Source organism: Gorilla gorilla, chromosome 11, assembly GCF_029281585.2.
Source record: "Gorilla gorilla gorilla isolate KB3781 chromosome 11, NHGRI_mGorGor1-v2.1_pri, whole genome shotgun sequence".
NCBI lineage: Eukaryota > Metazoa > Chordata > Mammalia > Primates > Hominidae > Gorilla > Gorilla gorilla.
The window spans coordinates 144459174-144738084 of NC_073235.2; the positions used below are offsets into that span (position 1 = coordinate 144459174).

Below are 278911 nucleotides of genomic sequence, written 5' to 3' on the forward strand. Positions count from 1 at the left end.
GGTGTTCTGTCTTCATTGTGGAGTTTCAAGAGTCATGGGCAGGTTCTTCTTAGGTCTAAAGCTCTGTTTTCCTGTATTGCATGACCTGACCTCTTTGGCTTTGGGGGGTACCATAGGTAACCTTGCACTGTGAGAGGATTTGACCTCGGCGTGTATAATGGCAGATGAGAGCTACAAAGTTATGGGTGGCTGAATACAGTTTACAGGAAGTGGTCTTGGCTGTATTTTTTTTTCTTTTCTCTCCTAGGAGGTTGTTGTTTAAGGATCCTAATTCTAGTTCGGAGATGCATTCTAAAGGGTCTTCTTTATTGCTTTTCTCCCAACATAAATCTCAGTTTGGTTTGTCTGTGTGCATTCGCGTGAGGAACTGAACTGTTGTTTTCATAGGTAAATGAGAGACTGAGTTTTTCAGCTCCAAAGAGAAAGGGTATCTGCTTCTCCCAGCCAAAGGTGCCCCTGGGTGACCGGGGGGCCTCGTGGGAGTGTCTAGGGGGTTGACCCCCGCTGAGACATGCAGCAGCCCTTCAGGGAAATCCCCCCAAAAGTTAATTTAAAAATAGTTCATCCAGGAAATGCATGTAAAGGCTGATCACCCAGCGTTTTGAGCCCTCTCTGAGGTCATAGACCTCTGGAGAGAAACTGAGACTCATAAGAGGGCAGAAATGACTCAGTGGTGAGAAACTGTGGAGTCGTGCCCAAAAGTAGCACACATCAATCCACCACACAAAAACCTAGGCCACAGCTCAGTTCCTCCTTTTAAGAAAAAAAAAAGTGGGAAACAAATAATCCAAGAATGAGGAGAAAACACAGAGAATGATCCCCTTTTGAGCACTCTGTAGGGTTTAAGGCACATCTACTTGCCAGAGTAAAATGGAAGTAAGACAGTCTTTGTGCACATTTACATTAAGGAAAAAAGAGCCCTAATGTTGACCCCAAACCAATAGAGTTCTTATGTCCCCTTTTCCCCATTTTCTTTTCTGCCTGCTTTAAATCTGCTGTTACCTTTCTAGTGAGATAAAAACCACTGTTTCGATCTAGTAGGTCTTTTTTTGCAAGCCAGTGAACTTATATTTATCTCATGGCTAAAGTACTGAAGTAAAAGCTATAGAATCTTTGTGTGTGTGTATGTGTGATGTGTATGTCTCTGTGTGTGTATAGTTGAAGGCCTTTATAATAGACTTATATAATTTTATGTTCAATTGGCAATTAAATCTGCTTTAGTTTCCCTCTAGCTCACCAGACTTTCTCTTCGTACCTTACTATGTAAATTTTGCTATTTGACTTTCACCTGAGTTATTTCCTTTAATATGCAAATTTAAGACTATTTAGCTGACAACTGCCTTAGGGTTGTGAAACAGATTATCAAGAATTTGAAAGTCTAAGATAGGGAAAAAAATATGGTCTTTATGGCTCTATAACATGTACTTCTGGCTGGGTGTGGTGGCTCACGCCTATAATCCCAGCACTTTGGGAAGCCAAGGAGGGTGGATCACATGAGGTTAGGAGTTCAAGACCAGCCTGGCCAATGTGGTGAAACCCCGTCCTACTAAAAATACAAAAATTATTGGGGCATGGTGGTGGGCGCCTGTAATCTCAGCTACTCGGGAGGCTGAGGCAGGAGAATTGTTGGAACCCGGGAGGCAGAGGTTGCAGTGTGCCGAGATTGTGCCACTGTACTCCAGCCCGGGCCGATAACAGCGAGACTCCATCTCAAAAAAAAAAGAAAGAAAAAATGTACTTCTATCAGCATGCCTAATATGTCTATGTATTTATGTGTTATGTGCACAATGTTTCACTAATCTAAGTAAATGAGTAAAATGAGATAATTAGGGAAATGTAATAGGATAAATACTTGTAGACAAACGTCATAATTTAGAATCTAAAGTTATATTAAAAAATAGATATTTCATTTATTTTCCAACAAAAATATATTGTAGGAAAACATTCTTGCTGAAAAAAAGGTATCCTTTTAAAATGGTGAATAATTTTGGTCTAATTCAAAGCTTATTTAAAAGTTATATATGAAGCAAGATAGAAAGTTATACAAATAATGAGTTTTTTTTGGTAAGAAAGCTTAAAGAGAAATAATTTCATATTAGAATCTTGTATGATAAATTTAGTCCTAAAGTAAAATGACTGGTTAAGAAGGAGGGAAGTTCAGGACAAACCAGAAAATCCAAGCATGTCATGAATGGTCTGTGTAAGTCACAATAAGAGGATTTATATAAAAAGAAACAAAAACTTTTATATGATTAAGTTGTCACATTATTATTAAATTTTGGTTTGGTTAGAAAAAAAACTGGGATTAAACTTTTTTTTTTAAACTAAGGTTATTACTTCTGTGTATCTCTCTTTATGAGCTTTTAAAGTACTTCTGACATGAGTTACAGGACTTTGACTCCTGAGTGTGAAAAGGACACCAAGTCCTGCTACATTTTCAACACTGACAGTAATTAAAGCCCCATCTTCTGGCCCGGTAGAAGATGCCAATCAAAATAAACTGCATTCTTGAAACACAGAGTCAGAAATTAAAGCTATTCAACTCCTTGGGGCCAAGCATGGTAGCTCACACTTGTAATCTGGGCACTTTAGGAGGCTGAGGCAGGTGGATCACCTGAGGTCAGGAGTTCGACCAGCCTGGCCAGTATGGCAAAACCCCATCTCTACTAAAAAATACAAAAAATAGCCGGATGTGGTGGCAGGCGCCTGTAATCCCAGCTACTTGGGAGGCTGAGGCAGGAGAATTGCTTGAACCTGGGAGCTGCAGGTTGTAGTGAGCCGAGATCATGCCACTGCACTGCAGCCTGGGCAACAAGAGTGAAACTCTGTCTCAAAAATAAATAAATAAATAAATAAATAACAAATTTAATTGACTTCTTGCTGTTTTTATTAGGGCTTATTGTTTGGAACATTAAATCTCCTCTCTCAAAGAAAGAAGGCTTTTGCCTTTTTTGAAATCCTTGAGTTACCACTTTGGTTAAATGAATGATCCAATTTGTGATATCAAGTATTTTAAACCTTTGATATTTGACAAACTTCCAAAATCCAATTATAAATTATGTCTTTTTCTGACTTAATTAATTCTTTAAGACATTTAGGTTTGCTAAAGTCCAACAGTGACATAGTTTGGCTTATTTGGTATAAAAATTATACAGGAAGCATTGTCAAATATGAAATGGTATTTGGTTTTCTTTAGGCTGTGTTTGTGTAAATATGTTATTGGTATGTGTTCCAAAATTATGGAAAACTCCTATAATTCTGATATAACTTAGTATGCTTTATCAATAACAATTATAATTGTTATGTTAAGTTATTGTATGCCACAGAGGAAACAAATTTCCTTGTCAATTGTGTCTTTGACTATGGTTGCCCTAAAACTTTTTGTCATCCACGGACATTTGTTGTCTTGTTTTGGTCCTCCTTAGAAAGTGGTTTTGTAATCAGCTATAGAACTCTAACAGGTGTTCTTAAATATAGGATTCTGATAACTTTGGGGATTGTGGCGTTAGAATAGAGAAAGAAACTTTCCCGACTCTCATGGAGAGCAGAAATGTTCATGAATATCAAGCAGAACAGGAGTTAACTGTGTAAACTGAACTGATAGAAGACTAAAGAATCTTTTTGACCTTTGCTTTAAATGTTGCTGATTCTTTCTTTTGTATTTTTCAGAGCTGAGAAAACTTTTCTTTTGAGCTATTGACAGCTTTTTACAATTCAGTATACTCCTATGAACAAAATTTGGGGTATATTTGTTTCTCTTAAGGACTAAGCTCTGATTTTGTATCTTGCCCAAATTCCTATCTAAGAGGTCTGGGGAGTCATGTCCTACAAATCATAAATTCTCATCAGATGGCTTTTATTTGACCCTGTATATCATGATTTACTTTCCAATCTGACTCTGGCATAACAAGGAAGAAAATAAAAATGTTTTACCCCAAAATATATTTCCTTGTCATACCTTGAAATTGCCCTACAACGTCTCTTGTGGGAAAAATCCACATTCTATAGAGAATCACCTTTCTCCTTTGTTTTCCTTTCTTCCCAGATCCAGGAGATAATCAACTAAGAGCCAGGCACCCTTTTAGGTCTGATAAGAAACATTTTACAACCTGCTCTCTCTTTGAAGTCTGCTATCTGAGAGCTCCCTCTCTGCACAATAAAACTTGGTCTCCACAATCCTTTACCTTAACCCGAACATTCCTTACTATTGATCCCAGGTCTTCAGATAAACTCAACCAATTGTCATCCAGAAAATGTTTAAATTTCCCTGTAGTCTGGAAGCCCCTGCTTTGATTTGTCCCACCTTTCTCAATCAAAACAATGTATCTCTTAAATGTATTTGATTGATGTCTCATGTCTCCCTAAAAATGTTTTAAACCAAGCTGTACCCCTACCAACTTGGGCATATGTTCTGAGGACCTCCTGAGGGCTGTGTCATGGGCCATGGTCACTCATTTTGGCTCAGAATAGATCTCTGCAATTCTTTTACAATTTGACTCTTTTTGTCGACACTCTCTACCTGGTTTCCCCAGAATTTGGAAACTATTTGTGAGTATTTTTAATTTATGGGAGTATAGTTATTTGTATAAGTGCAATAAGAATTTGTTTTCATTTTGCAACAGGACACAATTGGAGAAACTGGTTACTCCAATGTACTAAGGCTTTGACTGGAATGGTGAGCTTTCATTTAAGGAATCAAACTTGACTTATGGAGCCAATGAAAGCCCCTTGGAAAAACTGGCCTCATACCTTTGTCTACAGAGTCCCCGAACAGGGTTCCTGACCTGTGGCAAGAAAAGAATATCACTTTCTGACAGGTCCAGGAGCCCCAGGTTTATCCTGGAACCTCAAGCGATGAGGATGACTCAACTCATAGGTATTTGATGGCACAAATTCGTGGCTGGGCTCGGCTTTAAAAAAGTCTTATCTGAGATTCCTCCTATGGAGCAATGTTCCATCAAAGCCAATTTAAAAGCCTATGTAAAAAGTAATTATTCTTGCTGCACTGTATACAAATAATTAGGCCAAGTATAATAAAGCAAACCAGTCTTACCATGATTTGTCTTTAGTGAAAATGGGAAACTGGAGAGAGAAAAATTATGTTTCAATACTATGGTACACCTATTTTTAGATTCCAGTCTTGCCTAATGTTTTCAATTTTTATTATTTTCTACAGTTTGGACCAAATTCTGATTTTCCTTGGCTACAAGTCTTCAAAATAATGTTTGCAATTTTTTTCCTGTTTGTCCCATCCCCCATTTTTCTGTTTTCTTTTCTTTTCTTTCTTTCTTTTTTTTTTTTTTTTCTGAGATGGAGTTTTGCTCTTGTCGCCCAGGCTGGAGTGCAGTGGCATGATCTCGGCTCACTGCAACCTCCGCCTCCTGGGTTCAAGCAATTCTCCTCCCTCAGCCTCCCTAGTAGCTGGGATTACAGGCACCTGCTACCATGCCCAGCTAATTTTTGTATTGTTATTATTATTATTATTTAGTAAAGATGGGGTTTCACTATGTTGGCCAGGCTGGTCTCAAACTCCTGAACTCAGGTGATCCACCTGCCTCAGCCTCCCAAAGTGCTGGGATTACAGACATGAACCACTGCACCCACCCGCCCCCCTCATTTTTCCTAATTTGGAGTCACTAAAACGTAAGCTGTGCTTTCTTAAAGCCCTGCAAACTGAAGCCAGACAACTTAAACTTCAGAAGAAAATAACAGCAACCTATTTTCATACATAAGCCACTTTCATGGCCTACCAGTGTATGGACTTTAAAGTTATGTGGCCTATATCGATTTTTGCAGGATTATTCTTTGGTTTGTTGTTGTTTTCTTTCTTCCTCCCCCTATTTTCTCTTCCTAGGACATGAGACTTCACAACCTGCTAAAAATGAGCTTTCCTAATAACTTAGGACCTGCCCATCTAGGAATAAACAAACCATCCTAGCCATGAGAGATCAGATGAAACCTGGGACCAGAGACTCATTTTCTTCTAAAATCTTGGAGAGCTTTCTCCAAGATTTTAAAGAGAAAATGGGGGGAAATGTGAAAGGAAAAGATCTTGAGCCCCCAGATCACTATAAGCTAAAGGGAGGAGTCTAGCTGGGAACTGCTCAGGGCAAACCTGCCCCCCATTGTATTCAAAGTCTCCCCTCTGCTCACTGAGATAAATGCATATCTGACTGCCTCCTTTGGAGAGGCTCATCAGAAACTCCAAACAATGCAACCATTTGTCTCTTACCTGCCTGTGACCTGGAAGTCCCCTCCCCACTTGGAGTCTTCCTGCCTTTGCTTCGAGCCGTCCTGCCTCTCCAGACCGAACCAATGTTCATCCTGCATATGCTGACTGATGTCTCATGTCTCCCTACAATGTATAAAGCCAGACTGTGCCCTGACCACCTTGGGCACACGTCATCAGGACCTCCTGAGGCTGGGTCACGGGTGCGCGTCCTCACCCTTGGCAAAGTAAGCTTTCTAAATTAACTGAAACCTATGAACCTCCCAAATCTGAGACAGGTCTCAGTTAATTTAGAAAGTTTATTTTGCCATAAAGTTCATCCATGTCCAGCGAGCTGGTCAGAAGGAACCGCAGGGGGATGTGTGTGTCCGTGTGTGTGTATATGTGTATGTATCTGTATGTATGTGTGTGTATTGTGTGTGTATGTATGTATTGTGTATGCATGTGTGTGTATATGTATGTATACATGTACATGTGTATATTGTGTATGTGTATGCATGTATTGTGTATGCGTGTGTATGTGTATGCGTGTGTATTGTATGTACGTATTGTGTATGTGTGTGTATATGTATGTGTGTGTATTGTGTGTGTATATGTATGTGTGTGTATATGTGTGTGTATGTGTGTATGTATGTATATGTGTATATGTGTGTGTATTGTGTTGTGTACGTATTGTGTTTGTGTACGTATTGTGTATGCATATATGTGTGTGTATGCACGTATTGTGTATGTGTGTGTGTATATGTGTATGTACGTATTGTGTATGCATGTGTGTATGTGTGTATATGTATGTATGTGTGTATTGTGTATGTGTAGTGTGTATTGTTATTTGTGTGTGTGTGTATTGTGTGTGTGTGTTTGTGTGTGTTTAATCCTGGAGTGTAAAAAACCATTGCCATAAGAATTTGCATGAGTCTTCCTCATAGTCAACAAGGTTTCTGCAACCAGAAGTTCCCTGAGCTGGAGATGGGATGTCTTAAGTCGTTTTTGTTGTTGTTGTTTGTTTATTTTTTGAGACAGAGACTGGCTCTGTGACCCGGGCTGGAGTGCGGTGGGGAGATCAAGGCTCACTGCAGCCTCGACCTCCCTGGCTCAGGTGATCCTCCTGCATCAGCCTCTCAAGTAGCTGGGACCACAGTCTGGAGCCATCACACCTGGCTAATTTTTGTATTTTTCGTAGAGATAGGGGTCTCACTATACCACCTAGGCTGGTCTTGAGCTCCTTGACTCAATTGATCCTCTCACCTCAGCCTCCCGAAGTGCTGGGATCACAGGTGTGAGCCACCACACCTGGCCAAGACTTTTATTACCCCTCATTTTAGATATTTTGTGGGTTCTTACTGAGAAGTTGCAGAATTCTCCCCGAATGCCCTGGGAACTGCTGTCCTGCAGGTGCTCACAGCTCACCGCGTTGTGCTCGCAGGGCCGAGGCCTGGGCCTGGTGCCTCAAGCTGTCCCCTCTGTCCCCACTGGAACTGGGCCAGTGCCTCCCAGGCCTCTCTTCTCTTTCTTTTGGGGAGCCTCAGGGACTTGCTGGGGCCATTTGTCTGGGGCTGGTGCACTGTGGCCCCTGATGGCCCTGCCTGATCAGGAACCATCAGCCCCAGCAACCTGCCCAGAGCTGGAAAGCCAGACCTTCTGGGCGCTCCCAGTGAGGCAGCAGGTCAGTGGCCTCCAAGCCCCGAGGCTCCAACAGCAGGAAGTTTGAGGCTCTTTGGGAACGACTGAGCTACTCTGGCAACCCCCAGAGCAAAGGCAGCAGGGCCTGGCCGCAGTCCCCACGGTTGTGAGTCCCATAAGGCAGCTTTAGCTTGAGGGGAGGGTCTTTGGGGACTTTAGGGAGCTCCTAAAAGCTAAAGGCACTTGAAAGCAATGTCAAATGGTTTATAATTTTTGGCAATATTTCATTTTCCCTCCACAATCGTTAGCTTTCAAGTTTTTTAGCAGCTGAACTCTTTAACATTTTTAATTGATTTTTATTTTTTTAACAGCCTTATTGAGATGCAATTCACATACTAAAGAATTTACCCAATTAAAGTGCACAATTCGCTGGTTTCTAGTAAATTCCCAGTAGTGCAGCCACAGGCTCTCCTTAAAGAATGTGTAACAACGTGTAACTCCTGCGTGTAAGGACAGAAACACCATCTCTCTGCTTGGTGGAACACATCACCCATTTACTGCCCCACGGTGCTCTGGGTCGGTCAAGGGCACCTGTGGCTGGGCTCACCTCCTGGGTCCCCAGGTCACCCCCTTCCCGGTTGCTCCAACACTGACCACCCTACCTGACCCCTGCAGGTGTGGGACCAGCAGGTCTTTTGGCAAAAGGGAAGAGCCTGCCTTGAGAAGGCTGTAGCATTTCTCTGGAAACGTCATTGTTTTAATTGGACAGTTGCAAAGAACAGAGACAGATTCATGTTGCCGCAAGGCCAAGGGGGGTATTGTAAGTGTGAAAGCAGCGTCTCAAACAGATGGCCAGTGCGTCCCATAAAAGTGCAGAGGGGCTATAAAAGTGCAGAGTGAGGGGCCATAAAGGTGCAGGGTGTTTGAGGAAGGAGATGACTATGGCGGAACGAAGTGATGGCCAAGGGTGGCGGCTGAGAGACCCTGCTGGTGAAGTCCTGCGTGGGCCTTATCAGTGAGTTAATCTCTAACTGTGCGGAGCCGTAAAACTGCCCTTCCCACCTCGTGCAGCCACTCTCCCGGGGAGGGTCTTGGGAAGTCCGCAGAAGTGGCCCAACGGCAGAGCTCTCAGTGTGGGGCCTCGTTTGGGTTTGGGAAAACACGTCCTCTCTCACGAAGACGTGGGTGTCTCCAGCGGGACCCTGATCCCGCGTGGGGCGCAGGGCCCTCTCTGCTCTGCGGGCCCTCTTGCTCTCCTCTCTGTGCCTGGGAATTCTAGTGTTTACTGGGCCTTGGCCGCTGGGAGCCTCTTCAGGGTGGTTCCATTTTGACGTAAGGACTGGAGGGGTGCATTGAAGAATTGTAGAGTGGAGGTGAAGGGAGGGCCTGGAAGCTCCTGTCCCGTCTCCTAGAAGCGTGGCTGTGCTGGCGCTGGCATTGGAGTCTGAGGTGCCGTGTGTGCCGTGAGGATGAAGTGTGAGAAATTATGGGAGGTCCTAGTTCTGCCATCCCCAGTGTCTTCGAGACCCCCACCCTTGGTGTGGAGAAAAGGAGACGATGTCATACGAAGAGGTTCTGTTGAAAGACGCAGTCTTGGAGCTGGAGGTTCCGGTGTGGACTCATGAGGGGTTCCGTCTTTGTATGTGTAGCTCTGAGCTCTGACTATGGAGAAGGCCCAGACATATGACCTTCTCAGGGCAGTGAGCACCCCAGCACCCCGAATGTGGTCCCTAAAGACCACTTCCTACCAGCAGGACCCAGAGCTCCTTGGAGACGTGGTTGACTCCAGACCTGGGCCAGGAGACGTACAAAGCAGGCCCGGAGCATCCTGGTCAGCAGGGAAGCCGTCGAGGACCAGGGCGGGAGCCCTCCCTGGGCCGGCCACGGAGCTGATGGTCATCACATATCAGGGCTCTGCTCAGTCATGGGAACTGAGTCGTCACCCCATTTCTGTGGTGAGCGGCTTCTGCAGAAGACAGATTTGTTTCATCCAAAGTTATTTATTCTGCTGTCATAGGTGAAGCCTGCTACACCCGCGTCACCACATCCCACTGTTCTCTCCCTGATGGCCGGTGGGAGCAGGGCTGGCTCTGGTCTTGTCTGATACGGAGGCACAGAGCAGGGCCATCGGCTGGGGTCGGGGGAAACAGAGTGGTCCTGACCAGCAGCTGAACGCCTGGGATAGATGGTTACTGGGTGGTTCCCGTGGGGGGCTGGGCTGTTGGTGGCCCTGAGCTGGCCCCATGTGGGGTCAGCTAGTGGCTGGGTGAGGCAGGCACTTTGACCAGAGCCAGCTCACTGCTGTGGCCACAGCCCCAGGGGTGCCTTGAGGTCCCATGCAGGGTGAGGGGACTGCGGGGGGCTTGAGGCCCTGAGGGCTGCCCCGTTTGCTGTCAGCATGCACCTGGCCGCCCTGGCGCAGCCATCCTTGAAACATTCTGACAGCAGTGTTTTAAGAATGTAGAGATGGGGTCTCACTATATTGCCCAGGCTGGCCTCAAACTCCTAGGCTCAAGCAATTCTCCCACTTCTGCCTCCCAAAATGTTAGGATGACAGGCGTGAGCCGCCGCGCCTGGCCTGAAACATTACGTGTTTGCCAGATTTGTCTTTCTTCATACCCTCTTGGTTTTGTGTCTTGCTTAGACGGCAGCCTCATTCTCCTTTATCTTCCGACTTCGGTGATTTTATTTTTTTACATTAAATCTTTGACCCCTGTGGAACTGATTCTGATCCATGAAGCAGATCTGGGAGAGCCGATGTTCGTTATCGTGACGGTTTAGAATTTTTCTGGCCATCACTATATGTTTTTTGTCCATTTGAACTTTAGAAGTGACTTCTTAGTTAAAAATTCTCTTCTTCGGGATTATGCTAAAATTCAAGATTGTTTTATGCAAAAATCATCTCCTTTCCCCAAAAGGAGAGGAGTGCCGGGCCAGTGTGTGGGAGTGAAGACCTGCTGCTCAGGAACTCTTCCTGGGCAGGGGCCAGTGGGGCGGGGCAGAGCCAGCCCAGCCCTCCCCGCTGCTCCCATGGCAGAGCCAGCCCAGCCCTCCCCGCTGCTCCCATGGCAGAGCCAGCCCAGCCCTCCCCGCTGCTCCCATGGCAGAGCCAGCCCAGCCCTCCCCGCTGCTCCCATGGCAGAGCCAGCCCAGCCCTCCCCGCTGCTCCCATGGCAGAGCCAGCCCAGCCCTCCCCGCTGCTCCCATGGCAGAGCCAGCCCAGCCCTCCCCGCTGCTCCCATGGCAGAGCCAGCCCAGCCCTCCCCGCTGCTCCCATGGCAGAGCCAGCCCAGCCCTCCCCGCTGCTCCTATGGCAGCGCATGAATGGTCGTGTGACCACTGAGCAGCAGGGCTGATCCTAACCCAGTTCCACGTCCCGGGAGGGTGAAGAGTGACGTTGCACTGGGCCTGGGTCCTGCCTCCCTGCTGTTCTAGCACCCCCAGCCCCCTGGCCCGCTTTGCCTTGGTTACAATTCCTCCTTCCCCACTGGCTTGTTGTGCTCCTATGTACCCAGTAAAGCCCCATGCAAAGGCCCCAGTCCAAGCAGGAAGCTCACCCCTTGTGTCCTCTCCAGATGCTGAGCTCGCCGAGTGCAGGTGTGGTGTCTGGTTCCCTCGTAGCCTGTGCCTGACCTGCACTGAGACGCTACGGCCTACGTGGCAACCCCCATCACTGAGGGGACACGGCCCACGTGGTAGCCCCACCCCATCACTGAGGGGACACGGCCCACGTGGTAGCCCCACCCCATCACTGAGGGGCCCCTTTGCTGCTCTGTACTGATGGGGGGCTTTGCCCAGAGGATGGGGGACCCTGGCTCCCCGCCCGACTCCACGGTCAGGCCTTATCCAGATCTGCTCTTCCCTGATTTGGCTGTACCTGCTAGGCTCCTGGGACCCAGGCCAGGCCTCCTCATGTGGGCCCCGCCTCTCTGTTTGGAGACATCATGCTTCCTCCAGGCTCAGTCACCCCGGGCTGCCACAACAGACACCACAGACAGGGTGGCCCTAGCAGCAGACATGTGCTTCTCACGGTTCTGGAGGCCGGAAGGCATGCAATCTTGAGCCAGCGTGGCAGGTTCCTGGGGAGGACCCTCCTCCTGGCCTGCAGACGCCACTTTCTCTCTGTGCCCCCATATGGGGAGCAAGGGTGGGGAGTGGAAGCTGCACTCTGGTCTCTTCCTTGTCTTAGAAGGACACGAATCCCATTACAGGGACTCCACCCGCCCTCAAACCTCATCCAACCCTAACACCTCCCAGAGGCCCCACCTCCAGGCACCGTCACGCTGCGTGTTAGGGGTTTGGCCTGTGGATTTTGGGGGCGCACAGTCCATTGCACCAAACTCTCAGCCTCTCTAGATCCCCTGGGGGCCTGGGGGTCTCCGTCCCATACAGTCTCCCAGGGGGCCCTGCGTGGGTAGAGGTCCCCTGACCTGTTCCCACCTCTGGTCCCAGGAGCGCGGCCCTGTCAGCTCCCGAACCCCAGGGAAAGGGATAGCTCATCCACTAGGCTCTTTCCGGCCCTAAGCCATTCAGGGGTGGTCGGGGTGGGGTCAGATTCAGGCCTGTCCTGGGTTGAGACTCCCTAGCCCATGGGCCAGCACCCAGTGGGTTTGAGGACAAGACGTTACAGAGATGAGGGGAGGCCCAGACCTGTGTGGCCCAAGGACCTGGACTTGGCTGCAGGATGGGAGGTGGGGGTGGGGCTGGCACGACCCGGCCTGGGCACTCACAGCCTGCCCTTTCCACAGATACTTCCGGGTCATCCTCCTCCTCCTCCTGGCCCTGACTCTGCTCCTGCTGGCCAGATTCCTGCACTCGGACTTAGAGCTGGACACACCGTAAGTCCTGCCCCCACCAGAAGTCCTGCCCCGGGTACCTCCTAACAGCCCCGAGGACAGAGCCCGGGACCCCAGCATGATCACGCCCCCCACTGGGCCTGTCTCCCTCTGGAAGAGGAGGGGTGGATGGGCCCTTCCTTTGGGGGGACCCTGAGAGTCTCCTGTTAGCCACAAACCCACCTGGGCCTCTGGGGAGGGCTCTGGGGAGCAGGGGCCGGGTCTGGGTTTGGGGGCAGACCCAGTGTGTGCAGAGGGTCCCTATGTGTGGGGGGCAGGGCTGGAGGCCTCCTTCTTGCTCCCCACAACAGAGGTGGCCTGTGGGCCTGGGCTGGATCTGGGCTGGGCCAGGACTGGGATCTGGGAAGGAAAAGGTCGGAACCATGCTCAGGACAGACCTTGCAGCCATGGGCCCACCTGGGACCCTCTCCCCTGCCTGCCTGTGGCACATCCTCTGTGGAGCCCCTGCTGCATGGAGGTGCCCACCTGTGCCCACCTCGCAGCCCAGCTGTGTCTCCAGACAGGGCTTTAGCCAGGCTGCTGGGAGGGTCTTCCAGGCCCCGCCACTCCCCAGCCCCTCTGGTTGGAGGAGAGAGAGGAAGCACCAATCCCTCTGGGCCGAGCTGCCAGAGACAGGTGCCAAGGACCCTGTCTTTGCTCACCCCCGTCACCCAGGCTGGCCAGGCCTGGGGACCCTGACCCCACCATCCTGGTCACTTCTGCTGGCCCTGCTCTGGGGCAGGGAGGGCGCCTGCTACTCCAGCCCCACTGGGTGAGTGTCATGATGGGGTTCTAGGAGTGGGCCCAGCCCTACGTCTGGCCGCTGGTCTCGGCTTTGGGGTCCTTCCTTTTCCTGGTGTGAAGGGACAAGAAGCACTGCATGTGTGGCTGAGGTCACAAAGCCAGCTGCATGTGCGTGCCTGGGCACCAGGGAGAAGGCTGGGGTGACGTGTGGGCCAGAGGGTGTAGCCCCCGAGGGAAACAGGGATGGGTCTGAGGACACTGTCTCCGTGGGGCCCTGAGGCCGGGGCTGAGGGTCTCTAGGTTGGGGTGCAGTGATGGGTCTGGTGGGGGTTCCAGGGTTGGGGGTGTCGACTGAAGAATCATGACATCTATGAATGTGGAGAGGACGCTTTGTTTCTTATAAAGTGTGGACATCCCACAGGCTGGGAGCATAGCCGCCGACCCAGGCTGTGAGCGGGCACTTCGAGGGAGGGGTGGGACAGGGGCTTACGCTGAACGGCTTGGCCAAGTACACGTTCAGCAGGTGACGGGAGGAGCTGTGGATGTTCATGAAGGGGGTCCTGACGCACGTGTCCCGAACAAACAGGTGTGTTACTTGTGACCCATGTTCACCTTGGGGTGGAGACTGCACATCTAACTGCGTTACAATCAGGCCCTGCACGTCAGAGGGTGGAGCCGGGACGGGAAGCACTCGCTGCGCGGCCTCTGTAAACCGCCAGAACCAGTCCGGGGCTGGGGGTCCCTGCTCAGGAGACAGTTACTGAAATGCGGCTCTTGTCCGATGGCAGCTGTGGTTCTGGCTGGGGGAGCAGGGGTCAGCGAGGCAGCGTCTGGCAGGGGGTGAGCTGCACCTGCTTTAACGTTGTTCGTCTCAAGGCCAGCGTTTGGGTGTCAGAGAAAAAGAAAACTCCCGTGGCAGGTAGAACATAAATAAGTGCAGCGTGTGTGACTTCGCCCCTGCCTGGCGTGGCCTCAGGTCCCGTTGATAATGTGGCGTCTTATGGTCACAGTTGGTTCTGCTGGGCCATGGTCTCCTTTTATTTTTTAATGTTTAAAAGATTTACTTTAAGTTCTGGGACACATGTGCAGAACGTGCAGGTTTGTTACACAGGTATACACGTGCCATGGTAGTTTACTGCACCTATTAACTCGTCATCTAGGTTTCAAGCCCCGCACGCATTAGGTATTTGTCCTAATGCTTTCCTTCCCCTTACCCCCCACCCCCAACAGGCCCTGGGATGCGCTGTTCCCCTCTCTGTGTCCACGTGTTCTCATTGTTCAAGTCCCACTTATGAGTGAGAACCTGCGGTGTTTGGTTTTCTGTTCCTTTGTTAGTTTGCTGAGGATGATGGTTTCCAGCTTCATCCATGTCCCTGCAAAGGACATGAACTCATTCTTTTTTATGGCTGCACAGTATTCCGTGGTGTAGATGTGCCACGTTTTCTTTATGGTCTCTATTTAACACTCACACCCGGGCAGCTGCTGGGTCTAGACCGCAAAGGGGAGGGGGTGTGATGAGGCGTCTGACCACCTATCCCATCACTGCTGGGAACTCAGTTTTAAGGTGGGTCTGGGGTCCCCTTGGCCAAGATGGGGTTCATTTAGGGTTTTATTTTTAGTTCTCGGGGGGCACAGGGTTGGGGGAGCATGGTTACGGGAGACAGTTGGGGGAGTTTGTGTTCGGGCCACCAGCTGGGAGGTTGTGGAGTGGGGCAAGGACTGGGGCCATGGGTCGGTGCCTACCCAGTTGGGCCCCTGGCCTAGAGTTGAGGGCTCAGGTTGGGAGGTCTCTCCTTGCGGTTGCCGGGCTGGGGGTCGCTGCTGGGCGGGGGTTGGGGCATCTGCACCCTTGCTGAAGGCTGCGTGTGCCTCCCCTCCCAGCCTGTTTGGGGGCCAGGCTGAGGGGCCGCCGGTCACCAACATCATGTTCCTGAAGACGCACAAGACGGCCGGCAGCACGGTGCTCAACATCCTCTACCGCTTCGCCGAGACCCACAACCTGTCCGTGGCGCTGCCCGCAGGCTCACGCGTCCACCTGGGCTACCCCTGGCTCTTCCTGGCGCGCTACGTGGAAGGCGTGGGGTCGCAGCAGCGCTTCAACATCATGTGCAACCACCTGCGGTTCAACCTGCCTCAGGTACCGCGGGCCCGCTGGGGAGGAGGGCGGGCTGCGGCCGTGCCTGTGGCTGTGGGTCGGGGTGGTGTAGCCTGGAGGCTGGAGAGAAGGGGCGTAAGGCTTGGGGGCGGGGCGTGCAGAGAGTGGGTTGGGAGGGCCTGGGCCGCACGCCCTGCTGAGCCAACCCCTGCCCCTCCAGGCGGCCAGTCGCCTGCCGTTGCTCTTGGAATGAGACCTGGGAGCCCCACAGCCCCTGCCCAAGGGCGTCCCCAGCGCTCCCCCGCTTCTCTGGCCTCCTCTGGTTGTGCACAGGCCCGGCTCTCCCCACCCCGTGACCTTCGCTTCTGTGGCTGCAGGCCCTTCTTTGGGTCCCTTGGGTCTCAGCATAGAGCCGGCTTCCCCCCAGGGCTTCCCTGACCTTCCTTACAAAGGAAGCAGGGCAGGGAGTGTGGGTGGGAGGGCTGTGGGCAGGCACAGGTGTTTTAGGGTCACCCCGAGCGCTCTGTGGAGAATGGCCAGCAGAGGCTAGGTGACCAGGTGGGGCCAGAGGGAGGCCGGGTGGGGAGAGGTGGTGGGCAGAGAGCGAGGCAGCGGGGGTGTGCTGTGGGGTGGGGGCTGCGGGGCAGAGGGAGGAGGAGGGGCCGGGAGGAGGGGAAAGGAAGAGGGTGGGGGCAGGGAGGAGGCCTCCCACTGTTCTCTCCCTGGGTTTCTGAGGATGGAGAAGCAGGCGGTGTAGTTGGGCGTGACTTTCTGCAAGACTTTACTTTCTGTGGGTATATCCTCCAGGACCTCTGAGGGGGCACAAGCGAGGGTGAGTCCAGACCCACCCAGTGGGGAACCTGGGTCACGGACCTTCTCTGGGCCTCAGTTTCTTTGTCTGTTAGGTGGGTGTCACCCTGGCCTGTGGGCAGATGGTGGAGTGCTGAAGCCCCCTGTGCCAGGGGCCCGTGGAGGGCCCTTCGTGCTGTGTCTGTGCGCCACAGCATCCCACTCCTAGAGGCCTCTGGGTCTCCTCGGGATGCCAGTGGGAGCTCCTCCTCCCTCCTCCTGCTCTGCCCACGGCCACCTCCTCCTGAGGCCCCTTCCTGGCGTCCTTGGCCTCTGTTCTGGGCGCCCGGGAACCAGTGACTGGGCTGCAGGGCCTGCGTGTGGCCCTGGCTCTGCTCCCGGAGCTGCCGCACGAGGAGGCGCCAGGCCCAGGTTCCTCGGCAGATGTGAGGATGGGGGTGCTCCTTGAGCGGGTGTGGCCAGGGCGCGCCTCCTCCCCGCGGGTGGGCCACCCTGGCCTGGGCCCGCGGTCCGCAGCCCGCCTCTTTGCCGCCACACAGGTGCAGAAAGTCATGCCCAACGACACCTTCTACTTCTCCATCCTGAGGAACCCCGTGTTCCAGCTGGAGTCCTCCTTCATCTACTACAAAACCTACGCCCCCGCCTTCGGGGGCGCCCCGAGCCTGGACGCGTTCCTGGCCTCGCCGCGGACGTTCTACAACGACAGCCGCCACCTCAGGAACGTCTACGCCAAGAACAACATGTGGTTCGACTTCGGCTTCGACCCCAACGCGCAGTGCGAGGAGGGCTACGTGCGCGCGCGCATCGCCGAGGTGGAGCGGCGCTTCCAGCTGGTGCTCATCGCCGAGCACCTGGACGAGTCCCTGGTGCTGCTGCGGCGCCGGCTGCGCTGGGCGCTGGACGACGTGGTGGCCTTCAGGCTCAACTCCCGCAGCGCGCGCTCCGTGGCCCGCCTGTCGCCCGAGACCCGGGAGCGCGCGCGGAGCTGGTGCGCGCTGGACTGGCGCCTGTACGAGCATTTCAACCGCACCCTCTGGGCGCAGCTGCGCGCCGAGCTGGGGCCGCGGCGGCTGCGCGGGGAGGTGGAGCGGCTGCGCGCCCGGAGGCGCGAACTCGCGACCCTGTGCCTGCAGGACGGCGGCGCGCTCAAGAACCGCACGCAGATCAGAGACCCGCGCCTGCGCCCCTACCAGTCCGGCAAGGCCGACATCCTGGGTTACAACCTCCGGCCGGGCCTGGACAACCAGACGCTGGGCGTGTGCCAGAGGCTTGTGATGCCTGAGCTCCAGTACATGGCCCGCCTGTACGCCCTGCAGTTCCCAGAGAAGCCCCGCAAGAACATCCCGTTCCTGGGGGCGTAGAGGGGCCGGGCTGGGGACGAGGCCTCCTGCGGACACCAGCTCCTCTCTCCGCCGTCACCGGGGAGGCCGAGGATCCTTGCAGGGCTTCTGGGACGTTGGGAAACCCAGGCCCGCCGGCCACGGCTCTAAAATGAAGAGGGCGGAGACCCCGGTGAAGAGCACCCCCCACAATCCGCGCAGATCCCTCCCAGAGAGGGCCCTGAGCCCAGGCGGCAGCCACCCGCCCCCCCTTCCGAGGCTGTGCCTCTGTTCGCTGAATAGAACTGAACACGAGGGTGGGGAGTGGGGGATGCTGGATCACAGGTCAGCACCTGCCCGGCAGGATGCGCATGCCTGTGAGCCCCGGGACTCCCCAGGGTCCTGGGCACTGGGGCTGTGGGTCCTCGGAGGAACTCAGAGTGGTTCCCCTGAATTTCCCGGCCCTGGCGACAAGGTGCTGGTCCCAGAGACAAGTGCAGGCACAGGCAGTGCCACAAAGACCGGCCCGGGAGCGGGGCAGGGGCCAGGGCTCAGCCGCTCCCGAACAGCTCCACATCTGTCGCTGTAGGAGGTTTGGTTCTGATGGAAGGATGTTTTCTACAGAGAGATGGCACAACTGCTCACAAGACCAGGGTTCTAGCCGGAGCCCAGGTCGAGCTCAGCTCCACGACTCCTGCTGGTCAGCCCCTAATGCCTCGTGAAGGAGAGGAGTCTCACTTGCCAAAGGAGGCTGGAGTGGTTGGGGGTCCACACACCCTTGGTTGCCTTGGAGACCACGTTGGGTGTGGTGCCAGAGGGCAGCTGTGGGTACCCCTCTTTGTCATTCACAGGGAGGGACAGAGCCTCCCTGCCTGGCAGGACGTGATCCCTGGCTGCCAGGGGCTCAGCGGTTAAAGGGGGTGCACTCGCCGGGACCAGCCGATGCCTGGGGCACCCAGGAAACGCAGCTACTCTGCAGCATGCTCAGCCTGGAGGCTGAGACCCCAGCAGTGGATCTAGGCCTGCAGGTCTAGGTGTGTCCACGCTTTTTTGGGGACGGGAAACCAGCATTTCAAAGAAGGGAGAGAACCCGAAACAGCAGCATAGGCAGCTTCCTCGGACCCCAGTGTAATGGGGGAGCTTCAGGAAGAGTGAATTTTCAGTGAGAGTCGGCCGTGAAGAATGGCAGGAGCTCTGCTGAGTCAGAGTCAGCCAGGGACCTCGGCAGGCCACCCTCCCTCCCCCCTCAGCCCAGGGAAGGCACAGGAGAGGATCCTGCCAGGTAAAGGGAAAGCGGCCCGGGAGGAGCCCACGTGCCAACAACAGGAGTCCCAGAAGACAGAAAAGACCACAGATGAGAAAGCAGGTCACGCAGAGAACAAAACGTTCCCGGACCAAACCCAGGGTCGGGTTGCTCATTCCCGAGGCCCGACAGCGAGACGCAGATGAACTGGGGAAGAAGAGGGATTTTATTTCTGTAACTGGTTACAGGGAGAAGGCCTGGAAATGATCGCCAGACCAACTCCAGATTACAGAGTTTTTCCAGAGCTTACACACCTTCTAAGCTCTGTGTCTCCGTGTCAGTGTGCATTCGTCTAAAGACGTACGTGATTCAATTCTTCTCATCTCTAACTGAGGTCTGGTCCTGAAGATCTTCCTCTGGAGACTCAGTAAATTTACTTGATCTAAATGGGCCCAGGTGTTTACCCTTATCTTGTCTTCTGCTAAGTCATGGAAGTTTGGGGAGTTCCTTCTCCACTTGTTTGTGGAGGCCTGGGGAGTTTCTTCAGACCCCCAATAAAACTTGTTTAATCCTAAACGGGTCCTGGTCTTATCACGCTTCAAGGCCCAAGAAAGCCCCGGGCAAAACTCTTGGTGGGCTTTTGTTACATCCCAGCCTTTGTGTGAGGGCGCTGGCTCTCAGCTTTCAGGATTTCACCTCACCCTCAGTCAGTGCTGAACAGTTGTCGCGGAGGCCTGCGTGAGTGAGGCCTGGCCTGCGCTGGAAACGTTCCCCTGAGTTGAAGAAAGACTCACAGTTTTCAGCATCTAGTTACCCTCTGAGCATCGGGCAGAACCCGCCGGCCCCAAATTCAGCATCCAGTTACTCTCTGACCATCAGGCAGAACCCGCCGGCCCCAAATTCAGCATCCAGTTACTCTCTGACCATCAGGCAGAACCCGCCGGCCCCAAAACCAGGCCCCCTGGGCACATGTGGGCCCAAGTGAGTCCAGCATGAGGAGGTGCCGCTTCTGAGCAGAGCTCAGGTCGTCTCTGGGAGGAGGAGCGAGCGTTGGGCGCGGTGGCCGCTGCGTTGGCAGCCCTGTCCCCAGGCGTGGACTCTGCCCTCAGCTTCACAGTCACTGAAGAAATGAAGTTACAGGAGGGGCGCACCATCCTTTTGTCTCTGCCTTTGAGGTTGGCGGGAACTGAAACTGGTACTGTCTTTTTGAATAGAAATTTGGGGTCTTTCTGGCAACGTAAAACTGTGTGTAGTTTGCAGTAGAGAGTGTTGAGAACAGCCTGTCCGGGCTGTGCATTGAGAAGGGGCGGTTAAAATGCTGCCACATCGTGCAGCCCATAAAAGGGGGACACAGAGTAGCCCAAACTGCTCTTGGGGGAGGGGGCACGTCCCAGCCTTCCGTGTGATGCTGGGGTCAGCGTGGCCCCTCGGCTGCCAGAGCTCACGAAGACGGTTAAGGAAGGCTTCCCCCTGGTGGCTTTCACCCCACGGGGACAGAGCCCCAGATGTGCCCAGGGACCTCTGAGCAGCCGTGGGCCACGGGGTGACAGTTGGGGGTTGGTGGGACCCATGGCTGGCATATACCCTGGGTAGACGGTGGCTTGTCCAGGCAGAGATGCCCAGGGGAAGTGGGTGGCACCTGAGGGCAGATCTGACTTTTCAAGAGAAGCTGAAAACACGGGTTTTTCTGTGAAATCTCTAGATTAAAAACAGTGGGCTTGAAAAGCCTGGAGCAGAGGGAGTGAGGCCTGCCCCCCCACCCCAGCTCTGTGGGCACACCCTGGTCAGACAGCCCTGCTCCAGACCTGGCCTGTGTCTCAGGGTGGCCCAGGAGGGGACTTTGCAAGGTGACGTGGGGCTTGGAGGTCCCGTTTCCCTGTAAGCCTGGGTACTTAGGGGATGGCCCTGGTCAGACTCCACCAGTCCCAGACTTGGGGGACACGAGAAGGGAGATGGGCCGCCCAGTTCTGGTTGGGCTGGGGTGGGGCTTCTGAGGGGTGGGGAGGTTGTCTCTTCCCACCCATCTGCCCCTGCCCCAGGATTCTCGGCTGTGAGCAGGAGGATGTGTACGATGGCTAAGTTGCCTGGACTGGGTCCGCCCCTCCTGGGGCTGTGAGTGCGCAGGGCACTGGGCCCACAGGCACCTCTGAGGCTCTGTCCCCGTGGGGTGAAAGCCACTGGGGGGAGGCTTTCCTTAACCGTCTTCGCGAGCTCTGGCAGCCGAGGGGCCACGGGAGGCATTCAGATGAGTCGGAAGGAGCTGGGGCCCACCCCTCCCGCTTCCTCCCCGCCCCCCTCCCAGCTCCCCCCAGTAAATCCCCTCAGGCCCCTGGGACCTGGAGGGATGCGGTAGGTTTATCATCTCAGCCTGGAAACCACGTGACCTACCTGTTTCCCACCACAGCCCCCCAGGTTTCAGAAGCAGCTGAGGATGCCCTTCGCAGGGGAGGGAGGGACAGTGAGAAAGGAGGGTGTTCAGGGCCCAGGGATCCCCCACGGAGGCTGCCCCATCAGAGCGTACCAGGGACCTGTGGCCTCCTCTGAGATTCTGGCCTGGGCAGTGGTCATTTGAGCATCGGTTACCAAGGCTGCCTCCGAAATGGCAGGCTGGGGGCAGGCCAGCGTGAAAGGGACTGGCAGGAGTCCTGCGGGGACAGGCTGGGGGCAGGCCAGCGTGAAAGGGACTGGCAGGAGTCCTGCGGGGACAGGCTGGGGGCAGGCCAGCGTGAAAGGGACTGGCAGGAGTCCTGCGGGGCAGCTGTGCTGGGGAGGGGTCACCCTGGGCCCTGAGAGGCACAGGACATTGCAATGGGGTGCTGGCCTGCCAGGAGCACAGATACAGAGCTAGAGCCCAGCGAGGCCTGTGCTGTGAGGGGCTGTGCTGTGCCAGGGGAGGCCCCGCACCCGGGAAGCCCAGGGGAGAGTGTGCACTCACGGAGCCCTCCTGGCAGGGCCGCGTCTCTGGAGCAGCAGACCCGTGTCCCCCTGGGAGGTCAACTGTGGCCTCACAGCTGGGCCTGTCCCAGCACAGCCCTTGTTGGAGGGCGCACCCCCGTGTCCTCAGCACCCCAGTGTTGAGTGCATTGATCTGCAGAGGGGAGCCTGTGCTGGTCCCGGGCGTCTGTGTGGCTCCTGGGTGCCCATCTGCACCCCTGGCCCTGCTCTGGGCTTCAGTGGAGCCGTGCCACCGTGGGAGGGTCCAGGGTCCTGACGTAGCCCTGAGACGTGGCCAGCTCCCTGGCCTGCTGCCCGCACAGTGGGCCCTTGTCTCTGCTCTGGGTCAGGCGAGGAAGCCACCCATGATGAGCTCTGCAGCCTTCCCGAGGTGGCCGGTGAGTCCCTGCCCTTTGCACCCCCAGCACCCTCACCCCTCTACCCTGGCGCCCGGGGTCAGGACCCACTCCTGAGGCATCTGTCCAGCTGGCTGCCCCCTCTGTCTGGGGGTGCTGGACGAGTCCCACTCCTTGCCAACCGCAGGGTGGCTCCTCAGCTCTCAAACAAGGGGCGGGCTGCATGGATTCCGAGGGCCCCTCCAGCAAGAGGTCCCACATGCATCTCCCAATGGGACACTTTCCTGGCCCACAGGGTGGGTGTGACACTGAGGGTTCCTGGGGGCAGATTCAGGGCATGGGATGGAGACACACTGGTTGTGAGGGGCCCAATGCAGGGGGCCGGCCCCAGCCCACAGGGTCGTTCTGCTGATGGGCTGGTCGGGGACGCTCTACCAGGTGAAGGGTCTGTGGTTGGAGTCTTCTCCCTGGCCAGGGCACAGAACGCTCACGGTGCAGGCTGAGGGTCAGAGCCGCCGAGGGCTCCCTGCCAGGATTCTGTGCAAAGGGCCTCTGCACTTTATGTGGGTGCATGTGAATGCCCCTCGCCAAGATATTCCTACCCTGCACCTGACACTTCCCACGACAAGAAGTACTGACCCCAGAGGGTGTGTGTGGACCCCAGAGGGCTTTTGCAGACCCCAGAGGGTGTGTGCTGACCCCAGAGGGCTTTTGCAGACCCCAGAGGGTGTGTGCGGACCCCAGAGGGTGTGTGCGGAGGGCCTGGGCTGACCTCAGGGCTCTGGGGGGGCCCACACAGGATGGGCTGTGAGGGGTTGGGGGGGGGTCTGTGATGGCCCCCTGCTGAGCCAAAGTGACCCCTATAACCGGTCCAGGGGTCCAGGGACCAGAAGGCCAGGTTCTCCTGGAGGTCCCATCTCCCCCGGGCCTCGGTTTCCCCTTCTGTGACTCCACACCCCCAAGGAGGGCCCTGTCAGGGAGGGCAGGGGGCACTGGTTAATGTCCAGGACATGGCTGTCCCAGTCAAGCCAAACCCCTGGAATGTGCTGAACTGGCTACACTGAGTGGGGCTGGCCTCTGAGACAGAGGAGCCTCCCGAGGACACCGAAGCTCTGTGGAACCCAGGGCCTGGCCACACTGAGCGGGGCTGGCCTCTGAGACAGGGGAGGTCCTGAGGACACAGAGTCTCTGTGGAACCCAGGGCCTGGCCACACGGAGGACACGGAGGCTCTGTGGAACCCAGGGCCTGGCCGTGGCAAGGAAGCCCCAAGCCAAGTGTGTGGCAGCCTTGTCCTCTCTGTGGGCCTCAGTTTCCCCTCTGTGCAACGAGGGGAGTGACCAGCTAGTTTCTGGAGCCTCCTTCTCTCCCTCTCTGTCCCCAGGGGTGGGCCTGGGCCTCACGTCTGCAGGGGGTGCTGACACCTGCTCCTGTGGTCCGGGCCTTGGGGAGGGAGCCAAGTGCAGAGAGAATGTCTTGCTTGTGCCTGCTCAGCCCAGAGGGACACGTGGCGTCTGCACCTGCTTCCCGCTTGGGCACAATTGCCCTTTGAGAGCAGAGCCAGGGGCTTCTTGGGGACGGAAGCTGCTCTCAGAAGCCGTGCACTGGTGGTGGGGGAGCGGCAGGAAGGGGCCGGCCAGCTGTCCTAGCCAAGAGCCTTTCAGGAACCGGTGGCCCAGGGCAGAGGTGGCTGGAGGTGGAGCTGTCTGTTTGGGCCTCAGGTGGCGGGGCAAGGCCTGCTCGGGTTTTACACGAGTGTTGCGCCTTTACCCGGGTCTCTGTCGGTGGGTCCCGCCTGACCCGTGGGTGTGCATGGGTCCCTGTCGTAGGCAGGCGTTCTGCCCTGGCCAGGCGTGGTGTCCGGCATCCGGCCATCTCCCTCCTCCCTCCTTCCCTTAGCCCTGCATCCAGGTGCCCCGTGTGCCCGGCCTGGGCGGCTGGCCGTGGATCTGACTGCTCCTGCATGGTGGGTACCAGCGTTCCCACCGTCTGTCTGCAGCTGCGCCACCTCCCTGTGCCGGGCTGTGCGTGCTCACGCTCGGCTCCGTCTGCCTTTGTGCGATCAGACTGAGAGACCCCCCAGGCAGGTCCCGCCTGCAACAAGCAGACCCCATGCGTGCCCCAAATGCCCCCTCACCCGGGCCCTGCCCTGGTGGGTGTTGCCTGGGAGCAAACTCCCAGAATGGCCGCCGGGCCCCACTCAGCTTTGGAGCTTCTGATTCCTGTGGGCGCTTCTCAGGTCAGGGCCCTGCAGGTGGGAAGCACCAGGCACTGGAGTGAGGGCACTGTGGGGCCAGCTGCCTGTAGGCAGGGGTCTGACCACCAAGCACCTGTCCCCTGCAGGATCCCTGACTGGCGACCCGATGACGTTCAGGAAGTGGGAGCAGATCCCCTGTCCCCAGAGAGCCCCGTGACTCCCCCAATGACGTTCAGGAAGTGGGAGCGGATCCCCTGTCCCCAGAGAGCCCCATGACTCCCCCAATGACGTTCAGGAAGTGGGAGCGGATCCCCTGTCCCCAGAGAGCCCCATGGCTCCCCCGATGACGTTCAGGAAGTGGGAGCAGATCCCCTGTCCCCAGAAAGCCCCATGACTCCCCCAGTGATGTTCAGGAAGTGGGAGCGGATCCCCTGTCCCCAGAGAGCCCCGTGGCTCCCCCGATGACGTTCAGGAAGTGGGAGCGGATCCCCTGTCCCCAGAGAGCCCCGTGGCTCCCCCGATGACGTTCAGGAAGTGGGAGTGGATCCCCTGTCCCCAGAGAGCCCCGTGGCTCCCACAGGTCCCTGTGGGCTCACCTCTTTGTGTCTCTGCTGTGGCTTCCACGGTGCTGTGGCCTCTATTCTGGGGACACTGAGCTCCTCCTTGCTCGAGGTTTTGGGTCCTCATTGTCCACATGACCTCCTGCTGGGCGAATTCTGGGATGACCATGTGTCCTGGGCACATGGCTGGCAGGGTCCCGGGGGCTCTCTGGCCAGCCTCCCCTGCACCCTGGCACCAACCAGCCTGGCCGAGGGTCAGCTCCCAGAGCCGTGTTGAGAGGGGAAGGGGCTGATTCCACAGACATTTGGGGTGCAGTGGGTGCGAGGGAGGGTGGGGGAGGGGCTGCTCCAGATCTGGGGCGAGGGAGTCAGAAACAGGGCTGACCCCAAGGTGGGTACAGGAAGAGGCCCAGGTGTGGGCAGGAGCTGTCTGCACCTCCTGAGCGCCTTCCCCAGTCCAGACCGGGAGCGAGTGTGGGGCTCCCTGGGCCTGTCTTGCTGACCTGTGACCCTGTACTGACCAGCAGAGCATGGGGGTCCCTCGTACCCCTTCACGGACAGTGCTCTTCGAGCGGGAGAGGACGGGCCTGACCTACCGCGTGCCCTCGCTGCTCCCCGTGCCCCCTGGGCCCACCCTGCTGGCCTTTGTGGAGCAGCGGCTCAGCCCTGACGACTCCCATGCCCACCGCCTGGTGCTGAGGAGGGGCACGCTGGCCGGGGGCTCCGTGCGGGTGAGTGGCCAGGGGCTCCGTACGGGTGAGTGGCCGGGGGCTCCGTGCGGGTGAGTGGCCGGGGGCTCCGTGCGGGTGAGTGAGCGGTTGGGGGCTCCGTGTGGGTGAGTGGCCGGATCTGCTGGGGCTGCACACCCCGGGATAGGGGCGGGGGTGGCGGCGGCAGGCAGATGCCCGAGGTAGAGATGAGCAAACCAGGCTCAGCGATCCTGGGTGCCCTGCGGGTGGCTGTGCCCAGGTCCCTGGACGTCCTGGTCAGCGGAACTTCCTCCTCTGGGCAGTGGGGTGCCCTGCACGTGCTGGGGACAGCGGCCCTGGCGGAGCACCGGTCCATGAACCCCTGTCCTGTGCACGATGCTGGCACGGGCACCATCTTCCTCTTCTTCATCGCGGTGCTGGGTCACACGCCTGAGGCCGTGCAGATCGCCACGGGAAGGAACGCTGCGCGCCTCTGCTGTGTGGCCAGCCGTGACGCCGGCCTCTCGTGGGGCAGCGCCCGGGACCTCACCGAGGAGGCCATCGGTGGTGCCGTGCAGGGTAGGCGGGCAGGGTGCCGGTCTGGGTCCCTTTGATTGGCCACGGTCCACATGGAAGGGAGATTCCAGCGGGAAATTTCCATCCTGCCCCACTCCTGCCTCCAGCCACAGGGGAACCAACCATCCCTTTCCCCAGGACTGTTCTGTGCCTCCCGTCCCAGGCAAATCCCTCTCCCCAGGACCGTCATGAACCTCCGGTCCCAGGCAAATCCCTCTCCCCAGGACCGTCCTGCGCCTCCCCTCCCAGGCAAATCCCTCTCCCCAGGACCGTCCTGCGCCTCCCGTCCCAGGCAAATGGGTATTGATCACCCCCAGTCACCCAGTGGGCAGGAGCGGGCCCTCTGTGGCTGACCCGACTCTCTGTCATCCGCCCCGCTAATCTCTTTATCTGCAGAGGAGAAGGCTGGACGCTGAGGTGTCTCTCAGATCCCAAACCAACAGCCACCCCGCCCCACCCCTTCCTCTTATTCTTTACTCCCTTCTCACCCTGCCCAGGGACTGGCCAGGCCTCACCCACAACTTTCCCTCCACCCCATCCTCTGTGGCCACCTGACCCCGGCCCGTGGGAGCTACAGCAGGGAGTGGAGCAGACACATGGCCGACCCAGGGACCCCACTGCAGGGCCTCATGCCCCCCGCCTGCCCTCCGCTCTCTCTGTGTGGGCAGCGCTCACCAGCCTTCCTGGGTGCCGTCCACCTGGGCTCGGCTGCTAAGGGCTATGAGAGGCTTGTTCAGCCTGGGAGGACTCAGGGCGGCTGGGATGAGTCATGTGAAAGGGCGGTCAGAGTGCGACGGTCCTAACCCGAGGCACCAGCCCCTCCTTCCCCGTCCCCCTGTGCCTTCCTCCATCCCCCCAACCTCGGGGACCCAGCAGCCCCTCCCACCTCTGCCCTCCTCCCTGCAGACTGGGCCACATTTGCCGTGGGTCCTGGCCACGGCGTGCAGCTGCCCTCAGGCCGCCTGCTGGTACCCGCCTACACCTACCGCGTGGACCGCCGAGAGTGTTTTGGCAAGATCTGCCGGACCAGCCCTCACTCCTTCGCCTTCTACAGCGATGACCATGGCCGCACCTGGCACCGTGGAGGCCTCGTGCCCAACCTGCGCTCAGGCGAGTGCCAGCTGGCGGTGGTGGACAGTGGGCAGGCCGGCAGCTTCCTCTACTGCAATGCCCGGAGCCCACTGGGCAGCCGTGTGCAGGCGCTCAGCACTGACGAGGGCACCTCCTTCCTGCCCGCAGAGCGCGTGGCTTCCCTGCCTGAGACTGCCTGGGGCTGCCAGGGCAGCATCGTGGGCTTCCCAGCCCCCGCCCCCAGCAGGCCACGGGATGACAGTTGGTCAGTGGGCCCCGGGAGTCCCCTCCAGCCTCCACTCCTCGGTCCTGGAGTCCACGAACCCCCAGAGGAGGCTGCTGGAGACCCCCGTGGAGGCCAGGTGCCTGGTGGGCCCTTCAGCCGTCTGCAGCCTCGGGCGGATGGCCCCAGGCAGCCTGGCCCCAGGCCTGGGGTCAGTGGGGATGTGGGGTCCTGGACCCTGGCACTCCCCATGCCCTTTGCTGCCCCACCCCAGAGCCCCACGTGGCTGCTGTACTCCCACCCAGTGGGGCGCAGGGCTCGGCTGCACATGGGTATCCGCCTGAGCCAGTCCCCGCTGGACCCGCGCAGCTGGACAGAGCCCTGGGTGATCTACGAGGGCCCCAGCGGCTACTCCGACCTGGCGTCCATCGGGCCGGCCCCTGAGGGGGGCCTGGTTTTTGCCTGCCTGTACGAGAGCGGGGCCAGGACCTCCTATGATGAGATTTCCTTTTGTACATTCTCCCTGCGTGAGGTCCTGGAGAACGTGCCCGCCAGCCCCGAGCCGCCCAACCTTGGGGACAAGCCTCGAGGGTGCTGCTGGCCCTCCTGACAGGCCTTCTGGCTGTGCCCATGCCCCTTGGGTGCCCGGGGCAGAGGGGTGGAATACGTTGGGGTGCCCCACGATAGCTGTGGGGGGCTCTTAGTGCAGGATCCTGTGGATTAGCAACAAGTTGCTCCTCAGAGCTCTCAAGCAGGGACTGCTCTTTAGGAAGGGGAGCAGCGGCTGGGAGTGAGCAGGGCAGGGTGGGGGCAGGGTGGGGGCACGAATGGGCCCTGGGTGACCCCCACAGCTCCCTTCCGAGGCTGCAGGGCCAGGCGTGCCACCGCAGGTAGCCCAGGGTGTTGTGGGTGGCAGCACTTGCTTACTGGCTGCTTTCTGGCTCGAAATAAAGGAATCGTGCTTGTGTCGGGGTAGACGTTTCTTTCCTTTTCAGGTTCCAGCCCTGGGGAGGGGAGCTCTGCTGTAGCCCACTTCTCTGACCCCCATCCCAAAATCCCGCTGCCTTAGCAAAGCTCTACTCCTAAATGTCCTGGGGCCAGTACAGGGAGGGCGGGAGGCAGGAAGCGGCCTCCGCCCTTGGCCTCCGGTGACAGTGATTTGCAAGTGGTCTGCCGTGCTCTCTGAACTTCCTCCCGGAGGAGTAGGAGGTAGGGCCTCTCCCCGCAGAGTTGGACGCCAGGAGGGGGTCACCTTCCCAGTCCAGTGTCCTGCTCCCCTGACCCCACCCTGGAGGGGGCTTGGGCTCCACTGGGGCTGTTTCCCCAGGGAAATTCCTTTTTATTTCTTCTCCTTTCATAGTCTTCATTTCTGATGATAAAAGCAACATATGCTTACTGTAGAAAATCTGGAAAATGAGCCGGGCGCAGCGGCTCACGCCTGTAATCCCAGCACTTTGGGAGGCCAAAGCAGGTGGATCACCTGAGGGCAGGAATTCGAGACCAGCCTTGCCAACATGGTGAAATCCTGTCTCTACTAAAAATACAAAAATTAGCTGGATGTGGTGGTGTGCACCTGTAATTCCAGCTACTCGGGAGGCTGAGGCAGGAGAATCACTTTAACCTAGGAGGTGGAGGTTGCAGTGAGCCGAGATTGTGCCACTGCACTCCAGCCTGGGTGACAGAGTGAGACTCTGAAAAAAAAAAAAAAAGAAAATCTGGAAAATGTAGAAAACTATAAAGAAGAAAGAGAAGTGAGCCCCCGGGCCTCTCTCCCCACAGGCCCTTCCTTCTGGCTTCCTTTCAACGGTCCTTCCCAGCCTGCTGTCACGCCCATGGACGACGGCGCCAGCTGGGGGGTGCACATGTGTGTCCCACCCGTGGACGATGGCATCAGCCGGGGGGTGCACACATGTGCCACCTTCTTCCCAGCCCTGAATTGTGTGTAATGGGCTCCTTTGCATGTCTCTGGGTCTGGTCACCCCTTGGGCTGGCTTCGGTGACCATTCCCAAGGGTGGGGACCCACGGCCAGCCCCCAGCAGTGCGGAGCGTCCAGGTGGTCTCTGAGTCGCCGAGGGTCCCCAGGGGAGCAGAGATGACCTCCCCTTGCGGCCCCCTTTTCCCCAGCAACTGCCCTGCCAGGACGGCTGCTGCCTGAGAGGGGCCACCACTGGGTTCCAGACGGGGGCAGGATGGGGGCCTGGATCCGGGGCCCCTGACAGCCCTGAGTTCCCACAATCACCCCAGGCCTCTCACCACCTCAGGCAGCCTCAGCCCCTCATAGGAGGGGCCCGTTGCCCGGGCCCTGGCAGTGCTGGTTTTAGGGGGTCTGTGTCTTAGTCCCGTGGGGCTGCCAAAATGAAATACACAGACCAGGGGGCTTGGAAACAACAGAAATGTATTTATCACGGTTCTGGAGGCTATAAGTCCAAGGTCAAAGTCTGTGATCATGAGGGCAGGCTCCGTGTCTGGTAAGGGCCCAGTTTGCGGCTAGTGGATGGCGGCCTCTGGCTGTGTCACACACGGCGGAGGGAGAGGTCTCTCCTGGGTCTCCTGTATGGGACACTATCCTGTTCATGAGGGCTCCACCCTCCCAGGAGGCCCCACCTCCTGACCTTATCACCTTGGAGTTAATATTTCAACATGGGAATCTGGGGCGCACGTGTAGATCACGTGCTGGGTGCATTGTGTCATGTGTGTGTCCTGGCTCGTGGCCCGTGTGTAGGTCGTGTGCTGGGTGCATCCTGTCATGCGTGTGTCCTGGCTCGTGGCCCGTGTGTAGGTCGCGTGCTGGGTGCATCCTGTCATGCATGTGTCCTGGCTCGTGGCCCGTGTGTAGGTCGTGTGCTGGGTGCATCCTGTCATGCGTGTGTCCTGGCTCGTGGTGTGTGTGTAGGTTGTGTGCTGGGTGCATCCTGTCATGCGTGTGTCCTGGCTCATGGCCTGTGTGTAGGTCGCGTGCTGGGTGCATCCTGTCATGCGTGTGTCCTGGCTCGTGGTGTGTGTGTAGGTCATGTGCTGGGTGCATCCTGTCATGCGTGTGTCCTGGCTCGTGGCCCGTGTGTAGGTCGTGTGCTGGGTGCATCCTGTCATGCGTGTGTCCTGCCTCGTGGCGTGTGTGTAGGTTGTGTGCTGGGTGCATCCTGTCATGCGTGTGTCCTGGCTCATGGCCCGTGTGTAGGTCGCGTGCTGGGTGCATCCTGTCATGCGTGTGTCCTGGCTCGTGGTGTGTGTGTAGGTCACGTGCTGGGTGCATCCTGTCATGCGTGTGTCCTGGCTCGTGGTGTGTGTGTAGGTCGTGTGCTGGGTGCATCCTGTCATGCGTGTCCTGGCTCGTGGCCCGTGTGTAGGTCGCATGCTGGGTGCATCCTGTCATGCGTGTGTCCTGCCTCGTGGCCCGTGTGTAGGTCGCGTGCTGGGTGCATCCTGTCATGCGTGTGTCCTGCCTCGTGGCCCGTGTGTAGGTCGCGTGCTGGGTGCATCCTGTCATGCGTGTGTCCTGGCTCGTGGCCCGTGTGTAGGTCGCGTGCTGGGTGCATCCTGTCATGCGTGTGTCCTGCCTCGTGGTGTGTGTGTAGGTCATGTGCTGGGTGCATCCTGTCATGCGTGTGTCCTGGCTCGTGGCCCGTGTGTAGGTCGTGTGCTGGGTGCATCCTGTCATGCATGTGTCCTGGCTCGTGGCCCGTGTGTAGGTCGTGTGCTGGGTGCATCCTGTCATGCGTGTGTCCTGGCTTGTGGCTAGCAGGGTCGTCACAGTCCACTCTTCTGCCTTCAGATCTGAAGCAAAGGAGCCACAGGCCTCTCTGGGGTTCTGGAAGCCGTGGAGCCCACTGCGGCTCTGCATGCCCATTCTTCATCATTCTCTTCTACACTGGGGTGAGCGGCGTTCCCAGCTTCATGTCCCCCTGGAAGCTCAGACTTTGCTACCTTATTTGCAAGTAGGGCCTTTGCAGACGTGATGGAGGTAAGAGGAGGTCATACTGGATTGCAGTGGGTTTAGCCCAGTGACGACCGTCCTTGTGAGTCACAGACGCAGGGAGAAGCCATGTGAAGGCGGAGGCAGAGGCTGCAGTGATGCCGCCACCAGCACGGGGGCTGCTCAGAGCTGGAAGAGGCTGAAGGACCCTGCGCTGGAGCCTTCAGAGAGGGTGCGGGCCTGTCACCCTTGGCTTCAGACGGCCTCCAGAGCCGCGAGAGGACGCATTTGCATCGCTTCAGCCGCCAGTCGGTGAGATTTGTTGCCGCAGCCTGGGAAGCAGCACACCTTCCTGCCTTTGCCATCTGTCCGTCCGTCTGTCTGTCCACGTGGGCCTCAGACCCCGGGGGGTCCTGGCCGTCACTGCCCGGCCGTGTGCAGCCTCGGCCTGTGTCAGACAGACTTGGGCTCGAGGTCCCCAGGAGCTCCGGTCGCCGTGGTGGAGCCTCTGGATGTCCCAGGCTGTCTGCGGCTGGAGCACCCTCCGAGCTGGGGTTGGGTCAGGTCTGAAGAAGGGGCCGGAGCTGGCCCTGCCAAGGGCCCCTCCCAGCAGCCGTGGCCTCCTCAGGTGGGGCCCAGGGCTCCGAGGCCCTGACTCCTCCAGGTCTGGGCAGCTGCTCAGGACCGGGGAAGGCTCTGCCAGGTGTGATGCCCCAGGCTGGGAGAGGGTGTGTGGGGGGGGGGGGGCTGCCTGGCTCAGGGCAGGTTGAGCCCTTCCTCCTGCCCTCCTGCCACTGCCCCAGCTGCGGCAGGCTCAGGACATCTGGTGTCTGCTGGTGGGGGGTCGCTGTGCCTGGGGACAGTCCTTCCCCCCTGCTGCACTGGGAGTTCCTCTGGCATCCTGGGAGGCCTGTGCCTCGAGAGAGACCAGCCCCCTAGATTCCTCCCACCACGGGCGGCTCCCCGGCACCCAACCGGCTCCTGAGCCCCTGCCTCACCTCCACATTCCCGGCGGCTGCTCTCCCAGCCTCTTTTCCTTCCTTCCACCCCTGTATGGTTTCCATCTGTGTCCCCTCCCAAATCTTATGTCGAATTGTAATTCCCAGTGTTGGAGGTGGGGCCTGGTGGGCGGTGACTGGATCATGGGGTGGACTCTCACGAAGGGTTTCCTGCTATCGCCTCGGCGCTGTCCTCGTGACAGCGAGTTCCCCCGAGACCTGGCTGGTTAAAGGTGCGCGGCACCTCCCCACCTTGCTGCTGCTTTCGCCATGTGACGCGCCTGCTCCCCCTTCTCTTCCACCAGGATTGTGGGTTTCCTGGGGCCTCCCCGGAAGCCGAGCAGATGCCAGCACCACGCTTCCTGTAGAGCCTGCAGAACCGGAAGCCGATTAAACTTCTTTTCTTTAAGAATCACCCAGCCTCCGGTGTTCCTTCACAGCAGGGTGAGGGGGGCGAACGCACGCCCTGAGCCTTAGGGGCAACCCCTGCTGCTGTGCCCAGGCCGGGCCGGGCAGTGGCTCAGGAACGTGGCGGGGAACACGGTGCCAGTGCTGGGGTCAGGGCTCTGTCGTGGAGGCAGGATGTCTCTGTGGTTCCTTCCTAACCCTCATCCTTTTACCTCTTGTCCTGGCTTACTGGGCTGGCAAGGACCTCCAGGAAGATGTTAAACAGCCTTGATGTCTGATAGGCCAAACAAGGGCCTGGAAGCCGTCTGCGTCCTCACTCCGGGGCCTGCACCATGACGTCATGGCGAAGGGCTGCGCCGAGGGGGCTGGCTGAGGGTCTTGAGGTGAGAAATCATCCTGGTCATCTGGGTGGGTCCAGGGTCTCACCAGGGTCCTTATGGGAGGGGACAAAGGGTGGGAGAGGAGGGAAGAGGCCTTGGAGCTGGGTTTGAAGATGGAGGAGTGGCCACAGCTGAGGAGCCTGTGGCCTCTGGAAGCTGGAAAAGACGGGAAGCGAAGCCCCGACAGCCTGCAGAGGAACCAGCCTTGCGGACCCCTTGATGTTAGCCCGGGGAGGCCATGTCAGACCCCCGGCCCCCAGAACTTCTGGGGATGCATTTGTGTCGTTTCAAGCTCCAGGTCTGTGTGATTTGCTATGCAGCCTCGGGAAACAGCTGTGTGACCACCAGGGTCCCACCCTGCTCCCGCCTTCTGGGCTCCAGGACGCAGGCGTGGGACCTCTCACCATCCGCATGGCCCTCTGCTGTGCACTCTCCTTCTCGTTCGTGTCTGTGCTGCATTCTGGTTGGTTTTCCTTGGCTTTTTTTTTTCTAGTTCACTAATTCTCTCTTTGCTGTGTTTGATCAGCTGGGAGTTACTCTCTTGCTCCCTCTCTCCCTCCCCCATCCTTTCTCTGTCCTTGTCTCTCTGTCTCTGTGTCTGTCTCTGTTTCTCTTTGTGTTTGTGTCTCTCTCTGTCTCTGTGTCTCGGACTGTCTCTCTTTGTGTTTGTGTCTGTCTCTTTCCGTGACTCGGTCTCCCTCTGTGTCTGTCTCTGTGTCTCTGTCTCTCTCTGTGTCTCTGACTCTGTGTCTCTGTCTCTCTGTGTCTCTGACTCTGTGTCTCTGTCTCTCTGTGTCTCTGACTCCGTGTCTCTTCTCTCTCTGTGTCTCTGAGTCTGTCTCTGTGTCTCTGTCTCTCTTTCTCTGTGTCTCTGAGTCTGTCTCTGTCTCTCTCTGTGTCTCTGTCTCTGTGTCTCTGTCTCTGACTCTGTATCTCTCTCTATGTCTCTGACTCCGTATCTCTCTCTATGTCTCTGACTCCGTGTCTCTGTCTCTCTCTGTGTCTGAGTCTGTCTCTGTGTCTCTGTCTCTCTCTGTGTCTCTGTCTCTGTCTCTCTGTGTCTCTCTCTTTCTCTGTGTCTCTCTGTGTCTCTGTCTCTTTCTCTGTGTCTCTCTGTGTCTCTGTCTCTCTTTCTCTGTGTCTCTGTCTCCCTGTGTCTCTGTCTCTCTCTTTCTCTGTGTCTCTGTCTCCCTTTCTGTTCTTCTCCACGACGTTCTCTTTGACTTTCTGCTCCTGCCGCGTGCGCAGAGGGGCGAGGAGGAAGCATTTGCGCAGGCGCAGAAGGCTCGCTCCACGCCACCTGCTTCAAGTGCGTCGTTCCGTTTAGTATGAAATAAAGCCCCGCGGGGTGGAGAACGTGTCTGTTTTCCAGATGTGGAGATCAAGGCCCAGCAAGTCCTCTGTTGTTGACGGTTCTCAGGTGGTAGAAATGATCTCGCAGCGCACCTGCGTGGCTTCCGAAACCATTCTCTCAAGCGTGTTCCACTTCATGTGATTAAAAAAGTTCTCGTGACCCCAGGCACCTGCTTTACCTGCTCAGACCAGAGTGTCGTTCCATCGCATTCATTCCACAGCTTTCCCCAAACGCACACAAGTGAAATGTAAATGTCAGTGTGTGTGTATCTATCTCCCGTTTCTCCCAAAGCGAGACCGTCAGCTGCTATTACTGCACAGCGATGCGGGGACCAGGCCCCGTCCCTTCAGCCCGAGGCTTCGGCCCCCGGCGTTGTCTGACCCTGGTGCTCAGCTGTTCCTGCTTCTTCAGGTTCCCAAGGCATCCCCAGCCAGCTTCCCTCCTGCAAACCCCCACCCTGGGAGCTTGACCAATGACATCGACATCTTTCAATACTTGAATCCTGACTACTTCTTCTTTTTTTTTTTTTTTTGAGATAGAGTCTCTGTCTTCCAGGCTGGAGTGCCGTGGTGTGATATCTGCTCACTGCAACCTCCGCCTCCCGGGCTCAAGCGATTCTCCTGCTGTAGCCTCCTGAGTAGCTGGGATTACAGGCATCTGCCACTACGCCCGGCTAATTTTTGTATTTTTAGTAGAGATGGGGTTTCACCATGTTGGCCAGGCTGGTCTCAAACTCCTGACCTTGTGATCCGCCCGCCTAGGCCTCCTGGGTGCTGGGATTACAGGCGTGAGCCACTGCACCTGGACCAATTAGTGTACTTTTAATATCAAAGTTCAATCTTTAGAAAGACTGCTATAAGCAATTTCCTTTTAGTAATAGCCAACTTAAACATATACAAAATTCCTTTCATACTTAAAAAAAAAATTTTTTTTGAGACAGGGTCTTTCTCTGTGTCCCAGGCTGGAGTGCAGTGGTGCCATCTCAGCTCACTGCAGCCTCTGCCTCCCGGGTTCACGCCATTCTCCTGCCTCAGACACCCGAGTAGCTGGGATTACAAGTGTGCACAACCATACCAGGCTAATTTTTGTAATTTAGTAGAGATGGAGTTTCACCATGTTGCCCAGGCTGGTCTTGAACTCCTGGGCTCAAGTAATCTGCCCACCTTGGCCTCTCAAAGTGCTAGGATTACAGGTGTACTTTTTTTTATGAACCTTATCACAACTTATACAGACTGTTTACAACATGCTGGGACTTAATGGTTTGTCTTGTGCTCTCTCTTTCTTAAATAACCAGTCATTTTACTTTAGGACAAAAATTTAGCACACAAGATTCCTTTTCATAGAAAAGTTACAGAAATCAGTCTCTTGTCCAATCAAAGTGGTCATTAGGGCTGGTGGCCGAGGGGAGCGAGTCATGAGCCAGCGTCTGGCGGCAGGTGAGATGCAGCTGTGTGAATGTGGCTTCCCTAGAGGCTGGTGCTTGTTTAGCTGCTAGAGAAAAAGAAAACCTCAGCAGGGCACGGTGGTTCACGCCTGTAATCCCAGCACTTTGGGAGGCCGAGGCTGGCAGAATACGAGGTCAGATCAAGACCAGCCTGACCAACATGGTGAAACCCTGTCTACTAAAAATACAAAAATTAGCCGGATGTGGTGGTGCATGCCTGTAATCCCAGCTACTCAGGAGGCTGAGGCAGGAGAATGGCATGAATCTGGGAGGCGGAGGTTGCAGTGAGCCGGGATGGCCCCACTGCACTCCAGCCTGGGCAACGGAGTGAGACTCCACCTCAGGAAAAAAAAAAAAAAAAAAAAGAAAACCTCATGGCAGGCAGGACATAAGTCAGCACAGCGTGTGTGACTTCACCCTGCCTGGTGCGGCCTCAGGTCCTGTTGATAATTTGGCATCTTACTGCTGTATTCAGCCCTGCCAATTTTTTTTTTTTTTTTAGACAGAGTCTCACTCTGTCTTCCAGGCTGGAGTGCAGTGGTGCGATCTCGGCTTGCTGAAACCTCCGCCTCCCAGGTTCAAGCAATTCTCCTGCCTCAGCCTCCCGAGTAGCTGGGGTTATAGGCGCCCACCACCATGGCCAGCTAATTTTTTTATTTTTAGTAAAGATGGGGTTTCACCACGTTGGCCAGGCTGGTCTTGAACTCCTGACCTCAAGTGATCCACCCACCTCAGCCTCCCAAAGTGCTGGGATTACAGGCGTGAGCCACTGCGCCCAGCCCAGTCCTGCCAATCTTATGGTCTCTATTTCAACGTTCACTCTGGGCATTTGTGTCTAAACCACAAAAGGGAGGGGCTCTAACGAGGTGTATATGTCCTCCTGTCCCATCCTAGCTGGGAACTCAGGTGTTAAGGTTTCTCTGGGGTCTCCTTGGCTAACAGGTGTCCTTTTAGTTGACTGAGAGCTTAGAATTTTATTTTTAGTTCTCAAAGCTAATCTGAAAAGGCTGCATACTGTATGATTCCAACTACACAACATTCCGGGAGAGGCAATCTACGCAGACAGTAAGAATCCTCAGTGGTTGCCAGGGAAGGGAGGGGTGAATAGTGGAGCTCGGGGGAATTTCAGGGCAGGGAAGCCTCTCCTGACACCATCATGGTGGATACCTGACCTCATGCACTTGCCAGGGCTCCCAGAGCGCAAGACGCCAAGACTGGCCCCCAATTCGAGCTGTGGACCCTGTGTGATGGGGCCAGGTCAGTGCAGATTCGTCGCACAGCAGGGACCCAGCACCAAGGCAAGGCGCTAACAATAGGGGTGCAGAGTCTGCGTGAGGGGCGAGGCGAGGGGCACATGGGGGCTCCGTCTACTTTCCACTCAGCTTTTCCATAAACCCCAAACTGCTTTAGATAGTAGAGCCTATTAATTTTTTAAAAAGTGTAGCTATAAAAATTCCAAGAAAAGAGAAGGAAGAAAGTGGATGACAATCGGTATAATCTTGAGGGCATCCACCTGGCCAATGGACTTGTGAAAACGTGATCGGCTGCAGGCCCGCCTTGGCTGAGGGACCCCCTGCCGCACCGGCCATTCCCCCCACGAGCCCAGACGTCCTGGAAGAGCTGGGGTCCTGCGTGTCACCTGCTCCGCCTCCTTCGGCCTGCAGTGGTTCATTCTGTGTCAGCTTGGCCAGGCCGCAGGACTCTGATGTTGGTCAAACAGCAGTCCAGAAGTTTCGGTGAAGGTATTTTTCGAAGATAAAATTACCGCTGAGATCAGTAGACTTTGAATCAGCAGGTCAGCCTCCGTGACACAGGAGTCTCATCCAGTCTATGAAGGCCGGAGAGAAAGGAGAGAAAGGAGGATGGAATCCTGCCTGCAGGCATCTTTGGATTTGAGTGGCTACTTCGGCTCCTCCTGCATCCCCAGCCGCCTGCCTGCCACAGTCATGTGAGCCAATTTCTCCAAGTAAGTTTCTCTCTCTCTGTCTCCACATTCTATTGGTTCTTTTTTTTTTTCTTCTTTTTTTGAGACGGAGTTTTGTTCTTGTTGCCCAGGCTGGAGTGCAATGGCGCGATCTCGGCTCACTGCAACTTCCATCTCCTGGGTTCAAGCAATTCTCCTGCCTCAACCTCCCAAGTACCTGAGATTACAGGCATGCGCCACCACCCACGGCTAATTTTGTATTTTTAGTATAGATGGGGTTTCTCCATGTTGGTCAGGCTGGTCTCGAACTCCTGACCTCAAGTGATCTGCCCGTCTTGACCTCCCAAAGTGCTGGGATTACAGGCATGAGCCACCACTCCCAGCCTATTGGTTCTATTTCTCTAGAGAACTCTCACTACTACAGCTACACCTCCCTGGGCCTCAGTTTCCCCTTCTGTCCATCAGCGAGGCCGAAGGCTGCCATGGGCTGAGGGCTCACACCTGGCCCTCCTGCCCCTGCCCCTGATTCCGGGGCAGCCTGCATAGGCCAGGCAGTGGCCGAGGCCCACTTTCCCCGCCCAGCCACTGTGGTTCAGCGGTTCGGCGGCTGACCTCCCAGCCCAGAAACAGAAACTCTTTTTCTCTTGCAAAACAGAAAGTGTCCCCATTAAACACTCACTTCCCGCTGGCTCCCCCTGCCCCGGGCCCCACCGTCTGCTTTTTCTGCCTATGAACCGGCCCACTCTGGGGACCTCGTGTGTGTGGAGTCACACAGTGTTTGTCCTTTTGTGGCTTGTGCCCCTCGGTGTGACGTCCTCGAGGTTCCTCCACGCTGCAGCGGGTGTGGGAGCCCTTCCTTCCTGAGGTGACTCCCTCTGTGCGGAATCACCGTGCTGTCCGTTCCTTCCTCCAGCGGTGGACACGGAGCTGCTGCTTCCGCATGGCCGCTGATTGTGAGTTGCGCTGCTGTGAATGGGGTGCACTGACTTCCATCTTTTTAAGGCTGAATACTACTCCATGTATGTAATAACTTGGTTTTGCAGGTTGAATTGAGATAAAAACTTAAGACCCCAAACCAATCTTGGATTCTGTGGCTAAGTAGTTGGGGACGATGGTGCCCCCGTGCCCGGGGCAGGCGTCCTGCGCTCTCACAGCCCTGGCCAGTGTCCCCGGCAGTGCCCCTCCGGCCACACCCCGGCCAGGTTTTCTAAGGCTGGACAAACACAGGGGCCCCCACTGGTGGGTGCGGCAGACTGACTGGGGTCAGAGGTATGGGGAGAACACGTGGAGATCCACCCAACAAGGGGAGCGATCGTGCCACAGTCGAGGGGGCCACGGCGATGGTGTGGTCACACGGCCTCGGTCACCCTCCAGAGGACCCTCCACATCCTGAACTCTCCAGAATCTCAGGAGCCTCACCCAGACTCAGAGCGAGGTTAGTCCACACTGGAGCCCTGACACACGAGGGCAGAGACCACCAGGACTCACACCGCAGCCCCTCATGCGGCCCCACCAGCCCCCAGGGCCTTGGCGCTGCACCCAGATCACCAGCCCTGTCTCCTGTAGCCCGAGGGTGGGTTCCCTTTCAGAGGCCGCCCTGCTCACCTTCGCTCCTGCTGGGAGCCCTGGGCAGACTCCCCCCACCCCGCCCAATTCCAAGGACCCTGGGCTCCATCCACGAGGCCCACAGGACCCGCGGTCCCCCGTGCAGAGTAAGGCGTCCAACGCCCACGCACTCCGTAGACCCGGCCGGTGTGGGCGGGGGTGGGGTGGGGCGCAGGAGTGGGGGCGGCGCTGCAGGGTCGGGGGCGCGGGGGTGGGTGGAGCTGGCCGGGCTCAGGGGCCTGGGACACGGGGCGGGGCCGCGCCTCTCTCGCTGTGGAACCCACGCGCCCAGGCCTCCTCCCAGCACTGTCCCCCGGGGAGCCCCGAGGCCCGGCCACACCCAGGGCGCTCCTGAAGCCGCCGCAGCTGCTGTGCGAGGCCGGGACGACCCGCCCGGGGCGCGTGGGTGGGGCGGGAGCGCAGCCGCAGCCAGGCGGCGACACAGGCCCGGGGCCAGCCAGGGACGGAAAAAGTGAGTGCGCGGCGGCGCGGGGCGGCCTGACGGGAAGGCGGGAGGCGAAGTGCTGACTGCGCCGCGTTCTCGCAGCCGCCAACACACCGCGGACGCCCGCCTGGCCCGCCCGGGCACAGCGACCGCTTCCTCCCTCCCCGCCCGCCTTGTCTCTTTTTGTGAGTATCGATCTGAGCTCGTGTTCTTTTTAACATACTCAAAGTGTGTCAATCAATTAGGCTTTTTTTTTTTTTTTTTTGACAGGGTCTTGCTCTGTCGCCCAGGCTGGAGTCACTGGCACCATCGTGGCTCACTGCGGCCTCCACCTCCGGGACTCCAGGGATCCTCCCGCCTCAGCCTCCCGAGGAGCTGGGACCACCGCACCTGGCTAATTTTAAAATTTTTGTGTAGAGACAGGATCTCACTTTGTTGCCCAGGCTGGTCTCAAACTCCTGGGCTCAAGCGACCCTCCCGCCTCGGCCTCCCAAAGTGTCACCGTGCCAAGCCTCAATTAGGTTTTTAATTTTAATTTGGCATTGTTTGATGCTCAGACTGCTGCCGTGTCATTTTCACACCACAGCAAGTTGGGGACAGCGAGTTGTTCTGTCCTGCGCGTGTGTCCCCTCATGGTCTTGAGTGACCTGACCCTCTGTGGGGAGCCCTGAGCCTCCTCCCGGCTCCCGCTGCCCCAGCTCTCAGCTGATGGGGACTCCAGGGCGGGATCAAGCCCCTGGCCGGCTTTGGACGGCTTTGCGGTTGCCGAGCCAGCGCCGTGAGCTCGTGGGCTCTGCGTCTGCACATGTTTGCCAGTGACCTCTGGGAAGTGTTTCTACGAGGACGGGGGTTGAGGGGGCAAAGGGCAAGTGCCCACCGCTTACCAGACAGCACCGGTGCGCCTCCAGCTCGGCTTCCCCGCCAGCCCCTCAGGCCTGCTCCCTGCTGCGTCGCCAACAGCCGCACCGTTGTCAGAGCTCTGTCAGCCTGGTGGATGTAGTTTCAACTTGTATTTTTGTTGAGAGAAACTGAACAACCTTTCATTGTTTAAGGGATATGTGTATGCACACATGGACTGCCGTATATACATATATTGTAGATACACACGTCCGCACACCTGTACACACACACCCACACACATACCCCTGTGTATGTACATACACACATTTGTATGCACACATATGTCTACACACGTGTAGACAAGTGCACACACAGGCTCACGCACACACATTTTCTCTGAGCTGTTGGGTTATGCCTCCTGCACTTCCTTTTTTTATTTTTTATTTATTTTTATTTTTTATTTTTTATTGATCATTCTTGGGTGTCTCTCGCAGAGGGGGACTTGGCAGGGTCACAGGACAACAGTGGAGGGAAGGTCAGCAGATAAACAAGTGAACAAAGTTCTCTGGTTTTCCTAGGCAGAGGACCCTGCGGCCTTCTGCAGTGTTTGTGTCCCTGGGTACTTGAGATTAGGGAGTGGTGATGACTCTTAACGAGCATGCTGCCTTCAAGCGTCTGTTTAACAAAGCACATCTTGCACCGCCCTTAATCCATTCAACCCTGAGTGGATACAGCACATGTTTCAGAGAGCACAGGGTTGGGGGTAAGGTCACAGATCAACAGGATCCCAAGGCAGAAGAATTTTTCTTAGTACAGAACAAAATGGAGTCTCCTATGTCTACTTCTTTCTACACAGACACGGCAACCATCTGATTTCTCAATCTTTTCCCCACCTTTCCCCCCTTTCTATTCCACAAAATCGCCATTGTCATCATGGCCCATTCTCAATGAGCTGTTGGGTACACCTCCCAGACGGGGTGGTGGCCGGGCAGAGGGGCTCCTCACCTCCCAGTAGGGGCGGCGGGGCAGAGGCACCCCTCACCTACCGGACAGGGCGGCTGGCCGGGCGGGGGGCTGACCCCCCCACCTCCCTCCCGGGCAGGGCGGCTGGCCGGGCGGGGGGCTGACCCCCCCCACCTCCCTCCCGGACGGGGCGGCTGGCCGGGCGGGGGGCTGACCCCCCCACCTCCCTCCCGGACGGGGCGGCTGGCCGGGCGGGGGGCTGACCCACCCACCTCCCTCCCGGACGGGGCGGCTGGGCGGGCAGAGGGGCTCCTCACTTCCCAGTAGGGGCGGCCGGGCAGAGGCACCCCTCACCTCCCGGACAGGGCGGCTGGCCGGGCGGGGGGCTGACCCCCCACCTCCCTCCCGGACGGGGCGGCTGGGCGGGCAGAGGGGCTCCTCACTTCCCAGTAGGGGCGGCCGGGCAGAGGCGCCCCTCACCTCCCGGACAGGGCGGCTGGCCGGGCGGGGGGCTGATCCCCCCACCTCCCTCCCGGACGGGGCGGCTGGCCTGGCGGGGGCTGACCCCCCCCCACCTCCCTCGCAGACGAGGTGGCTGCCGGGCGGAGACGCTCCTCACTTCCCAGACGGGGGTGGCTGCTGCGCGGAGGGGCTCCTCACTTCTCAGACGGGGCGGCTGCCAGGCAGAGGGTCTCCTCACTTCTCAGACGGGGCGGCGGGGCAGAGACGCTCCTCACATCCCGGACGGGGCGGCAGGGCAGAGGTGCTCCCCTCATCTCAGACGATGGGCGGCCGGGCAGAGACGCTCCTCGCTTCCCAGATGTGATGGCGGCCGGGAAGATGCGCTCCTTGTTTCCTAGATGGGATGGCGGCCGGGCAGAGACGCTCCTCACTCTCCAGACTGGGCAGCCAGGCAGAGGGGCTCCTCACATCCCGGACGATGGGCGGCCAGGCGGAGACGCTCCTCACTTCCCAGACGGGGCGGCGGCCGGGCAGAGGCTGCAATCTCGGCACTTTGGGAGGCCAAGGCAGGCGGCTGGGAGGTGGTTGTAGCGGGCCGAGATCACGCCATTGCACTCCAGCCTGGGCACCATTGAGCACCGAGTGAACGAGACTCCGTCTGCAATCCCGGCACCTCGGGAGGCCGAGGCTGGCTGATCACTCGCGGTTAGGAGCTGGGGACCAGCCCGGCCAACACAGCGAAACCCCGTCTCCACCAAAAAAATATGAAAACCAGTCAGGCGGGGCGGCGCGCGCCTGCAATCGCAGGCACTCGGCAGGCTGAGGCAGGAGAATCAGGCAGGGAGGTTGCAGTGAGCTGAGATGGCAGCAGTACCGTCCAGCTTCGGCTCGGCATCAGAGGGAGACCGTGGAAAGAGAGGGAGAGGGAGACCGTGGGGAGAGGGAGAGGGAGACCGTGGGGAGAGGGAGGGGGAGAGGGAGAGGGAGAGGGACGTCTCCTGCACTTTCTCGTGTACTTTTGACCTTGCTTTTTCCAGACTCTTAGATCTTCCTACGACTGGCATATTCGCTCTTTTGTGGTGGTGCAAATATTTTCCCTCAGTTTGTTTATGATTTTTTTTGCCAAGCTAAAGTTTTTTGTTTTCCAATATATGGAGTTCAGTGTATCAGTCTTTTCTTTAATTGCTACCTGATGTCCTTTATTCATTGGGAATGCCTTCCCCTCCCACACTGTAAGAATGCACCCACGGTTTCTTGTTTCTTGTAGGGTTCCTTTTTATTTTTCTTTTTTGAGACGGAGTCTTGCTCTGTCGCCCAGGCTGGAGTGCAGTGGCATGATCTCGGCTCACTGCAAGCTCCGCCTCCCAGGTTCACGCCATTCTCCTGCCTCAGCCTCACGAGTAGCTGGGACCACAGGTGCCCGCCACCATGCCCGGCTAATTTTTTGTATTTTTAGTAGAGACGGGGTTTCACCGTGTTAGCCAGGATGGTCTCAATCTCCTGACCTTGTGATCCACCTGCCTCGACCTCCCAAAGTGCTGGGATCACAGGCGTGAGCCACCATGCCTGGCCAGGGTTCTTTTTTTATGCTTCTCTCTCTGGTGCATTTGGGATTTTGTGCATATGAGTCTAACTTAATACTTTTCCAGATGGCTATCCCTATCCCTGGGCAGTTGGTTAAAAAGTCGTTTTTCCCCTCACTGATTTGGGTCGCAGGGACTGGGCCTGTTCCTGTGTCTTCTGGTGCTTATCCCACCCTGTTTTCATTACAGTAAGTTTCCCCTGAGCTCATAAAGCTGGTCCTCTTTCACTTTCTTTTCATGGTTTTTTTGGCTGTTACTTGCTTGTTAATTTTTCCATATGAGCATGGTAGTTCCAGAACTGTGGTTTTTACTGGGATCGTATTAAATTTACGAATTGCATCGGAAGAACGTGCATGTTTGCAGCTGTGGCGCCTCTTCGGGGCCTGGGGGTCAGGGTGCCTTTGAGTTCAGCCTCCGCGGCAGCTTTCCCACGTTTCTGGCTAGGTTTATGCCGGGAGCATCTTCTCTCTTGCTGTCCTAGATGAAACATCGCCTGCCACTCCATCTCCTAGCGCACTGTGCTGTGAATGGGGTGAATGGGTGTTTGAGAGCCGTGAGTTCTGGATGCTGGCGCGCTGCGCTGTGAATGGGTGTTTGAGAGCCGTGAGTTCTGGACGCTGGCGCGCTGCGCTGTCAATGGATGAATGAGAGCCGTGAGTTCTGGACGCTGATCTCACAGGCAGCACTCTACCGCTTTCTCATTGCCTGTGGTCATTTTCCATGGGACCTATTGGGTTTTGCGGATGGAAACCCACATCATGTGCAGAGTCCCGGGGCAGCGTTCCCTGCCAGGCCTGATCTGCCGGATCTCACCGGGAGTTCCCAGAGCTGCGAGGTCTCTGTGCCTGTCCCTGACACAGGCATGGGGTCCAGGACTGGGCTCCAGGATGGCAAGCAGAGAATGAGCCCCGGGGGTGTCAGTGGGTGTGTGGCTGCGGCGCCTGAGGGCCTGGCAGGGCTCCTTTCCCTGCACCGTCCCTGCTGCTAGCTGCCAAGGACCGCAGCAGGGTGATAGGGCTCCAGCAGACGTGACCCCGCCTCCCCCGCTGCCCCCACCCTGTGTACTTGGGGAGGGACCCGCAGATGCTGTGTCCCTCATAGCCCAGGGCAGCCCTCCCACCCCGCTGTGGACGCCCTGGCACCAGGCACCACCCCTGCCCGGAGGGACTGGTAGGCATGGGGACACGGGGGCTATGGAGCAGGCACAGCCACTCAGGGACACCCATGCCTGGCCAGGAAGCCTGGGGCCAGGGGGCCAGGGGGCCGTGGGACCCCCCTAAAAGGCCTGGGCTTGGGGAAGATGGTGTCCCCAGCCCCGTGATGTTGGAGGAATTTTTCACCGGAGGGCTCTATGTGTGAGTGGGGCAAACAGGGCGAGGAGGGCCTGTGTGTTTCTGGGACAGCAAGGGAAAGGCCTGACTCAGGCCAGGATCCAGGGGAGTCGCCAGCACCCTCCACACGCAGTCTCAGCCTGGCTGCAGCCTTGCCCCTCCCTGGAGGCCTCCCTCCCTCCTGCCCACTGCCCCCACAGCCACCAGACAGGACAGAACTCCTTAGCATGCTCTCATATTTAATTATAATTATAATATAATAGAACCACAGGGAAGGGGGATCCCTTGTCCCAGCCACTCAGGTGCCTGCTGGCCGCCTGGATGCTGGTGGCCCTACCCCAGGAGTGGGGGTGCAGTGTGTGGATGTGAGGAGTGGATAGGCCGTGGCGGGGGTACTAGGCCCCGGGGGAACGCCTGTACCTTCCCACCCAGGCCCTGGTGGGAGCCCGGCCAACCCCTTTAAATAATTTCAGGAATGGGTTCCAAGGAGAGCTCCCAGGGTGGGCAAATGGGGGGCCCTAGGTGCCTGCACTTCTGCCCTCCCAACACCCAGGTGGCCACAGCTGGGAGGGGCCTGAGTCAGCCCCAGCCCTGCCCTCCTGACCTTGGGACCGTAGGATGTCCCTCTCCTGAGTGGTGTGAGGGGCTGGGGTGGAATGCGGCGGCAGGAGGCCAGAGTGCTGGCTGGGCCTGAAGGGCCTTCAGCTCTGCCTGCCCTCTTACTGCCTCAGTTTCCCTGCCCCACAAAGGGCCTGAGGTGCTGCCTGGGCACGTGTAAAGGTGGAGGGGTTTCCTGCCCTGCCCACCACAGCCAGGAGCTCTTCTGACCTTCCCTGAAACTTCTCTAGGCCTGCGGGGAGCAGATAACTCCTGGGGAGTCCCCAGCCCCATGCACCTCCCACCCCTGTGCCCAGTCTTGGGCCCTGCATCCAGGGCGTCTTGGGATGCCAGTGCCAGGGGCACCTTGGCTGCTCCAAGGCAGTCTCCAACCAGCCCCCAAGTTCAGGCAGGAGGCTCCGGGGCGCCAGGCAGGGCCACGGTGCCTTCAGCCTTGGGCCGCAGGCAGCAGCAGCAGCAGCAGCAGCAGAGATTCAAGGAGCTGGACGCAGGCAGCTCTGTGCCGGCAGGACCTGAAGCAGTGACTGCATCTGGCCCTCCCTGTAGGGGACGGTGACACCTGCTGCCTGGGCTCACTGTGGGCATTGAGACATGAGTCCTGTGGTAGGGCTGTGCCTGGTGCAGGTGCAGGCTGGAGCCCCCGTCGCCCCCAGGCAGCTCAGCCCCTGGACGGCCTGCAATGGCCTGCACCCTGCCTGCTTCTCCTGAGGAAAGGCGCTGACCCGGGCTCATGGTGGAGGGTCTGCAGAACACTGGTGGCCAAGGAAGCCGGTCAGAGGGGCCAAGAGCAGTGTCCATCCTCAGGCCTCAGTGGCCGGGGACTCCGAGGGCCGTCGGCTGAGCCCCTGCGGGCGGGGGATGAGGTGCCCATTCCGCTAGGAAAGACGATGGTGGCATACTCCGTCTGCTCAGGGACACAGGGCACGGGGGGCTCTGGGGTCTTCTCTCGCCACTGGAAATCCAGCTCCCCATAGTCCACAGAGAACACAGGCACGGCTGAGGGGTCCTCCTTCTTTCAGGAAAAAGGGAGAGGGAGTCAGCCCCACGGCCCACCGCAGGAAGGAGGCCCGAGGCTCCACAGCCTGGCTGCAGTACCGGCACCGAACCTGGGCCCCCCACTAAGAGCCGCTTACCCTGAGCTATCCCACCACTGCCCTCTGTGTGATCTGGGGACACCACCCCTCCTCTCTGGCTCAATGTCCCCCTCTGAAATGTCCCTGGCATTCTTGCAGATTTAGGATTCCAAAATGTGACTTTTCAAGCTCTCCTGTCTCCAATGTAAGATAAGAAATGACCAAGCCCACCCCATGCCCTCGCAGGCGGGCACACACATGGGCCGGGCACCCCTGGAGACCGCAGTCTGGCACATATGTGGGCCGGGCACCCCCAGAGACCTCAGGCGGGCACACGCGTGGGCCAGGCACCCCCGGAGACCGCAGGTGGGCTGGGGCCCCAGATCGTGGCTTTAGGGATTGAGGTTGCTGCCTGGGGGGCTGGGGAGGTGGGGTCCTGGCTATAATAGAATGTGAGTCCTGCAGGCCGTGTGGTCCCAGCCTGTCCTTCCACCTCTGCCCACCCAGGAAGGAAGGCACAGTGGATCATGCAGGAAAAGAGTGAGACTCACCAGGGGCTGGCCGGTGCGCCTGGCTCCTATTGTCCCTGCAGAGAAACACACTTGGGGTCACCAGGCCGACCCTGAGCCGTGCTCCCAGGTGGGGGGTCTTAGTCCAGGAGCCTTCATCAGGGACTTAGCCTGGGGGGGAGATGGGGGGAGGTGGGGTGGGGTGTGGGAAGGGTGGAGGGAGGGGAGGCGGGAGTGAGGGCCGCCAGCAGGGTTAGGGCAGGGCAGGCCGAGGGGCTGGGATGACGTTACCTCGTGCGGCCCGGGAGCAGATGACGGCCAGGACCCAGACTAGCAGCACCAGGCTGCCCAGCAGGCCGCCCACGACACCAACCACCAGGGTTTGGAACTGGCCGGCTGGCCTGGGTGAGGGGCTGGGGTGGGCTGTGGGCACTTCTGCCCTTCTCTCTGGAAGGGCACAAAGGTCAGGGGTTAGGACGGGGTCAGGGTGGAGGGTCAGGGGCACGGGTGAGGGCAGACTAGAGGGGCTGGGGTGCTTCCAGAGCGAGAGGACAGAGATGCCGGTCACCATTCCCCAGGTGCAGGACAGAGCCCTGGACTGGAGCTGGGAGGGTCCCTGCCCTACGACCCTGGAGCTCCTGATCCTGTGCAGGAGGGGACACCCACCCCAGGACCGGCTCAGCTCACCCCTGCCCCGGGGCCTCCGAGGCCGCACCTGTCACCCTGAGCTCTGCCCGCAGGCTCTCTTTGATCTGTGCCTTGGGGGCCAGGGAGATGGCCCCACAGAGGTAGGTGCCGCTGTCATTGCGCCGGGCCCTGACCACGCTCATGTGGAAGTCACGCCCGTTGGGCAGTTGTGTGACGCGGAAGCGGCAGTCCTGGCCGGGCTGGCTGCGGTCCTCGGGGAAGGCGGCCAGCTTGTCCGTCTGGTTGCTGGGGCTCATGCGGTACCAGTTTAGCACGAAGCTCTCCGATGTGTTGGAGAAGCTGCAGGTGAAGGTAGCGTTGTCCCCTTCGGTCACCACGAGCAGGGCTGGGGAGAAGGTGGGGGGGTTCCAGGGCCTGTCCGGGGAGTCTGAGAGATGGAGAGAGGTGAGGAAGGGGCTGGGTGGCCCCGCAAAGCCTCCCCGGCCACCTGCTCACATCCCTCGGGCAGCAAGGGCTCTGGAAGGGCCACCCCAGCTGGAATGTCGTTGAGAAGTCTCTGCTGGGGCCTCTGCCACCTGGGGATGGGCACTGGCCTTCACTGCAGAGCCTCTTCCTTCTACGTGAGGCTGCAGCTTCTGCCCAGCGCCTGGCTCTGACTTGGGTCTCCCTGATTTCCTACTAAGAGCCTTCACCCCCTTCCCTGTTGAGGCCAGTCCCCCAGAAAGGGCTGTTTGGGGGCTACCCATCCCCAGCCCCTGACCCTTGGGCATCCTGGCCTGGTCCTGTCTGCACTGCTCTGGCACAGGGGAGTGTAACTGGTCTGGGTGGGTGGGGGGCTGCCCATGGAGACCCCAGCCCTGGGAGGAGTGTGGCCCCTTGGCAGGCTCAGGGTCCGGTCTTTGCCCCCTTTTCAGGACAAGCTCGGAGCTGGGACCACGTGGTATGGGCATTGCTGCCCTGGGCAGTGGGCAGTGGGGCCTCCACATTTTCCAGCAAGACAGTGGGGACTAGAGCTCACAGCAAAGATGCTTCAGAGACAAGATGGGCCATTGACTCGGACGTGGACAGACACGGGGCCCCCGACCCTGGGCTCCCAAGACAAGGACCTCCTGAAACATATGCCTGCCAGGGCCAGGGCCTGGGACACCCGCATGGCAATGTGGGGGTTGTGGCTCTTCCGCCAGGCGGAGGCACCAACACAGGGGCTTAAGATCCAGGCCCGAGATGCCATGCAACGGGGTGATTTTCCCGGCTCACCCACATGTCCCATGCCACAGGGTTCCCCAAACCTGGCGCCAGCCCCGCACTGTCAGACCCAGTGCACTGTCACTTAGTTCCGTCTCAGGCCTGGGCACGGCCCCCCAATGAGGTGATACAGAGACCAGGCCCTGGTTGCCACAGCTGCGGTCCCTCTGCTTCCTGGGACAGGCGGCCTCCGTGGCAGGCGGTGGTGATGACTCGAGGAGCAGCCAGCTCAGAGGAGGAGGGGGCTGCTGCCCTCGTGTCCCTGCAGCCAGGCTGGCCCACGGCATGCTGGCTGGACACCAGAGGTGGGTGGGTCTGTCATGTGACCAGGACCAACTCCTAGTGCCAACCTCACTGGGCACCCTCCCAGGGGACGAGTGAGGGGTTTGAAGTGACCTTGAGGCCACCCAGGGTGTCCCTGTTCCCTCTGTGCCCATGGCCTCCCAGCTGACAAGCGCTTGCCTCCTTCACCTGCGTGCCTGTCCCCCAGCTTCCTGGTGGTGTTCCCAGAGGTGGCAGGGGCGAGGGCCAGCTACACAAGGGGCTGCTGAGGTGAGCCCCCTCTCTGAGACCGCCCTTGTCTGCCGGCCGGCCAGGGGAAGCTCCCTGCATAGGCGTGTGCAGGGTGGGCCCGGGGAATCTCCCAGCCACTCCAGAGTGGATTTTGACCAAGGAGGGCTGTGGGGTAGTGTGACTCTCAGGGCCAGCGGGCAGCCAGGCCAGGGCACTCAGAGACCTGCCTGAATGGAGGAAGATGGGCTTCTGGCATCAGGGCCAAGAGGGCTCCTGGGAGGTAGCCTGGGACAGGGTGGGCTGCAGCCCTTACTGGGCCTAGGCTGGGGCTGGGTGGACTCGGCACAGAGCAGGGGAAATGCCCTGCCCTCTGGGTTTCTGGGAATGCAGTGGGGACCCAGGGGCCCCACCACCGCAGGCAGCCCCTCGGGGTCTCCATCTCCCAGGCCAGGGCTGCCATGCAGCTGTCGGGGCACACAGGCAGGTGAGGAACAGAGGTCATCATGGGTACTGTGAGCAGGGACCCTGCATGGCTAGGAAGTGCTAAGGGACCCCCCGGCTGTAGGGCGAGGTGCTGGCGACAGGACAATGGCCGCTGCATGTCCACACCGCAATGTCCATGGGACCATCTGTGCATTGTTCGTGTAACTAGAAACTTAGCTGCTATTTATTTGCACACATTGGTGGAGGGACCTGCTCCTGACTTGATCTGTGCTGGCGCTGACAGGCTCAACCCTTTTCCTGTCTGGCTTGCACCAGCCCTCAGCCACTGGGCCTCAAGCCAGGACCCTGGGCTCCTGTGCCGCCCCCCCAACCCCCCTATTTTGGAATCCACCCCGGGGAGCAGGTCCAGCTGGGCCCCTCGGCCTCCCCTGCCTCCACCAACTGGCTGGGTGGGGTGGGGGCTAGACCTCGGTGTCTGCGGTTCAAGCAGCCCCCTCTCCCACCTCCCCCAGCCAGTCTCAGAGACTGGCTCCCACCCAGTGTGGGGGTGCTGAGTGGCGACCCCCACGCAGGGCCTGCCTCACCCCAGTCCTCAGGCCACCTCCTCCAGGAGGGCTTCCTGGCCTCCCTTGGCTGGTAGTGTCTACTAGGAAGGTGAATATTCAGAAGTGACCACTGGCTGGTCCTGGGTCAAGTTAGATTTGGGGTGTTTCTATGGGATTCCATTGTTTCCCCAGGTGCTCCCTCTCGGATCCACGTAGGATCATGGGTTGATGAGAGAGGGCTGTTCCCTATGCAGGGTCAGGAGGGAGACAGAGCCCATCCCGGGGCTGTGGAACAGGCCCGTGAGGTGGCGGTGGGGGTGCTTCCTCGAGAGACCGCATTACAGGACATTGCTTTCCAGAAGCGCACAGAAGAAGGCTGCCTGCCCCCGGCGGAGGAACCTGCTGGCCCAGGCCAGACCCGGCATCTCTGACCGTGGTCCCATTAGGGACAAGGAAACCGGCCCACGGGCTGTGCTGGGACGAGGACAGCGAGCTTGTCCCTAGAGGACCTGGCGGGGCGAGGAGTGGGGTCTTCCAACTCCTCACAGTCGTGTGTGTGTGTGGAGGTGGGAAGGGCTGTAGGCCCAACCGTGTCCCCACAAATTCCTATGCGGAAGTCCTAACCCCGTGACCTCAGAAGGCGGCCTTATTAGGAATAGGGTGACGGCAGCTGGGACTAGGTAAGATGAGGGCACAGGGCTGGGTGGGCATTGACCAGCAGGCCTGGCTTCCTGTACAGAGTCACCCGTGCAGAGATGAAGGCAGAGCCTGGGGGATGCTTCTGAACCCAGGAACGCAGAGGGTGGCCACAAAACCCCCCAGCCAGGAGAAGCTGAGCAGAGCCCTCTCGAAGCACAGGGAGCCGACCCTGTGGCCCCTTGCTCCTGCGTGTCCAGCCCCCCACGGCGGGAGGACAGGCTCTGTTTTTAAGCCACAGCCGGGAGAGGCTGAGCAGAGCCCCTCAGAGCACAGGGGAGCCGACCCTGCGCAGCTCCATCCTGCACGTCCAGCCCTCGGTCGGCGAGAGGGCAGGCTCTGTTTAAAAGCCACTCGGTCGGCGGAGCTTTGTTATGGCAGCTCCAGCCGCCCAGTCCCCAAAGCAAATGTGTCAATATTCTTAGTTATTGATTCTAGGTGAGGGATATTCATTGTTTTTAAACTTTTTTGTATATTTTTCAAAATAGTCGGTTTAAAATCTGACTTCAAAAGTTTGACTTTAAAAATCGGACTTTGAAAATATGTGTCATGGAGGCCAGATGCAGTGGCTTATGCCTGTAATCCCAGTACTTGGGGAGGCTGAGGTGAGAGGACCATTTGAGCCCAGCCTGGGGAACATAGCGAGACCCTGTCTCTAAAAAAAATGGAAGAAATTAGCCTGGCATGGTGGCACGTGCCTATAGTCCCAGCTACTCTGGAGGCAGAGGTGGGAGAATTGCTTGAGCCCCGGAGGTCGAGTGAGCCGAGATCACACCACCGCACTCCAGCCCGGGTGACAGAGCAAGACCCTGTCACTAAAAGAAACAAACAAAAAGTGTCAGGGGCTGGGCTGGGCAGTTTTCACAGATGACCCGATTTAATCCTCAGACGCAGCCTTGCCAGGAGGCGTCCTCACCCATGACCCCAAAGCACACGGAGAAGTCAGTTAGGGGCCGAGTCCTGTCAAAGGCCCAGAGCTCAGCAGTGGCAGCGCTGACTGGAGCTCACAGTGGTCCCACGCCAAAGCAGAGGCTCTTATTTATGCTCCTGCCCTCGGACGGGGCCAATAAGCAGCCGGGTTGGGGATATCTCATAAAACACGAGGGAAACACACACCTGAGGTAGGAGTGGTGACCGCGGGAATGACCGAATGGCAAATGCAGTGAATAGATCAGGAGGGAAAAGAGGCATCCTGGAATGAAGACCACTGCAGCTGGGGTGGCCACATCTGGGTCAGGACACACAGGACCCCAGTCATGCCTACTGCGCCTTGCTGAGTGCCCTGTGCTGAGTGTTACCAGTGGGGAAACCGAGGCATGCCACCTGTGAGAGTCTTGTCCGGCACAAGCGCGGGCACCTGAGGCATGAGTGTCAGGCTGCAGACACCTTGCTCTTATCTTTCCCGCCTGGGTCAGGGAGGGTGGCGTCTCGAGGACGTGCCTGAAGAGCCGGGACACGGGGGAGAGGCTCAGCTCCCCTCCTGCCTCACTCAGCTCCTCCTCCCCTGTGACGAGCGCCCCTCTGCCCTCTGGTTCCCCCGAAATCGTCTCCCTGGGATGCCTTTTGGCCCTTTGCTCTTTGCCTTTTGCCCAGCATCTCCAGTTCTGAGTCCTGAGTGACCCACGGGCCTCCCTTAAGAGGTGGCGCTGAGGCAGAAAGGCAGGGCCCCGACAAGGATGCTGCCTCAGGTGCTGGGGAGCAGGCCCCAGGAGAGGGGCCAAGGTGGGGAACCCCCAGTCGCCTGCCACAGTGAAGGGGCACCAGGACCCCCGGGACAGGAGCCTCGAGGGGGTGTCAGGGCGGCCCCAGGGGTGCCCCTCATCTTGTCCTCCCAATGGTGTCACACCCCGGTACCCAGCAGGGCCCAGAGGGACCGTCTTAGGCTTGGCCTGGGGGAAACCACCCTCCCCAGGCCTTGGCATCCCCAGGTGCAGGCTGGCTGGGCACAGAGGGCCAGCCAGGCACAGAGGGTCCAGGAGTGGGCTATGGTCACAGTGGACACAGAGGACCCAGGGTCACGGGCAGCCCAGGAAGAGGCTCCCTCTCTCCTCGATCTGGGAGAATGAGGCCAAGGCCTCCCCCATGGATGGCCTGAACAGGGCTCGGAGAGAGCCCTGGAATCTGGGCAGAGACCCAGGCGGGCACAATCCCCACCCAGGAGGGATCCTGGAGACAGAACTGTCCTCACTCGAACAGGTACACTTTGGATATAATGAGAAAAATATCACCAGCTCATCTAAACTTTGATGTCGTAAAGCCAAGGTTAGTCCCACATGGGGCTCGTCCCATCCTTAGGAAAACTCGAGTGAGGACCAAGGATGCCTGGGCAAGGCAGAGCCGCCACGCAGACTCCCCACGGCCAAGGTTTGGGGTTCTGGCCAGCCTGACCCGTCATTCTACAGAAACACCGCAGCCCCAAGGACCGGCTGAGAGGGGACAGAGGTCCTGCCTGCCCAGGAGCAAAGAGGGGACTTGGGCCAGGAGAGGAGTTGGGGCCCAGAGAGGAACCCAGGAGTTCGAGCTGCCCAAAGCCACACAGCTCAGGGTAAGGGGCAGAGCTGGGGGCCAAGGCTGGGCCCGCCACAGCACCCCCCGACCTGCCAGGGACTGAGAGTGGAAGGTCCCTCCAGACCCCTGGCTCCGGGACCCCTGGGCTGCCAGGGCCAGGCCCGCCTCAGCACCCCCCGACCTGCCAGGGACTGAGGGTGGAAGGTCCCTCCAGACCCCTGGCTCCGGGACCCCTGACCGCCGACCCCACCTACCTAAGAACCATCCTGGCCGCCAGCCCAGTTGTAGCACTGCCCAGACGACCGGCCAGGGCGCCTGTGGGATCTGCATGCCTGGAGCAGCCCCACCAGAGCCGCCGCCTTCTCCACTGCTCAGGCGGAGGTGAGCGGAAGGGAAACTGTCCCAGGTCAGGTTGAAGGGAGGGTGCCCGCCCCTTGCTCCCGCCCCCTCTTCCTCCACATCCACGTGGGCGGGAGTGACAGAGGCAGTGCTGGGGGAGGAGGGGTGAGGAGGGGGTAGGACTGGGGAGAGGGTGGGGGAGGGAGAGAGAGACAGAGACAGGGAGACAGAGGAGATGGGGAGGAGGTGGGCCCGTGGCCCCCACGACCTACCCCGTGGGGGTCTCCCCAGCTCAGGGCCCCTTCCTCCTCTGTGTCTGCTCACTGCTGTGGCCTCTTTCCATATCCCGCCCGAGCTGCCCCTCCTGAGGCTGCCGGGTGGGGGCAGGCCCTCCTCCTCCCCCGTCCCCCCCATCTCCCTGGGGGCTGGGCCTCCCTGCCTGGGGAAGGTGGGTGGCCCCCTCTGGGCTCAGGTTCCTGGGCTGCAGTGAGGGGTGGGCTCGACCCCACTCCCATTCTGTTGGAGCCTCTGGGAGCCTCCTGGCTGCCCACAGCCTCTGCCCCTGCTGGGGGCAGGTGCCTGGCCTCTGCCTTCCCGGCCCATCCCCCTTCGCTGGGGCACAGGTGACCCTACTGAGTGACAACTGTCCATGGCTAATTGGCTCCCCCTCAAAGCTTCCACCTTGTGGATGGCCCCACACCATGGCCACAGTTCCAGATCTTTCCACCGTGTGATGCCTGCAACAGCCTGACGGGGGGCCGGGGCGGTGGCAGGGGCTGGCTGTGAGGCTGACCTCCCCTTCCAGCCTTGACCTTCTTCCCCCGGGCCCTGCCCTCCAGCCCACTCGTGCCAGGGTGGGGTGGTTCAGGGGGTCCAGTGCCTGGCCTGGCTGGCGGCCCGGCGTTTGTGAAACGGCTTGCTTATCTCCTTGTATTCTGTGCTGAGCATTTTATTACAGCGAATGGAAAACAGGAGAAATGAAACTGCTGATATTAGTGATGAGATGCGTCAGGCTCATCAGCTTAAAATAACCGAAGCGAGGCTAGAAACCGCCTGACAGCTGGCGCGGCTGCCTGGCTCCGAGAGACACTCGGCCCGGCTCTGAAGGGGAAACATTAAAGCACCGAAACAGTGGAAAAAGAGCATCAAAGATGATGTCTGCGAGGCGCGGCCACGGCGAGGAAGCTCTCGTTTATGAACAAAGGGCCACTCCCGGGTCTCAGAGATGTGAGGCTGTGTGGGTGGCTTGGTGGGGAGGTGAGGGGGGCCCAGCTGGCCAGGTGGGCTTGGAGGGGGGCCCCCAGGGAGCCTGGCAGCACCCACTGTGCTGCCAGACAGCTAAGGTGGCCCGCAGCAACTGTCTCCTGGCACACCCACCCTCGTGCCCCAGGGGCTGGGGCTCTGGGGCTGGAGAACTGTTGGTTGGTAGGTGCCTCCATAGCCCTGCGCCTCGCCCAGGCAGTGGATAAGTGGCTAAGCTGCCCCTGCTGGCTGTACTTGTCCTGAAGGCAGATTCTGGACAGAACCTCCCTCTGCCCCCAGCCCTGTAGAGCCTTGCTCCAACCTCTGTTGAATGCTGTCTCTGTTCTGGGGCAGCAGTGGGCCTTCCTCAAGGCTCTGAGCTTTGTGGGACAAAGCTGTCCTCTGAGGACTGGGAATGCCACTGTGTGGGCTGGAGGGGAGGCTGGGCCCAGGAGGTGGGCTCTGAGACGGGAGATGCTATCAGACCCCTGGAAGGTCTCCTCACCACCAAGGCCCTGCCCCCAAAATTCCACCTGCCAGGGCTTGGACACGTGTCCTGAAGTAGGGGGCGGGCACAGGGAGAAACCCAGCTTCCATCCTGCCCCTTCCTTCCTTCTCCTTCTCCCACCCCTCTCCTCTCTCCCTGCAGTTCTTCCCTGTCACCTGCTCTCCTTCCCCCCTCCCCTCAGTCCCACTGAAGGCCCCTGGGCCATGGGAGAGGAGACCTGGTGGGGTGGGCCCAGCGTGGAGCCCGGGGACTGTGGCCACTGAGGCCAGGGCTGCCTGATGGTCTCTCCACATCGCCACTCGCCTGAGCACCTGCAAAGAGACACGTGGACCCAGGGAGGGTCTGCAGGGCTGCGAGGGGTCTGAGCCTGGAGAGCACAGGGCCTGCAGGGATGCAGGCATTGGGCACTGGGCCTGGACTAGTAGGCTGAACCTACAGTGTCCTGGGACCCCACCCCGAAGCAGATAGGCAGTCCCAGGGCTCAGGTGTGGGGTGGGGACTCATGGAGCCTGCACCCCAATATCACACTCCAGACCACTTATTGACACCCTCCCCCAAACACATACAGTGTCCCCAACACACATGATTTCCAACACACCACACCCCAACACACACAGTCCCCAACACACACACAGTCCCCAACACACACACAATCTCCAACACACACAATCCCCCCGCACACAATCCTCAACACACACAATCCTCAACACACACACAATCCTCAACACAATTCCCAATACACACACAATCTCAAACACACACAATCCCCCTGCACACAATCCTCAACACACACACAATCCCAACACACACACAACTTTCAACATACGTAGAATCCCCAACACACACAATCCTCAACACACACAAAATTCCCAACACACACAATCCACAACACACACACAATCCTCAACACAATTCCCAATACACACACAATCTCAAACACACACAATTCCCTCACACACAATTATCAACACACACACAAAATTCCCAACATACACGCAAAATTTCCAACACACAATCCTCTGTACACATTGTCCCCAACTCACACACAACTCCCAACATGCACAGAATCCCCAACACACACACAAAATCCCCAACACACACAATCCTCAACACACACACAATTCCCAATACACACACAATCCCCAACACACCCAATCCCCAGCACACACACAGAATCTCCCCCACACACAATCCCCAACACACACACAATCCCCAACACATACACAATCCCCAACACGCAATCTACAACACCCACACACCAAAATCCCCAACACACATACAAAATCTGCAATATACACACAATCCCCAACACACGATTTCCAACACACACAACGCCCAAACATACATGCTCCCCAGCACACACACTTTCCTCCCACACACATCCTAAGCCCGTGCCTTCCACCCAGTAGGCTTCCACTGTCTTCTGTCACGAGGAGGAAAGGCAGGCGGAGTCCGGGGAGCAGGGTAGATGGGGCTAAGGGGCCCTCGGCTGGCCGGCCCTGCCCACCCCTCCCCCATCTCCTTTTCTCAGCCTTCCTTCCCAGGGAACCTGGACACCCAGGCCCTTCCCCCACCGCCTGCTCCTTCCTCACAGAGGGTCATACCCCCTCCAAATCACTGACCCTGGGATGCGAGCAGCCAGATTCAATCCAGGGCATTCAGTTAAAAGATAATTTACAACAAGCAAAGTTGTATGTGGTTTTTGTCTGTTTATTTTCTTTTAGAGACAGGGTCTTGCTCTGCACCCAGGCTGGAGTGCAGTGGTGTGATCTTGGCTCACTGCAGCCTCGACCTCCTGGGCTCAAGTGATCCTCCGACCTCAGCCTCCTGAGTAGCTGGGACCACAGGCGTGCACCCCGTGGCCAGCTCATATCTAACATTTTTTTTTTTTGTAGAATTTGGGGTGGGGGCAGAGGAGGTCTTTTTATGTTATCCAGGCTGGTCTCAAACTCCAGGCCTCCAGCAATTCTCCCACCTTGGACTCCCAAAGAGTTGGGATTGCAGGCGTGAGCCACCACACCTGGCTGATGGTTGTATGGTTTGGTTGAGTATTGTATCATTTACAATTGAGATAATTGTAGATTTACTTGCAGTTGTAAGAAATTACACAGATGTTTCCTCATACACTCTGCTCAGTCTCTCTGAATGATAACAGTTTGGAAAACCACAGGACAACGTCACAACCAGGTTAATGACTTTGATGTGACACCTCGATCCCATCCTGAGTCCCCGTTTCTGGCCAATGTGTGCCTATCAAAGGCTGCACAATGTGGGCACGAGCGAAGGCTCCTGCGTCCCCTGACAGCGAAGCTGCAGAACGTCCCCATCACCATGGGGTCCTCCGGGTGCCCTTGGCAATACACCCACCTCCCTGCTGGTGGCCACGAGCCTGTCCTCCACCCCCATCACTGTTTCATTCCAGCGACAGCCGTGGGAAGGTGCGGTACGCATCCTTCCGGGATTCCCTGGAGATGCCTCCAGCGCGTGTGTTTCAGCAGCCCGTTCCTCTCTGTGCCGAGCCATCCAGGCTGTGATGTGGACGTACGTACCACACCACAATTTAGTCAGCCATTCTTCAGTTTAAGTGAGTCTGGGTGGACGCCAGTTCTTGGTGACTATGACTAAAGGCCCCGGAAGCCCTCTGTGGGCCAGGGCGCCCAGGAGGCCAGGGGATCTAGGACTGCTTTCCGAGACTGGGGCCTTGCTCTCAGGGGCCTGGAGACGGTTCCCCTCGCTGGGGGCCCTCCCATGCTCCTGGACTGAGAAGAGAAACCCTACAGTTTCCAAAGAGCCTGCACGTCGTGACGCGTGGCGCCCGGCGCACGGCAGTGATGAGATGGGCCCCGCGTGCTGGAACATGAGCCAGCAGCGATGGAAAGTGGCGAGGGGAGGGGAATCCCCGTGCTCGCTCGGGCCAGTGGGAAGTTTCCATCCGCGCAGGGACGGTCCGGGGAAGCACTGGAAACAGCAGGACCATCCCGAAACTGCTTCTGCAGTGGGAGGCGCCGGGCGCCCGGCTGGCCGGGTGGAAACCATGCTGCAGCCGCCGGGCCAAGGGCACCGCGGTGGGGAGGCAGCGCCTGATTCACAGCAATTTCTGAGGTTGGAACAGGAAATGGTTAATAGTGTTTGCAAATAAAAACTCTCTGTTCTATCCTGTTTTCGAAACATTTCCCAGAAGTTAAAAAATAACACCCAATTTATCTGCCCAATTTAAGAATAAACTTTTTAAAAATTGAATGAGATATTTCCACAATTTATTATACACACAAAAAAAATCGTTGGGCTGTTTAAGGGGGGGTGGCGGGTGATTTCTAGCCGCCCCCCGCTGTTTTCTAAACTTTCTAGAATGTGGTTAGTAGTTTAAATGTCAATTTATGTTTTAAATCTCCCAGTGTGTACATGTATATGTGTGTGTGTAGGTGTGTGTGTTTATGTGTACTGTATGTGGTATGTGTATTGTGTGTATTGGTGTGTATCTCTGTTCATGTATATTGTGTGTTGTATATAGTATGTGTTATGTGTGTTGTGTGTAGTGTATGTGGTGTGTGGTGTGTGTAGTGTGTGTGGTGTGTGTGTAGTGTGGTGTGTGGTTGTAGTGTGTGTTGTGTGTGTAGCATGTGTGCTGTGTGTACTGTGTGTGTTTGTGTGTGATATGTGTGTGCTGTGTGTGGTGTGTGGTGTGTGTGTAGTGTATGTGGTATGTGTTGTGTGTGAGCTGTATGTGATGTGTGTAGAGTGTGGTGTGTGTGTAGTGTGTTGTGTGTGTGGTTTGTGTGATGTGTTTGTGTGTAGTGTGTGTGGTATGTGTGCTGTGTTGTTGTGTGAGCTGTGTGTGATGTGCATAACGTGTGGTGTGTGTGGTGTGTGGTGTAGTGTGTGGTGTGTGGTGTGTGTAGTGTGCATTTGTGTGTGGTGTGTGTGGTGTGTGTAGTGTGTGTGTAGTGTGTGTGGTGTGTGGTGTGTGTGGTGTCTGGTGTAGTGTGTGGTTTGTGTGGCATGTGTGGCATGTGCGGTGTTTGGTTGTGTGGTGTGTGTAGTGTGTGGTGTGTATGGTTTGTGTGATGTGTGTGTTGGGTGGTGTGTGTGGTGTGGTGTGTGTAGTGTGTCTGGTATGTGTAGTGTGTGTGGTATGTGTAGTGTGTGTAGTGTGTGGTGTGTGTGGCTTGTAGTGTGTGGTGTGTGGCATGTGTGGTGTTTGTGTGGTGTGTGTGTTGTGTGTAGTGTATGGTGTGTGTAGTGTGTGGTGTGTGTGGCGTATGTGTCGTGTGGTGTTTGGTTGTGTGGTGTGTGTGGTGTGTGTGGGTGCGTGTGGTGTGTGTAGTGTGTGTGCTGTGTGTGGTGTGTGTAGAGTGTGTGTGTGTAGTGCGTGTTGTGTATGGTTTGTGTGATGTGTGTGTTGGGTGGTGTGTGTGGTGTAGTGTGTGTAGTGTGTGTGGTATGTGTAGTGTGTGTGGTGTGTGTGGTGTGTGGTGTGGTGTGTGGTTTGTGTGGCATGTGTGGCATGTGTGGTGTTTGGTTGTGTGGTGTGTGTAGTGTGTAGTGTGTGGTGTGTGTAGTGTGTGTGGTGTGTGGTGTCCTGTGTGTGTGTGGCGTGTGTAGTGTGTGTGGTGTGTGGTGTCTTGTGTGTGTGTGGCGCCCCTGCCTTCTCACTCCAGGGCAGTGGGTGTCACTCAGGCCCCTTGTTGGTCCCGCTGCTGGTCCCCGGGCTGGGCTCCGAAGCCGAAGCCGAAGCCGAACCCGGGCTGAGCTGCGGGGGATGCTGAGCTGCGGGGGATGCTGAGCAGCGTGAGTGAGCGGTCCCCCAGGGAGGGATGCCCCGAGGGCGAGTGCAGGAGGTCCCTTGCATTCCTCCTTCGGAATGGCCTCCCCAGCCCCAGCAGGACCGCGGGTTGGAGGGGAGAGCAAGGGGCCTCTTGGACAGTGGAAGTGCTTTCAGCAACAGAATGGCTGGACAGAGGCTGCGTCCCCCCAGCTGCCTGTCCTGGGATCCCTGCCCGCCTGGGCAGCGCTGGGGCAGAGCCACACGGAGCCTTGGGCCAGGAACAACCCCTTGCCGGTGGGGCCCGTGGGACTGCAGGGCCTGGGGTCTGGGAGGCGGCCTTGTCCCTGCCGCTGCAGCCACGAGCTGAGGTCTGTGTTGGGAGGGTGAGCCCCAGCTGAGGTCTGTGGGGGGAGGGTGAGCCCCAGCACCTGCGAACGGCCACCGTTCTCTGCCCGGCTCCTTTTCCTGCCCGTCTCTTTCTCCCTCTGAGCAAGGACCACCATCCCGTCAGCCGACCGGTCCTCTGGCCCCACCGGGCCTTGGCGTTTGCTCCTCCCTCGCCGGGAGCTGCTGCCTCTGCTCCTCCAGGCCCAGGCAGTGCATCCGTTCCGGCAGGAGACTGTGGTGAGACTCACCTGAGCTGCAAGTTCTGCTTCCCAATGGAGGGCTGTCCCCGGCCTGCCAGCTGCCCTCCCCAGAAGCTGAGCTCAGGAAGACGGGTACCAGCGTGAGAGGAAGGGGCCCCAGAGGGAGCGCGTGTCTGCGGGGAGAGGGAGCGCTAAGGCACCACACCAGGTGGGCAGCAGTGCTGAAGAGGCACCCGGCTTCCCCTGATCGTTTCTTTTCCCTGTGGTCCGATCTCCCACCCCCATCTCACCCTGTCCTGGAGCCAGCCTTCGGGGAGGCTGGGCAGGGAGCGGGGTCAGAAGGCGTCTGCCCCAGGCCTGGGTCCTAGGGCCTGTCCTTGGAGGGACCACACATGCCTGGAGAGGGGCTCCCGTGGCCGGCTCCAGGTGGGCGCTGATGCAGAAGGCCCAAGGAGGACCCTGCCACATGTTGCAGGGACCCGTGGGTGCTGTGCACACCCTGCCTCATCCGTCCCTGGCGAAGAAGAGGGGGTGCTCATGGCTGGCTGGTTTGTGAGGGGGCCACGTAAGCAGCTCTTGCAGGGCGTGGCTTGTGGGTTTGGGAGACAGACAAATGGGCAGTCGGACAGAGGCGTGGACAGGATGCCCTCTCTGCTGTCTGCCGCCCAGGCCTCTGGAGGTGTTCTAGGATTGGGTCTAAGGAAAACCCAACAATTCTTGAGCGAATAATGCCCGGGCAACCAGCTCCCTGCATTTCATAAGGGCCGGAATTGCCATCCAAGAGGGTATTTTGGGTGACTGTGGTCAGTCATCATTCCAAAGCTTTTCCCTAAACTCAGAGCCAGGTGTGGCCTCCAGGGCTGAGGAGCCTGAGAGGTGGGACTGGCAGGCAGGGCTGTGGCCCCAGCGTGGCACGGAAGCAGCCAGGAAACACTAGCTCTGGGGGGCTGTGGTGGGAGGAGGTCCCCTGTGGACCGAGGCTTTTGGAGGCAAGTGGACAGCAGGTGTCTCTTAGACCCCTGCAGGGGCACACGACCAGGACCACAAGGGGCCCACACACGCACAGTGGCCCGGAGCCAACCAGCAAACCCCAGGACCTTAGATGCAGCCCGGCGAGTGAGTTAGGATTGCTCCGGCTAGCTGTGTGATCATCCACAGTGCCAGAGAACAGTGCCTCGAGACCACAGTGGCAGCTGGCTTACTTCTCGTGTGAACAGGAAACCCAGAGGTGGGCGACCCTCCAGTGGTGTGACGACTCCATCTGTCACCACAGCCCCGGGCTCCCGCCTTCCTGCTCCTTGGGCTCACAGCTCTGTGCTTGAGGCAGGTCTAAGACAGGCTGGAGTGCAGCCATCATCCCAGCACTGATGGATAGAAGAAAATGAAGCTGGGATGAGAAACGCGGGGCTTTCCCTGGCAGTCTGGCCCTGTGTGGAGGCCCCTTCCCAGAGTACGTCCCACTGGCTTCCTCTTCTATCTTGCAGCCACACCTGGCTGCAAGGTGGGAAGATGTCACAGGTTTGAAAGGGCCGAAAGGAAGGTTCAGAAATGAAAACTATGACAAGGCGCTTGCCAGCGTTAGCTGCAGAGTGGACAGAGACGACGAGATAATGTGTGAAGCGGTAGAAAAATGAGAAGAGATTGTTCAGTGTGCAGGGCAGAGAGATGGCGAGATGGGAGTTGTGAGGAGAGCCGGGTGGCCGGGAGCCTCCCGGGGGCAGATCTGTGCTGAGGTTTTGCAGGGATCGGCTGGCTGTCTCCGCCCCTGCGTGTCCCAGCTCCTCAGCTCACCCTTCCTTGTTGTGCCATGACAGGTGGCTGCCACGCACAGCAATGCTGTTGAATCTCACAAATTAAACAACCTGAAAAGGCGTGAGAAGCTGGGCACATGCATGAATTGTTTATGTAAAGCTCAGAAGCTGCACAGCTAAAGGGCTCGGTGAGGGAGGCATCATAGGTGCTGAAGCCTCAACGTTGTCTGTGCAGGCACGGCCAGGCTGGTGGCACCTCTGCCAGGAGGGCAGGGGGTGGGGGTGGGGCCGCGGGCTGAGATCGGGAGGGAACAGGCAGCAGGCTCTGGAGGCTGGCAGAGCGAGGTTTTGTTTCTTCCTATAGGACGTGGTGACTTAAGACTTTAGAATAATTTGTGAAGCTCTGCATTTATGTTTTAGGCATTTTATGTAAATATTTTATATTTCTCACTAGTAAAAAGTTTAAGAGAATACACCCACGGGACAATCTGCAATGATACACGTTCTATAAAGCTCTTCTCAGCTTTGTTTGTGTGAAAAGCATTAGTGCTGTTTGCAGAGAGAAGCTGAGTGAATAAGTTACATGATAGCCACAAGCTGGAAAAATACCAAGCGTTCAGCAAGGGATGAGTGTGGGCCACCGCTCCTGATGTGCACTAGAAAGAGAGGGCTGTGGATGATTCCTTGGTGCGATGTGTGAAAACACCCGGGCCTCTACACGCACGGGTCTGGGGAGGCCCCTGCGTGTCCACGGGCCCACCACCACCACCACGGTGCTGCCACAGGGATGCTCTCTGGGGGGCGGGGTCATGGGAGATTGCATTGTATTGTATTTTTCCTTTCTGCTTCCCATTTCTCGGAGACAAATCAGGTTGCCATGGAGACCATGCTGTTGTCAAGGTGGCTGATTGGCCGGCGCGGGATGCGGGGACGTTTCCTTGGGCCCCCAGCGGGCGCAGCCCTCAGCCCGCACTGCGGAGCCAGGCGGCAGCATGGACCGGGCTGGGGCAGACATGTGGGCCAGCACCTTCACCCTGGCCATGGCTGAGAGGAAGCCCCAGGACGTCTGGGTTCTGCTACCTGAGCACAGCCTGGTCCCGGGATGCCTGGACGGCGGTGGTGTCCAGTACCTACTGGTGGGGCTCTCGAGGTGCGGCCAGAGGCTGGGGACCCTGGGAGAGGCAGGGGGCTGAAGGTGCTTTTCCACGGGCCCTTGGGTGGCCCCAGAGGCTGGGTGGGGCTGTCGGGCCTCGTCTTGTCCCCGAGACGGGAGGGTGGGGCTGGGTGCTCCTTCTCCCACCGGAGCCCCTGCCTCGCCATGCTGGGCACACGGCTGCTGACGCAGGGGTCCCGGGGAAGACATGGCGGGTGCCTCATGGAGAGTTTGGTTTCCCTCACTCGGCTCCTTGGGCCAGCGCTGCCCTTGGACACAGGCTCATCTCCTGCTTCCATGGCACTGCCGTGGTCTCGCAGCCATCAGTGCTGACAGGTGGGCCCTGGGGCATGCCGGAGCCTGTGGTCACCATCCGGCCCTGTGTTGCACACAGCGGGGTGCTCGGCCCTGATCGGGGGCCCGGGGTGGCTGTGGGTCACAAGTGAGCCTCACAGGCCATCGTCACGGTTGTGGTGCCGTCAGTGCAGCAGGGCGGGCGCCATGCGCCTCTCCACCTGGCAAGGCATCCACAGCTCTGCCGGGTGCCAGCCGGGAGGGGCGCGGGGCAGCTCCACATCCTCGCAGATGCCCGGCCTGACAGGCCCCCAGGCTGCTGGCTGGTCCGTCCCTCTGTGGAGACACGCTGGGCAAAGGGGGAGTCGTCCTGCCCTTTGACACAGCTCCTCAGTGCCTGAGACCCCTGGGGCCAGGTGTGTGCAGAATCCCAGCTTTTTCAGAAGCTGGGAAAGTAATAACCCGTGTTGAGGTCTGAGAAGTGCTGGGAAGCACATCACCGTTCCCACAGCCAGGTGGAGATGGCTCTGAGCGGCTCCCAGCTGGCGGGAGAGAACTGAAGACGGCTGCCCCAACATGCAGCCCCAGCGCCCGTGGCTTTGGCTCCTCAGTCCCATTTAAATAAAGTCAGCAGTTCAGTTCCTCCAGCACGAACGTGTCCATGGGCTCTGTGGCCAGTGTGGTTGGAGGCTGCAGGCAGGGCAGTGTGGCTATAGAATATTCTGTCATCCAGAAACTTCCACTGCCTGGAACTGAATTACAGCCTCTCACTCATGCAGGGTTCCCTGAAGCTCACAGCTGCTTGTGTGGCTAGCAAATGGTCACCGGTCTGATGACCGCCGTGGACAAGCCAATCCCTCCCAGTGCTGTCCCCAAATCTCCCCTCGCCTGGTGACGCCCAGCAGGGCTGCCTGGGCCATGACCGCAGGCCTCCGCGATATCCTTCCCCTCAGCTGGCAGGCGACCTCCTGGATCGCCTCCTCTCAGTCAGGACAGGGACCCCCACTTGCTGAGCCCCCAGGGACAGCCCCCACATGCATGCTTTTCCCCTCCTAAGTGTGTCGGCAGGCCTGCCTCTTCCTGTGTTAACCCCAACTCACAAAACACCAGCAGAGCCATGCAGGTGGCAGGCTGCCCACGCCTCACGGAGGCCAGGCCGGAGCGGGTTTTGTTGAAAAACTGCTGAGAGGAGGTTTGCTTTGCTTCTCAGCGCTCCACATGAGGGGGCTGCGGGCTAGTGTGCATGGGCCTGCTTTTGCCTGTGTGTGGCTGAGGGGCTGGTGGTTTCAGAGCCTCGGCACAGGCAGGAGCAGGTGCTAGGCTGCCTTGGCCGCGGCCCCGGGTGGCTGGTGGGTGAGGTTTGAGGTTTGAGGTTTGAGTGTGGGATGTGAGGCAGGGGGCAGCGAGGCGCTGGGGTCGGATGGGCAAGAAGGCCGCAGAGCAGAGTGCGAGGGCTGGGTGTGGGGCCTCTTTCTCCTGCACTCACACACACTTCTTTCCCCCCGCAGGCTCCAGTGCGGTCACTGTCCGGGGACCTGGGACTCGGCCCATGTGCACGTCCTCTTCCACCTGTGGTGGGACAGGGCCGGCCACCGGGGGCTGGTGAAGATGCGCATCTGGGGCCAGCGGTGCAGGCTGTGCCCCGCACCCGGGGACTGCCAGGTGAGGCCCCCGGGCGAGCAGCCCTTCCTCAGCAGGCTGGTCTTGCACATCCTGCAGGACTGCTACGGGGATGGCCCCGGCCCAGCCCGGCACCCCAGGGAGGCCTATGAGGGCTGCTGTGAGGCCTGTGAGCTGGGGGTCTGCTTCCTCCAGAAGGCCCCAGACCCTGCCTGGAGCGCCAACGCCACAAAAGGCAACTTCCCCGCCACGGCCTGGGGTGGCACTGGCACCGTCTCCAGGGGCAAACCGCTGTCCACCCCTGGCGACGACCTTGGCAAGGGTGGCGGTGTCATCGCCATCCCCTTCTCCCTTGTGGGCACCAGCAATGACCAGGTGCCCATCGCTGAGGGCCCTGCCACCCCTGCAGGGGCCTCTCTCCCTGTGACCGGCAGCCGTGGGGCCCTGGTCATCGGCCAGGGCTCCATCTACCTGTCTGGGGATTCTGTGGCCATGCCTGGGGGCAAAGGCTTCCCGGTGGCCATTGGAGACCCCCTCTTCCATGGCCCCGGCCTCCTCGGCAGCAGCATCCAGACCTTCGAGCTCAAAGGCTTCCTCTTCAAAGGCCGGGGCTCCCTCTGCAGCCCGGTTGGCGTGGCCCAGGGCTGGGGCCCCATCTCCCTCAACAATGGCCTCGTCCCTGTGGGGAAACACACGCCAACCGTGTTCTACTGTGTGGGCCTCTCGGCCAGCGGGGAGGGCTCCCTCACCTTCCCCTCCTCCCTCACCAGCATCTTCACCAACACCCTCTCGGAGGCCACCGATGGCCCTGTGGCCACTAAAGAGGCCTCCATCACCTTCCCCTTCATCTTTACTGATGTCAAGGATGCCGTTGCTGAGGTGGCTGAAGGCAACGGGAAGGAAGGAGGCGGCCAGGGCCTCGTCCCAGTGGGTCACGACGCCCTGCCAGAGACCAATGCTGGTGGCCTCCCCTCCCAGGTCAAGGGCTCCCTTGCCCCCTCCTTCCCTGCTGATGTCCAAGGCAAAGATGCCTTTACTGACATCACTGAAGGCAAAGAGAAGGAAGGTGGCCTGGTCACCGCGGGTCACGACGCCCCTCTGGAGGCCAATGCCGAAGGCCCCATCACGGTTAGTGAGGGCTCCATCACCATCCCCTTCTCAGTCTTCGATGTCATAAAGCGCAAGGGCGGTGGCCACGTTGCCTACGGCCCCCAGGGCAATGGCTGCGTCTCCCAAGGCTATTACCAGAAGAGGCAGCTGAGGTCCAGGTTCCACAAGGCCCGCTGTGGGTGCCGCCGGGAGGAAGACGAGCGCCCTGGCCGTGCCTGCCGTAGGCCGCACGCCGAGCCCTACGAGGACTTCTGGATCTGGGTGTCCATGACCGTGTGCGTCTTCTGGCTGATGTGCATGTGTCGGCTGAACCCCGGGATCTACCCGCAGCAAGTGTGACGCCCCGAAGTTCAGGCAACCCTCGCCTCTGGGACTCCGCCTCGCCTCTGAGACACCCCCCAACCCCGCCTTTGAGATGCCCGCCCCGCCTCCGAGGCCCCGCCTCCACCTCCGAGACCCCTGCCTCTGAGACCCCCGCCTCCGAGGCCCCGCCCCCCGCCTCCGAGACCCCGCCTCACCTCTGAGACCCCGCCCCCGCCAGCAGCCCAGCCCCTCCTGTCTCTTGCCCCTGGTTTTGTGGGTCTGCCCTGAGCTGTGCCTGTGTGCTCCAGCCTCTTCCTATGTGTGTAACTCCAATAAAACCAAGCAAAGCCAGCCACGCAGCCCTCCACCCAGGGGGGGTTTCCAGGCGAGAGAAACCTGGGCCGGTCCTTCTGTCCCTCCACCCTGCAGGGGCCCCTCACGCCCACCGCTTCGTCCCCTGGGGAGAGCTCCCTCTTGGGGATTCCGAATTCCTGGCCATGTGTGGCTCCTGGGATAGGACAGGAAGCTTTGGCTCCGGCTCCGTGTCAGGTGCAAATTAGCCTCCCTCCTGTGTGGACCCAGGGGTCCTGTGGAAGAGGCCACTTACCTCTCTCCAGGAAAGACTCAAGCCCCCGCTGAGACTGGCTTGTCACGCCCTCCCTCTTCCCTCCAGCCTCAGTGTAGCCTCCGGAGGGATCTTGGCACCTCTCATCCGGAGGGTGGGAGGCCACGGTGGGGCTCTGAGCCTGTCTGGGTTTGAGAAATTCTATCCATTGCAGATGACAGAAAACTCTCCTGTTACTCAAAGCCACACACTGGATTTTCATTTTAAAAGAGCCCAGTTTCCATTTCCTAGGGGCGGGGGTGTTGGGATTCCCGGCTGTCCCAGCCAGGTGGGGGCCTGACAGTGGCAGTGTCTGGGTCTGACTGTCCGGCCTCTCAGGCAGGGTCAGCCCTGAGGGTCCTGGGAGGTTGGGAACTGCCTGGGGAGACCCTGGGGTCTGTGACTGGGGAAGCCCTGCCCTGTAGAAAGGGGAAACCGCGTCCAGGGCCCCTGGTGGGGAGGGGGGCCAGCCCAGAGATTCTGCCTGCCAGGCTGGCCTGGAGCCCTGGGGTGTGCGGGGGAGAAGTGGCGGGGGGGCGTTCTCCCACACAGCTGTGGTGGGCTCGGTTGCAGGTGGCGCGGGGGCTTCAAGGGGAAGCAGCAGAACCTCTCGTCCCAATCCGGCACCCTCTGCTTACCGGGCACCGATGGAGACCCCAGCGGCCCCAGGAGGCTCCACCCTGCACAGAGGCTGGAGACAGCAGCCAGCCTGCAGGTGACACGGATGAGGGTCCAGGAGAAACCCCAATCCAGGTCTCAGGGCCCAACTGCAGGGACAGGGGGCCCAGGAGAAACCCCAATCCAGGGCCTCGGGGGCCAACTGCAGGGACAGGGGTCCCAGGAGAAACCCCAATCCAGGTCTGAGGGGCCGAAATGCAGGGACGGGGGTCCCAGGAGAAACCCCAATCCAGGTCTCAGGGCCCAACTGCAGGGACGAGGGTCCCAGGGGAAACCCCAATCCAGGGCCTCGGGGGCCAAGCGCAGGGACGAAGGTCCAGGAGAAACCAGAATCCAGGCCTTGGGGGCCCAACTGCAGGGATGAGGGTCCAGGAGAAACCAGAATCCAGGCCTCGGGGGCCCAACTGCAGGGACGAGGGTCCCAGGGGTGCAGGTACCAGCCCCACAGGGTCGGTGGGCTTCTCCCTGTGTGTGGCGACGAGAAAGTGTAGAAATGAAGACACAAGACAAAGAGATAAAAGAAAAGAGAGCTGGGCCCTGCGGACCACTACCACCAATGCGCGGAGACCGCTAGTGACCCCGAATGTCTGGCTGCGCTGTTATTTATTGGATACAAGGCAAAAGGGGCAGGGTAAAGAGTGTGAGCCATCTCCAATGATAGGTAAGGTCATGTGGGTCACGTGTCCACTGGAAAGGGGGCCCTTCCCTGCCTGGCAGCCGAGGCAGAGAGAGGAGACAAAGAGAAAGACAGCTTATGCCATTATTTCTGCATATCAGAGACTTTTAGTACTTTCACCAATTTGACTACTGCTATCTAGAAGGCAGAGCCGGGTGTACAGGATGGAACATGAAGGCGGACTAGGAGCGTGACCACTGAAGCACAGCGTCACAGGGAGACGGTTAGGCCTCCGGATAACGGCGGGCGAGCCTGACCGATGTCAGGTCCTCCACAAGAGGTGGAGGAGCAGAGTCTTCTCTAAACTCCCCCGGGGAAAGGGAGACTACCTTTTCCGGTCTGCTAAGTAGCGGGTGTTGTTCCTTGACACTTTTCGCTACCGCTAGACCACGGTCCGCTCGGCAACGGGCGTCTTCCAAGACGCTGGCGTCACCGCTAGACCAAGGAGCCCTCTGGTGGCCCTGTCCGGGCATGACAGAAGGCTCGCACTCTTGTCTTCTGGTCACTCCTCACTATGTCCCCTCAGCTCCCATCTCTGTATGGCCTGGTTTTTCCTAGGTTATGATTGTAGAGTGAGGATTATTATAATATTGGAATAAAGAGTAATTACTACCAACTAATGATTAATGATATTCATATATAATCATATCTAAGATCTACATCTGCTATAGCTATTCTTGTTTTATATTTTATTATACTGGAACAGCTCGTGTCCTTGGTGTCTTGCCTCGGTGCCTGGGTGGCTTGCTGCCCACACAGGGGAAACCTGAATCCAGGTCTCAGGGGCCAACTGCAGGGACGAGGGTCCCAGGAGAAACCTCAATCCACGTCTCAGGGGCCCAACTGCAGGGACGAGGATCCCAGGAGAAACCCCAATCCACGTCTCAGGGGCCCAACTGCAGGGACGAGGATCCCAGGAGAAACCTCAATCCAGGGTCCCAGGGGCCGAAATGCAGGGACGGGGGTCCCAGGAGAAACCCCAATCCAGGGCCTCAGGGGCCAACTGCAGGGACGAGGGTCCCAGGAGAAACTGGAATCCGGGGCCCTGGGGGCGCAACTGCAGGGTGGCAGGAGCCCCACACGCCGACTCAGAGGGCCCAAGCCTGCCTCGTCCTGGGATGGGTTTGGGGAATCTGCTTTCCTCTAGTGGGGCAGGGGCTCTGGGGGCCTCCTGGGTGGGCAGCTTGGCCACCTCAGGCCGACAGCAGGTGCCCCTCCCCACCCCTTCTGCCCAGCACTATGGGGTGGTGGGCTCAGGGGCTGTGGGTGGGGAATCACAGGAGCACCTGAGGCCCCAGGCAGGGGGCACAAGGCCCTGACCTTGCCCTTCTCCCATCGCCTGCCAGGCCACCTCTGGCTGGGAGCTTGCTGGGGCCCAGAGGGTGGGTGAGTTCTGGGGCCCAGGGCAGGGAGGTCGCAGGGAGGCTCTGTGTTCTGGATCCACACCCCTGCCCTCAGTGCCACCCACCCCAGGAGCCTGTGCACAGGTGTCCCCATATGAGCACAAGAGGGGCCACCCTGCAGTGACCTCGCTTGGTCGCATGGCTACTAAAATGTGGCCACCGAAGAGGAAGAAGGGAAGGCTGGCACCTTCGCTACAACCCACCCAGCTCAGACTTCAGGATGGCTCCCAGCCCACCCCTGCCATCGGGCAGCTCCCAGCATCTGACCCTGTCAGGACACAGGACACGACTGTCACCTGGGACCCCCTTCCCTGCAGGCCGTGGGGGCAGGGGGGGCAGCCTCAGCAACGGTGGGAGACCCCCACCTCTCCCAAGGGGCTTCCTTTGGTCTGCCTCAGGGCTGCCCAGACACTTCTGCCCTCGGGGTCCTTCCGCACCCTGCCAGGGGGCCCTGAAGTTTGCAGGTTCCCACCCATCCTGGAAGAACCCCCTCAGGGCTTCCAAAGGCACCCGGGATCCCCCAGCTCCCCGGCCACCGCTCAGCTCCCTGGCCTGCTTGACCTCAACTGCCCCCTACCCTCCTCCCCGACCTCCCCAGGGCCCCTACCCCGCCCTTCGCCCCCCACCCCCCATGCTCCTCACTCCCCACCCCCTTCCCACCCCCTTCCTGGTCCTTCTTTCCTACCCCTCCCCCGACCCTCCTTTCTCGGTCCTCCCAGCCCTCTCCCCGTCCCTCTCCCCTCCTCCTGTACCTGTCCAGCGCCCCTCTTTCTCTCTTCCCCTCCCCTCCCCTTCCTCTTTCCCCCTTCCCCCTTCCGGCCCCCCCAACCTGTCCCTCTCTCTGCTCCCCTCCCTCTCCCAACCCCCCCGACCCCATCCTCTCCTCGCTCCCCTCCCTCTCCCGGCCCCCCCGACCCCATCCTCTCCTCGCTCCCCTCCCTCTCCCGGCCCACTCCGCGCTGTCCTGCGGCGCCCCCGTGTGGCCGCTGTGGGGGAAGAGCAGACCTTGTCGAGGGAGGCCTGGGAGGGCGTGGATCTCTGGGGCCGCTCCCTTGCCCTCATTGCTGTTGAACTGCTTCTCGGCTTAATCAGATGAGTTGTTAAAACTAACAGACTACCCATCATCAGCATTGTTACCATTGGTTTCATTAGTAATTGTATTTATTTAATTAATTGTTACATTCACTAGTAAAAATGGGAGCTAAGGCAATGCGTGCACTCACCGGTGTGCGGCTCACCGCTGTGAAGGCAAATGCGGTACTGTGAGTGCTGAATGCACCGCCATGGTCGCAAGAAAACCCAGGCACAGACACTAGCTCAAAAGCCAAGGGTAGGCCTGGGGTTCACATGCCAGGCAGCAAGCTGAACTCTCACCCTGAGCCCACACCTGAGCCCTCATCTGAGGCTGCACCTGAGCCCACACCTGAGCTCTCATCTGAGGCTGCACCTGAGCCCACACCTGAGCTCTCATCTGAGGTTGCACCTGAGCCCACATCTGAGCTCTCATCTGAGGCTGCACCTGAGCCCTCCCCTGAGCTCTCGTCTGAGGCTGCACCTGAGCCCACACCTGAGCTCTCGTCTGAGGCTGCACCTGAGCCCACACCTGAGCTCTCGTCTGAGGCTGCACCTGAGCCCACACCTGAGCTCTCGTCTGAGGCTGCACCTGAGCCCACACCTGAGCTCTCGTCTGAGGCTGCACCTGAGCCCACACCTCAGCTCTCATCTGAGGTTGCACCTGGGCCCACACTCAACTTTAACCTCAGCTTACACCTGAGGCTGCACCTGAGCCCTCACCTGAGACTACACCTGAGGCTGCACCTGGGCCCACACCTGAATCCACACTGGAACTTTAACCTGAGCCTACATCTGAGCTCTTGCCTGAGTCTCCTATATGGTTGGAGTGGCCAGGTTGGGCCTAATTAAATATGAGGTAGCAGTAACGACTTTAGGCAACTGAGTTATTAGTAGTGATATTTAATATCAAAGTCAAAGAAGATGAAGGGCAGACACATTTTTAATGTAATTGCTATTAGTTCAGCCAAAGTTGAGGGGACTCAAAGTGTGAATAATTTTCTGACTTAAGGTACATTTCCTAGTGATGGGGGTCAGCTCACCCAGGGTCAGATGTGGTTCCCGCTGAAACCAAGTCCACCCAGAGCATGTGAGGCTGAGCACAGGCTTGGGGTTCCCTGGGAGGGTCTGGCGAGAACTCTGACAGCAGCTCCCATCACCCTGCGGTGGATAAAGCGAACGCCTCTCTAAGTGTCTGGGGGGGTGCGGCGTGGGGTCTGTGCTGATTTATGTAGCTACCTGTTGCAGGGTTGGGTTAGGATCAGGTTGGTTACCCTGGACCCTGGGTGTTCAGGTGGACAGGCAGGCCTTGGCCTTGGACAATGGCTAGCTAGGGTGGGCTGGAGCTGCTTCACCCGCAGCTTTGGCGAGGGGAGCGGGAGGCCAGGGAAGTCCCCAGGAGGAGTGGCCACGCTGTGATCCGGGCCCCGGGCTGGCTGGTAGGTGGAGGGTCACACCACCTGGGCCTCAGTGAGGTCCTAGCTGGAGCAGAGGTTCGGGGATCTCCTTCCCTTTCCTTCTGGGGCCTGGGACTTTGTACCTCTGTACAGGAGAGGCAGCAGAGGGCTGGGGTCCTGGCGATGCCTCCACTCTGCCTCCCAGACTTTGGGGAATGTCTCCACCTGTTATGGCAAGTGTCCCTGTTTGCCTGGGACTTTGGGGGCTAAATTGGAGGCCTTTCTCTTTTTCCCCAAGTTCTCCAGCACACTTAGAAGCATCCACCCACCCAGCTACACCCCTAAATTTTTCCCTTGATGCCCAGGGCCAGGCATCCTATGGCCATTTGATTACAGATGTCTGCAGGTGGCAATCTGAGTGCCTGTATGCTACTCCTGTGGGCAACTAGCACCCTGGTACCCCTGGGAACAGAGCGTGAATGCCTTTAAAGCTAGTTGGAGCAGAGAACCAATTCCAGACACCCAGAGACATTTAGATAACTCATTACTAGGGTCCTGGCCCTGGGATCACTCGCAGGACTAGTTCTGTGTCTGTCCAGGTGTGATCCAGGAGTGCAGTGACGGATGTGGATGTGGGATTGGCACAGGACTTCCACCAGCAGAAGAAAGGAAGGGAGGGGAGGGGAAGAGAGGGCAGGGGAGCAGAGGGGAGGGGAGAGGGGAGCAGTCTTTCCAGCTGGGGCTGGCCTAGGCTGCTGGGTCATTTGGGAAGAAAAGGTGATTTGGACTCAGGGAGACTGAGGGTGCCCTCGGGCCAACATCCGAGGAGAGTGACAGGGGTTTCCTCGCTCCACAGCCCCAGGTGGCCTTGGTGGGTGCAGGCAGAAAATGACCTTTTCAAGTCCAGTTCCAACCCAGAGGGGGTTCCTAGACCCAGTGCCAATCAAGGGGCACCAGGGAGGCAGCAGAGGTTCCCGCAAATCCAGTGCAGAGTGACTGCCAGACACCCCACAACCTCTTCGCAGCAGACTGAAGGCCACCCCACACTCGGAGGAGCCCGGGTGAAGCATCTGGGGAAGACCCTCAACCCTGGGAGAGTCCCTCCAGGGGTGAGCAGGTGGGCTGCCCCTCAGGGTGCGGCTCATTTCGATGTAAGTTTTATAAAATAAGAAAAGGCGCCCTATAGCACCCCTTTGGGAGCCTCGTGTCACCCCCAAACATATACCTCGCTTCCAGGTCAGAAGTAGTGAAATGACCATTGCCAATGCAAATGGAACTGCCTTAGGACACATGGGGGAGGTTAGGGCCTGCTGTGGGGCCTTATGGTGGGCCCCGAGGGACCCCGCACACCTGCCAGGTCATCGCTGGGCCGCCTCTGTCCCCTGGGAGGCTCTGCCTCGGGGAGCCCTCTTCCCAAGCTCTCAGCAATGACTTCCAGGCCTCCCTCAGCATCAAGAGGAGCCACGTCTTCTTCTTGTGACCCAGCAGTATAATTCACCCTAAATAATGGCAGAATGGGTTGTGTGTAGTCTTTAAAAGTCAAAACAATTTTGCACACAACAGGAGTCATTCAGCAGTGGCTAACACTCTCCTGACCTGTGTGGGCGCTGGGCTCCAAGGTGTACCTCCGCACGCATGCGGTTAACTACGCCCCCATGACCATTCCTGGCAGGAAGGGCGGGACAGAGGACTGCGTTATGTTTCTCCTAAAAGAAAATCATGAAAGTCACACACTCCAGGTGCCACACTTATTATGGAGGGAGGGAAAGCAGATGAGCGGGCGGGAAGACTAGCGGGCTTGCCAGGCCCAGGCAGCGCTGGTCGGGTTTCGGCTTCCTCCTCCCCTTCCTTTTTCTCTGTGCATCCTCAGTGACGCGGGGCACAGCTCTGCCCGGGGGCCTACCAGAGCCCACCTGGACCCCACACTGGGTCAGCCCTGGTGCGGAAGAGGCCGCTGTAGGTGGGCACGGGGGGGCAGCACGCGTTAAGGGGCTGGACGGGGGGTGGCCATGCGTGTGAGGGCGCTGAGCAGGGGCGTGGCCATACGTGTGAGGGGGCTGGGTAGGGGCGTGGCCCAGCGTGTGTGTGGGGGGGGGTGGGGGGTGGGTGGCTGGACAGGGGCGTGGCCACGCGCGAGGGGGCCGTGCAGGGGGCGTGGCCACGAGCGAGGAGACTAAGGGGCGTGGTCACGCGTGTGAGGGGCTGGGCTAGAGGAGGGGCCCTGTGTGCGGGGGCTGGACGGGGGCGTGACCACGTGTGGAAGGGGGCTGATCGGAGGTGTGGCCACATGTGAGGGGGCTGGGCAGGGGGTGTGGCCACGTGTGAGGGGGGCTGGGCAGGGGCGTGGCCACACGTGTGCTGGCTCTGCTGTGGGCTTCCTTCCCTTCCTGTGCAGGTGGTGGTGCCCTCTGCGCCTTCACTGGGGCCCAGCCAAGTAACTGAATCCAGCCAGGAGCAAGGGCAGACACTGGCACAGGTCCTGCCACTGTCCCCGACCTGGGTTTCAACACAGCTGAGGCCTGGCATAGTCTTTCTGGACGCCTCTGGCTGGCTCGGTCTGAAAGGTGGGACAGATGCAACTGGGGCCTCCCCGGGTGCAGCGTGGGTGGCTCTTGGCTGGGGAAGTGAGAAGCCCTCCGTGCGGTGTCTCTGAAGCAGCCCCAGGCCAAGGCTGTGGCGTGCTTGGTGGTGCTGTAGGCCCAAGATGTTTATGGGTCGAGGGTCCCCGGGGCCGGGATTCTGATGCCTGGTGAGAGGTGGGTGGGAGGAAGTCCAGACGTGTCCTGAGTGGCCATTCCTCACATTGAGGTGACACCGCCTCTCCAAACACGTGACGTGGCTGGAAGCAGATGCTGCTGTCCGGTTCTCCCTCCTCTCCGTCCCTGGCTGGGACATGTGGATCTCACCCGCAGCCACTTTCTTCTGGCCTCTGTCCCCCTGCCTGGGACACGTGGACCTCACCCCCAGTCTCCTTCTCTCCTCTGCCCCCCGCAGGCGCGGCCAGGTCACAGTCGACACCAGAAGTTTGGCAGATCTCAGTGAGGCGTTAGTTTGCATTTCCTTGTGACGGGTGAGTTGAACACCCTTTCATGAATGTATTGATCACTGTGTACCTTCTTTGTTGAAATGTCGTCAGTACTTAAAGTCGCAAATCTTCCTCTAAGACTATGCTACAATTTTTGTGTAATATTTTGATGGATATTTGAAATAAGTGCTAATTTTCTTTGGATTTCTTCTTTGACCCATGCTTTATTTAGGAGAATCTCTTTATTTATGTATTTATTTTTTAAACCCCCTATTCTGAGAAGCATATTTAGAAGAGTATTGCCCACTTTCCAAATATGTGGAGAGACTAAAAGGGATCTTGCTATTACTGATTTAATTCCATTTTGATCAAGGAACAAACTGCAGGATCTCACTTTTTAAAATTACAGAGACTTATTCTTACTGTTTAACATAAGCCCTATCTTCGTAAATGCTCCGTGTACACTCAAAAATTACTTGTGTTCTGCAGCTGTGGGGTGGGATGCTCGCCAAGAGTTAATGAGGTGCAGCTGGTTGACAGTGCTCTTTAAACTGGCGAATCCTTCCTGTCCCACCTGCTGTGCTTGCAGTCCCGAGAAAGTTGTTACATCTCCAACTAGGACAGTGAATTTCTCTATTCTTTCAGTTCTGTCCGTTTTTACTTCGTGTTTTTTGAAACTGTTATTATCTTTTTAGGCATTTAGGATTTTTCTGTGATCCTGACAGTGGCTGACCATGGTGTCATCATGGAATGTCCCTCTTTATCTTCAGGGGTGCTACCTGGTCTAATGTGAGTGTTCCAGGGCTATTTTCTTATGCACAGAATTGGCGCTGTGTATCTTTTCCTTTTTCTATTCTTTTTTCTTTTTTTTTTCTTTCTGAGACAGAGTCTTGCTCCATTGCCCAAGCTGGAGTGCAGTGGCGCGATCTTGGCTCGCTGCAAGCTCCGCCTCCTGGGTTCACACCATTCTCCTGCCTTAGCCTCCCGAGTAGCTGGGACCACAGGCACCCGCCACCACGCCTGGCTAATTTTTTTGTATTTTTTTTAGTAGAGACGGGGTTTCACCGTGTTAGCCAGGATGGTCTTTATATCCTGACGTTGTGATCCTGCCCGCCTTGGCCTCCCAAAGTGCTGGGATTACAGGCATGATCCACCGTGCCCGGCCACTTTTTTCCTTTTTTTTTTTTTTTTGAGACAGGGTCTCACTCTGTTGCCCGGGCTGGAGTGCAGTGGTGCCATCTTGGCTCACCACAGCCTCGACCTCCTGGGCTCAAGTGATCCTTCCACCTCAGCCTCCAGAGTAGCTGAGACCACAGGCGTGCACCACCACACCAGGCTGATTTTTTTTTGTATTTTTCAAACTCCTTTTTTTTTTTTTTTTGAGACGGAGTTTCACTCTTGTTGCCCAGGCTGGAGTGCAGTGGCGCGATCTTGGCTTGCTGCAACCTCTGCCTCCTGGGTTCAGGCAATTCTCCTGCCTCAGCCTCTCCAGTAAATGGGATTACAGACACATACCACCATGCCTGGCTAATTTTTTTCGTATTTTTAGTAGAGACAGGGTTTCACCGTGTTGGCCAGGCTGGTCTGGAACTCTTGACCTCAGGTGATCTGCCTGCCTCAGCCTCCCAAAGTGCTTGGATTACAGGTCAAACTCTTAGACTCAAGTGATCCTCACTCTTGTGCCTACCACAATGCTGGGACCACTCCTGGACCACTGTGGATCTTTTTCTATCCTTTAGACACCCAACGTGTCTTTGTATCTTAAGTGGGTGTCCGTAGATGGAGTTGGGTCTTGGTGACAATCCCTGCTTTGCACATGGAGTTTCTCCATTTGCAATTCCAGTAATGATTGATGAGGTTGCTGTAGATCCCCCATCTTGCTACTGGTTTTCTAAGTGTCTTATCTTGTCATTTGTTTTTTATTTGTCATTTTTTTGTTCCTTTGTTCCTCCATTCCTGCCTTTTTTGGGTTAATTGAAATTTTTTAGTAGTTCGTTTTACACCTCTGTTGGCCTTTTAGCTGTGCCTCTTGGTATTACCATTTTTAGTAGTTATCCTAAAGACAACAAAATGAATCCTTAATTTATCAGCCTATTCACGTCACACAAAATGTGGGAAACTTGTAACGGTGTAATTCCTCTAACCCTGTTCTTCCTGTTACAGTTGCCATATGTTTAACCTCTACCTACATTACAAACTCCGTAACACAATGCTACTTTTGCTTTAGACAATCTTTTGAATAAATTAAAGTTAACTTTTTAAGAAATTAACTGTCAGTTGGGTGTGGTGGCTCATGTTTGTGATGCCCAAATTTTAGGAGGCAGAGGCAGGAGGATTGCTTGAACTTAGGAGTTTGAGACTGCTTTCGGAAACACAGTGATACCTCGTCTATTAAAAAGAAAGGAAACTAGCCGGGCATGGTAGTGTGCACCTGTAGTTTCAGCTGCTCAGGAGGCTGAGGCAGGGGGATCCCTGGAGCCCAGGAGGTCGAGGCCGCTGTGAGCCATGGTCATTTTCCTCCCCATCTCCCCTGTCCAGCCCCCACACAGCTCCTTCTCTGTTGTCCCAGGCCAACCCCAGCCCTGGTGCTATGCCCTCCTCTCACTGCGCCCTTGTTTCCCCGAGCTCCGCCTCCTATGGTGGCAGAGTGGGAGGGGGAGGGTGGGAAGCATGGCTCACAGTTGGCTCCATCACAGTGGCCCTGTATTTGTCCAGTTTCACAGCCATTTGCTGGAGGAACGCAGGTCCAGCACTGGCTATCCTGTCACGGCAGGGGTGACCTCTTACCAGCCTAGCAGCCCAGAGGCGCCCCAGGCGGGGAGGTGGCAGGTGGACACCGGGTCCCGCATGTTGTGGCAGTGAAGCCTGCAGCCCACTAGAGCTCCGACAGCAGAGAAACAGGCTGTGAGTGTAAACGTGGAATTGCTGTGAGCCATGGCGCCAGCAGCATGTGCTGCAGAGACAGCTAATCAGTTAGCCCCTCCGTGCTGGGTGCTGTGCGTGCACCATTAAAGAGCTCACGGGGAGAGAAATGCAGACTCCTCTGGGGGCCCCAGGGTGGACTGCACCACTCAGCACGTTCTATCGAGTGCCTTTCCCTGCAATGCGTGCTTTCTGAGGCTGTAATTTTGAGTGTGTCTTTCAAGGCTGCAGCCCTTAAGCAGTACAGCCTGGGTGTTCAGCTGGATAATCCTGTAAATGAAGTTTGAGTGGTTTAACTGCTCACAGCAGCAGGTGGGAGCTCGGGTGGTGGGGAGCATCCGGGGCTTCGAGGAGTCTGAGCCTCTGTGCAGGGCTGCAGGCTGTGGACGGGTTACGCGGGTGCTGGTCTTTAACGAGAGGACCTTCAGAGAGATGCAACAAAACCGCATGTGAGGCAGAAATGAAGCCTCCGAGTTGTATTGGAAGGGCTGCTGTCCATGCAGCTACCACCCCCCTAAATACTCTGTGAGGGTCCTGGCTCCAGTCCATCTGTCTATCGTCTTGGGAGCAGCCCATGCCAGCCACGTTGTCCTCCAGGCTTCTCTGCACAGACCTGGCTGCTGCGGGGTGCAGGGCATGCTGGTTGCACGTGTGCACTCCACCTCTCTTTCACATGCGCATTCTCTGTAACACTCAGGACAACCCCGTGAACTAGAAGTCAGGTCCCTTGTTGAACTGGAATTGGCCTGAGAAAGATCTTGGAGGATTAAGGCAGAGCTTTGCTCTGGGTCTGCCTCCAGGAAGGTGCCTGAGTCTCCACAGGGGCTGTGCCACAGAAGCCCCCCACAGCTTTTGGAACCCCAGAGCCCTTCACTGCACATTCGCCCTGTAGCCTCAGTCTCCAGGGACCTGGCAAAGCCCCAGCGTCAGCTTTTATGTTCTTCTGCATCACCGTGTCCTCTGCCTCGCTATGAATGAGTTTATCAGGCCTCCTCCTTGGGGAGTGAGGTGGGGGCAGGTGGCAGACCTCGGGGCCAACAGAGAGTCATTAAGTAATCTCATAGTGAACGTGGCCTGGAGTCTTGTTTTTCAGATGGAAAAGGGAAAATTGGGCAAAGTTTGTAGGAGAAAAATACCAAGTTTTGTGGTGGTTGTGTTGATGGAGGGGGTTGAGTTGAATCTGAGAAGCAAGTACATTTGAGGCTTGGCTGCCACACTCACGGACACTGCAGAGAATGAGGAAAAATGGCTGGTTGTTGTTTTCTTTCCACTGCACAAAAGAATAATTGCTTTTGTTTACAGATTTTCTGAAATGTCCTTCCAATTCCTTTGCCCCTGAATTATGAGCTGTGCCAGCTTGCGTGCAACAAATGGGTCTTATTGAGCACAAATACATGGGTGCAGAGCGTCTTTCAAAGAGGAGGCATCAGGGAGCCTCCTCCGGTCTCCACAGCCCCTGACAGGGGGCTGCTTCTCGGGATCCAGACCTGCCTGGGCTGCTTCAGTGGCCTCCCTGCCCTTCCCGGTGCCGCAGATCTGTGCCCACAGCAACGCATCCCCCGCACCTGCACCACCGCTTTTCCTGAGGCCCAGTGTTGATCTCTTTGTGGCCCCAGTGAGGACATTTTTGAGGCTTCGTGATCTCTGTAGGATGCTGTCCAGGCCCATGCACACAGCAGGTGCATCCGTGAGGCACACCTCCTATCTTAGCACTGCTGTGCTGTGATGCAAGTCCTCAGGGAGCTCGGCTCCACACTGTCACTCAGGGATCCAGCAGCCCCTTCCACCTGTGGCGCTGCTGTCCTCTGGTTTGGCGTCCTCTCCGTTCAGTACACGGCCGGGGAGGAAAGCGAGGAGGCTGTTGCGAGGGTCTTATGAGCCAGGGCCAGGAGTGGACCACGTCACCCCTGCCCACGTTTCTTGGCTAGAACTAGCTGTTTGGCCAAGGCAAACCCCTGAAGTGAAGGATGCAGGCAGGGCCCACCTCTCTCTCTCTCTGCCATTTGCCCCTCACCCCCACCCACCCGACCACCCGCGCCCCCCAAGGAGGCTGCCTCAATGCCCTTCAGTAACCCACTTCTGTTGTGCAAATTCCACTCCAACATTTCCTCTTCAGAGCGACTGCCCGAGAAAACTGGATAATCGCGCCTTTCCCTGTGTTTCTGTGGTTCTTTTATAATCCTGGTTTTAAAATCTAAAATAGTGCATGCTGGTATTTGCTTTTTAGGGTTGTAGAAGAAGGTTAACAAGGTACCACAAACTGGATAGCTCAAAACCGCGGATACTGTCTCATGGTTCTGGAGACCTGAAGTCTGAAACAAAGTGGTGATGGGGTCGGTTCCCTCCGGAGGCTCTGTGGGGGATGCGGTGGCTCTGAAGGGGATGTGGGGGCTCTGAGGGGGTGGCGGGGCCTCTGAGGGGCATGTCGGGGGGGCTCCGAGGGGGATGTGGGGAAGCTCTGAGGGGGAGGCGGGGGCTCTGGTGGGGAGGGCGGGGCTCTGAGGGGGAGGCGGGGAGGCTCTGAGGGGGGAGGCGGGGGGGCTCTGAGGGGGGAGGCGGGGGGGCTGTGAGGGGGAGGCGGGGGCTCTGGTGGGGAGGGCGGGGCTCTGAGGGGGGAGGCGGGGGCTCTGAGGGGGAGGCGGGGGGCTCTGAGGGGGGAGGCGGGGGGCTCTGAGGGGGGAGGCGGGGGGGCTCTGAGGGGGGAGGCGGGGGGGCTCTGAGGGGGGAGGCGGGGGGGCTCTGAGGGGGGAGGCGGGGGGGCTCTGAGTGGGGAGGCGGGGGGCCTCTGAGGGGGGAGGCGGGGGCCTCTGAGGGGGGAGGCGGGGGGCTCTGAGTGGGGAGGCGGGGGGCCTCTGAGGGGGGAGGCGGGGGGCCTCTGAGGGGGGAGGCGGGGGGGCTCTGAGGGGGGAGGCGGGGGGGCTCTGAGGGGGAGGTGGGGGGGTTCTGAGGGGGAGGTGGGGGGGTTCTGAGGGGGAGGCGGGGGGGCTCTGAGGGGGGAGGCGGGGGGGCTCTGAGTGGGGAGGCGGGGGGGCTCTGAGTGGGGAGGCGGGGGGGCTCTGAGTGGGGAGGCGGGGAGGCTCTGAGGGGGAGGCGGGGAGGCTCTGAGGGGGGAGGCGGGGAGGCTCTGAGGGGGAGGCGGGGGGCTCTGAGGGGGAGGCGGGGGGCTCTGAGGGAGGAGGCGGGGGGGCTCTGAGGGAGGAGGCGGGGGGCTCTGAGGGGGAGGTGGGGGGGCTCTGAGGGAGGAGGCGGGGGGCTCTGAGGGGGAGGCGGGGGGGCTCTGAGGGGGGAGGCGGGGGGGCTCTGAGGGGGGAGGCGGGGGGGCTCTGAGTGGGGAGGCGGGGGGGCTCTGAGTGGGGAGGCGGGGGGGCTCTGAGTGGGGAGGCGGGGGGCCTCTGAGGGGGGAGGCGGGGGGCTCTGAGGGGGGAGGCGGGGGGGATCTCTGAGGGGGATGCGTTTCCTGCCTCTCTCCGCCGTGCTGCGGCTCGCTGCATCTTCGTGCTCCTCTGCTTGTGGATGCGTCACTCTGGCTCCGTTCTTCTTCACGCGGCATCCGTCTCCCTGCGTTCTCTCCTTTATAACGGCACCTGTCATTGGATGCAGGGACCGCTCTAATCCACCATGATTCTATCTGGAGAACCTAAACTTAATTACATCAGTAAAGACCCTTTCTCCATGAGGTCCCCACTCGCAGGTTCTCGGGGGACATGTCTTTTGGGGCCACCATTCCCCCAGCTCCGATGCTCCTTTAAGCTCATTAAGCTTCATAGAGGGGATTCAGGTGGGGGTGCCCTCGGTCTCACTCAGTGGGCGTCAGGGGTCGTATCGCCTGCAGGCCAGCCCTTCTGCCCTCTCAGAGGCAGCCACAGCTCAGGTCAGGCTGGACGGTGGGGTGGACTTCCTCCCTCCCTCCCCCTCACTGCCCCCGCCCCCCGCGGCCTGCTTCCTCCCATCCTCCCTCTCACTGGCACCCCCCACCTGCTTCCTCCCATTCTCCCTCTTGCTGCCCCCCCACCCTGCCTGCTTCCTCCCATCCTCCCTCTCACTGTCCCCCTACCTGCTTCCTCCCATCCTCCCTCTCACTGCCCCCCCACCTGCTTCCTCCCATCCTCCCTCTCACTGTCCCCCCACCTGCTTCCTCCCATCCTCCCTCTCACTGCCCCCCTGCCCCACCTGCTTCCTCCCATCCTCCCTCTCACTGCCCCCCACCCCACCTGCTTCCTCCCGTCCTCCCTCTCACTGCCTCCCCACCCCACCTGCTTCCTCCCATCCTCCCTCTCACTGCCCCCCTACCCCACCTGCTTCCTCCCATCCTCCCTCTCACTGCCCCCCTACCCCACCTGCTTCCTCCCATCCTCCCTCTCACTGTCCCCCCACCTGCTTCCTCCCATCCTCCCTCTCACTGCCCCCCCACCCCACCTGCTTCCTCCCATCCTCCCTCTCACTGTCCCCCCACCTGCTTCCTCCCATCCTCCCTCTCACTGCCCCCCCACCCCACCTGCTTCCTCCCATCCTCCCTCTCACTGCCCCCCTACCCCACCTGCTTCCTCCCATCCTCCCTCTCACTGCCCCCCCACCCCACCTGCTTCCTCCCATCCTCCCTCTTACTGTCCCCCCACCCCACCTGCTTCCTCCCATCCTGCCTCTCACTGTCCCCCCACCTGCTTCCTTCCATCCTCCCTCTCACTGGCTCCCCCTCCCCTGCCAGCCTGCTTCCTCCCTCCCTTCCCTTCACTACCCCTCACTCCCTGCCTCTTTCCTCCCATCCTCCCTCTCACTGGCCCCACCACGTGTTAAGTGTCTGTCAGGCTGGGAGGCAAGAAGCAGCAGGTGCCTTCCGTTTGGCCTTGTACATTCGTTGTCATGAGCTGGGTCTGCTCCCCTGGGCTCAGACCCTTGATTTTCAGGGCTCTTGGTGGGTGGGGGTGGGCACCCGGGACAGCTGCCTGGGGATGGCTGCATGCGACCTCTCGGGGGACATCAGCTGCTGTCTAGCTGGGGCTCCGTTACTTCTATTCTTCAGGTCTGGTGCCTTTTTATGCCATTGCATATGGAATTGTTTAACAATTTCATTTTTAAATTGTTCATAGAAATATAGGAAGATAATTGAATTTTGTACTTGATCAGATATCCTGCAACCTGACTAGATTCACTGAATCATTTTCAGTAGTTTGTTTTGTAGATTACATAGGGTTTTCTCAACACATAATCATGCTTGCAAATAATGGCTTTCTTCCTCTCTTTTTCCCCTCCCTCCCCCCATCTTTCTTTCTGATTTTTATGCCCTCTGTTTCCTTTTCTTGCCTTATTGCATTGGCTGGGACCCCCAGTACAGTATGGAACAGAAGTGTCAAAAGTGGCCCTAAGTATGGGTCACTTTTAGTTTAGTTTTAGTTGTTAGTTTTCTATAAATGTATTTAATCAGGTTGTGGAAGGTCCCCATTATTTCTGGTTTGCTAAGAATTTTGTCATAAGTACCTACTGAATATTTCTTTCCTGCTACTGTAGTCTTGGGGTTTTCTTTGTGGGAAGGTTTTTATGTACAACTTTAATTTCTTTAATAGGGATAGGGTTATTTGCAGCTTCCCCCTTATTTCCAGTATTTCAAGAACAGGCAATTTTAATGTTACATTGTGACAATCAAGACAAACCCTGGTTTCTAATAGAGAAATGGCAGATTTCTGGTTGGGGACAGCCAACGTGCACAAGGGTCCCAGAACGTTTCATTGTGCCTGAAAGTGAGGGGGCTCTCCAGGACGAATGGGGCCTGTCGAGAAGACAAGGAGCCAGTTTGAAAGAGGTGGCATTGGTGAAATCTGGGACAACCTGAGCTTCCAAAAGAATGAGGCCCATAGTTAACTGGGATACATCTAATCCATTTACATCCATGAATCCACAATGACACTCTAAGAAAAGAGAAAGCCTGAAAAACTCATCTCAGGCAGATCTTAAACCAACTCTTTATTTTGAATATTGGCAGCCAGAGGGAAAAATCGAACATTATCTTGTTTTGTGCTAGAAAGAGGATGCCAGTATAACCAAATGGCACTAGGTATGAGGAAAGACATCCTTTAGAAAGGAATGTTGGGCCGGGCATGGTGTCTCATGCCTATAATCCTAGCACTTTGGATTACAGTGTCAGGGAGGCTGAGGTGGGTGGATCAGCTGAGGTCAGGGGTTCGAGACCAGACTGGCCAACATGGCGAAACCCCATCTCTACTAAAAATACAAACTTTAGATAGGTGTGGTGGCACATGCCTGTAATCCCAGCTACTTGGGAGGCTGAGGCAGGAGAATTGCTCGAACTCAGAAGGCAGAGGTTGCAGTGAGCCGAGATCGCACCATTGCACTCCAGCCTGGGCGACAGAATGAGACTCTGCCTCCAAAAAAACAACAACAAAAAGGAATGTCGGCCCATAAATGTGAATGAGTGACTGAGTTAGAAAAATCATCTTTTCCAAACACCACTGAAATCATGGACTAGGACAAGGTTAGCCCATGAGTGTTTAGATCAGTGAGGTAAGCAGCTGCTGGGGACAGGACCCTTGTCTGGTATCGGTGGCAGGGAAGGCTGTGAGCCTCCCTTCGTGTGGGCATCAGCCTCAGCCTCCCAGTGAGGGTCACCCAGGGAGCATATCTCCTGGTGAGAAGTGCAGGAGCTTCACATTCCCTGGATACGTCCCAGCCGAAATTTTCACCGTGAATCCAGCAACCTGTGGAGCTGATTTCCATTTCTAAGGAATGAGGGGGGATGGGGAAGAAACCCCCAGGACAGCACCGACAGTCCCCGCGGGGACCTTTCCCGGACACCTGGCCTCCTCGGCGGCGAGGCAGGTGGCGGAACCGACAGGCCCGGGGGGGACCTTTCCCAGACACCCAGCCTCCTCGGCGGCGAGGCAGGTGGCGGAACCGACAGGCCCAGGGGGACCTTTCCCGGACACCCAGCCTGCTCGGTGGCGAGGCAGGTGGCGGAACCGACAGGCCCGGGGGGGGACCTTTCCCGGACACCTGGCCTCCTCGGCGAGGCAGGTGGCAGAACTGGTTCCACGTCTGATCTTCCTTAGACAAACCTGCCTTCAGAGGAAATTGTGGACAACTGGAGAAATTGGAAAATGTACTAGATATTGGCTGATATGAAGGATATATGTTTTGTTAAGTATGATAATGCGATTTTGGCTCTGTAGGAAAAGGCTCTTATTTTAAAAAGACGTGCACTAGAGAAAAAGGAAACAGCATGTAGCAAATACATCCACGGATGTCCTCCTGGTTTAATTGGTTCTGTGGCCTCGGTTTCTGCCTTCCTGATGGCACCTCTGTGACTGGAGCTCAGACCCCGGCATCAGACCGGCCTCCGCAGGGAGGAGCTGCGGTGCCCAGGCCAGGCCAGGAAGCACCATGGCCCACTGCCTGGGCCTCACCTCACGAACGCCAAGCACTGTGGCAGGCACAGGCGGAGCCTGGCGGCTGCACGCCCACACCGGCAGCTCCTCCCTCAGCCCCTCGCCCGCCGCTCCCAAGTCCGGCAGTTCTGGAGCACAGGAAGCTCTCTGGGGGTTGCTGGGCAGCAGGACCTGGTCTGAGATGACTGAGTCTGCCCAGGTCTTCCCGCGCCTAACTGAGCGTGAGCGTGTCTGAGTCTTACCGCAGAAACATTAAAATGCTTGGTGACAGGTGTTAGGAGACTTCTGGGATCTGCACTGTAGCACTTCTCTAAAACTGGGAATATTCTGAGTCTCAGAGCTTGTCTGGATGAGGAATCCTGGGGCCTGATTCTAGACCTGAGGCACCAGCAGCAAAGGATGTGGCCCAGCCCCGGAGCCCCAAGCAGCTCGGCCGGGAGTGCGCCCTCCTACCTTCCCAACCCAGTCGCAGTCAGTTATGAAAAAGGAACAGTGCATGATTCCAAAGTTATATTTAAATGCCAGCTGCGTTGAATTTGGCAACATTTGACAGGAGTTATGGAAAGCCTTTCAAAGATTTAGCAGGACAAAAACAAACTAGCAAGCGAGCATTATTGTGTGCTTTAAAAGTAAACAGGCTTGAGCAATGGTGTCTGTTTTAGAAAACTGACGAGCCTCACAGGTGGATCATGGGAGTGCCTGCAATTACTGGGTATTCAACCAAGGTCCCCTCCGGTCTGTGCCTCATACAAACAATGGGTATTCCACTGAAATTCAGCTCCTGGAGCAAAGATTTCAGAAATTCCCTCCGTACACCAGGTGAATTGCAAAGGGGCCAGGTGTGAGAAGGGACTCCGGGCTCAGAGCCCTGGGGTCTGGCGTCCCTCTCCTCTCCTGGAAAGCCGGCCCAGCCATCCCTCTTCCCCTTGCCCCTCTCCTACCCTCCCTGGTCTCCTTCTCTCCCTGTCTCTCTTCTGCACTGGGCGCCTTCCAGCCTTGGGAGCTGGGCCCAGCTTTGCCTGAGGATTAACGACAAAACAGAGTGAAGATGTGGCTGGCAGACTGCCCGCTGCCCCTGTGGCCGGGACCTCTGCTGTCAATGGGAAGGTGACTGCATCGTTGGAGAGTAATTGGGTCATGAGGAAAGCAGGAGGGGGTGGCTGTTCTGGAAGGTTCTGCAGGGCCAAACTGTGATGAAGATATCAGCATGAATATGCTCTTCCATCCCCCAAAAGTCCAGTCTGACACCTCAGTTTATTACGGTGTTGACAGTAATAGTGTTCTAAGGATATCATCAGATAAAATCACTCCTCCGCAGCCTGGGGCTTTGCAAAGATTAGCGAGTGGTTTCTGTTCATGAACTATCTTCAGGGCTGTTAATCGCCTCCCTCCCTCCCTGCGAATCCCTGAGTCACTAGTGGTGAGGGTGGGGCCCAGTGCTGACCTGTGACCCCAGCCCTGGACATCTCCATGGCCAGCGTTGCGAGGGCCCTGGCTGCGCTTCTGCCCACTGACTGGCAGACCAGGCATCCAGGCACCCGGGCTTTGTGTCAGGTTCCGATCCTTCTTTCTGCACGTGCTGTCTGTGCAGTAGTTCATGGTCAGCCCCAGAAATGCGCACTCGAGATGGCGTGGGCCTGCGTGGAGTCTGCATGTGGCACAGCAGGGACCTGGCTACCCGATCCTCTTGTTAGTGCTTTGTTGGGTTACCCATGACCTGCAAAGCTGGGGCTAATTTCCTTGTCTTTGACAACTTGACCAGAGGGTCCAAACAAAACAGAACCGAACCGCGTCAACATCTACGACTGGGGAGATGATGTGAGATTCCACAGCAGCCCCAGCCAGCCGAGGCCCCAGCGCTTCTGTGTTCCTGAGGGCTGATCCCTGCGGCTATAAAAGAGCGCACGTGAGGTGTGGGGTGTGAGTACAGGTGTCAGAACCGGCCTCGGCTGCAGCCGAGAGCACCCTCCTCTGTCCAGGAGACTGCCCCAGGTTCTTGACCGTCTGGCCTCTGGGCAGTGTGGCGGCCCCTCTCCCTCCCTCTGACCTGTCCAGCGTGGTTGCAGCTTGCAGTGGGGCTCCCAGGGCTCATGCTGAGCATCAGGAGGTGAATCTCGGCTCCAACAGCCTTCGTGGCCTTGGGAGATGCTGCCCTTTCTAAACCTGAACTTTTTCAAGTGTAAAAATGAGGATATTTAATTTTCTGAGATGTTTCAGGTACTAAGTATGAAATAATTAAAGGAATTTTGGAAAAGGACAAAGCTTTATGCAGTATAAGGAATGTCCTGAAGTTGAAACTTATGTACATATTTTGATCAAAGGTGAAATAAAATTGCATTTAAATCTGCAAATCGGAGGTGGTCAGGCAGCTGAAGAGTCCCTGAGATGCAGCAGTTTCTTTACGTGGCTTGTTGCAAGTTGGTAACATCGTGGCAAGTGTTTACTACGTAGAAACCTTAAAGACAGGAAGAAAATTTAGCACGAAACATTCAATCCAATTGACTTAGGTTTTATTGGGCACCAGAGATGCGCTAGAGAACCCTGGGACTCTGCTGCAGCATGGACCCCGAGGTGGGATTATTACGGGGTCAGCGAGGTGCGGGCCATTTCCATGATGAAGATCCTGTGAACTCTGGCGTGGATGCTTGGACCCCACGCGTGGTGTTCCTTCTCCATGACCCTCCGGAAGCTCATGCAGAGTCTGGAGCTCGTTGGCCCTCAGGCCGCCTTCTTGTCCTTGGTGTGGAGGGACTCAGTGGCCTCCGGGACCCTGTCTGGGCATCTCCCTGGGCCCTGCAGCATCTTGTTCCTCCCCTCCAGCTGCTCAGCCCATCCCACGCGGAGCCTGGGGCAGGGCGATAATTTCGGCATTGTGAGTCAAGCTCTCAGGACTGAGTGACGGCCAAGCCCGTGTCTCTCAGCACCTGGGCACCTGTGAGAGCAGGAGTATGACACTCCCTGCCGGGGGGTGGGGGTGTCACCGCGTCCCTGCCCAGCCGGCAGCTGTGACCTTGCTGGGTCTCCCAGGGCCCTGGGATCTCGTGGCCGGCCTTGGCTCAGGCTGCTGCCCAGTGGTTGAGTGGGGGCGGGCGTCTCACTCAGGACCCTCCTCACAGGAGAGGAAAAATGCCTTCCCTGGGAAGCAGCCTGGGCCCCCAGTTCTGGAAGCTTCTGAGCCTCAGAGAGACTGTGCCTGAGCTTGAGCTCTTGCAGCCTCTGTCTCTGCTCTGCTCACAGAGATGCAGGTGCCCTCGCAGGACGGGGTGGCCTCTGTGGCTGCCTAGGGCCCGCCTGCCTCCCTGCACCCTGCCCGGCTGCCTGTGGGTGCCCACTTCCTTCTCGCCTGCCTGCCCGCCTCACCTGCCCGGCCTGGTCACAGTGGACGGTGCTATGTTGTGATCTCAGCCCCACGCACGGGCGGACCTGGCGGCAGGAATGGCCTGGTCAGAGTGGTCCAGGCTCCCCGAGACCTGGGCAGATCCCCACCTGCCCGCGGCTGCCGCTTCCTTCAGCCTCAAGTGCTTTTGGCTTTAGAAGTTGGAGAGTGGGGTGGGTGCCCGGCTCCAGCCAAGGGTGAGCTGTGTCCATGAGGACACTTGTCCCAGATGCCCAGGACCCAGATGACGATGGTGCTGCTGAGTGGCAGGCAGTGTACCCCGGACGGCTGGGCCCCACGGTGATGGTCCCCGAGCAACAGCTATGTTCACCCTTGCCAGGCCATGGCTGCTGACTGGTGGGGCCCAGGGCAGCTCCATGCATGAGGGGGTCAGCTGGGCAGGATGTCGGCAGCTGCCGCGGTCCCACAGTAGCTGCCGTGGTCCCACAGACTGGAGTCCTCGGCCCTCACAGCCGACCGCCCATCCCAGAGAGGCTGCCAGGACAGCCAGCCCCATGGTGGTGGAAGCAGCGGCCCCTGTCCCTCTACAGGGGACTGTGGGGTCCCGAGCCAGGGGCTGCGAATGGCTGGTCTCCCACATGGGCCAGCTCTTCTCTCATGGCGGCTTCCTGGGGTGGGCCTGGCCCTTGGGCTCACACCAGCACACGGGACCCTCTCAGCTCTCTGGGCTTCATGCGGGGAGGAAAGCTAGGCTACTCTCTAACGGGAACCCTAAGAGTGACCTCCTTAAAAGCAGTGGTTGGCCTCGTGGCCTGGGGAGAACCGGGCTGTGTGGGTGGATGGAGGGGGGTTGTGCAAATGGAGGCTCCACCAGCCCCTGAGAGAACCCTGGTGCCTGCCTTGGACACCAACCTCCACCTCAGGGGCCAGAGGAGGCAGCGTGGACACACAGTCCCGGGGCCTGAGCCCACTCCTGGGACCTGCACCCAGGCAATGGCCAGAGGACACCAGGGCACATGGCACATGCAGGCACACGCAGAGGCACGCAGAGGCACATGTAGGCACACACAGGCACACGTCCGGGAAGCACAGGGCGGGGATGAGGCAGGGCCCGTGGGGCAAGCACTCGGTGGTGGGGGGGGCCTCTCCTTCACCATCGTCTGCCGAGTGCCTGCGTGGTGCTGGGCTCTGTGCTGGGTCCATGTCTGTAGTTGGGTAGCTGGTGAGTGGGGAGGGGCACCCCCAGGCTCTGTGGGACCGCCTCGGGCTGCTGAAGGGGTACCACGGCTCTCTTGCTCGGGGCCTGAGCACCGAGGGCTGCCTGGAGCCTCTGGAAGCTCCTGCTGTGTGCCGGCCAGTGTCTTGCGGCAAATGAGGAGCTCTGCTCCCCACCCAGCTGTCCCTGAGCAGTGGCTACACCCTGGGTCGGCTCAGGGTCACCCACTCAGCACCCATAGACCCCTGGCCTTGGCCCTAGGAGAGAAAGGCGTGCTGGCTTGGTATCTGCCTTCCTGAGCAAGTCGGCTAGGAGGAGGAAGGGCACAAGTACAGATACGTCACTCAAGGGCAGTGACCTCAGAAAAACAAGCCAGAGAAAGACATTTCCTCCTGGAAAAGTTCCTGTGATCCTGGACAGAGTGTCAGGGAGATGGCAGGGGAAGGGGGTGTGGGTGAAGGGGGTGTGGGTGTTGGGGTGTGGGTGTTGGGGTGTGGGTGAAGGGGGTGTGGGTGTTGGGGTGTGGGTGTTGGGGTGTGGGTGTTGGGATGTGGGTGAAGGGGGTGTGGGTGTTGGGGTGTGGGTGTTGGGGTGTGGGTGAAGGGGGTGTGGGTGTTGGGGTGTGGGTGAAGGGGGTGTGGGTGTTGGGGTGTGGGTGAAGGGGGTGTGGGTGTTGGGGTGTGGGTGTTGGGGTGTGGGTGTTGGGATGTGGGTGAAGGGGGTGTGGGTGTTGGGGTGTGGGTGAAGGGGGTGTGGGTGTTGGGGTGTGGGTGTTGGGGTGTGGGTGTTGGGATGTGGGTGTTGGGATGTGGGTGAAGGGGGTGTGGGTGTTGGGGTGTGGGTGTTGGGGTGTGGGTGAATTGTCCGTGGGCATTGGGGTGTGGTGTTGCCTGGATAGTGATGTTTGATCTGGGCTCCTGGTCTCACGGTTAGCAACGTGGTGTCTTGTCATTTCCCACCTACTGTTCTGAGCGTGATCACTAAGGTGAGTGAATGGCTGTCAGTTTCCTCCTGAGTTGACTCACAGGCCTGGAGCTGAGGGGTTTCATGGTGGGCTGAGGGCCAGGGCTGTGTCAGGGCACACTGCTGGCGGGGCTGTGCCCCTGGGTGGCCAGCGTGGCTCAGGCATAGGGGTCCCCGATGCACTGCACACCCCGACTCACTTGTTCAGAGCGCTTCTGCGAACCCTCATGTCCTCGTTCTGCAGGTGTCTTGCGTGATGCTCGATTTTTTTCTCCCAAAACATCTTTATCCCGCCTGAATCGTATGCTACTCTTCCAGGATTCTTAAGAGTGAGGCTTTTATTCATGTTCTGGAAAATAAAAAGTGGAGAAGAGCTCAGCCACCTTATGCCATTCCCGTTGACGAGTTTGTGCTCCAGCATCTGGATGGCAGAGGAGCTGGCTCAGCCTGGAGCATCGTGGTCCCCGCCTTCCTGGTGCGTGGGGGATGGCGGAGGCTGCCCTCTGAGACTCAGGCCTCAGGTGGCTCCCGGCTGGCTCCTAAACGCTCTACCGGCTCCACCTTCTGGAGCAGTCTCCTGGGTTGGCAGAAGTAGAAATGGAGGGCAAATTCCATTTTGGGCTTTTAGTCATTTTAAAATCTAAGCAATGATGCACTTCTAACTCTCTGTGTGTTAGTGTGGGTGATCCGCAGTCCCACCAGCGAGGTGAGCGTTTCTTGGATGGGGCTGTGGCTTCTGTGCCAGGTGAGTCCATCCCTTGTTTTTGAGACAGGGTCTCATTCCCATCGCCCAGGCTGCAGTGCAGTGGTGCGATCTCCCCTCACTGCAGCCTTGACTGCCTGGACTCAAGTGATTGTCCCACCTCAGCTTCCTGAGTAGCTGGGACTATAGGTGTGCACCACCATGCCCGGCTAATTTTTGTATATCTTGTAGAGATTCGGTCTCACTATGTTGCCCAGGCTGGTCTTGAGCTCCTGGGCTCAAGCAATCTTCCTGGCTCAGCCTCCCAAAGTGCTGGGACTACAGGTGTGAGCCAGCGTGCCCAGCTCAGTTGGCCTCTCTTGACACCTGGTTATTGGATACCTTTTGGTTTGAAATATGTAAACCCAGCAGTGGGGTTAAATGTGGCAGGTTACACTGAAAAACTTCAGCTCTGCTATTTGATGTAATATGCTAAAGTGAGGCTGACTGAAATGTTTACTTTCCAATTATTTTGGACTCGTGCATCTACGGGACACCAGCAATCTTAGAATATCAATCTACAGCCATCAAGAATGTCCAAGGCCGGGCGTGGTGGCTCACACCTGTAATCCCAGCACTTTGGGAGGTCAAGGCTGGCAGATCACTTGAGCTCAGGAGTTAAGAGACCAGCCTGGCCAACATGGTGAAACCCTGTCTCTACTAAAAATACAAAAATTAGCCGGGATTGGTGGTGGGTGCCTGTAATCCTGGCTACTCTGGAGGCTGAGGCAGGAGAATCGCTTGAACCCGGGAGGTGGAGGTTGCAGTGAGATGAGATTGCAGCACTGCAGTCCAGCCTGGGTGACAGACTCCGTCTCAAACAAACAAACAAACAAAAAAAGAACGTCCGTGACAAAGGGAAAGTGTCGACAGCAGCAGCCTTTTCTGGAGCCCTCCTCCCGATTTCACCCAGCAGTGGGAGCCCGGCTCTGGGTCAGCTCTCCCTGGGATGCGTGCAGCCTGGGTCCCTGGGCTGTGCCTGCCCTGGCCTGGCTCCAGGTCTCCGTAGATGGCCCTGCTCTGTGCTTGAGGATGGGGTTTACGCAAGGGAGCCAGGGCCACGTTTCGGCGTGCAAGGCGGTGGGTCTCGGAATGAATGAGGCATCCACTGTTCTGGGGCTGCCTGAGTCCCTAAGCCGCTGCCCGGAGAGCTCCTCGGGGCCTATGGGGTGGGCAGAGCCATTTTTGCAGCCCTGGCTGGCTCCCTCGGGGCACTTTGTCCTTTAGCTTGGCCTTGCTTGGCCTTGGAGGCATTTCTCTTTCCCTGCCCCCCACTCTTCTCTCTTGCTGGGGAAGAACACAGGGTGGCAGGAGTGCGGCCCGCGAGGAAAACCAGGCAGCTGAGACCCGCGGGCTCGTTTCCTGCAAACACGTCACCTGCTTCAGGTGGAGAGGGTGAGGGTGCCTTCGGGAGCTCGGCTCAGGTTGCAATGAACAGGTGCTGGGGACTCCTTCGAGGAGCTTGATGTGACCCCTGGCTGGGGGCTTCCAGCTGCAGAGGCGCGGGCGCTGTGGCCTGCGCAGCCTGTTGTGATGTGGGTGCTGGGCGCTTTGCTGGGGAGCTGCCCCTGGAGGGCCACAGAAATCGCCCCTCGATGCCACGCCCTTTGTTCCAGAAACTTAGACATGCAAAGTTGATCATGAAGGGACTGAACTCAGCCACGCCTGTCTGTGCTGAGTTCAGTAAGTGAAAACTCATCCAATGAGGAGGGTGGGATGCACGGAACCCGCCAGTCGGGGCCGGGCCCAGCTGCTTCCCCGGAACTTCGCACCTCCTCTGGTGTCTGGGCAGACGCCTCCCGGAGTGAAGCTGGGGCTGGTGTCAGATTCAAACCGAGTAACAGCTGGAAAACATCTGACAGCTGAGACCTGGCTGTTCTTGGCAGGGGCTTCAGAGAGCAGCGTGGGCGTTAGAGCTTTTGCTCTTAGGACACTTAGCCCCCAAAGGCAGCCCTTTAAACCCTCATGGGACAAAAACAAACCAGCAGCAAAAGGGAGAACCAGCAAACCAGCAGACAGAAGAAACAGACATGCGGCCGGGCGTGGTGACTCAGGCCTGGAATCCCAGCACTGTGGGAGGCCGAGGTGGGTGGATCACGAGGTCAGGAGATCCAGACCAGCCTGACTAACACGGTGAAACCCCGTCTTTACTAAAAATACAAAAAATTAGCCGGGCGTCATGGTGGGCGCCTGTAGTCCCAGCTACTCGGAAGGCTAAGGCAGGAGAATGGCGTGAACCCGGGAGGTGGAGATTGCAGGGAGCCGCGATCATGCCACTGCACTCCAGCCTGGGGGACAGAGCAAGACTCCATCTCATAAACAACAACAACAGCAACAAAACAATAACAACGACAACAACAGACACACAAAGGGGTTCGTGTTGTGAGGCAGGTGATGGAGACACTCTCACCCCTCAAAGGTGTTGACGGCAGGAATCCCAGTGGGAAAACAAAATTACAAACTTCAATTCCCCCAGCGAAATGCAGGTGGGCTCACGTCTTGTGCCAGATATGTCACATACTCTGTTCACCTTTTGGGGGCCCCCAAATGCAGCGCCAATCTCTGAAGCAAGGACAGCGTCTGTCACATCACAAAGAGCTTACTTTTCCAACCATTTCTCAGTGACGGGCAGGTTTTCCTGTCTCTGTTGAGGGTCCTCAGCCTGTCCTCTCCGGGGTGCACGCCTGTATCTCGCCCGCCGCTCTCTGTTACATGGGCTCAGTGACACGCACGCTTGGCGTCGGTTCAGTCCCAGAAAGACGCGCTGCCCTCTGTCTGGGCACCGTCCCTGGCAGAGCTGTCCGTCCGGAGGGCAGCTGTTGGCAGCATGGGAATCTGGAGGACGGCCAGCTGTGCCTCCTCTGCCCTCAGCCCCCATCGGGACTGTTTTTTTCTTCTTTCGACGGCTGCTCCCAGGAAACCTCGTGGGTGGGAGGGAGCATTGTCTGGGGAGGGGCGTCGGGGCACCTAGGAGTCCCGGGTTTTGCCCAGGCCTGCGTCTCAGGAATGGCGGCCTTTGCACTTACTGCAGGCGAAATGTATATCACAAAACGACGATGCAGCCACACTCAAGGCAGGTGCGGAAATGCTTAGGGTCTCTCTGCCCCACCCATACGTGGGTTTACGTATTTATTGTGAGGAGCTGGCTCTCGCGGTGACAGGCGCCGAGAGGTCTCGGGATCTGCCATCTGGGACCCAGGAAAGCCTGCGGTGTCAGTCAACCCGACTCTGAGGGAGGTTGGTGTAAATTCCAGACCTTGGTCCAGAGACGGTGAGATGAGGCGTCCTGGAGCAAGCAGGAAGGAAGGCAGGCGAGCAGGAGCCATTCCTCCTTCCTCCACCGCGGCCCCTTCAGGCTGTCAGAGGATTGGATGACGCCCAGCACACGGGGGTCACCGCGTCCGGAAACACCCTCCCAGCCGCACCCAGAAACACTGTCCCAGCCGCCGCCCTGGTGCCATCAGGTAGATGCACAAAGTGAAGCCCCCAGGCTTTGTCCTGGACGGGGTTCCTCTCCCAGGCTCCATCCCTCCAGGCCTCAGGGAGCCGGCAGCAGGGCCGGCCCAGGGCCAGCCTCCGTGATCTCGTTTCAGTCTCCCGGGTCACTTGCTTGTTTATGAGGTTTCCAAGTTATTGACAGTTTCAGGTGAAAGCTTTTGGGAAATTTCGTTTACTATCATAAAGCAGACGGTACACTTATTTTTTATATTATCCTTCACAGTTTTTTTTTTTTTAAACTGGAGTTCTGTGGCTGTCATCAGTGGATTGGGAGCTGTTCGTGATTTCCCGAGTCCTGGCGTGTGCTCAGGACACCTTGATCTGTGGCTCCCTGCGAACTGGGGTTAGACCTCAGGACGCGCCGGGACGTGCCGCAGCGCACAGAATGCACAAGGTGGAAAGAGGGCGCTCAGGCAGCGGGGGTGGAAGACGCCGGTGAGAACCAGCAGCTGCTTCAGAAAAACCGCTGCGTGCAGCACAGATGGGAGGAAGCCACCGAAAAACGGAAAGGAATAGCCCCAGGAGAGGCGTCTCCAGCAGGACTGCGTTTTTGTAAAGCCCGTGGTGGTCTCCCCAGGTCCTATGCGTGAGCGCCCCGGGGATTCCCCACCTGCTCTGGAGCCGAGAGGCCAAACCAACCAGCAATCACAACACCGGCCTACACTTCAGAACTTGTCCTTCCAGGCCCCTTCCTTCTGACGTGTGTGCGGAGGGACGGCAGGGCGCCACCGTGCTGGCCGTGCCTGATGGAGCAGCAAGGTGGCAGGGAGCGCATTCTGATTTCCCCGTGTTTCGGAGTTTGTAGGTCAAGTTTGCACTATCTGCATAGTCAGCCAGAGCGGAGGAGGAATTTGGGAGGATGCATTTGCCGCAGGCTGAGGCGTTTGCGTTTCTTCCTCTTTCCTGAGCTACCCCAGTGCAGTGGGCTCCAGACAACCCTGCAGCACCACGGAGGTTCTGAGTGGACTTTCCTGCACCCGCCACCCCCACCCCATCAGAGGCGGTCGTCCAGGCTGCCGGGCTCCAGCTACCGGGCTCAGCCGCCTTCCAGCCCAGGAGTCCCGCCCGCCGCCTCCCCGCCGCCCGCCGCCTCCCCGCCGCCCGCCGCCTCCCCGCCGCCCGCCGCCTCCCCGCCGCCCGCCGCCTCCCCGCCGCCCGCCGCCTCCCCGCCGCCCGCCGCCTCCCCGCCGCCCGCCGCCTCCCCGCCGCCCGCCGCCGGCCCGGAACGCCGCCTCCAAGCCTCCTGTGCCAGCCCCGCCCTGCGCCCCTGTACCTGGGCTCTGTGACGGTGAAGCCGGCGTCCTCACAGTCGGAGCAGCAGCACAGGCTGAGCCTTCCCCGTGTGCGGCATCACCCAGCTCTGTCCTTCGTGCCTCCCGGGAGCCCAGGGTGTGGGGGCCACCGGACGGTGGACCTGAGAACCTGGACCCAGGCCCGGTCTGCCCGGGAGTTGGCAAGTGCTGAGCACTGTGTCCCCTTGCACGGCCACTCGGGGCCTCCACGCACCTAAAGGACAGCTCCTGAAGCATCCTGGCCCTGCACTCACGGTGGCACGCGGGCGCCGTCCCCGAGCCCAGGGGCCAGGCCCAGGGCCCTTCCCCGAAATCTGCCATGAAGGTGAACTCGGTTACACTCAGGCCCAGGGCTCCCGAGGCTGGTGGCGGCTGCCCCGCATGAGGCCTGCTGGCTCCCAGGGGCCGCCCTCCCTTGAGAAGGGGGTGCCCACTACGGCTGGGCCATCTGCAAGGGGCCCGGTGATCACATTATGGAGTCATTTTTGAACTGGGTGCTATTAACTACTAATTAGTGAGCCACAGTCATGACATCCTTTGTAAGGAAAAATGTTCCTAACTGAAGCGCTCGCCCATGTCCGCGGTGAGACGCCTGCATGGGGCGGTCTCTGCTTCTCCCCAAGGACCCTCCTCGCCGCCCACTCGGCTGCACCGGCAGATGGTGGCAGGGGACAAGGACGGCGCGGTGGGCTCTGCGCCCAGCTCACCACGAGTGCAGCTCCCTTCACAAAACGCTAGAGAGACCAGCACCCTCCTTGCCCCGCCCCTGCTTGGGGCCTCTCTGTGCTTGGAGAGGAGGCCCAGGCTTCCTCCTCTTCCTGGAGGGGGCGTGAGGAGGGGTCTGCAGGCTCTGTCTCCCGGACAGAGCGGCCTGGAAAGTCCCGTGCTCCAGGGACGCGTGTCTTTGACTCTGTTCTCCTGGGCCGCAAGGCTGAGGCCCGAGTGCGGAGGCTGCACCTGCTCAGCTCCACTGTGACCTCTTGGTGCCAGGGACATGCCTGCCCCCGTGCACATTGCCGCCCGGCCCACCTCCTGTCTGAGCCCTCTCAGCAGACAAGGTCCTTGGTGCCTGGAGCCATCAGGACAGATGGTGGAGCCCAAGTCCCAGTGTGGGGAGGGGGTGTCTTTCCCGTCCATGATGCCCCGTCGAAGCTCCACACACTGGACAGGCCACAAGTTCTCATGGGACTCGGGCCCATGCCTGGCCCAGTGTGGCCGCCCTACTGAAGCGGCATACCAGGCCCCAGCAGCTCAAACTCCCCCCAGCTGCCCTCCCCATGCCCAGCTTGATGGGTACACAGTGTTGCCCGCTAGTGCCCATGCCCTCCCGAGGGGCCCCTGGGCTACAGCAATGTTTGGTCTGAGTGAATGAGCCATGGGGGAACAGACGCCCCTGTAGCTGCAGACCCCCTGCCACAAAGCACAAGGTGGCGGGGGGTGTCCCAGAAGGCCCCACAGAGAAGGCAGCTTCGCACCAACCTCGTGAGGCCTTGGGGGTCAGCAGTTGGGCCAGGAGCTGACCTGGGAGGCAGGGAGGCAGGGATTACCTCTGGAGCCATATCTGAGGCTGGGACTTTGCCTAAGCCAGGCGTTCTAGGAATGCACTTTAGCTGCAGAGTCCTTATTCATCCGGCTCAGCGTTGGGGAGGACAACAGGGAGTGGTGGGGTCTGTGGCAAAGTGAGATGCCGCCATGTCCACGGGCGGCTGGTGCTGAGCTCACAGCTGCTCTGGGCAAACTTTTTCCATAGATGCCTCAAATCTGAATTTTTAGGAAGCATATCCAGATTTTAAGGTGTTGACTAACTACTATTTCACCTAAAAAAAAAGCCACTGAGCCGGCTGCCCCATGTGGGCCGGACACAGCATTGTACTAGAATCCCAGCAGCGAGGGGGATCCCGCACTTCCTGGGGGCCTGCGGGGGCTGCAGTGGGTGTCTGGGATTCCAGGGTGGGGGCGAAACTCTGCTTTTGAGGAGCCCTCAGATGGGGGCAGGGAGGGAGCCGTTCGGGGACGTCCTCCATCGCAGCAGGCAGGAGCTGAGTGGCTGCTGTGAAGGGTGAAGACATTCTCCTCTACACTCAGGAGGCACACGGGGCTCTCAGATTAGACGGCACCGAGTGGGAAGGTGGCGGTTTCATGATCAATTTCCTGACCAGAGTCACCTGCAGAGGAATCTTTTTCCCGAATACCATATTTTCTAAGCTATTAGGAGCACAGCTTGGCAATGACTGAGGGTGTCCGGACGGTGAGGTGTGCGCTGGGAAGCCTTGAGGTGCCGTCCGGTCTGGCGTGCCCCAAGGACACATGTGGGGAGGGTGCCCGGCCCCGAGCCTGTGGGTGTTGTTAGGAGGTGGCCCCTCTTTTCCTGGTTCTTTGCCTGCTGGTGCTGGTCTGTGAATGCCCTCGGGGCCTCCTCCTGGAAGAGCCTCTTCCCTGGGCCCGCTGAGCTGCAGAGGCTGCAGGTGCGTCTCTGCACGTGGCTGCGCTCTGTGGGCTGTGTCCTTTCTCCTGCTGGCTGGGATTGGCTGCTGAGGCGCCAATCCTTCCTCTGCCCAGATGTGGCTTGGTTCTGTTGGAGTCCAGTGTCAGAGGGCTGAGTTGGATGTTTCTAGATCAGCTGTGTCCACAGGGGCACTGGCCTCCTTGTCACAGTCCCTTCCCCGGGCCCGTCACTGGTGCTGGGCACCACGCTTAGGCCTGGCCGTCCTCTGCCCAGGAGAAAAGGGGGAGTGGGTGCTGGGAGTGTGCACAGGTGTGTGTGCAGGGCTGTGGGTGTGCGCACGCCTGCGTGTTTAATCATAATACAAAGTGGGCCGGGAACCTCACCCTGAAGTGTGAAGGGCAGTGCGTCATTTTAGAATCCTTCTCTTTTTTTCCTTCTTGAGCAGCTGAACGTCGAGAGGGGCCTCGTCTGGTGTGGCTGTGTCCGGTCCCCCATGCAGGCCCTGCACCGTGGACTCCCAACCTGCGGGGATCCGTCCCCAAAGACGCCACTAGTTCTGCCAGCCCAGCGTTTCCTGAGTGTTTCCCGAGAGGCCCTGGTTGCACGGAGTAAGTTCTAGTTTAGGCCTGGTTCGTTCTCCCCAAACGCCTCTCAGGAGCTGTGTTTCTTCTTCGTGACCTTCCCCTTAGACCTGTGTCAGATCAGGGTTAGAGGTTGGTCTCCTGGCCTGTGTGGCCACCCTGGCGCCCTCGATGCTCTGCCATGGGCTCCCTTTCTTTCATCGGAGGCAGCATCTGGCCACAGTGAAACTGAGTGTGGGGAGGGCGACGCAGAGCTCCCAGGTCCCAGCCCCCAGGTGCCTCGGTGGTGAAATCCCCCGACACACTGAGTAGGGCTTCCAGGACGAGGGACAGAAGGAAAAGGATCAAGGGGTTAGGTAAGTGCAAATATGGCTTTGAAGGTTTAAAATCCTTCACATGTTGTGAGGGAAGAACAGGTACCAGACTGAAAGCCGTGTCTGGTTGCCCTCGAGGGACCCCTCAGCCAACATGAAGACGTGTCCAGGCTGCCCAGGGGGCACACCCCTGTGCTGGGGCCAGTGCAGGAAACGGACCTGCCAGGGGTGGCTCCTGTCAGCTCAGGGTGGGCCAGGCTGGGACTGCAGTCATGTGCACAGCATGGCTGAGATAATGAGCAAGACTCCAAGGTCCACCCAGGGGCCCGACGGCCTTTAGGGAGACCTAGCACTGTTGCGGGGTCAGGAGGACCGGAGAGTGACCTTGGAGTGTATACAGGAGGGTATCTTTATCATTGAGTGCACTCAGACCCAGCAGACTCAATGTCCAAAGACTGGGCCCAGAACAAAGACAGCGCCTGACTTTTATACACACTTCACAAAAGGGGGTGGGCTAGCTTGAAGCAAGCTTACAGTGGCGTGAATGCAGGGATACAGAGGCAGGACAAACTCAGGATTGCACATGACCGTTGCCAAGCAACCCACATGTCCGTTATCTAGGTTAGCCTGGGCACAGGCTTATCTCATAACCTTCACTATGTCGCCCAGGGGGCCGTAACTCAGGCCTGCTCAGAGGCTCATGACCTTCGCTCTACTGCTTAGATAAAACAGAATGCTTGAAGTCACTAGTTACAGAGAACAGGAATTTATAAACTTATTCCATAAAACAAAGGAAGATTTGTTTTTCTTCTCCCTGTAGTGAGGGAGTGCTGGGAGAGTCTCCAGAGCACATTAGATAATATTATTATTAAGACTTCTCCTGGGTTTGGGCTGTGCTTGTTGCTGCCTCTAGGACAAGTCAGCCTAATACAGGAAAGCTTATTTCTCTTTCTTTTTAATTTTATTTTTCTTTAATTTCCCACCTCAACACGACCTGAACGTGGCTTAGTCTGCGGCCGGTGTTTGTGGAGGGCTGAATAGTGTCCTTAGGAAATATGTTCAAGCCCTAACCTGTGAACACGGACATTTTTGGAAATGGGTTATTGCAGATGTTATGCATTAGGATGACCTCATGATGGATTAGGGTGGGCCCTAAATCCAATGACCAGCATGCTTTTAAGAAGGGGAAATGTGTGCACAGACACACAGGGAAGGTCCCGTGAAGCCGGAGGGAGAGAAGAAGGGACGTGTCTACACTCCAAGTGCAGAGAGAAAAGGTTCAGGGTTGAGGCTCCTGAAACAAGACGGATTCACCAGAGAAAAGCGAACAAATGTATTTCAGTTTTATGTGACTTGGAGCCTTTGTAAGAAAATGAAGACCCAGAGCCAGGTGGACCTGTGTATTTGTGCTTTGGCTTGATGAAGAGGGGATGGCCGTGGGGAAACGTGGATGAGGACGGGAGGCTGTGATGTGATGGGTGAACTGGGCACCTCAGCACGGCCTGTGTGCCCGGGGGAGAGGGGGTAGGTGAGCAGGGAAATGACTGTGTTGACTGCACAGCCACCACCTAAACCTCAGTGTTCGCTTTGTAATTGAGCTCACGCAAGCAAAGCTGTCTCCAGCGGGGACTCTCTTCTAGAGAGCACGCACACTTTAATTTTTACCTGTCCTCGAACTGACCCTTTGTTCGTTATAACAGTGAAAAAGATACCCCCTGGGTGGAGATGTAAGATGCTAATGAGACACACCATCTACGAACAAGCATGTGTGCCGACGACCACCAGACCGTGCTTCCTGATAACACCTCTCCCACTTTCTTGTTTTTTTGAGGTGGAGTCTAGATCTGTCCCCAGTCTGGAGTGCAGTGGTGAGACCTCAGCTCACCACAGCCTCTGCCTCCCAGGTTCAAGCGATTCTCCTGCCTCAGCCTCCTGAGTAGCTGGGATTATAGGCATGCGCCACCATGCCCAGCTAATTTTGTATTTTTTTTTAGTAGAGACGAGGTTTCTCCATGTTGGTCAGGCTGGTCTTGAACTCCCGACCTCAGGTGATCCACTCGCCTTGGCCTCCCAAAGTGCTGAGATTACAGGCATGAGCCCCCATGCCCGGCTACCTCTCCCATCTTCTTATGGATCATCAGGTAAGACTCCCATAAAGGCAGCCTCCCTACGGCCGGTCTCTGCTGTCTCATCCTCATGACCCACCCTGAGTCCTTTCTCCCTTAGGGTGGCCTGTCTATTCTGCACCTCACTTTCAAAATACTCTTTTTTTTTTTTTTTAAAGACAGTGTTTTGCTCTTGTTGCCCAGGCTGGAGTGCAGTGGTACGATCTTGGCTCCCTGCAACCTCTGCCTCCCGGATTTGAGTGATTCTCCCGCCTCAGCCTCCCGAGTAGCTGGGATTACAGGCGCTCGCTACCATGCTTGGCTAATTTTTCTATTTTTATTAGAGATGGGGTTTCACCATATTGGCCAGGCTGGTCTCGAACTCCTGACCTCAAGTAATCCGCCCACCTCGGCTTCCTAAAATGCTAGGATTACAGGCGTGAGCCCCTGCAAAATACTTTTCTTCTTTTGCAATAAGTTACTCTATGCTGCACTTCTTTTGCAGTGTGTCTCTTGTTTAAATTCTTTTGAACTGAGAAGACGAGAACTGTCATCATGTCAGCTGTCAACACCGGTTCTCTGTGTCCTGTATCTTCAGAGAGAAGGGCGTGTCTTTTCCCCGGGTGTCGGGACGGTGTCTCACATCAGGGTCTTGGGGACCTGCTGTAGGGGAGAAGGCTGAGGGGAGGTGAGAGAGACCTTCCTGCTTCTGCTGTTTTCACAGTGCCAAGGTGCCATACTTTGGGGTAGCGTGTCCCGAACCCCATCAAAAGCAACACAGAGGATTGCTGGGGCATGGCCGGGAGCAGATTCCCTTTCATATCTCCGCAGGAACTGACCCTGCCGATGCCTGACCTCAGACTTCCGGTCCCCAGGCTGTCAGACACAGATTTCTGTTTTGCTTAGTCAGGCAGACGCTAGGCTCTGTCCCCTATGGTGGCACCATTGGTGCCTCTCATCGGTTCTTTTCAGGTGGCACGAAGTCCTGCACACGTGTGGGCCAGGTCTCCAGGAGATCTAGGCAGAGTGAAATGCAGATTTTGGGGTCCCCTCTGGCTCTGTCCTTTCCAGGAACTCCTCTTTCCTCCCTGGCTGCTGCGGTCACCCCGTTGCTCTCTGGGTTCCTCATGCCGGAGGGACGGTGGTTTCCTACCTGCGGCTTTGCTCCCCTGCGTGGGCCAGCTGCTCTCGGATGTAATGCCTTACAAAGGGAAATCTGCCTGGCGCCATGGCTTTCCTCCGAGTACGGACGCCTGTTCAGTCTCTTTCTGCTTCCGGCTGTGCCCGGTACCTTCTGGTGGTTGGTGCCTGTATCTGTCCAGGGGATGTAGGTGGCGTGTTGGACTGACATGAGCTGCTTTGCCATGACTGGAAATGGAGCCTCAGTGTTACTGGAAAAAGGGTCTCAATCAAGACCCCAAGAGAGGGCTTTGGATCTCTCGTGGGAAGAAATTCCAGGCGAGTCGCAGAGTGCAGTGAGAGAAGGAAGTTTATTGAAAACTACTTCATTGCAGATAGGGTGCCCTCAGAAAGCAAGAGAAGCAACGCCCCAGCTTTAGGTTTTTCTTATATAGGGGTCTCGTCTGTGGAAAGACCAAGCCAAGCTGTGCCTACATGTAGGTGAGCAGAGAGCATGATATTTTCTTATTCTGTGTAAGGAAAACTGTCCTTGACATTTTCGTGTGTGAGTCCATCAAAGCAGAACTGGAATGATCTCAACAGCACACATTGCTGGGGTTCTGGACGTCCGGACTCTGTTGTTGGAGGAGTGTGTTTTTGCAGGCGTCACCGAGCTGCCTCCTTAGCTGTGAACATCTTAGGACCGGGGGTCATGACTGTGTCCGGCGAGTGGATTTTAAAATGGTGTGATTCTGGCTGTCCTGGGCTCCTGCCTTCCTAACACCAGGACCTTTCTTTTGATAAGAGGACGTTGCCCTTGCCCTCTCCGGGTCACTGTGAGGACGGGGGTGGACGGAGCTGAGTGCCCAGCAGAGACTTGTCAGAACACGTGGCCTGAAACTCAGCATATGGCAGCCAATTTTGAGCCAATTTTGAGCCAAAGCGCTTTTGCAAGGAATTGTGTCCCGGAACCTGGTGGCCTGGGTAAGGTCGGCCTGGCCCCTGGTTCTCCGTCTGTGAAGCGGGGATCCAGGGAGCTAAGGGGTTGTGTGTTCAGCACAGAAGCAGGGCCTTGCCTGCAGGAATGCCAGGCTTTATTGCTTTAATTATGATTGTTGATCTAGAAAATAGCACATACAGTGTCGTATCAGTTCTCTCAGGGGTCCCAGAAAAAACGGATTCTGGGACCAGGTGAGAACCTATTTCTCTCTAACTCTATATTTGTCAAATATATTTGATAACAGAATGCATCTCTATTTTTGTGGAAATCCAATTAATATCCTGAGACAGATGCCCTGAAAAATGTCTTTGTAAATAGTCTGAGTGTTGACAGCATTCTAAATAATCTGGGTTTCATCCATGCAAAAATCAGACACCACCCACTCCAGACGGCCAGCACCTCCCGCCTCAAGGTGTCTCCTTTGACCCTGGTTTCTCCGTTGATTCCCTTTTTATCCAACTCATCATGTTTCTAGATGCTGCTTCACATGCAATTAGTTGTTATAAGGAAATAAATCAGCTACCTTCTAGGGGAAGAAATACATACATTTCTGCAGACTCGGGGGATGTTAGGAACAATGGAAACGTCACAGAGCTGAGTGGTGTTGCCCGGATCGCTCTAGAGACTGATCTGGGGACTGCTTCCGAAGCACAGAAGCGTCTGTTTGCTCTGCCTCCTCGGTCTCCCAGTCACCCCATCTTCACGTGGAAACACACTTCCCAGGAGCGTGTTCGCTGTGACTGCTGCCTTCCCATGGCTATGCGTGACCCTGAGGTAGGGAAATGTTTCTTAAACAGGACAAAGACCCCCAAACCCAAAAACAAGATGGCAAAGGGAATGATGAACAGAACTGTATTAGAACTAAGATTAGAAAATCATCAAAAGTTCAAAGGGCGTGAGAAGGGAGCATAGAGTGGGAGAAACGTCTGCAGAGACTCGGCTGCGAGGAACTCAGTCCGGGACCTGCAGGGAACGCGTGGAAACCAACCAGAGGCAGGTGGCAGCGCAGGCCGAGAGGGGCATGAGGGCGTCGAAGATACTTCACAGAAGAGGACAAACGTGGCAGGAGCTATGGGACGAAGTGCACACACACAAACCCAACACACACACACACACACACACACGACACACACCCAACACCCACACACCCACACACACGACACACACACACACACACACACACAAACCCAACAAGACAGAAACAAGCAACAACACAACGATGCAAAACTAACAATGATCACGCAAATTATACGATTTCTGAGCGCTCTCAGTGTAAGCAGAAATGAATACCAGCTGTTAATGTGTTAATGCTAACTTTAGTCATTTAAAAAGAATTTGCAAGACAGAACCCCAAACCAGCTTCTTTCCTAGTGATGGGGCCACAGCTGAAGACCACTGGTGCAGACGCAGACGAGCTCGCCTTCCTTGACGGAAGCCAGTGGAAACTCCCCCCACAAAAAGGAATTTTTTTAAACAGCAAATAAATTCCAGACCCCCAAATGAAAAACCCTGGAAGATCAGGGATCCCTGGAGGAAAGGGCTCCCAGACTTCGGCAAATCATCCTATCAGTTTGGGCTGTGAGGTGCCCAAGCCGGTGCCAAGCACGGATAGGTGAGCTGCTGCAGGCCGGGTCACCTTCACTCAGGATCCCTCCGTGCTCTCCAGATGTCAGTCGAGAAAAATGACAAGTCTCAATCATCTGTGGAGGTTTATTTGCCAAAGTTCAGGACCCATCCCTGGGATTCAGGTCTATGCTGTTCTCCGGAGATGATTTTGAGGTTTCGAGGGCTCCACATTTAAAAGGCAAAGGGCGAGATACTGGGAAGTACACAATTTTCATGTAAGAGGCGGGTAGGGAGAAACAGTCCTTCATGCCTTTGTCTGGCTCAGTGAATCTGCATTTTTTACATAAGACGACATAGACAAGTGGCATAGAGGAAAAACAAGGGAATCTGTATTTTACGTAACACAGACAAACAGGGCAGGGGAGCAATCAGATATGCATTTGTGTCTGACGGGCAGGAAGGTGACGGCACCTGTAAAGATAAGCCTTCCGTTTACATGCATGGAGAAATTTTAACAGAAACACCTTCAGAGATCTTGCAGCTCTAGGAATTTCCATGAGGGCAACACTGGGGAGGCGGGTGGCTTTTCATCTTGCAGCTGTCTTATTTAGGAACCAAAAGTGCGAGGCAGGTTTTCACTACCCAGTTCCCAGCTTGACTTTTCCCTTTGGCTTAATGAGTCTGGGGTCCCAGAATTTAATTTCCTTTCACATGACAGATGGGAGCATCGGGCCAGGGTGCTGCCCGTGGTCCCACGCTTCCCCGAGGGACTGCTCCCATTGTAAGTCCTGGCAAGATGGTGGTCAGGTGGGGGCCTTTCACAGCGCCTCCCCCATCTTATAAAAGCCAAAGGATTCCAGGGTCTCAGGTGGGATTCTAATCCTTTATATGCTCATATGGTGAAACCCCTGGACCCTTTTTCAGAATAATGTTTTCATAGTTTACGTAAAAATGCAATAACTATGAAATACTGTTATCAAAGTTTTAAAGATCGGATGTAATGATATAATTTATTAATGCATAAAACAGAATCTGATGATGGGTCGAAAACCCACCATAATCTTGAAGTTATGACTGTAAATGGTATTTGAAGATATCTTCAATAATTGCAAAAAGATTGGAAATGTCTGTGATTTCTTCTGGTAGAAAAGCCACAGGTTCAGTTAACTGAATTCATTTCGTTGCTTCTGGTCAGGATCGAATGACAGTTAAATTTGATTATGATTACTGAAAAATGGGTGAACCCTGGGGTGTGTGGGCCCTGAGTCTGGAAGGTCTGGTCTGACAAAAGAGATTGGCTGAGCTAAACTGGTGTTATAAGCACCAGTCCTTGATGGTAACTCAGAAGTTTTGAAAAAGAGAAACAGAGCAGTGTGGAGTATGTGTGCGCAGGTTCGCACGTGTGTGAAAGTGTGTGGGATGTTTATCTGTGTGTCTGTGTGCACACAGGGTGTGTGAGTGTGTATGTGTGTGTGTGCTTGTTAAAGTAGGCAGATGGCCGGGAATCTGTCTCCTGCCCTCACAAGGTGGGCTCCCACCTGCAGGCTCAGGGGAGGAGCCCCTTCCGGGCCCCCGGTTCCTGACTTCTGACCCCTGGCGCTGGCCCACGGTAAATGCCAGTGCTTTTAGGCCACTGGGTTTGTGGTTATTTGTTATGTCAGCAAAAAAAGAACTAATACAAAGAGCACGTAAATTGGAACAGCCTCTTTACAGGGTAATTTGGCTCCATCTATAAGAATGTAAAATGCAGACACTGACCTGGAAATTCCACTTTCAGCATTTAACCTTTAAAAATATCCACACTTGTTATCACATATGTACACGCAAAGATGTTCACTGTGACATTATCTTTAACAGTGAGAAATTGTGAGCATAAAACATTTGTAAAATACCAATGAACAGAATGGCAGAACACAAGAACACATCATTATATTTTTATGCATGGATCGGATACTGCAGGATGCTTAGGAAGATAGTGAAAATATTTCCCAGACGTTTTGTTAGGGTATGGGAGTCCCAGGACAGCAGCGCCTGCATGACCCCATTTAGGAGGAGGAGGAGGAGCAGCCAGACCACCCGTGAGGGCCTGCCCAGGCCCAGGTGGGGATGCCGCTGCTGGGAACAGGGTCACCTCCTTGAGGGGTGTGGAGAAAGGGGGTGTGAAGGGGGTGTCACTCCTTGGTTTGCAGGTTTTTGTAACAAGAAGGTCCTTTTGTATTTTTGGTTCCATTTTGGAAATTAAATGGAAGAATGCACGTGCATCAAACGTGTGGTTTGGTTTTTGGGGGGATTCCCAGACCCACTCTCCACCATGGAACGCAGGCGGACTCCTGTCCAGATTAGTCTTGAAGGAGGTCTGTGCCTGATGGGAAGGCAGAGCCTCTCACCTGGCCTGGCCTCGGCTGGCTTTTGGGGTGCTCTGCAGCAGGGCAGGCACGTGGCCAGCCACGAGGAAAGCCAAGGGGACTCAGCCCGGGAAGCGGCCTCGCTGGCTCAGACGTGGCTGTGGTGCCGGGCCTCCTGGGGAGCAGCCTGGGGACAGGAAGTTGCCTTCTCTCTGCCTGGTTGCCCTCTGCGTGGGGTGAAACCTTCCCGCACGTCTGTGTTGCTGTCTGACTTTTAAACATTGCATTAAACAGAGGCCTTGCCACGTCATGGCTGCGTGGATCTGTGGATCCAGTGGAGACTCACAGCAGTGAGCAGTCCTGGGGCCCAGGGTGTGACCCCCGTCGTCCAAACCCCAGCCCAACGTGTGCAGAGCCCTCCCACCATCCACTCGCTGCAACTTTTCTTTAAATATGCCCATCTTTTTACTCAAATTTACTTATTTAAAAGTTAATTTTGGGCTGAGTGCAGTGGCTTATGCCTATAATTCCAGCACTTGGGGAGGCCGAGGTGGGCAGATTGCTTGAGCCCCGGAGTTCGAGGCCAGCCTGGTTAACACGCTGAAATCCCATCTCTGCAAAGAATACGAACATTAGCTGGGTCTGATGGTGTGCAGCTGTGGTCCCAGCAACTCAGGAGGCTGAGGTGGGAGGATTGCTTGAGCCTGGGAGGTTGAGGCTGCAGTGAGCCATGATCTTGCCACTGCTCTACAGCCTGGAAGACAGAGTAAGATCCAATTTCAAAAAAAAAAAAAGTTAATTTAACAAACCCCTTTCACTATTTAATTGAACATACTTCAAAATTAGTTAAATTAGGATCAATAATTTATATAAAAATTATATAAATTATTATATAAAAATTTGTTCCGGTAGAAATACCGGAACAAAGTGTGGATGTCCCAAGGGGCCTGGGCCATGCTCTATAGTCAGCACTCAAGTGGGAGAGGAGCTCACACTCTCAGAGCATTGAGCATTGAGAGGCAGCATGGCTGCAACTGTGAGGAAATATAGGGGAGCCACATGACCGAGCAAGGGCTTACCTACTGACCACTCTGCCTAAGAGCCACCTACTGGATCACATCCCAAAGCTTCAACACCAAAAATGCCTCACTAACATATCCCTGCTGTAAAACCAAAGACCAGAAGTCAGATATAAATAAAGACCCTGCACAAAGCTTCAGCCCTGTGAAAACATCCAAAAGTCTATTGACTGTATTCAATTTACACCACAGTTAAAGGAACACCCACATGCAGAGATGAGAAAGAGCCAATGCAAGAACTCTGGCAACTCAAATGGCCAGAGTGACTTCCATCCTCGAAACGATCACTCCTTGTTCTCCAACAAGGGCTCTTAACGAGGCTGAGTTGGCAGGAATGACAGAAATAGAGTTCAGAATATGGATAGAAACAAAGATTATTGAGGTTCAGGAGAATGGCAAAACTCAATTCTAGGAAACTAAGAATCACAATAAAAGGATACAGGAGCAGACAGATGAAATAGACAGTGTAAAAAAGAACCTAACTGACCTGGTAGAGCTAAAAATTACACTACAAGAATTTCACAATGCGATCACAAGTACTAACAGCAGAATAGACCAAGCCGAGGAAAGGATATCAGAACTTAAAGACTGACTGTCTGAAATAAGACAGTCAGACAAGAATAGAGAAAAAAGAATAAAAAGGAATGAACAAAACCTCCAAGAAATATGTGGTTATGTAAAGAGGTCAAATCTATGAATCATTGGTATCCCTGAAAGAGATGAGGAGAAAGCAAACAACTTGGAAAACATATTTCAGGATGTCATCCGAGAAAACTTCCCTAACCTCACTAGAGAGGCCAACAGTCAAATGCAGGAAATACAAAGAACCCCTGCAAGATTTTACACAAGAAGATTATCCTCAAGACACACAATCATCAGATTTTCCAAAGTCAAAATGAAAAAAGAATGTTAAAGGCAGAGAGAGAGAAAGGGCAGGTTACCTAAAAAGGGAACCCATCAGGCTAATAGTGGACCTGTCAGCAGAAACCCTACAAGCCAGAGAGATTGGGCATATTCAACATTCTTTTTTTTTTTTTTTTTGAGATGGAGTCTCTCTCTGTCACCCAGGCTGGAGTGCAGTGGCACGATCTTGGCTCACTGCAACCTCCACCTCCCAGGTTCATGCCATTCTCCTGCCTCAGCCTCCCAAGTAGCTGGGACTATAGGCGCCCGCCACCACGCCTGGCTAATTTTTTGTATTTTTAGTAGAGGTGGGGTTTCACCATGTTAGCCAGGATGGTCTCAATCTCCTGACCTCGTGATCCGCCTGCCTCGGCCTCCCAAAGTGCTGGGATTACAGGCGTGAGCCACTGTGCCTGGCTCAACATTCTTAAAGAAAAAAAAAACATTCAACCAAAAATTTCATATTCAGCCAAAATAAATTCCTCAGCAAAGGAAAAATAAGATCCTTTTCCAATAAGCAAATGCTGAGGCAGTTCACTTACACTAGACCCACCTTACAAGAGATCTTGAAAGGAGCACTAAATATGAAGAGGAAAGGTTGTTACCAGCCAATACAAAAACACACTTAAACACATAGACCAGTGACACTATAAAGTAACTACCTGACCAAGTCAGGATAATAACCAGCTAACAATGATCAAATTCACACATATCCATACTAACCTTGAATGTAAATGGGCTAAATGCTCCATTTAAAAGGCATGGAGTGGCAAGCAGATAAAACAGCAAAACCCAACAGTATGCTGTCTTTAAGAGACCCATCTCACATGCAATGACATGCATAGGCTCAAAATAAAGGGATGGAGGAAAATCTATCAAGAAAATGGAAATCAGGAAAAAGCAGAGGTTGTAATCTTAATTTCAGATAAAACAGACTTTAAACCAACAAAGATCAAAAACACAAAGAAGAGCATTACATGATGGTAAAGGGTTCAACAAGAAGACCTAACTATCCTAAATATATATGCACCCAACTCAAGAGCACCCAGATTCATAAAGCAAGTTCTTAGAGACCTACAAAGAGACTTAGACTCCCACGCAATGATAGTGGGACACTTCAACACTACACTCACAGTGTCAGACAGATCATCGAGGCAGAAAATTAACAGACATCCAGGACCTGGACTTAGCATTGGACCAAATGGATCTGATAGACCTCTACAGAACTCTCCAACTCCGAACAACAGAATATACCTTCTTCTCATTGCCACATGACACATACTCTAAAATTGACCACATAATTGAACATAAAACAATTCTCAGCAAATGTAAAAAGAACCAAAATCAGACCCAACACACTCTTGGACAACAGCACAATAAAAATAGAAGTCAAAACTAAAAAATCACTCAAGACCATGCAATTACATAGAAATTAAACAACCTGCTCCTGAATGACTTTTAGGTGAATAATGAAATTAAGGCAAAAATCAAGAAGTTCTTTGAAACTTATGAGAACAAAGACACAACGTACCAGAATATCTGGGATGCAGGAAAGGCAGTGTTAAGTGGGAAATTTATAGCACTATATGCCCACATCAGAAAGTTAGAAAGATCTCAAATTAACAACCTAACATCATGACGGAAATAATTAGAGAAGCAAGAGCAAACCAACCCCAAAGCTAGCAGAAGACAAGAAATAACAAAAATCAGTTATTAGTTACTGATAGTTACTGATCAGTAACTGATCAGTAACTGATTAGTTACTGATTAGTAACTGATCAGTAACTGATTAGTTACTTCAGTTCAGAGCTGAACTGAAGTAAATTGAGACATGAAAAACCATTAACAAAATCAATGAATCTAGAAATTGTTTTTTTGAAAAAAATTAATAAGATAGGTCCCTAGCTAGACTAATAAAGAAGAAAGAAGATAAAAATAAACACAATTAGAAAGGACAAAGGGGATGTTACTACCGACCCTACAGAATTACAAATAAGCATCAGAAACTACTGCAAACACCTCTATGCACACAAGCTAGAAAACCTAGAAGAGATGGACATATGCACTCCCCCAAGGCTGAACCTGGAAGAAATAGATTCCCTGAATAGATCAATAATGAGCTCTGAAATTGAATCAGTAATAAATAGCTTACCAATCAAAAAAAGCAGTGGAATTCCACCAGAGGTACAAAGAAGAGGTGGTATCATTCCTACTGAAACTATTCCAAAAAATTGAGAAGGAGGGACTCAACCCCAGCTCATTCTATGAGGCCAGTATCATCCTGATACCAAAACCTGGCAGAGACACAACAAAAAAGAAAACTTCAGCTTAATATCCTTGATGAGCACTGATGCAAAAATCCTCAACAAAATAATTGCAAACTGAATCCAGCAGCACGTCAAAAAAATAATCCACCACAATCAAGTAGGCCTCATCCCTGGGTGCAAAGTTGGTTCAACATACGCAAATCAATAAATATGATTCATCACATGAACAGAACTAAAGATAAAAACCACAGGATTATCTCAATAGATGCAGAAAAGTCTTTTGATAAAATTCAATATCCCTTCATGTTAAAAACTCAATAAACTAGGTATTAAAGGAACATGCCCAAAATAATAAGAGCCATCTATGACAAATCCACAACCAACATCATACTGAATAAGGAAAAGCTGGAAGCACTCCCCTTGAAAACTGGCTCAAGATGAGGATGTCTTCTCTCACCACTCCTATTCAACATAGCGTTGGAAGTTCTGGCCAGAGCAACCAGGCAAGAGAATAAGATAAAGGGCATCCAAACAGGAAGAGAGGAAGTCAAACTATCCCTGTTTGCAGATGACATGCTTTTCTATCTAGAAAACCCTATAGTCTTGGCCCAAAAGCTCTTTAAGCTGATAAACAACTTCAGCAAAGTTTTAGGATACAAAGTCAATGTACAAAAATTAGTAGCATTCCTATACACCAAAAACAGCCATGCTGAGAGCCAAGTCAGGAATGCAATCCCATTCACAATTGCCACAAAAATAATAAAATACCTAGGAATGCAGTGAACCAGGGAGGTGAAAGTTCTCTACAATGAGAATTATAAAAACACTGCTCCAAGAAATCAGAGATGGCAGAAACAAATGGAAAAAACATTCCATACTCACGGATAGGAAGAATCAATATCATCAAAATGGCCATACTGCCTAAAGCAATGTACAGATTCAATGCTATTCCTATCCAACTACCAATGACATTCTTCACAGAACTGGAAAAAACTATTTTAAAATTCATATGGAACAACAACAACAAAAAAGAGTCCAAATAGCCAAAGCAAACCTAAGCAAAAAGGACAAAACTGGAGGTATAATGTTACCTGACTTCAAACTATACTACAGGGCTGCAGTAACCAAAACAGCATGGTACTGGTACAAAAATAGACACACAGACCAATGGGACAGAATAGAGGGCCCAGAAATAGGGCCACACACCTACAACCATCTGATCTTCGACAAACCTGACCAAAAGAGACAATGGGGAAAGGACTCCCTATTCAATAAATGGTGCTGGGATAGCTGGCCAACCATAAGCAGAAGATTGAAACTGAACCCATTTCTTACACCATGTATGAAAATCAATGCAAGATGAATTAAAGACTTAAGTGTAAAACCCCAAACTATAAAAACTATGGAAGGTGACCTAGGCAATAGCATTCTGGATATAGGGACGGGCAGAGATTTCATGATGAAGATGCCAAAAGTGATTGCAACAGAAGAAAAATGGACAAATGAGATCTAATTAAACTAGAGAGCTTCTTCACAGCTAAAGAAACTATCAACAGAATAGACATTCTGTAGGTTACAGAATGGGAGAAATTTTTGCAAGCTATCCATTTGACAAAAGTCTAACAGAGCCAGAATCTATAAAAAAGTTAAACAAATTTACATGTCAAAACCAAACCAACCCATTAAGAAGTGGGCAAAGGATATGAACAAACACTTTGCAAAAGCAGACATATGTGTGTCCAACAAGCATATGAAAAAAAGTTCAATATCACTGATCATTAGAGAAATGCAAATGAAAACCATAATGATAGACCATCCTACACCAGTCAGAATGGCCATTATTAAATAGTCAAAAAATAACAGATGCTGGTGAGGTTGCAGAGAAAAAGGAACACACTTACACACTGTTGGTGGGGTGTAAATTAGTTCGACCCTTGTGGAAACTAATGTAGTGATTCCTCAAAGAGCTGAAAATGAACTACCATTTGATCCAGCAGTCCCATGACTGGATGTATACCCAAAGGAATATAAATCATTCTGCCATAAAGATACATGTAGGTGAATGTTCACTGCAGCGCTATGCACAATAGCAAAGACATGGGACCAACCTAAATGCCCATAAATGAGAGACTGGATAAAAAAATGGTTCATATACATCACAGAATACTATGCAGCCATAAAAAGAATGAGATTATGTCTTTTGTGGGAACATGGATGGAGCTGAAGGCCATTATCCTTAGCAAACTAATGCAGGAACGGAAAACCAAATGCCACATTTTCTCACTTATAAGTGGCAGCTGAATGATGAGAACTCATGAACACAAAGAAGGGAACAACAGACACTGGGGCCTACTTGAGGGTGGAGGGTAGGAGGAGGGAGAGGAGCAGAAAAAATAACTATTGGTTACTAGGCTTAGTACCTGGAGATGAAATAATCTGTATAAGAAACAGAAAACCAAACACCGCATGTTCTCACTCATAAGTGGGAGACGAACAATGAGAACACATGGACACAGGGAGGGGAACATCACACACTGGGGCCTGTCAGGGGGCAGGGGGCTAGGGGGCTAGGGGAGGAAGAGTATTAGGACAAATACCTAATGCACTCGGGGCTTGAAACCTAGATGACGGGTTGATAGGTACAGCAAACCACCATGGCACATGTATACCTATGTAACCTATGTAACCTGCACGTTCTGCGCATGTATCCCAGAACTTAAAATAATGAAAAAAAGTGAGTCCAGATTCTGATCTTGGCTCATGTGTCCCCAGGTGCACTGCAAACAAAATCAGAAAATAAACTGCACATTTTAATCACAGGGAGACCCAAGACTGGGAGGTAGCAGTGCATCTCCATTCCTGGGACAGGAGGCCGGGAGGTAGCAGTGCATCTCCATCCCTGGGACAGGAGGCTGGGAGGTACCAGTGCATCTCCATCCCTGGGACAGGAGGCCGGGAGGTAGCAGTGCATCTCCATCCCTGGGACAGGAGGCCGGGAGGTACCAGTGCGTCTCCATCCCTGGGACAGGAGGCCAGGAGGTGCCCGGACGTCTCCATCCCTGGGACAGGAGGCCGGGAGGTACCAGTGCATCTCCATCCCTGGGACAGGAGGCCGGGAGGTGCCGGGACGTCTCCATCCCAGGAGAGGAGACCGGGAGGTACCAGTGCATCTCCATCCCTAGGACGGGAGGCTGGGAGGTGCCTGGACGTCTCCATCCCTAGGACAGGAGGCCGGGAGGTATCAGTGCATCTCCATCCCTGGGACAGGAGGCCAGGAGGTTCCTGGATGTCTCCATCCCTGGAGCCCGGACATCTCCATCCCTGGGACAGGAGGCTGGGAAGCACCAGCACATCTCCCTCCTTGGACTGCACCATGGAAAACCAAGGCCGTCATGAGGGAGGTCTGGACTTACAGGGTGGTGGAATGGTGTGTGCTGGGGAGCCCTTTGTCTTTTCCCTGGGTGCCATATGGAGAATTATACATGCAGGCAGGAGGGGAAGGTGTTAGATACTCGTGGTGGGAGGTAAGTGTGAGACAGGCAGGGCAGGGCCTACTGCTGTGTATGGGCAGTGGGAAGAGTGTGGTTTAAATGATTTTCCATTGAAGATGCTAATGGCAGCCTGTGACTGGGATGAGGTCCCAGTGGCAGATTAAGGTGGTAAATGCCCCCATATCCTTTATCAAAGTTAACTGCAAAAGGAAGCCAGAGTCATCTATACTATTGATCTGCATTTTATCTATTGCCTTTTAAAGTGAGCAAATCAGTGACTCATATTTACTTTACAAGGCAATGAAAGTGGAGCAGCTTCCTACACAGGCAGGTGAGGAGGCACCGTCTCTCCTGCTTATTGCAGGGCTGTCACGGGGAGAGCTGTGTCAGCTAATCCTCTGGGTGTTATGCTTTATTCTCAGTGTGGCTTTAGTGGGTCTAGAAATGGGGGTGTGGGAAACACTCACAGATTTAGCACTAAAGGGCACCCTCACCATGGAATCTGGAGCTAACCACCTGCAGACATGAAGCTGGGCTCAGCCCTGCAGGTTCTGTGCAGCCAATCACGTGCAGACATGAAGCTGGGCTCAGCCCTGCAGGTTCTGTGCAGCTAACCACCTGCAGACATAAAGCTGGGCTCAGCCCCACAGGTTCTGTGCAGCTAACCACGTGCAGACATGAAGCTGGGCTCAGCCCTGCAGGTTCTGTGCAGCTAACCACATGCAGATATGAAGCTGGGCTCAGCCCCACAGGTTCTGTGCAGCCAATCACGTGCAGACATGAAGCTGGGCTCAGCCCTGCAGGTTCTGTGCAGCTAACCACCTGCAGACATAAAGCTGGGCTCAGCCCCACGGGTTCTGTGCAGCTAACCATGTGCAGACATGAAGCTGGGCTCGGCCCTGCAGCGGCTGTTCAGTCAACCACATGCAGACATGAAGCTGGGCTCAGCACTGCAGGTTCCGTGCAGCTAACTACGTGCAGAGGTAAAGCTGGGCAGCAACATCTTATTCTCATAACCTCTTTACCACTATGAAAACCAAAACAAAGTTACTGTTGAAACATAACTTTAGATTTCCAGAAAGTCAATCCAGATCCAAGTAACAACCCTTATGTAATGGGGTAGACAATGGTCATGCTAAAACCAAGTTCCAGTGTTGAGTTCCGTCAGAAATTTGTTCCCTATCTGAATGTTATCATTTTGAGATAGAAGAATCATTTGAATCTTCATCATGACTATCATTATCTTTGGTTTTAACAACTTTTTCATTTTACTGAATGAGACATCAGATTGGTGGGACAATCAATTCAGCAGTACACCCCAAATAGTACACGGGGAAAGTAAGACGGCCTTTGTAAGGAAATCCACCCTCCCTGTTTGCAGACCTGCCTGGCATAGACAGCTTGTCAGTTGGTGGTCGGTTGGTGTGGGATCCGTGGCTCTGTGGCTGGACTCCTTTGTGCTGGTGGTGACTCTGTCCTGCCACTTTCTTTCCACATCACATAACACACACTTTTCTCTCAGGGTGCTGCACGAGGGCCCTAGCGTCTGCCCTGGAGGGTGTGATTTTAAACCCACATGCAGGCGTCTGCCCTGAGAACATGTGGCAGTGTTCCTCTTTGAGCTGTCATCGCTATGAGCCAGAACATTGTTGTTTGTGGTTTTCAGATGATAATCAAAATGAAATACACACACACACACACGCACACACCTCATGGAGGTCCTTGACTCCTGAGAATATGTCCTTAGCGTTCCTGACCTCACTGTGGGAAGGGCTGGGGCCAGGCCCAAGATTGCTGCCTTCCTAACACCTGTGACTCCAGGAGATCCCCCCTCACCACATGGCCTAACTCGGTGGGGGGCCACTGGATCCTCAAATCAACAGTACTCGATTCTAAGAGACACAGAGCTGGTTTAGAATAGAATAGAAGTCAGGATTTTGCTTGTGACAGAAAACCAAATCCAAAAAGCTCGAGTGAGAAAGAGTTTTCTGGGGCACACACTGAAAAAAGCCTAGGGATAGATGGTTTCAGGTATGGCTGGATCCAGGACTCAAACAAGGTTGTTGGAAGCAGCTTTCTTTTTCTGGCTCCTGGTTCTGCTCCTTTCTGTGGTCATTCTAAGGTCTCCTGTCCCCTCAGCCAACCTCCCCTTAGTCCAGACCCAGCAGAGAAAAGAGCTGCCATGTCCCCATGGGCCAGAGCCAGGCATCCTGACCCTGCTGTGTGCCCTGGGGGTGCTGCTGGGTACCCATCGTTCTCTCCTGGTGCACGCGGCTGACAGTGGAGGAGAGGTGGACTCCCACTGACAACGGGGAGCTGATTCTCGAAGAAGCGGTGCCCACACTGGGTGGCAGACACCCGTCTGGCATGGAGGGTGGATTTCGAAGCCGGCAGGCACTGTGTCCCTGTCACACCAACTCTCCGCTTGTTGGCTGTCAGCCTGGGGCCCCTAAGAACGACACTGTCTGTCCCCAGGAGGCCCCTGATAAATATACATTGATTGATTGATCAACTGAATGAATCCTGGCTCTGAATGCCGCATCAGCCTGTTCGATGGAAAGGCCATTTAACACCTAAGAGAAGCGAGCCACGTGCCAGGTCCCCAGCTCGGAAGACCGATGTTGAGCCACGTGCCAGGTCCCCAGCTCGGAAGACCGATGTTGAGCCACGTGCCAGGTCCCCAGCTCGGAAGACCGATGTTGAGCCACGTGCCAGGTCCCCAGCTCGGAAGACCGATGTTGAGCCACGTGCCAGGTCCCCAGCTCGGAAGACCAATGTTGGAGGGTCACTGCAGAGCGCCTGCTGTGGAGAAACTGACGCTGGGTCCTTCCTGACTGTGCTGCGCGCTCCTTACCGCGTCTTTACGGGGAGTGCCGCCCTTCCTCCCGTGGCTGCACCAGGCTGAGTGGCCGCAAAGGCTGAGCGCTCGGACAGTGTGAACCCACAGCCCACAGCCCCTGCTGCTGGACCACAGATGTTTATCCCCAGAGGGAGGACGGGCTGTGATCCGGTTCAAACCACCCCATCACGAAAGAGAACAGCGGAGATGCTGGGGAGCAGAGGACTAGGAATTCCTTTTAGGATTTTGAGAAAGTGCTGAGAGCAACAAAACAAATCTTCTGCGCTTTGGGGTTTGCAAGCGGCACTGAAAGCTACACCGTTATTTTAAGTAAATGAAAGAGAAGTGTGCGGTCCAGTGCTGTTGATAAAGGCGGGTGGGGTTGTTCTAACATCCTCGGTGACATGTGCCCCAGCTTTTGAGAACTCCTGGCTCTGCCGGCTCTCAGATTTCATAAAACCCATGTGGTTGTGGCAGGCAGTCTGTCATAGCTGGTCTGTGCAGTGCGGTCCGTGCCCGCCAGGCAGGCTTGAACTCCTCTTCCTCTGTGATCCGCTCTGGCAAAATAAACCAGCCAGGTCTGGGGTGGCACCTGCCCCGCACTGACCCTCAGGCCTGCCGTGGGCTGAGCACAGGGTAAGCAGGTGGATCCGCGCTCTCTCTGCCCCTCTCGATCCCACACTCTTCACAGACACCACACGGAACGCCTGCACCATATGTCAGCGTCTGTGCTTTCGCATTCATTTACCGTGGTTTCTATTTAGGCTGATTTTGTGTGTGCAGAGTGTTCGGGGGTGGAATTCATCTGAGAGTGAGTAGATATTTCTGGAGCTCCAGATGCACAGTCCTACATTGTTCCAGGAAAGTCTGTTGGTGAAGGCCCCGCCTGGTGCTGGGTGCAGGGGCTGGGGCTAGGCAGAGCTGACAGCTGGGAGGATTTGGGGGCTGAGGTTTAGGTGTAGGAGAAGGTGAGGGTGGGAAGCCCGCATTGCCAAGAGGGAGGAAAAGGGACTTAGGGATGAAATATTGAGATGTTGGCTATTGTTCTCAGTCCACCCCTAAATTAAAAAAAAAAAAGTCAAATACAGATGCGGTTTGCCTGATTTAAGGGACAGAGGAAGACGGGAGGCAGCTGGGTCAGCCCTGGATTTTGGTTCTGAGTCCATGCACATGTCTCTGGCTGCCAGACATGCCCCTGCTCCATACAGGGCTGCTTATTAATTTAACAAGTTCCCTTCTGATTCAATCACCCCTCCGGTCTGGAGAACACCCGGATCCAAGGTCCCCCTGTTAAGAATGACTTTACCGGGACCCTGGGGCCTCAGCAAAGCTCTGTACCCGGAACCTGCCTGCAGAATCGCACATCTGGTTCCTGCCTCAGTGCCCAGAGCGCCCAGACACCTGCTGCGGCTCCACAGGCTTCTTAGCACAGTGAGGGTTGGTCACTCCCGAAAGCGACGCTCCCGCCCCTTGGTTGCTGTCCTCAGCTGAGAACAGAGCACGGGAATCCCCAGTCACCTCGGTCTGTTTATTTTCTATTTATCGCAGCGGCTGTGATATGCGTGTTGAAGGTGAGTCCTCCACAGCCTGGCCTCGGATGAGTCGAGCCGTCACCACCTGTTGATTTGTCTCTTTTGTCGCTGGGCCGCGTGCCCCGTCCTTGGGTGTTCATTAAGCCGATGCGTGCCTGTGGTTAAGGTCAAAAGTTTTTAGCATGAAGGCGGCCAGGTGGAGGCTGCTTAGTTACAGCCACTCAGGGGCAACGCGGCCAGGCGCAGCTTCAGGACTGCTTTCCTTTAGACTGAAAGTGGGGTCTTAGATTTCCGATGGCGACTTCCCACAGCAGAGAGAGACGCTGGGGGGCGATGGGCTTCCCACAGCAGAGACGCCGGGGGGCGATGGGCTTCCCACAGCAGAGACGCCGGGGGGTGATGGGCTTCCCACAGCAGAGACGCCGGGGGGAGATGGGCTTCCCACAGCAGAGACGCCGGGGGGAGATGGGCTTCCCACAGCAGAGACGCCGGGGGGCGATGGGCTTCCCACAGTAGAGACGCCGGGGGGCGATGGGCTTCCCACAGCAGAGACAGACGCCGGGGGGGGGGGGGGAGATGGGCTTCCCACAGCAGAGACAGACGCCGGGGGGAGATGGGCTTCCCACAGCAGAGACGCCGGGGGGCGATGGGCTTCCCACAGCAGAGACGCCGGGGGGCGATGGGCTTCCCACAGCAGAGACGCCGGGGGGAGATGGGCTTCCCACAGCAGAGACGCCGGGGGGCGATGGGCTTCCCACAGCAGAGACGCCGGGGGGCGATGGGCTTCCCACAGCAGAGACGCCGGGGGGAGATGGGCTTCCCACAGCAGAGAGAGACGCCGGGGGGAGATGGGCTTCCCACAGCAGAGACGCCGGGGGGCGATGGGCTTCCCACAGCAGAGAGAGACGCCGGGGGGAGATGGGCTTCCCACAGCAGAGACAGACGCCGGGGGGAGATGGGCTTCCCACAGCAGAGACGCCGGGGGGCGATGGGCTTCCCACAGCAGAGACGCCGGGGGGCGATGGGCTTCCCACAGCAGAGACGCCGGGGGGTGATGGGCTTCCCACAGTAGAGACGCCGGGGGGAGATGGGCTTCCCACAGCAGAGACGCCGGGGGGAGATGGGCTTCCCACAGCAGAGACGCCGGGGGGAGATGGGCTTCCCACAGCAGAGACGCCGGGGGGCGATGGGCTTCCCACAGCAGAGAGAGACGCCGGGGGGAGATGGGCTTCCCACAGCAGAGACGCCGGGGGGTGATGGGCTTCCCACAGTAGAGACGCCGGGGGGAGATGGGCTTCCCACAGCAGAGACAGACGCCGGGGGGCGATGGGCTTCCCACAGCAGAGAGAGACGCCGGGGGGAGATGGGCTTCCCACAGCAGAGACGCCGGGGGGTGATGGGCTTCCCACAGTAGAGACGCCGGGGGGAGATGGGCTTCCCACAGCAGAGACGCCGGGGGGCGATGGGCTTCCCACAGCAGAGACGCCGGGGGGAGATGGGCTTCCCACAGCAGAGACGCCGGGGGGAGATGGGCTTCCCACAGCAGAGACGCCGGGGGGTGATGGGCTTCCCACAGCAGAGACAGACGCCGGGGGGAGATGGGCTTCCCACAGCAGAGACGCCGGGGGGCGATGGGCTTCCCACAGCAGAGACGCCGGGGGGAGATGGGCTTCCCACAGCAGAGACGCCGGGGGGTGATGGGCTTCCCACAGCAGAGACGCCGGGGGGAGATGGGCTTCCCACAGCAGAGACGCCGGGGGGCGATGGGCTTCCCACAGCAGAGACGCCGGGGGGAGATGGGCTTCCCACAGCAGAGACGCCGGGGGGCGATGGGCTTCCCACAGCAGAGAGAGACGCCGGGGGGAGATGGGCTTCCCACAGCAGAGACGCGTCAGAGTCCAAGGGGGAAAGGTGGAAAAAGACGAACCGTGTAAACAATAATCAAAAGGGACGTCGGGTGGCTGAATGCAGACAAAATAGACTTTAAGCCAAAAGTCGTTGTTTGAGACACCAGAAGGACATTTTATAAAAACAAAAAGGTCAATCTCTCCCAAGACGTAACAAATATGGACACATATCACCCAACACCAGAGCCCAAAATATGCAAAGTAAAAACGGACAGAATTACAGGGAGAAATATATGGACGCTCATCACCTAACACCGGAGCCCCAAAATACACAAAGTAAAAACGGACAGAATTAAAGGGAGAAATATATGGACACACATCACCTAACACCAGAGCCCCAAAATACACAACGTAGAAAACGACAGAATTAAAGGGAGAAATAGACAATCTGACAGCGAACGTTGGTGACTTCACTGGTCCCACCTTGAATGAGTGATGGAGCCACTAGGTAGAAGATCAACAGACAGGAATGAACCCCGTGAACCAACCAGTGGATCCAGCATATGCGCCTCTGCCAAACGGTCCACGCACAGCCGCAGCCACGTTCCTCTCGAGAGGAGAGCGAGACATTTTCCAGGGTGGACCACACACCAGAGCCTGAAGAAGCCTCAGGAAATGGAGAAGGGCTGAGATGCGAAAGTTATCCTCCCTGAACAAAACGGAATGATAGGAGGAATCAACACCAGGAAGGAACTTGGGAAATTCAAAAACAGGTGAAACAATGCAAATAACCAAAGAATTCAAGAACACAATTTAATAAAATTATAAAATAACTGAATACTAATTAAAAGACAAACACAAGATACTAAAATTTATGGGAAATAGTACTTAGGAGAAAATTTAAAGGTAAAAATGCCTGTATTTAAAAAGAAATATTTCAAGTCAATAACGTAATCTTCAATCTTAAGAAATGAGAAGAATAAACACAACTCATGTGCAGCAGACACAAGGAAGGAAATAAAGATACGATGGGGTAAATTAAATAGAGAATTAAACAACAGTAGCAACAATTCTTGAAACCAAAAGTTAGTTTTTGAAAACCTCAGCAAATTTAACAAACCTTTAGATAGGCTGACCGAGGAATAATAAAGATTAAAATTACTAAAATCAGCAATGAAATAAAGGGCATTACTACTGACCTTAGGAAATGAGAAGGATTATAAGCAAATATAATAAATAATTGTATGCTAAAAATTAGATAAACTAAAAGAAGTTGACAAATTTCTGGAAAATCTCCAAAAGAAATAGAAAATCTAAATAGAGCAATAACAGTAAAGAGATTGGATTAGTAATCAATAAACTTTCCACAAAGAAAAGGCCAGCCCCAGATAGCTTCATGCATGAATTCTACTAAATATTTAAAGAAGAATTAATACCAGTCACTCAAAACATGTCAAAAGGCCAAAACCAAAACAGAAGAAGAGAGAATATTCTCAACTCATTCATTCCATAGTCCCAGGATTACCCTGGTACCAAAACTGCACAGAGAACTCACAAGATAATAATCGATATCCCTTATGAATAGAGATACAAATATTGGCAAAAATATTAGCAAATTGAATCCAGCAATATATAAGAAGGAATTATACACCATGAATGACTGGGATTAACTTCAGGAATGCACAGTTGATTTAACATAAGGAAACAAATGAAAGCAATACACTGTATTAAAAGAATTTTAAAAACCATAATAATCTCAAAAGATGCAAAAAATCCATTTGACAAAATCCAACATCTTTTTAAGAATAAAAGATGAATGAGCTAAACATAGAAGGAAACTTCCTCAATCTGATAAAATCCTTCTAAGAAAAGCCCACAGCACACTTAAATTTGAAAGACCAAATGCTTTCCTCTTAAGATCAGGAACAGTACAAGGACGTTCACACTCTCAACTTCTATTGAACATTGTCATCGATGTTCCTGTGAGGCAATTAGGCAAGGCAATGAAATGCAAGTCATCCGGATTGGAAGAAAGAAGTCAAACTCCTGCGATAGTTTGCTGAGAATGATGGTTTCCAGCTTCATCCATGTCCCTGCAAAGGACATGAACTCATCATTTTTTATGGCTGCATAGTATTCCATGGTGTATATATGCCACATTTTCTTAATCCAGTCTATCATTGTTGGATGTTTGGGTTGGTTCCAAGTCTTTGCTATTGTGAATAGTGTCACAATAAACATACGTGTGCATGTGTCTTTATAGCATTAGGAGATATACCTAATGCTAAACGATGAGTTAATGGGTGCAGCACACCAACATGGCACATGTATACATATGTAACAAACATGCACATTGTGCACATGTACCCTAAAACTTAAAGTATAATTAAAAAAAAAAAGAAGTCAAACTCTATTATGGATGACACGAACTTGTATATGGAAATCTCTAGAAACACACACACACACAATTTTAATGAATAAATGACTTCAGAAATATTGCTGGGTACATGAACAATATACAAAAATCAATTGTAGACCTATATGATGGCAATAAAAAATTCAAAAATCAAATTAAAACAATTTCATTTACAACAGCATCGATGAATCAAATAGGAAGAAATATAACAAAAAAGTTATGACTTGTTACTGTAAACTACAAAACACTGTTTAAAAAATTAGATACATAGAATGATATTTTATGCTTATGGATTGGAAAACTTAACACTGTTAAGGTCAAATTGATCTGCAGATTCAACAAAATCCCTTTCAAAAATTTCAACTCAGCTGCTTTACTTCTAGAAATTGACTAGTTAATCCTAAAATTCATATGGAAATATAAGGAGCTACAAACACCAAAAACAATCTTAAAGAAAATTTTAAACAAAGTTGTTGGATTCATGCTTCATGATTTCAAAGTGGCACGGCCAAGCTACAGTAGTAAAAACAGTATGACAGAGGCATAAAGATAGATACATACATCAATGAAATTGAACTGAAAGTCTAGAAATAAGCCCTTATATTTATGGCCAATTGATTTTTGACAAGTGTGCCAATGGAATTCAAGGAGGAAAGAATGGTCGTTACAACAAATGGTACTAGGACAACTGGATATCCACCTGCAAAAGAATGTAATTTGATTTCTACTTCACACCATATACAATTTTAATTCAAAATGAATCATAGGTCTAAAAGTAAGGTTAAAACTATAAAACTTTTAGCAGAAAACATAGGAGTACATTCTGTGTGACCTTGGATTTGGCGATGATTTATTAGAACTGACACCAAAAGCACAAGCAACAAAAGACACATCAGATAATTTGGACTTTATCACAATTTTGTAAATATTCAAAATAAATTTAAAGATTATTTTGCAGTTTCAAAAGACACCCTCAAGTATGTGTAAAGACAACACACGGAATGGGAGAAAATATTTGCAAATCACAAATCTGATAAAGTACTGGTATAAAAATATATAAAGAATGCTAATAACCAGTGATAAAAAGAAATACAAGCAAATTAAATGAACAAAAACTAGATAGTTCTCCTAAAAAGATATACAGATGACCCATAAGCCTTTGAAAATGCTCAAAATTATTAATTAGGAAAATGCAAATTAAACCACAATAAAACATCACTTCACAACAACTACATTGACACGAGAGAGAGAGAGACAGAAAGAGGTGAAAATATCAGAAGCTTCAATCATTGCTAATGGAATTGGAAAATGCAGCCACTTTGGAAAACAGTTTGGCAGATCCTCAAAACTGCAACAGAGTTACCATATAATTCAGCTATTTCATTCCTGAATGTATACTCAGGAGAACTGTGGTAATATTCATACACAAAAGCTGGTACACAAATGTTCATAGCAACATTTGGTATTGATCATAATACCAAAAAAAGGAAACACATCAAATGTTCAACAACTGATAAATGGAGAACCAAAATGTGGTATATTCATACGACAGATTATTATCAGCAATAAAAATAAATGAAAAAATGTTGTAAAATAGTTGCACCATCAAAACATCACTTTAAATGAAATAAACCAAAGATTCGATTTACATGAAATGTTAAGATTCCATTTGCATGAAATGTCTATAATCAGCAAATCCACAGAGGCAGAAAGTAGATTTGTGGTCGCCAGGGCTTGGGGGAGAGGGAGGAAGGGGAATGACTGCTATTGAGTCCAAGGTTCATTTTAGGATGATTTAAATGTTGTAAAATTATATAGCAGTGATGGTTGGACATCTCTATGAATACACTAAAAATGTTGAAGTGTATACTTGAAAGTGATGACGATCGTGGTCTGTGAATTACATCTTAACAAGCCTATAATTTAACAGAAATTTGCAGGTAGTCACTATTATTGGAATCATAACATAGAGAAGAACAATGAATAAGCTTCAAGAAACTGTGTTATGAATATGAATCTGGAACAAAGAATGAACGACGAGAACACATGGACACAGGAAGGGGAACATCACACACCGGGGCCTGTTGTGGGGTGGGGGGAGCGGGGAGGGATAGCATTAGGAGATATACCTAATGCTAAATGACGAGTTGATGGGTGCAGCACACCAGCATGGCACATGTATACATATGTAATAAACCTGCACGTCGTGCACATGTACCCTAAAACTTAAAGTGTAATCATAATAAAATTAAAAAAAAAAGAATGAAATACAGAGCCTGCAGCCTGAGTTCTAAGCTCCATTATATTTTGGCAGCCAATGACATACTGAACATCCAGTGGTGATTCTCCACCGTGTCTCTTCTGGACTCAAGGGTAGCCAATGACATACTGAACATCCAGTGGTGATTCTCCACCGTGTCTCTTCTGGACTCAAGGGTAGCCAATGACAGATACTGAACATTGGGTGGCGATTCTCCACTGTGTCTCTTCTGGACTCAAGGGCAGCCAATGATAGATACTGAACATCGGGTGGCAATTCTCTGCCGTGTCTCTTTTGGACGCAAGGGTGTGATGGGGATTGGCCGGGAACTTGTGCTTCCTCCATGGGTTAATGAGGGGCTAGTCATTTACAGACTGGTCGGGGGCAGTGCCTGACACTCAGGGGCCTGGGGCAGTAGGGAGGGTCAGATTTTGACATTTTAGGGAGTTTGGTATTGACTTGAGGTGAGAGAGGTTGCCGAGGACTGCGATGGTCGCTCTTGTATTTGAACAAAATGACTGCTGCCAAGGTGTAGGACTGATGGAGGGAGACCCTCAGTGTGGACAGCACTGCCCCAGACGCCTTGCAGCATCACAGATGGGCACTGCTGCAGTCGCAAGGGGGTACCCACCACTGGCAGGAGCAGGAGAGGGCAAAGCAGGCAGCATCCAGGGCTCTTGTGACCAGGAGACAAGGAGAATGGAAAGGTGGTCACTGGGATTCTCGCCTGGGTGACTCCAAAACTGGGGGCGTGGTTAACTAAGATCTGGAATTGGAGGGAAGAACCACATTTAAACATAAATGATCTTTTTAAATATAAGGATGATGATGATGATAGTGTGTGTCTGTTTTGATGCATGTCACATTAAAATCTGGGGGTCTGTGAGCCATGAAGTTGACAATTTCCAATAAGCATAAAGTGTGTTTCCTTAGCTGAGAAAATTATTTACAATAAAGGGAATGCTAATGTATGTTTCATTGCTATGTGCAAGGAAGCTGAAGTTACTGATACATCATTTCTCCCAAGGAGAATTGTGGCTTCAGTGGAGCCGAGAGATGTATCCTTGGGAAACCAGCATATTTAGATACAGCTTAAGAAACAGGTGCCCCTGAAAATACAACCTGAGCCCACTTGGAGACATGAGCAGCCTTTGACTATTTGGAGGCCCAAATAGACCTCCAGCAGCAGGGATGGGATGGGGCCCTCTGTGGAGCTTCGAGGGACAGATACGGGCCACAGAGTGTAGATGGCTCTGTGAAGACAGGAGGTGTTTGGAGAAAATAAAGGACAAAGTGGACAGAGGGACGGAGACGCAGAGAGACAGATATACAGACACACAGACAAGATAGAAGGACAGGGGACAGAAGGAGAGGGGGCAGGGGACAGAGGGGCTGGTTCTTCCCCCAACTCTTTGTTCCCTCTTCTTCTTTTGCAATGAGCTAAGCCATCCTCTTAAACTATAAAATAGTTGTCACGCATCCTGCAAAACTTTTCTTCCTTAAGTTATGTTAGGGTGTAATTTTCTCACATCTCAGTCTTTCCAAAGAATATTTACTCTCCTTAGAAATTAATTACAAGTCCTTTTTATAGAGACTACTCCCTAGTTGAAAAAGTATTGCTGAAAAATTGTATGCTGTCATTGACTTATGACTGATCAATTGATGTCATTTGACAATTATAATTCATACCGTATTGCCACTTACAGCTAAGTGTAGTTATTTACTTAGCACTAAATTGTTTTGAAGGTTACTTAGAGCAGTACCAATTTATTGTATGGGATGGTATAATGGCATTCGATGGCATAAAATACTACATGCCTTTATCATCCTTGTTATATTTTATTACAACACTTAATTTTCCATTGAAATATGTATGACAGCAATTTTGCTGCATAAAAGAGAATTTTGTATTTTAAAAGTATGACTTTCCCTTGAGAGATAACGTAATGCCTTTGAACGCGGCAGGAGCCCTGCACGATGGCTGTACATGTGGAGGCAGCGGGTGAAGCCTCAATCCTGTCACCTGCTCCGTAAACAAGCACTCGATGGGCTGGAGCACACATGAAGCTTCTCTGCAAACTTTGGCTTCCCGCTCGGATTTTCAGCAGCACACGGCCATTGTTAATGAGATGCTAAATGTTCTACCCTCAGAGCTGCACCCCTCAATGACAGAGAAGGAATAGAAAGTAAGGTTTGATTGAATGGCATTTAGTTATCCGTGCTCGCCATGTTTAAACACCTCAGGCAGGGGTGGAGGGGGCTCCCTCTTCCTTTTTACACTTTGACTTTTTGGCTTGGACACTTGATGTGGCTCTGTGACAGTCCTGAGTGGCTTCATTCCTGGTGACTGCCTGTGGACGTGCTCCTGCCAGGCTCACCTCAGAGGAAGCAGAGGTCGCTGAGGTGTGCAGTCACTAGAGCTGTGGATGACTTCAGCCCCAGGGCCCAGAGTACATGTTTGCCAAAATGTGGAGGCAACATGCATGGCCCTGAACACCAACTGAGAGTAAGACGGAGACCAAGAGCAACCAGCAGGAGTTTGACCTCTGGATCGAGCCATGCCTGAAGCCTCCCCTTTTTGAACTGTCCAGTTAATGAGAGTTCATTTTGTCCCTTTTTTGCATAAGTGCGTTTTGGCTGATTTCCCTCACTCGTAACCAAAGCTTTTTGATGCAGAGATGGTACTGGATGTGGGTCTGTTCACATCACAAGCTTCAAAGGGGCAATGAGCAGAGTTAAGTGTCTCCTGGCTGGAGAGGGTTGAAGCTTTGTCATGAGGTAGGAAGACTCCTGCCAGACCTCAACCTGGCAGGTGATAGCCCGTGGGGATCCCGACAGCTATGCATTCCCAGAGAAAGGGCAGCTCAGGGGAGTTTGTGGTTTGGAGAGAAATGGTGCGTCCAGCTGATGTCAGAGGAGACAAGGACGAGCTCCAGCCCCAGTTAGGTTCCGGGAGTGCACAGCCCACACTCCTGGGTGTGAGCAGGATGGGAGCGTGGAGCCAGGGGTCCTTCCAGTCCATGACAAGGAGGCTGGGCTTGCTCTGAACAGAGCCAGAGGCCAGACTGGCTTGAATGGGGGAAGACGAGCAGCGGCCGGAGAAGTGTGGGGGTTGGGCGGGGTCAGAGGGCTTCCGAAGGGCTGACCGCATCTCTTAGAAAACAAGCGGGAACAACGCGGGACCCACTAGGAGCAGGTGTTTGTCCCGGCCTTGGAAGCGGTGCTGGGACCCTTACTCAGGTCAGCAGGCCCGGGAGGCCATGGCCTCCACGGCTCCTGACTCAGAGCTGGACGAGGTTCTACGGTTCCAGGGTAGGATCGGTCCCTCCCACCATTTGTGCAGAGCCAGGGGCCTGCGAGACCCAGAAGAAAGCTGTGCCCTTGCTCCTGGCGGCTTGTCCCAAGTGGGCGGCTCTGGGCCTGGTCGCCCAAGGGCTTTGCGGCTGACATCCTTCTCTCCATGGCGCCCTGGGACCTGCCCTGCTCAGCACCATTCCCTAGGTAACGGGGGGACCTGGGGTGTGCTGCCAGGAGCAGGCGGAGGAGCAAGCCCCCCTCTTCCCAGGCTCCACCCTTTAGGCCCTGACTGGGAATGGTGCTCCCCGGTGTGGCCGTTGTCTCCTCAGCCTGGGGAGCAGGCCCTCTCTCCGGATGGCCGAAGCGTGTCCCTCAGAACTAAGCTCTGGCCAGGCAGACCTCTGTCCCCATGTCTGTTTATGAACCTGCGCTGGGACCAGAAGTTAAGAATCCAAGCATTCAAAATAAAAGCGGTAAAAACATTTCCTAAACTTAAGAACCTGCACATTTTCGGGAACGCACAGTTAGGACGGGTTTATGAGGGGCAGTGTAAAGCGTGTTGCAAAGCCCCCAAAACCTAAAAAGGACCCAGAAAATATTGACTGCATCCTCCTGGATATAATCTATGTGCGTTGCAAGCGCTAACACCGCCTGGCCAGCGAGAATGGCTGCTCGCACATCCTGTGGGCTTTATGATTTGCTCTCATAGGAAAGACACACGTATCTAAAAACACGTATCGCCAGCAGAGTTAATCACCTGTTGGACACACAGTGCTGCCGCACGCCCCAGATCTGGAGCCGCCTCCAGGTCTGCAGAGCCTGGCGGGGTCAGAGGCATCCATCTCTTCAAATGACGCTTTTTCATAATTCAACAGCCTTCAGCCTATGAACAATAATTTAGTTTTTGTAAAGAATAAAAAACACACCTTTTTATAAATTTGTTGAAAGGTAAAGTTCATTTTTTTCTCATTCCCCTCTTTTCTTTCCATCTCTTCTTGATGATTATTTTTTGAGGTTACTTTAATCCAGGATTAAATACAGCAATTAGAAAATAACATGCATTAAATCTTACAGTATATTAGAGAAAATAGTCAAAATTAATAAAAGCAGAAAGAGTCCTCTTTTGTAAAGAAAAAAATGAAGAAACTAATAGTCTAGAAATATGCGTATGCATTTAGTGCATAAAAATGGAAAATGGAGGGTAATTCCGTGCAAGCTGGACACCTGTATTTGAATAAGTTTAGTAATGAAAAAGGGCCAACCTATTTTATTTTAAGATGAGGATTCAGGGGGACTGGAGGGCCGTGGGCACCTGTGTCTTCCAGAGGCAACCCCGGAATGAGTTTGTTTCCATTTCTTGCAGCAGCAGGCTTAGCTAACCACACAACCTGAAAGATAACTGAAGGCAGTTAAACAGTCCTCACCTATTCAGCCGTAATGCACCCAATTAGGTGACAGGTCCGACCCGAAGGACCTGGAGAGGCTCTCACAGTCATCACATCTTCTTTTTGGCCAGTTGAGAGCTGGCTCCGACTCGGAGGCGTGGGGGGCCCTGCACAGACCCAGGGGAGCTGCTGGGATGGAGCCCACCTCAGGGGTCTGGGACGTTGCTTCAGACTCGCCTTTCAACGGAACATGCTGGGCTGACAGCCTTGTGGTTTGCCTGACTTTGAATCGGGTCTGTTTGGCATATTTGCTTAGAGACCTAGTCTTGAAGAGTTCGATGGTTTGGCTTCAGAAATTGTTTTAGAATATTTTCGAATAGGACAGAGTGATCAAGGGAAAAATGCTGAATAGGAAACACTACCATGTAAACGTGGAATCTTTTAAAGAGCTAAAATATTAAAGTACTGAAACAATATGAAGATGTTTGATTTACTTATTTTCACACTACAAGATGTGTGTGTATTTGTGAGTATATGTGTATCTGTGTGCATTCCTGTGTGTGTGCACCTGGGTGTGCACACCTGCGTACCTCTAAGCACCGTTCTAGCTGTGGGGAAATAGAAGTGAACAATAGTCTTGCCCTCCTAAAGGGAGAGAGAAATAGGAGAAACGGGTAAGGAGCCTGGTACGGGTCGAGTGATAAACGCTGTGGAGAACGAAGCAGAGGGGCTGGGGTCCTGGAACCCCAGGCAGGGTCCACACTGAAGTTTTAAATTTAGGGGATCGGGAGGGTTATTTTGGTCAAATAGGAGGGGAACCTGCAGGAGCTACTGTGCTCTGGACGAGGAATGAGGCTGGCAGGCCTGGCCGGGGCATCCAGCTCTGTGGACCTGAAGCTTCCGTGACGGTGGCACTCATTTAGGGATGACAAGCCTTAGAGCCAAAGGTGGAGGTGAGTGCGAGACCAGGTTGAGCAAAGCCCCATCGGCCACGAGGCTTCCTAGAGGGCAGGGGGACTGGAGGACACAGGAGCACGAGGGCAGGAGCCCTGAGAACAAGGGGCCATGCTGGCGGGCGAAGATGCGGCTGATTGTCTGGGAAGGGGGAGGCCAGTGCTGGGTGAAGGCGTGAACCTGCGTGCCCTTACATTTTGTGGTAGCCATATTTACAAAAACGAAACAGTAACCGGTAAAATTCCTGCTGCCGATGTATTTTACTGAACTCAGTATATCAGAACAACTATCCACTCACCCTGAAATCAATGTGACACATCTTTGGACATTTGAGACTCTATGCCACGTACCAAGTCTCTAAAATCCAACTTGTATTATACATCTATAGCCCCCGCCCCATTCAATCCAGGGCAGCATTGCAGTGCCGTGGCCCCGAGTCCACACTGCAGTGCTGCGGCCAGTGGCCCCCAGCAGCCCACATCAGAGCCTGGGTGCTGACGTCCTGGCAGGAGGAACCGGAGGTGCAAAAAGGAAATGCCTTCTTCAGTAGGGGAGTGTCCCCTGCCCCACTGCTCTGGGAACAGCTGCAGGCAGGTTCCCTCTCTCCAAGCACTCTCAGACAGTGCTGTGATGAGACCCTTGTCACAGGTATTTGTGGGGACTCTGTGTCTTCTAGGAAAGGCTCCCGGGTCGTGGTCTCCCTGACAAGAGTCCTGCACTATGCAGGTTGCTCTCCTGATCCTCAAATGTGTCCAGGAGCTTCCCCTGGACCCTGGACACCCCAGCACGTGGGTGAGCCGATGTCCAGTGCAGGCCACGCACGAAATGCATCCACAGTGGGAGCCAGTGGTCATCCTGGTCAGGGCCAGCCTGCAGTTACCCCTGCCTGGCAAATAAGACATGGAGGTCGGGAGGGCTGGTTCCCAACTCCTGGTCATGTCACGGGACATTCGGGAACTGAGGCTCCATGTCTAGAAGCAGTGCCTGCTGGTGTCCCTGTGAGCTTGGGGGCCCATCTTCCAGACCAGTCCTTGGTTCCTGCATAATCATTATGATACTGCCTTTCTTCTTCATAATTTTGTAGAGGCTCACTTTATTTTCATTTCTCTGGTATATTTTTTAAAAACAAAAAGCAAAGTAGAAAGAATAATGTAAGACAAATACCATTTGTTTTCTACCTGATAATATTCTGTAATAATTGTAACTCTCTTTTAACAAAATAAAAAACATGAACTGTTGCAGGCAAACCCCTCTGTCACCCTCCACTGTCTTTGCCATTTCTGATCTTTGCCAGAATTGTCTTTTAAAATTTTATTAGTGGTGAAATATGACAGTTTCCCACCTAAGATCGGAAGCAGCAGAGGGCTGCCTGTGCTCACCAGAGCCATTCACGATGGTGCCAGGAATCCTAGTCGGCTTACTCAGACAAGCAAAAAACACATCACGTTTGGAAAGAAAAGAGTGAGATTATCATTACTCACAGAGGGCATCATCATCTGTAGAAAATTCTGCATAACATGTAAACCAAGAATAAATTCTAAGCCCCCCAACAATCTAAACAGACCCCTCCCCTTGGCCAAGGGCATTCCAGAGTTAACCTGAAAAAATAGCTCAGCCCATGATGGGAATGGGGTCGATGAGCCTCGTTATTCCCTCTCCCATTTGGAATTCAGGAAAAGCTGACTAGCATTAATATCAACACAGATCTCTTAAGTCTGAGAAGAAACATTTACAGTCTATACCTGGAGGCTTCATTTGCATGATAAAACCTTGGTCTCTACAATCCCCTATCATAACCCAGACACTCCCTTCTATTGATAATAACCAATTGCCAATCAGAAAATCTTTAAATCTTGAATGACCTGGAAGTTCCCCACTTAGAGTTGTCCTACCCTTCAAGATGAAACCAACGTACATCTTACATGTGTTTGATTGATGCCTCATGTCTCCCTAAAAGGTAGAAAACCGAGCTGCCCCCGACCACCTGGGGCACATGTTCTTGGCATCTCCTGAGGGTGCGTCACAGGACATTGGCCACTCTCTTTTGGCTCAGAATAAATCTCTTCAAATACTTTACAGAGTTTGACTCTTTTCATTGACACAAAAAATTGCCTAGAACTAAGAGGGAAGTTACCAAGCTGAGGATACACAGAACAACTGTTTCTATAAACTTGCAATGAACAATTGGGAATTTACATTTAAATATCATTTATAAAGTCATCAAAATATGGAACATTTTGAGAAATATTTGACAAATATTTTTAAGACTTGTAAAATGAAAACTAGAAAATATTGCTAAGATAAGTTTTAAAAGACCTAAATAAACAGAGAGGAAAACCATGTTCATGGACCAGACGACTGGATATTTGGATGGTGTCTCTCTCCTTAAATTAATCTGTTCAAAGCAATCCCAATAAATCTCAGTAGGTTTTTTTTTGTAATTAATATCAATTTTCAGCTGCTTCTTAAATTCATAGAAAATAGCCAACAGGCTGAACAAAACTGGAAGGCTTACCTCATCTGATTTCAAGACTTCCTCTAAAGCAACCGCATTTGGTACTGTGGTATTGGCCTTAGATAGACACTCAGACCAAAGAGACAGAACAGAGCTCAGAAACAGGCCCATAGGTCCCATAGGTGTAGAGCTGACTTTTCAGCTGGGATGCCAGTGACTCTTGAGAGGAGCATGTGTGTGTTTTGTTTTTGCTCCTGGGATATTTCCTTTATTTCTTCTAAGCCTGGAAATGAAAAACACAATCAGGATCTAGTTAATCTATAGCAGGAAGTTTCTTAGAATATCTGGCCTAAAGGTGTAGAAAATCTGCATGGTTACTCATTCCTGAGTGTCTGCAGGGCTCTGGGCATTCAGCCAGGTGCTTTGCATGCATCTTCTATTGAATCCTCCCAACAACTCTGAGGACATTTCTGCAACCAATCCTTTTACAGGAGCCCAGAGACTTGTGCAGCTCGTTCTCCATCACATCCCAAACCTGTGTCAGAGCAGAGAGTTGGTGTCAGGCCTGCGACCTCTCAGTAGCCCCAAATGGACTCATTTCAATGATTAACAAGTTCAAAGAATCCCAGACAGGAGATCAGCTACTAGAATCTCAACAATTAACACCCTCACCTGGGTGCTTCATTTAAATGTTAATAGCCTTGCAGTAAAAGCTGCACAGGAAGGCGGGGCAAAATCAAGCCTGCCAAACATAATTTAAAAAAGACCCCAGGAGATGTGTTTGAGGCTGACAGATTCTTCTGTGCACCCAAATTGCCTGTGAGCCCGTCATTTCCCGATCTCCATGGCATGAAGGGAGGCCTGCTCTTCTTAGATGCTTCAACAAGAGACTGGTGAAGGAAGATTAGGCGTGGAAATGGATCCTGTGTCTCAGTGGCCTTGAATATTTGAGTTGAAAACATAATAAAACAAAAGAAGAGGGCTCCTCTCAGCATCCCCATCTTCCTTTTCTTACCTGGGATGAAGGGTGTGATGTGCGTTAACAAGAAACAGGAGGACCCTCCCCAGACACACCGAGGTGGGGGGTGCAGTATGAGGGTGCCACGAGGACCCTTCCCAGACACACGCAGGTGGGGGGGTGCAGTACCAGGGTGCCATGAGGACCCTCCCCAGAGGCACCCAGGTGGGGGGTGCAGTATGAGGGTGCCACGAGGACCCTCCCCAGAGGCACCCAGATGGGGGGTGCAGTACCAGGGTGCATGGCTCATTTTTGTATTTTTTATTTTTTAGTATTTATTGATCATTCTTGGGTGTTTCTTGGAGAGGGGGATGTGGCAGGGTCATAGGATAATAGTGGAGGGAAGGTCAGCAGACAAACAAGTGAACAGAGGTCTCTGGTTTCCCTAGGCAGAGGACCATGTGGCCTTTCGCAGTGTTTGTGTCCCTGGGTACTTGAGATTAGGGAGTGGTGATGACTCTTAACGAGCATGCTGCCTTCAAGCATCTGTTTAACAAAGCACATCTTGCACCGCCCTTAATCCATTTAACTCTGAGTGGACACAGCACATGTTTCAGAGAGCACCGGGTTGGGGGTAAGATCATAGATCAACAGCATCCCAAGGCAGAAGAATTTTTCTTAATACAGAACAAAATGGAGTCTCCTGTGTCTACTTCTTTCTACACAGACACAGCAACAATCTGATCTCTCTTTCTTTTCCCCACATTTCCCCCTTTTGTTTTTGACAAAACTGCCATCGTCATCATGGCCCGTTCTCGATGGTCGCTGTCTCTTCGGACCTGTTGGGTACACCTGCAGAAAGGCTGTCACTTCACACTTGGAAGATTGCACAGCGGCCAGGCAGAGGGGCTCCTCACTTCCCAGACGGGATGGCCGGGCAGAGGCGCTCCTCACCTCCCAGACGGGGTGGCGGCCCGGCAGAAGCTGCAATCTCGGCACTTTGGAACGCCAAGGCAGGTGGCTGGGAGGTGGAAGTTGTAGTGACCCGAGATCATGCCACTGCACTCCAGCCTGGGCAACATTGAGCATTGAGTGAGCGAGACTCCGTCTGCAATCCCGGCACCTCGGGAGGCCGAGGCGGGCAGATCACTCGAGGTCAGGAGCTGGAGACCAGCCCGGCCAACACGGCGAAACCCCGTCTCCTCCAAAAATACAAAAACCAGTCAGGCGTGGCAGCACGTGCCTGCAATCCCAGGCACTTGGCAGGCTGAAGCAGGAGAATCACGGGAGCCCGAGGTAGGGAGGTTGCAGCGAGCCGAGATCACGGCAGTACAGTCCAGCCTCGGCAACAGAGGGAGACCATCGGAAGAAAGAAAGGAAGAAAGGAAGGAAGGAAGGAAGGCGGCTCATTTATTTTTATTAATCCATTCAGTGCATTGTACCCCAGTGCCTCGGCCATACCAGAATTTAGGAGATTCTTTTTTATTGTGAATGAGCCCGTCCATCTTTCGACAGTGATGATACCTGCATGGAGAGAAAAAAGCAAACAAACTCTCGGCACAAACACACCAGCATGGGAAAGGGGTAGCATCAGGATGATGCAAACAAGCTCCCAGCACAAACACACCAGCATGGGAAGGGGGTGACATTAGGATAATGCAAACAAGCCCTCAGCACAAACACACCAGCATGGGAAGGGGGTGACATCAGGAAGATGCAAACAAGCTCCCAGCACAAACACAACAGCATGGGAAGGTGGTGGCATCAGGATGATGTCCTCTGTGCCCCAGAGCTTTACAATTTGCTCCATGAAACTCAAAAATATGTTTTTTTCCAAAGAGGGTAAGTTTCTCATAATTCCTGCCTATTATCCAAACGTCACTCATTCTGTTTATTTTCAAATGTTTCTCTTACCAGGTGATAAAGCACCTTATTTAAAGAATGGTCTGCTCTATTTGAGGATCTATTTTTTACTTCTTAAATTTGTGTGTGTGTGATGGAGTCTCACTCTGTCGCCCAGGCTGTAGTGCAATGGTGCGATTCTGCAACCTCTGCCTCCTGGGTTCAAGCAATTCTCCTGCCCCAGCCTCCTGAGTAGCTGAGATTACAGGCATGCACCACCACACCCAACTAATTTTTATTTTGTAATTTTAGTAGAGACAGGGTTTCACCATGCTCATCTCAAACTCCTGACCTCAGATGATCCACCCACCTTGGCCTCCCAAAGTGCTGGGATTACACAGGTGTGAGCCACTGCACCTGGCCTCATTTCTTAAATTTTTCAGTTATGATTTTTCTAACACATTCAGCCTCATATGATGTCCTAAGGCAATGTGCACCAGATAATTTATTGATTGGAAAATGTAGTAAAATGTTTTACTATATTTCAGAATAAGTAGATTCACAATGATAAAGTAAAAATATCAGGAATGGTCAATATGTATTTCACTAAACATCTTCTAGGAAATAGTATCTTGCAATTTGTGAACCTCGAATGTCTGAGACAGGTCTCAGTCCATTTAGAAAGTTTATTTTGCCGAGATTGAGGACACGTGCCTGTGACCCAGCATCAGGAGGTCCTGACGACGTGTGCTCAAGGTGTTCGGGGCACAGCTTGGTTTTGTACATTTTAGGGAGACAGGAGACATCAATTCACATATGTAAGACGTACATTGGATCCATCCAGAAAGGTGGGGACAACTCGAAGCAGGGAGGGGGCTTCCAGGTCACAGGAACGTAAGAGACAAATGGTTGTATTCTTTTGAGTTTCTGATGAGCCTTTGCAAAGGAAGCAATCAGATATGCTTTTGTCTCAGGGAGCAGAAGGATGACATTGTCTAGAGTGGGAGGCAGGTTTGCTCTGAGCAATTCCCAACTTGACTTTTCCCTTTAGCTTAGTGATCTTCCGGCCCCCAAATTTATTTTCTGTTCACAAATTGATACTATTGTTGACCGAAAACCCCCCAAACTCTGTAAAATATGTAAAGAAGTTTCTTCTAAGCCAATATGAGTGACCATGGCCCGGGGAACAGTCTCAAGAGGTCCTGAGAAAGTGTGCCCAGGGAGTCGGGTCACCGCTCGGTTTTATACATTTTAGGGAGACAGACGTTACAGGCAAAGACATAAATCAATACATGGAAGGTGTAAATTGGTTCTGCCTAAAGAGGTGGGACATCTCCAAGTTGGGGTGCTTACAGGTCACAGATGGATTCAAAGATTTTCTGATTGACAATTGGGTGAAAGAGCTAGACTTTGTTTAAAGACTTGAAGTCACTAGAAAGAAAGGCTTGGGTTAAGATAAGGGGGTTGTGGAGACCACGGTTCTTGTTATGCAGATGAAGCCTCCCAGGTCGCAGTCTTCAGAGAGAATAGAAGGTGAATGTCTGTTTTCAGACTTTGAAAGTGTCAGACCCTCATTTAATCTCCCTTAGATCCGGGAAAGGACTAGAAAGGAAGGCCTGGCTGCATTAATGGAGATTCTCTGCAGATGCAAATTTCCCCCACAAAAGATGGCTTTGCAGGGCCGTATCAACATAGGTCAAAGAAATACAGTTTGGAGTAAAATATTTTGCTTTCCTACAGGGTCTTCAGGAACTGGGTGTTGTGCCAGCCAGTTTTCTGTAATTAGTCATCTCAGAACAATTTTTCTCCCTGAGCTGCGGCCCCCTCCAAGGCTCAGCTTGGAGGACACCAACAATGAGCACCTCCTGGGCAGTCCTGAGGACCCACACATGGAGGCCGCATAGCCCAGCCCCTACCCTGAGGCACACCGTCTACACAAACCCCGGCCTGGACCCAGCCTCATGGCCCACAGGCAGGTCCTGAGGACACCCACAACATTGCTGTGAGCCACTTCCTGCACGGTGCCCAGGCAGGATCAGGACACAGCTGCTGGAGCCTCCACCCTGAAAACCCCACTCTTCCCAGAGCCCAGAGGCCAGGGCAGGTCCCCAGCTGTGCACAGCGCTGTTTAACCCAGGCCCTTGCTCTTTGAGCCCAGCCTGTGGGAGAGTTTAACACAGAAAAGGCCCTGCCCTGGCCTCCTAAGATGAAAATCTAGGTGGGGACGGGGGGCACAAGTGTAGTTAAACACCTGTGAGCAAAGCACTGCTGTGGACGGATTTGCGGGGAACACATTGACACCCTACCCTTTCCACACAGAGAAACACAAACATACTCATGCACACTCACACACATGCACACACACACATGCATGCACACTCACACGCATATACACATTCACACTCATACGCACAATGTTCACACTCACACATGCACATAATCACACATGCATTCACACTCACACGCACACACACACATGTTCACACACACATGCACACACACCCATATTCACCCATACACACACTGACACACATGCTGAAACACACCCACACATGCATACACACAATGCATGCATACTTACAAGTACACACATATGCACACACATTTGCATACATACAGTTGCATGCAGAGAGCTTCACACATGCACACACTCACAGGCATTCACAAGCTGTCCCACACATGCACATACACTCTCACTGACACTCTCAGACACACATGCACACTCACGCTCACACTCATGCACACAACACAAGCCACGCGAGCAGCAGCCAAGAAGCACATGGCGTCAGGTGCGCCCTCCCTCACCTATGGCCCAGCCAGGCGGCACCCTGCATTTTAAATACAACGGGTCCTCCCCAGCCCTTCAGGTCTTCTTCTCACCGATCAAGTGTGTGTTCACGCGTGTGTTCCTCACATCCCCTTTGGCATGGGGCTGTGCTTCCAGCCTGCAGAATCTGCATGTGGCTGGTGAGAGGGATCCCTGGGGACATTGCCAGGAAGCCTCCCACAGCCGGGAAGCAGCGCTGAGGTATAGGAGGGAGCTTCTCTGGGGGCCTGGAAGGGTTAACTGAGACTGTTAGGCGTGCTCTCAAATGATTACACAAATCACTGTTGTAAATCACAATATCCCTGACTTTGGAATTTTTATCTTGTTTTCAGGTAAAGATCATCTTGTTCTGCTGAAAGTCAAAAGCAGCCCCTATTGTTGTTTTTTAAATAACTCTCTAATTAAAACCAAACAATTCTGTAGTCTCTTCCATAGGAAATATATTCATGAGGCTGATGCTTATAGAAAGTTTTATCTTGTGAGTTATTAAATAAAAATGCATTCAAATTTCAAGAACTGTTTATTGGGCCGCAAGCATAGTTAATTTTATCAAATATTGAAGACGTTTTAAAATGGCACATGCTGGGTTCAGGTTGTGGTTCCAATGATCCACCTATGGTACGTGTTTATCTACCATAAACACAGATTCTTGCATTTGAAACAGAACACTGAAAGTGAAACTTAGCAGAAAACCAAACGTATCAACGTCCTTTGAGAAAGAATAAGCGCAGGGGTGTGGAGGAGAGCTGGGCCAGCCTCGGACTCAGCCTCCCTGGAGCCCGAGATGTCCACTTCTGTGAGGTCCCGAGGGAAGCGGATGTGGTCCTCTTCTAGCTAGCCACATTTTCCTTTAAGTAAAAAGGCAACGACAATCTTTCTCAAGTCATCAAAAACTCAAGGAAAATCCATCCAAACAATAACGACAAAAATCAACCAAAGAAATAAGCCAAGAAAAAGGGTGGCAAAGTTAAAATTTACTTCAACAGGCTGGGCGCAGTGGCTCACACCTGTAATCCTAGCACTTTGGGAGGCCAAGACAGGCGGATCACCTGAGGGCGGGAGTTTGAGACCAGCCTGACCAACATGGAGAAACCCCGTCTCTACTAAAAATACAAAATTAGCTGGGCATGGTGGCCCATGCCTGTAATCCCAGCTACTCGGGAGGCTGAAGCAGGAGAATCGCTTGAACCCGAGAGGCAGAGGTTGCGGTGAGCTGAGATCAAGCCATTGCACTCCAGCCTGGGCAACGAGCGAAACTCCGTCTCAAAAAAAAAAAAAAAAATTCACTTCAACAGAGAAACTAAGACTCAACCAATGTGACCATTATAAATAAAGAGAATGTAAATGTTATGAAGTTGAAACATTAAGTTAGAGTTTTCTGAAGAGAAAGCTTTTTCAGGGCCCATACCTCTCCTGCCTTTATAGATTTTCTTTTCCTCGAGCTACCAAAAGATGCCTTTGTCCTTGAGGTCTGGTTACAAGTCAAGGTATTTTACGATATCGATCTTTATCACTTTTTTTCTTGGAACAGAAGATAAACAGGTACAAATGTTTCATTTTTTTAAAGACGCTTTGTGTTCTCAGATCTTTGATTTTCTTTATTTCTTCAGTCTTCTTTAAGAGTACCAACTGCACCCATGCTATTTCCCGTCATCTCCACAGCTACCATCTTCTCTGAGGTCACTGCAGTCACATTGCTTTTTTTGTGTCATCCTGTGTGACTTCCTCAGATCTGTTCCACGCGTCAAGGGCTGTTTCCCGTCAATTTATTCTACTTCTTTGGGTTTCTCTGTCAGCTAACATGTTTACATCTGGAAGGTTTTCCTCTTGCATTTATTTCCTGAGCCATCATAGCTCATTCTTCCCTCACTCCGCAACCTGCCCCTGGGCCCTTACACCCTTCAGTTCTTTTCCCTAGAAGGGCTTAACTGGACCCTTACTTTGGAGTGATTTTGTTGTTTCTTTGGATTTCTTCCTTCTTTGCCCTTTTCAGTTTTGATTTTTGTTTGTTTGTTTGTTTTTTGAGATGGAGTCTCTGTCTGTCACCAGGCTGGAGTGTAGTGGCACAATCTCGGCTCACTGCAACCTCCGCCTTCCGGGTTCAGGCGATTCTCCCACCTCTGCCTCTTGAGTAGCTGGGGCTACAGGTGTGTGCCACCACGTCCAGCTAATTATTTGTATTTTTAGTAGAGATGGGGTTTCACCATGTTAGCCAGGATGGTCTCGATCTCCTGACCTTGTGATCCACCTGCCTCAGCCTTCCAGAGTGCTGGGATTACAGGTGTGAGTCACTGCACCCAGTCTTGAAACATTTTAAAGACAAAAAAAAGTACAAATAATTTTATAAAACAGTCATATTCCCACAACCAGAATTAACAAAATATTTTGCCATGTTGGTTTCTAGTCCTTTGGAAAGGACTCTGGCGAGGTAGAAGGATCCTTACAGCAACACAGTTGCAGCCTCTCCCACCCGGGGTGGCCAGTTTGAGGTATTTGGTTTGTATTTTTATATGACTGTTTTTTAAGTTTCACATACCTGTATATTTGCATTTATCCGTGACATAAACCTGTCTTTTGAGCATGTTACTGACGTGACGGGCACTGACCTGCATTGATGACTCTGCTCCTTCCTCTTCTCACAGTGCTGGTTATCCCAAAATCCATCTGGTCTATTTCATTCTACTAGTTTTTGGCTGTTCACACCTAGGCTTCTATTTATCTAAAGTATCCTTTTGAGGGTGGAATGAGGCAGGAACCCTGTTCCCCAGGTGAAAGCCCAGTCCCTGGGCTGTGTGCTGAGTGCCTTGTTCCCAAACTTAGGAAGCTGTCTCCATCAGGTCACAGACTCCCACGAGAGTCTGTCTCTGAGCTCTGCACTTTTCTGCCGATCTATTAACGCCACACTGTTTTCATTACCATACCTTTGTATATATTTGCTTTCTCTTCCAATTTGGCTTTTTTTTTTCAAAAAAAAAAATGTTTTAACTGTTTTTTCTCCTCAAACCTTTTAAACGTTATGTTATTTTTAAAAATGTTAAAAAACAAAAGTAGATGGGATAGGAGAGTGAGCTCCTATGTGTCTGTCCTCAGCATCAAAAAATCACCAAATCAGGCCCAATTTCATTGCCTCTGCTCCCCCACCAGCCTCTCCTCCTCCCCCAGACTCTTTTAAAACCAATTACAGGCACTACACCATGTCATCTGTGAGCATTTCTGAAGATATTTATTCACATATATTCTTCCATATGTGCTCTGGAATCAGTTTGTTAAAGTCCCCATATATTTTGATGAATCTTGATGGAATGTTCACTGAATGCTAAGATGTTGGAGAATTTACTGTTATCCAAATACTATACTCCTGTCTGAAACACTGGTGCTTCTCCTCCTCAAATTCTTCCTTCGGGCCTTTCAATAACATGTTTGTAGTTCTCTCCAGGAAGGTCTTGCACATATTTTTGGATTTTGCTCAACTCTGACTGTCATAGATTATACTGTGGCCATGAATGGCCCACATTTAGGGTTCTATTCTCCATCTGGTGACTGCCAGAGTAAATAAATGCTAAGAACTCCCAGTACAGCTCTTGTTCTCTGCACTCTTGCCGAACTCTTGTATTGATGTCTGTAATTTATTCAAAGATTCTCTTGAATTCTATATGTATAGAATCATAGCATCTGCAAGAAAGTCAATCTTTTGCTTTACTTTTTTATTCTTATAGTTATTCGGGTTTTTTGTTTGTTTGTTTGTTTGTTTGTAATTTTGAATTGTATTGCAATGGCTTGGGATTTCAATGTGTTGCTGAATAAGAGCAGTGATAATTGGCAGCATTTTCGTGTTCTTGATATTTATGGGCAGTGTATGCTTTCCATCCGCCTAATGTCTTTTTCCTGCCTAAGTGTTTGATTTTTCCTGGTGTCTCTGCATAGCCCTGTGTGGTTCCTGGCTGGTGCTGTTCCTCTATTTCCTGGTATCTCTGCGTAGCCCTGTGCGGTTCCTGGCTGGTGTCGTTCCTCTGGGGAAGGAGGCAGCTCTGCTGAACCAGCTACATCCCTAGGCCCGGCAGGAGGCAGGGCGAGGGAGTGAGCTGTGGAAAGAACACATCGACCTGGGCTTGCTCCCCTGAACACCTTCAACACTCTTACCCTCCTCTTTCACTTCATTCTCCTCTTCTCAGCTTTCCTGGGTCACCAATGGGTGGAGGCGGCCTCTCGCTCCTGTCCACCTCATCACAGGCCGAAACCCTGATCATGAACAATGGAAACTGTTTATGGACTCAGGCACATTCTCGCCTCCCGCATCTCCATTCCTCCTTCCCAGTGGCCCTCAGCTGCGGTGCCCATCTGCACCCAACACTGGGGCAGAACCTGGCTTTGGGGCAACAAGTACTCCACAGAGTAGGTCAATGGGCTGGGGCATTCAGCAGAGTGACACTCGGGTTTGCCCCAAACTTCACCTGTGGTAGGGGGTCTCCTGGGAATCCCACAAAGGTTGGGCCTGGCAGGGATCGGCGGCAGGACTCTGCCCTGGCTGGGCCTGTTTCTGTCCATCTGCTCTTTCCCTTCCCTGCCCAGCTCGTTGCCGAGTCTGTGGACATGAGATGCGCCAGGGACAGAGAGCTTGGGCGTGGGGGGGCCTGTGACCCTGGGGTCTTAGGGAGCCTGCTGGGGTCACACCGTATCTCCTCTCTGCCCTGCGCCTGGCACTGAGCTGCCTTTCAAGGCTGAAAATGTGGGCTCTGTTTTCCATCCGTCTGCATCATTTATGTTGAGACGCTCCCAGTCGTCTGATTTTCCGTGTTATCACCTCAGGACATTTAAACAATTAACGGTTTAGCAGCAGGAAGATAACTGCCACATACACAGTCAGTGTCCTGGTTAGAAAACAAGCAATCAGAGAAAATATGTTTTGAAAAGAATTAGTGGGCGGGCTGAGCGTCCTATCTTTCACCTGGTAGACTAATGATTGTATGTCAACACAGCGACAGGCTAACATTTTCAAATAGAAAGACATGTGATTAAATCTCTCTTTTGATGTGTTCTGCAAATTGCTTCTCTAAGCTCTGCTTCCAAAGGGTGGCTCTCCAATTAGAGTCAGATTATTATTACGGGTTAGCGATCACTCCTGCTCCCGTAGCTGACTCATTCTTTAACATGCTAATTAGCAAATACATCCAGTGCCTTGCATCATATTTGACCTTCAGCATTCTTTTCTAACTGGAATCATTTCATGCCATTCCGATGAAATGGAGACATTGTTCTGAGGTTTCTGACCCCTCCCTCCTAAGGGCCCCGTGATCTGCCACGAAGCCCGGGAAGATCAGCCACACACACACCCCTCTCCGGATCATTCTTTTCCAGAGGTCAATGACTTAATAAGTTCACTTTCGTTCAGCAAGTTTACCGTTGCTCCTCTTAAAGTGACAGCTTGTGTGTTCGTGACAATTTGGTATTGTTACTGAAGTGGACCTCACACTGGGGTCAAGAATTCCTAAATTGCTACCTAATGGTCACTGTGAAGAGAGGATGCTGTACCGACCACAGCTGCATCCCACGGGGTCTGGAGAGCACCAGAGGCCTGGGCCCCACCAGGTCACAGAGTTGGTCATGAATTCCCCTTCTCCTTTCTCTCCTTACTTCATGTAGGCATATTCTTTCTAAAAAGATTAAACGGCATCATATAAAATTGATATACCTGCTTCTCACTCTTTCAGCTGCCAGAGGCTCCAAGGCCCTTGGTCCTGGCTAGGCCCCTCCGTGGTCACAGCAGTGATGGCCTCGTCCTTCCCATACGAGGACCCCAAGGGTAACCCTGGGTAACTCCCACCCAAGGGCCCTGCCTGGAGCCTGAGTCCACCTGCAGCTGGACCCTGGATAACTCAGCGTGATCTCCCACCCAAGGGCCCTGCCTGGAGCCTGAGTCCACCTGCAGCTGGGTGTCCTTTCCCCCATGCCCAACACACTCAGTCTGTGGGGATCAGGGTTTGTGCATCTCTGGGTGGCTGCTTCACCAGCCCCAGCAGGGCGCCGTGGGCACGTGGGTCCTGTACCAGCATCTGCCTGGCTGTCACCATGGGCATCTGCCTGAAGGCAGCAGTTCCCCGCCTTCCCGCCTGCTGTGAATCTCGTTTCTGCTCCCTGGTTTCTGCCTGGCTCCCACGGAAAAGATCGTCGCATTCTCTGCTTCTCTCCACTGTCTGCCCTGCTCCTGTAAGCACGGCCATTTCTGTCAAGTGCCTCTCAACCTCAGAGTTCATGCAACGCTTGAGGTGAACAAAAAGCCGAGGCCTCTCCATCCGGAGCAGGTTTGCAGATTCTCATAGCCCCCATAATTGTCGCTCCGGAGCAGGTTTACAGACTCTCATAGCCCCCATACTTGTCGCTCTCAGCAGCTATCTCAGAACCTGTTATTTATTAGCCAAGTGATGTGATTGGTCTCCCTTCTCATTAGATCATGACCCCTATGGGGACACGAACCTGTTTATTCCCACACTGAGGCTTCAACCCAGGGCCTACGCTTAGGAAATACTTGACATTTGTTGAGTTTGTGAACAGACAAACACGTCCCCCATTAAATGAAGCTGAGTGAAGTGGAGGCTTAGAGGAGATGGTGACAGCAGGAGATGCAGCCGTGGGAGCAGATTCTCCCTCTCAGTGACATCACCAGTGCAGCAGCTGACCGGCGGCTGACTGTGTGTAGGGGTCAATTGGGCAGCTTCGGTCTGTCCCTCTGTAGAGATGGCTCATGGTGCAGATGTGCAGTGAGCAGGCCTGGCTCTCCTGCAGGCCAGTCCTCACCCACCTGTGCCTCAGTTTCCTCTTTTGTAAAACAGGGACAAGGCAGTCCTCCTCTCGTAGCAATGTGGGGGTGGCTGAGGGAGCTGTGAGCATTTGTCCCTGGACTTAGGACAGGGTCTGGTGTGCCCTTTGAGACTGGGCCACCCTTTGAGCTCCAGCACTCCAGTGACTCCAGCAGCATCAACTGTGCTCCACTCACACGAAGATGCTCTAGACTGTAGACACACCATTGCGTTCATGGAACCGAGAGAGGAAAAACACTTCCAGTTAAACTATGACAAGCCATGTAACTAAGATACATTCTGATTCCTGAAATGTGAGGCTGTGAACACCATGTGTGCCCCAGCATCTCTAAGACACCAGTGTCCCAAGGGAAGACACTGAGGACCATGACGGGGCAGTGCCCAGCGGGGCACGATGGCTGAGCGGGCTGCTGGGGGCCAGCTGCCAAGCCAGGTGGGCTGGAGCCCGACTCCCATACCACCTCCCCGCCCAGGAGCTGGCGGAATGCATCTTCACGTTGTTTTTGCTGTGGCTCCTGACTCTGCCAGCATGAAACACATTTATCTCAAAATTTCTCACGAACACATACTTGATATTATTGTTCTCAGAATATTTACTGGGAAAGGGCATAAGGACAAAAAGGCACTTTGTTTAGTAACATTTTACTGAATTTGTATTTAATTCATCACAAAAGCATCTAAGCACCTTGGTGGACCCAAAACCACACCTGGAGACATGTCAGTCTCAGACCACAGTTGCTTGAAGGGCCCTTATGACAACTCAACATATTCCCAGGGGTCCCAAGACCACAGCCTGGGACTCTGCGCTCCAAAATGAGGTTTACAGCCCTTAGTCAGGTCTGCAAGTTCTTAGCTTCTAGAGCAGCCTCCAAGATGGGAGCTCATTTAGAATAGCCCCATACACCCTTGAGCACCCCAACTCTGAGCCTCCCCAGCAGCCAGGTGTTGTCCTGCTGTGCAAAAACCCCTGATTGTTTTTAAGCTGGTGTCGACATGCTTCCCTGTCATTGACCCTCATTGTGCCTGTAAATCTGTGCTACACAATTCAGTTGTATGTTGTGGGATTCACTAAGAACCCTGCTGCAAGGTGGGTTGTTGCCCCCGAGGCACCTTCTTCAGAAGCCTGGATTTCTATTAGTTCGTTTTCACGGGTGGAATGGCTGCATGCATTTCCCACCCATGCACCCTGCCCATGGTAGATCAGAAGGAAGATTAGCAGGAAGGAGTTTGCAGCAAAAGAAATGTTTTTTCCTAATCTCTAAGCAGGCTATACAGACTGTCCTAGCCTTATCTCAGAGCCAGTAATGAATTAATCAAAACGCAGAGAGCTGCTTCTGCAGGCGAAATGAGCACTGCTAAGAAGCTGCTGATAACATCCTTCAGGTGATCCTCTTTTTTAAAAAAACATATATTTTGTCTCTATTGGATTATTTTCCTTCTCTCAGGGACACTGCAGCGGTGTATGCCCAGATCAGCATGAGCATGCCCAGATGCTCCAGGGTCCAGCACAATGACCACACCCAGCCCCTCTGTTACCTGCAGTGAGCACTGGTGAAGGGGAATGAAGAAGGCCCTGCTGCAGGGTGGGCAGCGTGGAGGGAGGGACTCGAAGGGGCCGCGGGTCTGCTTTCTCAGGGAGGGACCATGGGTGCAGGCGACAGACACACCTGAGCTCTTGCGGAATCATCTTCCTGACTTCTTGGCTCTGGGCTCCAGGGTCCAGTCCAGCTCCCATCCACACGGAAGGAAAAGGACGAACAAATTGAAAATCAACAACTCTTCTTCACCTGTCGGAGAACGGAGTCACCAGGCAAAGCACGGCCCCCAAATCTGGAGACACAGACAAGTGAGTTCCGAGAACCTCAGCTGACAGGAGCAGAACCTCTGCGGGGCCAGTGCCAGGGACTTGAGCTGCCCCTCATTAATTTCTGGAGATGCCACCTGGACAAGTGAGAGAAAAACTCCAGGGGAACCCAGTCATGGGGGACCTGCGCTTAGTGAATTTTACCTCTGAGAGCTCGACCAGGTTCCCACATTAGAGAGGAAAAATCGGCCGGGCGCGGTGGCTCACGCCTGTAATCCCAGCTCACTTTGAGAGGCCGAGGCAGGCCAATTGCCTGAGCTCAGGAGTTTTAGTCTACCCTGGGCAACATGGTGAAACCTCATCTCTACTAAAATACAAAAAATTAGCCGGGCGTGGTGGCGCGCGCCTATAGTCCCAGCTACTCAGGAGGCTGAGGCAGGAGAATCGCTTGAACCCAAAGGCAGAGGTTGCAGTGAGCCAAGATCGCGCCACTGCACTCCAGCCTGGGTGACAGAGGGAGACCTTGTCTCAAAAAAAAAAAAAAAAAAAAAAGGGAGGGAGGAAATATCCCCTCCTACTTACAGCCAGAGGAAAAGGATTATTTTGAAATACACCCTGTTCTCATGAGGGCTGCTTCAGGGGGAATTATTTCACCAGAGTCTAACAGACCCAAGTTTTTCATCAGTCTAACCTACTTGGGGAAAAGCAAACCCCAACTCCAGCCCCCTCTGGCCTTCCAGTCCCACCCAAGGGGGAAGGGGAGATACAAACTCAGCAGCACTTTGTGAGGTCATGGCACAGGGCACAGGCTCTGGAAACTCTGGTCCTAAATCACAGGGCCGTGTGCACACCTTCCAACCACCACAGTTCCCTGTCTACAGGCCCCTCTGCAATAACGGGTGTTTCCCAGGAAGAATGCTTGTTTCAGGCCTGACTCTAGGAGAACTGCCTTTCTGATGTTAAGGTGTCAGAGGGCTGGCTTCTAAACCCTGGGTTAAATCATTTAGTCATTTAGCCATCACCCCGTGAGAGTTCAGAAAGAACGCACGTTCAACATGCACAGAAACAGTAAACAGGCCGGCGCCATGGCTCACGCCTGTAATCCCAACACTTTGGGAGGCCGGAGGCGGGCCAATTGCTTCAGCCTAGGAGTTCGAGACCTGCCTGGGCAACGTGGCGAGAGCCCTCCTACACAAAAACTACAAAAATTAGCTGGGCGTGATGGTGCATTCCTGTAGTCCCGACTACTTGGGAGGCTGAGGCAGAAGAATCACTTGAGCCTGAGAGGTGAAGGCTGCAGTAAGCCGAGATTGCCCCGATCCACTCCAATGTGGGCCACGGGAGTAAAACCCTGTCTCAAAAAAAAAAAAAAAAAAAAGAAAAGAAAAAGAAACAGTAAGCAAGCTTGCTTCTCTACTCCTCCTCAAGGAGAAGCAGCCATTGTCCCGTAATATTCATAAACCTGCTATTGAGGGTTCTCAGGGAGTCTTGCCTTGCACACCTGTGTATGTGCAACGGCCTCTCCTGTGCCCTGGTGACGTCTCCCTGGCATTGTTTCTGCTCCAAGTGCCAACTTGGGGATCAGGCCTCACTGTTACCAGCCTGGTGTCTGCACCACCCCTTGTGGTTTTCTTAAACCCTCCTCACAATTTTGTACACTGTCCTTTTTTATTAAACACTCCTTAAATGGTCCCAACTTGAATGTTTCTTTGTTTCTTCTCTAGTGGGACTCTGACTGACACCCCTGAGAAGGGACAGGAGGATCAACAATGTAACATAGACCTCTTTCCATCCCCTTTGGCAGATACACATGTCACGTGGTTGCTGTTCTCTGTCTTAATTTGGGTGGTGTAAGTACTTGCAGCTTCACTGATCTCTCCCTCACCTCCTCCTGGGAGAAGGCCAGAGGAATGTCGAGGCCACAGCAAACCACAATGAGGACCCAAGCGTCTGCAGGACCACAGGGAATTCTGGGCACAGCTCTGCCAAGAATCCCTCCTACCCCCTATTTTCTCAACCAAAATGCTGTCTAATATATTTTTATCACTTCCCTGTACCCACTATGAAAAGTGCTCTTGGAAACTGACATTGGGTCAAGCATACAGAAATAGTTAATATTTAGTTTTACCTCAGAAATTGTGGTCGTTCTGTTATTTATAGCTTCTGTGGGAAATGCTTATTTGCTCTTGGAATCCAACATTCTTAATAGGACATCAAGCAATGTTTTCCAGGCACGCAGGGTTTATATGGTAGAGCCAGGAGCATTTCATTTGTCCTTCTTACCGGCACCCACCTGGGTCACACAGTACCTGGCCATTCAGCACAGGAGGAGCAAAGGGTGAATTGAATATTGGCATCCAGCTGGGCCACGCCTGGAGGTTGGCAGACATCCGAGTGTGTCACGCTTTCCTCCTCCTGTGCTGTATTCGTTCCACAAATGTTTATGGCATATTGACCACACCCAGACCCTCTGTTACGTCCCCTGTGGGAGGTCAAATACATGAAAATGACTTGGTGCTGTCTTCAGAGGCTGCAGTTCAGCCCAGCCACGTGACGCCACCATCAAGACCGCCTTTCACCCAGAGCCCCTCAGGACTAGTGTGGAGATTTGGGGAGCCTGAGTCTGCCCAGATTCTCTGATTTGGATAGAGCAATAACACTTTATTTGCTTTACATGTTAACTGAAAGCCCAGTCAGTCACTGGAACAAAGAGTTTGAGTGTTTCAAAGTCAGGTAGGAATGCACTGATCTGTAGCAGGGTTCCAAGCCTGTCTACCCAGGATCAGCTGGAAAGATGTTTGATAATGGAGGGCACAGGTTTTACCACCATTAAAATGAACGACTCCTGGTGGAGGTACATTCCAGAGCTTTAGCAAGCTCTGCAGGTGAGCCTGGGTGCACAGCCTGGCAGACTTGGGAGCTGTGTGTCTAGACCCAGGGTGAAGGCGGTGCTGTGCATTAGGGCAACAAGCTGCTTGTTTATGCCCAGACCCCACCCCAGAAAATCTGTGTAGGCACGACAGGGCTTGAGCATCCATATTTGACATAAATAGTACAATACTGCAGGTGAGTCTAGTGCAAGCGGCTGGGGACCACAGGTGGAGAAGCATGGTGCAGAGGACCCTGAAATACAGGAACACAGCGCCAGCACATCTGCCGTGCTGGAGTTCTGCAAATGATGGCTTCAGCTCCACAGATGGTGGTTTCCCTTATAACAATTTGAGGCTTAAAAATAGGGCTTCACTTAAAAAGAACAGTGGATATTTCTGAGTGGTGGAATGATGAGTGGTTTCTAAATGTGTCTTCCTTATGTTTGTCTGAACTTTCTGGGTTTTTTTCTATCTTTATCCATTTATTGATGCAATAAATCTTAAGCATATAGTATATGCCACCTACTATATTGTTTCAGCAAAATGATAGTAATTAATAATGTAATAATATACTAATTAATATAGGAGTGCAACTAAGAAATCTGTCTGCTTTCTAAGCAATAATTTTAGAGAGGCATTTTTATCCTCCATAGTTTGGTTCTTGGCCTCCTCATTCATAGAAATCACATTATATACACTTCCCAGGGGCTTGCCAAAGCCTATTTAATCAATAGCAAGCCGACATATTTTATTTGCTTCTTTCGAGTTGACCCATCTATTTTATAAATGTGCGGGGTGAGGCTTCCTCTTCTTCAGGTTCCTTTCCCATATCTTTTTATTTTCTGCAACCTCTTATATTGTTCATAACCACATTTCTCTTATGAGTCATCTTCCCTGCTTTGAATCTCTAGTTAATACAGGAAAAGCTTCATACAAAGTACTGACAATGGTAGCAAATCAGTATCTTAATGTTCTACAGCTGTATTAAACAAGCAAGGAGACTGTCAAACTTTAGTAAGTAAAACAGCAACAGAATCTGCACATCTCCATTTACCAACCTTCTTCGTGCGTTCTTTCAGTTACACCGTGTAATGAATAGACTCTTCTGGCCTAGAACAATAACATCCACAGATAAGACTGCCTATATGAGAAGTGTGTTCTGTAATTTGTCCATTCATTCATTTATTCACCAAGTATTTGTTTAGTGTCTGCTATGTGCCTGGACCTTGGACACAGCAGTGACAAAAGAGACAAAAATTTCTGCCCTGGTGAAGCTTATGTCCTGCGGGTAGAGACAGAGAGAATAAATAGGTAGAAGACACAGTATGTTAAAAGGTGGAGAAATAAGCCCATGTGAGGGGTCCCTGAGTGTGCGGAGTGGCAGCTCTAACAGAAATAGTAAGGGTAGAGCTAATAAGAAGTGGCTTTTGAGCAAAGCCTTGACAAGGTGAGGAACCACTCACACTGTAAAAGACACCTGCAGGTCAAGGTGTCCTCAGGTTGAGAAGTGCCTCATCTCATGCCAACTTTTCAACTTAAAAGATACAGTTTTTGTATGATACTGCACAGATACTGTCTTACTGGGCAATTTTCCTTCCATCTCAGGATAATAAAAGGTAAAACCAGAGGGCACTTCACACATCATAGCCAGAATCACAGTAAATCTGTGTTTCCTTCTTATAAGTGCTCTTTTAAAGTTTGATAGCTCAACAAGTATTATAGACTGTATAGTTGTCCTTCAGTGGAAGGAGAAACATCTACACAAAGTATGTCATTTATTTTCTTCGCAGGCTCTTTCTTTAAAATACCTGCCATTTATCATGGACCTCTAAGGCTGTCTGGCTCATAATGTTAGCAGAATCTTTTCTATTAGTGTAATTTGCTCCCAGTAGGGCAAAAAAAATCTCAAAATAATAATATTCTTACGTTTCTTTCCTCTACTTCCTTCTGCATGACTTTGCACTCACTAGTTGATTACAGCATCCACATTGCCTTGAAAAGAAGTAGGATTTTTTTTTAGCTGAAATGAAAAGTGGAAGAAAGAGTAAATTTTCCTTTTTTTTCTTCCCAAACAGGAACAGTACAACATGAGGAAGGAGAATCAATGCACAGAAATTAAGCTAATGTCTTCAGTCTTTGCAACACCACTTGAGCAGCTTGACCAAGTCACTCATGCCTAGTGGCCCCGTTAGTTGCTCTTCTCCCATCAGTGAGCTCTGGAATTTTCATCAGTAGCTGCCTATGCATTACTCATGGATCAGAGAGCAGAAAGACACCAGACCTTGCCAAGTCCCACCTAGGTAGCTACACAGGGAGCCCTCTATTGACCATGGCCCAGAACATGTGCAAGTGCCTTCCCATATGAGAGGGAGGGGCATTGGATTAAGAACCTGGTGACTCAGAAGGAAATATCCCCACCAGTGCTTTGGTGGGACTAGAAAATTGAGCCCACTCCTGACACCAGGAAGTGCTCATCTGGAGTTTAATTGAAGACAAAAACCCCAATGTTGGTGCCCAAATGTCCCTGCCTTTTGAAACTGTTGTGTAAATTCACTGATAATTCTCTTAGATTCATGTGGAGACATTAGTATTTTAACTGTTATTCATCCCTTTAAGGTCATCTTCAGAAGACCCGACATTGTGTTCTAATTGCTCAGCAGGGCTCCCTCCTAGAAGTTTAGACAAAAACTTATGCACATGTGGACTGCACCATCAGTGCCCTGGTTATGTTGGAGTAAAAGTATAGAGAATTTTTAGGAAAACAGGCAGAAGTGTGGGTATTTTTGCTATTCTTTGCTTCACCTATCCACGGAGGTGGATAAAGACATCTGGGAAGGGGAAAATGTGGGCTAGCAAATAGAGAAGAGGCTGCTACTAGGCTGGGAAGTGCCTCCCTCATTTACTACTAGCCAGAGACACTGAACTTGGCTGTCCAGGCAAGCTTGGGTCCTGGGATATACCGAAATAAACCTTGGCCTTTATACAGACTTATTCCTCAAGCCAAGTTGTTTCACCAACTTGGTTCTGAAGATCCAGACCCCAGTTGGCATGAATCCATCCCCCTTTCCATCTTGCCATCTTCAGCCCTCCCGGTGGAGCGGAGGTTCTCACCTAAATAGAGAAGCTAAATTTCTACCTTCTGATTTTACCTTTTCCATGTGTGCATCTGGCACTTTCTCCAAAAGATAAGAATCATTTGTGTTGACCTCTTCACTTATTCAATCCCACTTTCTCTTCTAACTTAGTAAGGATTTCTGCTAGTTACATTGGCTTTAATTTCTTTTGCTCCCAGAAGTTATTGGAAGAATGCCCATTAACCATTTCATCATATTATTTCTATAACCCAAATTAATTTTCCAGAACATGCAGCATATCACCGTAATGATTTGCTATGACCAGTTGCATTAGAAAATATTGCCTTTCTATTTTTTCTGTATTTTTAAATTCAATCAAAAAGGAATAAACTTCTGCTGACAAAACTGCTTGGAAAAACCCATGCTGTTTAACATGCACTTTTTCTATCTTCAGTTTACTAGCTTTGCTGAAACCCTGGTGACCAACCATCTGTGGCAAGTTGTCATCATTTGTACAACCAGTGGCCCTAACTGGAAACTTGGAAAATTCCCACTCCTGGACAATCTGGCACATAGAAACATTCTTCTCAAGATGTGCTAGAATTAAGACTCATTAATGAACAGAAAACACCAACAGCTCTCATAGTTTACAATATGCATAGGCCCAGTGGGGTGCTGGAGGTGGCTGGAATCGGCTTGGGGGAGTGGACCAAGTGCACCCCTTCCTGGCTCCTCATTCAGTGTTGTCTCATGGGCAGTGTGAAATTAGCCATGGTTGGAGTCTATACATAACAGAAATTAGCAAATGCTACAAGTAAGGGCTTCCTCACACTCCTGCCCCTCTTCGGAAGAGCTGGGTTTTCAGCTCACCCCGGACATAATGCACTTGGCTACCTGGGCCATGGCCAGGGTATGAATGTTTGGTTCCCCCACAAGATTCCTGTGCTGAAATCCTAATCCCCGTGTGACGGTGTTAGGAGGCAGGGTCTTTGGGAGGTGATGAGGTCACGGAGGGGAGCTCTTGTAAATAGGATTAGTGCCCTCAGAAGGAGACCCCAGAGAGCTGCCTCTCCCCTCCAGTCACAGTGGACAGGAGATCAGGGTGAGTGAAGTCAGAGGCTGTCTGAGGGCCAACCCTGCCAGTGCTAAGAGGTCCTGCTGCCTGGACACCCAGCCACTAGTGGCCTCATATTTGGTGGACATAGGGAGAAGGCTGTAGGAATTCCAGGCTCAAATGACAACAGAGACAGACACCACCTGTTGTATGAACAAATTGCAGCCAGGAGTTTGGTCCGGGTCTGAGTTCTGCCATCCCTGCTTGGGCTGTGTGCGTCTCATTGCTTGGATCTCATGTAAGGCAACAGAGAAACAAAAAAGCCATGTCACCATGGAAATAATCATTAACACAATGGGCAAACACTGATACCACATCTGACTGACTTTGCGGCCTTGGCCCACTCCCGGGGTTTCAGCAAAAGTCGTGCCCTTTGGATTGCACATTTCCAGCTAGATGTACAGCCCGTGTGTTGCACCTCTCTTTCCATTCTTTCTCCACAGTTAGAGGTAGACACTCAAGGCTCCAAAAAGTATAAGACTTTCATCTCAGCCTTCAGAGGGCTTTCAGTCTCCATGGGGAACTGAGTTTTTTTTTTTGTTTGTTTGTTTCATTTTGTTTTGTTTTAAGTAGAGAGCAGGGCTGGGCTAAGATTTAAATAACTGAAACAAGTCATAAGGTGCTGATTTCCTGGAAGACAACCTAGGCAATACCATCCTGGACACTGGAAAGGGCAAATATTTCATGACGAACACACCAAAAGCAATAGCAACAAAAGCAAAAATTGACATACGGGATCCGATTAAAGTTAAGAGCTTCTGCACAGCAAAAGAAACTATCATCAGAGAAAACAGATCATCTATGGAATGGGAGAAAATATTTGCAAACTATGTATCTGACAAAGGTCTAATATCCAGCATCCATAGGGAACTAAATTTACAAGAAAAAAAACAAACAACCCCATTAAAAAGTGAGCAAAGGACACGAACATACGCTTTTCAAAAGAAGACATACGTGTGGCTAACAAGCACATTTTAAAAAGTTCAATATCACTGATCATTAGAGAAATGCAAATTGAAACCATCATGAGATACCATCTCACACCAGTCGGAATAGCTATTACTAAAAAGTCAAATAATAACAGATGCTGGCAACGTTGCAGAGAAAAGGGAACACTTACACGCTGATGATAGGAGCGTAAATTAGTTCAACCATTGTGGAAAGCAGTATCGTGATTCCTCAAAGAGCTAAAAGAATTACCATTCCACTCAGCAATCCCATTACTGGGTACATACACAGAGGAATAGAAATTGTTCTGCAGTAAAGATGCATGCACGTGTTTTTTCATTGCAATCGGCAGCTCACTTCACCCTCCACCTCATGGGCTCAAGCAACCCTCCCACCTCAGCCTCCTGAGTAGCTGGGACTATAAGCCCACACTACTCTGTTCATAATAGCAAAGGCAAGGAATCAATCTATTGCCCAAAAATGATAGACTGGATAAAAAAAAAAATAAGTGGTACGTATACACCATGGAATACTATGCAGCCATAAAAATTAATGAGATCCTGTTTTCTGCAGGAACATAGATGGGACTGGAGGCCATTATCCTCATATCCTAAATTATGAGAACACATGGACACACAGAGGGGAACAACACATACTGGGGCCTACTTGAGGCTGGAGGGTGGGAGGAGGTAGAGGATCAGAAAGAATATCTATTGGGTACTAGGCTAATACCTGGGTGATGAAATAATCTGTACAACAAACCCCCAAGACATGAGTTTACCTATATAGCAAACCTGTACATGTAGCCCTGAGCTTAAAATAATAGATTTTTTTAAAAAGATACTGGGTTTATGAAGTCCCCAGGAGGTCAGGAGGGAGAGAGAATGCTTGAGACAAGCATGGTCAGTGAGGAGCTTGCAGGGATGGCAGAGGGGCAGGGAGCAGCAGAGTTTGAGTAGAGGAACCAGAACCCCAGCCCTGGACCCATCTCTGCCTTCCTGTGTGTGCGCCTAACTCAGCTTTCAGGTGAGAGCTGGGGCTCAGGAGGTTATGTACTCACTTGAAGTTGCACGTCTAGGAATCCAGATGATGGTCCCATGTCTGCTGTGCCCCCACCCTACTCTATTGCTAGGACAGCCAACCTCTACTCAGGGGCTGCAGCCGGTCAGCTGGCATCTACCAGGCTCAGCTGAGAGGGGTTCAGAGCCTAGAGGAGCTGTGGCATGCCAGGTCTAGGCTGCCTGTTGGCTGCTGTCAGGATGAATGCTGTTGTAGATAGATTCTTTCTGGCAACCAGAGACTTTCAGACGTCAATGGCCATGCAGTCTCCATGTTGCCCTTCCCATCCTGACACCACACACTCCTTATGCTGCAGCCACCATGGATGCCTGAGTGAACAGCCCTCAAATTCTATTCTAACTCCTTATTTAAAAGATAAGGAGACCCAAGGCTGAGGAATTTGACATAAATAAGCAAACCGGCTTGCCTGAGCTGAGTACTGCCTTTGGCCTCACGATAGCTGCCTGCTGGCGTCTGATTTTCACAGCTAGTACAACCTTCCAGCACCTTCCAGGATTGGTTTCTGAAAGAGGGGATTGTTTTTGCTCCCCGTCCCCCTAAACATTCTGTAGGTAATGACAGCACTCATGGCCCCATTTTCTCACTGTGTATTTGCCACCTTGGGTCTGTTCAGATGGCAGTCTCCCGAAAACCAGGCACCTCCTCCTTGTACCCATGGCACCGTCGTGGTGCTTGGCTGCTGTCAGCACAGAGCATTAGCTCTGAGACACCTCCTCCTTGTACCCATGACACCGTCGTGGTGCCTGGCTGCTGCATTAGCTCTGAGACACTGCTGTGTTTCCCTCCCAGTTCCACATCAGGTGGTACTGTTTTGTTTTGGTGGCTTGGTTCATTTTTTCTTATTGCAGTATTATCACTGCATAGAAAGCAGAAGTGGTCTTCCCATATTGTGTAAAGACCCCATTAAACATACGCCACATGCTTCAGAGCGGCAGGAACAGGAAGAAGGAAGGGATTCCCTGTGCCCAAAGGTAACCAAGTCTACATTGTCCTGAGAGTTAGGGACTACATACACCTGCCTGTGCAGCATTTGGGAAGGTCAGAGGAGACGACTGTGTGGTGTGCATTGGAGAAGTGTGGGGCCCCTGTGCTCACCACCACCCTAAGCCCCTGTGAGGCAGGGGGCACCTGGTGCACTGTGACCAGCACTCTCCCAGCTTCCTGCCAGGAGGAGCTCTGACTGGACAGTGGCTGTAACAATGGGCTTAAATTTCCCCAGCTCCTTAGATACTGTAGGGTTTGACTTAAAGAAAATTTTAAAACATGATTTTTCAATAAGTTGGTTGCCAAAAAATCTCTGTGGTTAAGGAGGCACCTCCCTCCCGGTCACTACTTCCCCCTGCCGAGCCTTCTGCCCGGGCAGCTGCACCACAATCTCCAGCTGCACCATGTGTTTTGAAAAACGTTTCTCCCCGCCCCTCTGGGGTTTTTCTCCTCCTCCAGTGGCGAAATTCCAGAGGGCATTGAGTGGGTTACTCTTCACAAGCACAGAGCTAAGCCCAGTCCTGGCAGAAAGCACACACAAAGAAGACCCAAGACCATGAATATGCTGACCTAAGTTGGACAGAACTGCTTCATGGCTTCCTGCTGTTACTCCATGGGTTTCTGATCCTGTTCTGTAGGTTTCTGCTGTTACTCTGAGTTCCTGCTATTACTCTGTGGGTTCCTGCTGTTACTCTGTAGGCTCTGCTATTACACTATGGGTTCTGATGTTACTCTGTGAATTCCTGCTGTTACTCTGTGGGCTCTGATGTTACACTGTGGGTCCTGTTTTTACTCTGTGGGTTCTGATATTACTCTATGGACTCTGATGTTACTCTGTGGGTTCCTGCTATTTCTCTTGTGTGTCCTGCTGTTACTCTCTGGGCTCTTGTGTTACTCTGTGGGTTCTGACATTACTCTGTGGGCTCTGCTGTTACTCTGTGGGTTCTGATGTTACTTTGTGGGCTCTGCTGTTACTCTGTGGGCTCTGATGTTACACTGTGGGTTCTGCTGTTACTCTGTGAATTCCTGCTGTTACTCTGTGAATTCCTGCTGTTACTCTGTGGATCTCTCTGTGGTTACTCTCTGAATTCCTGCTCTTATTCTGTGGACTTCTTTTGTTGCTTTGTGAGTTTCTGCAGTTAGTTTACCTCTTTACCATCCAGCCAGGAATTCTTTCACTAGGAATTGTGTGGATGCTGGCCAACTGGGCTAAATTTAATATTACTATGTCCCCTATTGTGGTGGTGGGGTCTTGGCTTGGCAATTTCTACTAGTATTCCATATGCAGTTAATCTTGACACATCAGTGAAAGAAAAATAAAATCTCAGGCCTCCAAACTTACTATGCCAAAGGGAAAAGTTAATATTGGCAACACACACACACACACACACACACACACACACACACACAGCCTTCTTTTTGTTCCCAAAAGCTTACTTTATCTTATGTGAAATGTAGATCTACTGAGTATGAGACAGATGTATAACCCTCCCCCATACCTTTCTTTTCACATGTGAAATGTAGATTTGCTGTACTCTAATCAGAGCCTCACAAAAGTGTGACTACTTGCCTCATAGCCTACTCTCCCCTCTTTCCCCTCCTACCGGCGCTTTTCCCTTAAATATTTGGAAAAAAGTACAGGCCAAAAATCCTACTGTAACCTGTGTTTCTTTTTCCCCAGGCAAATCCACAATTTTGGCAAAATAAACCTCTATATCAGTTGTGATCTGCCTCAGACACTTTTTGGTTTACACAACAATCCAATCATAGCGATTTATTTGGAAATATACCTTCACAAGTTAAATCAAACCACAGCGCTACTGGGCATTATTTATAATGGCAAACTATTGCAAACAATCTAAAGCCCATCATAGACATCATAGAAACTATTCTAATAAATTGATACATTTATATAATGGAATAATCCGCAACCTTGAAGGGAATGAAGGAAGGAATAAAGAGAGAGTGAAAGGAAGAAAAGAAAGGAGAGAGGGAAGGAGGGACAGACAGGTGTTTAAATTGGGGATGTGTAAGCAATATTGCCTACTTCATTGCCTTCACATTATCTAAAAGCATGTGGTCAAGAAACACTATTACAATAAGCACATCAGAAATAACTTCTAAAATTACTTTTCCAAAATATGAATCCATACTATACACTTCCTGTAATGTGCACCAAATGTAGATGCACACATTTTAACAAGGAAAAGACTAATACTCATATTTGCTTGCTACACACCAGACACTGTTTTAAATGTTTTGCACACGTTAACTCATTTGTTCTTACAGAAATCCTGTAGCGTGCACCGCCACCTCCATGTTTCTAGGAGGAAACTGAGGCACGGGGGCTGCGGCTCCTGGACGCACCTGGCCTTCTCGGCCTGCCTCTCTCCCTCCAGCCGCCCCACATTCTTTTTTCCTAATTGGAAAAAACTATTCACGCTGCTCTTCCAGAGCATTTCAACCTTCTAGAAAGATCCGACAAGATTCGAAACTGTTTATAAAGAGAACGTGCTTGTGCCTGAATGCTGAGTGTGAGCGCGCAGTGATGCCCTAGAGTGCAGTCATCCCGGGCTTGGCGCCCAGCGGGTGGAAATACGGCCGCAGGGTGGAAATGCGGCGGCGGCGGGGCTGCCCAGCCTCCTGTGGGACCCGCGCGGCGCGGGCACGCACATTCTCGGGGACGCGCGTCATCAGGCCACAAGAACGCCTGAAGGCCCCGGCCAGCGTCCTCCCGTGAAGACCCGGACCGGCGTCGTCACCCGCCGCGCAGGCCTAAATCTCAGGTCTTCACCGTCATCTCCCAGCGATCGCAGGGATCTCGGGCACTGACCGCGCCCGTCCCTATGCACCCGAGCCCCACCCCGCGCCCCCACGCCCCCACGCCCCCACGCCCCCACGCCCCCACGCCCCCACGCCCCCACGCCCGGCAGTCCGGGCGCGCGCGGACGGCGGGGCAGTGCCTACTACGCAGGCGCGCGCTGCGGGCGTCAGGACCCAGCAGCAACACTGCCACGCGAATCCGCGCCGGCCAATCAGCATGGCCAGGGGCGGGGCTTCCCTGAGGCGCGCCGAGAGGCGGTGGCCCACTTCCGGCAATAATCGCCTGGTCGCCGTCAGGTGCCGGCCCAGGTGGCAGGCGCGCCCGTTGGGCACTGGGGGACGCGGGCGCGTCAGGTGAAGACTGGGGGCTGCAGGCGCGCTAGGTAGGTACGGGGTGCCGCGGGCGCGTCAGGTGAAGACTGGGCGCCGCAGGCGCCTTAGGTGAAGATTGGGGATCGCGGGCTCGTCAGGTGGGGACGATGGGCCACGGGCGAGTCAGGTGAAGACCGGGGGCGGCGGGCGCGTCAGGGGAAGACATGGGGTCGCGGGCGCGTCAGGTGGGGACGGGGCCTGTGGGAGGGTCAGGTGGGGACCGGGGGTCTCGGGCGCGTCAGGTGGGGACGGGGTTGTCGCGGGCGCGTCAGATGGGGACGGGATTGCCGCGTGCGCGTCTGCTGAGGTCTGGGTCCGCGGGCGCGTCAGGTAGGGACGATGGGCCGCGGGCGCGTCAGGTGGGGTCTGGGGGCGGCCGGCGAGTGTGGAGGGTTCATTCAGGGAGCTGCGGGCGAGTCAGGTGGGAACGGGGGCCGCCCACAGGTGCATCGCGTGTCCTCAGCCGCTTCCCCTGCCCACCTTCTGCGACCCCTTCCCGCCCCCACCCTCCTGGGCCGTCTTGCAGGCCCGAGCTTGTGTCCGCCTCTCTGGGCAAGGTGTTTCGGGGACGACTTCTGCCGGCGTTTGCCCTCCGGGCTCGGCCCTTGCCTCTTCGCCGGTGGACACCTGCTAGGTGTGATCCCTCATTCCTCCAGGCCACTCTGCCCCGTCTGCTGCTTACCTTTTTTTCCCTACTGCTGGTGTGTGGCTCTGGCTCTGGCTCTGTCTCCTCCCTTAATTTCTTTCCATGCTTATTTTTCTTGCAGCAGACACTAATTTTGCATCCTTCCCCTCACAGTAAGCTCAATTTGACCTTTTTCTCAATTAGATTCCACCTCTGTCCTTGGGTCTATTCAGACTCATTTTGAAGAGTAAAGAATCTAGAGAACCATTTCTTCCCTTATGAAGCTGTCCCTTGCTGCCTCCAAATCCTTACCATCCGGCCCTAATCAAAAAAGACGTTTACTCTTTCATATTCTGTTTTCTCCTCGTCTTTACATGTTTACCTTTCCCATGAGGAATCTGTGATTATCTGTAAGTCCTTACAGTAAATCTTATTTCTGACTCTCAGCCCTCAGTGTGCCATTTTTTTAAATGTCCTTTCTGGATCAAATTTGTCCACACTTTTAAGCAAAACAAATAGGGAAACACATGTGGTCTTTTAAAATGGATTAGAGTTTTCTTTCCTGTCTTGTTTTCCTTGTTTTAGTGCCTTTATATTTAGATTCATCATTACTTGAAATCATATTAGTGATCTGTAATAGACGGTAAAAAAAAAAGTTAAAAGGCTTATAATTTAATGGCATCTGTTTTAATAGGGTTTTCAGGAACTGCTATTATAAACATAGTGGTTAGGAGCATGGATCCCAGAGTGAGACTCCATCATTTTGAATCCCAGCTCCACTGAACTCTTTGCCTCAGTGTCTTCATCTATAAAATAGATAATGAAACTTGTAAAACAAGAATAATGTTTTCTATCTTGGAGGACAGCATGAGGATTAAATGAGACAACATATGTAGATTGTTTAGAGTAATGCGTAGCCTATAGTAAGCTCTAATAAATGTTTGCCATTATTATTGTAAAGAAAAAATATGCTTGTTGAAGGAAAGACTTTTTTTTTTTGTTCTGAGTCTCTCATGCCAAGAGTTTCCACCAGCAAATGAACTTCATGAAGTCCTTTTCTACTGAAGTACCCCACCCACATGTCCTACCACATGAAATAGGAATTAAGGGAAGATTTAAAATAGTTAATCATTGTAGGCTGTCTGAAATAAGTTGGCATAAAATGTGCTTAAAATTTGCAAATTATACAAGCTACACCCTTTGAGTGCTTGCTCTTAAAAGTTTAATAATTTTCAGGAGTAATTTCTAGGTTTTTTTGTATTTGCAAATCCCAAAATAAAGGTAATTTTAATTAAAATAAGCGTACAAAGCTCTAGCAATTCACATTTTTTTAGCTGAACAAATACATTCCCATTAAAAGCCGTGGGTTGTCATCATTCTATAAAACTTTAGTAGCATTGTTTTATGATTTACAAACTCAGAAGCCTCAGTTTGGGAGTATTTTTGAAAACTTGAGATCCAGACCCCAGACCTTTTAAATTGCAACTTGTCTTTTTTTGTTGTTGTTGTTTTTAATCTGCATCCAGAGTTTGTGCTTTAGTTCATGAGCTGTATAGATTATGCTTTAAGAAAAACTTCATTGTGATCCAAAGAGCATACCATAACAAATCTGTGAAGCACACACATCTTCAGAGAAACAAATCTTTTCCTCTGTGTTGAAAATAAGCCTTTGGGCATGGACTATTTTTTTATTTCCATGGCTGCATTTCACTCCTTTCAACCCTTAAAAAAATCAAACTTAGCAGCTGAGAAATTCAGACCAAACTATTCATTTCTCACTGAGTTGCCAAAATGAATTAACTGTAGAGTTTAGGTAGTTGTAAAAGAATTGGTTATATTAATGGAAACAGTAGGCAGGCTCTTTATGTAAATGTTATAAAGATTGTTTGTGAAACTAGAAGATAAGTGTATTAAATGATGAGTGGGCATAGTGTCTAAATAGGTAAGTACAATATTTGTGTGTCATCACGTTTTAAAATATTTTGTCAGCTGAGGATACCGGGATGTACACAGGACAGTCATCCAGATAAGGTTCTGTTGGCAAGATATTTGTTGCCTAGCTGTTTTTTTCTGTCTCCATGTTTTTCATTTGATCTATCCTACAAGCCCTAGAAAATTATTATTCTCAAAACAACACTGCTCACACTGATCTGTTGCTGAAAAACTTTAATTACTGACAGAATAAAGTCTAAACACCTTTGATATTCTTTGATATTCTTCTATGACCTGGCTTCTAGTCACTTTTCCAGCTTATGTACGAGTCCTCTGATAAACTTTCTCCATTTTATCCAATCTTTTCTGCTTATTTTTCTCAAACTGTGGCACACATTTTGACCTTTATACTTATGCACCCACCATTCCCATGATTGATAGTTTTTGCCTTGCCTCTCCATTCATTTAAGATCTAACCATGCTTTAGGGCCAAGATCAAGTCCTAGTTTCTCGTCAGAGCTTTCCCAGCTGATTTGCTTTCTGCTCAAATTAACTTTATTCTCTCTTTACCACAAGTTACAAGATTGTGGACATATGTGTATGTATGTATACATGCACACTCACATATCTACATGTAAACACACTTTATTATAGTACACTTGTATGGAATTTGTGTGTGTTTTGCTATTGTTCTTTTTTAGTTCCTTAGCTAAATTGCACACTTTTGAGGGCAGGAACACCTAGCATAATAACATGTAGTTGGTGCTCAAATGTTTGTCGTTGAAGTAATCCTGTATTTGTTAGCAGTAACAAATACAAATCCTGTATTTGTTAGCAGTAACAAATACAAATCCTGTATTTGTTAGCAGTAACAAAATCTGTTAGCAGTATTTTTCAGGATTATCCACTTGATTTTTTTTTTAAATATATATTTCTGAATCCACAGTTTCACGTTGATATTGAGAGATAATTTGATAATTATCAGAGATGTTCCTAGCAGCCATTTTCTGTTGAATGTGTTTTATGAGACTCAAGGTACCACTTAAACAGTCATCTGCTACTTCATGGTCTTTGCTGCCTTTGGTGGGAATGTTCTTGAAAATCATAAAATCAGCTGTATGCTATTAGAGACAGTTTTAGGTAACTCTAGATCGACTGAACATGGGCATTGAGTTTTGCATTTTAAGATGTTCAGTAGTTGTGAAGCAGTTCTGTGAGACAAAGTTTATCAAAATTGGGCTGAAATTTAAGGAATAAAGTATTTTCTAAAGCAAGAATTTAAATTAATCATTATGTGACTGAAAAAGACATGTTCTGACTATAAGTCAGTTTAGCAAGGTTTGAGATTTTCTTCGTGTAAAGAATAATTACTTCATCATACATTTCCTACACCAGTCAAGAGTTAAGCATTTGTGGTTGATCCAGGAATATTGTTGAAGTCTATGTAATTTCCTTCCTTTTTTTTTCCTGTATCTTCTAGGATTGTATAAGTGCCCATTTAATAACTTGTTTTTTGTTAATTATACTAAATATAGTTGGGAGGTGGTGTTTGGAGATGTTCATCTCTCATTTATTCTCCATGATGTAAATATTCTACATTATTCTCTACGATATAAATATTCTACATTATGAAATACTCAAGTCTGTTCGGGATGTGAAGTTAAAGTAACACAGAAACCACTTTTGCTTGAGTAATTCAGCTACCTTTCTGTAGCTAAATTCAACGTATATTTTCAACTCTTGCCATGCTTGGCGTTTTTATAACATTTTCGTCTCTGTCGATCATTTCTTTCTTGAAATACATTTTTCTCCTGACTTCCTACTTCTCCCTCTACCTTTTTGGCTCTTCCTTTTCAGTTTTTCTTCTTGGCTTATATCTTCTGGTCCCTTAAATGGTGATGTTTCTTAGGGTTTTTTTCTTGGCTCTCTTGATTTCCCTGTCTACATATTCTGTGATATTATTTGTGTGGTTTTGATTAGTGTCTAAATGCTCATGATTTTCCTCTTTCTCTCTAGTCTAACTCTCTTCTGAACCATGGATCTATATATTTATTCATTCAGTAAATAAATACTTATAGAGCTCCTGTTGTTTTCCTGGCATTGTTCAAGGTAATGGAATACGGACCTGAACAAGACATTGCATTTTCTTGGAGGAAAACAGATGATAAACACGCTAATCATTTCAGACAGCCCTTACAACTATGAAGGCACTAGATAATGGCTTAGACTGGTAGGGATGGGGTTGAGGCAGCAGACAGCACTGTTTGGACAGGGAGTCAGGGAGCCTTTCTGGGATGTGACATTTTGAATCAGCAGTGTGAACATCTGAGGTGGTTTTTAGCCTCATGCACAGTCTCACTGTGCATGAGAATCACCTGTAGACCTTTAAAAACTATTTAAACTTAGCCTTCACCCCCAAATATTCATATTTAACTGAACTAAAATGGGACTAAGCACTTGAATGTTTAAAAACCTTCCTGTGATGTTAATGCACAGCAGTAGTTGAAAATCACTGATCAAGAGGAGCAGAAATCAAGTTAATGGGAAGAACTAGCATTTGAAGTCTCACTCTTGTCAAATTGTGAGCTTCATGAAGTTAATCACGAAGTTGCATCATTTTTTAAGTCATAATTTTTATACCTGGAGTCTAGTATTTCAAACTGAACAGGCATGTCCAAAGCTGAAATTAATATCCCTTATCTCTCCTTTCCTAATAAAACCCTGCTGTTCCTTCTGTATGTCTTATTCCAGAACCAGGGGCTACAAAACAAAATCTAGATAACTTCCTTGATTTCCTCCTCACATTTCCAGCCAGTCTTCAAGTACTGTTTGACTCTGTTTCCTAAATGTTTCTGTAGTCTCTGCTCTTCTGTTTTTTTTGCCACTGTACACTCTCACCTTTTAAAGATCAACATTCAGAAGCCTCCAGTCCCAACTACTTTCCTCCAGGTGACCCTCACCCCATACCTTCTCCCACTGTGATACTGAGTTCTTTGTAAACCACAAATCTGATTGAATCACTTACCTGCTTACTTCCCTTTTTTGGCCCCTCATTGCCCTCAGAATAGCATCCAACTCCTCTGACATGATCCAGCCTTAAATGACTTCTCCATCCTTAATTCTGGCCCACTCCCTCTCATCTATTCTAAGCTTCAACCAAACTGAACTACTTAGAGTTGCTGAACATGAATACATTTCATTTTTGGTTGCTCCTAACTTCTGGTAAAGAGAGAATACTTGTTTGGGATAATGTTCCCTATTCCACACTCCCTGACCCCTGCTTGTTTTTCAGGTATGAGCTTGAATGTCACCTCTGGTAAACCTTTCGTGGGATATGCAGTATTAGGCCAGTAAAACCATGTTTACTTACCCCATTTGATCACTTTAGTACAATCAAAGTACTGTGTTATTGTCACTGTCACCAATGTCCAGCCAACATTTAATTAATGAGCAGACATTTAAATGTTAAGAACTTTAATCTTTAAAATTAATGAATAAATGTTCTAAGTGAAAAGAAACTTTTATGAATTATATATACTTTTTAACATAAATTAACTTTTTCATAGGAGAACTATGCCATGTTTGGGTCAGGACTGGAGATCTCCTGGATGGAGTTGGATTAAGACAGAAGATGGCTGGAAGAGATGTGAATCGTGTAGTCAGAAACTTGAAAGAGAGAATAACCATTGTAACATCAGTCACAGCATGTAAGTTACAGCTGAGCAGAACCATGCCATTTGCCAGTTTAGCATGTATGGCCTTACCTATTTTTCAAGTCCCTGCAAAGCTCCATAACTTTTGAGACTTGCTCACCCAGAAGGCTGGTGTGAAGAAACAAGTTATTTAGCTAAAAAATGAGGCTAGTAGATTGCCTAATATTCATACACAGATGCTTTTTTCTTTTTTTTAATTTAAAACATTTAATCCTCACAATAATTGGGAGAGAGGTATTATTATTAATCCCACATTATAGCTGAGGAACCTGAGGAAATTAAAATGCACAGTTTTGGTGGCATGTATCAGAAATGTAATAATAGTGGCTTACACAAGACAAATCAGTTTTTCTCCCTTGAAAGCCTGAGTTGGCATGATGACTTTGCTCGTAACATTGTCAAGGGGCCAAGCACAGTCTGTCTTGTTGCTCTGCCATCCCGAGAGTGCAGCCTTACCTGCATGGTCCAAAACGGTGTATTACCTGCCACATTTGCACTCAGGCCGAAGGGTAGGTGGGGTTGGTGAGACACAACCTGTGTTTCAGTGGCACAGCCCAAAAGTTACATGCATCACGTTGCCCACACCTTGTTGGCTAGAGCACTAGTGCAAGGGAGGCTGGGGGTTGTGGCCCAGCCGTGTGTCCAGATAAAAACCAGAGACTGCATGAGCACAGAACCAGGGTAGGTGGCTATCGTATGATGACTACAGTGTCTACCACAGTGGTGTTTGAGAATTTGGAGGGCTAGGAAGGTCTTGAGATAGCCTCCTCTAGAATGTCATGGGTCTAGTCATTTATTGTATATTATTTTACATTTGTGTAATTATCAACTGTGTGCTTGATGGGCCGTATGTTTTTCTGACAGAAGTTTAGTAACTTTAGACCAGAGACTGGTTTTTGCAGTATTTGAAGCAGAAATTAATTTTCTATTTTAGTTACAGTGAGGATAACACATAATATTTGTTAAACTTATATTGTAGCAGTTCTCTGCCACACTAAGATGTATTTAATGTTGATAGCTGTAAAACTTATTTAAAGCTTGTAATTATGCTGTTGTATTGCATAATGTTATACAGTTATGAATTCTCTAGGTCATTTTTACTATTTTTTATGGCAATTTTTTTAAAATTTAAAGTTGGTTGGCTGTATCTAGAAATGTTAGGTGTCTCACATTTACTCCCAATAGCCACTATTAAATGTGGATTTTAGGATGGGGAGATATATTACAGAATGTCAATTTAAAAAAAGCTGTAATGCTTGAAGTACAGTGTTACTGCTGCATCTGCGGTGAGGAATTTGTGGGAATTTGTTTTTTTCCCTCATGTATTCTTTTTCCCATCATCTCAAACACATTTTAAATGTCTGAGAATTGGTTTTTTTTGCACTGCACACATAAAATTAGAGAATACAGTCGAGATATGTTTTCTTTGCATAACTGGCTACCCTTCTGTCTCCCTTTCCCCTTCCCCCAAACTTACCTACAGATCCGCCCCTTTGAATCAATGGCTGCTAACACAAGCATCCCTGCACAAAAAGGTTTTATGAGTGAGCGAGAACTAGTCAGCACCACCTTTTACCCCACCTAGTTGCTTTGCAGTACTGGGACCGCCCCGGCTTCCTACTCTGCCATTTCGTTCATCTTTCGTTCATCTTCCTCAGACTTCTGTCCGTTCCTACCAAAATGCAAATCCAAACCTGTGGGTAGAGGCTGTTGGTGACCTGAAACTGCAGCAGATGTTTAATATATCCTTTCTCTGGAAGGAAAAACCACTTAACTTTGAACCTAAAATTGATTTTAAAAAGATAAGACCATATGTAATCACCATTTAAAATCACTATATAAATGACCTTCTCTTTCCCCCACATGTCTTTGAGAAACATAGTACCCCTAATTCTTTGATTTAAGGTGGGCTTTCAAAACTTAGAAAAAGAACTATAGTAAAAATAATTTAGGTAATCAAGATTCTACGTAACTTTGTTAATTTTCTTTTTTGTGAACGTGCGGGAAAATAGGCCTTTAGTATCCTTCTGCTTACTTTTCAACTCATTTTAGTATTCAAAGTTTAGAGAACATAGGGAAGAAATTAAGCAATTCAACATGGTTGATCTGGGGGAAGCCAGCCAGTTCATACTCTGAATCCTTGATTAAGCTGCTCTTTCAAGCAACATTCATGATATTACTGAGGTTTAAACATAGTTTGATGGACAGAGGATTCATCTTAACCCTGACCTCAGGAAGCCTTTTATTAGGCTGTTGATTCAGAATAGAAGGTAGATCAGCTGGTGTCCAGATTGAAGAGAGGACAGCCAGTTAAGGGTTTCAGTAGACAGGTGAGAAATGTTGAGTGCTGCCTATGGTGATGTCTGCACAGCTGGACAGAGGGTCAGGATCAGTAAAAGAGTGAGTCACAGATTGATTGGACTAGCCAAAAGGGTGGCCCTGAGAAGGACTCTGAGGGTTCAGCTGGGGAAATGGTGTAAGTAAATAATCTGGCTGGGTCTTCTCTCCAGCATAGTGTTTCTGCCACTCAGTTTTATGTTTGACAACAGAAATTGTATGATTCCTATAAAGGAAAGATATTGAAGAAGAGTGTCTAGATACTGTATATCTTTTAGAATTTCTAACTTTTTCCATCAGATTTCAGTGTTATTATGGGCACTGTAATTGCCTATAGTTATTTGAGTATAACTATAGGCACTGTTGAGGATATATAAGAAGTTGTTCCTTGTCTTTTATGAAGTTGACATTTGACAAGGGAGTGTGTAGTCAAACATAACGCATTCAGCTCAGTCTTGGCAGAGATGCTTCTGGGTTCTTGCCATTGAATTTTCTAAATCTTTTTTATTGCATTATTTTTTATACCTCATAAAACATTATATTTTCTATTCAAATTTGAATGTCTTAACACTTACTTTGGTAATTTGGTTCTCAGTGGGCTTAGCAATGGGGGCCATCGTATTTTAAGGTTCTACCAAAATTATCTTCAACTCTAGTAGTTCCCAGGATATCCCAAGATAATGGAATTCTATAAAAAGCATTTTTAAATTGTGCATCCCCCAAGGAAACAAGATAGAAGAAGCTACATTTTTGGTTCCCTTATGAGAATGTGAACATAGTCTCTGGTTACCATGAGGGATAGAGAATTCAGGGGATCCTTCTAGCCCTTGAAGTGTGTACTGGGCTCGAAAGCCACTGTACCTTGGAGAGGAGACATCCTGTATCCATTTAAGTAAATATCCTTGTTAGCACATTGGCATTTTCCTCTTAGGATCTTTAGAGTATTGTTACAGGTTTCAGCAAAAATCCAGATGGCCTTCCTGATACCCTTTCTTTAGTGACTGGAAAGAAAAAGAAAATTAATTTCAGTGTCGGACTCAGCACTGTTTCAAGCAGTATTTGTTAGTGCTTCTTAAATTAATGATTTTCTCTGGATTGTAAACTCTTTTCTCTGACTTTAATATTATCTCTTCCCCAAATTTGTGGGTTTTGTCAATTATAAAGCAACATGTGCTCTTTGTAAATGAAAAACAACAGAAAATTCATGCAGTCCTGAAGCATAGAACGTGAAGGGTGAAGTTCCCCTTTTCTAGCTCAGATCCTTTTCTGCACAGTCACCTCCTGCATAGTCATGCTCACCAGATGTCAGAGTCTGCAAAGAATCGTGGTCATTTTCTCCACCCCAGTCCCTGCTGTTGCCTGGTGGTTTCAGTGTCCACCTGTGGGACTCACAGCCTCTGGCGTTAGTACTGTCCTCTTTGTTCCTAGGATCTCCTTCTCTCCTCTCCTCTTCTCTTCTGTGTCTCAGCCACCCACTCCCATGGTCCAGACTCATGAATTCGGGCATCCCAGTCCTTAAGCATAATCTTCTCACCTTCCAGATTTCCTGACTACCACCTCAACCATTGCCTTATTTTTTCTATCCTATCAACCTTCTTTTTATCATGTCTCCTTTTGTCCAGCTTATATTCCATGATCCATTGTTTCAGTAACACTCTTGCCGTTACCCTAAACTCCATCCCAGTCTTTTTTTAAAAAACACACTCAAATGGCATATTCCCAACCCTAAATGAACCAACACATGAGCAGCTAAGAAATATAAGAAAGAAGATTCACACCAGAGAACACAGTGGGGACATCATCAATTCACTCACTTGCTTTCTTCTGAATTTATTCTCCCATTGCTTGCTCCTCCTTGTTCACCCACTCATTTATTTGCTCTTTTCACTTGCTCACTCATTTATTCTTCCACTCATTCTGTAAACTGATGTTTCTTGGTCATCTGCTATGTGCCTGTAGGGCCCCCATGCGGCCCACAGCCCCACTGTGTTTGCTTCGTTGGCCTGCTCTACTCCTCTTTGTGTTATCAATATTTCAAACTCCTTCACTCTCCTCTGATGTTCGGCTCCCTACATACTCCTTCTCCATCTTTTCAAAACAACCGGATCTCTTGTGTCACCAGGAAATCCAGAGCCATCAGACTTTTTCTCAGAACCTTAAGTTGATTTAAAATTTTCATCTTCATTAACTTTATCCTGAATCTTTATTTTTTGTCCAGAACACCTGAGATATTCTGAACAGAGGCTTATTTTTGTTAATTATCTCACAGGGAACAGTAAGTGTGTTGCCCTTTGCCTGTTGATTACCCCCAGGGGTAGAGTCATAGGGATTTTTCCTACATAAGTGGTAGTGGCTTTTCTTTGCTCTTGATGGGAAGGACACAGCTTTCCCCACCCCTCCAGAAAGGGTTTCCTTGGAAATGGCATGGGCCGGAGTCCTACCTCTACTCCTTTGTTGGGTAGATAAAATCTACCCAGGAGCCAGACTTAGAGATGTCTCTCGTCTTATTATTACACATACTGTTACACCTGTTTAGTCCACAATATATTAAGGATTTACTATGTGCTATGGTGTCAGGATACAGCAATAAATGAAACATGAAAACCCATGTCTGATGGAGCTTGCATTCTGGTGAAACAGATAGGCAGTGGACAAGATGAGTTCCGCAGTGCAGTAATTGTGATAGTATGTGGGAGATAAGAAATGCTAAGGATGGGTGGTGTTAGAGGAAGATCTACAGAGAGTGGCCTCTAAGAAGCAATCTGTGGAAGCAAACCTTAGGCAATGAGAGCAGGATGAATGGATGTCTGAGGGCGGGGCCTCCCCGGCAGGGAAAGAAAAAGTGCAAAGACCTCAAGGCAGGAGTACATCATCTGGCATATTCAGGGACAGCAGGGTTCCAGCATGGATAAGGGGAGCCCAGAAGTGGGGCCGGTAGGAGACAAGATCCCAGCCTGACTGGGTCCCAGCTGTGAAGTACCTGTTGTCATAGTAAGGACTTGGGCTTTTCTGAGTGATGTGGGGAGTCAGGGTTTTGAGCAGAGGAGTGATTTGTTCAGGCCTATGCTTTAACAGGATTATTCTGGCTACTGTGTTAAAAACAGACTTCCAAGACGCAGGACAGAAGCAAGTGGACCAGTTCTTAAGAGGCTTCGGTTAACCCCCATGGGAAATGATCATGGCTTGGAGAGAAAGGAGGTGGTGGATGAGGAAGGGCTCAAATCCTGGGTGTATTCTGCAGGTGGAACTGACACATGGAATGTGTATGGTGCAGTAAGAGGGTCGAGGGGTGAGACTAAGACTTTGGCCTGAGCAGCTAGAAGGTAGAGTTGCATTAACTGATACAACATCTAAATCCGCATTGTCTTGCACAGGGTCCTTGGGTCTGTGCCTAGGAACAAAACCACAGTGTCACAGGTCATGCACCTCTTTCCCTTTCCAGTGAGGTGGTGTCAGCATGTTCTCCTAATGCATTGCATGTTCATCCTTTTCCTCCACTTGTATTTCCTGGAAGTTGTTCCATGTCAGTGTGCATTGAGTTCCTCATTCATTTTAATGATGGCATTTCATTGTTTAGGTATACCATAACTTTTTTGTCCAAGCTTCCACTGCAATCATTTTGGCTATTTCCCACTTTTCATTATTTCTGGTAGTATAGCATGGGTCATCTGTGAATATCTCTTTGCATACTTGTGTGAATATTTATGAAATCTAAGTTCCTAATAGAATTGTATATTTAAAATTGTAGTATTGCCACATTACCTTCTGTAATTTTGCACCAGTTTATACTCTGAATAGTAGTGTACACAGATTCCCATTACTTCACTCTTCACCCAAGATGTGTGCGTGTGTCAGTTCAGGTTACACACTGCACAAGGGGAGGGTTTCATCATGAGGGAATAGTGGCTGAAATGCATCTGTGTGCCTTGTGTAGGCTGCATGTGTGTCTTCATCTAAAGGTGCTGTCTGCTCCCATGCCATCTGCGTTTTGGGGACAGTGCACAAGGTGTTGACAGCAGCCTTGTCTTTGTAATTACTTTAACTAGTTTGGTGGGCAAAAAACATTAGACATTTTATTTCTTTTCCCTTTCCTGTCCTTTCTTTTGTTCGTTCATTTGTTCTTTTTTTTTTTTTTTTTTTTTGAGATGGAGTCTTGCTCTGTCACCCAGGCTGGAGTGCAGTGGCGTGATCTCGGCTCACTGCAACCTGTGCCTCCTGGGTTCAAGCAATTCTCCTGCCTCAGCCTCCTGAGTAGCTGGGACTACAGGTGCCCACCACCACACCTGGCTAATTTTTGTATTTTTAGTAGAAACAGGGTTTCGGCATATTGACCAGAATGGTCTTGATCTCCTGACCTCAGGTGATGCACCCGCCTCAGCCTCCCAAAGTGCTGGGATTACATGCATGAGCCACCGTGCCCAGCCTGTTTCTTTATTAAGTAAGAGAGCTCTTTTAAAAGAAATTATATTTCCCCTGTTTACACTTATAAAAAACTAAGAAGATAAGAATAGTTAATTTACAAAACACTAGGATGCACAGTGCAACAACAGGAGAAATCAAAGCTTTTTCAACCAACATAGTTCAATTGGGGGGGGAAAGATTTTTTCAACTGGATAAACATGCAAGGAAAAATGAAACTCTACTACTCACTCTTACTGTGGACATAGCATTAATTTTAGATGGATTGTAGAATGAACTGTAAAAGGCTAAAACTGTAAAGTTTTAAGAATAAAACAATATTTTCACAATGTAAAGTAGGCAGATTGCTTACCACACAAAAACCACAAGCTGTGAAAGAAAAAAAAGATGAACTTTATATTAAAAGCTTATACCTAAAGTCATCATTAGAAAGGCAGAGCAATGGCTGGGCGTGGTGGCTCAGGCCTGTAATCCCAACGTTTTGGGAGGCCAAGGCAGGCAGATCACCTGAGGTCAGGAGTTCAAGACCAGCCCGGCCAACATGGTGAAACCCTGTCTCTACTAAAAATACAAAAAAAAAAAAAAAAAAATTAGCCGGGCATGGTGACAGGTGCCTGTAATCCCAGCTACTCAGGAAGCTGAGTCAGGAGAATCACTTGAACCTGGGAGGTGGAGGTTGCGGTGAGCAGAGATCCTGTCATTGCACTCTAGCCCGGGCAACAAGAGCAAAACTCCATCTGAAAAAGAAGAAAGAACAAGATTTACTATAAAATGTAAAATCACCACAATCAAGAGAGTGGTATGTGGTATTGGTGAAAAGATAGATACACAGGTCAGTGGAACAGAACAGAGGACCCCAGATAAGTCCATACAGATATGGTTGGTTTATTTTTGACAGTGGTGTAAAGGCACCTCTTAATATATTCCATGGAGAAAGTGTAATCTTGTCAACAAATGGACTAGAAAACTAGATGTGTATATGCAAAAATAAATAAATAAATAAATAACCTGTACAGCTCACATTTTATACAAAAATGAACTCAAAATGGATCATATACCTAAATGTAGAATGTAAAACTGTAGAACTTATGGAAGAAACCCAAAGGAAAGTCTGCATGATCTTGGGCAGAGTTTTTAGATATGATACCAAAAGCACAATCCATAAAAGAAAAAAATCTATAATTTGCATTTTATCAAAATTTTAAAATTCTACTCTCAGAGAACACATTTGTAAGTCACATATCTGACAAAGGGTTAGTATCCAGAATAATAAAGAACACTTAAAACTCAACAATAAGAAAACAACCCAGTAAAAAATTGGGGAATAGTTTTGGTGAACCTGTACTTCACCAAACAACTTGCATGGATTGCAGAGAAGCCCATGCAAATAAGCAGAGAAAAATAAGCTTGTGATGCCCAACATAATTTATTGTTAGGGAAACAAATGCAGGCAATCCGGAAGGTAAACACTGCAGCTAGCCTAAGGCCACAGTACCATTTAGGGCAAGCAGCTGACCAGCTAGAGATATAACAGTATGTTCTGGGGAATGAGACTGCCACAGTGGGCCTAGGTGATTTGGAAGGCTGTGCACCTTCTTCATAAGGTACCAGCACAGGCCTACATCAGTAGCTAAGATGAAAGAACAATCACGAAGCATCCCAGTGCTGGCAAGGACAGTGCCAAGTGCTGGCAGGAATATGCTCTCCAACCCTGCTACTGGGAATGCAGAATGGCACAGCCACTCTGGAAAACAGTGTGTCAGCTTCTTACTGTGTTACACTGCCTTAGGACCTGGCAGTCTCACTCCTAGGTGTTTACCCAAGGTAAGTGAAAATTCATGCTCACACAAAACCTGCATGTGACTGTTAATAGAGTTTTATTCAGTAATTGCCAACACTCAAAATCAGATATCCTTCAACTGGTGAATGAATAAACAAATTGTGGTAACATCTCTACAGCAGAATACCACTCAAAAGTCAAAAGGAACAAACTATTAATTCCCACAATATGGATGAATCTTAAATTCATTTTGTTTAGTGAAAGAAACCAAACCTAAAAGGCCTCCATACTGTATGATTCTATTTAAAGGATGCTCTAGAAAAAGCACAACCATAAGGAAGAAGAACAAATCAGTGGTTGCCAGGGGTTAAGAGTTGGGGAAAAGGAGTTGATTACAAAGAGAGTGAGAGGCAGTTTGGGGAGTGATGGGACTGTGTTAGATTTGACTGTGCACCTGTCAAAACCCATGGAACTGTGCACCACAAAATTTTACTAAAATCAACAAAGATGTTTGTGTGTGTGTTACTGGGGGGAGTGCCCAAGTGATACAAACTGTGACAGATGAATCAAATGGTATTACAAACTTATCCCATAATCCAGGGGTGCCCAACCCCTAGGCCACGGATTGGTACCTGTCTGTAGCCTGTTAGGACCTGGGCCACAGAGCAGGAGGTGAGCAGAGGGCAGGCAAGCATTACTGCCTGAGCTCTGCCTCCTGTCAGGTCAGCAGCAGCATTAGATTCTCATAGGAGCATGAACCCTGTTGTGAACTGTGCATGTGAATGATCTAGGTTGCTCACTCACTCCTTTTGAGACTCTAACTATGACGTTAGAGTGATGATCTGAGGTGGCACAGTTTCATCCTGAAACCATCCCCCCTCCTCGCCCTAGTCTGTGGAAAAACTGTCTTCTAAGAAATTGGTCCTTGGTGCCAAAACGGTTAGGGAATGCTGCCATAACCATAGTGAAATGGATGTGGAATTAGCTGACCTATCAGTAACTTTGGAAAACAGTGTTTTGACAGGATGCTGTAAGGCTAAAGATAAAACATCTGGTTAGTGCACTTGTTTCTCATAGGGGCATGGGTTAGCAATCTCAAAACTGTACGTATTCTAGGAAGAAGTTACAAATAAGGAAGGATGGTGCTAGAGTTATCCTGTGGTTCTGGATCAGGGTTGGAGGTGTCAGCATGAACTAGGGCCGTTGGTTTTTTCAGAGAGAGAGAAATGTGGGTCTATGCATGTGTGAGTTAGTGTAACACATCTGTTTTCTAAGTCTGTCGACAGAGGGCCTTAGAGCAGTGACACCTGCATCAGTGACCAGAGCCAGCCTGAGATGGTGGATCCTAAGGGCTCCTCAGGGAAGGGGTTGGTTCCAGGGCTGGGGTAGGGCAAATGAAAGGTGAGTGATGGGAGCCTGTCAGATATCAGAAGGGTAGATGTCCGTCAAAAAGTGCTGCATTGGCCAAAGCTGGAGCAGTTCGAGCCACAGGATAGACAACAGTAGTAATGGATTACAACCTAAAAAAGAAAAGAAATAGCCATCCATTTAGGCTGATATCAATACATAAATGAATGCAGTTCTTCCTTGTAAAATTCCAGTTAATAAATGTAGAAGGAATAAGGGAAATAGAAAATCACCATGATAATTGTTATAAGCACAGTCCCTTGACAGATGCAGCAAGGTGAAATCTAACAGGTGAAAGAATTAGGAGAAATAGAATATCTGCCAAGTCTCCCCCCAAATAGCTATTCATTACAAAGGGAACAATACTTTACAGTGGAGAAACCTGGCAGACACAGCCCCAACCAAGAACTCAAAGGTGGCATCATATTGGCAGCAGGTACCTGTGATGTGGTGCTGTGTGAATGGCACATCATCTGTGGTGGTTTTCCCTAAGCTGAATCAGGAGAAAACAGCAGACAAACCCAATTTGAAGGACATTCTACAAAATAATTGACCAGTACTCTTTAAGGTGATGAGAGGAGACTACAAACTCTTCTGGCATGGGGGGCCATGGAAGTGTGTCAGCTAAGTACAGTGTGGATCCTGGACTGGGCCCAGCAGCAGACGGGCTCTGGTGGGTGGCCTGGCAAAACAACAAAGCCTGTGGTTGAGCTGGGAGTACCATGCCAGAGTTCCTCTTCTGGTGTTGATCCTTGTTCTATGGCTGCATGAAGGTGGGTGGAAACTTGGGGACACCGTGTGTCCTGCCTCTGAAACTCTTGTGCAAGTCTAAAATCATCTTTAAAAGTCTTCTTAAGTCATCATTAAGAAAATTAATAGGCAAGCCAGAGACATCACGTAGTCTGACTGTGCTGTCAGTCATGTCTGGGGCCTGCGTCAGCACAGGACTCGCGATGGTGGCTTACCTCTTAGCTCCCAAGGAGAGGCAGAGTGGTGAGCCTCCCTGGTGATTGACTTAATAGCTATATGGAGCTTTCTATGGTGTCTTGATTGGGTATGTGTTACAGGAGGTACACAGGTCAGGACTCCCTGAACTGTACTTAAAAGTCTATTCTGCTGTATATGAATTATGCCTCAGGAGAGAGAAGAGAACTTATGCTCCATTTGGAATTTATCTTGGAGCATGACGTGAGGAACAAATCTGTTTGTGTCTTTGTGCAGTAGCTGTCCAGTTACTGCAGCAGCACTACTAACTGAAAAGCCCCTTCCCTGCTGTGTTGAGATATCTCTTTTTCCGATATTAAATTTCCATGGGCAATTGGGGCTACAGGGTTTTCTGTCTGTCTTCATGGACTTCCCTCATCACACTGATGTAAATAGAGAGGCTTAATACTGTGTTTTTATGTCAGCTGGGGCTAGAGTCTTCACCACTGTGGTTCTTACTCAGAGTTGTCTGGTTATTTGTGCTTACTGGTTCTTCTTCTCCTTTTATTTTAGATACAGAAGGTCCATGTACAGATTTGTTACATGAAAATATTGCATGAGGCTGGGGTTTGGAGTACAGATCCTGTCACCTAGTTAGCATAGTACCCAATAGGTAGTTGTTTTTAACCCACCCCCACTCCCTCTACCTTCTAGTAGTCCCCAGTGTCTGTTGTTCCCATGTTTGTGTCCATGTGTGCTCAATGTTTAGCTCCCATTTGTAAGTGAGAACATGTGGTATTTGGTTTTCTGTTCCTGCATTAATTTGCTTAGAATTAAGTCAAGCTCCATCCATGTTGCTGCAAAGGGTGTGATTTTATTCCTTTTTTATGGCTGTGTAGTATTTCATGATGTATAGGTGCCACATTTTCTTTATCCAGTCTACCATTGATGGGCACCTGGGTTGATTCTGTGTCTTTACTATTGTTAATAGCGCAGCAATGAACATGTGAGTGCCTGTGTCTTTTTGGTAGAAAGATTTATTTTCTTTTGGATGTATACCCAGTAATGGGGTTGCTGGATAGAATGGTAGTTCTATTTCAAGTTCTTTGAGAAATCTGTAGACCACTTCCCACAATGGCTGGACTGATTTACATTCCTGTCAACAGTGTATAAGCATTCTGTTTTCTCCTCAGCCTTGCCAGCATCTGTTGTCTTTGACTTTTTAGTAATGGCCATTCTGACTAGTGTCAGATGGTGTCTCATTGTGGTTTTGATGCATTTCTCTAATGCTGTGTGGTACTGAGCCTTTTTCGTGTTTGTTGGCCACTTATATATCTTCTTTGAGAAGTGCCTGTTATGTCCTTTGCCCATTTTTTTTTTTTTTTTTTTTTTGAGATGGAGTCTCACTCTGACGCTCAGGCTGGAGTGCAGTGGCGCAATTTCCGCTCACTCCTTTGTCCATTTTTTAATGAGGTCGTTTTTTTTTTGCATAAGTTCCCTGTAGATTCTGGATATTAGGCCTTTGTCAGATGCATAGTTTGCAAATAGTTTCTCTCATTCCATAGGTTGTCTGTATTCTCTGTCAATAGTTTCTCTTGCTGTGCAGAAGCTCTTTCATTTAGTTAAATTCTACTTGCCAATTTTTGTTTTTGTTGCAATTGCTTTTGGGAACTTAGCCAAAAATTCTTTGCCAAGGCCAACGTCAAGAAGAGTATTTCCTAGGTTATCTTCCAGGATCTTACAGTTTGAGGTCTTACATTGAAATCTTTAATATATTTTGAGTTAATTTTTGTATATGGTGAAATGTAGGGGTCTGGCTTCAGTCTTCTGTATGTGGCTAGCCAGTTATTCCAACACCATATATTGAATAGGATGGTCTTTTTCCACTGCTGCTTTTGCTGGCCTTGTCAAAGATTGGATGGTTGTAGGTGTGTGGCTTTATTTCTGAGTTTTCTGTTCTGTTCATTGGTCTATGAGTCTGTTTTTGTACCAGTACAGAATCTGTTTTGGTTACTGGGGCTGTATAGTATAGTTTGAAGTTGAGTAGTGTGATGCCTCTGGCTTTGTTCTTTTTGCTTAGGATTGCTTTGGCTATTTGGGCTCTCTTTTCATTCCATATGAATTTTAGGATAGTTTCTTCTTGTTCTTAAATGCATTTTATAATTAACTTGTTTAGCTCTAAGAAAAAAACTTGATTTTGTATTGGAATAGCATTAAATTTAGTATTTTTAAAAAATGTTTCATCTACTTCTAACTTACTGCAAAGAGTTTTATAAAGTTGCCTGTAATGATTTTTTAATGTTTTTCTTCATTTTTATAAAGGAAACATCCTTGTAACCACACCCAGGTCAAGGAATAGAACTTTATCAGTCATCCCAGAAGCGCCCACCACATGTCCCATTTCTATTATAACCTACTTCCTCTCCCCAAAAATAACCACTTCCCAAACTCTTATGGTAATCATTTCCCTAATCTTTATAGTTTTATCACCAAGTGTATATCTCTAGACACTATAGTTTAGTGTTGTTTTATTCTTAAAATTTGATATGTTTTTAAAGTCTCTTTTAATCTACATGTTTTTCTCTCTATCCCTTTCTTTTCCTTATCTTTTACAATGTTTAAATTTTCTTCTGTTAGCACTTGTAACTTTCTTATTTTTTTTTTTTCTAATCAGATACCTAGTGGTTTGTTTTGGTTGATTATTTTCTCTTGAGAGCCAGCTTTTGGATTTACTTCTTAGTTCTATTCTTTTTCTACTTAATAATATCTGCTTTTATTTGTAATAATTCACCCCTTTCTTTTGGTTCACTTATTCTTTTTCTGGCTTTTTCAGTTATATGTTTAAATAATTTATTTTTATTATTTAAATTTGTATTGATATAGGTATTTAATGCTATAAAGTTTCCTGCGACAGTTACTTTTTTTCTGAGTCCTATAAATTCTCTATATATTTTCCCAGCCTTTTATAGCTGTATATCTTATATGCAGTATGGTGTTTGATTTTGCTTTGTGAGCCAATCCAAGACTGTTTTCCATTTAATAGGTGAGCCAAGTCCATGTTTTACATCACAGATAACAGGGAACCACCTTGTTCTATTTTATTTGCTTTTACCCTTTTGGTATTTAAGAGGGCTTTCTTCCTCCCTTTTTTTTCCCCACTTTTATCCTAATGCCTTTATAGCAAACACTTAGTTTCTTTGGTTGGCTCCCCGTAGTACCTGATACTGCAGTTAGCTGATGGACACCCTAGTCCCAGTTGGCCCCTGCACATCTTCTGCCCGCCCCTACCACTTCTCTGGTGGTTGTTCTTTGTCTGCATTGTCCAAGCTGGTAACCATGGCATGCTGCACTTTTATCACCGTCTATGTGCCAGCAGCTCCACAGATAAATACAGACCACCCTGCAGCTCACCTTTGCATCTGCCTCTAGTCATTTTGGTTTCCAGAGCTTATTCTTTAGTGGGTCATCCCTCAGTTCCTGGTCACCGTACTTCCTGTGTTTGTATGTACTCATAAAAAATATGTGTGACTTTTACCCTTGATAGTCACTATTTAGATGTTAAATCTTTGGCTTATATTTTTTCCCTTAAATATCTTAAATATGTTACTGAACCTATTCTATTCTGGACCTGTAATCCCTACTACAAAGCCACTCACAAGTCCAGTTTTCATCATTTCTGATTTTACAGACATGCATTCTTAAGGGGGAGGAATTTATAGAACTGGAAGCCATGTTAATATCCTAGTCATGAGGTGGCTGAGATTTAGTCTGTCCAGGTAAGATGGTGCAGGTAGGGAGTGTGGTGGTCCAAGTGGCACACGCAGGAAGTCACAGAATGTGGGAGGCATTGTTTTGTGTACCCTGTGCACAGAGTGTCTGATGCCCTTTGATAGGTTTGCGGCCTCATCTGGTGGACTTTCTGGCACAGCCCTTCTTCAAGGTTGCTGCATCTGAAGCTCTTTAAGACGGCGTTTCCCTTCTGCCAGATTGCACTCTGTGCACAGTGCAGTTGCTTCTCCCTGCGGAGTGAGATGGGCCCACATTGGCTGTGGCTCCACCTGGCCTTGGTGCTTTTGTCGCCCTCTGCTCTGCTGCTCCCTTCATGTAAGAAGGGTGTGTTAAGAGTCCGTAAGTGTGTCGTGTTAGATATTTAGGAAGGAAATGTTAATTCTAAAAATAGGTTTCACATCTTTTTTTTTAACTTATATAAAATTGACTGGACTTTCTCTTCTGGATTATCTTCTTATAATTAGAGACAATAACACACTGATACGAAGTAGCTTTATATCAGGAAAATGAATAAATGTAAACATTTGCCTACCAGGAGAAAATAATATGACCTGATTGGAAAATGTACAGATAAAAAGCTAAGTTTAGTAGGTAGCCATTGATGAACACAGTCTAACTTAAGACAACAATTGGGGATTGTTAGAGCAGAGATTGTAGCTCCCTTCTGGGGAGGAGCTGACCAAAATGTCGTCCAGCTCGTGCTTGACAGAAGAGGCGCAGCCAAATTGATCCAAAGGAAATGTCAGAGGAGGCCAGGGTGGGAATTATCAACAACTGTGTTTGAGGATTTGTTCCACTTTGTTTTGGTTTTGGTGAAATTATCACAGTTTGCATGTTATATTACCTTGGCACTTAGAGTCATGGCAACTTGTTGCATTTATGCGAGATTTTTTCTCCCTAAAGTCTCTTCTGTTTGATAGCATATATGTACCTTTCATAATCAATATCAAACTGAAGTAACTTGAAAAGATAGATAATTTTATTCATTTTCTGGGATTCCATAACCACAAACTCAGTGGCTTAAAACCACAGAAATGTATGTCCTCACAATTCTGGAGGCCAGAAATCCAAAATCAAGGGCTCGGCAGGGTTGCTTCCTACTGGCAACTCAGGGAAGTTGAGTTTATGAGTATGTATTATTTTTTATTATGGGTAGTGTAGTACTTTAATAATTATTAAAAATTAAATCATTCACAAATGTTGGTCATTTTTCTTACTGGTAACAAAAGTTTTGTGACATATCTTACAGCAATATAGTTAAGAACTGATGCCCTTGATTAGCAATTTTAAAAACCGGAGGCTTATCCTAGCCTGTCTTATTTTCCTAGACTTGTGTGGAAATGATTTGAAGATGATGGCCCATAACAGCACATTTCTGTAAAGCCTGTGCTTAGAACCCTAGAGTGGTCTGGGAGATGAAGATTAAGACCTTGTTATCCATCTCTTAAGGAAAATACCATCAGAGGAAAATGCAAATCTTATTATAGGTCATCACTAGAATGAGGATTGTAATTTATAGAAATTGGGGTTTAATTATGAGAAATAGTTCCGTTCTTGGCTCTCGTTTACTTCTATTTGGAGTTGTTTTGTTGATTCTTCTCTATTCTCTTCTGTTCCTTTTCTTGAATGGAAAGGAACTTGGAAAACTCATGCCCTGTCCTTGGGCTTGTCAGAGGAAACTTGGAATGTCATTGCCTTTTGGGCACATTTGCTAGGAAGGGGGTGACGTATGCTGTGGTGCAGCCTGGGTGTGGGGAGTTAAGGGCTGTTAGCTCCATCATTCAGACATGTTTTAAGTTTATGGAAACTCTGTGTTTCATACAAGTGCGTTTGTGCCCTGTATTTTCCGCTTGTGTTGTATAACGTTCTATTCTTTGTTTTTAACACTTCCCGCCCCCACCCCATCCCTCCGACATGCACCTCAGACAGCATGAACAAGACAAGCTGCTACTTCCTCTCCTCTCTTGCACACTGTTTATCTTTAATTGCAGCAAAATACACATAACATAAAATTGCCATCCTAACCATTTTTAAATGTACCGTTCAGTGGTGTTAAGTACATTCACATTATTGTGCAACCATTACCACCATACATCTCTAGAACTTTTACATCTTCCCACACTGAAACTCTGTCCCCATTAAACGCTAACTTTTCATTCTCCAGCACCCCCAGACCTGGTAACTGGCTTTCTATTTTCTGTCTGTATGATTTGACTTTTCTGAGTACCTCATATAAGTCAAATCAGACAGTATGTGTCCTTTTGTGACTGTCTTATCTCAGCGTAACGTCCTCAAGTTTCAGCCTTATTGTAGCATGTGTCAGCATTTCCTTTTTCAGACTGAATAATATTCCATATTGTGTATAGTGTACACCACATTTTGTTTATCTATTCATCTACTGATGGACATGTGGGTTGCTTCCATGTTTATCTGTTGCAAGTAATACTGCTATGAACGTGGGTATACAAGTATCTTTCATTCTCTGCTTTCAGTTCTTTTGAATATATACCCAGAAGTGGAATTGCTGGATCATATGGTAATTCTGTGTTTAATTTTTTGAAGAACCTCCATACTGTTTCCTATAGTAGCTATACCATCCTCCATTTCCACCAACATTGCACGAAGGATCCATTTTCCCCACATCCATGTCAACACTTGTTAAACTTTCTTTCTTTTTTTTAATTTGCCAGTAGCCTCATAACGAGCGTGAGGTAGTATCTCATTGTAGTGTTAATTTGCATTTACCTAACAATTCGTGATTTGGAGCATCTTTTCATGGGCTTGTTGGCTGCTGTGTCTCTTCTTTGGAGAAGTGTCTGTTGAAGTTGTTTGACATTTTTTAATCAAGTTGTTGGGCAGGTTCCCTTGTTTTTAAGTCAGAGTAGGTGATGTTTGTCTTGAAGGTTATAAAAAGAGAACATGTTTGCTATGACATGTAGTTGATTGCTATGAAATGTAGTTGATACATGCAGAATAGAAAGATTTATAAATTAAATACTCCTTTATTAACATTTTAATGTGTCGAATTTAAATTTCAGAAGCATTCGTCTTTCTTCTGTACTTGTACATTTTTATTTACCTGACAGTGTAAAACCCACAACCAAAAAATAATGGCTTTTTCCCCATTTAAAATACTTTGTAAAAATAGTAGCCTAGTTGTCATTTGTGAGCCCAGGCTTGGTCCTCAAGTCTGACATAGACTCCCCAAGGCCCTAACGCTGAAGTTCTCTGAGCCCTACCACTGCCCAGGCAGGCCCAGGAAGTGTCCCAGCAGTGCCCAAGAAGGTCACCTCCACCTGTGGAATCCACAGTGTGGGTAGCCCCCAGGGAGCCACAGCCATGTAGGCCCAGATTCACAGGAGGATGCGGTTACTGCAAGCATCTGAACCTGGCCCCACCACCTATGGGCAGAGTTGGTTGCAGCTCAGTGTGTCCATGGGATGTCTTTAGGTTCACCTTGCTTTTCTGTCCCACGCTCACATGTTGGAGCTAAGCTGCATGGAGTGTCCTTCTCCCTGTACGTGTGAGATTAGTCAGCAGTCCTGTCTCCTTCCATATTCTGTCTTTACTTCTGCGACACTATTTCTGGAGAACATTGTATTTGTGCTTTTCCTTTGATATGTTTGTAATTTTCATTAGAAAAGCCCTTTTAGATTCTAAAGCTTCTACATTCAGTATTTCAATCAATGATAACAAACTGGTGTAAGACTAAATATAAAATACAAACATCAACACATTTCCATAAATTGCTGTTATAATGTCCGCCACAAAAAGTTCAGTTGTTTGTATGTTTTTCAAATGTGCTTTGCTTGTCTTGATGATTTACATCTGTTGGCACTGCTGTTTAAGTCTGTTCTGACAGTGAGAAAGTGACTCATTTGGCAAAGTCAGCTGTTTTTTACTAAAAGTGAATACTGGTGAGTGGAAAGGGGCTTGTATACAATTTTCTTGTCAAAGAACGATGACCAGCAAATAAGCAATTTTAGTTCCTTGGATTTGAGCACCACTCTCGCATGCCTCCACCAACCAGCTTGTCTCCACAGAGCTTCCTTCCTCACTTTACACTGAAAATCTGTTATCAGTGTGTGGAAAATAAAAATTTTACACATCTTTAGTTTTGAGGATGTGGATTACTATTTACAGGTTTTTTTATTCTGTAAGGAAGACATTTTTTTAAAAAGTAAAAGGTGTTCCCATTGTTTAGTTATTGCCTTTTGATTTTCTTGTTTCACAAAGAACAGCTTTTAATTAAATGTATTTAAATAGTAAAAATATACATGTCACTTCACCTGGTTCCAGTTAAATGTGTTAACAGTTTATGTGATTGGTGCTTAATAAAAACATGTTCAGTGCAGTAATAATTAACTTCAGTTAAACCCTTAAACATATAGGGAGTAAACAGAAATGTTGAGTGGTTACTCAGCATGGAGTAAGGGATACATCAAGTCATTGGTCAGTATTGGGTATCATCATGTTCTTACCATCTTTTTTCTGGAGTTTTAATAGTTGTTTTTTAAAAAATCTCTGTTTTAATAAGCCATTTTGATGTTTGAAACTACCTTGGATAAGCATATCAAGACCCTTCAGAGATTCTAAAACATGTTCAGCACTTTCTGGTACAATATTCTCAAAGAACCAGGATACATCTTATTTCTCAAAATGAAACAAAAATGTATTAGACATTACCCCTGTGATTTCAAGCCCACAGTCTGTCACTTTGAAGTATTTGTATCCTTTTACAAAAGAAAAGCCAAATGAAGATCTCCCTGAAAAAATATTTTAATAGAATATGTCTTTATTTCAGTATCTTAAATAGCGAAGATGGAGAAATATTCAATAATGAAGAGCATGAATATGCATCCAAAAAAAGGAAAAAGGACCATTTTAGAAATGACACAAATACTCAAAGTAAGATCATTCTCATTAATTTTATTTTACTTGTTATGTTGAAATACTAAATTACTCTGACAATGCTATCTTATGAAATAAAAGGTGATACAACTATGTAAATAACAGCCCAGTATCCAGCATTGCCTACATATTTAGTGATCAAACTTTTTGCAGCCCAACGTTTCAGTGGGTAAGATGTGCAAAAACAAAATAAGAGATAGCAAAACCCACAAAACAGCCCATGAATCTGAATGCTTGGATTATGGTCATGAATTCAGCTCAATCTTGAGCAGTGAGGCCAAACTGAGAGGTGTCCTGACTTGAGTTTCGAAGTCACTGAAGATTCACAGCAGGAGACAGACATTCAGAGCTGGAGTTTAGAATGTTAGATGGCAGCAGGGGAAGGCTGGAGGTGGGACCTATCTGTGAGAGGGCATAGAGTTCTATCATGCAGCATATCTGTGAGTTACCAAGACACATGTTAATGTATAGTAGGCTCCCTTACCTCAGGGGATAGACCTCCAGTGGATGCCTGAAACTGTGGATACTACCAAACCTTATGGATACTATGTTTTTTTTTCTGTATATACACACTTATAATAAAGTGTAATTTATAAATTAGGTGCAGTAAGAGATTAACGAGAATAATAATAAAATGAAACAGTTATAGCAAGATGGCCACCATCACTGCTCTTGAATTTTGGGGCTATTATGAAGTGCAATAAGGGTTCTTTAAACACAAGCACTGTGATATCTCAACAGGTGATCTGATAACCAAGACGGCTACTGAGTGACCAAGGGGCGGGTAGTGTAGGACTCGCTTGACAAAGGGAGGATTTGCATCCCAGGCAGGACAGAGCAGGACGGTGTGAGATTTCATGACACCACTCAGAATGGCACACAATTTAAAACTTATGAATGGTTTATTTCTGGAATTTTCCACTTAATGTTTTCAAACCAAAGCTGACTGTGGGTAATTGAAACTGTAGAAGATGAAACTGTGAATATGGGGGGACTACTTTATGAAGAAGATAGGGTCACATGGAGAATACAGTTAGTGTGATTCTTGAAACTTTTAAGATTTATCTGAAAAATTTGTTTCTATGGAGTACTATACACAGCAACAGAAGAATAGAACTTTTTATCAGGGTACATAGGAATGTAGTAATGTAATTGCATTTTATAATCATTTATGTCTTCATATGGCTTCAGTCATTAATAATACTAATTTTCTTCTAAGTTACTAGGACTTGGTACTGTCTGAAATCATTGTTCATATCTTAAACTGATTAAAGAAACAAAGCAATTCTGTTTGCATTCAACCAAGTAAAAGCATTTCTTGTCAATATAGTAAGTCAGATAATTTTGTTAATATGTCCAATTATTTAAATTCCTTTAAAATCTTCATTTTGAAATGATTTGCCAGATTTTAAAAACAAAGGTAATTTTTATTCTAGGTTTTTATCGTGAAAAATGGATCTATGTCCATAAAGAAAGCACAAAAGAAGTAAGTATTCTATTATAAATAAGAGAGTATCTTGTATTGTTTCTGTTGAATATGGAGTCACATTAAATAAATGTATTAATAAAGTTGCATAAAACACATTTCTTTTGCAATATCAGATCTATGGTTCACATTCTGACAGATAATAGCATATGAGGAGCTTTTGAGGCAGTGATTCTCCATTGTGTGTGCTTGCATGTGGTGTGTGGCTGTGTATTTGTGCACACATTGGTGTGTGTTGTGTGTATGGTGTATGTGTGTTGTATGTATGGTGTGTATGTATGGTTGTGCATGTATTTGTGCACACATTGGTGTGTGGGATGTATGGTGTGTGGTGGCATGTGGTATATGTGTGCAGTGTGTGGTTCCTGCCTACCTGTACATATCTGAGTCAACAGCAGGGCTATTTAAACCAAGCATGGACTCCTGCAGTCATACACATTTTCTCTGTGTTAGCATGAACCCCTGATGCTGATGGGAGTGTGTCCTCCCTGTGGCGTGTTTTGGAGGGCAGGGCATCTGTGAGCCCTCTAATTCCACATAAAGAGTGGCTAACATGAAATTAGTAATTGGGTTGGGTTTGTGCAGAGCCATGTGAACTCTTTCCCTGCCTTTCTTTTGCCAAGTTGGGCTAAAGCTTTTTCATGAGCCATAAAACAAACCAGAGAGCTTCAAGCTGTTTCCTGTTTCTTTACTAGGATCCGGGAAGTTGAGTTCCTTTTATAGTCCTAGAAACTCTGCATTTGCTTTACTTTGCAACAATTGGGGAAAATAATTTAGGGAATTACTGTCTATCATGTTATTTCAGGGTAAGTTAAATATTCCAGAAATGTTTGTAGATGCTCTGAAACTAGTCCAGCTTCCAAGAAACTGAAGGATTAGATTCTGAGAAAGAAAACTTAATCTGTTTGGTTGTGGTTAGTGGGTATAGAATGAATCAGATCCTTAATATACACTCGAATACACCATTAGACGATTATTTGACAGAATCTAACCTAGTTTGTAAAAAACAAAATTTAGTGCTCATGAAAGACCATTAAATATTTCATCTGCTCTGTTGCCATACTGATTACAGAACAGAGGATCCCATCCAAGCTAGCATATGCAGGAGAGGAGGATCTTATTGTGAGGCTGTGGGGATGCTCCCTGGAATCCTAGGAACCAGGACCTAACAAGGCTGAGAGGGACCAGAACTAGGACTGGGTGCTGGTGTCCCTGCACCACGTCATGTCTCCACACCCTCACCTGGTATAGAGCAAGTGCCTGCTGCCTGTCCATGCTGGCTGGTGTCTCACCGCTTCCGAGGTTACGTGCTGTGGTTCTAGGTCCAGACATGCTCTTTGTGGTCTGCTCTGTGAATCAGATTTAATTTCCGTTTGTGAGATGGGTGGTGACCTTGGAAAGTGTCTGCTACACCATCGTGTGGAATATCAGCTGTGATGGATTTCAGATTATAATCTATATCAAAATGAGTGTTTCCTTTCCCCAGAGTTCCCAGGAAAATGTTTTCCACATAGCAGGCACTCAGTCAACATATTTGGATGTTTTAAATGAGTATATTTTGCTGAGTTGTGCACCCGTCAGGGCGATTGGGGTTGACGCACAGAAGCACATGAGCCTCTGAGTGTATCGGCTGTTAGAGACAAAGGTGCTATGACTCCAGCTGCTTTCTCTAGGACATCTCAAGTCACCTGTTTGGAATCTGAGAGCAATCATCTCATGTTTTCTATTATTGTTTTCCAGCTTACTTATCTCTACAACTTTGACCTGAAAATCTGTAGATTTTACATATTTCAAATATGGAGGATGAAGATGGAGTTTAAAATGACTTCTGAAACCTAATGTGCTAATCTATACAAACCAATACAGGATAAGGGTATATCATGGAAGAAAAACATCTAAGAGAATAGCAGCAGTGTTTACAGTACTGAAAATAAACTGTTTCATTTTCTTCCTTCGGTTCTTGGACCTGTGGGTCTAAGCACCAGTTTTTTTGGTGTGTTGGGTTCCTGGCGTCCGTGCTCCCAGCCTGAAAGCTGCCCATGGTCACATCCAGCACTTGCCTTCAGCCCTCTCCATCCCAGTGCTGGTTTTCAGAGGCACCTTCTTGCTACCGAAGCGCCTCTCCCAGCCCTGATCCTTGTGGTTGAGCATACTTCCAGCCTGGGCAGTGCATGGCTGCTCTGGAGAGAAATCCCATGTTATACTTCAAACTCGGGCAGTGCATGCCTCCCCTGCAGAGAAATCCTGTGTTTCAAGTAGATATTTATAACACCTACATCCTTACAATGCAGTTAATCAGATGACTTATGTATTTTTAGTTGCGTAGCCTAGAATGAATCCAGTTTTTTTATGATCTTAGCTTTAACGTCGTCCACACCCCAGTTTGTCCCCAACAAAACAAACCAGCAAGATATTTAATAAATATTTGTCTTTGTCATTACTTCAGCAGGTTGTAAAAAATGTCAGTTAACGGTGTCTCAGGTATACATAAACAGCTTAAATTATTAGCATTGCTACAATTTTACTATACTCTCATCTAAATCTAAAATCAGTCTTCAAAATAAAAACAAATTGTCCTTTGCCAAAAATTTTTTTAATTGCACAATTAATTGACATTAACTGCCAATTCTTTTTGGCTAATTGACTTATTTTAACTTCTGTGTTGCTCTTCCAGAGGCATGGCTATTGCACCTTGGGAGAAGCCTTTAATCGGTTAGACTTCTCAAGTGCAATTCAAGATACCCGAAGGTTCAATTATGTGGTCAAAGTAAGTGTTCTATTTCAAAAACTACTTTGATGACTCTTTTGAGCTACTATATTTTGAAGATTGTAAGTGTACAACGTTTAAGATGCTTTTGGCAGCTTGAAGGTGTGCCTGTTTGCTGTGTATTAATCGAAAAACAAGGGAACAAGTTCAGGAGAAAACAGTGAGGTTGGAGGATTTCTCCAGTATTGGTGGCAGAGGTTGCAGAGCCTCAGTGGGAGCAAACACTCATCTGCCCTGTGGCTCTGTGGTTGCTGAGGATGCCACAAGGTGGTCCCTTGGGGGTTGTACCATGTACCTACATACTGTGTCAGTGATAGAAAGGTCGTGGGATCTTTACCTGATGATTTCACGAATGTTTTCCTTCGTGTTTTTCACAAGGAATGAGGCTTGTGTCACAGAGGAAGAAATAGCTAATAGAAAACGGGAATTTCATACAAAATAGAATTCCACAAAAGCCTTATTGCATTAATGATACCCTTTTGGAAGAAATTTTTATCTTGGGCCACACTCAAAAAGAAAGGATCTTAGCCATATATTCCATTTATTGTTTGCTTTTGTCCAAAGATTAATTACTATGTGGTTTATGCACCTTCATTCTATTATGGATAAAATAGAAGCTATAGTTTATGAAGCTATTAATTTTGTGTTTCTAATGGTTCTGTGAGACATTGGAAAAATGTTTCTTTTAATTGCTTTTAGGCATTTGAAAGTGCTACTGGGAGGACAGAAAATTTAGGGAGTTAAATAATTGTAAGCTTTAGATAATGTTATTTGTTCAGTTTGGTTCTGAGCAGAATTTCCAGGGCTGCTGATGTAACTACTACTTACAACTCCTGTTGTGCTCCATGCTTCACTGAAGCCCAGCCACCACGTGCAGGCTGGACTTGCCCGGTGTTTTCTGAGTCCTCCTTTAGATATTTACACACTGGCCAGCAGGGTGTTCTCGATAGGTACCTTTCTTATAGATGATGAAACGCAGATTTGACTCAGCCTTGTGGAAATTTTCAGGACTTAAGTAGCTGGGAAAAACATCAGCAGAGAGGTCTGTTTAGCAGTAACTATTTCTCCATGTAGCTCTCTGATAGTTCAGACCATACTGAGTTGCTTTATAGTAGCAATTCTTGACCATCTGTCTACATAAAAGGATTTAATTCCTGGTGTGAGTGAGAGAGTAGGATGGAGCACAGGAGGAAGTCATTGGCTCCTGGTGGTTTCTGTGCTCGGTGCCCTGCTCTCTCATCTTTGGTCACTGACTCTGGAGAAGGTGGGAGTATTCTGTGCTTTGTCAGAGGGGGAATCCATAGACCAGGACCAGCATTTTATCAGTTTCAGTCATTTGGACGACTGCATAATTTTTTTTTTGTCTGTGTACCACATACTACTATAATTTGCTGGGTAGCTTTTCTTCAAATTTACTTTTTTAAACAGAAATACCTACTTTAGCCTCATCCTAAACACTAATACCTGTGAAATGGTAAATTTTCTGTTGGTCGTTTGTCTAGTACATATAAAATAAATGCATAACTATAAAAATTAAAATGTGCTGTGCACTCATGTACCAACTAAACTTACCTTGCAACCCTCTTGAGAAGGGCTGTGTTTCTCCAAACCACCTCTCAGAGGTGAAGCGAGGGAACTGGTGAGCTTAGGAAGCAAAAGGGCTGCATTGTTGCATGGCTGTCCCGGCACCCTCAGAGGTCTGTGCATCTCTGTTGATTGCTGCCTTCTAAGCAGGGCCTTGCTTGGCTCATCTGTGCTCCTGCTCTGTGGGAATCCCACCTTCCCTCTCCTGCAGTCGCTCTGGACCTTGCACACCATTCTTCACAAGTCCAGCAAAGTTACCTCTAAAAAGTGATTTGCTCATGCTTACCTTCTGCTAAAAACAAAAACAAGAAGCAGCCTTTGTGACTGTGGTAAAGCCTGAACCTGTGTCTTGCCTTGGATTGGGCTCCTCCATGTCCCCATCCCAATTCTTGCCCTCCCTGGCCCATGCCCAGTGCCCTCTTCTGTTGGCTTTCTTTCAGTGTGTGCTATTTTTTTTTTTACTTTATCATATGCATTTATCATACATACTGTGCAGGTATTTGGTATTTTTTTTGCTGTTTTAAATGTTTATAGCAACACTTACTACAACAACTGAGAGGATTGTCTTGCAGTTCTACTAAATAATTTGATTTTCCATAATTTAGGCTAAGTTGTCCGTAATGTCACGCAGTATTATTAGAATACCTATAAATAAGAAATGTAGAAGCATTTTTTAAAAATGCTTGATAAAAGGTTGCCTCAGGGACCTGCAGAACTGAGCTCTGTCTGAGCCAGTTTCCATCCAGGCACTGCGCATCCATCCAGAGGGGCACTGCCTCAGGTTGCTCGCTATTCACTGCCTTCTCAAGCAGACCCTTGTCTCCTTCTAGGCCCTCACAATCCAGTGGAGGCGACGAAACTCATCTGCCTCTGTCCCTCTGGGCACGCCTCATGCCAGGTGCATCTGTGGACAGGGGCCATGCTCCTGGGCTTCCAAAGTTGGAGAAAGCTGCCAGGCTCAGGTGGATACATCACAGCAGCTGCTGCCCTCTGAACACAGTGACAAAAGAACACTCTGGGCCTGGAGCCCTGGTCTGGGGCATTGGGCAAGGCTGTTGCACTTCTCTGATCCCATTTCCCCATCTGGGAAGTGCGCTGATTGTATCTCCCTGTGGGCACTGAGGGCTCAGTGTTAGTTTGAGAGCCAGCATCTGGGGTTTGGGCTGTAATTCCCCGTCAGCCCCATAGCTGCGGGGAACCAGGGACTTTGTTGGGATTGCCCTAGGCATCAGTTTAGCTTCCTGCCCGTGGCTTGGGCTCAGCACCTGAAGTAGTCTAGGGGGTAGGTGGTCCTGGTGGGGGCTGGGGCTTTTACCCAGACTGAGGTCACACCCAGAGCCAGAAGTCTTGGTGCCTGCTCTGGGCAAAGGTGCCAGCCTGTGCGACAAGAGCGAAACTCCGTCTCCAAAACAAAAACAAAAAAGCTTGCATCATTTCAAGGGGCTCACACCTCTCTAAGGGCCTGGTAATTGGCTGGCTCTGGCCTGCATCTGGCCCCGAGGGTGTAGGTAACACCCCACCTTACCTGGTTTCTTCCTGCCAGGGCCAATCTTCAGACCTCAGGACTTTGCAGCCTATCCCACCTCCCCTCTGGCAAGCCTTGAGCCCTTGTGGGTCCAGCACTTTTTCCAGGCTGTCTCCTGGTTGTCCTTCTGCCTCGAGGCCTGGCTCATGCTGCTCCCCCTCCCACTCTCCAAGACCCACAAGGACCACTCCACACCCAGCTCAGCCCCATCCCCTCAGATAGTCCTTTCTCTTTCCTCAGGTGGCCAGGTGCATATCTTGGTGTGAGGACCTTCACTGTATCTGGGAATGCCTACTGGTTACCTCGGTAACAGAGAACAAGGCATTTACCTGATATGAGTGTCTTGGTTCACTGTCTACATGGCTAGGGAGGGAATCAATAATAGGCTTTTCACTTGCTGCTAGGGCCAGTCCTCCTGGCCCCATGGCTCTAGGGATGGAGGACGCTGCAGGAGATGCACTGCTCACTTCCCAGCTGAGGACTGTGGGTCATCTCAGGGCAATTTCACAGTCCCCACATGCCCCACCCCCTCAGCTCTGCAAATACCAAGCAGTGCAGCCTGCCTAGGGGATGATGGGCTCGGGAGTGCCCAGGTAGTGCCCAGAATGCCCTTGGCAGGCCCCTCACCTAGCTGCTTCCACAGCTCTGTAGCAAGAGTTCTAACCTTTTTTGACCGTGAAGCCTGCTGAGAATAAGAGCTGTGGACTGTTTTCCCAGAAAGGCATGTACATGCTCCCCACACAAAACCTTTCATCGTGGCCAAGCACAGTGGCTCATGTAATCCCAGAACTTTGGGAGGCGGAGCCAGTCGGATCACCTGAGGTCAGGAGTTCAAGACCAGCCTGCCCAACATGGCGAAACCCTGTCTCTATTAAAAATACAAAAAATTAGCCAGGTGTGGTGGCAGCCACCTGTAATCCCAGCTACTCCAGAGGCTGAGGCAGGAGAATCACTTGAACCTGGGAGGCGCAGGTTGTAGTGTGGTGAGATCACGCCACTGCACTCCAGCCTGGGCGACAGGAGCGAAACTCTGTCTCAAAAAACAAAACAAAACAAAACCTTTCATCCTTTCAGGGGGCTCACACCTCCCTAAGGGCCCAGTAATTAAACACTTTGGGCCTGAGGGTGAGAAACTTTGTCTCAGTTCTTCCCCGAGTGATCAGCCCAGGGGTAAGGAAGGAGAAGCCAGAAAGCAGGACCCATGAGAAGGGCCCCCTCCTGGAGTTTGAGGCCCACTCCCTCCTGCCCCTGCCTCTCCTCTGCCCAGGACTCCTCCCTGCTCTGCCCCACTCCTGGGGCCATAACCATGGGGAGCTGTGGTTTTCTACAGGCCCCTGGGCACAAAGTGGGCAGGCTAACCTGGAGGTGATCAGAGTAACATGGCAGGAAGTGAGGGGGAAAGCCACCCTGGAACTGCGCCTCTCTGCCCCCTGACGTCACTGGCGTGCACTCCTCCCTCCCCTCACTCAGGCAGTGGCATGAGTTCCATGTGAGCGCTGTCCTGCTCCCTCTGCTGCGTCTTTTTTTTCTTGGGGCTGCCATAACACTTTCCCTTCCCCAGCCCTGCCAACCTGGTGGGACATTGGGCTTCCCTCTCACAGGGTCCTGGGGACAGGCCCATCCTTTATCATACCCACAGAGAGACCGTTTTTTTCTTCAGGACCTGGGGAGCAGCCAGGTTCCATGAGTTAAATGCAGATCTGAACCAAGCTGGGATTGGGGTATACACTCTCCTCTACTGAAAAGTAGCTAGGGATTCCAACTAGGTGAGAAGGAGAGTGGGGCAGAGCCAGACCAGACAAGGACTGATCACCTGGAAGAAGCCTGCCATCAAAGGTCTTGGCAAATGCTGGGTGCAGTGGCTTACTCCTGTAATACCAGCACTTTGCGGGGCTGAGACAGGTGGACTACTTGAGGCAAGGAGTTCGAGTCCAGCCTGGGCAACATGGCAAAACCGCATCTCTACTAGAAATACAAAAATTAGCTAGGCATGCTACACTCCTGTAATCCCAGCTACTCAGGAGACTGAGGCAGGAGAATCCCTTGAACTGGGGAGGCAGAGGTCGGAGTGAGCCAAGATTGTGGCCCTGCACTCCAGTCTGGGAGACAGAGTGAAACTGGCCTCAAAAAAAAAAAAAAAAGAATATGGCCTTGGCAGAGAGGGGCCAGCCCAGCAGTGCCTTCCCTTGGGTTTCTCCTGGGTAGGCCTCTGCCATGAGGAGGTGCTTCCTTCTGCCTGTCCATGGCCCACAGCAATGGAATGTCTGCTTCTGGGGGTTGGGTGGGAGACTGCTGGCAGAACTGGAAACCTTCAGTTGGGGTTTTTTTGTTTTGTTTTGTTTTCGAGATGGAGCATCGCTCTGTCACCCAGGCTGGAGTGCAGTGGTGGAATCTCAGTTCACTGCAACCTCCGCCCCCCTGGGTTCAAACAATTCTCCTGTCTCAGCCTCCTGAGTAGCTGAGATTACAGGCATGTGCCACCATGCCTGGCTAGTTTTTGTGTTTTTTGTATAGATGGCATTTCACCATGTTGGCTGGGCTGGTCTCGAACTCCTGACCTCAAGTGATCCACCCACCTCGGCCTCCCAAAGTGCTGGGATTACAGGCATGAGCCACTGAGCCCAGCCCCTTCAGGGGGGTTTTGAGGCTTCACTACAATACTAGTTTCCTGTGGCTGCTGCAACAAATTACCACACACTTAGTGACTTAAAACAACCAAAATGTATTCCCTTACAGGTCTGAAGGCCAGAATTCTACAGTAAGTCCTACTGAGTCAAGGTGAGAGCAGGGTCGGTGGCTTCTGAGGCTCTGCGGGAGAATCTGTTTCCTGGCCGTAGAGGTGGCCTGCACTCCTCAGCTTGTGCTGCCCATCTCGAATGACTGGAGTTTCCTGCTTCTGTCACTACACCTCCCACCCTCTCCATCACCTGCTCTGCTCTTATAAGGATCCGAGTGAGTACATCAACCCCAAAAGCCAAAGGCCCTTAACTTCATTATATCTGCAAAGCCCCTTTTGCCATATAAGGTCATGTTCACCAGTTACCGGGATTAGGATATGGGCATCTTGGGGGCATCAGCCTGCTACAGCTAGGCTGCAAAACTGTTACACCCTCCTGGTGTTTCAATGATTGGGAGAAAAAGGGTTGGCATTTTTTGCTTAGGGGTCCCTCTTAAACTTGTATCTGGAAGGTCGGGGGTCCCTGTTAACCTTGTGTTTTTGTTTTTGTTTTTTTGAGGTGGAGTCTTGCTCTGTCATCCAGGCTAGCAGTGGCGTGATCTTGGTTCACTGCAATGTCTGCCTCCTGGGTTCAGGTGATTCTCCTGCCTCAGCCTCCTGAGTAGCTGGGACTACAGGCACCCGCCACCATGCCCTGCTGTTTTGTATTTTTGGTAGGGACGGGGTGGGGGTGGGGTTAGGGGAGGGGGGTTTTGGCTATGTTGCCCTGAGCTCAAAGCGATCCGCCTGCCTCTGCTGCCAAAGTGCTGGGATTACAGGCCTGCACCACTGCACCCGGCTGCTGTAAAGTCTTATTTCACACAGCTGAGACATGTTTTAGGAAGTCTGCTAAAAGACCCCTGGAGACCGCCTCATTGTGACCTCCCTGTTATTGTGTTTAATTTAATTGAACTTTTCTGCCCTCCTGCTTTTCAGCTTCTCTAATAGTCTCCCATTAAACCAATTCTAAGAACCACCAAAAAGGGGAAATTTTTTCTTGAAAGCAGTAAAATGATATGGACTGTTAGAATGTAAAATATATGAAATCAGTCATTATACGTTAGTGCTGCTCTGACATAGGGACGTATTATTGAGAAGCAACTTTTGCTTGATTTTCAGAGAAATGGAATCGTCGTATCGCTGATCTACGTAAACAAACTGAAGAATTGTCTGAAAGAAAATATGGTATGTCTAAACTGGAAAAGTCCTGTAATCTTATGTTCATGGGCATTTACACAATGGAGTTACTGTTCATCATGGGGGTACCGTGGACAAGCCCAGGGCTGCCGGCGAGTCATGCCATCCTTACACGTTTCTCCTTGTAAGGTGCTTTGTAGTGTCTACACACTTTGTTTCTAGATGGCTGCAAAGCTGAGGAAAAGTTGTATTTCTTTAGTTATTAGTTAGCGTTTCTTTTAAACTTTCAGTATGGAGATTGGAAATTTATTTACATATTTATTGCAAAGCCCTAGATCTTAGGGATTTCATTGAATTATTTATTTATTTATTTTTGAGACGGAGCCTCACTCTGTCACCCAGGCTGGAGTGCAGTGGCACGATCTCGGCTCACTGCAACCTCTGCCTCCCAGGTTCAAGCAGTTCTCTGCCTCAGCCTCCCGAGCAGCTAGGATTACAGGCACCAGCCACCACGCCTGGCTGATTTTTGTGTTTTTAGTAGAGACGGGGTTTCATGATCTTGGCTAGGCTGGTCTTGAACTGCTGACCTCCTGATCCACTCACCTCAGCCTCCCAAAGTGCTGGGATTACAGGTGTGAGCCGCCATGCCTGGCCAAATATTATTTTTTTAAATGAATTGTTTCTCTTAGTCTGCTTTGTTAAATTTGGAATTCATCTGGGCGCGGTGGCTCACACCTGTAATCCCAGCACTTTGGGAGGCCAAGGCAGTCAGATATCTAGGTCGGGAGTTCGAGACCAGCCTGACCAACATGGAGAAACCCCGTCTCTACTAAAAATACAACATTAGATGGGTGTGGTGGCGCATGTCTGTAATCCCAGCTATTCGGGAGGCCAAGGCAGGAGAATCGCTTGAACCCAGGAGGCAGAGGTTGCGGTGAGCCGAGGTTGCACCATTGCACTCTAGCCTGGGCAAAAAGAGCAAAACTCCATCTCAAAATAAATAAATAAATAAAATGTTCAGTACTCACCAAGGTGCCCCTATTGTCTCTACTTTTATCTTGATGCATCACTGAATTGATGTTAGATTTCAAATTCATCATTGCCCTGATACTATTCTATCCTGAAGCCACCTTTATATAGTGATGAAAGAAAGTAGCAATTTGTTATTATCCTCTCTCTGTTGGTATACATCAAATGCTCACCTAAAAAGAGGAACAACCAGTGGAAAACATGATGTTTTTATTTGGGTGACTATTTACTTGTAACCTACTAGCAAACTATGAAATTGTATGATATGCAGAATTTTAACTGAATTGCTTTAAGTGAACATTTAAACATGATAAACAATATTGATGGTATTTATGTTAATGTACTTAAAATGAACATTTTTCTTCATTATGAGTAATATAACCTACTCCTCAAAACCTAGCACTAAATTTGCTAATGAATTCAATAACATTTCCATAATATTTTTAGTTACATGCTTAAGGTTCTCTTAGTGTTTCTCCCACTTTTTAATAGCTTATGCCTTTTTCACCTTTGGTTTTTTTTTGGTTCATTTTAAAGCAAAAACCTCACAACATGTGATATCTGGAAACACTGTAACCTAGTGGTAAGACCATAGGCTCTGGGGACACAGGCTGGCCACGTCTCTTCTCCTGTCTGAGCTTTAGTATCCTCTTTTGTGGTCATGAGAACTGAAGATCTGTCCCGAAGATTTGATAAGATAATAAAGTGCTTCACATAATACCAGACATATAAATACACAGTAAATGCTTCCTCCTTATATTTTTATTGATTGATTGATTGAGACAGAATCCTGCTCTCTTGCCCAGGCTGGAATGCAGTGGCGTGATAATGGTTTCTGCAACCTCCACCTCCTGGGTTCAGGCAATTCTCCTGCCTCAGCCTCCCGAGTAGCTGGGATTACAGGTGCCTGCCACCATGCCCAGCTAATTATTGTACTTTTAGTACAGACGTGGTTTTACCATGTTGGCCAGGCTGGTCTCGAACTCCTGACCTCATGATCTGCCTGCCTCGGCCTCCCAAACTGCTGGGATTACAGGTGTGAGCCACTGTACCCAGCCTGTCTTTTCTCTTCACACCCGCAGTTCATGATGAAATATTAAATATGTACTAGTGGATATTACTTTGCTGAATATTGCCTAGTGAATATTAAGTATTCTCACCTTTCAGACATGAACTTATGAATTCAACAGGTGAAGATTTACAACTTGATAAATCAGCTTTGTGAGGTACGTCTTCAGTCTTAAGTCAGATTAGAAGATTATGTGAGGTAATTAACACTTAACATTGATTTAATGGTAGCTTCCACATGAAATAGTATGCCTCTAAGTATTAATTATGTCCTAAGACAGGAGAATTCATGTTGTCAAAATTCTCATACTCTCTAGAACAATAAACTCATTTTCTTTTTATTAGTAAATATTGCATTTATGGGTAGACAAAACTGAACGAACAATATTTGTTCTACTTTTGAGATGCAAGATTCATCTGGCATAATGCATTGAACAGGTTATTATTGAAGTCTACACCAGTCAACTGAATAAGCATTCATCAAATGCCCATGATATGCAGGGCATAAGTTTTCTTTTAGAGTATGGAACCATGCATATTATCTTTTAATTAGATGATTTAGTTAGATATGTTTTTAAATAACTAGAAATATAATTGATTTTCTTGTTTTGGCTCTGGAGTGGAGTGGGGATGAAACAGAATGGATCCACACTGTTTAGATTTACTAAAATGGAAGGATTGCAGCAAGATCATATCCCTAGTCTCCCCATAGCAAATGTCACCTGCTAGCTGTTTTTTTTTTTTTTTTTTTTGGAGGTTGAAGTTTTGTTCTGTCGCCCACGCTGGAGTGCAGTGGTATGATCTCAGCTCATGGCAAGCTCACCTCCTGGGTTCAAGCAATTCTCCCTGCCTCAGCCTCCTAAGTAGCTGGGATTACAGGCCTCTGCCACCACGCCTGCCTAATTTTTGTATTTGTAGTAGAGTTGGGGTTTCACCATGTTGGCCAGGCTGGCCTTGAACTCCTGACTTCAGGAGATTCACCTGCCTCAGCCTCCCAAAGTGCTTGGGATTATGGGTGTGTCACTGCACTTGGATTTAATGGGATATTTCACTACAGACTTTGGTAAACAGAATATTAGCATTTTTGGTGTTCTTTTTATTTTACTCATACTATTTTTCTTTGGACTCAATCACAATAACAGAATTAAAGATCAAAGTGTAAAAGTTAAAGACCAGTACAGATTCAATAATTATTCTTTTCTACATACTGTGTTTAAATGATATCCCTTTTTCTTTTTGTTCTTATAGCTCAAGCTGTAAAAGCCAAAGGTCCGGTGATAATCCCATACCCTTTTTTCCAGTCTCATGTTGAAGATTTTTATGTAGAAGGCCTTCCCAAAGGAATTTTTTTTTTTGTTTTTTTTTTTGAGATGGAGTTTTCACTCTTATCGCCCAGGCTGGGGTGCAATGGTGCAACCTTGCTGGTCACTGCAACCTCTGCCTCCTGGGTTCAAGAAATTCTCCTGCCTTAGCCTCCCAAGTCGCTGGGATTACAGGTGCCCACCACCACACCAGGCTAATTTTTGTATTTTTAGTGGAGATGGGGTTTCACCATGTTGGCCGGGCCAGTCTTGAACTCCTGACGTCAAGTGATCTTCCCGCCTCGACTCCTGACATCAAGTGATCTTCCCGCCTCGGCCTTCCAGAGTGCTGAGATTACAGACGTGAACCCATGCCTGGCCAGGAATTTTGTTTTTTAGGAAGGCTTTCTACTAATGGAATTCCTGGCCTTGAGAGGATGTTACTTTCGAAGGAAAGGATTTTTTTGTTATTAAAAGGTAAGATTCCTGGATTCTTATTGGACTGTTATCTCTGTTATGAGTAATCCATCTTTAGTCATTCACCACTAGGGTTGTATTTAATTAAGTCTGAGTTATTTTATGGTGGTTTTGTTTTGTTTTGTTTTGTTTTTACCGAATTTTGTTCTCATTGCCGTGGCTTGAGGGCAATGATGTGATCTCAGGTCACCACATTCTCTGCCTTCCAGGTTCAAGCAATTCTCCTGCCTCAGCCTCCTGAGTAGCTGGATTTACAGGCATGCGCCACCATGCCTGGCTAATTTTTTGTATTTTTAGTAGAGATGGTGTTTCACCATGTTGACCAGGCTGGTCTAGAACTCCTGACCTTGGGTGATCCACCCGCCTTGGCCTCCCAAAGTGCTGGGATTACAGGCATGAGCCACTGCGCCCAGCCTGGGCCTGCTTCTTTCTCTTTTTCTTTTTTTTTCATTAGCAGCTTAAAATTGGTGCCTTATTCAGACACAAGCAAAAGGACATTAACCCAGCTTTGGAAATAGGTGAGAGCCCATCTATGATTTTCCTAGTTTCTCCTCCCCCTTTGCTTTTTGCTCTCTTGTTAGTATATTAATTGTTTTCACTCTCTGAATCTTTTTTCCCCATTTCTTTGGCAGACATTTTTACTTGTCTTGGAAGAGTAGGTGAAGAGCTGTTTTTAGGACTCTTTGAAAGGGTACAGTATGGGTGACAGTCTTGGCTAATGGTAACATCCAGGGAGCTGGGGTCAGCGTGAGCTGGAATCAGTTCAAATTAGCAAAGCACTGGCACTCAGTGGCAGGAATACAAGTGACTGCAAAGTGTTAAACACATCTGGAAAGGGATACTGACATCATCCTCAGAATCTGTGGGGAGTTCACATAGCCAGTTAAGACCCATTCCTCTTTGACCCTATAAAGATTCTTTAAAGAATAATACCCTTAGTGGTTTTCTAGCCAGCTTGCCTGCTCATTTATCTTTGAGGACGACATGCCTTGTGGAGCTCCACACGCCCCAGAGGGGTATGGATTCTGCATTTAAAAGTGCTGAAGCTGAGAGACTGGGTCTTGGTGGACCCCGAGAGTTCTGTTTCTCCTCTACTCATTGTTCCTTTTTTTCCCAACAGCTGGCATTGCTGTTTAAATGGGTTGTTCTTTGCTGTTTTAAGTTGTTTCGTAGTGGTGTGTCAGGATTTGGGTTTTCTTAATACTTTCCAAGCTGGTGACTTGAGTGGTGGTTAGGGAGGAAATGTTTTAGGGCTGTTCTGGAGCTATTGAGGTCAGGTGTCTAGATACTCCCAGCTTGTCTGTTGAGGAGAATGCTGTTCTCATTGTGCTGCCTTTGGTGGTGCTGTGTGTGGCTCTTTAGATGTGGGTGGAGGTGAGCTGGGGGAGTTAATGAGATCTTTTTTAGGTGCTTTTGATAAAGTAGCCTGCACTACAGGATTCACTGTGACTTTTTTCCTTAACCTATGCATTTCTCTCTGCTAGCTTTTGCTGTCTTTCTCATGCCTTTGATTTTCCCAGCTCCTCTTAGTTGAATTAACCTAAGTGCTCTGCTATGGTTTAAATGTGTCCCCCAAAGTTTATGTGCTGGAAACTCAATCCTCAATGCAACAGTTGGGATGTGGGGCCTAATAAAATAGCCTTCATGAATGAGTTAATGTTATGGTGGTAATAGATTAGTAATCACAGAGTGGGCTTATTATAAAACAGAGTTCAGCCCCTTTTGCCCTCTTGCTTTCTTGCACTCTCTTTTCCTTCTGCCTTCTGTAGTGGGATGATGCAGCAAGAAGACCCTTACCAGATGCAGGCCCCTCAACCTTGGACTTCCTAACATCCAGAACTGTTAAGAAATAAAATTTATTCCTTTCCTTTCCTTTTCTTTCTCCTTTCCCTTCTCTTCCCTTTTCTTCCCTTCCCCTCCCTCCCTCTCTCTCTCCCTCCCTCCCTCCTTCCCTCCCTTCCTCCTTCCCTCTTTCTCTCTTTCCCTTCCTTCCTTTCCTTCTTTCCCTTCCTTCCTTTCCTTCCCTCCTTCCCTTTTTCCTTCCTTCCCTCCCTTCCTTTTTTCTTTCCTTCCTTTTTTCCTTTTTATAAATTATGCAGTCTGTGGTATTCTTTTATAGAAGCATGGAATGGACAAAGACTCCATTTTCAAGAGCAAGCACTTTTGTAGTTTCTGAGCGAATTATGACTGCAAAGGAAGTTCTATAGGTAGCCCCAGATCCACTACCTAGGAAGCATGCTACCAAGCAGACCTAGGATCTAGGATTTGATCAAGTGCTGGGCAACATGATACCTCTGCAATTTAGCATTTCCCTATATACCTCCAGTTGGCTCAGCCCATTAGGGCTAAAACTACCCCTCATATCCTGGTGTCTCTTGTAGGCAGAAGCCTTGCCTAAACCCTAAGCGGCTTGGCTCACATTCTGTCTTGTGGTTTTTTTGTAGGGGGTTCAAATATACACAAAAGAAATATGTTGAACCTCCATGCACCCAACCCGCAGATTAAGCAGTTACCTCCATTTTTCCAGATTTGTTTCGTCTGCCTCAATCTCCCTAAAAACTTATGTTTGTACAGGAAAGACTGAATAAATAGCTAATTCTCCACCCTACCTCTCATCTTAAGTCACTTTTCAGAGTAGTAAGTTAGTGACCTAGTAACCTTCCCTCTAGTGACCAGTAGTTTTTTTTCTGAATACCATTATGAACTCATAGATTATTGTTTGCATTTTATGTATTTCAGGCCATTGCAGTCTTTATTGTTTTGGATGTTTACATTGTCTCATCTAGGTTAATAATTATCTCTTCAAGTTGACTTTCATGTCTTTTTGACGTGATCCTGTTGGACTTTGATGGCTTCCTTGCTTTCTGGCAAAAAAGATGTCCCAGGATCAATATACTGCACCATACATGGAGTCAGCCATTTCTCTAGGGAACCTTGATTCCTTTTAGTAGAGAACACAGTTTGAGGTCTTGGACTGAATGACTTTTGTGAACCTCCTCTCCTGAGACTATAGCCTGCATCCCTGCATATAGCCCATTTGGAGCTCTTGCTGGGCACCAACAGATCTCCTAAAACTGCTATATAGTTCTGCTTCACTCTTACAAAGATTCATCTCTTGAGAGTTTTGTGCTCTACCCCCAGATGTGGTCTTTCTGGTTCTGAAGCTTTTGCTTCAGTCACCCTGAATTTTGCCAGCCCTATGCATGCTATACCTTGGATTGCCAACTTGCCCTCACTGAAGCCAGTTTCTCTGGTTAGAATAGTTGCCCAAACCCATGCCTAATACTCTAGTAAACAAGGTTCTACCTAAGTTCATCAGCCTCCCTAAGTTCTGGAATTACAGGCTGCCACCCTGCCCAGCCTTCACCAACATTTGCCATTATCTGTTTTTTTTTCTTCCTTTATACCTTACAGCAGTATAAGAACAAGTGTCTTCAATTATAGGAAACAGTATAATCCCAGGGCATTGGGAGGCTAAGACAGGAAGATGTCTAGATGCCAGGAGTTTTTGTTGTTGTTGTTGTTGTTTTGTTTTTGTTGTTGTTGTTGTTGTTGACAGAGTCTTGCTCTGTCACCCAGGGTGGAGTGCAGTGATGGGGTCCACTGCAACCTCCACCTCCCAGGTTCAAGTGATTCTCCTGCCTCAGCCTCCCAAGTAGGTGAGACTACAGGTACACGCCACTACTGCCCAGCTAGTTTTTGTATTTTTGATAGAGTCAGAGTTTCACCATGTTGGCCAGGCTGGTCTCGAACTCCAGACTTCAGGTGATTTGCCTGCCTTAGCTTCCCAAAGTGCTGGGATTACAAGCATGAGCCACCATGCCCAGCCTGATGCCAGGAGTTTTAGACTAGCCTGGGCAACATAGCAAGACCTTGTCTCTACAGAATATTTAAAAATCAGCCAAATGTGGTGGTGCCTGTGTATAGTCTCTCTCCCTCTCTCTCTTTTTTTTTTCTTTCTTTTTGTGACATGGTCTGGCTCTGTCACCCAGGCTGAAGTGCAGTGGTGTGATCATGGCTCACTGCAGCCTGAAACTCCTGGGATCAAGTGATCAATCCTCTCACCTCATCCTACCAAGTAGTAGGGACCACAGGTGTATGCCACCCAGGTCTTGCTATGTTGTCCAGGCTGGTCTTGAGCTCCTGGCCTCAAGCAATCCTCTCACCTTGGCCCCCCACAGTGCAGGGATTACAGGTATGAGCCACCATGCCTGGCCCCTACCCTGCCTACTGAGAACCAAAAGAAGGACCCAAATTCTCCTTAGCTCAACTCGAGCCATTTCCTGATTGCTTCATCAGCAAGGAGCTGGTTATTGGGCTGTCCAGGCCTCCCAAGCAGCACAGAAATGAGGTGAAGGAGTTTTCCTGTTGCTCCACTCTGTAAGGAGTTGGAGGGTGATGTTTACTCATTTGCAGAGAGAGATGCCTTGTAGGCACCTCAGGATGGAGAGGACCCTGATTCCAATGTCCTTTTTTTCTTCAGAAACAGGACCTTGCCCTGTCACTCAGGATGGAGTTCAGTGGTCCTATCATGGCTCATTATAGCCTCAAACTCCCAGGCTGAAGCAATCCTACCATGTCAGCCTTCCCGTAGCTGGGACTACAGGTAAGCATCGTGACACTCAGTGAATTTTGTTTTTATTTTGTTGTAGAGATGGGACCTCAGTATGTTGCCACGGCTGACCTTGAACTCCTGCACTCAAGGGATTTTCCTGCCCTGGCCTCCCAAAGTATTGGTATTACAGGCATGAACCATTGTGCCCACCGTCTCTGGTTCTTAATCTTCTGCCTCCCTCTTCCAGTTTTAAAGAATGCTTGTAATTACATGGGCTCTCCTAGATACTCCAGGATAATCTTGTTTTAAGGTCAGCTGATGAGCAACATTAATTTTATCTGCACTCTTAATTCCCCCTTCCTATGTAATTGTGCTGTGTAACATAGGACATGAGCAATTGGTGGTGGTGGGGGTTATTACTTTGGCCACCACAGTAACTATTTTATGCCAGGTACTCAGCTAAGCACTGATGAATTAAGCATGAATAACACACACTCCCTAATCTCCATCCATTCATGGAAGGAGCACTTCACCTGCCATGCTCCTGAGAATCTCGGGAGTCAAAGAAGTCTTCTATGAGGAGGTGATGCCAAAGCGGACAAGTGACAGAGGAGTCGAAGCTAGCTAGGAAGAGAGTAGAGGTTTAAGGGGAAGCATATTATAAGCAGAGGATATTACCCACTTCAGAGACTCCCAGAGGAGAAAGAGTGTGTGTTCAAGGGGCAGATGAGGCTCAGTTGGACTCCATAGCAGATGAAATGGAGAGGGGCAAGCAGTGAGGCTGCCTTGCAAGGCAGGGCAGAGCAGGGGCTGTTAAGGAGTTTGGACTTAATCCCTGAGGCAAGGAGAAGTGATGTAAATGGGGGAGTAACATGATGAGATTAATGGATTAGAGACATGGCTCAGGCTGCTATAGAGAAGGCACCAGGGAGAGCAGATGGCTCAATGGGTGTGCAGGAGACCTCTCCCTGAGTTTAGGGAGAGGTTTTTAAAACAGAAGAAGTTTGAGTAATTTAAATGATGATGGGAAGGAGCTAAAAGTGGGGGATAAGTTAAAGATACAGGAAAGTGGGAGGAAGAACCGACAAGTGAGGTTCCAGAGAGGGCAGGAGAAGAGGAGATTCCCATAGGGGGATTAACACTTTCTTTTCTTTTTTCTTTCTAAGACAGGGTCTCACTCTGTCGCCCAGGCTGGAGTGCAGTGGCACAATCTTGGCTCACTGTAGTGTAGACTTCCCAGGCTCAAGGGATTTCTCCCACCCCAGACTCCCAAGTAGCTGGAACTACGGGTGTGCACCACCACCACACCTGGCTAATGTCTCTTTTTTTTGGTAGACACAGAGTCTCACTATTTAGCACTGATTGGTCTCCAACTCCTGGCCTCAAGCGATCCTCCTGCCTAGGCTTCCCAAATTGCTGGGATTACAGGCATGAGCCACAATGCCTGGCTTCTGCTAGTTCCGTATTCTCTAGAGTTGTCTTTACTTTGTGCTAGTGTGTCCCTCATTGTGCTGATCCTCTATAAAAATTAATACCTTTTTTTTGTTGTTGTTGAGATGGAGTTTCACTCTTGTTGCCCAGGCTGGAGTGCAATGGCGCTATCTCAGCTCAGCGCAACCTCCACCTGCCAGGTTCAAGCGATTCTCCTGCCTCAGCCTCCCGAGTAGTTGGGATTACAGGCATGTGCCACCATGCCCAGCTAATTTTGTGTTTTTAGTAGAGATGGGGTTTCTCTATGCTGGTCAGGCTGGTCTCGAACTCCTGACCTCAGGTGATCTGTCTGCCTTGGCCTCCCAAAGTGCTGGGATTACAGGCATGAGCCATTTTGCCTGGCCAAAATTAATACTTTTTATATTAAATTTACATGTATATATATATATATGCGTTTTTTCTTTTTGATACCAGGTCTCACACTGTCACCCAGGCTGGAGTACAGTGGCACAACCTCTGCTCACTGCAGCCTCCACCTGCCAGGCTCAAGCAATTCTCCTGCCTCAGCCTCCCGAGTAGCTGGGATTACAGGTAAGTGCCACCACACCCAGCTGATTTTTGTGTTTTTTGTAGAGACGAGGTTTCGCCGTGTTTCCCAGACTGTTCTCAAGCTCCTGAGCTCAAAGCAGTCCACCCACCTTGGCCTCCCAGAGTGCTGGAATTACAGGTGTGAGCCATCTTGTTCATTCTAGTTTAAACTTTTGAGTGGTTTGTGTCTCCTGATTGGACTCCTACAAATACAGAATTGATGCTAGGAAGGGTACCAGGAGATAGACGCACACAGATGGGATTTGGGAATAGGTTTGGTTATCCAAGGAGCAGTGCTGAGCTCCTTGCTAATGGGATATGGGATGCTGGTGATTTCCAGGAAGTGAGCTCACAATGACTCAAGCTGCCACATACTGTTGATTGTGAAATGCCAGTTGAAGCATATGTCCTGTGAGCTTAGGGGTGCTACAAGTTGACCACTGCAGCAGTAAAGATGACTCTGAAGAATGGCGTGGGATGGATCCTTTCAAATGCACTTGAGCAGCGGTCTCCAACCACAGGGCCACAGAGCTGGAGGTGAGCAGCAGGCGAGTGAAGGGAAACTTCATCTGTATTTCTAGCCCCTCCCATCGCTTGCATGACCACCTGAGCTCCATGTCCTGTCAGATCAGCAGCAGCATTAGATTCTCATAGGAGCACAAACTCTGTTGTGAAGTGTGCATGTGAGGGATCTAGGTTGTGTACTCCTTATGAGAATCTAATGCCTGATACTCTGTTACTGTCTCCCATCACCCCAGATGGACAGTCTAGTTGCAGGAAAACAAGCTCAGAGATCCCACTGAGTCTACGTTATAGTGAGTTGTAAAATCATTTCATTATATATTACTATGTAGTAATAATAGAAATAAAGTGCACAATATATGTAATGCACTTGAATCATCCTGAAATTATTCCCTCACTCCCAGTCTGTGGAAAAATTGTCTTCCACACATTCACTCTGTTTTTTGGTAGAGGCAGGGTCTTAATATATTGCCCAGGCTGATCTCAAACTCCTGGCCTCAAGTAATATACCTCTCTCAGCCTCCCAAATTGCTGAGATTACAGGCATAAGCCACCACCTTCAACCAAGACTTTCTTAAACCAAATAAAAATTAAGTGAGATTGCTTGAGCCCAGGTGGTCAAGGCTGCAGTGAGCCTGATTGCACCACTGCACTCCAGCCTAGGTGACAGAATGAGACTGTCTCAAAAAATAAAATAAAATACAAATTAACCCTTTATGACATTCCCAGTAAATTCCTAAGTGTTCCCCACAAGTCTTTGAATTCTGTTTAATTTTCACATAACATTTAAGACATTTAAGAACTTATGTCTGTCTGTGTCATCCCTTTATGTCAAAAGATGTCTTTTTGTCACTTCCAGCTGGATCTACCATGAAGGACTTCTGAATCCAGGAAGAGAGACTGACTGGGCAACATGTTATTCAGGTACAAAAAGATTTGGACTGTAACTTAAAAATGATCAAATAATAGTGCATGCATCAAGTGCAATGGGAAGCTCTTCTGGAGAGTGAGAGAAGCTTCCAGTTAAGGTGACATTGAAGCCAAGTCCTGAAAGATGAGGAAGAGTTGTATGAGAGTGGGGAGGGAAGGGGGAGGTGGAGGGATGGGGAATGGGCCGGGATGGGATAGCGCAAACTGCCCGGAAGGGAAACCAGCACCGTACAGACCTGAACAACGAAGATGGCGTATTTTGTTCAGGGAATGGTGAATTAAGTGTGGCAGGAATGCTGTGTAGACACAGTAATTTGCTTGTATGGAATTTTGCCTGAGAGACCTCATTGCAGTTTCTGATTTTTTGATGTCTTCATCCATCACTGTCCTTGTCAAATAGTTTGGAACAGGTATAATGATCACAATAACCCCAAGCATAGTATTTCGTTAATTCTCACAGAATCACATGTAGGTGCCACAGTTATCCCCATTTTATGAATGGAGTGATGAAGCCTTAGGAATAATGAATGATTTGCGCAGGCTCACCTGGATATTAAGACTGAGTCAAATGTTGGGTCTGGTCTGACTTTAATGTTTGCTTTGTTCATGAGCACCACATATTGCCTCTCCTATGCAGTTAAGCAGGTAGGTGACAGAAAAGCCCATGTTTGTCTCTACTCACACACTTCTGACTGAATGTATGTATGGAGTTTCTACACCAAATTCTTCAGTGCTCTGGATATTAGCTGGGTATCCCATGACTTTATTCTGATACTACCTGGAGTTAGCACAGACCCCACAAGTTAGGGGCTCAGTCCCACGAGGCCATCCTCACTTCAGATGCCAATGGCAAGTCCTAAGTTGTCACCATACTTTTGACCAACCTGTTACCAATCGGGGGTTCCCATAACTGTCTTCTTGGGTTTAATAATTTGCTAGAACAGTTTACGGAACTCAGAAAAACAGTTTATTTTTCTTTTTTTCTGAGAGAGAGGGTCTTATTTTGTTGCCCAGGCTGGTGTGCAATGGTGCAGTCATAGCTCATTGCAGCCTTGATTGTCTGGGCTCCAGTGGTTCTCCCACCTCAGCCTCCCTAGTAGCTGAGACTACATGCCTGCACCACCACATCTGGCTAGTTTCTTTTTTTTTTTTGTATAGATGGGATCTTGTTGTGTTGGCCAGGCTGGCCACAAATTCCTGGTCTCAAGTGATCCTCCCACCTCAGCCTCTGAAAGTGCTGGGATTACAGATGGGAGCCACCACATCTGGCCAGTTCATTTCTTATTACTGGTTCATTGTGAAGGATACATCTCAGAAACAGTCAATGAAAGAGACGTGCATGCTGGATGCAGTGGCTCATGCCTGTAATCTCAGCACTTTGGGAGGCCAAGGTGGGAGGATCGCTTAAACTCAAGAGTTTGAGACCAGCCTGGGCAACATGGTGAAAACCTGTCTCTATAAAAAATTAAAAAATAATAATAACCGGTGTGATGGTGTGCACCTAGAGTTCCAACTACTAGGGAAGCTGAGATGAGAGGATACCTTGAGCTGGGGACTGGGGAGGCTTAGGTTACAGTAAGCTGAGATTGTGCCACTGCACTCTAGCTTGGACAAAAGAGCCTGATCCTGTCTCAAAAAAAAAGATACCCAGGGCAAGTTAAGTTCGGAGGGGCACAGAGCTCCCATGCCCTCTGTTGAACATGCGACCCTCCCAGCATCTCCTGTGTCCAGCAACCCTGAAAGCTCTGCAAACCCCATTCAGGGTGTTTATGGAGGCGTTATTATGCAAGCGTGATTGATAAAATCTTTGGCTGTTGGTGATTAAGTCAGTCTCCAGCCCCTCTTCCTCCTGGAGTTCAGTGCATGAGGCTGAAAGTTCCAAGCCTCTTACCATGTGGTTGCGTGGTAATCAGCCCTCCTCTTGAGGAAATTTAGGAGCTTGCAGTCACCCAGTCATCTCAACAACATCCCCAAATGCATTCTTACCATGCTGGAGATCCCAAAGTTCTTAGAGGCTCTCGTGTTAGAAACCTGGGACCAAGACCAAATATTAAAAGAAAAGATGTTCCTGTCACATCTATCACTGAGGTCTTTGTAAGAGTTTTAGAAGCTCTGTGCCACGAACCAGGGACAGAGATTAAATATATATTTCTTTTCTTTTTTTTGAGACAGAATCTCCTGTGTCATCCAGGCTGGAGTGCAGTGGTGTGATCATAGCTCACTATAGCTTTGGCCTCCTGAGATCAGGCAATCCTCCCATCTCAACCTCCCAAGTAGCTAGGACTACACATGCATGTCACCCATGCCCAGCTCATTTTTGTAGAGTCAGAGTTTTGCCATGGTGGCCAGGTTGGCCATGTTGGCCAGATGGGGTCTTCTTTTGTTGCCCAGGCCGGCCACAAATTCCTGGGCTCAAGTGATCCTCCCACCTCGTCCTTGTAGAGATGAGATTTAGTTATGTTGTCCAGGCTGATCTCAAACTCCTGGGCTAAATCGATTGTCTCACCTCAGCCTCTCAAGGAGCTGGGACTACAGGCGCATACCACCATGTCGGGCTAATATTTATTTTTATTTTTTTCTAGAGGTGGGATGTCTCACTGTGTTTTTCATGCTAGTTTCAAACTTCGGGCCTCAAGTGTTCCTCCTGCCTTGACCTCCCAAAGTGTTGGGATTCTGGGTGGGAGCCACCATGCCCAGCAATCAAAAGGGTCTTTATAAAAGAAAGAGAGTAGGAGATTCAGAATTGGAGCAGGAGATGTGGTGATGAAAGCAGAGGTAAGAGAGGGAGATTTGAAGATGCTTCACCTCTGGCTTTGAAGATGGAGTCAGGGGCCATGATCCAAGGAATGGGGGTGGCTTCTAGAAGCTGGAAAAGCCAAGGGAACATATTAGAGTCTCCAGAAGGAATGCAGCCCTGCTGACACCTTGACTTTAGCCTTAATAGACCTAGTTTGGGTTTCTGGCCCCTAGAACTGTAAGATGGTAGATTTGTGGTGTTTTAAGCCACTAAATGTAGGAAACTGCAAACTATGTTGCAGCAGCAAGAAGAAATGAACATGAAGCCAGGCATGATGGCTCATGCCGGTAATCCCAGCACTTTAGGAATTTAGGCAGGAGGATCACTTGAGGCCAGGAGTTCAAGACCAGTCTGGGCAACATAGTAAGACCTTGTCTCTACAAAAAATGAAAAAATTGGCCAGGCGTGGTGGCTCACGCCTGTAATTCCAGCACTTTGGGAGGCCGAAGCAGGCAGATTACCTGAGGTCAGGAGTTTGACACCAGCCTGGCCAACATTGTGAAACCCCGGCTCTACTAAAAATACAAAAATTAGCTGGGCGTGGTGGCACGCACCTGTAATCCCAGCTACTTGGAAGGCTGAGGCAGGAGAATCACTTGAATCTGGGAGGTGGAGGTTGCAGTGAGCCGGGATCGCACCGTTACACTACAGCCTGGGCAAGAAGAGTGAAACTCTGTCTCAAAATAAAATAAAATAAAATAAAATACTAAAAAATTTAGCCAGGCATGGTGGCATGAACCTGGAGTCTCAGGTACTCGGGAGGCTGAGGTGGGAGGATCGCTTGAGCCTGGAAATTTGAGGTTGCAGTGAGCTGTGATTTCGCCACTGCACTCCAGCCTTGGTGACAGTGAGATCTTGAAAAAAAGAAAGAAGAAAGTAAAGAAAGAAGAAATGAGCATGGTAGGCATGGGGACAGATGGCAATGTTAAATAGAATGGTCAGGGGTGGCCTCCTAAGTGAAAATTGAGTAAAGATTTGAAGGAGGTGGCCAAGGTGCTGAGGGAAGAGGATTGTAGGCAGAAACAATAGAATAAACTGTCTGAGGTGTGTCTCTGGCTCTGGAAGGAGGCCCATGTAGCAGATGGAGAGAGGAAGAGAATTAGGGGAGGGAGCCAGGGAGTTGCTGGGTGGGGATCAGTACAGATCACATAAGCCCTGGGAGGTTATTGGTGGGGCTTTGGCTTTTACTCTGACTCAGATGGGAACTGCGGGAGGGTTCTGAGCAGAGAGGCGACATGATCTGTCTCCCGATTTAAAAGCATTCTCTGGCTGCTGAGTTGAGAAAGACTGTGGGAAGATGTGATAGAAGCATGGGGGCCAAGCTTTGGCAACATCCAGGCAGGAGATGATGGTGGTCCTGACCAGGGTCGTGGTGGTGTTGAGAGATGGTCAGAGGGGAGAAGTAGGGGAGGAGGCCAGGGAGTTGCTGGGTGGGGATCTTTAGTAGATGTCGAAGACAATCAACAGGATTTCCTGACAGACTGGATATGGGGTGTGAGAGAAGGCAGGGGTCAAGGTTGAGTTTGATTGTTACTGAAATTATTAAGTAATTTTAAAAAACACTACTGCCTTTCCCAATCCTACCAAGTATGGGATGCTAGATTAAAGAAATCTCTTCAGGCTCATTGCAATGGCTCATGCCTGTAGTCCCAGCTCTTTGGTAAGCAGAGGTGCGAGTATCTTTTAAGGGCAGGTGTTCAAGACCAGCCTGGACAACACAGCAAGATCTGCTCTTTACAAAAATATTTTTCAAAATTAAATAAATATAGCTAGGCATGGTGATGTGTACTTGTAGTTTCAGCTACTCAGGAGGCTGAAGTGGGCAGATCTCTTGAGGTCAGGAGTTTGAGGCCAGCTTGGGCAACATAGCAAGAACCCTCACTCTACAAAAAAATTAAAAACATAACCAGGCATGGTGACACTCAACTGTACTACCAGCTACTGGGGAGCTGAGGCAGGAAGATGGCTTGAGCCCAGGAGGTCGAGGCTGCAGCGAGCTGTAAATGCACAGCTGCACTCCAGTCTGGGTGACAGAGCAGTACCTGTCTCACAATACAAATAAAAATACAAGTAAAATAATATCTCAAGTCAGAGCCTTTTGGCTCTGCAGCCCTTGCAACCCCTCAGCCGTGCAGTGGGGTTTGCGTCGCTGGGAATGAGGAGACCCCTGCCCGGTGTTGTTGCCTGACTAATCAGTGTTTTAAAACATACATTAATCGGGGTGGGCGCGGTGGCTGACACCTGTAATCCCAGCACTTAGGGAGACCCGGGCAGGTGGATCGCCTGAGGTCAAGAGTTCAAGACCAGCCTTGCCAACATGGTGAAACTCCTTCTCTACTAAGAAAACACAGTAATTAGCTGCACATGGTAGTGGACGCCTGTAATCCCAGCTACTTGGGAGGCTGAGGTAGGAGAATCACTTGAACCTGTGGGGAGGAGGTTGTAATGAGCTGAGATTGAGCCACTTCACTCCAGCCTGGGCAAGAGAACAAGACTTTGTCTCAAAGAAAAAAAAGTATTATATCAACATGTAATGGTTTTATTATTAATATGTAATGAATATTAAATATTTTTAAAATCTTATATCAACATGTAATGGCTTTAATATGTGATGAATAATATTTAAAAATTTGGGTCTTATTTTCTAGTTTTCATATAATTATCAACAGAAAGAAATAGTCCTAGAGATCTTCAATAAAGTTAAAAAAGGTAAAGGGATGTTAGACCCCAAAAGATTGAGAATTTCTAGTTTACAAATATTCAGACTAAGCCACATACAACTTGCTACTTGAACTATTTTTTTTTCTTTGTTTTTTATTGTAGGAGATGGGGTCTCACCCTGTCACCCAGGCTTGAGTACAGTAGTGCTATCAGAGCTCACTGCAGCCTTGAACTCCTGGGCTAAGGGTACTCCTACCTGAGCCTCCTGAGTAGCTAGGACTGTAGGTATACATGACGATACTTGGCTAATTTTTAAATTGTTTTGTAGACATGGGGTCTCACTTTGTTGGCCAGGCTGGTGTCAAACTAATGGCCTCAAGTGACCCTCCCACCCCTGCCTCCCATGCTAGGGGTATGTGCCACCACAAGGAGCACTTGTTCAATTTTCTAAAGAAGAAATTTCTAAAGTAAGGCTGTGGGATGATGGCAGGAAGATAAAAGAAAAACAGAATAAGTTAAAATGACTTATTCACACATATTCTTTTGACAGCAAAAAGAACTGTTAGTATATACATTCCTTACAAACAAACAAACAGCAGATAAACAATGTTGTATAGGAACTTCAACACACACTGTACAATATTCCCACTTTGCTGACATAAGTTATGGAAATTTCGTGGTTTACTTGAGTGTCGCTACCAGTATTTTGCTTCTCTGATGATTTTTATCAACTTCCTCATCTGTTAACTTCTCTCCAAAATATGTCATGTCACGACATACTGCCGCTGCACGAACACGGCCAGTGTCTTCCTATTAAACATGTAGAATGCTTTCCTAATTTCTCTTTTTACTCTCTGTCTTTGTGTTCTGCATTTTCCTTACTTTTATTGTCAGAAACTCCAGAAAGTCAATCGTACTAATTTATCACGATTTGCTTTATTAATTTATACTATGCTTATATGGAATTTTGCCCAACAGACCTCATTACAATTTGGGCCAGGGCCCAGGGTTAGGGTTGTTTTAGGGTCAGGGCCAGGGCCCAGGGTTAGGGTTGTTTTAGGGTCAGGGCCAGGGCCCAGGGTTAGGGTTGTTTTAGGGTCAGGGCCAGGGCCCAGGGTTAGGGTTGTTTTAGGGTCAGGGCCAGGGCCCAGGGTTAGGGTTGTTTTAGGGTCAGGGCCAGGGCCCAGGGTTAGGGTTGTTTTAGGGTCAGGGCCAGGGCCCAGGGTTAGGGTTGTTTGAGGGTCAGGACAAGGGCCCAGGGTTAGGGTGGTTTTAGGGTCAGGGCCAGGGCCCAGGGTTAGGCTTGTTTTAGGGTCAGGGCCCAGGGTTAGGGTTGTTTTCGGGTCTGGGCCCAGGGTTAGGGTTGTTTTAGGGTCAGGGACCAGGGATAGGGTTGATTTAGGGTCAGGGCAAAGGGTTAGGGTTGTTTTAGGGTCAGGGCCCAGGGTTAGGGTTGTTTTAGGGTCAGGGCCCAGGGTAAGGGTTGTTTTAGTGTCAGGGCCCAGGGTTAGGGTCGTTTTAGTGTCAGGGCCCAGGGTTAGGGTTGTTTTAGGGTCAGGGCCCAGGGTTAGGCTTGTTTTAGGGTCAGGGTCCTGGGTTAGGGTTGTTTTAGGGCCAGGGCCCAGGGTTAGGGTTTTAGGGTCAGGGCCAGGGCCCAGGGCTAGGGTTTTAGGGTCAGGGCCAGGGCCCAGGGATAGGGTTGTGTTAGGGTCAGGGCCAGGGCCCAGGGTGAGTGTTGTTTTAGGGTCAGGGTCCAGGGTTAGGGTTGTTTTAGGGTCAGGGCCCAGCGTTAGGGTTGTTTTAGGGTCAGGGACCAGGGTTAGGGTTGATTTAGGGTCAGGGCCCAGGGTTAGGGTTGTTTTAGGGTGAGGGCCCAGGGCTAGGATTGTTTTAGGGTCAGGGCCCAGGGTTATGGTTGTTTTAGGGTCAGGGCCCAGGGTTAGGGTTGTTTTAGGGTCAGGGCCCAGGGTTAGGGTTGTTTTAGGGTCAGGGCCCAGGGTTAGGGTTGTTTTAGGGTCAGGGCCCAGGGTTAGGCTTGTTTTAGGGTCAGGGCCCAGGGTTAGGGTTGTTTTAGGGTCAGGGCCCAGGCTTAGGTTTGTTTCAGGGTCAGGGCCCAGGATTAGGGTTGTTTTAGGGTCAGGGTCCAGGGTTAGGGTTGTTTTAGGGTCAGGGCCCAGGGTTAGGGTTGTTTTAAGGTCAGGGCCCAGGGTTAGGGTTGTTTTAGGGTCAGGGCCCATGGTTAGGGTTTTAGGGTAAGGTCCAGGGCCCAGGGTTAGGGTTTTAGGCTCAGGGCTAGGGCCCAGGGATAGGGTTTTAGGCTCAGGGCCAGGGCCCAGGGTTAGGGTTTTAGGCTCAGGGTCAGGGCCCAGGGTTAGGGTTTTAGGGTCAGGGCCAGGGCCCAGGGTTAGGGTTTTAGGCTCAGGGCCAGGGCCCAGGGTTAGGGTTTTAGAGTCAGGGCCAGGGCCCACGGTTAGGGTTTTAGGCTCATGGCCAGGGCCCAGGGTTAGGGTTTTAGGCTCAGGGCCAGGGCCCAGGGTTAGGGTTTTAGGCTCAGGGCCAGGGCCCAGGGTTAGGGTTTTAGGGTCAGGGCCAGGGCGCAGGGTTACCGTTGTAGGCTCAGGGCCAGGGCCCAGGGTTAGGGTTTTAGGCTGAGGGCCAGGGCCCAGGGTTAGGGTTTGAGGGTCAGGGCCAGGGCCCAGGGTTAGGGTTTTAGGCTCAGGGCCAGGGCCCAGGGTTAGGGTGTTTTTAGGGTCAGGGCCATGGCCCAGGGTTAGGGTTGTTTTAGGGTCAGGGCCAGGGCCCAGGGTTAGGGTTGTTTTAGGGTCGGGGGCCAGGGCCCAGGGTTAGGGTTGTTTTAGGGCCAGGGCCCGGGGTTAGGGTTGTTTTAGGGGCAGGGCCCAGGGTTAGGGTTGTTTTAGGGTCAGGGCCTGGGCCCAGGGTTATGCTTGTTTTAGGGTCAGGGCCAGGGCCCAGGGTTAGGGTTGTTTTAGGGTCAGGGCCAGGGCACCGGGTTAGGGTTGTGTTAGGGTCAGGGCCAGGGCCCACGTTTATGGTTGTTTTAGGGTCAGGGCCAGGGCCCAGGGTTAGGGTTTTAGGCTCAGGGCCAGGGCCCACGGTTAGGGTTTTAGGCTCAGGGCCAGGGCCCAGGGTTAGGGTTTCAGGCTCAGGGCCAGGGCCCAGGGTTAGGGTTTTAGGCTCAGGGCCAGTGCCCAGGGTTAGGGTTTTAGGCTCAGGGCCAGGGCCCAGGGTTAGGGTTTTAGGCTCAGGGCCCAGGGTTAGGGTTGTTTTAGGGTTAGGGCCCAGGGTTAGGGTTGTTTTAGGGTCAGGGCCAGGGCCCAGGGTTAGGGGTGTTTTAGGGTCAGGGCCCAGTGTTAGGGTTGTTTTAGGGTCAGGGCCCAGGGTTAGGGTTGTTTTAGGGTCAGGGCCCAGGGTTTGGGTTGTCTTAGGGTCAGAGCCCAGGGTTAGGGTTGTTTTAGGGTCAGGGCCCAGGTTTAGTGTTGTTTTAGGGTCAAGGCCCAGGGTTAGGGTTGTTTTAGGGTCAGGGCCCAGGGTTAGGGTTGTTTTAGGGTCAGGGCCAGGGCCCAGGGTTAGGCTTGTTTTAGGGTGAGGGCCAGGGCCCAAAATTATGGTTGCTTTAGGGTCAGAGCCCTGGGTTAGTTTTTTAGGCTCAGGTCCAGGGCCCAGGGTTAGGGTTTTAGGGTCAGGGCCAGGGCCCAGGGTTAGGGTTGTTTCAGGGTCACGGCCAGGGCCCAGGGTTAGGGTTGTTTTAGGGTCAGGGCCAGGGCCCAGGGTTAGGGTTGTTTGAGGGTCAGGACCCATGGTTATTGTTGTTTGAGGGTCAGGGCCCAGGGTTAGGGTTGTTTGAGGGTCAGGGCCCAGGGTTAGGGTTGTTTTACGGTCAGGGCCCAGGGTTAGGGTTGTTTTAGGGTCAGGGCCCACGGTTAGGGTTTTATGATCAGGGCCAGGGCCCAGGTTGAGGGTTTTAGTGTAAGGGTCAAGGCCCAGGGTTAGGGTTTTAGGCTCAGGGCCCGGGCCCAGGATTAGGGTTTTAGGCTCTGGGCCAGGGCCCAGGGTTAGGGTTTTAGGCTCAGGGCCATGGCCCAGGGTTTGGGTTTTAGGCTCAGGGCCCAGGGTTAGGGTTGTTTTAGGGTCAGGGCCCAGGGTTGGGGTTGGTTTAGGGTCAGGGCCCAGGGGTAGGGTTGTTTTAGGGTCAGGTCCCAGGGTTAGGGTTGGTTTAGGGTCAGGGCCCAGGATTAGGTTTGTTTTAGTGTCAGGGCCCAGGGTTAGGGTTGTTTTAGGGTTAAGGCCGAGGTTTAGGGTTGTTTTAGGGTCAGGTCCCATTGTTAGGGTTGTTTTTGGGTGAGGGCCCAGGGCTAGGATTGTTTTAGGGTCAGGGCCCAGGGTTATGGTTGTTTTGGGGTCAGGGCCCAGGTTTAGGGTTGTTTTAGGGTCAGGGCCCAGGGTTAGGGTTGTTTTAGGGTCAGGGCCCAGGGTTAGGCTTGTTTTAGGGTCAGGGCCCAGGGTTAGGCTTGTTTTAGGGTCAGGGCCAAGGGTTAGGCTTGTTTTAGGGTCCAGGCCCAGGCTTAGGGTTGTTTTAGGGTCAGGGCCCAGGGTTAGGGTTGTTTTAGGGTCAGGGTCCAGGGTTAGGGTTGTTTTAGTGTCAGGGCCCAGGGTTAGGGTTGTTTTAGGGTCAGGGCCCAGGGTTAGGGTTTGAGGGTAAGGGCCAGGGCCTAGGGTTAGGGTTTTAGGCTCAGGGCTGGGGCCCAGGGATAGGGTTTTAGGGTCAGGGCCAGGGCCCAGGGTTAGGGTTTTAGGCTCACGGTGAGGGTCCAGGGTTAGGGTTTTAGGGTCAGGGCCAGGGCCCAGGGTTAGGGTTTTAGACTCAGGGCCAGGGCCCAGGGTTAGGGTTTTAGAGTCAGGGCCAGGGCCCACGGTTAGGGTTTTAGGCTCATGGCCAGGGCCCAGGGTTAGGGTTTTAGGCTCAGGGCCAGTGCCCAGGTTTAGGGTTTTAGGCTCAGGGCCAGGGCCCAGGGTTAGGGTTTTAGGGTCAGGGCCAGGGCGCAGGGTTACCGTTGTAGGCTCAGGGCCAGGGCCCAGGGTTAGGGTTTTAGGCTGAGGGCCAGGGCCCAGGGTTAGGGTTTGAGGGTCAGGGCCAGGGCCCAGGGTTAGGGTTTTAGGCTCAGGGCCAGGGCCCAGGGTTAGGGTTTTAGGTTCAGGGCCTGGGCCTAGCATTAAGGTTTTAGGGTCAGGGCCAGGGCCGAGGGTTATTGTTTTAGGGTCATGGCCAGGGCCCAGGGTTAGGGTTTTAGGGTCAGGACCAGGGCCCAGGGTTAGGTTTTTAGGGTCAGGGCCCAGGGTTAGGGTTTTAGGGTCATGGCCCAGGTTTAGGGTTTTAGGGTCAGGGCCCAGGGTTAGGGTGATTTCCAGGAAGTGACCTCACAGTGACTCAAGCTACCACTTACTGTTGATTGTGACACAATGCCAGCTGAGGCACATGCCTTGGGAGCTAAATGGTTGTTGCCCTTGACTACTATGAGGACTGGTGTGGGAAGGGTCACTTTGGATGCACTTGAGCAGGGGTCCCCAACCCCTGAGCCATGGAGCCGTAAGGAGCCACACAGCAGGTGAGTGGTGTCGAGTGAGGGAGTGAGGGAAGCTTCGTCTGTATTTACAGCCACTCCCCTTTGCTCACATTCCCGCCTGAGCTCCACCTTCTCAGATGAGCAGCAGCATTAGATTCTCATAGGAGAACGCACCCTGTTGTGAACCGTGCATGTGAGGGATCTAGGTTGCGCTGTGCTTATGAGAATCTAATACCTATTGATCTGTCACTTTCTCCCATCACGCTCAGGTGGGACCATCCAGTTTCAGGAAAACAAGCTTAACACGCCCACTGATTCTACATTATGGTGAGTTCTATAATTATTTTATTATATATTCCAGTGTAATAATGGAAATGAAGTGCCTAATAAACGTAAATGTGCTTAAATCTTTTGGCCCAGCTCCTACCTCCCGGCAGCCTCGCCAGGCCCAGAACTCTCTCCAGTCAGCCTCTACAGACCAAGCTCATGACTCACAATGGCCTATTTAGGCCCATACCCTACCTCACGGCAGTCTCCGCAGATGAGCCTACTGCCTCACAACAGCCTCCACAGGCACAGCTCCATCGTTACAATGGCCTCTTTAGACCCAGCTCCTGCCTCCCAGCCTTCTCTCCAGGCCCTGAACTTTCTCCGTAAGTTGAGGTAGCTGGGACTGTAGGTATACATGACGATAGTTGGCTAACTTTTAAATTGTTTTGCAGACATGGGGTCTCACTTTGTTGGCCAGGCTGGTGTCAAACTAATGGCCTCAAGTGACCCTTCCACCCCTGCCTCCCATCCTCCAGGTATGTGCCACCACAAGGGGCACTTGTTCAATTTTCTAAAGAAAAAATTTCTAAAGTAAGGCTGTGGGATGATGGCAGGAAGATAAAAGAAAAACAGAAGAATAAGTTAAAATGACTTATTCACACATATTCTTTTGACAGCAAAAAGAACTTTTAGTATATACATTCCTTACAAACAAACAAACGGCAGATAAACAATGTTGTATAGGAACTTCAACACACACTGTACAATATTCCCACTTTGCTGACATAAGTTATGGAAATTTCTTGGTTTCCTTGAGTGTCGCTACCAGTATTTTGCTTCTCTGATGATTTTTATCAACTTCCTCATCTGTTAACTTCTCTCCAAAGTATGTCATGTCACGACATACTGCCGCTGCACAAACACGGCCAGTGTCTTCCTATTAAACATGTAGAATGCTTTCCTAATTTCTCTTTTTACTCTCTGTCTTTGTGTTCTGCATTTTCCTTAGTTTTATTGTCAGAAACTCCAGAAAGTCAATCGTACTAATTTATCACGATTTGCTTCATTAATTTATACTATGCTTATATGGAATTTTGCCCAACAGACCTCATTACAATTTGGGCCAGGGCCCAGGGTTAGGGTTGTTTTAGGGTCAGGGCCCAGGGTTAGGGTTGTTTTAGGGTCAGGGCCCAGGGTTAGGCTTGTTTTTGGGTCAGGGCCCAGGGTTAGGGTTGTTTTAGGGTCAGGGCCCAGGGTTAGGCTTGTTTTAGGGTCCGGGCCCAGGGTTAGGGTTGTTTTAGGGTCAGGGCCCAGGGTTAGGGTTGTTTTAGGGTCAGGGCCCAGGGTTAGGGTTGTTTTAGGGTCAGGGCCCAGGGTTAGGTTTGTTTTAGGGTCAGGGCCCAGGGTTAGGGTTTTAGGGTAAGGGCCAGGGCCTAGGGTTAGGGTTTTAGGCTCAGGGCTAGGGCCCAGGGATAGGGTTTTAGGCTCAGGGCCAGGGCCCAGGGATAGGGTTTTAGGCTCACGGTGAGGGCCCAGGGTTAGGGTTTTAGGGTCAGGGCCAGGGCCCAGGGTTAGGGTTTTAGACTCAGGGCCAGGGCCCAGGGTTAGGGTTTTAGAGTCAGGGCCAGGGCCCACGGTTAGGGTTTTAGGCTCATGGCCAGGGCCCAGGGTTAGGGTTTTAGGCTCAGGGCCAGGGCCCAGGTTTAGGGTTTTAGGCTCAGGGCCAGGGCCCAGGGTTAGGGTTTTAGGGTCAGGGCCAGGGCGCAGGGTTACCGTTGTAGGCTCAGGGCCAGGGCCCAGGGTTAGGGTTTTAGGCTGAGGGCCAGGGTCCAGGGTTAGGGTTTTAGGCTCAGGGCCCAGGGTTAGGGTTTTAGGGTCAGGGCCCAGGGTTAGGGTTTTAGGGTCAGGCCCAGGGTTAGGGTGATTTCAAGGAAGTGACCTCACAATGACTCAAGCCACCACTTTCTGTTGATTGTGACGAAATGCCAGCTGAGGCACATGCCTTGGGAGCTAAGTGGTTGCTGCCCTTGACTACTATGAAGACTGGTGTGGGAAGGGTCGCTTTGGATGCACTTGAGCAGGGGTCCCCAACCCCTGAGCCATGGAGCCGTAAGGAGCCACACAGCAGGTGAGTGGTGTCGAGTGAGGGAGTGAGGGAAGCTTCGTCTGTATTTACAGCCACTCCCCTTTGCTCACATTCCTGCCTGAGCTCCACCTTCTCAGATGAGCAGCAGCATTAGATTCTCATAGGAGAACGCACCCTGTTGTGAACCGTGCATGTGAGGGATCTAGGTTGCGCTGTGCTTATGAGAATCTAATACCTATTGATCTGTCACTTTCTCCCATCACGCTCAGGTGGGACCATCCAGTTTCAGGAAAACAAGCTTAACACGCCCACTGATTCTACATTATGGTGAGTTCTATAATTATTTTATTATATATTCCAGTGTAATAATGGAAATGAAGTGCCTAATAAACGTAAATGTGCTTAAATCTTTTGGCCCAGCTCCTACCTCCCGGCAGCCTCGCCAGGCCCAGAACTCTCTCCAGTCAGCCTCTACAGACCAAGCTCATGACTCACAATGGCCTATTTAGGCCCATACCCTACCTCACGGCAGTCTCCGCAGATGAGCCTACTGCCTCACAACAGCCTCCACAGGCACAGCTCCATCGTTACAATGGCCTCTTTAGACCCAGCTCCTGCCTCCCAGCCTTCTCTCCAGGCCCTGAACTTTCTCCGTAAGTTGAGGTAGCTGGGACTGTAGGTATACATGACGATACTTGGCTAATTTTTAAATTGTTTTGCAGACATGGGGTCTCACTTTGTTGGCCAGGCTGGTGTCAAACTAATGGCCTCAAGTGACCCTTCCACCCCTGCCTCCCATCCTCGAGGTATGTGCCACCACAAGGAGCACTTGTTCAATTTTCTAAAGAAAAAATTTCTAAAGTAAGGCTGTGGGATGATGGCAGGAAGATAAAAGAAAAACAGAAGAATAAGTTAAAATGACTTATTCACACATATTCTTTTGACAGTAAGAAGAACTTTTAGTATATACATTCCTTACAAACAAACAAACGGCAGATAAACAATGTTGTATAGGAACTTCAACACACACTGTACAATATTCCCACTTTGCTGACATAAGTTATTGAAATTTCGTGGTTTCCTTGAGTGTCGCTACCAGTATTTTGCTTCTCTGATGATTTTTATCAACTTCCTCATCTGTTAACTTCTCTCCAAAGTATGTCATGTCACGACATACTGCCGCTGCACAAACACGGCCAGTGTCTTCCTATTAAACATGTAGAATGCTTTCCTAATTTCTCTTTTTACTCTCTGTCTTTGTGTTCTGCATTTTCCTTACTTTTATTGTCAGAAACTCCAGAAAGTCAATCGTACTAATTTATCACGATTTGCTTCATTAATTTATACTATGCTTATATGGAATTTTGCCCAACAGACCTCATTACAATTTGGGCCAGGGCCCAGGGTTAGGGTTGTTTTAGGGTCAGGGCCTGGGCCCAGGGTTAGGGTTGTTTTAGGGTCAGGGCCAGTGCCCAGGGTTAGGCTTGTTTTAGGGTCAGGGCCCAGGGTTAGGGTTGTTTTAGGGACAGGGCCCAGGGTTAGGGTTGTTTTAAGGTCGGGGCCCAGGGTTAGGTTTGTTTTCGGGTCAGGGCCCAGGGCTAGGTTTGTTTTAGGGTCAGGGCCCAGGGTTAGGGTTGTTTTAGGGTCAGGCCCTGGGTTATGCTTGTTTTAGGGTCAGGGCCCAGGGTTAGGGTTGTTTTAGGGTCAGGGCCAGGGCCCAGGGTTAGGGTTGTTTTAGGGTCAGGGCCAGGGCCCAGGGTTAGGGTTGTTTTAGGGTCAGGGTCAGGGCCCAGGGTTAGGGTTGTTTTAGGGTCAGGGCCCAGGGTTAGGGTTGTTTTAGGGTCAGGGCCCAGGGTTAGGGTTGTTTTAGGGTCAGGGCCGATGGTTAGGGTTGTTTTAGGGTCAGGGCCCAGGGTTAGGGTTGTTTTAGGGTCAGGGCCGAGGGTTAGGGTTGTTTTAGGGTCAGGGCCCAGGGTTAGGGTTGTTTTAGGGTCAGGGCCCAGGGTTAGGGTTGTTTTAGGTTCATGGCCAGGGCCCAGGGTTAGGGTTGATTTAGGGTCAGGGCCCAGGGTTAGGGTTGTTTTAGGGTCTGGGCCCAGGGTTAGGGTTGTTTTAGGGTCAGGGCCCAGGGTTAGGGTTGTTTTAGGGTCAGGGCCCAGGGTTAGGGTTGTTTTAGGGTCAGGGCCACGGCCCAGGGTGAGGGTTTTAGGCTCTTCGCCAGGGCCCTGGGTTAGGGTTTTAGGCTCAGGGCCAGGGTCCAGGGTTAGGGTTTTAGGCTCAGGGCCCAGGGTTAGGGTTTTAGGGTCAGGGCCTAGGGTTAGGGTTTTAGGGTCAGGGCCCTGGGTTAGGTTTGGTTTAGGGTCAGGGCCATTGGCCAGGGTTAGGGTTGTTTTAGGGTCAGGGCCAAGGCCCAGGGTTAGGGTTGTTTTAGGGTCAGGGCCAGGGCCCAGGGTTAGGGTTGTTTTAGGGTCAGGGCCTGGGCCCAGGATTAGTGTTGTTTTAAGGCCAGGGCCCAGGGTTAGGGTTGTTTTAGGGTCAGGGTCAGGGTCCAGGGTTAGGGTTGTTTTAGGGTCTAGGGCCAAGGCCGAGTGTTAGGATTGTTTTAGGGTCAGGGCCAGGACCCGGGGTTAGGGTTGTTTTAGGGTCAGGGCCAGGGCCCGGGGTTAGGGTTGTTTTAGGGTCAGGGCTAGGGCCCAGGTTTAGGGTTGTTTTAGGGTCACGGCCAGGGCCCAGGGTTAGGGTTGTTTTAGGGTGAGGGCCAGGGCCCAGGGTTAGGCTTGTTTTTGGGTCAGTGCCAGGGCCCAGGGGTTGGGTTGTTTTAGGGTCAGGTCCAGGGCCCAGGGTTAGGGTTGTTTTTGGGTCAGGGCCAGGGCCAAGGTGTAGGGTTGTTTTAGGGTTAGGGCCAGGGCCCAGGGTTAGGGTTGTTTTTGGGTCATGGCCGTGGTTTAGGGTTTTAGGCTCACGGCCAAGGCCCAGGGTTAGGGTTTTCTTAGGGTCAGGGCCAGGGCCCAGGGTTAGGGTTGTTTTAGGGTCAGGGCCAGGGCCCAGGGTTAGGGTTGTTCTATGGTCAGGGCTAGGGCCCAGGGTTAGGGTTGTTTTAGGGTCAGGGCCAGGGCCCAGGTTTAGGGTTGTTTTAGAGTCAGGGCCTGGTCCCAGGGTTAGGGTTGTTTTAAGGCCAGGGCCCAGGGTTAGGGTTGTTTTAGGGTCAGTGCCAGGGCCGAGGGTTAGGGTTGTTATAAGGCCAGGGCCGAGGGTTAGGCTTTTTTTAGGGTCAGGGCCAGGGCCCAGGGTTAGGTTTGTTTTTGGGTCAGGGCCATGGCCCAGGGTAGGGTTGTTTTAGGGTCAGGGCCAGGGCCCAGGGTTAGCGTTGTTTTAGGGTCAGGGCCAGGGCCCATGGTTAGGATTTTTCTAGTGTGAGGGCCAGGTCCCCGGGTTACGGTTGTTTTAGGCTCAGGGCCAGGGCCCAGTGGTAGGGTTGTTTTAGGGTCAGGGCCAGGGCCCAGGGCTAGGCTTGTTTTAGGGTTAGGGCCAGGGCCCAGGGGTAGGGTTGTTTTAGGGTCAGGGCCTGTTCCCAGGGTTAGGGTTGTTTTAAGGCCAGGGCCCAGGGTTAGGGTTGTTTTAGGGTCAGGGCCAGGGCCGAGGGTTAGGGTTGTTATAAGGCCAGGGCCCAGGGTTAGGCTTGTTTTAGGGTCAGGGCCAGGGCCCAGGGTTAGGTTTGTTTTTGGGTCAGGGCCATGGCCCAGGGTAGGGTTGTTTTAGGGTCAGGGCCAGGGCCCAGGGTTAGCGTTGTTTTAGGGTCAGGGCCAGGGCCCAGGGTTAGGATTTTTGTAGGGTGAGGGCCAGGGCCCCGGGTTACGGTTGTTTTAGGGTCAGGGCCAGGGCCCAGTGGTAGGGTTGTTTTATGGTCAGGGCCAGGGCCCAGGGCTAGGCTTGTTTTAGGGTTAGGGCCAGGGCCCAGGGGTAGGGTTGTTTTAGGGTCAGGGCCAGGGGCAAGGGGTAGCGTTGTTTTAAGGTCAGGGCCAGGGTCCAGGTTTAGGGTTGTTTTAGGGTCAGGGCCAGGGCCCAGAGGTAGGGCTGTTTTAGGGTCACGGCCAGGGCCCAAGGTTAGGGTTGTTTTAGGGTCGAGGGCCAGAGCCAAGGGTTAGGGTTTTTTAGGGTCAGGGCCAGTGCCAAGGGTTAGGGTTGTTTTAGGGTCAGGGCCAGGGCCCAGGGTTAGGGTTGTTTTAGGGTTAGGGCCAGGGCCAAGGGTTAGGGTTGTCTTAGGTTCAGGGTCAGGGCCCAGGGTTAGGATTGTTTTAGGGTCAGGGCCAGGGACCAGGTTTAGGCTTCTTTTAGAGTCAGGGCCAGGGCCCAGGGTTAGTGATGTTTAGGGTCAGGGCCAGGGCCCAGGGTTAGGGTTTTAGGGTCAGGGCCAGGGCCCAGGGTTAGGGTTCTTTCAGGGTCAGGGCCAGGGCCCAGGGTTAGGGTTGTTTCAGGGTCAGGGCCAGGGCCCAGGGTTAGGGTGCTTTCAGGGTCAGCGCCATGGCAAAGGGTTAGGGTTGTGTTAAGGTCAGGGCCAGGGCCCAGGGTTAGGGTTGATTTAAGGTCAGGGCCAGGGCCCAGGGTTAGGGTTGTTTTAGGGTCAGGGCCAGGGCCCAGGGTTAGGGTTGTTTTAGGGTCAGGGCCAGGGTCCAGGTTTAGGGATGTTGTAGGGTCAGGGCCAGGGCCCAGGTTTAGGGTTGTTTTATGGTCAGGGCCAGTGCCCAGTGGTAGGGTTGTTTTAGGGTCAGGGCCAGGTTCCCGGGTTACGGTTGTTTTAGGGTCAGGGCCAGGGCGCAGGGGTAGGGTTGTTTTAGGGACAGGGCCAGGGCCCAGGGCTAGGCTTGTTTGTTTTAGGATCAGGGCCAGGGCCCAGGGGTAGGGTTGTTTTAGGGTCAGGGCCTGGTCTAAGGTGTAGCGTTGTTTTAAGGTCAGGGCCAGGGTCCAGGGTTAGGGTTGTTTTAGGGTCAGGGCCAGGGCCCAGGGGTAGGGCTGTTTTAGGGTCACGGCCAGGGCCCAGGGTTAGGGTTGTTTTAGGGCCAGGGCCAGGGCCCTGGGTAAGGGTTCTTTCAGGGTCAGGGCCAGGGTCCAGTGATAGGGTTGTTTCAGGGTCAGGGCCAGGGCCCAGGGTTAGGGTTCTTTCAGGGTCAGGGCCAAGGCCCAGTTTTAGGGTTGTGTTATGGTCAGGGCCAGGGCCCAGTTTTAGGGTTGTGTTAGGGTCAGGGCCAGGGCCCAGGGTTAGGGTTGTTTTAGGGTCAGGTCCAGGGCCCAGGGGGAGGGTTGTTTTAGGGTCAGGGCCCAGGGTTAAGGTTGTTTTAGGGTCAGGGCCCAGGGTTAGGGTTGTTTTAGGGTCAGGGCCAGGGCCCAGGGTTAGGGTTGTTTTAGGGTCAGGGCCAGGGCCCAGGGTTAGGGTTGTTTTAGGGTCAGGGCCAGGGCCCAGGGTTAGGGTTGTTTTAGGGTCAGGGCCCAGGTTTAGGGTTGTTTTCGGGTCAGGGCCCAGGGTTAGGGTTGTTTTAGGGTCAGGGCCCAGGGTTAGGTTTGTTTTAGGATCAGGGCCCAGGGTTAGGGTTGTTTTAGGGTCAGGGCCCAGGGTTAGGGTTGTTTTAGGGTCAGGGCCCAGGGTTAGGCTTGTTTTAGGGTCAGGGCCCAGGGTTAGGGTTGTTTTAGGGTCAGGGCCCACGGTTAGGTTTGTTTTAGGGTCAGGGCCCAGGGTTAGGCTTGTTTTAGGGTCACGGCCGAGGGTTAGGGTTGTTTTAGGGTAAGGGCCCGGGGTTAGGGTTGTTTTAGGGTCAGGGCCGAGGGTTAGGGTTGTTTTAGGGTCAGGGCCCAGGGTTAGGGTTGTTTTAGGGTCAGGGCCCAGGGTTAGGGTTGTTTTAGGGTCATGGCCAGGGCCCAGAGTTAGGGTTGATTTAGGGTCAGGGCCGAGGTTTAGGGTTGTTTTAGGGTCAGGGCCCAGGGTTAGGGTTGTTTTAGCGTCAGGGCCCAGGGTTAGGGTTGTTTTAGGGTCTGGGCCCAGGGTTAGTAGGGTTTTAGGGTCAGGGCCAAGGGTTAGTAGGGTTAAGGGTCAGGGTCCAGGGTTAGGGTTTTACGGTCAGGGCCTAGGGTTAGGGTTTTAGGGTTAGGGCCCAGGGTTAGGGTTTTAGGGTCAGGGCCCAGGGTTAGGTTTGGTTTAAGGTCAGGGCCAGGGCCCAGGGTTAGGGTTGTTTTAGGGTCAGGGCCAGGGCCCAGGGTTAGGGTTGTTTTAGGGTCAGGGCCAGGGCCCAGGGTTAGGGTTGTTTTAGGGTCAGGGCCTGGGCCCAGGATTAGGGTTGTTTTAAGGCCAGGGCGCAGTGTTAGGGTTGTTTTAGGGTCAGGGCCAGGGCCCAGGTTTAGGCTTCTTTTAGGGTCAGGGCCAGGGCCCAGGGTTAGGGTTCTTTCAGGGTCAGGGCCAGGGCCCAGGGTTAGGGTTGTTTGAGGGTCAGGGACAGGGCCCTGGTTTAGGGTGCTTTCAGGGTCAGCGCCATGGCAAAGGGTTAGGGTTGTGTTAGGGTCAGGGCCAGGGCCCAGGTTTAGGCTTCTTTTAGGGTCAGGGCCAGGGCCCAGGGTTAGGGTTCTTTCAGGGTCAGGGCCAGGGCCCAGGGTTAGGGTTGTTTGAGGGTCAGGGACAGGGCCCTGGTTTAGGGTGCTTTCAGGGTCAGCGCCATGGCAAAGGGTTAGGGTTGTGTTAGGGTCAGGGCCAGGGCCCAGGGTTAGGGTTGATTTAAGGTCAGGGCCAGGGCCCAGGGTTAGGGTTGTTTTAGGGTCAGGGCCAGGGCCCAGGGTTAGGGTTGTTTTAGGGTCAGGGCCAGGGCCCAGTTGTAGGGTTGTTTTAGAGTCAGGGCCACGTTCCCGGGTTACGGTTGTTTTAGGGTCAGGGCTAGGGCCCAGGGGTAGGGTTGTTTTAGGGACAGGGCCAGGGCCCAGGGCTAGGCTTGTTTTAGGATCAGGGCCAGGGCCCAGGGGTAGGGTTGTTTTAGGGTCAGGGCCAGGTCTAAGGGGTAGCGTTGTTTTAAGGTCAGGGCCAGGGTCCAGGTTTAGGGTTGTTTTAGGGTCAGGGCCAGGGCCCAGGGGTAGGGCTGTTTTAGGGTTACGGCCAGGGCCCAGGGTTAGGGTTGTTTTAGGGTCAGGGCCAGGGCCCCGGGTAAGGGTTCTTTCAGGGTCAGTGCCAGGGCCCAGGGATAGGGTTGTTACAGGGTCAGGGCCAGGGCCCAGGGTTAGGGTTCTTTCAGGGTCAGGGCCAAGGCCCAGTTTTAGGGTTGTGTTAGGGTCAGGGCCAGGGCCCAGGGTCAGGCTTGTTTTAGGGTCAGTTCCCAGGGTTTGGGTTGTTTTATGGTCGGGGCCCAGGGTTAGGCTTGTTGTAGGGTCAGGGCCAAGGGGTAGGGTTGTTTTAGGGTCAGGGCCTAGGGTTAGGGTTGTTTTAGGGCCAGGGCCCAATGTTAGGGTTGTTTTAGGGTCAGGGTCCAGGGTTAGGGTTGTTTTAGGGTCAGGGCTCAGGGTTAGGGTTGTTTTAGGGTCAGGGCGCAGGGTTAGGGTTTTAAGGTCAGGGCCACGGCCCAGGGTTAGGGTTTTAGGCTCTTGGTCAGGGCCCAGGGTTAGGGTTTTAGGCTCAGGGCCAGGGTCCAGGGTTAGGGTTTTAGGCTAAGGGCCCAGGGTTACGATTTTACGGTCAGGGCCCAGGGTTTGGGTTTTAGGGTCAGGCCCAGGGTTAGGGTGATTTCAAGGAAGTGACCTCACAATGTCTCAAGCTACCACTTACTGTTGATTGTGAGGAAATGCCAGCTGAGGCACATGCCTTGGGAGCTAAGTGGTTGCTGCCCTTGACTACTATGAAGACTGGTGTGGGAAGGGTCGCTTTGGATGCACTTGAGCAGGGGTCCCCAACCCCTGAGCCATGGAGCCGTAAGGAGCCACACAGCAGGTGAGTGGTGTCGAGTGAGGGAGTGAGGGAAGCTTCGTCTGTATTTACAGCCACTCCCCTTTGCTCACATTCCCGCCTGAGCTCCACCTTCTCAGATGAGCAGCAGCATTAGATTCTCATAGGAGAACGCACCCTGTTGTGAACCGTGCATGTGAGGGATCTAGGTTGCGCTGTGCTTATGAGAATCTAATACCTATTGATCTGTCACTTTCTCCCATCACGCTCAGGTGGGACCATCCAGTTTCAGGAAAACAAGCTTAACACGCCCACTGATTCTACATTATGGTGAGTTCTATAATTATTTTATTATATATTCCAGTGTAATAATGGAAATGAAGTGCCTAATAAACGTAAATGTGCTTAAATCTTTTGGCCCAGCTCCTACCTCCCGGCAGCCTCGCCAGGCCCAGAACTCTCTCCAGTCAGCCTCTACAGACCAAGCTCATGACTCACAATGGCCTATTTAGGCCCATACCCTACCTCACGGCAGTCTCCGCAGATGAGCCTACTGCCTCACAACAGCCTCCACAGGCACAGCTCCATCGTTACAATGGCCTCTTTAGACCCAGCTCCTGCCTCCCAGCCTTCTCTCCAGGCCCTGAACTTTCTCCGTAAGTTGAGGTAGCTGGGACTGTAGGTATACATGACGATACTTGGCTAATTTTTAAATTGTTTTGCAGACATGGGGTCTCACTTTGTTGGCCAGGCTGGTGTCAAACTAATGGCCTCAAGTGACCCTTCCACCCCTGCCTCCCATCCTCGAGGTATGTGCCACCACAAGGAGCACTTGTTCAATTTTCTAAAGAAAAAATTTCTAAAGTAAGGCTGTGGGATGATGGCAGGAAGATAAAAGAAAAACAGAAGAATAAGTTAAAATGACTTATTCACACATATTCTTTTGACAGCAAGAAGAACTTTTAGTATATACATTCCTTACAAACAAACAAACGGCAGATAAACAATGTTGTATAGGAACTTCAGCATACACTGTACAATATTCCCACTTTGCTGACATAAGTTATGGAAATTTCGTGGTTTCCTTGAGTGTCGCTACCAGTATTTTGCTTCTCTGATGATTTTTATCAACTTCCTCATCTGTTAACTTCTCTCCAAAGTATGTCATGTCACGACATACTGCCGCTGCACAAACACGGCCAGTGTCATCCTATTAAACATGTAGAATGCTCTCCTAATTTCTCTTTTTACTCTCTGTCTTTGTGTTCTGCATTTTCCTTAGTTTTATTGTCAGAAACTCCAGAAAGTCAATCGTACTAATTTATCACGATTTGCTTTATTAATTTATACTTTGCTTATATGGAATTTTGCCCAACAGACCTCATTACAATTTCTAACCTGTTTTATTTTGTTTTTTTTTTTTTTCTGAGACAGGGTCTCCCTCTGTTGTGCAAGGCTGGAGGGTAGTAGTGCTATCGCAGCTGACTGCAGCCTCAACCTTCCAGGCTGAAGCGATCCTCCCATCTCAACCTCCCACGTGGCTGAGACTACAGGTGCTTGCCTCTATGCCCACCTAATATTTGGTATTTTCATATACGTGGATTCCAGAGGGGTGACAGCGAAACGTGAGTAAGCATGGATTTTGGTATATGCAGAGATGGGGGGCTGTAACTAATTCTGTATACTGAGGGACGGCAACTGTATATGTTTTTACAATTACGCTGTAGGATACATACTGTTGCATAGCCTTGAAAATAATAATTTTTAATGGAGTGGAATAATAATAATAATATTGCTAAAAGTAGCAGCTGGCCAGGTGTGGTGGCTCACACTGGTAATCGCAACACTTTGGGAGGCTGAGGCAGGAGGATGGCTTGAGGCCAAGAGTTTGCGATAGGCCTTGGAAACAAAGGGGGAGTCACCATCCCTACAGAAAAATACATGAATTAGCCTAGTGTGGTGGCACGTTCCTGTAGTCCCAGCTACTTGGGAGGCTGAGGTGGGAGGATCACTCAAGCCCAGGGAGGCTGAGACTGCAGTGAGTCATGATCAGGCCTCTGCACTCCAGCCTGGGTGACAGAGTGAGACCCTGTCTCAAAACAACAAAAAAGTAGCAGCTAACATCAACTGACCTTTTATACCAGGTGCCTATTGATACCATAGTTTAATTTGTTAGAACTGTTTCTTATTTCACTTACCAACTCTGTCTTCAGTTACTCCCAGATTTTTACTGTGTGTGTACAGATGACCTTTTGTTTAGATTGAATTGTCTCCCCAGAAGTAAGATTACTGTGAGTCATGGTGAATGGACATTCTCATTACCCTTGATGTAAATTGACAGGGTTTTGGGTGCCTCCCAGCTATAATCTTAGCACTTTGGGAGGCTAAGAGAGGAGGATTGCTTGAGGCCAAGAGTTGGAGGAGGCAGTATGGCAGTATGGTGAGACCCTGTCTCCATTATTTTAAAAAATTGACAAGCTTTACCTGGGAAGGCTTACACACAATTTAAACACCCCTCATAGTATAAGAAAGTGCCCATTTCACTGCACCTTTGCCAGCACAGGGTATTATAATTTAGTAAGTCATTTTTTGTTTGATTATTTTAAATAGATAAAAGACCTCATATTACTTTACTTGTCACATTTCAACATCTTTCCTTAGCTTATTAGCTCTATCTCTTTTCTGTCTGTAAATGGTTGTTGTTGTTTTGTTCTTTGAGACAGGGTCTTGCTCTGTCACCAGGCTGGACTGTAGTGGCATAATCATGCCTCGCTGCAGCCTTGACCTCCCAGGCTCAAACTTCAGCATTCCGAGTAGCTGGGACTACAAGTGTGCACCACCACTCCCAGCTAACTTTTTTCTTCTTTTGGATAGAGACAGGTTCTCACTGTGTTGTCCAGACCGGTCTCTAGCTCCTGGCCTTAAGCAATCCTCCTGCATTAGCTTCTCAAATTGCTGGAATTTCAGGCATGAGCCACCATGCCTGGCCTGGGCTAGTCCTGTATTCTCTAGAGTTCTCTTTACTTTGTGCTAGCCAATCTCTCATTATGCTGTTCACCTGTTATAATAAATAATTCTCCGTATTAAATTTTACCACTTTAAACTTTTGAGTGGTTTATGCTTCCTGATTGGACTCTGACTAATATGTTAGGAAGGGTCCCAGGAGATAAACCCACACAGATGGGATTTGGGCATAGGTTTGGTTTCCCAGGGGGCAGTGCTGAGCTCTTTGCCAGTGGGAAATGGGATGCTGGTGATTTCCAGGAAGTGACCTCACAGTGACTCAAGCTACCACTTACTGTTGATTGTGACGAAATGCCAGCTGAGGCACATGCCTTGGGAGCTAAGTGGTTGCTGCCCTTGACCACTATGAAGACTGGTGTGGGAAGGGTCGCTTTGGATGCACTTGAGCAGGTGTCCCCAACCCCTGAGCCATGGAGCCGTAGGGAGCCACACAGCAGGAGGTGAGTGGTGTCGAGTGAGGGAGTGAGGGAAGCTTCGTCTGTATTTACAGCCACTCCCCTTTGCTCACATTCCCGCTTGAGCTCCACCTTCTCAGATGAGCAGCAGCATTAGATTCTCATAGGAGAACGCACCCTGTTGTGCACCGTGCATGTGAGGGATCTAGGTTGCGCTGTGCTTATGAGTATCTAATACCTATTGATCTGTCACTTTCTCCCATCACGCTCAGGTGGGACCATCCAGTTTCAGGAAAACAAGCTTAACACACCCACTGATTCTACATTATGGTGAGTTGTATAATTATTTTATTATATATTGGATATATAATATGTATATATATTTATATATATGTAATAATGGAAATAAAGTGCCTAATAAATGTAAATGTGCTTAAATCTTTTTAAGCAGATTCCTCAGGCCCAGCATCTGCCTCACTGTGGACCCCCCAAGCCAAGCTCCCAACCTTTCAGCAGCTTCTACACACCCAGCTCCCGCCTGCCAGTGGCCTCTTCAGGCCCATGGGGCTCATTCCTCACAACAGCCTTTCCAGTCCCAGTTTTTCCCTTCCGGCGGCCTCTCCGGGCTGAGAACCTCCTCAAGTCGGCCTCTCCAGACCCACTTGCACCCTCCAGGCGTCCTCTCCGGGCCAAGCTCCTCTTCCTGGCTGCGTCTCCAGGCCCGACTCCTGCCTCTCAACAACCTCTTTGGACTCAGTGCCTACCCATCTCCTGGCGTCCTTGGTCGGCCCACAGCTTCATCAAGCCAAGCTCCCCAGGCCCAGGTCAGGCCTCACGGTGCCCCCTCCACGATGAGCTCCTGCCCTCCAATGGCACCTGCAGGCCCCAAATGGTCTCCGGTCGGTGGGCTCCTCCACGCCAAGCTTGGGCCTCCCGGTGACCTCTGCAGGCCCAAGTTGTCCTGAAGTCGGCATCTCCCGGCCGTGCCTCCCAGCAAGTAAGCAAGCTCTTTTGGCTCAACTCCTGCCCAGCTCCCAACCGCCTTTGTAGGTCCCGAACTTTCTCCAGCCAAGTTCTTTGGGCCTCATTCCTGCCGCCCGGTGGCCTGTACGGGCCCAGCAATGGTTGGAGAACGGCCTCTGCAGGTCCCGCTCTTGCCTCCCAGGGGCCTCTCCAGGCCCAGCTCTTGCCCTCACGGCGGCCACCCGGGGCCAAGTCCCTGCCTGCCTCCCAGCAGCCCTCATGCGGCCCAGCTCCTCCCTCACGGTGGCCTGTTGATGCCCATGCCTCTGGTACCCTGCCCAGAGGCATGAGCCCCTGCCACACACTGGCTCCTCCCACGCTGAGAGAGGTCGGCGTGAGCCCTTGCCTCACACCGGCCCCTCCCACGGTGAGAGAGGTCAGCGTCAGCCCCTTGCCTCACACCGGCCCCTCCCACGCTGAGAGAGGTCGGCGTGAGCCCTTGCCTCACACCGGCCTCTCCCACGGTGAGAGAGGTCAGCGTCAGGCCCTTGCCTCACACCGGCCCCTCCCATGCTGAGAGAGGTCGGCGTGAGCCCTTGCCTCACACCGGCCCCTCCCACGCTGAGAGAGGTCAGCGTCAGCCCCTTGCCTCACACCGGCCCCTCCCACGGTGAGAGAGGTCAGCGTCAGCCCCTTGCTTCACACCGGCCCCTCCCACGCTGAGAGAGGTCGGCGTGAGCCCTTGCCTCACACCGGCCTCTCCCACGGTGAGAGAGGTCAGCGTCAGGCCCTTGCCTCACACCGGCCCCTCCCATGCTGAGAGAGGTCGGCGTGAGCCCTTGCCTCACACCGGCCCCTCCCACGGTGAGAGAGGTCAGCGTCAGCCCCTTGCCTCACACCGGCCCCTCCCACGGTGAGAGAGGTCGGCGTGAGCCCTTGCCTCACACCGGCCCCTCCCACGCTGAGAGAGGTCAACATCAGCCCCTTGCCTCACACCGGCCCCTCCCACGCTGAGAGAGGTCAGCCTGAGCCCTTGCCTCACACCGGCCCCTCCCACGCTGAGAGAGGTCAGCGTGAGCCCCTTGCCTCACCCCGGCCCCTCCCACACTGAGAGAGGTCGGCTTGAGCCCTTGCCTCACACCGGCCCCTCCCACGCTGAGAGAGGTCAGCGTCAGCCCCTTGCCTCACACCGGCCCCTCCCACGCTGAGAGAGGTCAGCCTGAGCCCTTGCCTCACACCGGCCCCTCCCACGGTGAGAGAGGTCAGCGTCAGCCCCTTGCCTCACACCGGCCCCTCCCACGCTGAGAGAGGTCAGCGTGAGCCCTTGCCTCACACCGGCCCCTCCCACGCTGAGAGAGGTCAGCGTGAGCCCCTTGCCTCACCCCGGCCCCTCCCACGCTGAGAGAGGTCGGCGTGAGCCCTTGCCTCACACCGGCCCCTCCCACGGTGAGAGAGGTCGGCGTGAGCCCCTTGCCTCACACCGGCCCCTCCCACGCTGAGAGAGGTCGGCGTGAGCCCTTGCCTCACACCGGCCCCTCCCACACTGAGAGAGGTCGGCGTGAGCCCTTGCCTCACACCGGCCCCTCCCACGGTGAGAGAGGTCAGCGTGAGCCCCTGCCTCAACAGGCCACCGTGAGGGAGGAGCAGGGTCGCACGCGGGCTGCTGTGAGGCAGGCAGCGACTTGGGCCTGGGAGGTCGTGGTGGGGTGAGAGCTGGGCTTGGAGACTCCCCTGGGAGGCAACAGCAGGGCCTACAGACTCTGTTCTCCAGCCGGAGCTGGGACTGTTCAGGTACTGGGAGGTGGGATGTGGGTCTGAAGAGCTTGGTTGCAGAAACTTCGGGGTCTACAAACGCAGGCGGGAGCTGAGCCAAAAAATCTTGTTTGCTGGGAGGCGGGAGATGCAGTCAGGAGAAACAGCTGTGCCTGCAGAGGCCGCCATGCGGGAGGCGGAGGCCGGGCCTCCTCAAATCGGCCTCTCCAGACCCACTTGGAGCCTCCCGGCATCCTCTCCGGGCCCAGCTCTTCCTCCCGGCTGCGTCTCCAGGCCTGACTCTGGCCTCCCAACAACGTCTTTGGACTCAGCTCCTGCCCAGCTCCCAGCAGGCCCAAGTCGTCGTCAAGTCGGCCTGGAATTGGGCCCAGAAGAGCAGCAAGTCGGCCTCCCCGGGCCCAGCTCCGTCCTCTCGGCGGCCTCTCCAGGTGCAAAACTTCCTCGAGTCAGCCTCTCCAGGCCCAGCTCCTCCTGCCTCCCAGTGGCCTCTTTCAGCCCAGACCAGCTCATGGCTCTTGGCGGCCTTCCCAGGCCCCGCTTTTGACTTTTGGTGGCCTCTTCAGGCCCAGAACTTGACCTCCAGTGGGCCTTTGCAGGCCCGGCCTCCTGCCTCTCGAAGGCCTGCACGGGCCCGGACTCACAGCGGACTCACAGCGGACTCTCCATGCCCAGCTAGCTCTCGCCTCATTGCGGCCTCCCGAGTCCAAAGCTCCTGCCTCTCGGCTGCTTCGGCAGGCCCAGCTCCCGCCTGCCAGTGGCCTCTTTAGGCCCAGCTCATTCCTCACAACGGCCTTCCCAGGCCCCGTTTTTCCCTTCTGGCAGCCTCTTGGCCTCTAATTTGTTTATCTTTTGTGTATAAATCCCAAAATATTGAATTTTGGAATATTTCCACCATTATGTAAGTATTTTGGTAGGTGATTTATTTGGGGTGAGTTTCTGCACCAAGCCCGAATTTTTTATTTTATTTTCCTTATTATTTGGTGTTAAACAGGTTTAATGACGGTCATGGCAACTGTTTGGCACAATGAAAAATATCGCCCATGATCAACGTGTTCTGTTCTGGGGAAGGGGGCAAAGGCAGGGTGAATCACTTTCTTAAAAAGTATAGCTCAAGTTGGGAGTGCAGAGGGAATGGGGAGAAAACCCTCCCGCTGCCTGTGTCGAAGTGCAGGAGCCCCCACCCCCATACTCACCTGAGTCCAGCCCCTCTGGGGAAAGAAGGGGTGCATGAACTCCCCCTAGTCCACAGGTACCTTCCTGTGGCCCAAGGCCCTCTTCACACTCCATCTTGTAGCCCCAACAGGAGCTATTTTCCGAAAAGTGAAAAGCTCTGAAGGTCCCACAATTCATGGTATGTACACCTCCCTCACCAGGGGCTGCAAAGTGGCCTGGAGCTCCATACTGAGTAGAAGTCTTTGGGCCAGAGTCAGCATCTGGCTGACGGTCCGGATATCCTGGTTGGAGTGACCCTGGTGCACCCTGCCAGGGCCTGGTGCCGCTTGCTGAAGATCATGACCGCCACTCATGGGCCACCGATGTGGTCCTTGTCCCATTTGTTGGGGCTGCGTCCATCCTTCTCAGAAGATGAGTCCTGTTCCTTGCGCAGGGCACTGAGGGACTGGGCCTGACATCATCTGAGTGGTAGAGGCAACTGGGTGTCAGGAGACATGATGGAGAGGAAAGCATCATCATGGTCATTCTCTGTCTCACTGTCCAGCAGGGACTCCCCTGAGGGGCCCAGGGCTCCTCCTCCATGGTGGGAGGTGAGCTTTTAACAGGTTCCACCACCCCCAAAGTGTGTGGGGTTGTGGGCCCTGGGCTTTCAGGGCAGGTGGCTCCAGGGGGCCGCCCAGGGTCAACACTCCCTGTGCCACCTGGTGGATGCTCATGAGCAACAGCTGCCAACTTGGCAGGTTGTTTTCTCTGGTTGGAGGCCACTGAGTAACTGGCAGGTTGCTGGGCCTCGTGTGGCTGCAGGGAGGGGTCAGGAAGGGGATGGAGTACCAGGGGAACACGGCCACAGAGTGACCTTCCACATTCCTCCACACGAACATGCTGACGCCACGGGAGGCCTCACTGAATGCAGGCCTGGGGGCCGAGTACTTGGTCCGGGCAGGGAGTTCCTGGCAGGGGCTCACACCTCACCCCCTGCTCAGCCCAGGTGGCTTGGGCCCAGAGAAGTGGGGGTTGGAGAGGAGCAGAAGGCCAGGCCTCAAGTTTTGTTTTTTTTGTTTGTTTTTTTTTGTTTTTGAAATGCAGTTTGACTCTTGTCACCCAGGCTGGAGTGCAGTGGCACGATCTCAGTGGCCTTCATACCTGGCTAATTTTTTGTATTTTTACTGGGGGTGGGGTTTTGCCATGTTGGCCAGGCTGGTCTTGACCTCCCGACCTCAGGTGATCCACCCACCTCAGCCTCCCAAAATGGGATTACGGGCATGAGCCACTGCTCCCAACTTCATTCATTTTTACTTGAAAAACTCCGTTAAGCATTTTTTTAAGGTAGACCTAGTGGTCCTGAATGCCCTCAGCTTTGTTTGTCGAGGAAGCACGTTATTTCTTTTTTCTTTCTGAAGGACAGCTTTGTCAGACATAGTATTAGTTGCTGGCACCTTTTTTCTTTCAGCACTTTGAATGTATTATTTGATTCTGTCCTGACCTGCAAAGTTTCTTTAACTTTTGACTATTTGATTATATTGTGACTTGGTGAGTATCTATTTGGTTTGAACCTCTTTAGGAATCTTTAAGCTTCATGGATTTAGATGTCTAAATCTTTCCCATGATTTAGGCAGTCTTCAGCCATTGTTTAAATAAGCTTTCTTCTCCTTTCTCTACTTTCCTTCTCAAACTCCCATAACCTGACAATGGTTTGCCTAATGGTGTCTTGTTGGCTTTCTTTTCTCTGTCTTTTTTTCTTTTTTCTTTTTTTTTTTTTGAGACAGAGTCATGCTCTGTCACCCAGGCTGGAGTGCAATGTGTGGTCTAGGCTCACTAGGGTTAGGGTTAGGGTTTTAGGGTAAGGGTGAAGGGTTAGGGTTTTAGGGTAAGGGCGAAGGGTTAGGGTTTTAGGGTAAGGGCGAAGGGTTAGGGATTTAGGGTAAGGGCGAAGAGTTAGGGTTTCAGGGTCAGGGCCCAGGGTCAGGGTTTTAGGGTCAGGGCGAAGGGTTAGGGTTTTAGGGTCAGGGCGAAGGGTTAGGGTTTTAGGGTCAGGGCCCAGGGTTGGGGTTTTAGGGTCAGGGCCCAGGGTTAGGGTTTTAGGGTCAGGGCCCAGGGTTAGTGTTTTAGGGTCAGGGCCCAGGGTTAGGGTTTTAGGGTCAGGGCCCAGAGTTAGTAGGGTTTTAGGGTCAGGGCTCAGGGTTAGTAGGGTTTTAGGGTCAGGGCCAAGGGTTAGTAGGGTTAAGGGTCAGGGCCCAGGGTTAGGGTTTTAGGGTCAGGGCCCAGAGTTAGTAGGGTTTTAGGGTCAGGGTTCAGGGTTAGTAGGGTTTTAGGGTCAGGGCCAAGGGTTAGTAGGGTTAAGGGTCAGGGCCCAGGGTTAGGGTTTTAGGGTCAGGGCCCAGGGTTAGGGTTTTAGGGTCAGGGCCCAGGGCCCAGGGTTAGGGTTTTAGGGTCAGGACCAAGGGCCAAAGGTTAGGGTTTCAGTGTCAGGGCCCGGGGCCCAGGGTTAGGGCTTCAGGGCCAGGGCCCGGGGCCCAGGGTTAGGGCTTCAGGGACAGGGCCGGGAGCCCAGGGTTAGGGCTTCAGGGAAAGGGCCGGGAGCCCAGGGTTAGGGCTTCAGGGTCTGGGCCCGGGGCCCAGGGTTAGGGCTTCAGGGTCAGGGCCCGGGGCCCAGGGTTAGGGCTTCAGGGTCAGGTGCCCGGGGCCCAGGGTTAGGGCTTCAGGACCAGGGCCCGGGGCCCACGGTTAGGGCTTCAGGGTCAGGGCCCGGGGCCCAGGGTTAGGGCTTTAGGGCCAGGGCCCGGGGCCCAGGGTTAGGGCTTTAGGGCCAGGGCCCGGGGCCCTGGGTTAGGGCTTTAGGGCCAGGGCCCGGGGCCCAGGGTTAGGGCTTTAGGGCCAGGGCCCGGGGCCCAGGGTTAGGGCTTTAGGGCCAGGGCCCGGGGCCCAGGGTTAGGGCTTTAGGGTCAGGGCCCGGGGCCCAGGGTTAGGGCTTTAGGGTCAGGGCCGGGGTCCCAGGGTTAGGGCTTTAGGGTCAGGGCCCGGGGCCCACGGTTAGGGTGATTTCCAGGAAGTGACCTCACAACGACTCAAGCTACCACTTACTGTTGATTGTGATGAAATGCCAGCTGAGGCACACGCCTTGGGAGCTAAGTGGTTGCTGCCCTTGACTACTATGAAGACTGGTGTGGGAAGGGTCGCTTTGGATGCACTTGAGCAGGGGTCCCCAACCCCTGAGCCATGGAGCCGTAAGGAGCCACACAGCAGGTGAGTGGTGTCGAGTGAGGGAGTGAGGGAAGCTTCGTCTGTATTTACAGCCACTCCCCTTTGCTCACATTCCCGCCTGAGCTCCACCTTCTCAGATGAGCAGCAGCATTAGATTCTCATAGGAGAACGCACCCTGTTGTGAACCGTGCATGTGAGGGATCTAGGTTGCGCTGTGCTTATGAGAATCTAATACCTATTGATCTGTCACTTTCTCCCATCACGCTCAGGTGGGACCATCCAGTTTCAGGAAAACAAGCTTAACACGCCCACTGATTCTACATTATGGTGAGTTCTATAATTATTTTATTATATATTCCAGTGTAATAATGGAAATGAAGTGCCTAATAAACGTAAATGTGCTTAAATCTTTTGGCCCAGCTCCTACCTCCCGGCAGCCTCGCCAGGCCCAGAACTCTCTCCAGTCAGCCTCTACAGACCAAGCTCATGACTCACAATGGCCTATTTAGGCCCATACCCTACCTCACGGCAGTCTCCGCAGATGAGCCTACTGCCTCACAACAGCCTCCACAGGCACAGCTCCATCGTTACAATGGCCTCTTTAGACCCAGCTCCTGCCTCCCAGCCTTCTCTCCAGGCCCTGAACTTTCTCCGTAAGTTGAGGTAGCTGGGACTGTAGGTATACATGACGATACTTGGCTAATTTTTAAATTGTTTTGCAGACATGGGGTCTCACTTTGTTGGCCAGGCTGGTGTCAAACTAATGGCCTCAAGTGACCCTTCCACCCCTGCCTCCCATCCTCGAGGTATGTGCCACCACAAGGAGCACTTGTTCAATTTTCTAAAGAAAAAATTTCTAAAGTAAGGCTGTGGGATGATGGCAGGAAGATAAAAGAAAAACAGAAGAATAAGTTAAAATGACTTATTCACACATATTCTTTTGACAGCAAGAAGAACTTTTAGTATATACATTCCTTACAAACAAACAAACGGCAGATAAACAATGTTGTATAGGAACTTCAACACACACTGTACAATATTCCCACTTTGCTGACATAAGTTATGGAAATTTCGTGGTTTCCTTGAGTGTCGCTACCAGTATTTTGCTTCCCTGATGATTTTTATGAACTTCCTCATCTGTTAACTTCTCTCCAAAGTATGTCATGTCACGACATACTGCCGCTGCACAAACACGGCCAGTGTCTTCCTATTAAACATGTAGAATGCTTTCCTAAATTCTCTTTTTACTCTCTGTCTTTGTGTTCTGCATTTTCCTTGCTTTTATTGTCAGAAACTCCAGAAAGTCAATCGTACTAATTTATCACGATTTGCTTCATTAATTTATACTATGCTTATATGGAATTTTGCCCAACAGACCTCATTACAATTTGGGCCAGGGCGCAGGGTTAGGGTTCTTTTAGGGTCAGGGCCAGGACCCAGGGTTAGGGTTGTTTTAGGGTCAGGGCCAGGGCCCAGGGTTAGGGTTGTTTTAGGGTCAGGGCCCAGGGTTAGGGTTGTTTTAGGGTCAGGGCCCAGGGTTAGGCTTGTTTTAGGGTCAGGGCCCAGGGTTAGGGTTGTTTTAGGGTCAGGGCCCAGGGTTAGGTTTGTTTTAGGGTCAGGGCCCAGGGTTAGGGTTGTTTTAGGGTCAGGGCCCAGGGTTAGGCTTGTTTTAGGGTCAGGGCCCAGGGTTAGGGTTGTTTTAGGGTCAGGGCCCAGGGTTAGGGTTGTTTTAGGGTCAGGGCCCAGAGTTAGGCTTGTTTTAGGGTCAGGGCCCAGGGTTAGGGTTGTTTTAGGGTCAGGTCCAGGGCCCAGGGTTAGGGTTGTTTTAGGGTAAGGGCCCAGGGTTAGGGTTGTTTTAGAGTCAGGGCCCAGGGTTAGGGTAGTTTTAGGATCAGGGCCCAGGGTTAGGGTTGTTTTAGGGTCGGGGATCAGGGTTAGGGTTGTTTTAGGGTCAGGGCCAGGGCCCAAGGTTAGGGTTGTTTTAGGGTCAGGGCCCAGGGTTAGGCTTGTTTTAGGGTCAGGGCGCAGGGTTAGGGTTGTTTTAGGGTCAGGGCCCAGGGTTAGGCTTGTTTTAGCGTCAGGGCCCATGGTTAGGGTTTTAGGGTCAGGGCCAGTGTCCAGGGTTAGGGTTTTAAGGTCAGGGCCACGGCCCAGGGTTAGGGTTTTAGGCTCTTGGCCAGGGCCCAGGGTTAGGGTTTTAGGCTCAGGGCCAGGATCCAGGGTTAGGGTTTTAGGCTAAGGGCCCAGGGTTAGGGTTTTAGGGTCAGGTCCCAGGGTTAGGGTTTTAGGGTCAGGCCCAGGGTTAGGGTGATTTCAAGGAAGTGACCTCACAATGTCTCAAGCTACCACTTACTGTTGATTGTGAGGAAATGCCAGCTGAGGCACATGCCTTGGGAGCTAAGTGGTTGCTGCCCTTGACTACTATGAAGACTGGTGTGGGAAGGGTCGCTTTGGATGCACTTGAGCAGGGGTCCCCAACCCTTGAGCCATGGAGCCGTAAGGAGCCACACAGCAGGTGAGTGGTGTCGAGTGAGGGAGTGAGGGAAGCTTCGTCTGTATTTACAGCCACTCCCCTTTGCTCACATTCCCGCCTGAGCTCCACCTTCTCAGATGAGCAGCAGCATTAGATTCTCATAGGAGAACGCACCCTGTTGTGAACCGTGCATGTGAGGGATCTAGGTTGCGCTGTGCTTATGAGAATCTAATACCTATTGATCTGTCACTTTCTCCCATCACGCTCAGGTGGGACCATCCAGTTTCAGGAAAACAAGCTTAACACGCCCACTGATTCTACATTATGGTGAGTTCTATAATTATTTTATTATATATTCCAGTGTAATAATGGAAATGAAGTGCCTAATAAACGTAAATGTGCTTAAATCTTTTGGCCCAGCTCCTACCTCCCGGCAGCCTCGCCAGGCCCAGAACTCTCTCCAGTCAGCCTCTACAGACCAAGCTCATGACTCACAATGGCCTATTTAGGCCCATACCCTACCTCACGGCAGTCTCCGCAGATGAGCCTACTGCCTCACAACAGCCTCCACAGGCACAGCTCCATCGTTACAATGGCCTCTTTAGACCCAGCTCCTGCCTCCCAGCCTTCTCTCCAGGCCCTGAACTTTCTCCGTAAGTTGAGGTAGCTGGGACTGTAGGTATACATGACGATACTTGGCTAATTTTTAAATTGTTTTGCAGACATGGGGTCTCACTTTGTTGGCCAGGCTGGTGTCAAACTAATGGCCTCAAGTGACCCTTCCACCCCTGCCTCCCATCCTCGAGGTATGTGCCACCACAAGGAGCACTTGTTCAATTTTCTAAAGAAAAAATTTCTAAAGTAAGGCTATGGGATGATGGCAGGAAGATAAAAGAAAAACAGAAGAATAAGTTAAAATGACTTATTCACACATATTCTTTTGACAGCAAGAACTTTTAGTATATACATTCCTTACAAACAAACAAACGGTAGATAAACAATGTTGTATAGGAACTTCAACACACACTGTACAATATTCCCACTTTGCTGACATAAGTTATGGAAATTTCGTGGTTTCCTTGAGTGTCGCTACCAGTATTTTGCTTCTCTGATGATTTTTATCAACTTCCTCATCTGTTAACTTCTCTCCAAAGTATGTCATGTCACGACATACTGACACTGCAGGAACACGGCCAGTGTCTTCCTATTAAACATGTAGAGTGCTTTCCTAATTTCTCTTTTTACTCTCTGTCTTTGTGTTCTGCATTTTCCTTACTTTTATTGTCAGAAACTCCAGAAAGTCAATCGTACTAATTTATCACGATTTGCTTCATTAATTTATACTATGCTTATATGGAATTTTGCCCAACAGACCTCATTACAATTTGGGCCAGGGCCCAGTGTCAGGGTTGTTTTAGGGTCAGGGCCAGGGCCCAGGGTTAGGGTTGTTTAAGGGTCAGGGCCAGGGCCCAGGGTTAGGGTTGTTTTAGGGTCAGGGCCCAGGGTTAGGGTTGTTTTAGGGTCAGGGCCCAGGGTTAGGGTTGTTTCAGGGTCAGGGCCCAGGGTTAGGGTTGTTTTAGGGTCGGGGTCCAGGGTTAGGGTTGTTTTCGGGTCGGGGCCCAGGGCTAGGTTTGTTTTAGGGTCAGGGCCCAGGGTTAGGGTTGTTTTAGGGTCAGGCCCAGGGTAATGCTTGTTTTAGGGTCAGGGCCCAGGGTTAGGGTTGTTTTAGGTTCAGGGCCAGGGCCCAGGGTTACGGTTGTTTTAGGGTCAGGGCCAGGGCCCAGGGTTAGGGTTGTTTTAGGGTCAGGGCCAGGGCCCAGGGTTAGGGTTGTTTTAGGGTCAGGGCCCAGGGTTAGGGTTGTTTTAGGGTCAGGGCCCAGGGTTAGGGTTGTTTTAGGGTCAGGGCCCAGGTTTAGGTTTGTTTTAGGGTCAGGGCCCAGGGTTAGGGGTGTTGTAGGGTCAGTTCCCAGGGTTAGGGTTGTTTTAGGGTCAGTTCCCAGGGTTAGGGTTGTTTTAGGGTCAGGGCCCAGGGTTAGGGTTGTTTTAGGGTCAGGGCCCAGGGTTAGGCTTGTTTTAGGGTCAGGGCCCAGGGTTATGCTTGTCTTAGGGTCAGGGCACAGGGTTAGGGTTGTTTTAGGGTCAGGGCCCAGGGATAGGGTTGTTTTAGGGTCAGGGCCCAGGGATAGGGTTGTTTTAGGGTCAGGGCCCAGGGTTAGGGTTGTTTTAGGGTCAGGGCCCAGGGTTAGGGTTGTTTTAGGGTCAGGGCCAGGGCCCAGGGTTAGGGTTGTTTTAGGGTCAAGGCCCAGGGTTAGGGTTGTTTTAGGCTCAGATCCCAGGGTTAGGGTTGTTTTAGGGTCAGGGCCCAGGGTTAGTGTTGTTTTATGGTCAGGGCCCAGGGTTAGGGTTGTTTTAGGGTCAGGGCCCAGGGTTAGGGTTGTTTTAGGGTCAGGGCCCAGGGTTAGGCTTGTTTTAGGGTCAGGTCCCACGGTTAGGGTTTTAGGGTCAGGGCCAGGGCCGAGGATTAGGGTTTTAAGGTCAGGGCCATGGCCCAGGTTTAGGGTTTAGGCTCTTGGCCAGGGCCCAGGGTTAGGATTTTAGGCTCAGGGCCAGGGTCCAGGGTTAGGGTTTTAGGCTCAGGGCCCAGGGTTAGGGTTTTAGGGTCAGGGCCCAGGGTTTAGGTTTTAGGGTCAGGGCCCAGGTTTAGGGTTTTAGGGTCAGGGCCCAGGGTTAGGGTTTTAGGGTCAGGCCCCAGAGTTAGTAGGGTTTTAGGGTCAGGGCCCAGGGTTATTAGGGTTTTAGGGTCAGGGCCCAGTGTTAGTAGGGTTAAGGGTCAGGGCCCAGGGTTAGGGTTTTAGGGTCAGGGCCCAGGGTTAGGGTTTTAGGGGTAGGGCCCAGGGTTAGGGTTTTAGGGTCAGGGCCCAGGGTTAGGTTTGGTTTAGGGTAAGGGCCATGGGCCAGGGTTAGGGTTGTTTTAGGGTCAGGGCCAGGGCCCAGGATTAGGGTTCTTTTAGTGTCAGGGCGACGGCCCAGGGTTAGGGTTGTTTTAGGGTCTGGGCCAGGGCCCAGGGTTAGGGTTGTTTTAGGGTCAGGGCCAGGGCCCAGGCTTAGGGTTGTTTTAGGATCAGGGCCTGGGCCCAGGGTTAGGGTTGTTTTAGGGTCTAGGGCCAGGGCCGAAAGTTAGGGTTGTTTTAGGGTCAGGGCCAGGACCCAGGGTTAGGGTTGTTTTAGGGTCAGGGCCAGGGCCCAGCGTTAGGGTTGTTTTAGGGTCAGGGCCAGTTCCCAGGTTTAGGGTTGTTTTAGGGTCACGGCCAGGGCCCAGGGTTAGGGTTGTTTTAGGGTGAGGTCCAGGGCCCAGGGTTAGGCTTGTTTTAGGGTCAGGGCCAGGGCCCAGGGTTAGGGTTTTAAGGTCAGGGCCATGGCCCAGGTTTAGGGTTTTAGGCTCTTGGCCAGGGCCCAGGGTTAGGATTTTAGGCTCAGGGCCAGGGTCCAGGGTTAGGGTTTTAGGCTCAGAGCCCAGGGTTAGGGTTTTAGGGTCAGGGCCCAAGGTTTAGGTTTTAGGGTCAGGGCCCAGGGTTAGGGTTTTAGGGTCAGGTCCCAGTGTTAGTAGGGTTAAGGGTCAGGGCCCAGGGTTAGGGTTTTAGGGTCAGGGCCCAGGGTTAGGGTTTTAGGGTTAGGGCCCAGGGTAAGGGTTTTAGGGTCAGGGCCCAGGGTTAGGGTTGTTTTAGGGTCAGGGCCATGGGCCAGGTTTAGGGTTGTTTTAGGGTCAGGGCCAGGGCCCAGGGTTAGGGTTGTTTTAGGTTGAGGTCCGGGGCCCTGGGTTAGGCTAGTTTTAGGGTCAGGGCCAGAGCCCAGGGTTAGGGTTGTTCTTGGGTCAGGACCACGGCCCAGGGGTTGGGTTGTTTTTGGGTCTGGGCCAGGGCCCAGGGTTAGGGATGTTTTAGGGTCAGGGCTAGGGCCCAGGGTTAGGGTTTTTGTAGTGTGAGGTCCAGGGCCCAGGGTTAGGGTTGTTTTCGGGTCAGGGCCAGGGCCCAGGTGTATGGTTGTTTTACGGTCAGGGCCAGGGCCGAGGGTTAGGGTTTTTGTAGGGTGAGGTCCAGGGCCCAGGGTTAGGGTTGTTTTATGGTGAGGGCCCAGGGTTAGGGTTGTTTTAGGGTCAGGGCCCAGGGTTAGGGTTGTTTTTGGGTCAGGGCCCAGGGTTAGGGTTGTTTTTGGGTCAGGGCCCAGGGCTAGGTTTGTTTTAGGGTCAGGGCCCAGGGTTAGGGTTGTTTTAGGGTCAGGCCCAGTGTTATTCTTGTTTTAGGGTCAGGGCCCAGGGTTAGGGTTGTTTTAGGTTCAGGGCCAGGGCCCAGGGTTAGGGTTGTTTTAGGGTCAGGGCCAGGGCCCAGGGTTAGGGTTGTTTTAGGGTCAGGGCACAGGGCCCAGGGTTAGGGTTGTTTTAGGGTCAGGGCCCAGGGTTAGGGTTGTTTTAGGGTCAACGCCCAGGGTTAGGGTTGTTTTAGGGTCAGGGCCCAGGGTTAGGTTTGTTTTAGGGTCAGGGCCCAGGGTTAGGGTTGTTTTAGGGTCAGGGCCCAGGGTTAGGGTTGTTTTAGGGTCAGGGCCCAGGGTTAGGGTTGTTTTAGGGTCAGGGCCCAGGGTTAGGGTTGTTTTAGGGTCAGGGCCCAGGGATAGGGTTGTTTTAGGGTCAGGGCCCAGGGTTAGGGTTGTTTTAGGGTCAGGGCCCAGGGTTATGCTTGTTTTAGGGTCAGGGCCCATGGTTAGGGTTTTAGGGTCAGGGCCAGGGCCCAGGTTTAGGGTTTTAGGCTCTTGGCCAGGGCCCAGGGTTAGGATTTTAGGCTCAGGGCCAGGGTCCAGGGTTAGGGTTTTAGGCTCAGGGCCCAGGGTTAGGGTTTTAGGGTCAGGGCCAAGGGTTTAGGTTTTAGGGTCAGGGCCCAGGGTTAGGGTTTTAGGGTCAGGGTCCAGGGTTAGGGTTTTAGGGTCAGGGCCCAGAGTTAGTAGGGTTTTAGGGTCAGGGCCCAGGGTTAGTAGGGTTTTAGGGTCAGGGCCCAGTGTTAGTAGGGTTAAGGGTCAGGGCCCAGGGTTAGGGTTTTAGGGTCAGGGCCCAGGGTTAGGGTTTTAGGGTTAGGGCCCAGGGTTAGGGTTTTAGGGTCACGGTCCAGGGTTAGGTTTGGTTTAGGGTCAGGGCCATGGGCCAGGGTTAGGGTTGTTTTAGGGTCAGGGCCAGGGCCCAGGTTTAGGGTTGTTTTAGGGTCAGGGCGAGGGCCCAGGGTTAGGGTTGTTTTAGGGTCAGGGCCAGGGCCCAGGGTTAGGGTTGTTTTAGGGTCAGGGCCAGGGCCCAGGGTTAGGGTTGTTTTAAGTCCAGGGCTCAGACCTAGGGTTGTTTTAGGGTCAGGGCCAGGGCCCAGGGTTAGGGTTGTTTTAGGGTCTAGGGCCAGGGCCGAAAGTTAGGGTTGTTTTAGGGTCAGGGTCAGGACCCAGGGTTAGGGTTGTTTTAGGGTCAGGGCCAGGGCCCAGGGTTAGGGTTGTTTTAGGGTCTGGGCCAGGGCCCAGGGTTAGGGTTGTTTTAGGGTCACGGCCAGGGCCCAGGGTTAGGGTTGTTTTAGGGTGAGGGCCAGGGCCCAGGGTTAGGCTTGTTTTAGGGTCAGGGCCAGAGCCCAGGGTTAGGGTTGTTCTTGGGTCAGGGCCACGGCCCCGGGGGTTGGGTTTTTTTTGGGTCAGGGCCTGGGCCCATGGTTAGGGATGTTTTAGGGTCAGGGCTAGGGCCCAGGGTTAGGGTTTTTGTAGGGTGAGGTCCAGGGCCCAGGGTTAGGGTTGTTTTCGGGTCAGGGCCAGGGCCCAGGGGTATGGTTGTTTTAGGGTCAGGGCCAGGGCCGAGGGTTAGGGTTTTTGTAGGGTGAGGTCCAGGGCCCAGGGTTAGGGTTGTTTTATGGTGAGGGCCCAGGGTTAGGGTTGTTTTAGGGTCAGGGCCCAGGGTTAGGGTTGCTTTAGGGTCAGGGCCCAGGGTTAGGCTTGTTTTAGGGTCAGCGCCCAGGTTTAGGTTTGTTTTAGGGGCAGGGCCCTGGGTTAGGGTTGTTTTAGGGTCAGGGCCCAGGGTTAGGCTTGTGTTACGGTCAGGGCCCAGGGTTAGGGTTGTTTTAGGGTCAGGGCCCAGGATTAGGGTTGTTTTAGGGTCAGGGCCCAGGGTTAGGGTTGTTTCAGGGTCAGGGCCCAGGGTTAGGGTTGTTTTAGGGTCAGGGCCCAGGGTTAGGGTTGTTTTAGGGTCAGGGCCCAGGGTTAGGCTTGTTTTAGGGTCAGGGCCCAGGGTTAGGGTTGTTTTAGGGTCAGGGCCCACGGTTAGGTTTGTTTTAGGGTCAGGGCCCAGGGTTAGGCTTGTTTTAGGGTCACGGCCGAGGGTTAGGGTTGTTTTAGGGTAAGGGCCCGGGGTTAGGGTTGTTTTAGGGTCAGGGCCGAGGGTTAGGGTTGTTTTAGGGTCAGGGCCCAGGGTTAGGGTTGTTTTAGGGTCAGGGCCCAGGGTTAGGGTTGTTTTAGGGTCATGGCCAGGGCCCAGAGTTAGGGTTGATTTAGGGTCAGGGCCGAGGGTTAGGGTTGTTTTAGGGTCAGGGCCCAGGGTTAGGGTTGTTTTAGCGTCAGGGCCCAGGGTTAGGGTTGTTTTAGGGTCTGGGCCCAGGGTTAGTAGGGTTTTAGGGTCAGGGCCAAGGGTTAGTAGGGTTAAGGGTCAGGGTCCAGGGTTAGGGTTTTACGGTCAGGGCCTAGGGTTAGGGTTTTAGGGTTAGGGCCCAGGGTTAGGGTTTTAGGGTCAGGGCCCAGGGTTAGGTTTGGTTTAGGGTCAGGGCCAGGGCCCAGGGTTAGGGTTGTTTTAGGGTCAGGGCCAGGGCCCAGGGTTAGGGTTGTTTTAGGGTCAGGGCCAGGGCCCAGGGTTAGGGTTGTTTTAGGGTCAGGGCCTGGGCCCAGGATTAGGGTTGTTTTAAGGCCAGGGCGCAGTGTTAGGGTTGTTTTAGGGTCAGGGCCAGGGCCCAGGTTTAGGCTTCTTTTAGGGTCAGGGCCAGGGACCAGGGTTAGGGTTCTTTCAGGGTCAGGGCCAGGGCCCAGGGTTAGGGTTGTTTGAGGGTCAGGGACAGGGCCCTGGTTTAGGGTGCTTTCAGGGTCAGCGCCATGGCAAAGGGTTAGGGTTGTGTTAGGGTCAGGGCCAGGGCCCAGGTTTAGGCTTCTTTTAGGGTCAGGGCCAGGGCCCAGGGTTAGGGTTCTTTCAGGGTCAGGGCCAGGGCCCAGGGTTAGGGTTGTTTGAGGGTCAGGGACAGGGCCCTGGTTTAGGGTGCTTTCAGGGTCAGCGCCATGGCAAAGGGTTAGGGTTGTGTTAGGGTCAGGGCCAGGGCCCAGGGTTAGGGTTGATTTAAGGTCAGGGCCAGGGCCCAGGGTTAGGGTTGTTTTAGGGTCAGGGCCAGGGCCCAGGGTTAGGGTTGTTTTAGGGTCAGGGCCAGGGCCCAGTTGTAGGGTTGTTTTAGAGTCAGGGCCACGTTCCCGGGTTACGGTTGTTTTAGGGTCAGGGCTAGGGCCCAGGGGTAGGGTTGTTTTAGGGACAGGGCCAGGGCCCAGGGCTAGGCTTGTTTTAGGATCAGGGCCAGGGCCCAGGGGTAGGGTTGTTTTAGGGTCAGGGCCAGGTCTAAGGGGTAGCGTTGTTTTAAGGTCAGGGCCAGGGTCCAGGTTTAGGGTTGTTTTAGGGTCAGGGCCAGGGCCCAGGGGTAGGGCTGTTTTAGGGTTACGGCCAGGGCCCAGGGTTAGGGTTGTTTTAGGGTCAGGGCCAGGGCCCCGGGTAAGGGTTCTTTCAGGGTCAGTGCCAGGGCCCAGGGATAGGGTTGTTACAGGGTCAGGGCCAGGGCCCAGGGTTAGGGTTCTTTCAGGGTCAGGGCCAAGGCCCAGTTTTAGGGTTGTGTTAGGGTCAGGGCCAGGGCCCAGGGTCAGGCTTGTTTTAGGGTCAGTTCCCAGGGTTTGGGTTGTTTTATGGTCGGGGCCCAGGGTTAGGCTTGTTGTAGGGTCAGGGCCAAGGGGTAGGGTTGTTTTAGGGTCAGGGCCTAGGGTTAGGGTTGTTTTAGGGCCAGGGCCCAATGTTAGGGTTGTTTTAGGGTCAGGGTCCAGGGTTAGGGTTGTTTTAGGGTCAGGGCTCAGGGTTAGGGTTGTTTTAGGGTCAGGGCGCAGGGTTAGGGTTTTAAGGTCAGGGCCACGGCCCAGGGTTAGGGTTTTAGGCTCTTGGTCAGGGCCCAGGGTTAGGGTTTTAGGCTCAGGGCCAGGGTCCAGGGTTAGGGTTTTAGGCTAAGGGCCCAGGGTTACGATTTTACGGTCAGGGCCCAGGGTTTGGGTTTTAGGGTCAGGCCCAGGGTTAGGGTGATTTCAAGGAAGTGACCTCACAATGTCTCAAGCTACCACTTACTGTTGATTGTGAGGAAATGCCAGCTGAGGCACATGCCTTGGGAGCTAAGTGGTTGCTGCCCTTGACTACTATGAAGACTGGTGTGGGAAGGGTCGCTTTGGATGCACTTGAGCAGGGGTCCCCAACCCCTGAGCCATGGAGCCGTAAGGAGCCACACAGCAGGTGAGTGGTGTCGAGTGAGGGAGTGAGGGAAGCTTCGTCTGTATTTACAGCCACTCCCCTTTGCTCACATTCCCGCCTGAGCTCCACCTTCTCAGATGAGCAGCAGCATTAGATTCTCATAGGAGAACGCACCCTGTTGTGAACCGTGCATGTGAGGGATCTAGGTTGCGCTGTGCTTATGAGAATCTAATACCTATTGATCTGTCACTTTCTCCCATCACGCTCAGGTGGGACCATCCAGTTTCAGGAAAACAAGCTTAACACGCCCACTGATTCTACATTATGGTGAGTTCTATAATTATTTTATTATATATTCCAGTGTAATAATGGAAATGAAGTGCCTAATAAACGTAAATGTGCTTAAATCTTTTGGCCCAGCTCCTACCTCCCGGCAGCCTCGCCAGGCCCAGAACTCTCTCCAGTCAGCCTCTACAGACCAAGCTCATGACTCACAATGGCCTATTTAGGCCCATACCCTACCTCACGGCAGTCTCCGCAGATGAGCCTACTGCCTCACAACAGCCTCCACAGGCACAGCTCCATCGTTACAATGGCCTCTTTAGACCCAGCTCCTGCCTCCCAGCCTTCTCTCCAGGCCCTGAACTTTCTCCGTAAGTTGAGGTAGCTGGGACTGTAGGTATACATGACGATACTTGGCTAATTTTTAAATTGTTTTGCAGACATGGGGTCTCACTTTGTTGGCCAGGCTGGTGTCAAACTAATGGCCTCAAGTGACCCTTCCACCCCTGCCTCCCATCCTCGAGGTATGTGCCACCACAAGGAGCACTTGTTCAATTTTCTAAAGAAAAAATTTCTAAAGTAAGGCTGTGGGATGATGGCAGGAAGATAAAAGAAAAACAGAAGAATAAGTTAAAATGACTTATTCACACATATTCTTTTGACAGCAAGAAGAACTTTTAGTATATACATTCCTTACAAACAAACAAACGGCAGATAAACAATGTTGTATAGGAACTTCAGCATACACTGTACAATATTCCCACTTTGCTGACATAAGTTATGGAAATTTCGTGGTTTCCTTGAGTGTCGCTACCAGTATTTTGCTTCTCTGATGATTTTTATCAACTTCCTCATCTGTTAACTTCTCTCCAAAGTATGTCATGTCACGACATACTGCCGCTGCACAAACACGGCCAGTGTCATCCTATTAAACATGTAGAATGCTCTCCTAATTTCTCTTTTTACTCTCTGTCTTTGTGTTCTGCATTTTCCTTAGTTTTATTGTCAGAAACTCCAGAAAGTCAATCGTACTAATTTATCACGATTTGCTTTATTAATTTATACTTTGCTTATATGGAATTTTGCCCAACAGACCTCATTACAATTTCTAACCTGTTTTATTTTGTTTTTTTTTTTTTTCTGAGACAGGGTCTCCCTCTGTTGTGCAAGGCTGGAGGGTAGTAGTGCTATCGCAGCTGACTGCAGCCTCAACCTTCCAGGCTGAAGCGATCCTCCCATCTCAACCTCCCACGTGGCTGAGACTACAGGTGCTTGCCTCTATGCCCACCTAATATTTGGTATTTTCATATACGTGGATTCCAGAGGGGTGACAGCGAAACGTGAGTAAGCATGGATTTTGGTATATGCAGAGATGGGGGGCTGTAACTAATTCTGTATACTGAGGGACGGCAACTGTATATGTTTTTACAATTACGCTGTAGGATACATACTGTTGCATAGCCTTGAAAATAATAATTTTTAATGGAGTGGAATAATAATAATAATATTGCTAAAAGTAGCAGCTGGCCAGGTGTGGTGGCTCACACTGGTAATCGCAACACTTTGGGAGGCTGAGGCAGGAGGATGGCTTGAGGCCAAGAGTTTGCGATAGGCCTTGGAAACAAAGGGGGAGTCACCATCCCTACAGAAAAATACATGAATTAGCCTAGTGTGGTGGCACGTTCCTGTAGTCCCAGCTACTTGGGAGGCTGAGGTGGGAGGATCACTCAAGCCCAGGGAGGCTGAGACTGCAGTGAGTCATGATCAGGCCTCTGCACTCCAGCCTGGGTGACAGAGTGAGACCCTGTCTCAAAACAACAAAAAAGTAGCAGCTAACATCAACTGACCTTTTATACCAGGTGCCTATTGATACCATAGTTTAATTTGTTAGAACTGTTTCTTATTTCACTTACCAACTCTGTCTTCAGTTACTCCCAGATTTTTACTGTGTGTGTACAGATGACCTTTTGTTTAGATTGAATTGTCTCCCCAGAAGTAAGATTACTGTGAGTCATGGTGAATGGACATTCTCATTACCCTTGATGTAAATTGACAGGGTTTTGGGTGCCTCCCAGCTATAATCTTAGCACTTTGGGAGGCTAAGAGAGGAGGATTGCTTGAGGCCAAGAGTTGGAGGAGGCAGTATGGCAGTATGGTGAGACCCTGTCTCCATTATTTTAAAAAATTGACAAGCTTTACCTGGGAAGGCTTACACACAATTTAAACACCCCTCATAGTATAAGAAAGTGCCCATTTCACTGCACCTTTGCCAGCACAGGGTATTATAATTTAGTAAGTCATTTTTTGTTTGATTATTTTAAATAGATAAAAGACCTCATATTACTTTACTTGTCACATTTCAACATCTTTCCTTAGCTTATTAGCTCTATCTCTTTTCTGTCTGTAAATGGTTGTTGTTGTTTTGTTCTTTGAGACAGGGTCTTGCTCTGTCACCAGGCTGGACTGTAGTGGCATAATCATGCCTCGCTGCAGCCTTGACCTCCCAGGCTCAAACTTCAGCATTCCGAGTAGCTGGGACTACAAGTGTGCACCACCACTCCCAGCTAACTTTTTTCTTCTTTTGGATAGAGACAGGTTCTCACTGTGTTGTCCAGACCGGTCTCTAGCTCCTGGCCTTAAGCAATCCTCCTGCATTAGCTTCTCAAATTGCTGGAATTTCAGGCATGAGCCACCATGCCTGGCCTGGGCTAGTCCTGTATTCTCTAGAGTTCTCTTTACTTTGTGCTAGCCAATCTCTCATTATGCTGTTCACCTGTTATAATAAATAATTCTCCGTATTAAATTTTACCACTTTAAACTTTTGAGTGGTTTATGCTTCCTGATTGGACTCTGACTAATATGTTAGGAAGGGTCCCAGGAGATAAACCCACACAGATGGGATTTGGGCATAGGTTTGGTTTCCCAGGGGGCAGTGCTGAGCTCTTTGCCAGTGGGAAATGGGATGCTGGTGATTTCCAGGAAGTGACCTCACAGTGACTCAAGCTACCACTTACTGTTGATTGTGACGAAATGCCAGCTGAGGCACATGCCTTGGGAGCTAAGTGGTTGCTGCCCTTGACCACTATGAAGACTGGTGTGGGAAGGGTCGCTTTGGATGCACTTGAGCAGGTGTCCCCAACCCCTGAGCCATGGAGCCGTAGGGAGCCACACAGCAGGAGGTGAGTGGTGTCGAGTGAGGGAGTGAGGGAAGCTTCGTCTGTATTTACAGCCACTCCCCTTTGCTCACATTCCCGCTTGAGCTCCACCTTCTCAGATGAGCAGCAGCATTAGATTCTCATAGGAGAACGCACCCTGTTGTGCACCGTGCATGTGAGGGATCTAGGTTGCGCTGTGCTTATGAGTATCTAATACCTATTGATCTGTCACTTTCTCCCATCACGCTCAGGTGGGACCATCCAGTTTCAGGAAAACAAGCTTAACACACCCACTGATTCTACATTATGGTGAGTTGTATAATTATTTTATTATATATTGGATATATAATATGTATATATATTTATATATATGTAATAATGGAAATAAAGTGCCTAATAAATGTAAATGTGCTTAAATCTTTTTAAGCAGATTCCTCAGGCCCAGCATCTGCCTCACTGTGGACCCCCCAAGCCAAGCTCCCAACCTTTCAGCAGCTTCTACACACCCAGCTCCCGCCTGCCAGTGGCCTCTTCAGGCCCATGGGGCTCATTCCTCACAACAGCCTTTCCAGTCCCAGTTTTTCCCTTCCGGCGGCCTCTCCGGGCTGAGAACCTCCTCAAGTCGGCCTCTCCAGACCCACTTGCACCCTCCAGGCGTCCTCTCCGGGCCAAGCTCCTCTTCCTGGCTGCGTCTCCAGGCCCGACTCCTGCCTCTCAACAACCTCTTTGGACTCAGTGCCTACCCATCTCCTGGCGTCCTTGGTCGGCCCACAGCTTCATCAAGCCAAGCTCCCCAGGCCCAGGTCAGGCCTCACGGTGCCCCCTCCACGATGAGCTCCTGCCCTCCAATGGCACCTGCAGGCCCCAAATGGTCTCCGGTCGGTGGGCTCCTCCACGCCAAGCTTGGGCCTCCCGGTGACCTCTGCAGGCCCAAGTTGTCCTGAAGTCGGCATCTCCCGGCCGTGCCTCCCAGCAAGTAAGCAAGCTCTTTTGGCTCAACTCCTGCCCAGCTCCCAACCGCCTTTGTAGGTCCCGAACTTTCTCCAGCCAAGTTCTTTGGGCCTCATTCCTGCCGCCCGGTGGCCTGTACGGGCCCAGCAATGGTTGGAGAACGGCCTCTGCAGGTCCCGCTCTTGCCTCCCAGGGGCCTCTCCAGGCCCAGCTCTTGCCCTCACGGCGGCCACCCGGGGCCAAGTCCCTGCCTGCCTCCCAGCAGCCCTCATGCGGCCCAGCTCCTCCCTCACGGTGGCCTGTTGATGCCCATGCCTCTGGTACCCTGCCCAGAGGCATGAGCCCCTGCCACACACTGGCTCCTCCCACGCTGAGAGAGGTCAGCGTGAGCCCTTGCCTCACACCGGCCCCTCCCATGCTGAGAGAGGTCAGCGTGAGCCCCTTGCCTCACACCGGCCCCTCCCACGCTGAGAGAGGTCGGCGTGAGCCCTTGCCTCACACCGGCCCCTCCCATGGTGAGAGAGGTCAGCGTCAGCCCCTTGCCTCACACCGGCCCCTCCCATGGTGAGAGAGGTCGGCGTGAGCCCTTGCCTCACACCGGCCCCTCCCACGCTGAGAGAGGTCAGCGTCAGCCCCTTGCTTCACACCGGCCCCTCCCACGCTGAGAGAGGTCGGCGTGAGCCCTTGCCTCACACCGGCCTCTCCCACGGTGAGAGAGGTCAGCGTCAGCCCCTTGCTTCACACCGGCCCCTCCCACGCTGAGAGAGGTCGGCGTGAGCCCTTGCCTCACACCGGCCTCTCCCACGGTGAGAGAGGTCAGCGTCAGGCCCTTGCCTCACACCGGCCCCTCCCATGCTGAGAGAGGTCGGCGTGAGCCCTTGCCTCACACCGGCCCCTCCCACGGTGAGAGAGGTCAGCGTCAGCCCCTTGCCTCACACCGGCCCCTCCCACGGTGAGAGAGGTCGGCGTGAGCCCTTGCCTCACACCGGCCCCTCCCACGCTGAGAGAGGTCAACATGAGCCCCTTGCCTCACACCGGCCCCTCCCACGCTGAGAGAGGTCAGCCTGAGCCCTTGCCTCACACCGGCCCCTCCCACGCTGAGAGAGGTCAGCGTGAGCCCCTTGCCTCACCCCGGCCCCTCCCACACTGAGAGAGGTCGGCGTGAGCCCTTGCCTCACACCGGCCCCTCCCACGCTGAGAGAGGTCAGCGTCAGCCCCTTGCCTCACACCGGCCCCTCCCACGCTGAGAGAGGTCAGCCTGAGCCCTTGCCTCACACCGGCCCCTCCCACGGTGAGAGAGGTCAGCGTCAGCCCCTTGCCTCACACCGGCCCCTCCCACGCTGAGAGAGGTCAGCGTGAGCCCTTGCCTCACACCGGCCCCTCCCACGCTGAGAGAGGTCAGCGTGAGCCCCTTGCCTCACCCCGGCCCCTCCCACGCTGAGAGAGGTCGGCGTGAGCCCTTGCCTCACACCGGCCCCTCCCACGGTGAGAGAGGTCGGCGTGAGCCCCTTGCCTCACACCGGCCCCTCCCACGCTGAGAGAGGTCGGCGTGAGCCCTTGCCTCACACCGGCCCCTCCCACACTGAGAGAGGTCGGCGTGAGCCCTTGCCTCACACCGGCCCCTCCCACGGTGAGAGAGGTCAGCGTGAGCCCCTGCCTCAACAGGCCACCGTGAGGGAGGAGCAGGGTCGCACGCGGGCTGCTGTGAGGCAGGCAGCGACTTGGGCCTGGGAGGTCGTGGTGGGGTGAGAGCTGGGCTTGGAGACTCCCCTGGGAGGCAACAGCAGGGCCTACAGACTCTGTTCTCCAGCCGGAGCTGGGACTGTTCAGGTACTGGGAGGTGGGATGTGGGTCTGAAGAGCTTGGTTGCAGAAACTTCGGGGTCTACAAACGCAGGCGGGAGCTGAGCCAAAAAATCTTGTTTGCTGGGAGGCGGGAGATGCAGTCAGGAGAAACAGCTGTGCCTGCAGAGGCCGCCATGCGGGAGGCGGAGGCCGGGCCTCCTCAAATCGGCCTCTCCAGACCCACTTGGAGCCTCCCGGCATCCTCTCCGGGCCCAGCTCTTCCTCCCGGCTGCGTCTCCAGGCCTGACTCTGGCCTCCCAACAACGTCTTTGGACTCAGCTCCTGCCCAGCTCCCAGCAGGCCCAAGTCGTCGTCAAGTCGGCCTGGAATTGGGCCCAGAAGAGCAGCAAGTCGGCCTCCCCGGGCCCAGCTCCGTCCTCTCGGCGGCCTCTCCAGGTGCAAAACTTCCTCGAGTCAGCCTCTCCAGGCCCAGCTCCTCCTGCCTCCCAGTGGCCTCTTTCAGCCCAGACCAGCTCATGGCTCTTGGCGGCCTTCCCAGGCCCCGCTTTTGACTTTTGGTGGCCTCTTCAGGCCCAGAACTTGACCTCCAGTGGGCCTTTGCAGGCCCGGCCTCCTGCCTCTCGAAGGCCTGCACGGGCCCGGACTCACAGCGGACTCACAGCGGACTCTCCATGCCCAGCTAGCTCTCGCCTCATTGCGGCCTCCCGAGTCCAAAGCTCCTGCCTCTCGGCTGCTTCGGCAGGCCCAGCTCCCGCCTGCCAGTGGCCTCTTTAGGCCCAGCTCATTCCTCACAACGGCCTTCCCAGGCCCCGTTTTTCCCTTCTGGCAGCCTCTTGGCCTCTAATTTGTTTATCTTTTGTGTATAAATCCCAAAATATTGAATTTTGGAATATTTCCACCATTATGTAAGTATTTTGGTAGGTGATTTATTTGGGGTGAGTTTCTGCACCAAGCCCGAATTTTTTATTTTATTTTCCTTATTATTTGGTGTTAAACAGGTTTAATGACGGTCATGGCAACTGTTTGGCACAATGAAAAATATCGCCCATGATCAACGTGTTCTGTTCTGGGGAAGGGGGCAAAGGCAGGGTGAATCACTTTCTTAAAAAGTATAGCTCAAGTTGGGAGTGCAGAGGGAATGGGGAGAAAACCCTCCCGCTGCCTGTGTCGAAGTGCAGGAGCCCCCACCCCCATACTCACCTGAGTCCAGCCCCTCTGGGGAAAGAAGGGGTGCATGAACTCCCCCTAGTCCACAGGTACCTTCCTGTGGCCCAAGGCCCTCTTCACACTCCATCTTGTAGCCCCAACAGGAGCTATTTTCCGAAAAGTGAAAAGCTCTGAAGGTCCCACAATTCATGGTATGTACACCTCCCTCACCAGGGGCTGCAAAGTGGCCTGGAGCTCCATACTGAGTAGAAGTCTTTGGGCCAGAGTCAGCATCTGGCTGACGGTCCGGATATCCTGGTTGGAGTGACCCTGGTGCACCCTGCCAGGGCCTGGTGCCGCTTGCTGAAGATCATGACCGCCACTCATGGGCCACCGATGTGGTCCTTGTCCCATTTGTTGGGGCTGCGTCCATCCTTCTCAGAAGATGAGTCCTGTTCCTTGCGCAGGGCACTGAGGGACTGGGCCTGACATCATCTGAGTGGTAGAGGCAACTGGGTGTCAGGAGACATGATGGAGAGGAAAGCATCATCATGGTCATTCTCTGTCTCACTGTCCAGCAGGGACTCCCCTGAGGGGCCCAGGGCTCCTCCTCCATGGTGGGAGGTGAGCTTTTAACAGGTTCCACCACCCCCAAAGTGTGTGGGGTTGTGGGCCCTGGGCTTTCAGGGCAGGTGGCTCCAGGGGGCCGCCCAGGGTCAACACTCCCTGTGCCACCTGGTGGATGCTCATGAGCAACAGCTGCCAACTTGGCAGGTTGTTTTCTCTGGTTGGAGGCCACTGAGTAACTGGCAGGTTGCTGGGCCTCGTGTGGCTGCAGGGAGGGGTCAGGAAGGGGATGGAGTACCAGGGGAACACGGCCACAGAGTGACCTTCCACATTCCTCCACACGAACATGCTGACGCCACGGGAGGCCTCACTGAATGCAGGCCTGGGGGCCGAGTACTTGGTCCGGGCAGGGAGTTCCTGGCAGGGGCTCACACCTCACCCCCTGCTCAGCCCAGGTGGCTTGGGCCCAGAGAAGTGGGGGTTGGAGAGGAGCAGAAGGCCAGGCCTCAAGTTTTGTTTTTTTTGTTTGTTTTTTTTTGTTTTTGAAATGCAGTTTGACTCTTGTCACCCAGGCTGGAGTGCAGTGGCACGATCTCAGTGGCCTTCATACCTGGCTAATTTTTTGTATTTTTACTGGGGGTGGGGTTTTGCCATGTTGGCCAGGCTGGTCTTGACCTCCCGACCTCAGGTGATCCACCCACCTCAGCCTCCCAAAATGGGATTACGGGCATGAGCCACTGCTCCCAACTTCATTCATTTTTACTTGAAAAACTCCGTTAAGCATTTTTTTAAGGTAGACCTAGTGGTCCTGAATGCCCTCAGCTTTGTTTGTCGAGGAAGCACGTTATTTCTTTTTTCTTTCTGAAGGACAGCTTTGTCAGACATAGTATTAGTTGCTGGCACCTTTTTTCTTTCAGCACTTTGAATGTATTATTTGATTCTGTCCTGACCTGCAAAGTTTCTTTAACTTTTGACTATTTGATTATATTGTGACTTGGTGAGTATCTATTTGGTTTGAACCTCTTTAGGAATCTTTAAGCTTCATGGATTTAGATGTCTAAATCTTTCCCATGATTTAGGCAGTCTTCAGCCATTGTTTAAATAAGCTTTCTTCTCCTTTCTCTACTTTCCTTCTCAAACTCCCATAACCTGACAATGGTTTGCCTAATGGTGTCTTGTTGGCTTTCTTTTCTCTGTCTTTTTTTCTTTTTTCTTTTTTTTTTTTTGAGACAGAGTCATGCTCTGTCACCCAGGCTGGAGTGCAATGTGTGGTCTAGGCTCACTAGGGTTAGGGTTAGGGTTTTAGGGTAAGGGTGAAGGGTTAGGGTTTTAGGGTAAGGGCGAAGGGTTAGGGTTTTAGGGTAAGGGCGAAGGGTTAGGGATTTAGGGTAAGGGCGAAGAGTTAGGGTTTCAGGGTCAGGGCCCAGGGTCAGGGTTTTAGGGTCAGGGCGAAGGGTTAGGGTTTTAGGGTCAGGGCGAAGGGTTAGGGTTTTAGGGTCAGGGCCCAGGGTTGGGGTTTTAGGGTCAGGGCCCAGGGTTAGGGTTTTAGGGTCAGGGCCCAGGGTTAGTGTTTTAGGGTCAGGGCCCAGGGTTAGGGTTTTAGGGTCAGGGCCCAGAGTTAGTAGGGTTTTAGGGTCAGGGCTCAGGGTTAGTAGGGTTTTAGGGTCAGGGCCAAGGGTTAGTAGGGTTAAGGGTCAGGGCCCAGGGTTAGGGTTTTAGGGTCAGGGCCCAGAGTTAGTAGGGTTTTAGGGTCAGGGTTCAGGGTTAGTAGGGTTTTAGGGTCAGGGCCAAGGGTTAGTAGGGTTAAGGGTCAGGGCCCAGGGTTAGGGTTTTAGGGTCAGGGCCCAGGGTTAGGGTTTTAGGGTCAGGGCCCAGGGCCCAGGGTTAGGGTTTTAGGGTCAGGGCCCAGGGCCAAAGGTTAGGGTTTCAGTGTCAGGGCCCGGGGCCCAGGGTTAGGGCTTCAGGGCCAGGGCCCGGGGCCCAGGGTTAGGGCTTCAGGGACAGGGCCGGGAGCCCAGGGTTAGGGCTTCAGGGAAAGGGCCGGGAGCCCAGGGTTAGGGCTTCAGGGTCTGGGCCCGGGGCCCAGGGTTAGGGCTTCAGGGTCAGGGCCCGGGGCCCAGGGTTAGGGCTTCAGGGTCAGGTGCCCGGGGCCCAGGGTTAGGGCTTCAGGGTCAGGGCCCGGGGCCCAGGGTTAGGGCTTCAGGGTCAGGTGCCCGGGGCCCAGGGTTAGGGCTTCAGGACCAGGGCCCGGGGCCCACGGTTAGGGCTTCAGGGTCAGGGCCCGGGGCCCAGGGTTAGGGCTTTAGGGCCAGGGCCCGGGGCCCAGGGTTAGGGCTTTAGGGCCAGGGCCCGGGGCCCTGGGTTAGGGCTTTAGGGCCAGGGCCCGGGGCCCAGGGTTAGGGCTTTAGGGCCAGGGCCCGGGGCCCAGGGTTAGGGCTTTAGGGCCAGGGCCCGGGGCCCAGGGTTAGGGCTTTAGGGTCAGGGCCCGGGGCCCAGGGTTAGGGCTTTAGGGTCAGGGCCGGGGTCCCAGGGTTAGGGCTTTAGGGTCAGGGCCCGGGGCCCACGGTTAGGGTGATTTCCAGGAAGTGACCTCACAACGACTCAAGCTACCACTTACTGTTGATTGTGATGAAATGCCAGCTGAGGCACACGCCTTGGGAGCTAAGTGGTTGCTGCCCTTGACTACTATGAAGACTGGTGTGGGAAGGGTCGCTTTGGATGCACTTGAGCAGGGGTCCCCAACCCCTGAGCCATGGAGCCGTAAGGAGCCACACAGCAGGTGAGTGGTGTCGAGTGAGGGAGTGAGGGAAGCTTCGTCTGTATTTACAGCCACTCCCCTTTGCTCACATTCCCGCCTGAGCTCCACCTTCTCAGATGAGCAGCAGCATTAGATTCTCATAGGAGAACGCACCCTGTTGTGAACCGTGCATGTGAGGGATCTAGGTTGCGCTGTGCTTATGAGAATCTAATACCTATTGATCTGTCACTTTCTCCCATCACGCTCAGGTGGGACCATCCAGTTTCAGGAAAACAAGCTTAACACGCCCACTGATTCTACATTATGGTGAGTTCTATAATTATTTTATTATATATTCCAGTGTAATAATGGAAATGAAGTGCCTAATAAACGTAAATGTGCTTAAATCTTTTGGCCCAGCTCCTACCTCCCGGCAGCCTCGCCAGGCCCAGAACTCTCTCCAGTCAGCCTCTACAGACCAAGCTCATGACTCACAATGGCCTATTTAGGCCCATACCCTACCTCACGGCAGTCTCCGCAGATGAGCCTACTGCCTCACAACAGCCTCCACAGGCACAGCTCCATCGTTACAATGGCCTCTTTAGACCCAGCTCCTGCCTCCCAGCCTTCTCTCCAGGCCCTGAACTTTCTCCGTAAGTTGAGGTAGCTGGGACTGTAGGTATACATGACGATACTTGGCTAATTTTTAAATTGTTTTGCAGACATGGGGTCTCACTTTGTTGGCCAGGCTGGTGTCAAACTAATGGCCTCAAGTGACCCTTCCACCCCTGCCTCCCATCCTCGAGGTATGTGCCACCACAAGGAGCACTTGTTCAATTTTCTAAAGAAAAAATTTCTAAAGTAAGGCTGTGGGATGATGGCAGGAAGATAAAAGAAAAACAGAAGAATAAGTTAAAATGACTTATTCACACATATTCTTTTGACAGCAAGAAGAACTTTTAGTATATACATTCCTTACAAACAAACAAACGGCAGATAAACAATGTTGTATAGGAACTTCAACACACACTGTACAATATTCCCACTTTGCTGACATAAGTTATGGAAATTTCGTGGTTTCCTTGAGTGTCGCTACCAGTATTTTGCTTCCCTGATGATTTTTATGAACTTCCTCATCTGTTAACTTCTCTCCAAAGTATGTCATGTCACGACATACTGCCGCTGCACAAACACGGCCAGTGTCTTCCTATTAAACATGTAGAATGCTTTCCTAAATTCTCTTTTTACTCTCTGTCTTTGTGTTCTGCATTTTCCTTGCTTTTATTGTCAGAAACTCCAGAAAGTCAATCGTACTAATTTATCACGATTTGCTTCATTAATTTATACTATGCTTATATGGAATTTTGCCCAACAGACCTCATTACAATTTGGGCCAGGGCGCAGGGTTAGGGTTGTTTTAGGGTCAGGGCCAGGACCCAGGGTTAGGGTTGTTTTAGGGTCAGGGCCAGGGCCCAGGGTTAGGGTTGTTTTAGGGTCAGGGCCCAGGGTTAGGGTTGTTTTAGGGTCAGGGCCCAGGGTTAGGCTTGTTTTAGGGTCAGGGCCCAGGGTTAGGGTTGTTTTAGGGTCAGGGCCCAGGGTTAGGTTTGTTTTAGGGTCAGGGCCCAGGGTTAGGGTTGTTTTAGGGTCAGGGCCCAGGGTTAGGCTTGTTTTAGGGTCAGGGCCCAGGGTTAGGGTTGTTTTAGGGTCAGGGCCCAGGGTTAGGGTTGTTTTAGGGTCAGGGCCCAGAGTTAGGCTTGTTTTAGGGTCAGGGCCCAGGGTTAGGGTTGTTTTAGGGTCAGGTCCAGGGCCCAGGGTTAGGGTTGTTTTAGGGTAAGGGCCCAGGGTTAGGGTTGTTTTAGAGTCAGGGCCCAGGGTTAGGGTAGTTTTAGGATCAGGGCCCAGGGTTAGGGTTGTTTTAGGGTCGGGGATCAGGGTTAGGGTTGTTTTAGGGTCAGGGCCAGGGCCCAAGGTTAGGGTTGTTTTAGGGTCAGGGCCCAGGGTTAGGCTTGTTTTAGGGTCAGGGCGCAGGGTTAGGGTTGTTTTAGGGTCAGGGCCCAGGGTTAGGCTTGTTTTAGCGTCAGGGCCCATGGTTAGGGTTTTAGGGTCAGGGCCAGTGTCCAGGGTTAGGGTTTTAAGGTCAGGGCCACGGCCCAGGGTTAGGGTTTTAGGCTCTTGGCCAGGGCCCAGGGTTAGGGTTTTAGGCTCAGGGCCAGGATCCAGGGTTAGGGTTTTAGGCTAAGGGCCCAGGGTTAGGGTTTTAGGGTCAGGTCCCAGGGTTAGGGTTTTAGGGTCAGGCCCAGGGTTAGGGTGATTTCAAGGAAGTGACCTCACAATGTCTCAAGCTACCACTTACTGTTGATTGTGAGGAAATGCCAGCTGAGGCACATGCCTTGGGAGCTAAGTGGTTGCTGCCCTTGACTACTATGAAGACTGGTGTGGGAAGGGTCGCTTTGGATGCACTTGAGCAGGGGTCCCCAACCCTTGAGCCATGGAGCCGTAAGGAGCCACACAGCAGGTGAGTGGTGTCGAGTGAGGGAGTGAGGGAAGCTTCGTCTGTATTTACAGCCACTCCCCTTTGCTCACATTCCCGCCTGAGCTCCACCTTCTCAGATGAGCAGCAGCATTAGATTCTCATAGGAGAACGCACCCTGTTGTGAACCGTGCATGTGAGGGATCTAGGTTGCGCTGTGCTTATGAGAATCTAATACCTATTGATCTGTCACTTTCTCCCATCACGCTCAGGTGGGACCATCCAGTTTCAGGAAAACAAGCTTAACACGCCCACTGATTCTACATTATGGTGAGTTCTATAATTATTTTATTATATATTCCAGTGTAATAATGGAAATGAAGTGCCTAATAAACGTAAATGTGCTTAAATCTTTTGGCCCAGCTCCTACCTCCCGGCAGCCTCGCCAGGCCCAGAACTCTCTCCAGTCAGCCTCTACAGACCAAGCTCATGACTCACAATGGCCTATTTAGGCCCATACCCTACCTCACGGCAGTCTCCGCAGATGAGCCTACTGCCTCACAACAGCCTCCACAGGCACAGCTCCATCGTTACAATGGCCTCTTTAGACCCAGCTCCTGCCTCCCAGCCTTCTCTCCAGGCCCTGAACTTTCTCCGTAAGTTGAGGTAGCTGGGACTGTAGGTATACATGACGATACTTGGCTAATTTTTAAATTGTTTTGCAGACATGGGGTCTCACTTTGTTGGCCAGGCTGGTGTCAAACTAATGGCCTCAAGTGACCCTTCCACCCCTGCCTCCCATCCTCGAGGTATGTGCCACCACAAGGAGCACTTGTTCAATTTTCTAAAGAAAAAATTTCTAAAGTAAGGCTGTGGGATGATGGCAGGAAGATAAAAGAAAAACAGAAGAATAAGTTAAAATGACTTATTCACACATATTCTTTTGACAGCAAGAAGAACTTTTAGTATATACATTCCTTACAAACAAACAAACGGTAGATAAACAATGTTGTATAGGAACTTCAACACACACTGTACAATATTCCCACTTTGCTGACATAAGTTATGGAAATTTCGTGGTTTCCTTGAGTGTTGCTACCAGTATTTTGCTTCTCTGATGATTTTTATCAACTTCCTCATCTGTTAACTTCTCTCCAAAGTATGTCATGTCACGACATACTGACACTGCAGGAACACGGCCAGTGTCTTCCTATTAAACATGTAGAGTGCTTTCCTAATTTCTCTTTTTACTCTCTGTCTTTGTGTTCTGCATTTTCCTTACTTTTATTGTCAGAAACTCCAGAAAGTCAATCGTACTAATTTATCACGATTTGCTTCATTAATTTATACTATGCTTATATGGAATTTTGCCCAACAGACCTCATTACAATTTGGGCCAGGGCCCAGTGTCAGGGTTGTTTTAGGGTCAGGGCCAGGGCCCAGGGTTAGGGTTGTTTAAGGGTCAGGGCCAGGGCCCAGGGTTAGGGTTGTTTTAGGGTCAGGGCCAGGGCCCAGGGTTAGGGTTGTTTTAGGGTCAGGGCCAGGGCCCAGGGTTAGGGTTGTTTTAGGGTCAGGGCCAGGGCCCAGGGTTAGGGTTGTTTTAGGGTCAGGGCCAGGGCCCAGGGTTAGGGTTGTTTTAGGGTCAGGGCCCAGGGTTAGGGTTGTTTTAGGGTCAGGGCCCAGGGTTAGGGTTGTTTTAGGGTCAGGGCCCAGGTTTAGGTTTGTTTTAGGGTCAGGGCCCAGGGTTAGGGGTGTTGTAGGGTCAGTTCCCAGGGTTAGGGTTGTTTTAGGGTCAGTTCCCAGGGTTAGGGTTGTTTTAGGGTCAGGGCCCAGGGTTAGGGTTGTTTTAGGGTCAGGGCCCAGGGTTAGGCTTGTTTTAGGGTCAGGGCCCAGGGTTATGCTTGTCTTAGGGTCAGGGCACAGGGTTAGGGTTGTTTTAGGGTCAGGGCCCAGGGATAGGGTTGTTTTAGGGTCAGGGCCCAGGGATAGGGTTGTTTTAGGGTCAGGGCCCAGGGTTAGGGTTGTTTTAGGGTCAGGGCCCAGGGTTAGGGTTGTTTTAGGGTCAGGGCCAGGGCCCAGGGTTAGGGTTGTTTTAGGGTCAAGGCCCAGGGTTAGGGTTGTTTTAGGCTCAGATCCCAGGGTTAGGGTTGTTTTAGGGTCAGGGCCCAGGGTTAGTGTTGTTTTATGGTCAGGGCCCAGGGTTAGGGTTGTTTTAGGGTCAGGGCCCAGGGTTAGGGTTGTTTTAGGGTCAGGGCCCAGGGTTAGGCTTGTTTTAGGGTCAGGTCCCACGGTTAGGGTTTTAGGGTCAGGGCCAGGGCCGAGGATTAGGGTTTTAAGGTCAGGGCCATGGCCCAGGTTTAGGGTTTAGGCTCTTGGCCAGGGCCCAGGGTTAGGATTTTAGGCTCAGGGCCAGGGTCCAGGGTTAGGGTTTTAGGCTCAGGGCCCAGGGTTAGGGTTTTAGGGTCAGGGCCCAGGGTTTAGGTTTTAGGGTCAGGGCCCAGGTTTAGGGTTTTAGGGTCAGGGCCCAGGGTTAGGGTTTTAGGGTCAGGCCCCAGAGTTAGTAGGGTTTTAGGGTCAGGGCCCAGGGTTATTAGGGTTTTAGGGTCAGGGCCCAGTGTTAGTAGGGTTAAGGGTCAGGGCCCAGGGTTAGGGTTTTAGGGTCAGGGCCCAGGGTTAGGGTTTTAGGGGTAGGGCCCAGGGTTAGGGTTTTAGGGTCAGGGCCCAGGGTTAGGTTTGGTTTAGGGTAAGGGCCATGGGCCAGGGTTAGGGTTGTTTTAGGGTCAGGGCCAGGGCCCAGGATTAGGGTTCTTTTAGTGTCAGGGCGACGGCCCAGGGTTAGGGTTGTTTTAGGGTCTGGGCCAGGGCCCAGGGTTAGGGTTGTTTTAGGGTCAGGGCCAGGGCCCAGGCTTAGGGTTGTTTTAGGATCAGGGCCTGGGCCCAGGGTTAGGGTTGTTTTAGGGTCTAGGGCCAGGGCCGAAAGTTAGGGTTGTTTTAGGGTCAGGGCCAGGACCCAGGGTTAGGGTTGTTTTAGGGTCAGGGCCAGGGCCCAGCGTTAGGGTTGTTTTAGGGTCAGGGCCAGGTCCCAGGTTTAGGGTTGTTTTAGGGTCACGGCCAGGGCCCAGGGTTAGGGTTGTTTTAGGGTGAGGTCCAGGGCCCAGGGTTAGGCTTGTTTTAGGGTCAGGGCCAGGGCCCAGGGTTAGGGTTTTAAGGTCAGGGCCATGGCCCAGGTTTAGGGTTTTAGGCTCTTGGCCAGGGCCCAGGGTTAGGATTTTAGGCTCAGGGCCAGGGTCCAGGGTTAGGGTTTTAGGCTCAGAGCCCAGGGTTAGGGTTTTAGGGTCAGGGCCCAAGGTTTAGGTTTTAGGGTCAGGGCCCAGGGTTAGGGTTTTAGGGTCAGGTCCCAGTGTTAGTAGGGTTAAGGGTCAGGGCCCAGGGTTAGGGTTTTAGGGTCAGGGCCCAGGGTTAGGGTTTTAGGGTTAGGGCCCAGGGTAAGGGTTTTAGGGTCAGGGCCCAGGGTTAGGGTTGTTTTAGGGTCAGGGCCATGGGCCAGGGTTAGGGTTGTTTTAGGGTCAGGGCCAGGGCCCAGGGTTAGGGTTGTTTTAGGTTGAGGTCCGGGGCCCTGGGTTAGGCTAGTTTTAGGGTCAGGGCCAGAGCCCAGGGTTAGGGTTGTTCTTGGGTCAGGACCACGGCCCAGGGGTTGGGTTGTTTTTGGGTCTGGGCCAGGGCCCAGGGTTAGGGATGTTTTAGGGTCAGGGCTAGGGCCCAGGGTTAGGGTTTTTGTAGTGTGAGGTCCAGGGCCCAGGGTTAGGGTTGTTTTCGGGTCAGGGCCAGGGCCCAGGTGTATGGTTGTTTTACGGTCAGGGCCAGGGCCGAGGGTTAGGGTTTTTGTAGGGTGAGGTCCAGGGCCCAGGGTTAGGGTTGTTTTATGGTGAGGGCCCAGGGTTAGGGTTGTTTTAGGGTCAGGGCCCAGGGTTAGGGTTGTTTTTGGGTCAGGGCCCAGGGTTAGGGTTGTTTTTGGGTCAGGGCCCAGGGCTAGGTTTGTTTTAGGGTCAGGGCCCAGGGTTAGGGTTGTTTTAGGGTCAGGCCCAGTGTTATTCTTGTTTTAGGGTCAGGGCCCAGGGTTAGGGTTGTTTTAGGTTCAGGGCCAGGGCCCAGGGTTAGGGTTGTTTTAGGGTCAGGGCCAGGGCCCAGGGTTAGGGTTGTTTTAGGGTCAGGGCACAGGGCCCAGGGTTAGGGTTGTTTTAGGGTCAGGGCCCAGGGTTAGGGTTGTTTTAGGGTCAACGCCCAGGGTTAGGGTTGTTTTAGGGTCAGGGCCCAGGGTTAGGTTTGTTTTAGGGTCAGGGCCCAGGGTTAGGGTTGTTTTAGGGTCAGGGCCCAGGGTTAGGGTTGTTTTAGGGTCAGGGCCCAGGGTTAGGGTTGTTTTAGGGTCAGGGCCCAGGGTTAGGGTTGTTTTAGTGTCAGGGCCCAGGGTTAGGGTTGTTTTAGGGTCAGGGCCCAGGGTTAGGGTTGTTTTAGGGTCAGGGCCCAGGGTTATGCTTGTTTTAGGGTCAGGGCCCATGGTTAGGGTTTTAGGGTCAGGGCCAGGGCCCAGGTTTAGGGTTTTAGGCTCTTGGCCAGGGCCCAGGGTTAGGATTTTAGGCTCAGGGCCAGGGTCCAGGGTTAGGGTTTTAGGCTCAGGGCCCAGGGTTAGGGTTTTAGGGACAGGGCCAAGGGTTTAGGTTTTAGGGTCAGGGCCCAGGGTTAGGGTTTTAGGGTCAGGGTCCAGGGTTAGGGTTTTAGGGTCAGGGCCCAGAGTTAGTAGGGTTTTAGGGTCAGGGCCCAGGGTTAGTAGGGTTTTAGGGTCAGGGCCCAGTGTTAGTAGGGTTAAGGGTCAGGGCCCAGGGTTAGGGTTTTAGGGTCAGGGCCCAGGGTTAGGGTTTTAGGGTTAGGGCCCAGGGTTAGGGTTTTAGGGTCACGGTCCAGGGTTAGGTTTGGTTTAGGGTCAGGGCCATGGGCCAGGGTTAGGGTTGTTTTAGGGTCAGGGCCAGGGCCCAGGTTTAGGGTTGTTTTAGGGTCAGGGCGAGGGCCCAGGGTTAGGGTTGTTTTAGGGTCAGGGCCAGGGCCCAGGGTTAGGGTTGTTTTAGGGTCAGGGCCAGGGCCCAGGGTTAGGGTTGTTTTAAGTCCAGGGCTCAGGCCTAGGGTTGTTTTAGGGTCAGGGCCAGGGCCCAGGGTTAGGGTTGTTTTAGGGTCTAGGGCCAGGGCCGAAAGTTAGGGTTGTTTTAGGGTCAGGGTCAGGACCCAGGGTTAGGGTTGTTTTAGGGTCAGGGCCAGGGCCCAGGGTTAGGGTTGTTTTAGGGTCAGGGCCAGGGCCCAGGGTTAGGGTTGTTTTAGGGTCACGGCCAGGGCCCAGGGTTAGGGTTGTTTTAGGGTGAGGGCCAGGGCCCAGGGTTAGGCTTGTTCTAGGGTCAGGGCCAGAGCCCAGGGTTAGGGTTGTTCTTGGGTCAGGGCCACGGCCCCGGGGGTTGGGTTTTTTTTGGGTCAGGGCCTGGGCCCATGGTTAGGGATGTTTTAGGGTCAGGGCTAGGGCCCAGGGTTAGGGTTTTTGTAGGGTGAGGTCCAGGGCCCAGGGTTAGGGTTGTTTTCGGGTCAGGGCCAGGGCCCAGGGGTATGGTTGTTTTAGGGTCAGGGCCAGGGCCGAGGGTTAGGGTTTTTGTAGGGTGAGGTCCAGGGCCCAGGGTTAGGGTTGTTTTATGGTGAGGGCCCAGGGTTAGGGTTGTTTTAGGGTCAGGGCCCAGGGTTAGGGTTGCTTTAGGGTCAGGGCCCAGGGTTAGGCTTGTTTTAGGGTCAGCGCCCAGGTTTAGGTTTGTTTTAGGGGCAGGGCCCTGGGTTAGGGTTGTTTTAGGGTCAGGGCCCAGGGTTAGGCTTGTGTTAGGGTCAGGGCCCAGGGTTAGGGTTGTTTTAGGGTCAGGGCCCAGGATTAGGGTTGTTTTAGGGTCAGGGCCCAGGGTTAGGGTTGTTTCAGGGTCAGGGCCCAGGGTTAGGGTTGTTTTAGGGTCAGGGCCCAGGGTTAGGGTTGTTTTAGGGTCAGGGCCCAGTGTTAGGGTTGTTTTATGGTCTGGGCCAGGGCCCAGGGTTAGGGTTGTTTTAGGGTAAGGGCCCAGGGTTAGGGTTGTTTTAGGGTCAGGGCCCAGGTTTAGTGTTGTTTTAGGGTCAGGGCCCAGGGTTAGGGATGTTTTAGGGTAAGGGCCCAGGATTAGGGTTGTTTTAGGGTCAGGGCCCAGGGTTACGGTTGTTTCAGGGTCAGGGCCCAGGGTTAGGGTTGTTTTAGGGACAGGGCCCAGGGTTAGGGTTGTTTTAGGGTCAGGGCCCAGGGTTCGGCTTGTTTTAGGGTCAGGGCCCAGGGTTAGGGTTGTTTTAGGGTCAGGGCCAGGGCCCAGGTTTAGGGTTGTTTTAGGGCCAGGGCCCAGGGTTAGGGTTGTTTTAGGGTCGGGGCCCAGGGTTAGGGTTGTTTTCGGGTCAGGGCCCAGGACTAGGTTTGTTTTAGGGTCAGGGACCAGGGTTAGGGTTGTTTTAGGGTCAGGCCCAGGGTTATGCTTGTTTTAGGGTCAGGGCCCAGGGTTAGGGTTGTTTTCGGGTCAGTGCCAGGGCCCAGGTGTATGGTTGTTTTAGGGTCAGGGCCCGGGCCGAGGGTTAGGGTTTTTGTAGGGTGAGGTCCAGGGCCCAGGGTTAGGGTTGTTTTATGGTGAGGGCCCAGGGTTAGGGTTGTTTTAGGGTCAGGGCCCAGGGTTAGGGTTGTTTTAGGGTCAGGGCCCAGGGTTAGGGTGTTTTAGGGTCAGGGCCCAGGTTGAGGTTTGTTTTAGGGTCAGGGCCCAGGGTTAGGGTTGTTTTAGGGCCAGAGCCTAGGGTTAGGCTTGTGTTAGGGTCAGGGCCCAGGGTTAGGGTTGTTTTAGGGTGAGGGCCCAGGATTAGGGTTGTTTTAGGGTCAGGGCCCAGGGTTACGGTTGTTTCAGGGTCAGGGCCCAGGGTTAGGGTTGTTTTAGGGTCAGGGCCCAGGGTTAGGGTTGTTTTAGCGTCAGGGCCCAGGGTTAGGGTTGTTTTAGGGTCAGGGCCAGGGCCCAGGGTTAGGGTTGTTTTAGGGTAAGGGCCCAGGGATAGGGTTGTTTTAGGGTCAGGGCCCAGGGTTAGGCTTGTTTTAGGGTCAGGGCCCAGGGTTAGGGTTGTTTTAGAGTCAGGGCCAGGGCCCAGGGTTAGGGTTGTTTTAGGGTCAGGGCCAGGGCCCAGGGTTAGGGTTGTTTTAGGGTCAGGGCCAGGGCCCAGGGTTAGGGTTGTTTTAGGGTCAGGGCCCAAGGTTAGGGTTGTTTTAGGGTCAACGCCCAGGGTTAGGGTTGTTTTAGGGTCATGGCCCAGGGTTATGTTTGTTTTAGGGTCAGGGCCCAGGGTTAGGGTTGTTTTAGGGTCAGGGCCCAGGGTTAGGGTTGTTTTAGGGTCAGTGCCCAGGGTTAGGGTTGTTTTAGGGTCAGGGCCCAGGGTTAGGGTTGTTTTAGGGTCAGGGCCCAGGGTTAGGGTTGTTTTAGGGTCAGGGCCCAGGGTTAGGGTTGTTTTAGGGTCAGGGCCCAGGGTTAGGGTTGTTTTAGGGTCAGGGCCCAGGGTTAGGGTTGTTTTAGGGTCAGGGCCCAGGGTTATGCTTGTTTTAGGGTCAGGGCCCACGGTTAGGGTTTTAGGGTCAGGGCCAGGGCCCAGGGTTAGGGTTTTAAGGTCAGGGCCAGGGCCCAGGTTTAGGGTTTTAGGCTCTTGGCCAGGGCCCAGGGTTAGGATTTTAGGCTCAGGGCCAGGGTCCAGGGTTAGGGTTTTAGGCTCAGGGCCCAGGGTTAGGGTTTTAGGGTCAGGGCCCAGGGTTTAGGTTTTAGGGTCAGGGCCCAGGGTTAGGGTTTTAGGGTCAGGGCCCAGGGTTAGGGTTTTAGCGTCAGGGCCCAGAGTTAGTAGTGTTTTAGGGTCAGGGCCCTGAGTTAGTAGGGTTTTAGGGTCAGGGCCCAGTGTTAGTAAGGTTAAGGGTCAGGGCCCAGGGTTAGGGTTTTAGGGTCAGGGCCCAGGGTTAGGGTTTTAGGGTTAGGGCCCAGGGTTAGGGTTTTAGGGTCACGGTCCAGGGTTAGGTTTGGTTTAGGGTCAGGGCCATGGGCCAGGGTTAGGGTTGTTTTAGGGTCAGGGCCAGGGCCCAGGATTAGGGTTGTTTTAGGGTCAGGGCGAGGGCCCAGGGTTAGGGTTGTTTTAGGGTCAGGGCCAGGGCCCAGGTTTAGGGTTGTTTTAGGGTCAGGGCCAGGGCCCAGGGTTAGGGTTGTTTTAAGTCCAGGGCTCAGGCTTAGGGTTGTTTTAGGGTCAGGGCCAGGGCCCAGGGTTGGGGTTGTTTTAGGGTCTAGGGCCAGGGCCGAAAGTTAGGGTTGTTTTAGGGTCAGGGTCAGGACCCAGGGTTAGGGTTGTTTTAGGGTCAGGGCCAGGGCCCAGGGTTAGGGTTGTTTTAGGGTCAGGGCCAGGGCCCAGGTTTAGGGTTGTTTTAAGGTCACGGCCAGGGCCCAGGGTTAGGGTTGTTTTCGGGTGAGGTCCAGGGCCCAGGGTTAGGCTTGTTTTAGGGTCAGGGCTAGGGTTATGCTTGTTTTAGGGTCAGGGCCCCGGGTTAGGGTTGTTTTAGGTTCAGGGACAGGGCCCAGGGTTAGGGTTGTTTTAGGGTCAGGGCCAGGGCCCAGGGTTAGGGTTGTTTTAGGGTCAGGGCCAGGGCCCAGGGTTAGGGTTGTTTTAGGGTCAGGGCCCAGGGTTAGGGTTGTTTTAGGGTCAGGGCCCAGGGTTAGGGTTGTTTTAGGGACAGGGCGAGGGCCCAAGGTTAGGGTTGTTTTAGGGTCAGGGCCAGTGCCCAGGGTTAGGGTTGTTTTAGGGTCACGGCCAGGGCCCAGGTTTAGGGTTGTTTTAGGGTGAGGGCCAGGGCCCAGGGTTAGGCTTGTTTTAGGGTCAGGGCCAGAGCCCAGGGTTGGGGTTGTTTTTGGGTCAGGGCCACTGCCCAGTGGTTGGGTTGTTTTTGGGTCAGGGCCAGGGCCCAGGGTTAGGGTTGTTTTAGGGTCTGGGCTAGGGCCCAGGGTTAGGGTTTTTGTAGGGTGAGGTCCAGGGCCCAGGGTTAGGGTTGTTTTCGGGTCAGGGCCAGGGCCCAGGTGTATGGTTGTTTTAGGGTCAGGGCCAGGGCCGAGGGTTAGGGTTTTTGTAGGGTGAGGTCCAGGGCCCAGGGTTAGGGTTGTTTTATGGTGAGGGCCCAGGGTTAGGGTTGTTTTAGGGTCAGGGCCCAGGATTAGGGTTGTTTTAGGGTCAGGGCCCAGGGTTACGGTTGTTTCAGGGTCAGGGCCCAGGTTTAGGTTTGTTTTAGGGTCAGGGCCCAGGGTTAGGGTTGTTTTAGGGTCAGGGCTCAGGGATAGGGTTGTTTTAGGGTCAGGGCCAGCGTCCAGGGTTAGGGTTGTTTTAGGGTAAGGGCCCAGGGTTAGGGTTGTTTTAGGGTCAGGGCCCAGGTTTAGTGTTGTTTTAGGGTCAGGGCCCAGGGTTAGGGATGTTTTAGGGTGAGGGCCCAGGGTTAGGGTTGTTTTAGGGTCAGGGCCCAGGGTTAGGGTTGTTTTAGGGTCAGGGCCCAGGGTTAGGCTTGTTTTAGGGTCAGGGCCCAGGGTTAGGGTTGTTTTAGGGTCAGGGCCAGGGCCCAGGGTTAGGGTTGTTTTAGGGCCAGGGCCCAGGGTTAGGGTTGTTTTAGGATCGGGTCCCAGGGTTAGGGTTGTTTTCGGGTCAGGGCCCAGGGCTATGTTTGTTTTAGGGTCAGGGCCCAGGGTTAGGGTTGTTTTAGGGTCAGGCCCAGGGTTATGCTTGTTTTAGGGTCAGGGCCCAGGGTTAGGCTTGTTTTAGGGTCAGGGCTAGGGCCCAGGGTTAGGGTTGTTTTAGGGTCAGGGCCAGGGCCAAGGGTTAGGGTTGTTTTAGGGTCAGGGCCTGGGCCCAGGGTTAGGTTTGTTTTAGGGTCAGGGCCCAGGGTTAGGCTTGTGTTAGGTTCAGGGCCCAGGGTTAGGGTTGTTTTAGGGTCAGGGCCCTGGATTAGGTTTGTTTTAGGGTCAGGGCCCAGGGTTACGGTTGTTTCAGCTTCAGGGCCCAGGGTTAGGGTTGTTTAAGGGTCAGGGCCCAGGGTTAGGGTTGTTTTAGGGTCAGGGCCCAGGGTAAGGGTTGTTTTAGGGTCAGGTCCAGGGCCCAGGGTTAGGGTTGTTTTAGGGTCAGGGCCCAGGGTTAGGGTTGTTTTAGGGTCAGGGCCCAGGGTTAGGGTTGTTTTAGTGTCAGGGCCCAGGGTTAGGGTTGTTTTAGGGTCAGGGCCAGGGTTAGGGTTGTTTTAGGGTCAGTGCCCAGGGTTAGGGTTGTTTTAGGGTCAGGGCCCAGGGTTAGGGTTGTTTTAGGGTCAGGAC

At 51.8% G+C, this 278911-nt stretch overlaps 6 protein-coding genes and 2 long non-coding RNA genes across 17 annotated transcripts; 6 read left to right on the forward strand and 2 right to left on the reverse strand.

Moving 5' to 3' along the window:
• Positions 1-11629: 11629 nt before the first annotated feature.
• GAL3ST2 (galactose-3-O-sulfotransferase 2) lies at positions 11630-20610 on the forward strand. The gene is made up of 4 exons (XM_055380232.2): positions 11630-11763; positions 12598-12687; positions 15310-15565; positions 16873-20610. Exons 1-4 carry the CDS (start codon positions 11630-11632, stop codon positions 17692-17694), a joined length of 1302 nt encoding a protein of 433 aa, XP_055236207.1. The 3' UTR covers positions 17695-20610.
• Positions 20611-22036: 1426 nt separating this feature from the next.
• NEU4 (neuraminidase 4) lies at positions 22037-29089 on the forward strand. Of its 3 annotated transcripts, XM_019021640.3 has the most exons (5): positions 22179-22227; positions 24083-24149; positions 25468-25671; positions 25953-26208; positions 27112-29089. In XM_019021640.3, exons 2-5 carry the CDS (start codon positions 24147-24149, stop codon positions 28107-28109), a joined length of 1461 nt encoding a protein of 486 aa, XP_018877185.1. In that variant the 5' UTR covers positions 22179-22227; positions 24083-24146; the 3' UTR covers positions 28110-29089. The 3 variants fall into 3 exon arrangements, with proteins under 3 accessions (XP_018877183.1, XP_018877184.1, XP_018877185.1); XM_019021638.4 differs by lacking the exon at positions 24083-24149 and having other exon boundaries at positions 22037-22227; positions 25465-25671; XM_019021639.4 differs by lacking the exon at positions 24083-24149 and having other exon boundaries at positions 22038-22227.
• Positions 29090-45372: 16283 nt separating this feature from the next.
• Positions 45373-54336, reverse strand: PDCD1 (programmed cell death 1). 2 transcript variants are annotated; one of them, XM_004033502.5, is made up of 5 exons: positions 54204-54336; positions 48066-48425; positions 47642-47797; positions 47393-47427; positions 45373-46780 (listed from the first exon to the last, which is right to left on the reverse strand). In XM_004033502.5, the coding sequence occupies exons 1-5, from the start codon at positions 54277-54279 to the stop codon at positions 46541-46543; spliced, it is 867 nt and encodes a 288-aa protein (XP_004033550.1). In that variant the 5' UTR covers positions 54280-54336; the 3' UTR covers positions 45373-46540. The 2 variants fall into 2 exon arrangements, with proteins under 2 accessions (XP_004033550.1, XP_063551438.1); XM_063695368.1 differs by having other exon boundaries at positions 45375-46777; positions 54204-54330.
• A 9695-nt stretch (positions 54337-64031) lies between these two features.
• Positions 64032-68748, forward strand: RTP5 (receptor transporter protein 5 (putative)). Its single transcript, XM_004033503.5, has 2 exons — positions 64032-64291; positions 66097-68748. Exons 1-2 carry the CDS (start codon positions 64134-64136, stop codon positions 67655-67657), a joined length of 1719 nt encoding a protein of 572 aa, XP_004033551.1. The 5' UTR covers positions 64032-64133; the 3' UTR covers positions 67658-68748.
• Positions 68749-75796: 7048 nt separating this feature from the next.
• LOC129532015 (uncharacterized) lies at positions 75797-156634 on the forward strand. Of its 2 annotated transcripts, none has more exons than XR_008677594.1 (3): positions 75797-76014; positions 76445-76520; positions 137860-138937. It is a non-coding gene; the product is annotated as an uncharacterized lncRNA (long non-coding RNA). The 2 variants fall into 2 exon arrangements; XR_008677591.2 differs by lacking the exon at positions 137860-138937 and adding an exon at positions 155235-156634 and having other exon boundaries at positions 75806-76014.
• On the reverse strand, positions 89242-98060 carry FAM240C (family with sequence similarity 240 member C). Of its 4 annotated transcripts, none has more exons than XM_055380030.2 (3): positions 97161-97594; positions 92511-92659; positions 89242-89639 (listed from the first exon to the last, which is right to left on the reverse strand). In XM_055380030.2, the coding sequence occupies exons 2-3, from the start codon at positions 92654-92656 to the stop codon at positions 89513-89515; spliced, it is 273 nt and encodes a 90-aa protein (XP_055236005.1). In that variant the 5' UTR covers positions 92657-92659; positions 97161-97594; the 3' UTR covers positions 89242-89512. The 4 variants fall into 4 exon arrangements, with proteins under 4 accessions (XP_055236005.1, XP_055236006.1, XP_055236004.1 ...); XM_055380031.2 differs by lacking the exon at positions 97161-97594 and adding an exon at positions 94430-94757; XM_055380029.2 differs by lacking the exon at positions 97161-97594 and adding an exon at positions 97824-98060 and having other exon boundaries at positions 89244-89639.
• Positions 156635-163401: 6767 nt separating the features above from the next.
• LOC129532018 (uncharacterized) lies at positions 163402-224782 on the forward strand. 3 transcript variants are annotated; one of them, XR_010129740.1, is made up of 15 exons: positions 163402-163565; positions 169678-169818; positions 189285-189388; positions 190828-190877; positions 193552-193644; positions 199490-199705; positions 200589-200654; positions 202803-202861; positions 203952-204481; positions 208965-209087; positions 211101-211194; positions 211396-211592; positions 212437-212501; positions 223817-223874; positions 223968-224782. It is a non-coding gene; the product is annotated as an uncharacterized lncRNA (long non-coding RNA). The 3 variants fall into 3 exon arrangements; XR_010129739.1 differs by lacking the exons at positions 223817-223874; positions 223968-224782 and adding an exon at positions 218128-218803; XR_008677600.1 differs by lacking the exons at positions 211396-211592; positions 223817-223874; positions 223968-224782 and having other exon boundaries at positions 212437-216398.
• A 7640-nt stretch (positions 224783-232422) lies between these two features.
• Positions 232423-262600, forward strand: LOC129532017 (decreased expression in renal and prostate cancer protein-like). The gene is made up of 16 exons (XM_063695378.1): positions 232423-232432; positions 232563-233857; positions 234085-234142; positions 234236-234468; positions 235247-235437; positions 237504-237561; positions 237683-244383; positions 244611-244668; positions 244762-244994; positions 247084-247141; positions 247235-247467; positions 255626-255683; positions 255777-256009; positions 256788-256978; positions 259045-259102; positions 259224-262600. Exons 1-2 carry the CDS (start codon positions 232423-232425, stop codon positions 233579-233581), a joined length of 1029 nt encoding a protein of 342 aa, XP_063551448.1. The 3' UTR covers positions 233582-233857; positions 234085-234142; positions 234236-234468; positions 235247-235437; positions 237504-237561; positions 237683-244383; positions 244611-244668; positions 244762-244994; positions 247084-247141; positions 247235-247467; positions 255626-255683; positions 255777-256009; positions 256788-256978; positions 259045-259102; positions 259224-262600.
• The last annotated feature ends 16311 nt before the right edge of the window (positions 262601-278911 follow it).

Coding starts and splice junctions, on each gene's coding strand:
- FAM240C (XM_031007181.3), bottom strand. Junction 89,640..92,510: donor CGCAGAAGCGCTCTGAACAA/GTGAGTCGGGGT, acceptor GCCCTGCCCCAG/GCTCCGCGTGGGATGGGCTG.
- RTP5 (XM_004033503.5), top strand. CDS start 64,134: ATGGACCGGGCTGGGGCAGACATGTGGGCCAGCACCTTCACCCTGGCC. Junction 64,292..66,096: donor CTACTGGTGGGGCTCTCGAG/GTGCGGCCAGAG, acceptor TTCCCCCCGCAG/GCTCCAGTGCGGTCACTGTC.
- NEU4 (XM_019021638.4), top strand. CDS start 22,195: ATGATGAGCTCTGCAGCCTTCCCGAGGTGGCCG. Junction 25,672..25,952: donor TGGCCGGGGGCTCCGTGCGG/GTGAGTGGCCAG, acceptor TCCTCTGGGCAG/TGGGGTGCCCTGCACGTGCT. Junction 26,209..27,111: donor CATCGGTGGTGCCGTGCAGG/GTAGGCGGGCAG, acceptor TCCTCCCTGCAG/ACTGGGCCACATTTGCCGTG.
- GAL3ST2 (XM_055380232.2), top strand. CDS start 11,630: ATGGGGGGCTTTGCCCAGAGGATGGGGGACCCTGGCTCCCCGCCCGAC. Junction 11,764..12,597: donor CCCAGGCCAGGCCTCCTCAT/GTGGGCCCCGCC, acceptor CCCTTTCCACAG/ATACTTCCGGGTCATCCTCC. Junction 12,688..15,309: donor GACTTAGAGCTGGACACACC/GTAAGTCCTGCC, acceptor CTCCCCTCCCAG/CCTGTTTGGGGGCCAGGCTG.
- PDCD1 (XM_004033502.5), bottom strand. CDS start 54,279: ATGCAGATCCCACAGGCGCCCTGGCCGGTCGTCTGGGCAGTGCTACAA. Junction 47,798..48,065: donor GGCAGAGCTCAGGGTGACAG/GTGCGGCCTCGG, acceptor GTGCCCTTCCAG/AGAGAAGGGCAGAAGTGCCC. Junction 46,781..47,392: donor GGCGCACCGGCCAGCCCCTG/GTGAGTCTCACT, acceptor TTTTCCTGAAAG/AAGGAGGACCCCTCAGCCGT.